The sequence below is a fragment of the Onychomys torridus genome, chromosome 5, assembly GCF_903995425.1.
Source record: "Onychomys torridus chromosome 5, mOncTor1.1, whole genome shotgun sequence".
Taxonomy (NCBI): Eukaryota; Metazoa; Chordata; class Mammalia; order Rodentia; family Cricetidae; genus Onychomys; species Onychomys torridus.
Window position 1 is genome coordinate 90,412,512 of NC_050447.1, and position 269,174 is coordinate 90,681,685.

The 269,174-nt window shown below is 47.3% G+C and overlaps 1 protein-coding gene across 3 annotated transcripts; it reads left to right on the forward strand.

Annotated features, from left to right (window-relative positions):
* The first annotated feature begins 72,134 nt into the window (after nucleotides 1-72,134).
* Sipa1l2 (signal induced proliferation associated 1 like 2) lies at nucleotides 72,135-239,394 on the forward strand. Of its 3 annotated transcripts, XM_036187010.1 has the most exons (23): nucleotides 72,135-72,315; nucleotides 122,195-122,256; nucleotides 153,635-155,372; nucleotides 165,215-165,348; nucleotides 167,044-167,232; nucleotides 172,456-172,630; nucleotides 173,815-173,918; nucleotides 178,881-179,038; nucleotides 181,299-181,875; nucleotides 185,580-185,854; nucleotides 196,179-196,436; nucleotides 198,009-198,092; nucleotides 199,378-199,478; nucleotides 199,911-200,014; nucleotides 202,351-202,736; nucleotides 205,843-206,067; nucleotides 211,104-211,257; nucleotides 215,800-216,019; nucleotides 222,420-222,551; nucleotides 234,194-234,247; nucleotides 234,735-234,858; nucleotides 235,573-235,654; nucleotides 238,173-239,394. In XM_036187010.1, exons 3-23 carry the CDS (start codon nucleotides 153,896-153,898, stop codon nucleotides 238,317-238,319), a joined length of 5,160 nt encoding a protein of 1,719 aa, XP_036042903.1. In that variant the 5' UTR covers nucleotides 72,135-72,315; nucleotides 122,195-122,256; nucleotides 153,635-153,895; the 3' UTR covers nucleotides 238,320-239,394. The 3 variants fall into 3 exon arrangements, with proteins under 3 accessions (XP_036042903.1, XP_036042905.1, XP_036042904.1); XM_036187012.1 differs by lacking the exon at nucleotides 234,194-234,247; XM_036187011.1 differs by lacking the exons at nucleotides 72,135-72,315; nucleotides 122,195-122,256 and adding an exon at nucleotides 141,592-141,626.
* The last annotated feature ends 29,780 nt before the right edge of the window (nucleotides 239,395-269,174 follow it).

A 269,174-nucleotide genomic window follows, 5' to 3' on the forward strand; every position in this document is an offset into this window, starting at 1 on the left:
TTACTTGTTGCTGGGACAAAATGCCCGATAAAAGCTACTTAAGGACAGATGGTTTGCTCTGACTCACAGTTCAAGGGCCCTCCCAGTCCACCATGGTGGGAAGATGTGGTGTCAATGGCTCTAAGGGGGCTGGAGAGATGACTCAGTGGTTCAGAGCCCTGGCTGCTCTTCTAGAGGACCCAGATTCCATTCCCAGCACCCACAGGGTGGCTAACAACTGTAAGTCCCGTTCCAGTTTATCCAGTGCCCTCTTTTGGACTACAAGGGCGCTACATGCACAGGTATACAGACATACACACATAGAAACAAGACAAAGAAACAAAAAACAATGACTCTAACTGTGGTGGTAGCAGCATGACGTGGGTGGTCATGCTGAATCCTTAGTCAGGAAGCAGAGAGAGATGAACACTGGCTCTAAACCCACTTCCTCCCTTTCGTTCAGTCCCAGGAATCCTACCCATGAGATAGTGCTGGCCACATTCAGTATGGATCTTCCAACCTCCATGAAACCCTGTGAAAACGGCCTGACAGACACACTGAGAGGTTTGTCTCCTAATTGACTATAAAGTCAGCAGCACTGACAATGAGGATGAGCCTTCATACCCATGACTGGCCGTCCAGATATAGGCTTCCGGTATATGCTGTTTTCACAGGAAGCAGTGCTTTTCAAGTCTGGGTTCCTCAAAGATGTGGTGTGTATTCTTGCCTTTTCTCTATTTCTGAAGGAAAGCACACACCCACCTGATTGTCACTTGCTAGGCCTAACGCCTGAAGGGCTCACCCAGGCCCCAAATGCAGCACCGGAAATGTCTAACTGATCAGTCAGAGAGCTTGCTGCCTTTAGTTCCTATTGCCTTTAGTAAGGGAAAAGATAGAATCCCCTGGTGAGATGGATTCTGAGTTTCCCATCCTTGGATGTCATGTGGGGTTCAGGGTACAGATGAGGAGGTGACATACAGTTTACAAATATCACCAAAACTGGTGTGGGAAGGTCTCTGACCATCTCCTGGTGCCGAATGTGGAGCCTCTGGGTCATGCCAAACCCCAGAGGGTAAGTGTATCTGAGCTCAGTCTTTCCTCCTGGGGCCAGGAAGTAAGGAAGACAGAGCTTGGAGATCTATTGCAGCTTTGGAGACCAGAAATGGAACAGAGTACAATAAAAAGTGGAGCTTCAGCTGCCCAGAGCAGTGCCTGAGCCTTTGGAACCTTCGGCTTTTACAGAGCCTCCCTCCTTCATGGAAAACTAGATAACCATCTGGCCTCTCTGGCTGGAAGCAGGGCAGGTACTCTAAGAGCCAAGTGGGCTTTGCTCAAAGGAGCCTGGAGCAGGCAGGGGGAAGGAGGGTTTGGCCAGCAGGTGGGCTTGGTCCTCCAGGGTGGTCAGGGAACAACAAGCAAACATAACCCCACAAGTACAGCTTCCCTGGGTGATGTGAGTGGGACAGGCAGGGGACAGTGCTGAGTGTCCCTGTCTCACAATGAGGGAAGGTCTTGCTGTGGTGCTATAGCACTGTGTGCCCACCCACAGCCTGGGTAGCTCCCCACTGGCCACTTAATACCCAATTCCGCACACATCTGGCTTAAGATCAAATAAGCCTTTGGGTGTAAGGGACAAATCTCCAGGTAACCTGCTGTGGTAGTGTGAATGTAATTGGCCCCATAAGATCATAGGGAGTGGCACTATTGGGAGGGGTGGCCTTGTTGGAGTGGGTGTGGCCTTGTTGGAGGAAGTATGTCACTGGAGGGGCGGGATTTGAGGTTTCCTATACTCAAGATATCGGCCAGTGTCTCAGTCAACTTCCTGTTGCCTGGCAAAGGTAGGACTCCCAGCTACCTCTCCAGTTACCAGGTCTGCCTGCACACTGCCATGCCCCTCCTATGATGAAAATGGATGAACCTCTAAAACTGTAAGCAAGCCACCCCAGTTAAATCTTTTTCCTTACAAGAGGTGCTGCGGCCATGGTCTCTTCACAGTGACAGAAACCCTGACTAAGACACTTGCTAACCTGGGACAACACTTCCCCCTGTTAATCTGAGGTGGGGGGACAACTTGGGGTGACACTGAAGAAGCAAATGGGGGAGGTGTGCTGCCTGGGTTTTTGTCAACTGATACAAGCCGGAGGCGTCCAGGAGAGGGAACTTCTATCAGATTGGCCTGCAGACAAGTCTGTGGAATGTTTATTGGATTAACGATCTATTGATGTGGGAGGCCCAGCCTGCTGTGGGAGGTGCCACTCCTGGGCCATATAAGAATGGTTGCAAGCAAGCCAGGGAAAGCAAGCTAGTAAGCAGTGTTCCTGCCCTGAGTTCCTACCCTGACTTCTGCCAATGATGGGCTATGAAGTGTAAGATGAAATAAACTATTCCCCCTGCCCTCTCTCTGTTTGGTTTTTGAGTTTTGGTTTGTGGAGACAGGGTTTCTCTGTGTAACAGCTCTGGTTGTCTTGGGACTTGCTCTGTAGCCCAGGCTGGCCTTGAACTCACAGAGATCTACCAGCCTCTGCCTCCTGAGTGCTGGGATTAAAGCTATGTGCCTCCACCACCCGGCTAAATAAACTCTTCACACACACACACACACACACGCACGCACGCACGCACGCACGCACGCACGCAATGCACGCATGCACTGTGGAACTTGAATTGGGTCAGTCTTTTATCACAGTAACAGAAAACTAACGAAGACAGATTTTTTTTTTTCTCAAAAGTATCCTGAAATAATAAAGCTGTCATGAGCTCTTCCCATGGCTGTGGTAAAGCTCACTGCTACATGCACACATTCAACAGGGAAAAGAAGGAAGGAAGGAAGGAAGGAAGGAAGGAAGGAAGGAAGGAAGGAAGGAAGGAAGGAAGGAAGGAAGGAAGGAAGGAAAAGGAAAAGAAGAAAGGGGGAAGAAGACAGGGCCAGTGGATAAGTGTTCTCAGGCACTCAGTCCTAGTTGAAACCACAGTGACCATGAGATAGAAAGCTGGGAAGATGTCTGACTTGAGATTAAAATTTTAAAGGTTCACATTGTCTTGTATTCAGAGTCAGGGAGTGAGCGTGTCCTTTTAAACTTCTTGTACTGAAGTCCCGTACCCACAAGCTATGGTGCTAAGAGGGCAAGCCTCCAGGTGGGCGGCACATGACAGAAATGACATGGAGTTAGAGGGGGAAGAGCCAACATGTTCGTGTTTTCACAAAATTAGCTCTTAGATTTATTTTTCCCATTTCTCATAATTTCAAAAAGTTATCAGCGACTTCACTATTAAGTTTGCTGTGTGCCTCTTCATGTCTTCTTCCTTTGTTCCTTCCTTCCTTCCTTCCTTCCTTCCTTCCTTCCTTCCTTCCTTCCTTCCTTTTTCTTTTTTAAATGTATGAGTGTATTGCCTGCTTGTATGTCCACACATCATGAGTGTACTGTGACCACAGAAGCCAGAAGAGGGTGCCAGACTCCCTGGAACTGGAGTTACAGAAGTTTGTGAACCACCATGTGGGTGCTGGGAACCGAACCTGGGTCCTCTGCAAGAGTAACAAGTGCTCTTCATGACTTAGCCATCTTCCAGCCCCTCCATGGTTTCCTTTCATTTGCTTTAATGGCTCCTCTCATTTTCTATTCATTATTTTTCAACGTTCTCTTTTAATAAAAAAAAACATTTCAGTTTCTGAGTCTAACTTATGCCATGTTTCAGTTTTATTGCCTTTTTATTCCAATGTCTAAGGGCATGTTTCTTAGTTTTTTTAAGTATCAATTTCACCACTTTTAAAAAAGGAATTCTGAGCCAGGTGGTGGTAACACACGCCTTTAAACCCAGCACTCAGGAGGCAGAGGCAGGCGGATCTCTGTGAGTTTGAGGCCAGCCTGGGCTACCAAGTGAGTTCCAGGAAAGGTGCAAAGCTACACAGAGAAACCCTGTCTCAAAAAAAAAGGAGTTGTGTATTTATTTATGTGTCTGTGTATGCAGCTGAGTGTATAAATGTACACCACATACATGCAGGAGCCCACAGAGGACCAAGATGGTAGTGGATCCCCTGGAACTGTGTTAAAGGTAGCTGTGAGCCACCTGATGTGAGTGGTGGGAGCAGAACCCGGGTCCTCTACAGGAACAGTAAGTGCTCTTAAACTGTGAGCCATCTCTCCAGCACTGTTGATCACTTTTCTCATTTATACTAACTAGATCTACATGGTGAGGGCAGAAGCCCTTCCATCGTCCCACCAACTTGGAAGGTGAGTTTTATTAGCTGTCTGATGGGTTATGAATTCATAGATTGCATTATTGGTTTTAATTTTTGTCTGGTGCTTGCGGCTGACTTTCAGAGGTTTACACTGAAATATATCGTCTTTATATGATCCTTCTATTCCTAATGTGTTTTGCTACATATCTTTAGCTGCTATGTTTTTGTGTGTACAATGTTTATGAGTTTTATGTTTGCCTAGGTTGTCTGAAAGGCTGACCCCAGCCAGGATAACGTTGAATATGGAAGAACTATCTTAGAGAACATTTGTGAACTGGGGATGAGCTGTAGCAGGCTGGAACAGGAGAGGCCAGGGCCTTGGGCTTACAGGTGGAGTGAACAGCTGTGGAGCCTCAGTGAACATTCAGCAGGGCCCCCAGAAGTCCATAGCCGAAGCTGGCTCTTAGAGCATCTCGAGTCTTCCTGAAACAATCTGACTTAGGACCCCAGCACTCTATCCACTGCCAGAGAGCCACCTCCAGGAACCCCAGCCACATCACTGGGATGATGGGAGTCAGATGGAGCAGCTGGTCCTCCTGATCAATTATGACCGCCGAGATTAGTTATCAGGTGGCTGTGATCCCATGACAGTGGCTCTCATGGGCCATCTTCAGACAAGTCCAGGCATGCTCAGGGTGGGATGGCTGTAGACTCACAGGACTCCATCCAAAGGAAACATTCAGGTATTAGTAACTGAGTGTTTCATCGTTTCCCGAGCCTGTTAGCGCATGGCTTCTTCCTTTTTTCCTGACCTGTAGAGCCAGTTTTGAGGTGAACTCCTCCAGTTTCACAGACTTACTTAGTGCCTTTGGTCATGCCTGCAGTACTTTACCAGTGATATCAATGAAGATGGCATAGTACAAAAAGAGAAATAACAAACTCAGAATGTTCGCTGTCTGCATACCAGTTCCACCCTAAAAAGCTCTTTGAAAAGCTTTTAACTACATCCAAAGTAAGGCAGTTTTACATTTGCAAGCCATAGATAGATACATTGCCACTCCCGTGGCCTGGTACCAACTAATGGAGCACAAAAGCCAGGCATGTGTGCTCCAGGCTGGCATTTGTCTCATGGGCATCTGAAGTCTTTGAGCAAGTTCATCCCCTCTCCCTCTCCAAGGCTCTTTGGACGCTCTTCAGGTGCCTCTTCCAACTCTGGCACATGCAGACTCAGTGACCCTGACCTCATTCAGTCCTCTACAACCATGGGAGAAGTTTCCTCTGCAGGGCAGGAGACATAGCTCGGAGGGCAGAGGGCTCATCTAGCATTCTCAAAGCCCTGGGTTCCACCCCCAGTGCTGCATAAACTGGGTGTGGCAGTGAACATGTGTAAATACCAGCACTCAGAAGGTGTCAGAAGCAGCAGAATCATGAAACTGGGGTCATCCTCAGCTACATAGAGTTAGAGGTTAGCCTAGACTACAAGACCCTATCTCAAAATACTAACGGGCAGGGGTGGGGGCAGGGGTGGGGGCAGGGGCAGGGGCGGGGGCAGGGTGGCTGAAGAGGTGGCTCCATAGTTAAGACTGCTACTCTTTCAGAGGAACCAAGCTCTGTTCCCACGCAATGAAGCTCACACCTGCCTGAGACTCCAGCTTCAGGGGATCCAGCACCTTCTTCTGGCCTCCATAGGCAGCTTCCCACAAATATGTATGAATAAGAATAGGACTTTCCTCAGCAGCAGCATTTCCTGGATTTACAGTCTCATTTCTGGTTGGCCTCAGGCTCCCTAGTCTAGTGGACTGATGCCTACAAATGCCTAAAAGGTGTGTAAAGAAGGCTGCTTCCTCCTGGGAGAAGAATGACCGGACCTACCACAGCCTCCCTCTTCCTCATCGTGTGTGTTATTGGTGACTAGGCCCAGAGGTGCTCACTCATTGCTCTTCTGTGTTTCATCCTGGATCCTCCTGTCAAGTGACTCATCTCTTCTGCACGGGTAGTGTTTGCCATTTCCCCTACTTCCAGCTTTACAAGCCATCTCGACAGTTTTCTTTGTACGTTCCCAGGTAGGAGAATTTTCAATACATTCTCAGTGGTGTTTTTCACACACCGTGGGCCTAATGTTTTTAGGATATGTTGGTCATAACACAAACCACTAAGTGGTGTCTTGATTACTTTTCTCATTGTATTAGGTACTGTTCTTTTTGCTGTCCACAAATTACCCAATAAAAGCAATTTAAGGAAGGAAGGGTTTATTTTGGCTCACAGTTGGAGGGTGCAGTCATCATGACTCGGAAGACACAATAGAAAGAACAGAGATGGCTGGTCACATTGCATCCACAGTCAGAAAACTGAGAGAGATGTAGGCTGGTGTCCAGCCCATGGAATGGAGCCACACACATTCAGAGTAGATCATCCCTTCTAGTTAAACCTCTCTTGAAATACCTCTGCAGACAAGGCCAGAGGTGTGTCTCCTGGGTGATTCTAAATCCCACCATGTGACACTCAATATTAACCATCACACAGAGTGGTACACATGGGTCTAAATGAGTGTGTCCTCCACAGATGCCATCTGTAAGCAGCCATGAGACCTAAAACTACTAGGTCGGGGCAGTTTTACCTTGTTTGAATCTGTGAGGTTTATTGGTCAAAAATTTATGCGGAGACATGTCTGTTTTAAGCCACGTGGCTGATGGGATCATGTAGGTGAGACTTCATTTGACTTCCTGGCACTTCTTGGACACAGATATCATCATAAAATGAAAACCATATGACAACTATGACTTTTGATGGCAAGCCAACTCACCCTGAAGGTATCTCTCCCCAGCCTGTTGCCTGCTGGAACCGGATCTCTGGCAGCCTGGGTTTTAAGTTTAGCTAGACACAGATAGTTTGGTTGAAAGACCAACCCTCTCCTGATAGCCTGGCCTTGAGCACACAGTTCCAGCTTCCTTCCTTGGGGGAAGCCCTTACCTCAGTGGAGTGGGTAGCATCTTTCTTGCAGTATCACCTCTCCATTTACTCGAATGCTACAGTCTCATGAGTTGACATGAACTTGGTTCATCCATAGTCTGCCTTTGTTTGGATCTTGTTAGCTACCCCCTTGAATTCTTCATAGGACTTTTCCAGGTTCAAAGTGGTATTTGAATGTTGATTCAGAGAAAAACTTTTTTCTAGTCTAGTCCTCAATTACCCAATCACAGAAGGTCAAGGGCTTGAATAAATCTCAAGCATGGCATCCTATCTTTTGCTGCTGGGGTCATTTGATATTGGTCTGCTGGCCACACCTACCTCACTCCCTCCATTAATCTTGACTTGGGCAGAGGGTCAATGCACCCTTTCCCACAACATGCCCATGGAGATGCTCAGCATCTGTTCCTGCCAGTCCATAAATTGCTGAGACACTAGCTACACGCAGTGCCCCTTCCATAAGGCACTCTGTTAGGAGACAAAGGAATATCAAGAGTTGGCAACTGGGGCAGGGATGGGACCCATAGAGCACCATGGAGCAAATATTAGTGAATTATTTATCTCCTGAAGTGCCAGCATACAGAATGTGTAATGATAACTCAACAGAAAAGGAAAACCCAATTTGAAAATGGCCATGGAAAGTTAACACCTTTTATTGAAAACTTAGTAAACATCAGGCATAACCTGCATGATCAAGTGTAATAGCCTGGGCTGGCTGAGGGCATTTAGATCACAGATTAAAAGAACCAAGAGATTTCCATGATTCAGAGATGTTCATGGTACAAAAGCATGTTTAAAAAGTGGTTATGTCTCCTGGGATTACATTCTGCCTCACAGTGTGGGATAAGTTACTGCAATATGGGCTGCTCTAAAGCAAGCATGGCATCTCCCCTCTGTCTTTATTACTCACAATGCTTCTCTCTTGTTCATCCCCATTTTCTCTTCCGTCATGACACTTACCAGAAGCCAAGCAAATACTGACACCATGATCTTAAACCTTTATAATATTGAGCTATATGCCAGCCTCTGGCATTGTTTATAGCAACAGAAAAGAGGCTAGGATATAATCATAAAACGTTACTGAGAAGGGAACACAAAGGTTGTGAGGGGTGGGGACATCCTGCACAGGTCGGCTTCCCAGAGGAAGTAATAGTCACTTGAAGTCTGAAGGCTGAGAAAACTTTCCCTGTGGAGGAAAGGAACTACATCCTAGGAAGATGAAACAGATCACGAGTGGTGAGTATCAGAAAAAGACAATGTGTTTGAGGAGTTTGAAGGCATCATTTTCAGGAGCTTAGAGAAGGAAAACCTAAAAGCAAATGCGAACCAGGTCACACAGGGATTGAAACACTCAGTAAGTTCACATCTAGCCCAGGGATGTCAGCAAAGAGCATTGTGTGTGTGCCCGCCAGCCAGTACATCCATCCCAGTGGGATCACAAGAGACTCGCCCCAAGGACAGGAAGGAAGAATGGAAGAGGGAGAAGATGAGAGCCACCTTCACATGGGCATCCTGAGGTCTCCAGATGAAGAAGATGTGAGGTGTGCATGAGGTTACGGGACAGTAAAACTCATCTGCTGACACCCCCCACAACAGACCCAGTGGGCAGCCTTTCATTCTGTGCTCTTAACATAGTAAGACAAATAATGGGCAGTGGACATGTGAAGGCAGTCTTTCCCACAAAGGGTGAGATAAAAAATAAATACGTTGGCCTGGGGGAAACAGCTCAGTTGATAAAGTGCTTGCCTTGTAAATATGAGGACCTGAGTTCAATTCCTAGAACCCACTTTAAAAACAAACTGCCAGGCTCTGTGCCCAGGCTTAGGATCCTAATGCTGGGGAGGTGAAGACAGGAGTTCAGCGGCCATCTAGACAAAGATACAGGACAGTGACAGACCCTGTCTCAAACACAAGGTAGGGCCCACAAGATGACTCAGCACATAAAAGTGCCTGCTGCTAAACCTGATGACTTGAATCCAGTGTCCTTTGATTCCAAGGACCCACATGGTGGAAGGAGAGAACCAATTCCCACAAGTTGTCCTGACCTCCACATGAGTGCCATGGTGTGGGTGTGCACCCACAAAAATAAATGAGTAAACAAATAAATACTTTTCAAAAGCAACAAGGTGGATGGTACCTGAAGACTGACAGTCAAGATTGTCTTCTAGTCTCTACACACACATACACACACATGCATGTGTACCCCTGTGCCCATGACAAGCACACTCAATCTAAGTTCAGCATAGCCATTTTTCTTAAGCATAAGTGAGACAGTGATGCTATTAACCACAGAAGCCCTTGCTTCATCCCCAGGGGAAATTCAGAGTGGATTAAAGAAACGATAAGGACAAATCAAACATGTGGGACTAAATAAGAAAAGCAGTGGAGAAGTGTTTGTGTTTTCAAGTCACTTGCTGGGTTTTTCTTTCACAGGAGATCACTCCACAGTATCCAATAAAATCTAGGAATAGAAGTTTGCAGTTAATCTGCACAGGAAACATTCATTTTGTACTAATCAGGGCTATGCCAAAATTGGAGTCATGGCCTGGGTCGGAACCAGTGGGCACTCACTGTATTTGGAGGGTAATGAGTAAAAGCTTGGCCAGCTTCAGTGCGCTCAGCTGTTGACCCTCCCTTACCGAGCTGGGGGTGGGATGACCAACTGGACCATTGCAGCTCCAGAGGCCCAGATGCTGTAAAAGTGAGAGAACAGAATGCTCCCTGGAGAGTTTTCAGTTGTCATCTGGAATAGGGTGTATGGGAACATCATGCCCAGGCTTCCCAACAACCTTCCTCTGTATCTGGGGTGGCTGAGTATATCCTCTTCCCCATTCACCTGCTGCCTGACCAGGAGCCCACCTCCTTCCTGCAGGGCCCAGCTGTTCTGAACAGCAGCTGTGACCATGGGATACACCTGGCTGTCGTGACTCAACAGTCTTCCTGAAGGAAGACTTTAACTCTCTCCCATCCCCCCACAGTGACCTTGCCAGGAAGCAGGAAAATGCAAGAAGACAGTTAACGGAACCCTCAAGGAAAGACCATTGCACAGGTCAGACGCTGACTCACTCTCCTGGGAAAAACCATATTTGGTCCGGGAGTCTCCTGGAATGCCTGCAAAAGTTGAGAAAGCCCCAGAATAACTGCTGTCACAGGAACCAGTTTCCACACAGGCTTCACCTTCCAGACCTGGATGGAATGTTTGCTAAAGTGGGGCGGCATTACTCTCCCACATCTCTTAGGAAGCCATCTCAAATCTTGATCTGTAGGAATCAGAGGCACACAACAGTCAAGCAATGTTCCTGTGGTCACACATACCCGAGAGATAGGATAAGAACTGTGGCACAGGTCAGGCTATCTCTGTCTCAACTTTTCATAAACATTTCCAGAAACTTCCAGCTGTTTTGACTCTATGTTTTCTGAATTTCTTGTGTACCAATGGCCTGTGCCACCAAATTTGTCTTTGAACCCTCCAATCTTCGAAATTAATTTCTATGATAACACTAATTTTGAATGTATGTGGTTCATGCGTGTTTGTACATGTATGTGTAGCTTGAGGAAGCCAATGAAGTAATCGGGTATCTTGCTCTATCATCCTCCGCCTTATTCCTTTGAGATAGTCTGTCACTGAATATAGAGCTAGGCTGGTGGCCATCTTCCTGTCTCCAGTCACTTCCCTCCCCTGCCCCCAAGCCTGCCCTTCCATACACACTATGCTAGGGTTAAGCACCTTTCCCGGTGGCTGATGCCTCCCTGTCCCAGCTTTATACAGGAATGCTGCATCCACACTCAAGCCCTTATGCTTGTGTGGCAAACACTCTTACCAACTGAGCTACCGCTGCAGCCCCAAGATTCATTTTTTTTTAATGCATCGACTATTTCAAAACAATTTTGTTCTGTTTCTCCTGATCATGTGCAGACTGTGAGGAGGCAGTGCTGTAGAATGATCTGTGTGGTCCCACGGGGAAAAGGGAGCATGTTTCTCTTTGAATAGACAAGGCATGAGAGTTCCAGTTGGGCTGGAGCTGGGTGTGTGATGCAGAGACACCACCAGCTTCCTGGGTGCTGGGAGTTCAGGAGCTCCCTGAGGCAGTTCAGTGCATATGGGCATGGCGGTCTCGAGGGAGAGCATGGCGGTCTCGAGGGAGAGCATGGCGGTCTCGAGGGAGAGCATGGCCGAGAAAGTTGATACTTTCAGTCAAACCTAGAACACTTCTCTCCATATGGCCAGGCAGCTATTCCTTTCCGTACCAGTGGGAACTGGTCTCTTTCATGGTTTTTGCAGTAATTCACTTAACAGTGCTGACAGGTCATCCATTCAGTTCACACTCTACTCTTCCCACTTTCATTGAGAGCAGATGTGTGAGGGACTGGGCTCTCCACAGGCTTCCTATTGTTTTTATCCTAAGTTTAGGGTTGTTTTTTTTTTTTTTAATTTTGATTTTATATGTGTGTCTTGCCTGCATGTATGTCTGTGTACCACATGTATGTAGTGACCACAGAAGTCACTAGCATGTTCATTTCCCCACTTCTGTTACATATGTGTGTTTTCTGCAGGCTCACCAGGATCCCATGTGACTTGACATTGGAAAGCCATTACACCTACAGGGGCTCCTGATCCAGTGACAGTCCTCACTATTCTAATGACTGATACCACCACCACCACCACACACACACACACACACACACACACACACACACACACACACACACATGATGTCTCTAGTCATACATATTCTCATGCTCCACACAGAGCATGTGTTCTCTTGGACAGGAGTGAACCTTCCAATCTGAAAAACTGCCTTTCCTGACAGTGACCATGAGCCTCACATCTCTGAGTCTTGATTTTTCCTATCTGTAAAATACATTTCTAGGGCTAGAGATGTGGCTCAGTGGTAGAGTACTTGCCTAGAATGTACAGGCCCTGGCCTCCATGCTCAACAAACAAGCACATGCACACACAGTGGGCAGAAGAGAGCAGGAGCTGGCCACATCTCATTCACAGTCAGGAAGTCGATTGCTGATTGCTGATGCTCAGCGTGTTCCCTTTTTAATCATTCTAAGACTGCAACCCATGGGGCGGTGCCACCCCATTCAGGACAGATCTCCTCTCCTCAGAGGTGTGTCTCCTAGGTGACTCCAAATCGCCTTCAGTTGACAATCAAGATTAGCCATCATAGGGGCTGGAAAGATGGCTCAAGGTTAAGGCTCTTCCAAAGGACCCACAGTATTTTACAGCACCCATGTTGGGTAGCCTGTAACCTCTACCTCCAGGGGGATCTAATGCCTCTGATCTCGGAGAGCATCTTCACTCATGTGCATATATCCATACACAGGAACACACATACACACACCTTTTTAATTTTTAAAAAGGAATAATAATATATTTTCATTCTATATTAATATACACTTATCCTAAAGACCCATCAACCCCTATGGTATATACTATTGGAAGGCCTTCACTTTCACATTTGAAGATGATATACACATGCAATGTGCCCGTATTTCAGTGATGTTTATCTTCCATGGATCCCTGCAACTAAGGCCTGACTTGGGTCTGGTCAGACACTCAGTCAGATTCTGAAGAATCTGGAAGTACCTCTTCTCTCTTATGTTTCCCTTCTACTTGAGTAGCCCCACTGCTGACATTATCTTCTAAGATTATATTCATTTTTAAAAGCTGCCTCAAATCTATTGTAGGTCAAGAATTAAGTATAAAAGTAATAGATAATTAATATAATGAAAATAAGTCGAAAGGTGGCATGCAATATCATCCCTGCCTGTAAGGCATATATCCAAACAGGAGGAGAACTTGTCAGTACTGTTAAAGATAGCTCATAGCCCTGAGGACCTTTTAAAGCTCCAGATGAATGGTGGGGATACTGGGCCCCAGCAGTGGAGGCTGGCACAGCAGTAGATGGGGAGGGCCTGGGAGAGCAGGAAGTACGGGCATGTGCAGGAGGCCTGAAGCCTAAGAACGAGGAGATATCAGACCAGGGAAGGAGACAGAAGATGTTAAAGGCTGACAGGAGGAAAAGGAAACAGCACAAGGCAGACAGGTGACTTCTCAGAAGGGCTAGAATTATGGGAAGGGCTGAGGATTAAAACCTTCCTCACTCTAATGTTTCTAGAATAGGGGGGAATGATGGGGTTGTAGCGAGTGTAGAATTGTGTAGGTTCACAGGGGTCACCCACTAGGTAGTGGTCTACAGTATTAGCCCGTGTAGGGAGAGGAGAGGGGACTCCTGCCTGGAGAGCTAGAGGCATGGCACTATAGCTCAAAGTGCCTCCAATAAGTCTCTGTCATCAGATGGTACCTGTGGAGAGACAGCCAGTTCTACACTCACCCTGGAGGGTGTGTGGCAACTGTCTGACACAGGTAGATGCCCTCAAAGAGGTGACGCAGGAAGCCAGTGCTGGTCCCCGAGTCAGTTTCTGTCACAGACCACTGACTGCCAGCTGGACACTGCTTTGCTTGCACACTCCATTGACTCAGTGCTGTGTGTGCCTCCGACACTGCACAGGGTCAACAGGGTTTGCCGTGCCCCACCCCGCCTCCTACAACCCTCCTGTTCTGGAGGCAGTCCTGGATCCTGGCTTCAGCCCTCTGCCCCCACTGCTTCCATTTCTGTCTCCTGATTTGTGGAATGTGTGGTGATGGTTGGCGGGACTGAAGGGACTGTCTCTAGGGTACCTCTGTATTCAAAGCACTTTACCTGTGGCAGGTAAAGTCCTTGTGATTCATCTGTGGCCAGGTTACACTTGTGTATACTTTGGGGAACTGTTTTGTTTTGTTTAAAGAGGAACACCTCTGTATTGTCACGTGCTCATTGCATAGTGGTCATGACTCCATGCTCTTGGCCACACCCTCCTGACTTTCCACCTCTACTGGAGCTAGCTGTGGACCTGGCCATCAGCCAGCACCCCAGCTCACCCAAGGCTGGCCATTGCCCCTCTCACCAAGAATGTTCTGGGCCTTCAGCCTCACAGAGGCCACAGTACACAAGCAGCAACGTTATCACCCAGGAGAGGTGATACTTTCCAAGCTCACTGGCCAACTTCCAAGTGCAAACATTACAAAGTGAAAGACGAGAAGCCTCTGCCACTCTGCCAAGTCTCTTGATGCCCCCATGAGTCCACGAAGCAGAGAGGGCTCTCTAAACACAGCTGCTTATGCAATGCATTGGATCATGAGCTCCGCAGGGGCCCAAAGAGGCACATTTGCAGAAGGAGATGTCATTTCTTCCTGCAGACCTTGGAGGAGGTGATGCTGAGTCATCTGCTGTGACTCAGCAGCAGCCATGAGCTGGCCCTGGCGTGGACAGAAAAATGAGTTCAGTTGTGCACTCTTTACAGAGAATTTACAAACAAGGGCTGGCAGGCCAACTGACAGATGTGTTACTGAACACCGGAGACCTCCCACCTGATCACAGTTTTGGAGACTTCAATGCAGGAAGAGGAACACTTTCACCCAACAAACCCTTGGACACCACAGCAGGACAGAACAAGACTCCATTAAGGGGAGATGGCTCACTCAGTAAAATGCCAGCAGGCATGAGAACCTGAGTTTGGATCCCCAACGCTGTGTAAAAGGTCAGATACGGTGTTGCTGGGAACCTGTAACCCTGCCACCAGGGAGACAGTAAAAGAGGCTACTTGGGGCTTACTGGCCAGGCAGTCTAGCCCAGTCAGGGTACTCCAGGTTCATTGAGAGGTGCTGCCTCAAAAATCAACAAGCAAACAAACAAACTGGTTGGAGCATGAATGAGGAGACACCTGACATGGATCTCTTGCTTCCACACATGCGTGCACAAGGCCTGCCTCTGACTCTCGAGCCCTGTCATTCTGCTACCACATGAGCACAAGGATGATGATGACGTTATTGGCTCTGATTTCATTTGTCCTGTAAACACTGCACTGTTTCCTATGGCAACGGCTTTAATAGATGGTAACTCTTTGGTTCATCATTCCAGCCCTCAGACGCACATGGGACCTTGTGGCTGAGAATGGAGGGAACACTGTGTGTGTTGGTGGGTGGGTTGGTGGGTGGGTGGGTGGAGAGAGGAGAAGATTAACAGCAAGAAGCCAGACAAGGAAGTCAGAGGAACACCTGGGCTTTCAAAAGTGTGGCATGCTACTCTGAAGTTCCCAGTTCCTTCTCTTTGTGGGGACCACGTTATCCGGAGCCACGAGACCCAGATCAGAGACCATAAAGGGTTTCTGTGATGGCCTCATTATGGACCTGTGTTGGAGGATATTAGTTTAAGGTGTGTTAAGCTGTGGAATATTTGTTTAATGATGCAAAGATGTGTTACATTCTTTTATGTTGCGTTTGTTTAATTCTGTGAAGCTGTGTTACTTTGCCTGTCTAAAACACCTGATTGGTCTAATAAAGAGCTGAATGGCCCATAGCTAGGAAGGAGAGAGGGATAGGTGGGGCTGGCAGGTAGAGAGAGTAAATGGGAAGAGAAATCTAGGGAAGAGAGCAAAGGGGCAGGAGCCAGAAAAGGAGAAGGAGAGCAGGACACCAGGGGCCAGCCACCCGGCCACCCAGCTAGCCACAGCATAAGAAGGAAAGGAAGACACAGGGGGAAGAAAGGTAAAAAGTCCAGAGGCAAAATGTAGTTAAAGAGAAATGGTACAATTTAAATGAGAAAAGCTGGCTAGAACAAGCCAAGCTAAAGCTGGGCATTCATAAGTAAGAATAAGTCTTTATATATTTATTTGGGAGCTGAGTGGCAGGCCCCCAAAGAGAAAAACAAACAAACTACAGACCTGTCTGTTAAACTTTTGGCCAGTCTTGTCCTGACCTTATGGCCCTGATTCCTTCAGGATCAGGCGTTCCTAACTGATCACTAGCTCTCTGAAGTTCTAAACTGACAGGTAACCAGGTCTAAGCCCTGAGCCTGAGTGACAAATTCTTCTGGTGCCTGATTCAGCCTTTCCAATTGAATTGTTCTCCTCAGTACCATTGCCCTGGGCTACTGGCAGTCCTTCCCATGAATGCCAGCATCCTGTCACTCAGCAGTTACACAACTGTAGACAAATAATCCCAGTCACTTGACCCTCTGTTTCCAATAGTGACACAGGGTACCCCTCATGTCCCATCAAGTTCATAGCAGCTCCCCATACAGCAGTCACTCTCTACAGGGGAGTCTGTTCTGGGCATTGCTCTCAAGTGAGGCTTGGAAGTGCCTTGAGAAGCCTCAATGCCCACAGGGAAAGGTACAAGTCACCTAAGGTCAGAAGACACAAAACACAAACAAATGATGTGATCATTTTCCATTGTGATAAATGCTAAGAATGCAGATACATGGAGCAGAATGACCTGATGGTGAACAGGGGGGCGGGCAGGGGAGGGCGGGCAGTGGGTAAAGGGAGCACATGAGCTTTACACAGGGGCCGGGGGACCTGGGGGTCTAAAGAAGGATCCTGTCAGAGAGAAGAAGGCAGACTGTGAAGGTGTGCTGGTACCACCATCCAGGCAAAGGAAGAGCAGGGCCACTGTTGCCAAGTAGGATGAAACTGACTTGTGAACAAGTGTGTGGAGGGCCCAGGAGAGTAGAGGAGGTGGAAACTCAGGGCCCATGGGCAGGGACAGGAATCTTCGTCTGTGTGCAGTGGGGAGCCACACCAGAGCCCTGGTGTGTGTGCGCTGGGAAAAGTCCTATCCATCTGGATTTAAATACCTTACCTGGGTTCCATTACAAAGTCCATCAAATTTATAATAAGCAGCCTCGTGTTTGTGCTTGTACCACGTGGGCAGTCAATAGCACGGGACAAAGGATGAGTGCACAGGTGTGGATTCTTTTCCTCAGTGTCCCTTTCCTGTGGACTCATAGCCACCTACTGCCTGATCCCAGGCAAGCTAAGAGTCCAGCCCTGAGAACTGGAAAGTGCAGGAGGTGTAAAGAAGAAGCAGGTGGAACAGCGGGGACTGAAGATGGCAGGGAGGGAGGAGGTGGGGCAGGGGAGGACCAAGGAAGGGCGGAGGGGAGCAGGGGTGTGTGCTGAAGGAACAATTGGGTGTGAGAGAGAACAAGGCAGCAGGGTAGGGGAAAAGTGGGCACAGGGTGTGAGCTAATGTAGGTGTGAGTTTCCCCACCCTCCCCTGTGGACTCTGGAAACTTCCTAAACTCTCGTTAGCCCCATACCTATGGGATAAGGCTTGGATGAGCAAGCTGAGTGTCACCCTGCCCACTGGCTCTTCAGAACTGAGCATCTTCACACACACACACACACACACACACACACACACACACACACACATGCCCACACTGCCTGGGACTGGCCCTTAGCAGCGATTTCTCTGTAAGCCAATAGGTGTGGAACTGCTGACAGCCCCCTGACAGGCCCATAAAGAGAGGCTTGTGCTAACAGGTAGCATAGCCACAGAGGGCAGGGTTCTTCCTGAAAAGTGTTAAAAAAAAAAAAAAAAGCAACAAAAAGATTGTGTCTTCGTTACTTTTCCTGTTGTGATTAAAGTCCTAAGGACTTTGAAAAAAGGGCTTATTTTCTCTCATAGTTCTGGAGTATAATCCATCATGGTAAGGAAGCTATGGTGACAGAGCCTGAAGGAGTTGGTCATATTATGTCCATTATCAAGAGGCAGAGGGTGGTGCACACTTATGTTTCGCTCCCTTTCTCCTTTCTATACAGCCTGATGTCTCAGCCTAAGGAATGATGCCACCCGCAGTGGGCAGATCTTTCCATCTCAGTTAACAATGCCTACTTTCCTGTCTATAATCTGCAAAGCTCCCAAGCATGCTTCACTTGCTGCCCTCCTGACACATCTGAGGGATTAGCCAGGCCTGTGTTGTCACCTACAATAGTCCTCCAGAGGAGGCAACTTCAATTGCTGATAGTGTGTGGATTCCACTAATTCTGTTGTGTTTTGGACATTTGCTAACAAAATTCATACAGAGTTGGGGAGTATTGCTGGCTAGTTTTATGTCAGCTTGATTTGAGCTAGAATCATTTGGGAAGAGGGAACCTCAGTTGAGCAAACTCTCCATCCAGATTGGCCTGTGGGCAAAGCTGGGGAGCATTGTCTTGATTTGATGATCAATGATAAATGATTGAGGTGGGAGGGTCCAGCTCACTACAGGTGGTGCCATCCCCGGGCTAGTGGTCCTGGATGCTATAAGAAAGCAGGCTGAAGGGAACAAACCAGTAAACAGCATTCCCCCATGGCCTCTGCTTCAGTTCCTGCCTCGAGGTTCTTTCCTTGAGTTCCTGCCCTGACTTCCCTGGACTAGAAGCTTGAAATCAAATAAAGCTTTTCCTCCCTGAGTTGCTTTTGGTTGTGGTGTAGCAGAAGCCCTAAGTAAAACAGGGCTCATTGATAAACTCTGTGAAGAGGGACCTGGGACATCTAAATGTTGACCCACTTCTTCCATGACTCCTGAAAGAGACATACAGGAAAGTAATGGGTGAGAACCTATGATAGGTGCAGGCATAAAATGTCCCTCACAGTCATGCATTTGAATACTTGGTCCCCAGTTAATGGTGCTGCTTGGGAAGGCTGACGAGTCTTTTGGACACAGTCCTAGCTGAGAGGCATGTATGACAGCAAGGAAAGGACTATAGACATGACATGTAGCTGGCACAGGTTCAGGGGTTCATGTCTGAAGTAGCTACTTTCCGATCCACCAAGATGTAACAGGGCAAAATGCAAGACCCCAGCACCCCATAGAAGTCCCAGCAGTCACTCTTCCCCCTTGGTGAAGTTGGGAGTTCAGTAAGGTCTTCCTTCCTGGGCTGAGGGAGATAGCTCACACGGAAAAGTGTTGGCTGGGCCAGTAGGAAGCTGAATTCGATCCTGGGAGCCTGAATAAAAAGATAGCATGGTGGCATGTACTTGTAATCCCAGAATTGGTGAGTCAGAGACAGTGATCCCTGGGGCTTACTGGCCAGCCAGGCCAGCCTAATTGTGATCCCCGGGTCCCAATGACAAACCCTATCTAAAAAAATTAAGGCAGGAGACTCCAGAGAAATGGCATCTAAGGATAACCTCTAGCCTACCTGTGTATACATGTGTACCAGTGTGTGCACGTGTGGGTGCACACACACACACATACACACACACACATACACACACACATACACACACACATACACACACACATACATACACACACATACACACACATACATACATACATACATACATACATACATATATACATACAAACACACACACATACACACACATACATACACACACATACACACACATATACACACACACATACACACATACATATATACACACACATACATACCTACATACATACACACACATACATACACACACACATACACACACATACATACCTACACACATACACACACATACATACACACACACATACACACATATACACACACATACACACACATATATATACACACACATACATACACATACCTACATACACACACACATACACACACACACACACACACACACACACACACACACACACACACACACTTCTTGTTAGGTATTTTATTGCAGCAAGAAAACACAAGAACCAAAGGCTGCTGCTGTCTTCATCCATCTCCATTCAGATACAAAACTGTAGCCAGTCTCTAGGCCTCAGTGCAGCACCTCAGCTCCCTGAAACCAATAAGCCCAGCAATGAACCCCAAGAGAAAAGCCTGCATCCTATGAAGAGGAGAGCCAGAGGCTTCTCTCAAGCCGGAAGCAATGAGCCTGGTGTGGTCAGTGTAACCTTATAAAGCCTGTGCCCTCACCCCCCATCCCTGCTGGTGGCAGATAGACCCCAACAAGTGGTCTAGAAACCAGCTTCTTCTTTTCCATCTTGAACTGATGTATAAGACTCAGCAGCCCAAAGAATGATCTACAGTAGCCATAGTTTCAGTTTTGAAAGAGTGGTCACATTAAGTATATAGCAAGCCAAAGTGAAAAAGCTAAGCGGTATGGGTGGATGTATAGATGGTGGACAGTAAAATAGCATCAAAGTTCCGCTCCCAATTCCTCTCCTCCCATAGTTTATCAGCACTTTCTGACCTGTGTGGATACTGTAGGCAAACTGTCCAGAACATGATGGAATCCACACATGATTAGGAATTGGAGCAGCTTGCTCTGGAGGTGCAGTGTGGGCAGGGTGTTCATTGTAGGTGACAACAGAGGCCTGGCTAACCTCTCAGCCCTGCCAGGAGGGCAGTGAGTGAAGGGTGCTTGGGAGCTTTGCAGATTATACAGATGAAAGCAGGCATCCTTGGCATATTCCAGCAATGACATCTGCCCCTGGCTTATGTCAGGGCCGGTGGAGTGGCTAGGGTGTGTGCCTCTTTGCTTCCCACTCCCACAGCCTCTCCTCCCTCTCAGGTGATTGTCCTTCAGACAAAGGCAGCAGGCATCTCCCTTCCATAAGCCTTCCTGGCTCTTTGAAGATGCTCTTTCTTCTCTTTAGGGAAATAAGTTTCTGGGTCTGAAATGCTTCCAAATTAAAGAAGTGACTTGGAGAAGAACTCCTTTCTCTGTGAGGGACAGAACACAAGGCAGAAGTCAGTGAGTCAGCCATGCTGGCTCCCACCGGGAAGCCCAAAAGAAGTGGGTGGGAAAGAGCTTGACTTCACAGAAGTGATGTACTGAAATGATGTACGAAGTCCAGGAGGCCTGAGCAGCCTGTCTGTAGCTCTCTTCATTTTCTCTCCTCTTCTCATCCCCACTACTATCCAGGGCCCATAGACATCACCAAGATGGCCATGCCCAGTCTCCAGCCACCATAACCTTACTCTCACCACTCCGTCCATGACAGTGGGGACATGAACTCAATCTCCTTCCCTCTGCTCATCTTCAGAATGGTCCCTGTAGATCTCTTAGGCTCTGGCTCCACCCTCTACCGTATAAGGGCTTCCTGTGCACCAAGAAGCCAGTCTGGGGAGCCAACTAGAAGGGTTGTGCCTCTGGGTGGGCTTCCCAGGCACTTGAATGTGGAACCTAGAGTCTCCTGGGCTGTTTCCTGCATAATCTGCTGAGAAGCTTACTCTGAGCAACCAAACCTGAGACTTTCACCCAGTACCGTAGCACCGGACCAAGCTCAAGGCTTAGAAGGGAAATCGGGTTGATGTTTTCATCCCATTTTGCAAAGCAGGACCAAGGTTTCCCCTGTCCTTTAGAAATGAGATAAGAAGTCTAGAATTCAAGAAGATGAGATAAGGAGTTGTGAGTTCAAAGCCAGCCTGCCTGGGCTGTGTGGTAAGGCACTGTCTCTAAAACACCCCCCCCCCACCCACACACACACATACACACACCAAAGACTGGAATTTATAGCAGTTTGCAAGGTAGTTGCCCAGGATCCATCAGAAACTATTTTTATACAGGGCATCTGTGGTATCAGGAACTTCAGGCTTAGGGGAAACTCAGTTCAGACCCATTGTCATCTTGGCTTAGCTGCAAACCTGGTGACAAGTCTACACCATTCATTTGCTCCACCAGAACCTTACCTCTGCCTACCTGTGCAAGCCACCCTGGGAGTAAGACACGGTGTCAAAGGGTTTTCTAGGTCAGGCAGTGGTGGCGGTGGCAGCAGTGTGTGTCTTTAATCCCAGCACTCAGGAGGCAGAGGCAGGCAGATCTCTGTGAGTTCGAGGCCAGCCTGGACTACAGAGTGAGTTCCAGGAAAGGCACAAAGCTACACAGACAAACCCTGTCTCGAAAAAACAAAACAAAACAGTTTTTCTAGCCTGCAAGCTCAGCCTCATGGAGGGTGCAGACGGGGAGAAGGAAGGGAGGTAGGGAACACTGGGAATGGAATAGTGAGAGACAAATTTTGCGCAGTGAACTGAGATGTCAGTGCTGAGTGCTATGTAATTACGCATTATTTGAAATTTAAGGGACTCCACTAAGGGAGTCCATTAGAATGGCCTAGAATTCACTATATTATGGGTATGTCATTGTGTGAATTCTAGCTGTCCATTTTTCAGGGTCTCTGTATATACACTGAGTCATGAAACAATGCTTGTGTGTTCACATTTGTACAAATGCAGAGAACAGAGGACTACCTCTAAAGCTGTTCATATTTCACCTTTTTTTTTTTTTTCAGGCAGATTCTCTCAATGGCCTGAAACTCACTAAGTAAGCTAGTCTGGCTAGCCAGTGAGCCCCAGGAATTCGTCTCCACTTCCCCAGTACGAGGAATCCCTGCTGTATTACCATGCCTGGCTTTTTACACTGGTGTTGGAAATCAAACTTGGGTCTGCATGTGGGCATAGAAAACACTTTGTTCCCTGGATCATATCCCTAACACCTGAAAACAATTTTTTGAAATCCACTTAGGGAAAGTCAGTGTAACCAGCTGGAAGATTGCTCAGTGGTTAAGAGTGTTACTGATCTTGCAAAGGATTCAGGCTTGGCTCTTAGCACCCACATGACAGTTAGTAACTGTTCCAGTTAAATTCAATGGTGGGATCCAGGCACACATACAATGCACATACATACAGAAAAAATGACCGATACACCAAATTTAAAAACAAAATACAAGCCAAGCAGAGGCATGGGATCCAGGCATATACAAAATGCTCATACATACAGAAAAATGACTAATATACAGAATTTAAAAACAAAATACAAGCTGGGCAGCAGTGATGCATGCCTTTATTCCCAGCACTCGGGAGGCTGATCTCTGTGAGTTCAAGGCCAGCCTGGTCTAAGAGCAAGGTCCAGGACAGGCACTAAAACTACAAGGAGAAACCCTGTCTCGAAAAAACAAAAACAAAACCAAAATACAAAGAAAGAAAGGTCAGTGTGAGAGCAGGTTTTGAAGTTTAAAATTGAGACCTGCTTTCCACTATGAATTGTTTTCCCTGATCCTTGCCCAGCCTCATGTTTTCAAGAGGGGTTCTGACTCACAGGCTGGAGACTTGGTTACAGAAACATCTCTCTGTTCTGTTTCCGGGGCTTATATCCTGGCTGTTAAGAGACTGGCATGGCCAGTGCCTCCTACAGCTTTCTTCGTTCCCTCCAACTAAAGACACTGCTGTGATCTCTGCTGATGGAGAAGGCTCTGAGTCCTGAGCCTTCCATTGGCGCCTTGTGGGAAGTGTTTTGCACCAGAGCTTTTTATGGACAGAGAGCACTGTGGCCTCATTTCTACAGCTTGTCCTCGGAGTACCTCTGAGCTCTCCTGATGCAGCAGTCTGCCTTAAGACTGAAAATGTAGCCACAGGCAGACACCAAACACTAATGTGGGCCCCAAAGAACAAAAGACTAGATGTGCTCTTCCAGGGCTTTGGTCTAATTAAGGACACCAAATGTTTACAAATTGCAAACAATAACAAAAACAAACAAAAAAAGAAAACTACTTTGATTCACAGGAATAAAAAAGCAAGCAGGCTTTCAGTGCTCTGGGCCCTTTGCTCCAATGTATTCATACAAGATGTTCAGTGCCGGCTGGAATCTTATTTTTCCCACTTTGTACCCCCAGTGTCCCCCATGGACCAGATACATTGTAAATAGGAGAGACCCAGCCTGGAACAAAAAAAGATTAACAGCTCCTGAGGAACAAAGGACACCAAAGGTTGTCCTTTATCCTTCGTGTGTAAGTGTGTGTGTTCACACACACACACGCACTCATGAACACAAGCATTTGGGTGAATGTTGGGTTTTTAATGTTTGTATGTTCATGTTTTTTGTATGAGTGCTGGGGATTTGAACTCAGATTCTCATGTTTGTAAAGCAAATGCTTTTTCCACTGAGCCTTCTCTTCAGCCCCCACCCCTTATTTTTGGTGACAGGATCTCTCACTGGCCAGAATCTCACCAAGTGGCTAGGCCAGCTGACTGTCAAAACCCAACGATCTACCTGCCTCCACCTCCCCAATGCTAGGATTTTAAACTTCAGCCATCGTGGTTTGCTTTTTATGTGAGTCCTGGGACACAAACACAGGTCTTTGTGCTGTTAAGGCAACACTTTATTGACTGAACTGTCTTCCAGTCCAATAGCTGAACAGTTTGAGAGGTCAGTGGATGCACCAGCTTCTTCCCATGGATAGCCATGGGACTGAAATTATTTTCTGCTATTACCCAACCATCCATAAATCTATTTCACATTTCATGGGAAATAGGACTTGTGAAAACAAGGTCATTGTCGACCGCCTCTTCTCATTCTGCAGGAAGGACCGCTTGAACCTTGTCCAGGGTCCCCAGTGCTAAGCACAGTTCAATTCAGCAACTATTGAGCAGTGCAGTGGTGACTTCCCTCATTTCTATGGTAAAATACCTGACAATGCAACTTAAAAAAGCAAGGGTTTATTGGGGCTCACAGTTTGAGGATCAATCAACTATGGAGATGAAAGCTCGGTGGCAGGAGCATGAGAAGCATGTCCACAGTCAGGAAGCAGAAAGAGATGTGAATACTGATATTTAGCTCACCTTTTATTCAGTCCACCACCCCAGTTCATGAAATAATGCCACACACATTTAGAGGAGGTCCTCTTACCTCAATTAACTTAATCTAGAAAACTTCCTCAAGGACATGTCCAGAGATTTGTTTCCATGGTGATTCTAAGTTCCATCAAATTGATAAGTACAAATTAACAGTGCATATGTGTGCATATATGTTCATAGAGTTGCTATGTAGCAATTTCCTTCCAAACGAAGCGTTAATCCTTGAAGATTTAGGAAACAAGCAACTCACAAGTCTCAGGAAGTCCCTGAAATTTATCAGGGTCACAACCCCCCCCTATCTCCAAGGTTATATAAGCAGTGAGGACTGCTTAGGCAAGAAGACTCTGTGTCTTGTCATTCCGCCTACAGAGTGTGCAGAAAGATCCAGGGTTCTAACTTTTGTGAGTTGTCACCCAGGCTGGCATAGGCTGTGATGATTCAGCTGTGCCTTTGAGTCACCCATGCTCTTGAAAGTAGCTCTTCACTCATAGTCCTGTAATTAACACCAATAGGCTCATAGATTCACCAAGCTGGACTTCTATTGTCAGTCTCCTATTGGTGACATTTGGTGGCACCCTCCAGGAATAATGTCACAAAACTGGATTCACTTTGTTCATCAGCCACGCAGGCATCATTGAAAGAACTTTTCTTGAGGGCTGCTTTTGATCATGGAGGTGAAAAGTGAGAGAGGAGGCACAGGTGATGGGATATAGGAATGACCTTCAGGGAAATATCAAGTCACAAGACAAAGACAGTTATCAGAGAGCATGACAACACAAAGCTCCTGCTGGCTCCCCACTCATCTCCTAAGTAGAGAAGAGCAAATGTCCCCAGTAGCCTTACCATTTCCAGTCCCCACCCCATGTCCATCCCCCGTGTCACTCTCACATCCCCACCCTGTTCCACCCCACCAGCTGTGACTGGAGTGCCAGACTCCCTGCAGCAGCAGCAGCAGCAGCAACAGCACTCTGCCATTTCCTTGACAGCAGAGTTCTATCGGCCCACGTTTCCTTCCCTGCTGCCCAGATGTTCAGACAACACATCGCTCCTTCTTGGTTCTCTTTCTCCACACTGAATTAGGACCGAAGACATGGAATGTAACCAACTTGACACTCTGTCACTTTAGGAGTGCAATCTCATATTTTCTTAGAAACAGTGGTGGAAGAAAACCAAACTACTCAAAAGGGAGCTATTTTCTAGATGATTCTGATTTATCTGGAGCCAGAAAATTGAAGACATCTATAAAAGGCAGATTTTTGTAAGAGCATTTTTTTTTTTTTTAATCATGCCCTTACCTTAAAGCTGGGTTGTGTTTAGAATGTGCAAATTGGAAGCAGATTGAGTATTGGCTGCTGCTTGGGGCGCTGGCTTTTTGAAGTTGTGGAAAAGCTCAGATATGAACCAATCAATCTACCTACACTGAGCAGGCTTATCAGTCCTGAGCTATCTTCTGATAGTGGAACCCTGAACAGGCCCTGCCCAGTGAGCAAAGGAGTGATATTCTCCAAACTCCTCAGAGAGGTTCTTTTTTTTTTTTTTTTTTTTTTTTTACAGACTCTTTTTATTTATGTGTATATGTACATGTGTGGGGTTCCTGCCTTCCACCATCAATTGTCCTTCCTGATCCTTGCCAGAAGAAGGTGTCAGATCTTCCGGTGGTGCTGGGTTTAGAAGTAGTTGTGAGCTGCTTCACATGAGAACCCAACTCAGGTCCTCTGCAAGAGCAGCAAGTGCTCTTATCTGCCGAGTCATCTCTCTAGCCCCTGCCTTTCTCTCCTTCGTTCTCAGCCCCAGTTTACAGATTGGAGCTGCTCACATCAAGAGTAGGCCTTCCTTCATTTAAACCTCACAGATGTGTCCAAGGATGTGCCTCTTAGGTGACTTTGCAATCCAGTCGGATTGACAATGAAGATCATTTCCCTCAGAAAGATCTCTTCTCTCAGACGCACACAGGAAAGAAATACCATTGATATTCTCAACGCTTTTTCAGGATTGACAGTTCAATGTTGGAGTCTCTCCCATGTAGCCTGCCCATCTTACTGAGTTAGGACCCAGAGAGATGGGCTTACCGAGTCCCTTCTTCCCTGTCCCTTTCGGACGTGGGCCAGTCCATGGGTGCCTTGTGGTACTTTGGCATTTTTCACCCTTTTTCAGCAGTTCACCTCTCTTCTGACCTGTGGCCATCTGCCAGCCTCTATTCCTAACTCAGACCGGTGGTGTCCTCTGTTTCACATCCCTTCTATGGCTGAGGCGGAGACTCGTTGCTTTCTCAGCCTGTTGTTTTTCTCTTAATCCTTATTTAAAGAAGAAAAAAGGAAAGGAAAGAAGAACAGCAAAGACTCAGCACATAACCTTTCCCGACCTTCTTTGGCTGTAGCTTTTTCCTCCTCAAATGACTTTGAGAGGGTAGGTCTGTGCACTATGCAGGAAAACTGGACCAACAGACTAGCTGGCCCTGCTGATGGTGGGTCAGCGATTTCCGTTAGGATGAATCTGCCGGCACTGCGTGTGCTCCAACCTCCAACTCCTGAGAGACAAAAAAGTTATCACATTAGCAAAATCGCCACTTAAGGGAGATAACTGAATAACAAAACCTTCACGGAAGAGGTGCAGCACACATATGAAAATGACCCATGTTGATTGGTCCTGTGGATGGGGTAAGGCACAGCCACAGCCGGGCAATGGTGGCACACACCTGTAATCCCAGCACTCGGGGAGGCAGAGGCAGGTGGATCTCTGTGAGTTTGAGGCCAGTCTGGTCTACAGAGCTAGTCCAGGACAGGCTCCAAAGCTACAGAGAAACCCTGTCTCAAAAAACCAAAAAAAAAGAAAAGAAAAGAAAAAAAGACAGCCACTATCAACTGAGCAGCAATTTTTCTCTGCAGAAGAATTCAACCTGCAGAGTCATAGTGAGGAACAGGACTCACTGACGATTATCATCATTTCTTTTACGGTGATTAACAGGCACTTTTGTCAAAGGGAATTACAGACACATAGGCGTGCCTGATGGAAGAGGCCAGGGAAGAGCTCCGTGATCCAAGATGACATTCAGCAAGGTGAAGTGAAGAGGTTCAGGTTCTCAGATCACAACTGCACCTCAGGAAGCAGTGAGCGTATGTGGGCACACTTGCAAACACATGTGTGCCTGTACTTACATGCACCTATGTACACTTGCAGACGCACACATATGCGCTAGAGGGAACCATATGGGCACCCTGGACAGTTTGTCTTCACACCCATTATTAGAAGCTGATGGCTCAGGTTGGATCAGTCAGTAAATGGCTTGCTCTGTATGCACAAGGACCGGATTTCTAGCCCTAGGACCTACTACAATAATCTGAGAGTGGCAGTGCAGACTTGTAATCCCAGAGCTGGGGAGGAAGAGATATGTTGATCCCTGGGGCTTCCTGGTCAGCGAGCCTAGCTGAATTGGCAAGTTTCAGGTCAATGAGAGACTCTCCCCCCCAAAAAAAAATGGACGGTGCCTGAGTAAGGACACCTCATGATGATCTCTGGTCTTCATAGGCATGCATACACCTGTCCCCCACTACACACACACACACACACACACACACACACACACACACACACACACCTCTGATGGCTGGAACCATATAGTCCACAGGGCTCATCTTTCCTCCAGTCTCTAAACTTAAATCCCAGCAAGTAGGCAAGTAGTCTGGCCACTGAGGCCTGAAACCAGACTCCAATCCAAGACAAAAAGGAAAGTTGAGTTGTCTGTGTTCTTCCTTGTAGAGGTAGACTTCTTGAGGCTAGGTAGTCCCCCACAGGGCAGCTGACCTCTGAGGCCTCTATGGACAGTGTGGACAGTGTAGGAGGTACTGATACTTGCTCACATGAGACAGACAGGGTAAGAGGGACCCTTCAGCTCAGTTTGGGCTGAGTAGACCCTGACCAAAACACCCTGGGCTAGCTGTAGCAGAGAACAGTGACTTTTACCCTCCCAGCCACTGAGCTCCAAGCTTAGCTCTGGAAGGAAGGTCTTGAAAGAGAGATGGAAGGGGAAGAGCCTTGACTCAGAGCTGATGTCACTGTGAGAACTGCCTGTGAACCACAGCTTGTCTTTGGTGTCTGTCTGTGTGTGCTCACAGAACCGCGGGAATGGTTTTCCTCGTGGTGCCACAGCAGTCACCCACTAGTCCTTGGAAAGCTCCTTGTGGCTCTGAAAGGAAAGGGGGAAGGCACCTAACCCTTGATTCTCTCTCCACCTGTTCCCACACCCATGTGCTCAAGAAGCTCTACAAAACCCGTTCCCTCAAGGAAAGAAGGGAGGTGGGAGATTTCCAACATCCGAAGACTTTCCTGGGAGGAAACCTTCATACATCTCCCCTGACAACCTCAGCCATTGCTGCATGCCACCCTCCTCAGTGCCATCTTGGCTCTGTTCTGTGTGTTCTAACCTGGGTGTGGCGCATCCTGGCACTGGCCAGAGTGCCTTATCACCTCTTGGTGCAGCTCAGGTGTCCTCATCTGGAGTCAGAGTCTGACTCTACCCAAGGTGGCCATAGGCAGGCGACATTGACATATTTGCAGGTCCAATCTGACAAGGTCAGGCTGAGAAGCTTTATGTGTGAGCTCCCTGAGGTGATTCATGGACAACACATCTGTCTGGAGAGAAAGGAAGGCAGGGCTGTTTGTCCTCAGAGTCTTTCTAAACACTTAGATCAGTTTTCTATTCTTGAGCTCAGAGCTTTCCTATCACCTCACATGCAATGTGCGTTTTTCTTTCCTGCCTCCAGTCACTTCCTTCAGGACTCTGAAGCATGTAGGCTGTCTCTGAGTGCAGCCTGGGTCCCAGTCACATAAGGACCTGTACTGGCCACACGTGTGGAGGTTTCAATGACTTGTGGGCTGAGTGAGCCCCATTCCCCCAACACAGGGTGAAGACAGCTAGCCCAACACCTCTGCCTGTGCTTTCTAGGAAATGTTTTTAAGTAGGGCAGGATTCAAATGGACATCTGGGCAGTTCATCAAGGCCAGACATAAGCAGGACACAGAACATCACTAAGACAGACATAAAAGACAGCGCTGTCAAGTGAAGCTACCATGCAAAGCTTCGTCAGAGCTGGGTTCCATCAAAGCTGGTGACTCACAAGCTAGACAGTTCTTACGGAAACTGATGCTGCCTGAGGAAAGGGACATTCCCAGGATGGCCTTTCCCAGACCTTCTGACCTCTAAGAATGCTGAGAACACAAAGCTAACTCAGTAAGTTAAAGATGGACGCTTTGCTAATCCCAAAAGCAAGGAGAGCACATGCTGTCCTGCTGGAAACAAGTCCTGGATTCCGTCCTCACAGTCAGTCATTCCGTGTGGCTCTTAATTAAGCCTGGCTGAGGAACCAAAAAACATCTGAAATTGTGGCCTACTAGCCCAGAATTGCAATTTTAGCACCCAGAGGCTTCAAAAGGAAGATTTGCTTTGACAATCTGAGGTCAGAGGTCAGCCTGGCTAGAAAGTGAGTACTTGTTCCAAGAAAAATCAGCAAAAAAGGAAGGATGGGTAAAAGAGAGGGAGATACAGAGGAACAGGAAGGTGTGTGTGTGTGTGTGTGTGTGTGTGTGTGTGTGTGTGGTGGGGGGGGGGGGGTCAGGAGACAGCGGGGAAGCCAGAGATGGAGGAAGAGAGAATAAGCTCAGTAGCTAGGTTGTAATTCAGTTGGTAGAGTATTTGCTTAATATGGAGCAAACCTTAGGTTCTTTCCCCACACCCCATAACCAGGCATAGTAGGACATGCCTATATGCCCAGTGCTTGAGAGGTGGAGGCAAGGGTACCAAGATTTCAAGCTCATCCTTAGCTACATAGTGAGGCTAGCCTGGGCTACATGAGGCCTACTCTCAAAGAAAGAAAAGGAGGGAAAGGCGGGAGAGGGAGAATAGAAAGAAAAGACTAGGCAGAGGTAGAGAGGAGGAGGAATGGAAGAGTAGGGAGGAGGAGAAGATGAAGGGGAAGAGGAGAAGAGGAAGAAGAGAAAGAAGGAGGAGGAGACAGAAGAAAAGGAGAGAAAGAAATGCATCTGAGAATAAATGAGCCAGGAAGATGGAGGAGTCTTGCCAGCTGTTTTGAGATTGTTAATTCTGTTCCAGTCAGAAAAGGTATACTTATCAATTACCTAGCACATTTCCACATGAAACGTTTACTAAGGAAAATCGGTTTCTTTCTGCCTCATTATAATGTAAGAGGTATCATTAAGTATGTCAAGCTCCAAAATCACACATGCAGCTGGGAATTCAGCACACTTCACCCACCCATATACAGCCGTGGGCAGGAAGCTCACACATGGGAGCTGGAAACATCTCTTGGATGGGGCCACAGAGCCCAGTTCTGTCCTGCAACTCTGTTCTTCCAGGCTGGCCTTGAACTCACAGAGATCCACCTGCCTTTGCCTCCCAAGTGCTATGATCAGAAATGTGCAACATCACACCCAGCTCTCAACCTTATTTTTTGAAATAGGGTCTCTCACTGAACCTATAGTTGCAGAATTGGCTAGACTATCTGGCCAGTGCACTGCAGGCTCCTCCTGTCTCTGTCTGCATTGGCCTGCCCTTATTTGCTGAGCTAGGTTGTTTCGTTTTGTTTTGTTTTCGGTTTTGAGGGCTTGAACTCAGGTCCTCATGCTCAAGTGGCAAGCACTTTGTCTGCCAGGACATCTCCCCAGCCTCTTAATTTAATTTAATTTAATTTAATTATACTCTGTTAAAAACTCAAGGCCAAAGCCAGAACCATTTCATTACAAAACTGTTGAGGGCATGTGACCGGAACTAAGCAGAGCTGAGCCTCGGCCTGCACTTGCAGGCTTCTCAAACGGCTCCCCTCTCTACCTGGTCTCACCTCTGTTGGAAAGACAGAAGGGATGAAAAGCCAGGAGAACCTTCCAGAGGCTCCTTGTAGGCTTTCTTGGTACACACCACTCTGTCTTCCTCTCCCAGGAGCTGGGATTACATACAGGTCTATGCCATGCTGGGGGTTGAACCCAGGGCTTCTTGCATACCAGGCAGGCCTTCTACTAGTCCAACCACAACCCAGCTCTGATCCTTAACCATTTGAATGATTTTTTTATTATTATTATTGGATAGGATTTACAGAGAAAACAACTTCCTTGAAAATGCATAAACAAGTGTCTGGCAGAGGAGAGCGTACAGGGCCTTGACTGGTTTCCCAGCTCCCTGCAGAGCCCAGCAGTCTCAGGCACATTACCCTCTATTTGGGTGGCACCTTTCTCCATAGGCTCTTCAGAGAGTTCCATAAACAGTAATTAATACAATGTTGGACTGTGCCGTGTACCCCGGCTCTCAACTAATTAGTTAATCACTTAGCTAGGAAGTGAAGGCTTGTATACGGAGTTATCAGGACCCGAGTGAGTGCACACACACACACACACACACACACACACACACACACACACAGAGTGAGTCATTCACAAAGCTGCTCCCCAACAAAACACCAGATACACACATGCTGAGGCAAGACAAACAGGGCGGCTGCAGGAGAAGCCTCCAAGCCCTCAGAGATAGGTGGGGGCTGTTGTTTCAGCCTTCCTACTTCCCAGTGGGAGGGGTGAATCATCAAAGGCCCGACGCTGGTTGTCCAGGGTGTGGCTGCCTTCTCATTGTGCAGATGGATCTGTTTGCCCTGTGCCTCCCAAAGGGCCCAGAGGAAAGGGCTGGTTCCTAGTACAACCTCCATGGTAAAGTGCTCCTGAGGCTTAGGGTTCAGGGAGTGCTGTGGGCTGGAGGACTTTGAGAAACCCCATGTTCCCGGTGAGCAGTAGGTCTGGGTAGGTTCTTCTCTGCCTTTCTTAGAAATCTAATCCTTCAGGAGGCAAATCAAATTGGGTGTATTCATGGAATACCCTGTGATATTCTGATATGTGCATATATTGTGAAATGATTTCTAGAAGCAAACTGACTGAGAAAACCCTCTTCCTACAGGTGCTCCTTGCCTTTGTCTGGGGTGAGAACTCTTACAGTGTACTCTCAACAAATTCCAAGCACTAGGCTCAGGGTGTAGCTTAGCCGCTGGGCGAGCACCCTACCGACTGAGCTACATCCTCAGCTCCAGCTTTATTGTCCTCCATCCCTGGTCAATAGAGACTGGGTTGTTTGCCGCTGTGAGTATCTCGGTGACATGGGCTGATTTCCTTTAGATTTACAACCAGGAGTAGGACCAATTGATTAAATGGTGGGCAAAAGACCTGAATAGACTTATCTCTAAAGAAGACTGACCCTGGCTTTTTAAAAGGATTTATTTTTAATTATGTGTATATGTATATATGTATGTATGTATATGTATATGCATGTGGGTATGTGCAAGTGGCTGCAGGCTTGAGGAAGCCAGAGGCCTGGCTACTCTGAAGCTGGCATTATGGTGACACGGGTGCTGGGGACTGAACTCGGGTCCTCTGTAAGAACAGTAAGTGTTCTCAGTACCATGTTAATATCTTAGTGACACTGAGGTACAGTAGGTATCAGACTCTGACACAGGGGGCTGCCACAATCACTGCTTCATGTCTCCTCTTCATGGTGCCAACTCACCTCCTCTACTGATGCTGAAGATCATCTGGGTTGAGCTGTTCCTAGGCTTGGGTTAAGCATCATCTTCTTCACCAAGGATTCCTTCCAGGTTGACCCTTAAAGGTCCATAAACCTATGCTTTCTAGAAATGACTAACATTGTTCAGCCAACTTTGATTCCCGTTAGGAGAACTCACGTGGGCCATTTATCACTGCTTTATCCCTGGAAACATCAAGAGACTTAAAGTGCCAGGATAGATCCTTAGTAAATCCAAGTTGCCGTCATTAATGAAGACATTATTCTAGCCATCTGCCTAGCAACCCCTACATTACTTTCCAATAGACTTCCACAGCTTGAGGGGAGTTTTATGGAGTTTCGTAGGAGAACCTCAGACCCTGAGTGAATGACACACTGGGGGAGTTAGACCAGGGGACAGCCAAGACAGAGGAGCCTACCCAGTGGGGGCCTGGCCTCTGAAGCAGCAGAGAGCTGGCCCAGTGGCATGCCTGAAGACCTCGGGAACAGGCTGTCCATGCTTTGAACTGGTCAAAGAGACCGCAGTGGTTAATGGGTGGTTCAGAACAATCACAGCTGGAAAAGGATACGTTGTTCCTCTATCCAAGGCAGGCTCTCAGCCTATGACCGTGGAGGGAACTGGAGTTGCCTGAAGAGGAAAGACAGGCAAAAGGCAGGCAGACCATCAAAGCAATCCCATAGGGTAAGTGGGATTCCAACTGTACCAGAAAACTGGAGTGATTCACCTAGAGACCTGGGGCAGAAGGCCAGGAGGCTGGGAAAGAATCACACCTTTGGGTAAGTCACCATATGGCAGCCTGGGAAGAGGTTTCAGTTGATAAAGTGCTTGCAGAATAAGCATGATGAGCTGTGTTCGCATCCCAAGAACCCATGTTCAAAAGCCAGGCATGGGGCTGGGGAGATAGTGCAATGTTGGAGCATGTTTGCAGTGTAGGCATGAGGAACAGAGTTGGGATTCCCAGAATCCACCCAAAACTGGGCATGGTAGCATCCTGTAATCCCATGCTCCTGTGACAAAATGCCGAAGGAGGTGGAAGCAGGAGGATGGCCAAAAGCTTGCAGGCCAGCGAGCCTGGTACAGGTAGCAGTAAATAAGAGACACTCTCTCAAACAAGGTGGAAGGCTAGTACCAACTTTGGAGACTTCCCTATGATCATCACATGTGTACTAGAGCATACACATGCTCTGCTCACACATATGAACACACACACACACACACACACACACACACACACACACACTCAAGTTTTTGTTTTGTTTTTAACGTGGGTATGTCAGTGGAAGTAGGTACCTACAGTCCCAGGGCTGGGGAGCAGAGGAAGAGGACAGGATCCCAGGACTTGGTGATTTCCCAGACTAGCCAATCAGTTAACTCCAGGTTCAATGAGAGACCCTGTCTCAAAACATCAGGTGTAGAGCAGATAGCTGAGGGAGATATCCTACATCACTCTCTGATCGCTGTGTGCACACTCCCATGCAAACAAACACAATATAAAATTTAAAATAAAAATAAATTGCACTATGGGCCAGGTTTCTCTCTGTCCCTTGAATTCTATGTCTGAAGTTCAGGGGCTTAAGTCAGTTGCTTCCAACATCTGAGTTAGATGGGTGAGCAGTGGTTGTTCCAGAGCAGTCAGCTTTGAGACTGAAGTTGCACAGCCTGGGGCAACAGAAACCAGGTTCCATTTCTGTCCAGGTAGCCTTGCCTTGCTCTGTCTACAGCTTGAAAATCAAAACAATACTTAACCTCCTAGGATCTTATCCGAGGCCTTTAAAGGCTGTTAGTTCAACAAGACAGCAATTAGTGCTTGTTTCAAAACTATGCTGTGGCCTTAATGGAGGGTCATTTTCTATAGGGGAAAGTGATGGGAATTGAATTGGAACTTGCTCAGCTCCGTGAACTGTGGCTGGTGGAACTGATAGTCTCATCTGTGTGTCCACAAACAGTCCCCACTGGCTGCTCACCTGAGAGGCTTTAATTATAGGAGAGGCAGCATGGCCACATGATGTTCAGTAACAAAGGCAAACCTATGTAGAGACAGTGTGTCTGCGTGGTCAGCCCACCTTCCTTCCTTTCTCCCTCCCTGCCTTTACAAGTTCCTTTGCCTCTTCAACTCTGTTCCTGTGTTTCCTCCGTTACCCCCTCAGGGACCTGGCTGAAGTACAAGCAAACACCAGGCATTTCCTTCAAGATCTGGGTCAAACCGAAGCAGGCTTCAGGTGCCTTGTAGCCCCTCTCCATAGCCTGATACAGGAAATGAATCGATCTTATCCCATGGCGATGGAGCGGGTGTTGGAGCCTCCCCTACATCTCTCATTTGCAAGGCCCTGTCACCAGTGATAAGTGGGAACACTGAGCGATGATGTCATCTGGATCTTTTTGTGACCTTCCCTCAGCAGCTCGGTATAAGCTGTTGCTAAGGTTCTAAAGCTTTGGTCAAAGTTGTCTTCAGAGACCCTTCTGAAACATCCCTGCTCAGGCCACCAAGTATGTCATCAGAAACCCTGGAGGATCCCTTCATGGTCACCAGATGATACCAGGGAAATTGGAGTCCCCTTTTGGGGTTCTTTAGTGAAGCTGCATGGCTGTCATGACAAAGCCTTGTCAGCTACTGTCCAAACCATTCTTTGTAGCAATTGTGGTTTCAAGAGAGGGTAGCAGGCTCTATGGATTTTAATCAGAGGCTGTGTGGTTAATATTGATTGTCTTAACAGGATTTAGAATCACCATGGAAATAAATCTCTGGGCACATCTGTGAGTGGTTATCTAGATTAGGTTAACTGAGGTGAAATGACCTACCCTAAATGTGGGCAGCATCATTCCATGGGCCAGGGATCCTAAAAGGCAGAACAAGAAAGTGATCTGAGCACCAGCATTCACCTCTCTCTGCTTTTGGACTGTGGATGCAATGTGACCAGGTGCCTCTCTGTTCTGCCCACCTGACTTCCTCACTGTCATGTCAGAGTGTGTCCGTCCTTCCTTACTTTGCATTTGCTGGTGATTTTGTTGCAGCAAAGAGACAGTAACTAATACAGATGGCTTCCTACAGTCATTACATATCTCATGGGGTATTTTACAGCTAACCCATGCTGGGGAGGGGAAAAGAGTGGGGAGGTGGATGACCAGGAAGTGTAATAGAATAGTATTTTCAGGTGTGTTACTTTTGTTTATGTTGCATTTGTTTAACTCTGTGAAGCTGTGTTACTGTGCCTGTCTGAAACACCTAATAAAGAGCTGAACAGCCAATAGTGAGGCAGGAGAAAGGATAGGCGAGGCTGGCAGGTAGAGAGAATAAATAGAAGGAGAAATTCTGGAAGGAGAGAAGAAGTAGCCAGAGAAGGAGGAGGATTCCAGGGGCCAGCTACACAGCAAGCTATGGAGTAAGAGTAAGATTTACAGAAGAAAAAGAATGGGGAAAGCCCAGAAGCAAAACACAGATGGGTTCAGTTAAGGAAAACTGGCAAGAAATAAGCCAAGCTAAGGCCAGGCATTCGTAAGAAATAGTAAGTCGCCATATATTTATTTGGGAGCTGGGTGGTGGGTCCTCGAAACAGCCAAGAGTAATAAAACAACAACGAGGAAGCTGTACCATCTGACAGACATTTCCAAGAGACAAACTGAAGGGTCTCCTGAGCTCCAGTGGGAACAGGTCAGTGAAACCTGTTCTGAATACTTTCCCATCAGGAGTCATGGGAACCTGCTCAGTCCTGTAGCCCCTGGGAAGTGATCAGCTCTGGTCTGAAGTGTCCTGGCCTGCTTCCTGTAGAACACTGTGGCTAAGCCTGCAGGAAGAAAGGGCAGAGGCTTGGGGAACAGAAAACCAGATGCCCAGAGTGGCCGTGTGTGCCAGGTTTGGCAAGGAGTTTGGGGCAGCTAGAATCTTTGGATTCACATTGGAGAGGAAGAGCTAGTGCTGGCCCCACGTCTAGGGAGTTAGTCATTCTTGATCATGGAGGAACTCTTGGTTGTTGGTGAGACTATCTGAGAGAGAATAGGATATATAATTTGCAGGCTCCTGTGAGAAACCAAAAGACATTAGGTCTGAACGTTAGAAGTTTCAAGGTGGTAAGAAAAGAACTTCGATCTTGGGGCAAGCCCTTTGCAGTTGCCCAGACAACTGCACAGGAATCAGACCCTGCCACCTGGGAACAGACAGACTGAGACCAAGCTATGGATTTCTAGAGGAGCCATCCTTTGAAGGAGGGTGAGAGATGAGCCAGGAAAGATGTTGAGAGGCAGGGTCTGTCTTCTCTCAGACACTGAGAGAAGACAAGACTTACAAAGAACCTTGAGTTTAACTTCTCTGCATCCTTGCACTTCTGTGAACCTGTGGAGGGTAGGGGTTGGTTCTATTGCTTCTGAATGTGGCCGTCTGCCTTAGGTTACCAAGGACTGTGTAATGCCAGGACTCAAAAGGTACCCTTGTGTTTCACCACTGACCTGATGGAACAGTCTCCCTAATAAAATGTGAAGCGCTGTATTGAGCTATAAATGGACAACAGAGCGAGGGCGTGATCAAACGAACTTTGGTAAGCTTGAAGACAGGAGGGGGGCAGCAGGTTCCTGGAGGGGGCTGAGGACAGCTGGGGCATGCTGTAGCACTGCTGAAGGTCATGGTACTTTGATGGTTTCTGGGGGGGGGGCGTTATTTGGCATGTGGGAGTGGGGGTTTGAAGCAAGGCCTTACATAGCTCAGGCTGGCCTTGAACACACCATTTAGCTGGGGATAATCTTGAATTCCTTGTTCTCCAATGACCACCTCTCAAATACTGGACTATGGATGTGTGCCATTGGCAGGCTCTCCAGTGTCTTGTTTGTTTGCACTTGTTTGGGGGGGGGTTTGTTTTGTTTTGTTTTGAAAATGGAAGAGATTTAGCATGTGTAGTGATTTGAATAAGAAACCTTCCCCGTAGGCTCACATATTTGAAAACTTGGTCCCAGGTTAGTGGCACTGTTTGGGGAGGTTGTGGAACCTTCAGGAAGTGGAGCCTTGCTGGAGGAAGTCTGTCAAGGGGGCCGGGCTTTGAGAGTTTGTAGCTTCCATCCATCTCCAGTTCACTCTCTCTGCTCTGTGTGTGTGGTTAGTGACTTGATCTCCCAGCTTCCTCATCTGGCTCCCTGCGCTGCATCGTCCCCCCACCCCCAACAGCGTGGGCTCTCCCTCTGCAACCCTAAGTCAACATGAGCTCTTTCTTGCCTTGATCAGAATGTTTTATCACAGCAACAAAAAGTAACTAATACAATGTGTTTACGTTGCATGGGACAGGGGACTAGAAGATTTGGATGAAAAGAATAGAGAAAGAACGAAGAGCAGGTGTGAGTTGAGAGGGAAAGTTCCCTGAGCCCAGCTGGCCTAACAGTTCCTGGCTTGGATGTGTGTTGGTATGCTGGTAATTTTTAAATGGTGCCAGACTTTGTGGAGGTCATTCCATCACTCAGGTGATAGTAATTAAAACAAAACAAAACAAAACAAAACACCAATGATCCCTTGTGATCCCTGGAAGGACAACTCTTTAGAGTATGGTGTTCATGTGCTCCTTGGATGTATCCATGGAGGACCAGTCTTTGACACTCATTTCTGAAATAATGCTACCACAGGGGCCTCACTCACTTAAAAAAGAAGGGGGAACGTGTATATTCAAATGCAGGGAAGAGTGGGTGTGACTGAAGAGGCATCCTTAGGAATGTGTTGACATTTGCAGGGAGAGACTTTAGGACTGGGACTAAAGCATTTTTCCTGTTGGGTTTTCTTTTATTCTCTATGAAGTAGAGGATGAACATGGTGGGAATGTGTGTTGTGTAAGAAAAGACACCTCTGACCCACATAGTCCTTTCCGACCCTTCAGCAGCTCCCCTAGGACACCCCACTCTGGCATTTTGATAGATACTTACATGTGTGATTAACTTCTTTTCCAACTAATTATTTCTTAACTTCAAAGAACAACTCAGAAACTTGAGACTTTTCTACAAAGATTTAAGCAACATAGGGGTGGATTTTTCTTTCTGTGGTGTTTTATCATGCAACTCAGAACATAGTGTCCCAACACATGGCCTGCGGGCCTCCCTGGGAGTGGATCTTGTTTGAACTATGACTCTGGTGGGAACTCTGTGGATTTTTTCCCTCTGTGGTGCACCTGACTGTTGCCTTTCTGGGAAAAAACATCCCATCTGAACTACCCTGCTCAATGTCTATAGTTTATATATTTATTATAGCTTAATTAGCTGCTTTTCTGCATGCTTAGGTTTAACTGTAACTTGACACAATCTGGAACAGAGGTTCTCAACACTTCTGATGCTGTGACCCTTTAATACAGTTTTTCACGTTGTGGTGACCCCAACCATAAAATCATTTTCAATGCTACTTCATAACTGCAATTTTGCTACTGTTATGAATAATAATGTAAATATTTGTGTTTTCCAATGGTCTTGGGCGACCACTGTGAAAGTGATCTCAACCCACAGGTTGAGAACCACAAGTCTATAGTCACCTGGAAAGGAAATTTCAGTGGGGGATGATTTAGATTAGGCATGTCTGGGGGATTGTCCTGATTACATTAACAGAGGTAGGGATACCTACCCATTTCCTAGGCAGGGATCTTGGATTGCACAGGAGTGGGAAAAAGGAGCTGAGCACCAGAATACAAGCATTGAGTCGTTGCCTTAAACTCTTGACTGTGGATGTATTATAACTGACTGCTTCAAGATCTTATCATTTTGACAATGATGGACTATAACCTGGAATTATGAGCCAAATAGACCCTTTCCCCCTCACATTGCTCCATCAGGAAATGAAACTGAGACATCCAGCTGCCAGAATGTAAGCTATAGGAGAACAGGCATGAGGTCCCTGTCCCTAGCACCTAGAACCATGTCTAACCATGTAGAGAACATGGTGGATGTTGGTTCAAAGAATGAAGGAAATTTAATGTTGAATGTTTTCCATTTCAACATGCTAAGGTCTCTCTTAGGCAGCTTTGCTACATAATTTTCCATTCCGATCCTGTTTCTTAATCTTATTTACTTAATTCAGTGACAATCAGAATTTGAAATCAACCTTGTGTAGGACTTGTCTAAAAGGTAGGCACACCCAACTGACTTGCCCCACCTCAATTCACTGATGGTAGATGGGAGAAAATGTGCTTAAACAGAAGTCCTAGGGGGTCCACAAAGTGCCATTTCAGGAGAGTCAACTCAGAGCCATGCTAGGTTTTTCAGGGACCAAGGGCTTATTACAGAAGAGTGCTTTCTGCTGTCATTGTTCTGGCTCTCAAGGATAGAAACTGAAGCTCCAAGGTATTAGAGTGCCCTAAATTAGAAACCTCAGAAGTTAAAAAAAAAATCAGAATTCCAGCAAATGTTTCCAAATCATGGCTCGTCCTCCACTGGCTCATATGTTTTGAATGCTCAGCCCGAAGCTGGTGGTGCTGTTTGGGGAGGTGGTGGGACCTTTGGGAGATGGAACCTCACTGGAGGGAGTGTTGAGGGTTTGGTTCCCTGGCCTGCCTCTACATTGCACAGGCTCTCTGCTGCTGATGGGGGACACAGTGTGACCAGCCACCTCACACTTCTGCTGCTGTGGCTTCTCCACCATAATGAGCTGTAACCACTTGAACTGTGACCCAAAAATCAATGCTTCTTCCCTTAAGCTGCTCTTTGTTAGGCATTTGGTCTTGGCTACAAGAAACGTGACTCATATAAGCAATGGAGGGGATAATGTTGAAAAACAAGACAAGGAACAAAACAAGGTATGTTTCACCTTTATAATGGAAAAAAAATGATGAGAATGCTGTGCCTGCAATTGTCATCAGTAACTCCAGCCTGGGAAACAGATCCAGTCACAGTCTGGCAAGGCTTCTGGCTCACTTAGAGAACTGATGCCTTGGCTGGACTCTTGAGAAATCATATAGATGTAATTCAAAAATTATGAGCAATTGAAAAATAATCTCTAGATACAAAATATAAAAATAGTTTGAGCCAACTTTCATTTCCTCTCTCTCCATTGAAGGTCACTCCTCCTTGCTCAGGGATGAGCTCCAAATTGTATTATCCCTTTAATTCTGTGCTCTCAACAGTGACTCACAGAGAGTCATCTCCCGCTGAGGCTGAGGAGGTGGAGGGCATGAGTGGGCAGCTACTTTATAAATTCTCTTCCTGTTCACTGTCTTACTCTTTCATTCCCCCTCTTCAGCCTTTATTTATAAATTGCCAAAACATCTGGCCAATTTACTTAATATCCAGATGTTTGGGCCTACTTTACATTGCCTCCTTTTTTTTTTTTTTTTTTTTTAGTTTTGTAGGTAAATATAGCCTAAGTGAAAGTGAGTGAAGGTTGCCAGCTGCTGAAAATGGAACTAACTAGCAATCAGCAGCCAACATCTGCTCCTCATTTCTCCATGGCTTCCTGGCTCAATCAAAAAGAATATGTATAATCTTTGAAGAAATTCCTGGAGAAGTTTTAAAAAAAAAATCACTGGAGAATCTTCACCTTATTGGTATCAGAATCAGAAAAAAAAAAAAAAAAACACTTGTGGAAATGGTCGGAGTAGACTCACACATTTACCATGGGAATCAAATTCGGCTGAGAGCCGAGATCCAAAATGGTCAAATCTATTTGTCACACGGTCTCCACCCTTTGTGCTTCCTCTCCGGCTGCACCTCAGCATGCCCCCCTGATAAGCATGGTCAATTACCTTGGTCTAGTGCCATCCTGCAGGATCCATAGACTAATGACTCACAATCCTATTGGGCTGTAAATCAAAGCTCCAGTCCAGCCTTCAGGGCCCCATTACAATGAAGCCCATGCCCCATGGTGATTGGAGTCCTTGACCACACAGCCCTGAGCCAGTCAGGCAGCATGGGAAAGGTCCAAACTACATCACACTTCCTCCTCTTCCTTATGGTTTGGATGTGATAACCAGATTGAAATACGGTTTGCTCAACCGGTCCCTAGTCAAAATGCTCTTCCTGTAGATGCCAGGTTATTTTTGTAATGTCAGTCTTGGTGTTCTTGAGTGACCTATTTATTGGTTGCTCACTCATTCTTTCAGTTACTGATGGGAAGATGACCACACTCTACAGAAACCATCTACTTTGTTAATTTTTGTTTTTTAAACAGGGTCTTATGTAGCCCAGGCTGGCCTCAAACACACTATGTAACTGATGCTAGCTTTGAACTCCAGATCCTCTTGCCTCTACCTCCCAAGTGCTGGATTACAGGTGTGTGCCACAATGCCCACCATAGTATCAGCCTTAGAAACACATTTAATGGTGCAATAACATCAAAAAAGATCACAGAAGTCATAAAGAGAAAACAGAAACACAATTATACCCCTGATTGTTATTAACTTAAAATAGAGAGCTTTGTTTCATCAGCTTAAATGTCACTGCACCATTTCTAAACTGTAAAAAGAACAACCAGAAGTCTGTTAGTTTGGTACCACCATGCAGGCCATTTTACTTTCTGCTTAAGAATTTGGCACACAAGAAAATCATACAAGGAAAGGAATGTCCAAATCATACATCAAGAACCGTGGTTATCATACTCTAACACAGCTAGGTACCTGGCAGAAAGCAGGCCATATCCAGCCTTCGACAGACCTGCACTGCGAAGGACACACCACTCTGTTCTGTCCTTAGTTGATCTCTCTCACTAATGTCTGAAGACATCTCTCTCGAGAGCTGCTTTATGCTTATGTTTGAGATGTTCTAATCTTCTGTATGAGCTGTCAGGGTGTCTCCTGTCTTCTAGATCTGAGTTGCAAGCTCCCTCATGCCCTACAGCTGTCTTCCTACCCATTGAATTAAAAAACATGTTCTAATTTTCAGCATGTTCTTGCCAGTAATCTGTATAGATGTAGATGCTTAATTTTCGAACACACAGAGTCATCCTGGTTTGTCTGATACTTCATGGTGCTCCAAGGGCACAGTCTGTGGCACAGTCTGCTGGAATCTGGACAGTCTGTTGAAATACCCTGTGGCGCAACACAAAGTGAAAGTGAAAGTTAAAAGTGAAATCATATGTAAACAAAGTTAAAAGTAAAGTTAACTTGTTCAATGTGTCATGTAAACTTCCCAGTCTTGGGGACAGTGTTCCATCTTTAAAATATTTTAATTAAATACATTTATATGTGTACATGCATGCATGTCTGTGTGTGTCTTTGTCAGTGTGTATGTGTGTCTGTGTGTGTCTGTGTGTATCTGTGTGAGTGCATGTCTGTGTATATGTCTGAATTTGTGCGTCTCTGTGTATGTGTGTGTGGTGTCTATGTGTGTGTGTGCATGTCTGTGTGTCTGTGTGTGTATGCATGTGGGTACATATGTGGAGGTCAGAGGACAACTTCATCAGGGTAGCCAGGGATGTTTCTTTCTACCGTGTGTTCCAGGAATTGAGCTCAGGTCACCAGGCTTGTCAGCAAGTGCTTTTATTTTCTGGCTCATCTTGCTGGCCTCTCATTACCTCTTAAAAATTGATTAGCAGTACATATTAACTGTACAGAACAATGGTTTTCTTTTGACGTCTTCACCCATACATGTAATGTGTTTTGATCTTTTTTGTTCCTCTTTCTCCCTCTCACACCTCCCACTGGGTTTTTTTTTTCCATATCTACTTCCATATCTTAAAAGTCTCTAGTCTAGATTTCCCATGTCCCTCAGTGTTTCAGTTTTTCTGGATCCTTATGGGTCATTGTGTGTTTCATCAGTTACTGTGTGGGAAGTGTGGAAATATTTTAAAATCACTGTGATGTCATGACTTTCTATTTTTGCTCCATAGTGTTTGCTTTCTGTATTTGGAAGCTCATTATTAGACAGATGACTGTAAAACTTTAAAAACTATTTTATATGTATGAATATTTGCCGACATATATATATATTATATATATATATATATATATTTTATATATATATATATATATATATATATATATATATATATATATATATATATATCTTTGTACCACATGCATGCCTGGTGCCCGTGGAGACCAGAAAATGGTATCAGGTCCCTTGGGACTGGAGTTACAGATTTTTTTGCTGGGAATTGAACCCAGGTCCTCTGGAAAAGCAGCCAATGCTCTTAACCACTGAGCCATCTTTCTACCCAAGTTTAACATGTTTATGTCCCCATTGTGATGAGTAGTATTATCAACTTGACAGATCCTAGAATCACTGGGGAGATGTGCTTTTGAGCATGCCTGTGGAAGATTATTTTGATTGTGTTAATTTAGGTGGGAAGTCTTGCTCCCTGTGGGTGGTGCCATTCCCTGGCTGGAATCCTGAATGATACAGAACAGCAAAAGGAAGCATCAACTGCACTCATTCATTCTTCTCTGCTTCCTGTTTGTGGATGTGATATGACCAGCAGCCAAGTATCTGCTGTCTTGACTTACCTAACATGACAGACCCTGCCTGAGCTGCTTAGTTTTTTTGTTTGTTTGTTTTGGTTTTGTTTTTGTTTTTTTTGTCAACTTGACATAAGCTAGAATCATCTGAGAAGAGGAACCTCAATAGAAAAAAAAAGTGCCTCCTTCAGACTGGCCTGTAAGCAAGTCTGTTGGACATTTTCTTGATTAATGATTGATGTGGCAGACCCAGCCCATTGTAGACAGTGCTACCTCAGGCAGGTGGCCTTGAATTGTATAAGAAAGCAGGATGAGCAAGCCAGGGGGAGGAAACCAGTAAACAGCACTCTGCCATGGTTCAGTTCCTGCTCCAGGATCCTGCCTTGAGTTCCTGCCCCCTCTTCTCCCAGTAATGATGACAGACTGTGACCTGGAAGTGTAAGCCTGTTCCTCCTCTAGTTGCTTTTGGTCAGCATTTGATCCCACGAGCAGAAACTAAACTAGAGCACTACCTTGGAGTTGTGATCCAGAATAGCCCCTTGCTCCATTAAGTTGCTTATGTCAGAGCATATAATCACAGCTATCAGAAATGACCTCCATTTCCTCTTCCTCCTTAGTGGTTCTTCCTGCCTTCAAGTTACGTCCAGTGATAAAACAGTTTCTCTACTTCCTTTTGTTTGAAATCTATGTTGTTTCTCTTTTTCCATCCACTTCCAGCCTCTCAAGTCTTTACGCTTATGATGCATCTCTTGTGAGCCAAATATAATTTATATAGTCTGAGTGTTTTTTAATAGAAATATTTAGTCCATTTGATTTTAATGCTATCACCTTCTGTTTCTGCCTTTCCAGCTTCTTTATCTTATTTTCTGCTTTCTTACCACTTGTTGCTCTGCAGTAGACAAGGGTTTGATTGTTATATGCCTGTCACGTGGATAAATGGAAAGGGTGAAGATGTTTGGTTGTATCAGTAACTATGAGTGACCTCGCCCCCAAAGAGGTCGCCTCCCTCTTCCCTCAAGAAAGAGAGTCTATAACTTTTGTGGATCTATTAAACTAATGGACCACTAGCTTCAACACACAAAACCTAAGAATGGTTATCAGGTGGTGCCTGAAACATACAGCGGACATTTCCTGGCTTGGCTGTAACCCGTCCACCCAAAGTTTCCACCAAGGTATTTGGAAAGTGCCTGGATTCATGATGTTCTTTTGTTGTTACAATAAAAAAACTGATGAAGCCAAGTGTGGTGGTGGATGCCTTTAATCCCAGAGGCATTAAACTTGGGAAGCAGAGACAAGCTGATCTCTTTGAGTTTGAGGCCAGTCTGTTTTACATAGTGAGTTCCAGAACAGCCAAAGCTATGTAGAGAGATGCTGTCTCAAAAAACAAAAGTAAAAATAACAAAACACCCTGACGAGACTGTTGTTACCATGTTAGAATGGAATACCGTGCTGGACATGAGCAAGCTCAGTCTGTGTCCCTGGGCCATTGTCACTCCATATTTGGCTCCAAAATAAACTCCTCCTTCTCCTCTTTGAGGTGAGAGCTGTGTGACTTAAACACACACACACACACACACACACACACACATACACACAGAAACACACCACACAAACATATATTCAATGCATTCATCCAACACTAATTGCTTTGTCAATACTTATTTTAATTAGAATCTTAACATGCTGGATTCTCTAGTATAAAATACATAAACATCTTTAATATCAGGAAACTTCTAACTGAGCCCTAAGAAGTGCTTATCTTTCCTTACTTAAAAGTAATTTTAGGTAGGTGAATCTCTATGAGTTCAAGGACAGCCTGGTCTACAAAGAAAGTCCCAGGACAGCCAAGGCTACAACAGAGAAACCCTGTCTTGAAAAACTGGAAAAAAGGTAAGATTTGTGCTACTTTTGGCTGGTGTGGTAGTACACAATTTTAAACCCAGCACTTGGGAGGAGGAGTCAGGGGGATCTCTGTGAGTTCTGTCTGGTTAGCATGGCCATTTCTAAGCCAGCCAGGACTATACAGTGAGACTCTGTCTCAAACAAAACTAAGAAACAACAAAAAAAGTTATTATTTTATACTACTTTTAGTGTTTATTAAGGGCCTACCACACATTAATAACAGTTGTGTTAGGTTTCAGGCTGTCCATACATCTAGAAATGAACTCAAGCTGGACTACAGGAGGATTTCTGGTGGTTAGCCAGCCTTCCTCAGGAGCTTGTGAAACCGGTTCCCATCTACTCAAAGGAGTCATTTCCCTTGCCTTTGGCAGAAGGGACATATGGCTCTCCATTGACATATACCTGTGGCACCAATCAGCGTACCAAAGCCCATGCTGGCCTCATGGCCTCTCAGTATCACAAGTACCTGTTGTACATTCCAAAGTCCATGCCAGCTCCTAGCTGCCACCCCACCCAGGTACTCATTCCCCTTATATTCCACATGGTTTGTCCACCCCACTCGCTCTATCTCTTGTATCTCCTCTCTCTCTCCCCCTCCCTCTCCCCCTCCCCTCCCTCTCTCCTCCCTCTCCCCCTCCCTCTCCCTCTCTCCCCACCCTTGTGTTCTCACTATGCTCTGTTCTCTATCTCTTGCTAGCTCACTACCTCCACTGTTGTCTCCCACTTCCCTACCCCTGGCCATGTCTGATCTTTCTCCTCTGGACTGTCCTCTGGATACTATCTTTCTCTTATTCACAACAAAAAACCTTCCCCTAATAATGGAGCAATGCTGTTGTCAGTTTCTTTACTATACTGAAGGAAAAGCCACCACAGATACTCATATGGGCCAAACAGAAGATCTATACCCTAAATCAGAAGAGTTGTTTCATTATACAAGGGAGAAAAGTCTTCAGGATGGTGTAATAGAGTTTTGCACTTGGAAACCAACTGATAAACTTCATGGGAGTGAGGGATATAAGATAAGGAAGCGAACACTTCTGAAGCAAGAACAAACCAACAACACACCTCTAGTTTTGTCGGCGCTCTGACTTGGGACAGTAGTTTTTCCAGTTGTTTGTCTTTGGATAAAGATGAGACACCGTGGGGGAGAAAGCTGGGGTGTTTTGATCACAGTCTCTTCAATACAGCACATTCTAATCCACAGTGGCTCAACACACTTCTGAGTTAGTGAAAAATGATCTGTCCATGATGGGCAACCATAAACGATGCTAACTGAACACATTCATGATGGTGACGAAGGATCATCATCATCAGAGAGAAGCTGCAAGCAGAGTGCTTCTAAAAAGGATGAACTGAGGCAAGCTTCTGAGAGAGGCATCCTGGCAGCTCAGAGGGAATGGGTTCCAGGCCAATGCTCCCCTGCCCTGCTGCCCTGTTTCCTGACATGAGGTCACCAAGCATGTAGCTTGATACCATGAGTATTAGCCCACATCCCCAGGTGCTTTGGGCTTATACTTCTCATACATGGGTGGTTTCCATGAGTCTGGGTCCTCTGTGTATCTCTAGCTTCTTGCCCTGAACCCACAGGCTTCCAGGAGAGAGGGGCAAAACACCCCAGATAGCCCAAAACACTCTGGTTTGCATTTGTGTCTCCTCCTCTAGAACTCACTGAGTTGTTTTCCCTCGGGTACCATGATCCCAGCTTGCCTCTGGATCCTTGCCCTGCATTATGTTTGGAGACACACTCAGCTTCCCTGATTACACCAGGTGATGGGTTAGACACACTGACTTTTTTCAAAAGATTTTTCATAATTCTCCAGCTTGGAGATGGAAAGAGGGGATATTTCCTGCTTTTCTGTCCTGCTCTGTGTCTGGAACACTCTTTTCTCAAACCCTAATTCTAAAAAGCATTTTTTTAGTTACTTAGACTATTATGACATAATTATCAGACTGTAAAACATGGACTACAGAAGGCCCATACAGCTCCAGGCATGGAGCTGTGTTTTCTTTGTAAGTAAAACATTCACAAGAGGAAGACAGATGATCTTTCCAACTACTCAAGGTTGTTCTCATCTACCCTGTATTTTGGTTTAGGGAAGGAAGGCCTTTGGATGTGAAGGGTAAAGATCCTTAAATTCCACCTTGTTTTCTTTAATAGCTGGATCCATCTGCTGCTGCTCCCCTGGTTTTATGGCTCTCTCCAGGGCCATAAATGACATGGCAGCAATAGATGCTTCCAGAAGAGAAGAGACAACAAAACAAGATAATTGACATCTCCCCCAGCTCTTGGGCTCAGGTATTCCTGTCTTTAATGGACCTGGCCCCAGATCTCCATGTCCCAACATAAATCAAGGACTGTGTACATTTCCAATGCACCCCTGAGTCTTGGTTAGGAGAGAGTGCTAGCAGAGCCTGCTCCCCCATAAGCTACTCCTAGTGGATCTCCAGTGTTGCCCCAGGGAGCTTGCTCTGTCCTCCAGGCTTGGTGTGTCAGCTGCCTTTTGTTCAGTGTGTTCATGAAGAGCCTGGTCATCTCAGCATACAGCATGGTGCCTTTGATGGAGTCCTTGCTTCCCTTCCCAGGTACTGGTACAATGACCTCCAGACAGACAAAGGACTGTTCATTCAGAGGGACTTTAGCCAGTTGTATTGTGTGAGGTATCTGTGATAACTGTCCTGCACATGGCTTGCTGGGTAACACACATGCTATGTCAAAGCTCTAAGCTCAGGCTTCTCCCTGATGGCCTTGTCCTCAAGCAGGGCTTTCTTTTGTTACTGCTAGGAAGACACAGCTGCTGTGACTGGCCTATGGCTCCTCGGTGATGGTTCAGCTAGTAAAGAGCTCACCAGGCAAATGTGGGGACCCGACTCAGGATCTCTAGAAGCCACAGAAAACAAACACCAGTCCCTGTATGCATGTCTACAGTACAAGTGTTGGTGGGCACGGAAGGCCTCTGGTCATCCAACCTAATTGAATTAGCTTGAGGTTCGGTAAGAGGCTCTGTCTCAAAAATATAAGATGGAGATCAGCTGAGGAAGAAATCAGAAGTTGACCTCTAGCCTGCACACACACACACACACACACACACACACACACACACACACACACACACAAAATAATAATAATAATAATAATAAAAGTGTTTGTTTATGTGGATGTGTAGGATATGTGGAAGTTCAGGCCTCCAACTGCCTCTGTCTCCTGAGGGCTAAGATTAAAGGCCTGACCCACCATGCCTGGCCATCTTTTAAGTTCAGCATCACCTTTAAGAATTAGGTTCCGGGGCTGGAGAGATGGCTCAGAGGTTAAGAGCACTAGCTGTTCTTCCAGAGGTCCTGAGTTCAATTCCCAGCACCCACATGGTGGCTCACAACCATCTATAATGAGATCTGATGCCTTCTTCTGGCCTGTAGACATACATGCAGGCAGATCACTGTATACATAATGAATAAATAAACCTTTAAAAATAATTAGGTTCTGTGACAATCTCTCTCTCTCTCTCTCTCTCTCTCTCTCTCTCTCTCTCTCTCTCTCTCTCGTGTGTGTGTGTGTGTGTGTGTGTGTGTGTGTGTGTGTGTGTATCTGTATGTTCATCTGGGAGTGATGCACATGGAGGCTGGAGGACAACTCCAGATACCAGTCCTCAGACACTTTGATTTTTGAGATTCTCACTGGCCGGGAGCTCACTAAGTAGGCTAGGCTGGCTGACCAGGGAGGCCCAGGATCCTCCTCTCTTCCCCTCCCCAGCGCTGGGATTACAAGCACATGTCACCACACCTAGCCTTTTTCAAATGTGGATTCTAGGGACCAAACTCAGGTCCTCATGCTTGCAAGACCAGCAGTCTACTCAGTGAGCTGTCTCCCTGGCCCATTTCTTGTTACTCGTGAATGCTGCTGTTCTTGCTGCCTTCTGACGTAATTCTCATGATGTTAAATACATATTAGCTATCCACTGTTTATTGAATAGATCAATTTAAGATGAGTTTTCAATGTCTGGGAAAATGTCCAGGTTGGTGAATGTCATGTGTCTTATTGAATGTCTTCGGGACATGGTGAGGGATTGTTTTATAAAGTTGTTTCTCAACTGATGTGCAGTATCTGCTTTATACACAATGTGTTGTAGTGGCACTACAGTCCTGGTCCATTTCCATCACAAGTTCTGCTCTAAGTGCCAGAGAGGGGCCGGTGGTTAGACAGGATCTTAAAGATGGAAAACTATGACTTTCCTATTCATGCTCAGTAAGAATCAATCAGCTGGGAGAAAACAAATTGGAATAGTGTGTGGGGGGTGGGGAGTTGCCTTTCTAGACATGTGATGGTTGTAGTGGAGGTTGCAAAAAATCACTTCTTAAAATATTGTGTATGTGCGCAATCATGTGCGTGTGAATGTGAGTGTGGGTATTTGCATGTCACAATACTTATGTGGAGGTGAGAGGACAAGCTTGGGTGTCACCCTTGCCTTCTACTTTGTTTTGGACAGGGACTCTCCAGTCATGTACTGCTCTGTACTCTGCTGGCCCTTGAGCTTCTGGAGCTTCCCCTACCTCCCGTCTCTCCATAGCAGCGCTAGGATTACAGAGTCGTGCTCTTTGTCCCCAGCTCTGACATGGCTTCTGGGCATGCAAACTCAGGTCAGGCTTGTGGAGCAAGGGCTTCACCCATTGAGTCACCTCTGCAGCTGTGAGGAGCATTTTGGCAGAAATGGCTCAGCAGTCAAGAGCATGCACTGCTCTTGCAGAAGACCTGAGTTTTGTTCCCAGCTCACAACTGCCTGTGACTCCAGTGAGATTGGATGCCTCTTACTTCCAGGGGCATGCACTTACTGCACTCCCATGTACATACCCCCACAAACACTATGTACACAGTATTAAAAAGAAATCTTTAAAAAAGAAAGGATTTTGATGGATAATACCTGAGTGCCAAAGAAAAGCCTTCAGAGTTAGGTGGGGCCGGATTTTTATATGCCTTCCTATCCAAATCCTGGTTCTTTCCAGTCTAGCTTGGATGGTGACCATGAACTGCAGTTTGGAGAATCAATTTGTCCATCTGCATTTCAAAGTGTACTGTCAGGAACTTGGGCCTGAGTGGGGATGCTTTCTCCTTAGTGACGGTACTGCTGCCTTTGCTGTTGTGATGGTCAAGTTGACTGGAGACTTACAGAGGCAACAGCTGGCATTGTGGGCAGACCCACTGCAGCAATTCTTAGGCATTTTCAAGCACACCAAGCTGTCTAGGACTGTAAGAAGATAAGTGTGTCTCATTCTCTTTCCACAAGTTCTTGCAAAGAAGTTGTCCCCACTGACTCCTCCCTCCAGGCTGGGGTCTGTTGTCATGGAGATTTTTCTATTTCTTTCTTCTCACTTCTTTTTCTCCAGGATAGTCTTTTCCTAGGTCAATTGCTCTCTCTCCCCGTGGGGGACATCTGGGAGTAAGAGGCTGCAAAGCTGTCTTCACCTTCTCAGTTGGGAGTCTAAAACAAGTTATATGTGTGTCTCTCTGTGGTATTGTTATGCCTGCATCATGAGCCCCCCACAGAGACCACCAGGGGTCCACATTTATATGCAAAAGCAAAGAGCCTTTATTGCAAGCTCGAGCTTGGGCTCTCTGTCTTTTCTGACACAGCGGTTGGATCAGGGAGAGCCCTGAGCTCAGTTAAGGCAGAGGTTTTTAAGGAGTAAAGGATGGGGTGGGTAGGGAAATTCTGGATTCAGATGGGTGTTGAACTCCTGATTGGGCAGGAGTGGGGCAACAGAAGTCTTGTCAAACAGGGATTAGTACTGGCATTGCTGCAAGGAAATTGGCAACATATATATAAGTGATGTACACTACCCTCAATATTCTAGAGTATCTAATACTTGTATTTTTCTCAATTTGGATTAGTCTCCTGCAGGGTACAGTTTGTGGCTTTTCCTGGTTATTATAATGGTGAGGCCTAGTCCCAGTATTGTTAGTCTGCAGCCTGTCATGGCTGCACTAATGTTAAGTGAGGGCTCTTCAGCACAGAGATGCTTAGTCTGGCCTTGATACCTCCTCCAGCATGTCACATGGATGTGCAACTTAAGTGTCATCTGTGCCATTTACTCACTTAGCAAGTGACTCAAAGTTACTGAATCAAGTTTTTCACAGTTGTCTTCATAACGATTCTATACAGAATCCAGTTTGTCTACCATCTATTTTGAGGAAAATTTGTGTGATGGTTAATATTGATTGCCCTCTTGACAGGATCTAGAATGGCCTAGGAAACAAGCCTCTGGGCCTGCCTGTGAGGGGTTATCTAAATTAACTGAGGAGGGAGGATCCACCTTAAAAGCATGACTGAATGAAAAAGGAGAAAGCCAGCTCAGTATCAGTGCTCATCTCTCTTTTCTTCCCGACTGTGGGTGTCATGTGACCAGCTGCCCCACTCTCCTGCTGCCACGACTTCCCACTCAGGATGGACTGTGTCCTTAAACCATGAGCCAGAAGAAACCCTTCTTCCCAGAGCTGCTTTGGCCAGGCATTTTATCAAAGCAATGAGACAAGTAACTAACAGAGTGAAGTGAAAAAGAAAGCCTTAGTCTTCTGCCAGGAAAGCAGGAGTTAAAATGAATGAGGCCCTCACATTCCTCCATGGATTATTTCCTGGGGAGGCCATCTATGGGGGAATGAAATGTTAGGGGCAGCTTTCCTTCTTAACACCCTCTTCCACACATGCTTCAAATGAACACCAGGCTCTGCTCTGAAGCCACACCTTACATCATTCCCGTAGATGCAGAACCTCCTGAATGTTTCCACTTCTCTGCCTGCCTCCCTGACTGCTGTCCCTGACTGCACTGGGGAAGGAAGCAGCCCTGGGAATGGGAACCTCTCTGGACACAGACTTCTACCTCTCCAAGGATCAACGATCATTCTTTGTCCTGCATTTAGACGTGACCTTTGGTAGGGACACAGCGCTCTAGTATTTAAATTAGAGAGTGATGTATCTGAATATAATGTAGGGCTATTACTGCAGATGGAATTTATTGGGGGGGGGATGATGACTCATTCCTTTCTAGGATTTCTTCCAACTTTGAGAATCTAGGATGGTTTGAGGACCTTATTTTTAGGAACAGAAATTAGAAATGAATTGACTATCCCTCCAAGAAAGAGAGAGAGAATCTTCCTATCTTATCTTTAGATTTTTTGGTCCCATAATATCACAGATATCTCTTTCAAATACCACAGTTCATTCGCTTGGTGGAATCCGGTTCAATAACACCATTATATATTTATGTGGGTTTTGTGAGGAAGCAAAGATCAATAGAGGTATTTCCAGCCATGTGTCTAGAATGATGGCTTTCTTTCCCTGCTCTATTTATTATTTATTAAGCACCTCTTTGTGAACAAATTCTGTCCTAGATCTTCAATGTGATTGAACTGGAGGACCGACAGGGTCAACCCTATGTGGTGATATCATCCTCCAAGTTTGGATTTTATTGAAACATGTTTAAGATTATAGATGGTATGTCCAGGAGAATCATATCAGTTACTGTTATATTTTCAAGATAACACTGAACCACAAACCCAGCACAACACATAGTTCACTATCATTTGACAATATACTGAATATAATAGGAAACATTCACAGTTTTCTGTGGATAATGGGAACAATGCTCAGTCAAAGACATGGCAAAACGGCCAACACTGAGCTGAGGTGTAAGTTGCTTCCTTGAGCCAACCCCTTTATAAACTTCAAAAATTAGATATGACACCTCCCCTGTGGGTGTTTCCCCAAGAAGCAGAAGGGAGTAAACTTCATGTTGCAATGGGAAGGGTATAGCCCTAAGACTCAAGTGTGAAGGCCAGAAAGCCAAGACTCTTATCCCAAAGGTACAAACTAGGCTCTTTTGAAAATCCCTGCTTGAAGTTTCCAGAACTCTGTGTACTGAAAGTCTTAGGGGGTAAAAAAGCCACATTTATGCTAACCATGCCATGAGGCAGATGGACTACTGGAATGTTACAGGTTGGGAGGCAAAGTGTACTAGGGTATCTTCGATCCCCTTGATATCTATTTATTATCTACCTCTGTGTTCAACCTAATATCATTAGGACTATTAGGTACATCTCTTTGGAATGTATAGACAGGCCCCTAGGCTAAGAATGTCATCAGATGGCATCTGAGGCCTGTCACAGAGACTCCCCACTATGTTACAAACCATGGACCTGATGATTCCACTAATGTATTCTAAAAGTGCCTTGATTTATGCCTTTATTTGTCCTATATCTATAAAAATTTCATGAAACTGTTACCACCCTGGACAGTGTTTTTTTGGGAAACTTGAGTCTGTGTTCCCAGGATCATTCATATTTGGCTGTAGAATAAACTGTCTCTTATTCCCTTTGAGATGGGAGTTACATTTTTGCTTTGACAGCTCAGAGAACTTGATGCAGAAGTTTGGGAACCAGTTTACTAAGTTGGCTTAGGGTCCCTGACCACCAATTTGGAAGGCAAGGACCTGGAAAGGAGGCATGGGAGATCAGTCCAAACTCCAGTCTTTGCAGACTCTGAGGGTCTCCTGTAACCAGTGCGGGCTGGCCATGCCCTGTGAGGCAGCATCAGGCCCTCAGCCACCTTTGTACTGGTTCTTTGACAAGAAGGTGGAAACTTTTGCTATTGACCTTGCTGTGATGAGAAGGTCTGATGCATCCCTGTGAAGCCCTTCTCCAAGCCTAATGGTCTTGACATCATGTCTGCTCTTGTGCTAGGTACTCTTGCAGTTATGTGAAGGAATGGAGTCTTAAGTCATGACACATGAGTTGGGGAGATGGCTCTGTTGGTAATGTGCTTGCTGTACAAATCTGAGGACTTGAGTTCAATCCATAGACTCCATGGAAAAAGGCAGAGTACATACTTGTAATCCTAGTGCTGAAAAGGTGGAGCTCTGGGGCTCACAGGCCAGCTAGCATAATGTATTTGGTGAGCTCCATGCTCAATGAGGGATCCTGTCTCAAAAACAAAACAAAACAAAACAACCAAACAAGATAGGTAGCTCCTGAGAAGAAACAATCGAGGTTGACTTCTGGCCTCTGTGCACACACAGAACAGTATAGATATAAACACACACACACACACACACACACACACACACACACACACACCGTGTGAGCAGACCTCAGCATGGAGGCAGCTTGTCTGGCCTCATTCACATATGCACTGATATGAAAAGAGGAGGGAGCTAAAGGAAGGGATGATGAATGTCCATGGATGACCTCACTGGGCGCTTACCCTGCAGTAGGGCAGGCCCTGCTGAGCAGAGTTCATTCCTATCTGGCAATGGTTGTGTCCAGCTTGCCGTTAGCTTCCTGTGTAGACAAGTGCTTGTCCCTCTGTCCTTGCAAGTACTTGCAAGGTGCCTTAGTCGCTATGGCTGCTCTCAAGTGCACGCAGATGCTAAAAATAAATCCCAAGTGCTGCTTTCTAGCTGCCTGGAAACCCACATCTCTGCCTGATGTACTTCCCTCCAACTGGCCTTGGGTTGCTATGCTCTGAGAAACTGGGTCTACACAGACACCATGCCCGGGAAGCAACAGATGTGCTGGAGGTGGAGGGAGAGACTTCACAGGAGAGCTGAAGGCTGACATGCGGTGACCTTGGCCAGCTGTGCCTTTCAGTAAATTGTGTTCACTCCCAGAGTCTGTTTTTTTACCTGGAAAATGCAAAGAACATCAAAGTTCTCTCATCTTAACTGTGTGTGTGTGTGTGTGTGTGTGTGTGTGTGTGTGTGTGTGTGTGTGTGTGTGTTGGGTACAATTCCTATGTCAACTGTGTAAAGCTTTGGAGTCATATGACAAAAATCATATGGAAGCACAGACCTTGAATTTTACATGTTTTTCATTGACTTTTTTTCCACCAACCAGGTATGGCTGCCTTCCTTCTAGGAATGACAACTTCTCCAATGACGACTTCTCCTTCTTCTGCTTCTGCTTCTTCCTCCTCTTCTCCTCGTCTTCCTCCCTATCTCCTTCTTTTACTCTGTCTGATATACCTTTTCATTTCCAGTGTTAGGAGTCTAACCCGGGGTTTAAAAATGCTAGTCAAGCACTCTTCTACTGAACTATAGCTTCAGCCCTTTAAAAGCCTATGGGACAGGATCTAATTTAGTTAGTCAGGCTAGCCTTGAACTCACTCCACAGCCCAGGTAGCCTTTGAACATTTCTTTCCCTTGGCTTAAGCTCTTGAGCACCTGGGATAGAGACCTGCACCACCAGGCCCTGCAGGGACCCTAGACTTTTAACCAGCTGGTTGGGGAGGAGTACCATTAGGGAAGTAAGTCCTGGGAGGACTTTGGCATCAAGTTAGAAGAACATAGATTTAAAATAAACTAATATGAATGAGATAGGCATCCAGGCTGAATATTAATATGTCTATACTTCTGATTATAAACGATGTCTATACTAAGGGGCCAGGGAGATGGCTCAGTCAGTAAAGTGTCTGCCATGTGCGTGAATGAGGACCTGACTATGGATCCCAGCAACCACATTAAAATCAGAGCAAGGTAACATCACATCACATCACATCACCACATCACAGTAGAAGGGACAGACATATCCCTAGAGCTTGCTGGAGTTAGCTGAGTCAATTGCTGAGCTCTGGACCCAATGAGAGACCCTGTCTCAAAAAAGGAGGGTGAAAAGTGATAGAGGAAGATTATTCAGTGTTAACCTCTGGCCTCCACACTCATGTACACACACAATCATATGTTTGTGCCCACATATGCACACACACACACACACACACACACACACACACACACACACACATTTATACTAAATTAACTGCAAACTTTTCTAAAGTTAACATTACTTTATTTTGAAAACAGATTTATTTACTTTTATGTGTATTGGTGTTTGCCTGCATGTATGTCTGTGCACCACACATGTGCAGTGCTGTGGAGGTCAGAGGACAGCATCAGACCTTTTAGAAATGGAGTAACAGATGTTTGTGAGTTACCATGTGGGTGCTGGGGATTGAACCCAGGTACTCTGGGAGAGCAGTCAGTGCTCTTAACCGTTGGGTCATCTCTCTAGTGCCCATATCTTTTGACACAGGGTCTAACTATGTCACCTTGACTGGTCTGGAACTCCCTTTACAGACCTTTATGGTCTTGAACGCACAGAGATCCACTTGCTTCTGCCTCCTGAGTGCTGAGATTAAAGACATGTGCCACCATGCCCAGCCCCATGACTCAATGTTCTACCAATAGAAATGCTGACAATGTATCTGTTAACTTCTGGCTTATGAGATATATGAAGAAAGGTAGGAAAAAACACCCCCCAAAGATAATGAGAAAGACAAATGGAAGTCTCACCATCTTCGTTAATTTTGCATCTTGTGACAAAAATACATGAGAGAACAGCATAGAGCAGGGAGGATTTACTTTGGCTCGTGGCTTCAGAGTGTTTATCCCATGGTTACTTAGTGCTGTGTCCTTGGGCAGAGCATCAAGACAGCAGGAGTGTGTGGCAGACAGGAAGCTGAAGAAGGGTCATACAGGAAGAGACCAGGTCAAACAGAGCCCCAGAGACATGTGCCCAGTGACTTCCTTCCTCCATCTATAGCCTCCTTGTTCCTCCCACCCTCTCCCAGTAGCACCATGATCTTAGACTCCCAGCATTCACCCACTGGTTAGGTCAAAGCCCCCAGGGTCTCTCTGTCTCAGGATTGCCCTCATAGACACACCCAGAGCAATTATGCTTCAGTAACCTAGGTGTTTCCTAATCCATTGAGTTGACAGCCAAGATTAACCATTACAGAGTTTACCATATGCAGCTGGCTGTTGCCAATAACATTCAGCATGTGTACACCACAGGATTCCAAGACCCAGCTGACTCTGGTATAACCACTTGCAGCAGGGGTCTTCAGGCAGCAACTACTGGATCCTCTGGTTCTGGAAAGGACCAGAGGCAGAGCAACAGATTCCCAGCTTCTGTTATAAGTGAATGGTCTTCACACCACTGTTTAGGGTGGGGCCTGGTTTTATATTCTCTTTCCTCACGTGGAAGAAAGATTACCATCATCTTCAGGATGGAACCAGGGAAGTGTTTCATTGTCAATTGTTTGTACAGATGTTGGAATTGATAAGCCTGGAGTCTTTGTGTTCCACAATGTCCTCCTCTGGGCATGGGAGACCTCGCCAAAAGATGAGGGTGCAGGGCAGTCTAGAAGTCTTGCTGGGAGGTAGATCAGGATAGAGGAACAGTACAAAGACTAGATGTGAGGAGGGACAGAGTGGGGAAACTTCATGGACTTGTGAGCATAATTAGAAATAGAGGGTCACCTAGCAACTTTGAAAAGCATACAAAGGAGAACGAGGAGAGAGAGGTGGGCAACTTCTTCCCAGCGCTCACTAGCCATCTACTGTATCTCATGAGCATAAATAGGCCCAAATCTGACTCCCTCCCTAGCTGAAGCAATGGGATGAGGGTGTTGTAAACATCCCCTAGGGATAGATGAACGAATGTCTAATCTCCCCACATAGGACACCAATGATAGAGCTGACGGTTCACCAGAGTCCAACTTGGGGAAGCACACAGCTAATTTGGCTCACTTACAGAGCATGGACGAGGGAACACTGACAGGAATGTGGGTGAGCTCAAAGCAGCTCACCATCTCACCCTGGCATGGAGGGCAGCTTCTCCACAGTTTCCACCTGTGTACCCTCGCCCTTCCCAGTTCCACAAGGCCACGTGGAATTAGAGCAGAATTACATAGAGATAGGAGGGGGTGTAGAAGGGAAGGGCTGAGATCTCAGGTGAGGGTCTGATGAAGCCCCCCTTTCCTTCTAGGAGGGTCACCCAATCCAGGGGAGCCCCGGTACCGTAACATAAGCAAATAAATAATTATTTTGCAACGCTGGAGATTGAAGTTTCTTCCTCACACATGCTAGTCACCCTTTGACTGAGCAATGTCCCCAGCCCACCCCCTTTGTTTTGAATTTTAAACAAGGTCTCACTAAGTTTCCCAGGCTGCCCTTGAACCCATTCTTGTGCTCACACCAGCCTTGCACTTGTCCTGTCCCAGCCTCCTGAGTAGAAAGGATCACAGACTCACATTGCCAGGCCTGGCTGGTAGTTTCGATTTTTTTTTTTTTTTTATGTAAAAAAAGACACGCTATCATAATGTGTTGGCAATGGGTAGAATTTCCTTTCTTCTCCCCTGGAAATCAGGAGGTTATTTCTCTGATAAGATTTAGGCTGCTTTCTGGTCCTGTATCTTTGAGGATGCCAAGTGGAGCCACTGTTGGGCCAAGACCTTTTGTTAAATAAATGACAGGTTTAGTCACAAAAGGGCAGGTGATATTGCTGGAGAAAATGCTCCTGAAACTCTTGGGATCTTCCTAGGAAATTACAAAACTACATCAAACCTTATAAAAGGCATTCCTGGTATCCCAACGGGGAACAGCATGGATTAGAACCTGACAGGGGTGAAAAGGACAGGCAAGGAAGCTCAAGGGGGTGGGAGGGCTGGGGGGGGGGCAAGGCAAACTAGTGCCGGGCAGAGGCAGCAGGGAGAAGTCTAGAGGCTGGATGTCTTGAGGCTGGAGGGAGAGAACTAAGAGCCTATGGAAGTGCTGGGAGGAAGGGAAGAGGTGGATGAGCTTGGGGCTCAGGGCAAGTGTTAGATCATAGATAATCCCCTGTAGAGGGGATCAGCCATGCTTTATATCCCACCTAGTACCTTCCCTGGATGGTTAAGCTCCCAGCACATAGCAGCCCCATGCTAGGGTGGACAATAGGATTAGCTTCGTAAATTATAGGCTTTATACCCCTTCTAGTACCTCACTAATTTGCTAAACCCCTCTTCTCTAGAATCTCTAGGTAAGGGATTTCCTTTGCTCTGCTTCCCTGTGGCAGGTGGCTGACTCACTAAAGGAGAGTTTAGCAGAATCCATCTCAGTGTGTCTATGGCACCGGGAAAGCAGCTTCAATATTTAGCATCAAGCTCTCCTCCAGACGGGGTGAATTGACAGATTGACACTGGAGAACTGGAATTCAAGGAGACAAAACTTTGGAATGAGTCTTTAAATCTGGAGAGTTATAGGAAACGCCCAGGTGAGCTCTATGAGTATGTGGGATTTTTTTGTTGTTGTTTTTTGGTTTTTTTGGTTTTTTTTGTTTTTTTTGTTTTTTTTGAGCTGAGGACCGAACCCAGGGCCTTGTGCTTGCTAGGCAAATGCTCTACCACTGAGCTAAATCCCCAACCCCGAGTATGTAGGTTTTTTAAAAGGTTTTTTTGGAATTACTAATAAATATTAAATATTTTATATTAAATCTATCTCATATCTGTCCTTGCCTGGTAAGGCTGGCTTAGCTTCTAACTGTCACTCATCTTTCTGTGGGTTCACTGCTGCTCCCTTAAGACTGTCTCCTCCCTGTGGGATCCTGGCCCTTGCAAAGTCCTGAGCCAAGACATGTGTGGCTTTCCCAGAGGCCGACCACTCATTCTCCACCCCTCCACCCCCCAGCCCCCTGCTATCTTGTCATGGTTTCTACTCTCTGCTCCTGCTGCTGTGCTAGGAACCTGTGGGCAGAGATGGTAAACACTTGGGAAGAGGCTTTAACTCTTGGCTCCCATCCCCCACCCCCTCCTTTTTTTTTTTTTTTTAATCCTACCTGGAAGAGGGATGTGGTACCTGGAGGCAGCAAGTCATCCAATTCCTCAAAGACACCAGAAGATTCAGGAAGGGCCTAGAGAACTGCAGAACAATGCCCTACAGACAAAAGTCCTTTGTCTCCTCCCATCCAAGCACTAAACCAGGCCTGACCCTGCTTAGCTTCTGAGATCAGGCAAGATTGGGTAGGGCCTGGGTGGAATGGCCTCAGACCACCTTCTGTCTCTTTATATGAGCAAATGAAATATCTGTTAAATCTGCTGTTAGTCGGGCCCAGGGGATAGTTTCTCTGCTCCTGGTGGCAGCAGCTGGAGGGTTTTCACAGAGCCCTGGAACATGCTTTCACAATGTATATTCACATAACTGGACTAGTGTACTTGGCCATGGGCTGGACATCATTCTCTACCTTGCAGGCCTCACCGTGGCTGCTTGGGCATCCTCACAGTGCAGGGTTGGGTTCCAAGAACAAGCAATCAAGACAGCAAGGGCAAGTCCAAGGCACTTTTCCAACAATTCAGCAGCCCCGTTACCAGAGGCCATCAGCAGATCTGTCACAGTGCCCACCCTGGCTCAGGGTGAGTGGACAGTACCACCTCTTCATTGGCTGTCATGAGGTCCTAGAGCATGTGGTATGAAAGACACAGCTGCCACCATCTAACTACTAGACGATCTGAGGGGCTGTGTATCCTAGGCCAATGGTCACTTGCTTCTACTTCTGCACCTCAGAAAAGGTATGCCATCGTTTATCCAACAGTAAAGGCCAAACCAAACATCCAGCTGGGGATGAGCTCAGCTGGTGGCACGCTTCCCTGGGATCCATTCCCAGCACCACATGAGCTGGGTATGGTGACCCAAGATTGTGATCCTAGCAGTCTGGAGATAGAGGCAGGAGGATCAAGAGTCCAAAGTCATCCCAGGCTGCCATGCACGTCAGTTTATGTGATGCTGGGGATGTCACCCCAACAGATTGAGGAATTCAGTATATTCTTTGAGTGCTATATAGCTGGTTGGTGGACCTTGGACCACCTGGGCTTCCAGGCCTTGGTGAAAGGAAAAGGAATCTCTTGGTAACCATAGTCATGCATAAAATTCTCTGAATGAATGGCTTTGTCTTCCTGAGAGACAGATTTAAGTTTCTTCGTAGGAGAGCCTTAGTGGCGGTAGGACCTGCCTTACCTGAATGAGAAGTGTTCTGTCAGGAAGTACAATATGAAGGCAGCGACAGGTCACAGGTGAGTCACTGAGATGCAACCTAGAGGAATAATAGTGTTACATTCTCCATGGAGTCAGCCACCCTCAGACTGAAAGCCAGCCTACAGCCCTTTTGTCCCATTGTCCTTTGTTTTGTTTTTTGAGACAGGGTCTCATCTATCCTAGGATAGTTAGGATAGCCTTGGTGCCATGTAGCTAAGGATGACCTTGAACATTTGACTCTCCCTCTTCCATCTGAGTGCTTGGATTTTAGGCAGTGGGTACCACACAGGCTTGGGGTTGAACCTAAGACTTCCTGTATGCCAGGCAATGACCTACCACCTGATCTAGATGCCTAGACCCTCTCCTTGCCCTTCTCATTCCCCGTGGCTGGTGCCTACCAGCAGAAGGACACCTTTTTTCTCAAAGCGCCTACAGAAGCTGTGCAGCATCTTGTTTTGATGCCTGTGTTTTGTTTCCTTTGGAAAGTGACAAAGAGGCTGACTTGTAGGCTGGGAAGAAGGATTAGAAAAAGTTCTAATCCTTCTAAAGTTCTAATCCTTCTAAAGTTCTGAGAAATAATCAACAGGAAAAGCACACACACACACACACACACACACACAGAGAGAGAGAGAGAGAGAGAGAGAGAGAGAGAGAGAGAGAGAGAGAGAGAGAGAGAGAGAGATCCTCTCAAGTTAAAGTGAAATTTCTGTGCAAAGCACAGTAACTCTCAAGTTAGACCTAATGCTGACTAAAGAGTTTAAGGACAGAGGGTCAGGCTAAGGTCACACACACTCGCAGGTTGAAATCACAGTGAAGTGTATAAGAATTTCAGGAGCACTGTACACTGTGGCTGTGTGGAGAAAATGGGATTAGCTAATGTACTCAGCGACTTTGACCTTTCCTGTCAGTTAACTCAATTCCGTTCTCATGCTTACTTTTGCAGTGTAAATGTAAAAACGGTTTAAATGGTAACAATAAAATCATCTTCACAAAGCAACAATTTCAGTTTTATTATTTCTTTTAAAAGCTTAAAATCTTCAGGAAGTGAATATGTGTTTAAATTTAGGAGATTTTTGCCTTCTGAGAAAAAAGTACTTATTTCTATATCTCAAAACAGGGTGGCAGGCAAATAGCACTCAGCTCCTTAGAGCTTTGTTTTGTTTTAGATCCAGGGGCACATAGCCCAGGCTGGCCTCAAGCTTGCCATGTAATTGAGGATGAACTTGAACTCTGGATCTCCCTGAGCCTACTTCCTGAGTGCTGCTTTGGTCTTGAGCAAGCTTCCTCCAGGGTAGAATGAAGGAGAGTAAGTAGTCCATGGAGGGTGTGGTACCCCAGGGTGGCTCCAGAGTTGGAGTCCCAGGCTGATCTACTGCAACTGTGGGTGTTGCAGAACACCTGGGCTCATGATGCAAGGCTTGAGGGAACACAGGTCACTAGAGAAGAACCTTGGCAATCAGAAAGAGTAACACACTGCAGGACTCCACACTTTATGTCAAGTGCCTTTGGGGAGGGAGGGCCTGGGAGGAAGCTACTGACAACTGGCTCCAGCATGGAGAGAAGAAGGGGTAGTGGACGTAAGAAGCGACCCCGGAACGAACGCCTTGTGCTGTGAGGATGAGGTTGGAGACACATTATAGTAATCTCTTGCCCACATGCACCTCCGAGGATGATCACTCTTAGTAACCCCTTCCTTTCTATTCCCTCTGGGAAATAGCAGGGTTGATGGTAGCAAGGAGGATGAAGAGGAGTAATGAGTGTGTTGGTAGTAAGATCGTCAAGGGCTCTGGGTTCTGGCCCCGGGTACGGTACCAGAGACATATTTACACACACACACACACACACACACACACACACACACACACACACAGTGATGGTGGGGAGGCAGGGGGAGAATGAGAGAGCGAGATAAGAGAAATTGATTTAAAAAATTGCTATTGGTCCCACTGCATTTTAATTGATTATTTATTTACTTCCTCACTTATCTTTGGTGTTTTGAAACAAGGTCTCCCCACATAACCTAAGCTGTTTTCAAACCTGTTTTGTAGCCCCAGTTAGATGCAAATTCAAAGTGATCTTCCTGTCTGTTTCCAGATGCTAGATTCACAGCTGTGAAAACCAGGCCCCGGTTTAAAGTGATGGTTTTTTTTTTTTAAATGGATTAATTTTAATTTTATGTGTATCAGTCTTTTTTCTGCACATCTGCATGGGCACCAAATGATGCCTGGTATCATGTATACCAGATGACCTGGAACTGGAGTTAAAAAATGGTTGTGAGTTACCACATGGGTGCTGGGAATCAAACCCGGGTTCTCTGGAAGAACAGCCAATGCTCTTAACCAGTGAGCCATTTCTCCAGCCTCTAAGTGATCACTTTAAAGGTCTGCACTGTTTCTCCCCATTAACCATGACGCATGCTCCCAGATAAGCATAAGTGACAGACATTGTTGTGTCTTGAGACCACCTCTCCTCTCTAGTTATGTAGTTCTACAGGCCACCCAGTGTGGCCTTTTGTGCCAGGAGCTGCTTCTTTCTTGGTGGCTTATATGGAGGCCTCCTGAGAACAAAGGCATCTTAGTGGACACAACCCCCGGGTCCCCAGAGATAGGTGCAGAGGATTGTGTAGGACTAATGCCAGGGTCTCCTGTGGAATTATTTCATGGGAGAAGTGAGAAACCCCATACTTTCTACCTCTGTTGGGTCATGTTCTGTCAGGAAAGACTTGGTCACATGTAAGAAATCACAGGGGGTTCATGATGGGCCAGGAGAAGACATGGGGTGACCTAGCCTAGTGTGGGGTGTACAAGGCTCTCTGAAGATGCACCATCTGAGAATGGAAGAACAGAGCTGGCGAGTTAGAGATGGAGAGGGAAGGAGATAGTGTGGAGAGAACAGAGGAGCTGCAGCCAAGTGAGTGGTGTCCAGGGGCTGAAAGGTAGTGACTGGCTCTGTGGAGGAAGGAGAAAGGGCAGGAACCATACTGGAGTTTGGGGCACAAGGTGGCTTAGACCAAGAGGTGGGGCTTCTCTTGGGACTGCAGGGAACCTCTGAGGGACCTGAAGCAAGGAAGGAGTGATTGATGCCATACAAGAGCACAGTGGAGCAGGGGGATTGGCAGAGATCCGGACAGGAGACTGACAGACAACTGCTGCTGCTGTCTAGGCCACTTTCGACGGTATGTAGAAAACTGTGAGGGCAGAGTTGGAGCAGAAACACGGATGCGCACATGAGAGCTCAGAAGTCCTAGCTGAGGGCTGGAGGAGAGCAGGAAGGAGGGGAAGGAAAGTGGAGAGGAGAAGCCGTGCAGATGAATGGGCAGGCTGTCACTGAAGCTGCGACTGCGGGAAACAGAGTACAGTGTGGTCTCAAGATAGACTTCTGATACAGTGATTTGAGGCATTCTTGTGGCATCCACAGACAGCCAGTAGCAGATGGTTCCTTCCTGGATCTTGGAGGCCAGAGGAAGAAGGCACTCCAAGAAGAGTCTGGTACCTAGTGCTGAGTAGCGTCACAGCATTGATCCTGATCCTCCAGTTAGCACCGACAGCCGGCCTTGGGGGAAGCTTGATAGACTGGACTTCCCCACTGAGCTGCAGGCAACAATGCTGACTCATTTGAGGGGACGGTGTTGGATACCCATGGTGGCTGCCACAAGTCCTTTGCTTAGTCATTTCTTAGCATTCATTTTTGGGGGTGGGGGGTAATAGGAAGTAAAATTTTGTTATTGTCAGAGCACATTTTTTTTTTCCTAGCTCTCTGATTTTAGTTTCTGGAAACATTGGGGTCAGGAGGACCAAGGTTCTTTGGTTCTGTTTTATGTTTCCTTCTTGTTCTGTGAGTTACTCACGGCAATCTTCTGGTCTCAACCTCTTGAGAGCTGGGATTACAGGCATGAGCCACCATACCCAGCTGCTTCCTCTCTAATTGCTCTTTTGACTTTAAAACATGGACATACTCTCTCAAAAACAAAGAGATTTTCCAATACTTCGTCTTGAGATTCGCAGCTAGAATTCGAACAGCTTGTCCTCACACACTTGGGCTTCTCTTTGGCTACCTTGTGCTCTTTCCACTTTCTATCTCTCCCCACGTTCTTGTCCACCGAGGCCCTTCTGGAATAATGAGTGTGGCTACAGAGCAGACAAGCAGATGTTGGACTCAGGAGCTATCTCGATGTGGAGGCAGGGTGCAGTAACTATCTGGTCTTGAGAGAACACCACACAGTCATCTTAATTTCTCCCTTGCAAATTGTCAGAATTTCCCCTAAACATCTGTTTCCTTGTGTGATTTAAATGTCATACACATCTTACCATTTTCATCGTTTGCTTTTATGAGATAGAGATGGTTGGGGTGTAAATGCCCTCAAAGGCTCCCAGGCTTGGCTCCCAGTTTGGCTGTGTTAAGAGGCGGGGCTTTGTGAAGACTGGATCTCAAGGATTCGGATTCTGACCTCATTGATGGATCTGTCCATTGCTGGTTCACAATTGATGGGCTTTGGGGGAGGGTAATAGGAAATTAGAATGTGGGACCCTTAAAGGAAGGTAGAGGGGTTGGGGATTTAGCTCAGTGGTAGAGCGCTTGCCTAGCAAGCACAAGGTCCTGGGTTCAGTCCTCAGCTCTGGAAAAAAAATAATGAAGACAAGGAAGGTAGGCCTTTCAGACTGTGCACTCCAAATGGGTTTTTCCCCTCCACCACTCCCTTCCTTCTCGCTGAGGTGAGCAGCTCCACTCCACGCCATGCAGCCCACCTTGCTCTTTTGCCTTACCATATGCCAGACACATCAGAGACAAGGGAGAGAGGAACAAATCCCTTGAAACTAGGATAGCAAATAAACCATTCTTCTTTATGTTGACTCCTTCAAGGATGGTATCGCGGACGCTAACAGAGATAACAGGCACTTCCTCCAAAGCACTTATTTACTAGATGCTTAGACTCTGCTTGTGAATGAATGAATGAATGAATGAATGATGGAGACAAGTGTAATAATGCACCTGCCTACCATTTTCCCATTTTGCTTTCAACTTTTCTGAAACCAAGGGGGTAGTTTTTTTGCCACTTGGTATTTCAGAGTGACTCAGGAATTGTCACCAAGTACTGTGAAGTGTCTAATGCCTTGCACGATGAGACTGCTTACATTTGATTTTATTTTTAATTATTTTTTAATTATATTATTAGCAATAGTAGCAGCAATAGTTGTGTGTGTGTGTGTGTGTGTGTGTGTGTGTGTGTGTGCACCTGTGTGTGTGTCTAGGCATTTGTGTAGAGTCTAGACTTCTGAGAAGACAACTGTTCTCTCCTTACACTGTAGGACCCAGGGATCTAACTATGTATGTGTGTGTGTGTGTGTGTGTGTGTGTGTGTGTGTGTGCACCTGTGTGTGTGTCCAGGCATTTGTGTAGTGTCTAGACTTCCGAGAAGACAACTGTTCTCTCCTTACACTGTAGGGCTCAGGGATCTAACTCAGGTCATCAGGCTTGCATGGCACGCTCTTCTACTTGGCCCCAAAGCTGTTTAGTATTTAATTAACAACTTTAAAATGTTACTGAAGACCTTCATGGTTTGCCAAATGACAGGCAGCTGTAGATTCATAGCCAATATTAAAAAGAAATCACACGTACAAAGTGAATCCATATATATATAAGTGGATATAAATGTTTTCTTGTATTGATTTCTCAAGAATTATTACTTGGCAGAATGTGTGGCACTCCTGAACCTCACTATTGATAGATGCCATCTAGTGGTGAGAAGTAGCTGTTGCTCACAGGTAATCCAATTTATATGCGACTTACATTGTTATCGCTTATTTTATAAAAAGTAAAACATACTGGTTAAGGAGTAGTATGTCCCAACGGGGAATAAAATCAGAGGATGAAGAGGGGACCCTGAAATCTGCTGTGGTGTGGAACAGGAAAAGCGGTCCTGTTATTGCATCACATGCTGTCTTACTCAGCCATCAACTTCTTGTCCAGCCCATCCTCGACTCAGGCAGAGGAAATGATGAACATTGGCCCCTGCCATGTTTTCGGCACTCAGAGGTATCACTCACCTTTGTCCTCAGGGGCTCATCATCCACCCTACCTTATGAGATGAGGGAATGGAAGTTTAAGCTGTTACTTATGTATATAGCCGAGTGTCTGAAAGCTAAACCCTCTGCTGTTGAGACTCTGAGGGTTGGGGTGATAGTGAAGACTCTTCTAGGGTGACATGTAGCTTCTGCTCTTCCTTCCTCCTGCCCCGTACAGAGGCAGAGGAGCCCCAAACACCTCTGAGGGCAGTTGGCCCTCTTGCTGGGTTGCAGGCTAGGCCTGAAGACACTGGATTGGCAATTGTAAGGAGCTTGGGCCAAGAGTTTGAATCATCAGAAAAGAAATCATCACCCAACCTGGAAGTCTTGGAAGTCCATGGAGTGGGCACATGGAACATACAGGTCTCCTCATCTGTGAAATATGCAATTAAGATCAGGAAATCTTTGTTTGCTGAAAGATACCCATCAGTCACTGAGGCTTTTGTTGTTACGTTTTTTTAGGAGACAGGATCTCACTCAGTAGCCCAGGCATGCCTGCAACTAACAATGTAGTCCAGGCTGGTCTAGGGTTTGCAGCAGTCTTCCTGCCTGGGTCTCCCAAGTGCAGGATTACATGTCAGCCATTATGCCCAACTTTTTGCATCTTTCTGGGTCCCTGTGGTGATCTATGATACAAGTTAAGTTCAGAGTGACATTTTAACTATCTTTTCACAGCTTAGATATGCATCCTGCAGAAATCCAGCTAGGTTTGCTCTTCCTGCGGGCAGCTGCCTCTGTACTTGAAGGAGATTGTCTTCTGTTGGCCCCAGAGTGGCCCTGGCAGAGCTGAGGCTTTGAGTAGGTGGCATTCTTGGTCTCCTGGGATACATTATGCCATGCAATGGCAATTAGCACATGATCCCCACGATACATTTCTCTCTTGGTTTTCACTTCAAGGGGACATAGGCTTTGTTTTGGTCAGGACTAGTAGTATATCACATGTCCAGGGCAAGAAGCCAATTGTGTGTGTGCATGTGTGTGTTTGTCTGCCTATCTGTCTGAGAGGGTGTGTGCATACCACTGTATACTTGTAGATGCCAGAGGACATCTCTGTGGAGTCAATTCTCTCCTTCCATTTTTACTTGGGTTCTGGGGATCAAACAGGTGCTCAGGCCCATTCCAAGGGCTTTACCTACTGATTCATCTCCCCAGCCACCAAAGCTACTTCTTAAAACCTTATTGCAGCTGAAGAGATGGCTCAGTGATTAAGACCTCTTTCAAAGGTCCTGAGTTCAATTCCCAGCACTCACATGGCCAGTGACAACTGTCTAGAACTGTAGTCCCATACAATGCAAATGCCCTCTTCTGGTGTATAAATGTACAGGCAGGTAAAGCATCCATATACATAAAATACATAAATAGATACATCTTTGCTAGGGTTGGTGATAGAAGCAAATGTTCTGTTGTGAGAGGCTTCTCCTGTGGGAGACAGGGGAAGCGTAGCCACGGACTGGACACATGTGAGGACAACCCTCCACCCCAAGCAAACAGGACCAGCAGATGATGAGTGACATGTATGTGTGCGTTGCATAAGCAGAGACACTGCACCAAGCCAGAGGGCATGGCTGCTTCCCAGGCCGGCCCTGTGCCATCTCTCTGGGTTCCCTAGTCACTGGCGCCATGTCTTCATCTCCTCTTGTTTTCATTTTCTCTTTTTCTGGAGCTGAAGGTGCAGCTCCAAGCTTTACACGTCAGGTAAGCGTACTTCAGCCAAGCTCCACCACCAGTTCTCCTTCCTTCCCCATCTGACAGCTTTGGCACAGCCACTGCCAACTTCCCCAAGGTTGGTCTGCACGTACCAACTCTTCTTGTGGGTGCCAGAGCACCTACCTTCTCTCAAACTGCTCCCTGTCCCAAAGCCTCATATGGTGGCCAACAGTTCCTTGGTTCTAACATCAGACCCTAAACTGTGTATAAAGTCAATGTCTGTTTGTTGCAAATTATGAATATTCACTTAGCATAAAAAGCAAAAGTGCTAACAGGAAGGTTGTAGTAGAAAGGGGAAAGAGGAAATAAAGGTGGGGCTTCACGTCTTCCATACGTTAGCCACTGACTTTTACTACCCTGTATGCGTCCTTGGAGGTTGAATCGTATGGCTTGTTAAGGGAATTAAACTGGCTTTCCTGAGTTAAAAGGTAAGCAGATACAAGCAGCAGGAAGGTTAGCTGGCACGCTCAACTCCTTGGATTGGCTGGCATATCTTTATCCTTTTCATTTTTCTTAGACTGTTTAGGAATTACTTCAGCAGAACTCAGAAGTGTGGGAAAATTGGAGAGTAAAGATCCCTAGAGCCTGTTTCCTTAGACACCCCTGAGCACAGAAGAATTCCCAGGGAGGGAGGCTTAGGGGAGACTGAGTGGGTGATGATGAACCTACTAGGCTTCAGGGGCATAAGTGACTGCATTCATGTATGTGTACTACATGAGTGCAATGCCCAGAGAGGCCAGAAGAGGGCGTCTGATCCTCTGGAATTGGAGTTACAAATGTTTGTAAGTGGCCATTGGAAGCTGAGCACCGAAGCAGTCCTCTGCTGAAGCATTTTAAAGGCTGAGGAATCTGGCTCACACCGGCTTTAGACAAGCTCAACCCCATACTTCGTGGTTGGCATTTTTCTTTGAAACTTCAGCAATCTTCAAACCTTTGCTAGAAAGGGCATTTTATTTTTCTTTCTTATACGATTCCCCGAGCCCACGGCCATGCACTGCCCTCCTCACGGGTGTTGCATCCCACAGTCCCGCCTGGAGTTTAATCTGCACATCCCTGCCCCCCCCCCCCCCCAAAGCAACAGAGCAGAGGCCGGTTTAAAAAAAAAAAAAAAAGCTTCCCAGGAAGCACAGTAGCATAGGTCATTTATCAGGCTCCATGTTTGTTGAATGCGTACACAACCTTGCAAATGCTAAATATGAGACAACCATCGAGAAAGATCTCAAAATCTGGAGATCTCAGGAGTGGTGCCATATACAGGTCGCTGACATGTTTTACCAGGCCAATTCCTACGCGTTACACCTGTACTATAAAATTATATATAAAGGATTGGTGTATGCAGAGAAATACAACGTGGGTGGGAACGCACTGTTTAAACTTTACCAGGGTGTGAGTGCGTAGTAGGAAGCACTGCAACAGGGAAGGAAAAATAACATTATAACATTATCTTTTCCAGGGAGAAGCTCAAAGTCCCAATCAAACCAGATCGAGACTCTGGGGAGACACAAGGTGAAGCCGGCTCGAGAAATCCTACCACCTGCACCTGCTCACTTAGGTCACCTTGCGCCGGTGCAGGTGCATCTCAAAATAGGGCCCAACCCAGGTCTCCTGCAGCCAGCCGTAGGTAGGTGAAGCTTCCTGGGGGAAAGACAAGGCCTGAACACTGAGTGCAGGCGTTTCCGGCAGGCGAGGGTCAACTCCAGCATCGCAGGTACCCCGGCCCGCGCGCAAACTGCCGCTTGGACTTTTGCGTCAAGTGCGTCCCTCGGGCTTTGCTGCACTGTGGCGACCGTCAGGAGGCCAGGCAAGGTGAGAACTTGCGGGGCTGAGAGTCCAAACCCGGAGAGCTCGGGTCACTCCGAGGGTCAGCCTTCCTTCCCCACCCCCCACCCAACCGCAGGCCAAGGCCTCCAGCTCTCCGCCACTAGCCGATTGCTCTCCAAGGACGCTAGCGCGCGCCCGACAGCAAGGGGCGAGTCTGGCCAGGAGGCGCGCCAATGGGCGTGGGCGGAGTGCTCGAGGCGGGGCCTGTCCTGTTGGCCAATGGGCGTGGGCGGAGTTCCAGGGGCGGGGACTCTCCGGACACCGGCCAATGAAAGGGGCTGGAGCGCACGGGGTGGGGCCTGTAGGAGCACTGGCCAATAGGTGGGGGCGGAGCCCGTGGGGGCGGTACCGGGGCGGGCGGCGGCGGCGGGAGCCGGCTGCAGACGGAGCCGGGCGGCCGAGGACGCAGCGCGGCGCCTGGCGACAGCTCGAGCCGCGGGCGCAGCGGCCGCGCGGGGAGCGCGCTCATGGGTAGCGCGGGACGGCGGCGGGCGGCGAGGCCCCGGGCTTCTGCGCGCCGGCCCTGGCGGGGCCCAGAGAACCGCCGCTCCGAGGTGCGTGTCGGGGGGTGCGGGGTGCGTCCGCTGGTGCGGGGCGCGGGGACTGGACCTGCCCGGCTGCGCCCAACTTGCGGGCCGCTCCCCCGGGGCTCCCGCTCCTTTGTACGCGTGGGCTCGCATCTTCGCGGGTGAGGACCGCAGTCGGGGAGCTACCCAGCAGCGCCGGCACATTCATTTCAGCCTGGTCGCAGAACCCAGAGAATCAATTTGGCTCATCCTCCCGAGAGCGAGAACCGAGAACAACTTGGCGTCACCCTTCGGGGAGACGTTTGTCGTCATTGAGCGGGTTCGGGTACATTAATTCAGCCCCGACCAACGCCAGCACGGGTGAACCGACAGCAAGTGCGCCTTTACGAATTGGGGCTCCGCGGTACCTGATTTTGGTCAAAACAGGTCTTAGGCGCTTTAGATTCTGCCTAGAGTTGACTTGGTCTGGACAGGGATGGCTTTAGGAAAGAATAAACAGCGAGAGAATAAGGCAAAACGAAAAACACCCCCAAACCCAAGTCATTCACAGAAAACGGGGCATCTTGGTTATTCTCATTGGTTTTCCCAGTAACTTCAAAATAGTCCCAGAAATGTTCCTTTTGTCTGCGGTTTCACTTCTAAACTTTAACACTAGATGGCTTTCTTATGACAGAAATTTAGTCCACTGCCCGCTTGAGTTTCCTGCGTCTGCAGTCTAGGCTAGGATTTATCTATTTATTTAACGTCTTAAAATTGGAATGAAAGGGAAGAAAGTATCCCAAACTGCTGCTTTGTTTGAAATATACTACTCCCCGTAAGGCTTAAACCAGTTATTTTTGCAAATACGGGAAAGTGGATGTCTACCACCTAAAGGTGAATATGAGCAAGCTGCTCCTTAATGCTACGCTCTGCGTCGTGTTTTGGCTTATTTGGAGAATGTAGAGTCCTAGGGTGGGTTTGGTGATTACACTTGCGTGGATTTATTTATACGTGTGCTGTTTCCCGCCGCCTGTGTTTAGTTTGGAGGAACAGGCGGAATTGGGATCTGTGGTGGGAAAGAATAGCCTATCTTGAGTTTGGGGCTCACGCAGAGCCGTTTATGCCTGAGGGTTGACCAGCAGCATTTGAGGAAGATCTGTAGTCCAGCGCGTCTGCCTGAGTCATACTGAGCATTGTGTCAGGGACGTCTGCATTTCCTTCTCCCGGATGAGATCTGGTTCTTCTTTTCTGAGCACAGCCCTTTAATGACTAGTGCGCTTGCCGCTAGTTAACTCATCCACCAGATTTTTGCATTCTGGCTTAAGTGCTTTTTTTTTTTTTTTTAAATTTATTATTATTTGGGAATTAAACCTACAGGCTTGGGTATGCCAGACAAGCACTCTACCATTGAGCTACATTCCCAGCCCCATTTATTATTGTCTCAAAATAGTCACCCATTTATTTATTATTGTTATTTTGGAAGAGTCTCACTAAGCTGCCTAGGCTGACCTCACACGAGGCTTTGAACTTGCGGCCCTCCTGCCTCATGAGTGGCTTGAATGACAGGTGTGCCCTGCCCCGCCTCACTTCTTGTTCAGTACTTTTACTAGACAAGCAACCTGACAGCTAGCCCCAAGTCTTGCCCAGATAGGCAGGCTTATTAGCTGAAGAAATTTGAATTTGGCTTTATAGTTGTCATTTCTTGTGTGTCTTGCTTGGCTTAGAATATGACATGTTACATTTGTATGTTCTAAATTAGATTGTATTCTTAAATAGTGGGAGGGGGAACTCCCGTCTGAGTAGACATCTGGGAATCGGAGAACAGAATGAAACAGCAACGCCTTTCATCACTACCCACGTGCTACCTATAGATGGGGTGAGGTGAACTTGCATAAGAACCCCGGGAGATGTTTGCTCCAGAGGATGAAGAGAGTAACAGAGGACTGGTTAAGGTGTGGAGGTGGAGCTTCCGCTTGGGAGTCCAGGCCTGGGAATTGCACTGTCTGGCTTGAGTGTGTATTTTTCAGAACATGATTTTGATTTTGATATTGTAAAATGTTAGGCATTCATAAAGAGCTTTTTTTTTCCCCCCTCTGTAACTTTTAGCCTCATGAGTGGGATTATCATCTTGGTCAAAGCTACAGAATATATATTTGGAAGGGGCATCCAGCACCCCCCACCCCCCACCCCCACCCCACTGGTATGATTTTGGAAGCACTCCTTGATACCTTTCTGTAACATGGCGAATCTTCCTCACCCAAGACAAAAGGGACAGACAGTTGATTAGATACTTAAAAAGCTATTTCTGAAACTGAGGAAGCATTAGTACAAATGGCAATGATCTAGTCATTGAAACTGGCTTGAAAATGCTGTGCATGGGCCTCAGCACTAGCCTCGGAATTGTGCTTCCGTTTCCATGGATCTGCCCCTCACCGCTTGCCCAACAGTAGTTGTTAAACCCAGCTTTGGGAAGCCTTGAATTGTCTCTGAACTTCTGATCTCCATGTGGTGGTAGTTTCAGATTACAAGTCTTTACAAAGACGCAGTGAGTTCTAAGAAAGCTTGGACTATGCTTGTTAACTTGAATGAAATAGGAAGTCAAGCCCTGAAGAATACAGAAGAACCATGGTCTAGATTTTCTTCTTGTACCTATGTCGGCCTTTCCTTTTTGGGTGAGTAGGAAGAAGGGTGGGAACCTCGGGGGGTGTTCTCTGTAGTTCATAGGAGAGTTTGGATAAAGTACAGCACAGTTCCTTTTGACTCCAAAACTATAGGTTTCTTTCTCTCCCCGACCCCCTTTTCATTTTTTTACTTTTTAGTGTGTATGTGTATGCACGACATAGTGTTCAGATGGAGGTTAGAGGACAACTTCTAGAAGACTATTTCTCTTCCATCACATGGGTTCCTGGGCTTGAACTCAGGCTTGGCAGCAAGTGCCATCTTGCCAGCCCCTTTTGTTTCTTTATTGTTTAAAATATATGTATTAGAGCAATAAAAATGTCTGTCTGGTCAGGATGGTTTATATTTCCCATGATTATGAGTCTTGCTAGATTCCATGTATTGTAAGTTTGTGTACAGTGAATCTCCTTATATGGATTTATAGTTTCTAGGTTTACCTTTGAAATCAGTGACTCAGAAATTGCTTTTCTCTGCCAATTGCATTTGGCTTTGACCCTTTTTAAGGAGAGGTAACCATGCAATTGGAATTCAAATGCCTCAGAACTTCAAGGATAAATTAGATTGATCGTCTCTGATCCTGACTCATAAACTTTTCCCCAAGAGTAGCCAGTGTTCTAGGGGTTCAGAGCTGATGCTGCAGGGCTTTTCTTCCTGCTAGAGTTCTTCTGTGGTGAACTGCTCCTTGAGACCTATTTCCTGTGTAGCATTATGTAGAAACTGAGTGATAGGAGATAGGCTGTGAGCTGAGTATAACTGTCGTGTCAGCCAGCCTCTGTGCTGGAAAGGACCTAAGGGTTATGCCCCCGTGCTTAGCATTGTTTCCATCCATCCATAAGCTTTAGAAAATAAAGCCAAGCCACACGTGGTACACTCTGATGATCCCAGCACCAGGAGGCAGAGAGGCAGGAAGGTCAGGAGTTCAAAGCCATCCTCAGCTACATAATGAATTCAAGGGCAGCCTGAGCTATATGGGACCCTCTCTCACAAAATAAACACAAAAGGGGCTGGAGAGATGTCTCAGCAGTTAAGACTGGTCTAGAGGACAGAGTTCAATTCCCAGCACTCACATGGCAGCTCACAACTGTAACTCCAAGATCTGATGCCCTCACACAGACATACATGCAGGCAAAACACCAATGCACATAAAGTAAAAATAAATAAATTATTTTTAAAAAGTCAACACAAAAGCACATTTTAAGGATTTTAGCTTTATATGCATTTGACATTGCCACCCTAAGCATATTATTTAAATATGTATAAGTATATTAATTAAATTAAATGTAGCCATTATTAACCATTATCAGTGCATTTAATCAAGGTAACATAGGACTGGGTGTGGTAGCTCTTACCTGTGATCTTAGCACTAGAGAGGCTGAGGCAGGAGGATTGCTGGGAGTTTGGGGGCAGTCTAGACTACAGCGTTGGGACCTTGTCTCAAAACAGCGTAAGAGAAGAAGAAAATAACACCAAAAAAGATGTATATTGGGGCAGGATCCCTCCCGTGTGTGTGTGTGTGTGTGTGTGTGTGTGTGTGTGTGTGTGTGAGAGAGAGAGAGAGAGAGAGAGAGAGAGAGAGACTAAAGAGAACACACACCTCTTCCTTTCTCATAGGATAGCGAGAATGTCACTGTGAGGAGGGCTTAGAGAGCACAGCCCTCTTTACCCGCGTTTCTTTGGTGCTCGGATCCTTCCATATCGTCTCTGACTGCACTGAGAACTGAACCTGGGGCCTTCGCACAAACCAGGCCCATCTCCTACTGAGCTACGTCCCCAGCCAGCCTCCATATGACTTCCAAAGGAGATCTTCCAGAAATCACCCAGCAGACTGTGGAAGGGGGGGGGGGGGGGTAGCCCACTTTTTGATGGGTTCAAATCAAATTAAATTCAATTAAAAACTGGAAAAATTTTTGTTTTTATTTGTAGTGCTTGAGGTTGAACTCTGGTCTTGCACATGCTAGACGTGTGTTCTGCCATTGAGTCACAAACCTGCCCTTTATTTATTTATTTATTTATTTATTTTTTATTTATTTATTTTATTTTATTTTATTTTATTTTATTTTGAGACAGGACTAAGTTGCCCAGGCTGTCCTTGAAATCATTCTGTAGACTAGGTTGGTCTTGTACTAACTTGGGATCCTTCTGGCTCAGCCTTCTGAGTAGCTAGGAAGACAGAACTGCATCACCAGGCCTGACATTAGGAAGTTTCTTGAGCTATAGAATAGCCTTATGCTACATGTTCTTTGGAATTTTACCCTGTCCAGGGCCTTCAGAACAAATCTTTAGAGCAGTGTTCTCAACCTTCCAAAGTCTATGACCCTTTAAAATAGTCCCTCGTGGTGTAGTGACCTCCCAACCACAAAATTATTTTGTTGCCATTTCATAACTGTAATTTTGCTACTGTTATGAATTGTAATGTAAATATGTGATGTGCCACCCCAGGGGTCGAGACCCACAGTTTGAGAACCCCTGCTCTAGAGAGCCGTTTCATCTCTGCTACAAACTTGTCAAAGTGTGGCCCAGTAACCAGAGCTCCTTCTGCCTAATACTGAGCATGCAAAGTAGGACCAGGGCGCTCTGAGGCTGCCTGTCCTGCTTACCTTCTTTGTCTGTGTTCATGGCTGGCCCTGCTACTGTCATGGTAGGTCCTATAGCCCCAGAGCCCTCACACACGTGCTTCTGTTGTTCTGTGACATCCACTGTGCTGTGTTCTACTTCCTTGTAATCAGTTCTTCTCATGGTCCGTTCGGAGTCTGGTTCTGTTAACACCATGGCCATTCCTCTCAAGGAAGTGCTGCCTGGGTCCAGCAGGGTGAAGACACTTGCCACTAAGTCTGAAGCCTGAGTTTGAACCCCTGAGTGGTGGAAGGAGAGAGCCAACTTTTGAAAGTTGTTCTCTTACCTTCCCACATGCAACATAGCATGCACTCTCTCCTCCACTAAATCAACATATTGAGGAAATGCACCATCTGTACCTTAGAACATCCTCCGTACCTCCTGCATTACTGGTGGGATTCTTCAGTTGCCTGGGCATCCAGTGTGTGATCCTTAGCCATAGGGGCTCCCTTTTTGTCTTACAGCCAAGTACTAGTACGGGTGGGAGTGCTTGATTTCTTATAACTGGCTGTGTCTCTCCCGCTTCCCACAGGTTATTGTGAAAGATGGTGCCTAACTTGCTCTGCAGGTTCCGCTGACCAAGTTATTCTAAGTCAGAAGTGAGTCTGTGTTTCAGTGTGCCCCTGGTTAGACCTGCTTTGCATATAGTAGTGATTAGGAAATGTGTGCCTAATAATTGGCTGACTGGCTCTGAGATGTTAGGGGACTCTGTGGCTCTCCCAGGACTCAGAAAGTGCAGGAAAACCACCGAGTAGTGCTGGACATCTCTTTCTCCGTTTTGCGTGGTCTTGTTTCTGTCGCTTTTAGACAGAGAGCTAGAGCCACAGTGTTCTCCTGATGTTTTCGTTATTTAGGGCATGTGTTCTTACACTTACTGTTGCTGTGACAGGAGCAGCCGAGGAAGGGAGGGTTTATTTGGATTCACAGCGAAGGTATAATCCATCTTGGTGGGCAGGCAGGCAGGAGTGCGAGGCCCTGGTCACACTACAGAGAGATAAAGCGGTGATCAGCTCACTTTCTTCTCACTCAGTATGGAACCCCAGCCATGGATGGTGCTGCTCGCATTTGGCGTGAATCTGAAGACCCACTTAGGAGAACCCAAATCTAGACACTCACAGACATGCTCAGAAGCTTGTCTCTCGGGTGACAAGTTTCTAGACCCCATTTACAATCTTGACCATTGCAGCCACATCTCTTCCTTGTGCGGGTTTCCTTCAGCCATAGGGGCATCTTGAGCTCTGTGTACGTGTTTCCCACTTTTCGAGTTTGCCACCTCCTCTGAGGAATGTCCTTTTTTATTTGTGGTGTTCAAGAAATCACAAGTCCAAAGTAGGTAAATTAGTTAGCTTTCTATTGCTAAGTCCAAATACCTGACATAAAGTGGGAGGAATTCATTGTGTTCATGGTTCCAGAGGTGTCAGCTCTCATGGCAGGGAAGGCATGGCCCGGCAGTTCACAGCATGGTGGACAGGAAGCAAAGATCAGAGGAGGACCTAAGGTTGAGCAGATTCTGTCCTATTTTCCTGTCCCATCCCGGCTCTAGCCCATGGGATGTTGACACCCACATCCATGAGAGGTTTTCCTTACCCAGTTAATGCACTGGAAATACCTTCACAGACACACCTAGACGTGTACCTCGTTAGTTAGGTAGCTTCTAAGTGCTCAGGTTGACATTGTGTATTCAGTTGTGGAGACAGGGTCTCCTGGACCAGCCTTGATTTCACGATCTTCCTGCCCCAGTGCTAGGATCGCAGGTATGCACCATCCCAGCCACTACTCTTAAGTTAAAAGAGCTTAGAACCAGTGTTGGACATTGTTACTGTGGAAAGTGAGACCTCTTGGGCATGTAAAACATTATGCACACCCAATGATCTGTTGTGCAGGTTTCCACAGACGTCTGAGTGGTGTGGAGGGCCTGGTGCTCATGTTGTTAGCACAATGCCTGCCTTCTCTGTGCTCTGGGGCGTGTTTTGAATTTGGTTCCTGTGGAACTGTGGGATTCATGTGGTTCCGGAGGAGCTCTGGGCTGTATTCCTCTTTGTGTTGAAATGTCTAATAAGGGATTTTAGGAATTACAGTTCTGGTCATTCATCGGGGGAAACACTACTGTTACAAGTGTTTAATGCCTTAATCCAGTGAACAATGGATGTTTTGTAGGGCAGGCTCTTTCCACTGTACAGTCAGCTCTCTGAATGTCCATGTATGTGCATCCGCATACGTATATACATGTGCCCATGTGTATACATATATGCTGCTGGGCATGGTAGGTCTTGCCTTTAATCCCAGCAAAGAGGGGGGCAGTAGCTGGTGGATTTCTGTGAGTTTCAAGCCAGCCAGGGCTACATAGTAAAATCCTGTCTCAGAAACTAAAATAAAACACATGCATACTTATGTGTATTATGTCTTAGATCTGCATATATACACATGTGCTTTATCATGCTAAGGTATCTTGAACATCATAAAATATAAGCAAAAGTATGAATTTTAAGAAAGATGTTTTTAAAAGTGAGTAGAATTGAAAGTATTTTCTCTCACACCCCAGGGGCTCATTTGCCACCCTTTGAAATGTGTGGCGGACATTTGGAACCGGCTGCTCCCCATCCTCCCTGGTAGAATGCTCTATTGTATGGAAGCAAGTTTCCAAGGATCCAGGGCGAACCCACTTTTGGGGCTCTGTGTTTATTGTATCTGTGTCCTTCCTGGGGGCCTTTCTCCTGTGTCCCTACAACTACTTGTGGGTGACTTGGTTGGGTGAGGTGATGGGGTTACTGGCCTCTTTGAGATGTTCCTGGTTTAGCTTGGTTGTAGAGAAAACACACCATTACAGCCACCTCCTGCATAGAATTGGGAGGGGATATGACTTGTCACCTGCCTATCCTGAAGAGCATGAGAAAGTCAGTATCTACATGCTGAGTATAGCCTCACAGTGGCATTCTGTCTCTGTGCGATGGGATGGGCCTGTGCTTCCCTGTTCTTGTGTGAAATGTCCCCCATAGGCTCATATTTGAATCCTTGGTCCCCAGATGCTTTTGCCGTTCTGGAAAGTTGCAGAACCTTTAGGAAACAAGGCCTGTCGTGGTTTGAATGAAAATGGCCTCCACAGACTCACAGGGAGTGGCGCCGTTTCGGAGGTGTTGGAGGAAGTATGTCACTGGAGATGGGCTTTGAGGTTGCAGATGCTCAGGTCAGGCCCAGTGGCATTCTCTTTTCCTGCTATCTGCCAATCCAGATGTAAAACTTTCTGCTCCTTCTCCAGCACCATGTCTGCATATATACACCACCATGCTTCCTGCCATGATAATGGACTAAACCTCTGAACCTGTAGCCAGCCCTGATTAAATGTGTTCCTTTATAAAAAGTTTCCATGGTTATGGTATTTCTTCACAGCAATAGAAAGCCTAACTAAGACAGGGCCTGGCTGGAAGGAGTGGGTAACTGCGAGCAAGTCTTATGACTTATGAACATGGTAATAAGCTATTCTGGAACCACATGAATCCCACAGTTCCACAGGACCCAAACTCAAAACATGCCCTAGAGCACCGAGAAGGCACAACATGGGCACCAGGCCCTCCACACCTCTCAGAAGTCTGTGGAAACCTGCACAGTAGATCACTGGATAATGCATATGATATAGTAATCATATGCATAGTTATGCATATGATGCCCAAGAGTCCTAATTTTCCATGGCAACAATGTCAGTTCACAGCCATGGTCCCAGCCTGAGTTCTTGTTTCCTGATCCCACAGAGATGTGAGCAAGCTGCTGCGTGCTCTTACTGCCACAATGAACTACATCCTGAAAGTGTGAGCCCGAATAAGCCCCTCCCTCCCTAAGTGGCTTCTTATCCAGTATTTGGCCATAGGAACAAGTACAGGAAGTGGTACACCAGCCCTTAGGCTGCAGGAAGGCTGTGAATACAGAAAGATGGTTTCCAGCTAAGTACTGTGCTCCCACACTGCCCTCCTTAGCAGAGTGCATATCCAACCTGCACCCTGAGCATTATTTTTATACACCTGCATTTTGTCTCTACTCCCTAGAGCATCTCTGTCCTGTGGGCAGGGACCTCCCTGCTGTGTCCCCCTGAGTTTCAGATGTTTTTGCCACACCAATGGCTCCTGGGCATCGTAGTTAAATGACTGCTGTTGTGGGTTTGGAAGTGAAGGAGCTTCCCGAATCTTGATTTTTGTTGAAATATGCTGTGGATTCCACTGTGACTCATCTCAAGTGGCCTTTTGCACTTCCTCCTCCATCTTTCCCAGGTTCATAGGAAGTAGCTGGCACTGAACTCTGGAGATGCTGCCATAGGAGGCAGGAAGGAGTTCCTGCAGAGGGATTAGCAGGGCTCCACGGGTCCAGTGAGGTTACTGACCACTGTGCCCAGAGTACTGAAGTTTTGAGGAGATGGTACACTTCCCATGAGCTGGTGGTCTGCCCTTCCCGGTGTCTATTTGGTCTCCTAGGTGGGCCCAGCCCTGTTGGAGGCCAAGGGGGAAAGCTGAGTTCTCTTGGAAGCCTTGGCTTGGGCTACTTGATAGATTACTGGGGCAGGCGGCAATGAATTCTGAGGTGCTAGCACTTCGTCATCCTCCTTCATCCTGAAAGTTCCTACCAGAAAAGGGGATGTTAGAAAATTTGGTCTGTAGATTATAGGACACACACACCCTTTCTTACTTATGTGTTTTTGATTCACACTAGCAAAGTTCATTTGGAATGTCATTAATGACTTAAATATTGCAGGCACTCTGTAACCACAGTTTTTGCTTTTATTTGAGACAAGGTCACAGATAGCCCAAGCTGGTCTTGAACTCATTTTGCAGCCTTCAACTTCTGATCCTGCCTCCATCTCCTGTATGTTAGGATCACAGACATGCTCCACCACACCTGGTGTATCCAGCGCTGGGGGTGGAATTCAAGGCTTCCTGTGTTTTAGGCAAACACTCCACCACTGAGCTAACTCCCTAGCCTTGCAACTCCAGTTCTGAGCCCAGCTAACAGGAGTCTTAAATTTCAGATCCTAGCAGAGTAGTGGTTGCTGTTGTGCATGGAATCTGAAAATCATAGTCCTATCTCCATGCTGTGAGCATAGCTGGCTGAGGGATCAGCCATCACAAATAAAGAGTAGGGACATCCAATGGTTACCATATTTTGTTTGAGGGACATTCTAAGACATTCTCTAAGAATCATGGGTCTGTTTTCTATTTTAAAAGTTCTGATCGGTAGGAATGAAGGGGGCTGTTGTGCTTGACATATAAAGAGAATGAAGAGCTGGGAGAGACATTTCAGAACCAAGGCAGGTTTCAAACAGTTGTGTGAACTTTTTGTGTCTTTTCTTCCTTGCTCCTATCTTTATGTGGGACCTTTGTACATATATAACTTAAAAAAAAAAAAACCTCTGTATGTGTATGTATACACACATGTGCATCTTTGCATGCATGTGTGTGCACATGCCTTTGGGGGCCAGAGGACAACCTCTAGTAGTGTTCCACAGGCACTATCCTCCTTGAGTTTTTGTGACAGGGTCTCTCATTGACTCGGGACTTGCTGATTCAGCCAGGTTGGCTGTCCAGGGTGCCCCCAGGTCTCATTTATTTCCAGTTGCCCAGCTCTTGGTCATAAGCATACACTACCATGGAAAGCTTATTTTATGTGTGTTCTGGGGTTCCAACACAGGTCCTCATGCTTGTATGGCAAACTCTTCATCAACTGAGCCGTATCTTCCCCTCCTACATGGGAATTTGGTGAGGCCAGTGGGATTTGTTTCCTGTTCCCGACATAGTAGCTTAATGAGAAGTGTGCCTTTTCTGGATCCTATGAGTTTTTAATGTTTCAAACCTGGGTCTCTTGGGTGCTCTGTCCAGCTGTGGTGCTATGTCCTGCCCTCCAGCTGTGGTGCTCTGTCCTGTCCTGGGCACTGTAGCTGCCTTGGGGAAAGCAGATCTCATTACTGCATGGGAAGAGGGGTGAGTGGAAGGGTAGGAGGGAGCAAGGAAGGGGTGAAGAATGGTAGGGACATGGGAGTGTGATGGAGACAGCTAGCTCACTGTCCCAGAGAATGGGGTGCAGAGGGTAGAGGTGCGTTTCTCAGCTGGTGGATGTTGGTATCCCTGTGAGGTAGCAGCCCAACTTGGGAGTTGTTGGTGCTTCAGAGGCCATTTCTTCAGTTCTGAAAATCTCTGCCAAGATTAAAAGAAGTATAAGAGGGAAACAGTTTTTGTTTCTCATTTCTACTTTGCTACATTTGCATAATCTTTGTTGAAGCCAGCTGAATGTGAAGCCCTAAATAAATTCCAGGCATTTAAATATTTAAAAGGATTCATCCACAGTTCTCTACTCACCCAAAGAATAAACGCTTTCAACAAAGAAAATAACACCCTCGCAGATGCAGCCCGGATAGACTGTGTCCACCTTGTCACTGAATTAGAAAACGTTAACAGCAAAGCTTGCCTTTGACGGCTTCTGAAACTGGCCGTGTGCCAAAATATTGTTTCCCTGCTGGAGAAAGCAGTGGGTGTGTTTCAGGCTGGCAGCTGGCCAGCCAGGGGCTCTGACGCAATCACCCAGTCCCCATAACTGCTTTGCAACTAATTTAAGGGCAGTTAAATCTGGGCGATGTCTGGTGGCTGCTGTGTGTCTGGTTCAGTGGCGCTTTCTAAATCCATCCTTTTAGCTTGGCACCAAAGCTTCTGGTTCTTTCTAGAATAAGCCTGGGGCAGAGGGGATGTTGAGTCAGTGAGGGAGGAGTGAGGCTGGCAGGTGGGGAGAGGCTGGGCTCAGGTCTCATCTTGAGCTGTGCTGCGTCATGGAAGCAGAGCTTAGGTCGCTGCACCTGTGACCCCCTGGCTTTGCACTTGCTCGGGCTGAGGGGGGGCGGGGCACGCTGAGGCTCCACCTTCTTGCTGCAGCAGCCCTAGGGCCACTTGTTTTTTTTGCAGTCAGTCTCTGGTCGCTGCCAGCCTTGCCATGCTAAATACTGAACCTGCCTATTCTTTCTCGAAAATGTAAAACTAGAAAAATAACTTTAAAAAATTATAAGGTAGCTGCAGCTATTTAGAGCATCGTAGGGAAGGGAGAACTAGAGTTCCATGCTGTGTGTGTTTGAGTGTGTGCATGTGAAGGCCAGAGGTCAGCATTTGGTGTTTCCCTCAGTCTCTTTACTGTCAGCTCTGCTGGCTGGCCAGAGAGCCTCGGGGTCCTTCTGTGTCCACTTCTCCAGTGCTGGGGTTACCAACATGTGCCGCCATGCCCAGCTGTTTTACCTGGGAGCTGGGGATTGAACTCACGTCTTCATGTTTATACAGTTAGCACTTTCCCAAGTGAGCCATCTCCCCAGCTCTTACAGTCAGTTTCAGTGATGATATAGGCTATAGGTTCTCGTAAAAGTCTGGCTTTTTATTATTGATAGAACAACTGAATGACTGATTGCAAGGTTAGCTGGGAACCTCTAGAGTTCCAGACCTCTGCAGGCAGAGTCCTTGACTCCAGCCTCGTCCTACAACCCTCTATCAGAGTCAGTTCGTATAGTTTTAGATCTCAAACTCATGGATGCTTTTTCAATGGAACTTCCCTATCTGACTAGTTCAGAGTAGAGTGTGATGGTTTGAATCTAAAGATTTAAACTTGGTGGTGCATGTGTTGGAGGCTTGATCCCAGGCGATGGTGTGGGAAGGTGATTGGATCATGAGGACATTAACTTCATCATCATTAATTAGTTATTGCTAAATGAGCTGTTAGGATGTGGGGCCTGGTTGGAAGAAAGTTGATCTTCAGTTCAAGATTATATCTTGTCCCTTACCCTTTCCTGTTACCATGAGGTGAGCACCCCCACCCTCTATCACAAGCTCCCAGTTGCAATGATATTCTGCCTTGGCACAGGCCCAGAGCAATGGAGCCAGCCCAGAGATAGCCCAGAACCCCAAAACCCTGAGCCAAAATAAACACCCCCTTCTTGAAACTGCATTTTCACAGGTTTTTGTCACTGAGAGAATGGTCTCAGCGCTGACTTGTTCTGATGGCATGTGTCAGGGGATTAGGGAGCAGTTCCTGTGTTCTGGGTACTGAGAGAGTGGTGGGAAAATGGTTAGGATTTGAGGCTCCTCCAAGTATGGCGCTCACCATTTAGCTCAGATGGGCCTTGAACTCATGACAGCCTTCTCGGTTCAGCCTTATGAATGGTAGAATTATAGGCATGCACCGCCATGCCAGCTCCAACTCTGTTTTAACTATATTCCAACGCAGGCTGTAAGTGTGGAACCCATGCTGTTCATCACTGAGCACTTCCGCTTGCAGGTGGCACACAGGTTCAGAACTTCCTCGTTATCTGAGGTGAGATTTCTAGAATGGAATGCAGAACTCTTGAGTGTGTTGTTCATCCTGTGAGTTTTGACAGCTGGGTTATCCTTTGTAACCCACACTTCAGTCAGGGTGTGAAGTGTACTGACGACCCAGAAACTTCTCTCCTGCCCCTTCCTGGACAGCTTGCCCACTCCCACCCTGGTTTCTAGTTTTCTGCTGTGAGGCTTTGCGTGTTCGTGAGAAGATATAAATAGCTACTCAGTTACAAGGTTCGCACTCCTCAGCTGTGTGTGGATATATTACTATATTTACTTCAGATCCGCGTTTAAATATATCACCCTCTATACTTACTTTGCTCTCCCTATGGGCTCAGGGATCATCCTCAGTGACCTAAGATTTCAAGAGCAGTTTCCTACCTGGTCTCTTAGTCACATTTCTAGTTCCCCTTCTCTGCCGAGGAGTGACTTCCTGTCCTGTCCAGCCATCTGCCTGCCTGGTGTCTTACCATGGCATGCTCGGAGGCTCAGGTTGTCTGGCTTCTATGTGCTGCCATGTGGGCAGGGCCGGCAGGGGCTCCTGGCACTGGCTGGACTGCTGTGTTTCTGAAGGTGGGTCAGAAGAACTCAGCTGCTCAGCTGTATGTGCTATTTGGAAAACTTTAGGGAAAAGAAGACACGGGTGTGTCCTTGTGAAGCTGAGGACTCATTTTTACTTCAAATACAACAACAGTTGCTCCAACTCCCTGGATTCAGTTTGATGATGTCATCTATGGAGGAAACAAACCACCTAAACCGGGAAGACCAGATTTTCAGATCTGCTGTGCTGAGATGATACTGGCTAATGCAGTAAAATCCCCATGGAATGAAAAGTGACTTTCTAAACCTAATGAGCTGCCCCCTTGTCACGCCCTTAGTTACTGAAACTTTGGGTGACCAATAGAACCAGCTTCTACCTAATGTTTGACACATTTGTTGTCAGTGTGTGTGTGTGATTCTTGCAAAGGGCCAGCTTGGCTATGGTAGGTATTCTCCCTGCTCAAGAAGATACATTTAAGTATAGTTCCTGACAGCCAAGAAGCCTTTCTTGTTATGTGACAGCCTGCATTCTGTGCAGATGACACTCTGGACCCAGGCTCCTGCCATCTTCTTCCTCCATCATAAAAGGCTTTGTCTCCATTTCACCAGGTGATCTGTGGTCCACATTCAGGCTTGCTGAGGAGGAAAGGAGCATGGGTCAGCTAAAGGTCCCTCTCACTTTGCCCTCATTCTCCTGATGACCTTCCCTGACCTCAGGGGAAGCTGGAAACTGTTGTTACTGACATCACTAGCTTATGTCTAGTTCTGCAGAGTTGACACCAGGCTTCATGACATCTTGTCTGATGCTGATACTCATGAGTAAGGCTTCCCTGAAACCTGCCTCCATAGCAGATGACTCCTGAGAAGGTCATATGACGTGGGGAAGACAAAGCAAGTGCAGTTGCTGATCTTGGGCCTCTGGTTGCTCCACTTTCATCCCATACTGTAGAATGTGTGGTGTCCAAGTCAGCTAGCTGCTTTCTCACCAGGGCTTCAGTTTCTGCACCTGTGAATGGGGGAGCTTTTTTTTGTTCGCTGTCAGCATTGCTGAGAGGAGTCTGTCACTCAGACATGCAGGACCATGTTGCCTTTGTCTCCTGTTTGCAGTGGGATCCTCTGGACCAGGCTCAGCTCTGTAGGCTTAGCCCTGGGTGGGAGAAGGCAGATTAGTGTTGCTATTGGGATTCTTTCATTGTGGAAAGAGAAGACTTTCTAATAATATGCTTCCTAGTCAGTTTTCCAAATCTTTGGTATTGAAGAAATTGCTACATTGTACAGTTTAGTTCCATGTGGAGGGAGGGAGGGTAAAACCCATGTGGATGTGAATGAGGGCAGAGTATCTTAGAAAGTGCTATTACTGGGGATGTAGATTAGAGGCTGTAATGAAAGATCTGAGTTCCTGTTTAAAATCCACACTCACAATAGAAGGCTTAAGGGGTACTCCGTGAATGGAACAATAGTGATCGCTTACTCAGGGGCCAGAGGGGCTCTTGGGAACAGGGACCTTTTGAATGACAGTAGGGCTTTGGAGCTTGCATGCCATTCATGGGTGTCCCATGGGCGTTTGGGGTTCTGTTCCACCCATTGGCTGCTAGCCCCTTAAAATACCCTTCCAGGTGCCAGTTCAGACTCATAGTAGTGCTGATCTGATGTGGTGTTATTGTGTTCCCCAATATATTGTGAACACTGATAAACTTATCTAGGGTCAGAGGACAGAACAGCCACTAGATAGACATAGAGGCCAGAAAATGGTGGCACACACACCTTTAATCCTAGCATTCTGAAGGCAGAGATCTGTCTGGATCTCTGAGTTTAAAGCCACACTGGGAACAGCCAGGCAGGGTGATACACGCCTTTAATCCCAGGAAGTGATGGCAGGAAGCATAAAGGTATATAAGGCTGAGGACCAGGAACTAGGCCTGGGTTAAGCTTTTAGGCTTTTTTTTTAGTTTTTAGTTTTTCGAGACAGGGTTTCTCTTTGTACCTTTGCGCCTTTCCTGGAACTCACTTGGTAGCCCAGGCTGGCCTTGAACTCATAGAAATCCCCTGGCTCTGCCTCCTGGGATTAAAGGCATGTGCCACTACTGCCCGGCCTAAAAATGCCATATGGGCCTATGCTTTCCTTCTCTCTTTTTTTTTTTTTTTAAGCTGAGGATCGAACCCAGGGCCTTGTGCTTGCTAGGCAAGCACTCTACACTGAGCTAAATCCCCAACTCGCTTTTAGGCTTTTAGCAGCAGTTCAGCTGAGATTCTTTCAAATGAGGACACAGATCTGAGGCATTGGCAAGTGAGGTGAGGTAGCTGTGGCTGGTTCTGTCTCTCTGATCTTTCAGCATTCACCCCTATACCTGGCCCCAGGTTTGTTTTTATTTAATAAGACCATTTAGAGATTTGTGTTGCACTCTGGGGCTTGTGGGACACAGAATCTGAGGCTGATGGAGGGCTGGGGTCACAGTATACATGGGCTGGTAACAACATGACCAGCATTCCTGGGCCTGGGTTAGTTTTCCTGTGTATCCCAAGGATATGCTGAGCCATCCATGAAGACAATATACTTTTGTTTGTTTGTTTGTTTGTTTAATTTAATGAGATAACCTCATGTGACTCATGAGCTCAGTGTGCCCTGATCTTCACTTCTGATCATTTGCCTCTGTCTCCCTAGTGCTAGGATCATAAGTGTGCACTACCACACCCGGTTTTATGCAGTGCTGGGGATCAGACCCAGGGCCTCGCACATTCCCTGCAAGCCCTGTACAGGCCGAGCTACATCCCCACTCTGGCAGGAGCCTTCCTGTTTCGTCTGTTAAGACTGTATCCAGCCTTGGGCTATAGTTACCCTTCCCTGAAGATAGAGACCCGGTGGGTTGTGCTGGGCAGCTTAGCTGATTAGAAGGGAGCTGAAATGACACTTGAGAACTTTTCATAGGAGAACTTTTTGATGGTCTTGGTAGGTGGGGCATCCTGGCCTTTTGGTCTGCAGGTTGAGTTTATCGTCCAGCCCCCAGCCCCCACACACTCTGGGATAAGCACTGACTGGCAGAGGAGTTTGCTGTGTTGACCACACTTGCCTCCTCAGGGATCACGAGGTGCAGCACCAGGCCCAGCTCTCCCGCTGCCTTTCCTTGCCGCTGTCTGCTCAGATGTGTTACAGCCATTTGCTGCGTTTCCTGCTTTTTTCTAGGAGTTAGGCTGGGAGACTTGGGGACCCTCCCAAGGATGAGAGCAGAGCTGCTCAGGGCTGCCAAGGCAGAGGAAGAGCAGAGAGGTGTCTTGAACCTTCCGTTTGACCTGGGAGAGTAGCTATAGCTAGGCAGCTGCAGATGGCATGTGCTCTGTTCATGCTGTCGTAGTTTGGAAGTTTGTATGTGTGTGTTCGTGTGTGCAGGTTCATGGGCCTTTATACTGTATGTTCCTCTTACTGTCCTGGAGCTCTGAGTAGGCTAGAATGGCTGGCCAGGGGGTCACAGGGATTTGCCTGTCTTTGCCTCCCCAGCTCTCGAACTACAAGCACAAACTACCATGCTGGGCTCTGTAGGTCCTGGGGATCTGAACTCAGGCCTTTGTGTTTGTGAGGCAGACAGTTACTTTACCATCCGAGCTACCTCTCAGCTCCAGTTTGGTGGTCCATCCCTCCCCACAAGTCTTTTTGTTTGTAGAGAACCAAAGAACATCCAGGAACTTAATGGTGGATGTGGAACCCAAGGACACTGTCACTGTCTGAACTGAAATATGCTAGTGTGTAAGCAAGAAAACTGACTGTGGACTCTGGGTGTCTGATAAAACCTCGAAGGGTATGTTTTGACTGTCCACTAGTGGACGGACATCCACACTGGCCAGTCTGCTGATGCTGTTAGGGGAAGCATCCAGCAGCGCCCACTGGGGATTCTGAGGTGACATGGCTTATTGGCCTGTGATATGACTGACCATGAGTTGAAGGGGATTTGGGGGAGCAGAGTGCAGGTTTCTCAGACTTCCTCCTTGTGGAGGAGTAGAGAGGAGGTGCCAGAGAAATTGGAGATCCTGGCAGCCCTTGGAGAAATGGTTTTTCCATAGTACCCTCCTACCGCATGTTCTTTCTGTTATTGTTGGACTCGGAAGAAAGGCCTGCTGGGCCACGCCTCTGCTTCTGTGGACGTTCCTACTTTTCTGTGTTCAGATACTTCTCTGCCTGAGGCTCAGGTGCCGGGCGTGTCCAGCCAATTTAAAAGGGACCTGAAGGAACAAATTGGGACAAACTAATTTGACCAAGTGAAAATACTTTCTGCTAGTTTGTCTGTTTTGTTCTCAAATAGTAACTTATTTTGAGATAGGGTCTCATGTAGCCCAGGCTGATCTCAAACTTTCTATGTTGCTAAGGGATGATGACCTTGGCTCCTGATCCCCTGCCTCTACCTCCCAAGCACCAGCATGTGCCATCTCACACAGTGTTTGCCAAGGTGGGGGGCGGTGGAGCTTTGTGGTTGGTGAAGCCTCTCACTATCGTATGTCAATAGAGGATTGTCCTATGCACCTAGGAGGCAGCTTGGATCTGTGTCTGCATGCGGGATTCCTTCAGAGCTCCTCTGTAAATGCAAGGTGGGGCGGCCGCCCACGGGTGTATTCCCCCGACTCTGCAGCCTGCATTCTGGCCCTGCCCTGGGTTCTCATGAGATGGTCTTACAGAGAGGAGGCAGAGGAAGACAGGGTGTCTCCTCTCTGCTGCAGGGACTGCATGCAGTCACTCCAGGTTGCTGTGGGGCCAGGTGCATGGGGGTGGCTGATGTCTAGGTGGACAGTGTGTACACTTTCCCACTTCTTCTTCAGAAGCCGTGAAAGGATCTGGGGAGCAGACAGGTGCTTCACTGTTTATGAAGCTCTCTGAATTTCTGCTGCACTCTCTTTAAAAACTGAGGAATTCAGTGAGAGGAGTCTCCCTCCTCACAACCTTCATGGAGTCTTTGCTCCCTTGTTAGACGCACCAGATGTGAACGGCCCAGCGCTGGCCCTGCACCTGCCAGGGGTACTGTGACTTCTTCCAGATCAGTCCATCCACATCACACAGCACAGTGTCCACTCCCCACCCCCCAGCACAGAATTGATGTACTTACTCTGTTTTCCTCCAGCCCCTCACAGATCGATGCTCCTGAGAGTAGAATAAATATTGCTTATTAAAAACGCACGGACAGGGCTGGTGAGATGGCCCAGCAGGTAAAGGCTCTTGCTGCACAAACCTGATGGCCTGAGTTCAATCCCTAGAACTCACCTAAAGCGGGAGGAGAGAGCCAGCCCCACAGAGTTGCCCTCTGACCTCCACACATGCGCCATGGCACACATCACATACATGTTAGTAAGTAAAAATTAAAATAACAACAAAACCCCAGAGTGATACAAAATAACTGGCTTTAACAGATGTCATTTCAATTTGTGGAATCACAGTAACCCTAAGGAAAAAAAACATTGACAACTTACATTTTACACAGGATGATTCTTGTAACTTTGCTGCTTTGCGGTTATAACCAAACAAATGAGTGCAGAGATCCCTCCCCCAGTTAAATGCTAATCACACATTTCGAACAAGCACCGTGTCGGCATGTAAAGATCATGCTGTGATAAGACTGCTTTCATCTTCCTCGGTGATTAATTGGGGTTGGATCTGTACACCATTGGCAGGAGATGGTATGGATCTAAACAGTTCTCACAGGCTCCACCCTAAAGGCATGGTATGAAAATGGCCCAAAGATTGATTAATTGGTGTTTTTTGAGACAGGGTCTTACTGTGTAGACCAGGCTGGCCCTGAACTTGTGGTCCTACTGCCTCTGCTTCCTTAGTACAAGTAGCATTCCAAGTAAGCGTTCCACTGGGTTGGGAAGGAGACTTTGAGGCAACTTCAGAAAGTTCAGTGAAGTCATTTTGAACTTTGACCCCCAAAGTAAAACACAGGCTGTTGGATCCCAGGGTTTCTCTTTGACCCCTTCTTGTGTTAAGGTTTTGATTCTGTTCTGCAGGTCCACAGTTAATTTGCCCTTTGAATACCCGTCTCCCAGATTCTTCACGTTTGTATTCGGTTGCCAAGTATAAAATCTCACAGTCACCCTGTCTTTATAATCTTAGTGAACGACTCACCATTCCAGTTCTGCAAGATGGAGTCAGGTCTTGGGTGGTTTGAGGGGAGTGATTATCCCAGATTACTTCTCAGAGGAGCAGTGTAAAAGCGTGGGGTCTTTCCAAGTAGCTAGTGGATTGGGGACCTTTCAAAAGATTTATTTTGGAACTGTGAATTCAGGATGGGGTAATGGGACCTCAGAGTCCCCTGCCCAGGTGAGCCTAGGTTTGTTGGCCATGTGCCTCTGCTGTAGTGGTGACTATTTCCCCGTAGCAGAATGTGTGGAAATGTGAAGAGGAAACCTTTATGAATGCAAGTCACTTGCTAAGGTTAATATGCCACATAACAAGTAGTTTTTAAAGAGAGGATGGCCATACTGGGGAAGAACCTGTACCTAGAGGGCATATTGAAGAGTGCATACACCCATGGGCTCCAGCACATCTGTTTGCATTCTGTCACTTTGGAGTCCTTGCTGTGTTTACATGTCCTCTCTATCATCTCCCTGCGAGACTTACATCCACTGTTGAGACGCTGCTTTTCTATACATTCCAAGCAAGTGGCTAGAGGTGGGGTGAGGGTGTAATAGAAGCTTAGAAACTGCTTTTGCTAAAAGATGGGCCTCCTCACTCAGGCACTGAAGTCACTAAAGGCTGAAAGCTGGGCGCCTCAGCCTTCGTTGTGTCTCCTCTACTTTGGGTCAGTTACTCACTTGACTACGGGTAGGCTGTTGATCATTCAAGTATCTGCCTAAAACTGGTAGCCTGACTTACCTTATTCCCTTGTAAGACTGAGGAACCAAGAACAATGTGTGTTATTGTGTGTCACTGGATAGTCCCCAGGTACTGTCTAAGCCTGAAGTCACCATGGATTCTGGGAACAGTGAAGTCTTAGAACAGATAACTGCACTGTGGAAACTAAGGCTTCATCCCAGTCTCTCATCAAGACCGATGATCATGTGTGGGAACTGGTTGAGAGAGATTTCTCTATCAGTGTTGATATAGGGACCACACAGACCACAGTTCCCCCAAGACTGCTTACTTACACACCTCAGGCTGGGGAGATGGCTTAGTGGGTAAAGACACTCACCACCAAGATTAAGAGACCTGAGTTCAATCCCTGGAATCCACACAGCAGATGGAGAGAACTAACTCCCAAAATGTGTTCTCTGACCTCTGGAGGTCATCAGTAGCACATGCACATGCCTTCACCCCAATCAATAAGTGTAAAAACTACATACGCCTCTCACAGTTGCCCAATTCTTCCTCTATTTAAGCCGTAAACTAAAGTCTACCCCAAAGGTGGGCTGAGACGCTTGTTCTCCCTCTTTTCACCATGTTAATCGTTACCCTTTCCACTGGGGCTGGAGAGAAGGCTCAGTGGTTAAGAGCACTGGCTTCTGGCCAGGCATAGTGGCGAATTTGCCAGCCCTAGGGAAGCAGAGGTACTGAGTTTGAGGCCTAACTGGTCTACATACAGAGTTCCAAGGCAGCCAGGGCTACATAGACCCTGCCTTCAAAAAGCACTTGCTAAGTGCCCTTGCAGAGGACATAATTTCAGTCCCCAGCACCCAAGTTGGGTGGCTCACAATCACCACAGGCCTCATTCCAGGGGATCTGATGGCCTCTGAGGGCACCTGCAGGCAGGTGCACATATCACCCCACAGATACACACACACACACACACACACACACACATTTATGTAATTGTAAATAAAAAGTCTTTTTCACTGCTGCGCTTCCATTTGATTTCTGGGCAAGTGGCTGGACCTGATTTATTGGGAGGCCTCAGATTGGGATGCTGGCCTAGGACTCTAGTTCCGGGTGGCACCTCACCAAGTAGCCCTTATGTGTGCTAAAGACCCTGACTAGGCAGCGCTGCTCCAGCACTGGGCGAAGCATTGATAGAGGAGTAGAGGAGGGACTGTTATACCCCTTCTCCAAACGCCACAAAGCTGGGCTCCACAGTGGCTAGGGTGGGCTCAGCATCTGAGCACTGAACCCAGCTTAGTAATTGTCACAGCTGGTTTCTGTGTAAGAGTACTGAGTAGAAGATTGGTTATAAGGTGAGAAGTGTTGGCAGTCAGACAGTAAATTATGATACTCCAAACCATCAAGTAATTTAAGTCAATTTAATATCTTGTTTCGTAAGGTTATTTATAAGGGAGAAGAATGTCTACAAAGTGTTAATATTAAATGTTCTTGCTGAGCAGCATACATGATCTCAGTTTCCCAGGAAAATGCACATATTAACACAAGACTACTTTAAACATTTACCGTGACTATTAGTTGCAGATATGTATAATCATATTTTTAAAGGAATGTACTAATTTTGTAAGAGAAAAATGCTTTTAGTATATTAGAGTGAATTATATGTGTCTGTTAAAAATGATCAGCCTTTCTAGTTTGGATTGGTTTTCTTTCCCTGTATAATCTTTTGAGTGTATTTAAAATGTTTTAAAGACAGCTAATTAGCAACTTTTACTAGCCACCTACCAGTGTCTAATAAATGTTTTTGGAGTCTATAGAAAGCATTTGTGATCTGATTGTCTAAGTTTAATCTCCTATAGGGAGATTGCCTGTCAGTATTTGTTGATCTTGTTTGTTGGAATTTAGGCATTGAAATTTTTAAAACGTCTGAGTGTCTTCTCTTCTTTAAACTTGTTACTTAGAATTTCATATAGACACATAGTTAGAAGCACCAAAAGTCATCTCTGGCTGTTTAATTTCTTCACTGTTAGTAAGGAGTCATCTGCCTTGCCTCTATGTGCATCCTGTAACCCCACAGATGTCTTCCCTGTGACGTTATCTTCAGGACACCAAAGTGATGAGCACATCTTTCTGAGTTGCTGCTAACCCTAGACTTTTGGCATTGACTTGAAAATAGCCCTGTAGCCCCTCTCTTATCTCTGAGAACGCAGACATCTAGACTCGGAAAATTCCGTGTGTCTTTTTAGCTGTATAATTGCCAGCCCTTTGATACCATGCTCTTTGACATTTACATTAAAAATAAAAATTAGCTAATTTGTAAGTTATAAGGTCTTAAAAAATAGTTCATTCCTCTTTCATGCCTATGAATAGTTCTTTTAAAATTCTGAAATGGCTTATTAAATTAAATGCAGTGTCAAAGGCTAATTGTCTCTCAGTGAATTAGCCTACGTGATGTAGAAAGTCCTGGTTTAAGCACTACCTTTGAGTAGCAGTTCTGAAATCCATTTGTCAAATCTATCCATTCATGGTGTTTGGAGATGAACTATCTGTAGACTGTGAGGTCCCTTCTGTGAGTGTCCTAAAGGAAGCCTCTGCAGTTCAGGCAGAGACTCTAAATTGGTCAAAGCCTGGGAAACAAGTAACTGAGTATTTGGTTCCTAAATAAGATATTATGTATCATTTCCCACATTCCCCTGGGACTCAGAAAACTTTGAAAGAGGGAGCAGAAAGAGGGAGTGCTGTGAAATACTGTCTTCTGGCTGTGACGTGATCCACGGTCGGCCATTGCACTCAGAATACACTGCAGCTGTGGTTACTGCACAAGACCTACCCAAGAATGGGTTTTCATTTTGACGTGCATGGGGGAGGAATTTATGGGGCTCACTGATGGTCTCTGGGCCAAAAAAAACAAAAGACGGCAAAGTAGGAGGAGGGTTGTTGGGGGAAGATGGTTTCAGCAGGAGAGAGAGAGGTGGCAAAGGGAAATGAGAGATGAAAATGCCCAAATTCAGTCTATGTACATGTCTGATGGTAGAGCACTAAAAGTACACGGGATGCCTGGGACATAGTCAGTGTTCTACATGAACTTCCTGGTGTCACGTGTGCTGTTGGAGTGGCAGAGTCTGGCATGGCGTCATCTCAGGTCAGCAGGCAGCAGCTGTCCCTGACTCTGGACACAGGCAGTGAGTGAGTACTCGAGAAGTTTGTAGCCACACACTATCAATGGACAATCACAAATACTGGTTCCCCATCCTGTCATTTTTCTTCTAACTTTAGAAACGTCTCTCACAAGTCAGTGTAACCTCAGTAGGATGAGTGGAGTGTGAGGTTTGATGTCACTATCCCATCATTGTCGGATACTGTGGTGACCTCATATTTGAGTCAGAGCATCCGACTCCCAGGTTCCCACTTACTTGGGGATGGCATGCCTGAGGGGAAAACTTGAGAGTTTCTGGTAAAGTACCCAGCACAGTGCAGGCTCTTGCTCACTCAGGGTAAGTCTCCTGTGCATGAAGGATCATCCACGTGAAAGGCCTGCCCATCCAGGCTGGATGCTGTGCAAAGGAGAATGCTAGGCGTTCATGACAGCTAGGAAGGAGAGCCAAGGGAATGTTTCAAAGTCAGAATACCCATATTGTGTTCAAAGGTGACGATCCCTGTGATTGTTGATAGTCAATGTTAGGACACGGAGTTGGAGAAACTTGTTTGACCCTTGCTGGGAATGATCCTTTTGCTTGGCTACCTGGAAAGCTCCCTTCACCTTTCAGCTGTGAATAGGTAGGCCTGCAGAAGGGCTTTGTTTTTCCTGGAAGCATTTGGTCCCTGCTGTGGCACTGGATGGAATTATATTAAGAGCACCATTCCCTAACTCTAACCCTTAACCCTAACCATATCTGTAACCCCTGACCCTAATGCTAACTATAGCACCTGACCCTAACTAACCCTAACCCTGACATTAACCCCAACCCTAATCCTAACCCATAAAATCTGACCCTAACCACAATCCTAACCCTAACCCAACCATAGCCATAACCCCAGACCCTAATGCTAACGGTAACCCCGTCCCTAATGCTAACCCTAATCCTAATCTTAACTATAGCTCCTAACCCAGAAGTACCCCATTCTCTCAGTGCCCCTTTCTAGGGCTGTGGTCCCCTCTGCTTCAGTCCCCTGCAGTCAGCAGCCCTGCTGGTTCTTCCTGTGGTCCACTTGTCCCCTGCCCCTGTGTCTCTTGTTCTTCCGTGAAGATAGCTTTCTAGACTGGTCATCAGGAGGACAGGTGTTGCAAGTGGCCACTTTCAGTTACTGTGAGGATGATGTTGGTAAGTGCAAACTGCATGAAGAAATGCAGTCTCTCTCTCATCTTGATGGCCACAGCTCACGTGCTCAGTGGTCACGCGCAGCTGGTTGCTGCCACATCAGACAGCATGATGGCATGCTTTCATGACTGCACAAGGCTCCCTTGTTCGATAGTCACAGTCTCCCGGCCTTGGGCTTCTGGATAGATTCCATCCTTTATTCTTCATGGATGGCCCTCTTGTGCTTAGAACCTGAGAGTAAACGTGCACTCACTCCCTGCAGGGCCACTAGGTCCCCAGCACTCCCTACCCTGCACCCCTGCCCCTCTAGTTGAGTTCTCCTCACATGTACCCGTGCTTTGTATCCTCCAAGCCGGCTCACTTCCTCAGCTGGGCCCCCTGTTGGCTTCCTAGGCATCTCTAAGTGTTTCTGTGTCTACATCTTCAGAAATAATTGTCATAAAACTCTAGTACTCCACACGTTTTTGAAGTGACACCCAACACTTTCATCACACATTTAAGCACGTTATTTTTATTCATGGGACATAGAAAAACATCAGAGCTAATATGGGAATAACCTGAGCATTGGCTTAGCTGGGATCTTTCTTCACAGCGTAATTTGGGAGAATCAACTCGAACTGTCTGATTGTGGAGAATATCAATAAATGCCATGAGGCTGTCACCTGTGCCATGTCTATGTGGTTTGAACCCTTTTGGTATTGTGGGGAAAATTCCAGGTGAACTGAAAAGCTCTTTATCATCAGCCGCTTGCCTCCAGCCCCTTTGAGTCTGAGCATCCCCACACGGGCCACATTTACCGGGTATCCATCTGCCCCACACAGGGATGGTGCCTTTGCACTTCAGGCCAGGTTGATTATTAAAGGCTTGTAGTGGCCGAGGTTCTGAAGTTTCTCTATGTCAAGCCCTGGAAGTTTGTAACCATGCTGCAATGCATTGTGGGGAGATTTTGGTGGAAAGAAAAGGATGCTTTCCTGTTCTTCAGAAGTTTTGTGTGGAAGGTGAGGGTCTAGATGCTCATTAATTGTACACTTTGCACATGGCTTGTCAGGGTCCTCGCTTCTTCAGGCTGATGGCTCAGTTGGGAGACCAACCGTCAGGCAGATTTTTTTCTGTCCTTCCTCTCCTTTGGAGGTACCATGGGCCTGCTATAGAAGACTGCTCTCTAACTTAGAATATCATTTCTTATAAAACTATACAAGTAGATAGTCATAGGCAAAAAATATATATATAATTGAAAAAAATAATACAAAATGTCAGTTTCTGGCAGCTTTCTGATTATGTCACCCCAGAATCACAGGCCCTGAATCCCTGTACACTGGAAGTTCTCTCTCCTGGCAGTGTGTGTGTGTGTGTGTGGTGGTGGTGGTGGTAGGGTAGACTACAAGAGACCCTCTCACTGCCCTTGGGAGCTGGAAACAGGCAGAGCGTGTATTGTGGAGTGTTACCCATCCTAACCTTCATACACTGACTGCTTGCATGAGGTCCAGGAGATTGGGCATGTTGCTGTTCCCTCTCGGGGGCGTGGAGAGGGCCCTTGGACCCTCACATAAGACTGCAGCTGCATCTTCTAGTTAGTTGTATGTAATTCCACTCTAGTTCCATGTGCCTCCGGATCTTGGGAGTGCCAGAGTGTGTAGAGTGTGGACATGTAACTGAAGTGGGGGAGGGCAGACTAGGCCGTATCGCTCAGGGAAGTTGTCGTCTTTGCTGGAGTGAGGCTTTTTAGTGGTGTGACTCCTGGAGTCACTCCACTCCCTAAGTGCCGTGAACTCACTAATCCCCTAGAGTGGACCTTGGTGGGATTGTGTTTCCAGTTGACGTTGGAATCCTATAAAAAGGAGTGGATACACTTGTTTTAAAATAAGGCTTGATGCTGGACATGGTGGTGCATGCCTTTAATTCCAAAACTTGGGAGGATGTAGAGGCATGTATATCTCTGTGAGTTTGAGACTAGCCTAGTCTGCATAGCTGGCCAGGGCTACATTTTGAGATCCTGACTCAAAAACAAAGCAAAATAAAACAAAAAAGTCAGGCATGGTAATTTTTACTCTATTAGGAAATTGTTTCCTATAATTGTTTTCAAATTCTGCTTAATATAGCACAAAAATGCCAAAGAAGTGTTTTTTACTCATTACTTTGTGGTAACTGTTAATGTAGTCAATGTGACTATCACTGTAGCTCCTTTCCTTTCCCAGGGCCACTTGAGGAAAGTTAGGTGTCCCTGGCACAGATTTGTACCCAGAGTCCAGCAAAGCACCGCATCTCTGCAAGCAAGATCCAGGGTTATTTTCCTTCTGCTCACCAGAGCATTGGCTGCACAGCTCAGTGTCTGATAAGTCTGAAGCAGACTCCAGGGGAAGTATTTCTTATCTGGCATAGGAGGAGCTCAGGAAGATAAACAGTTGGCCAGTAGCTTGTTGAATGTTCTTGAGCATACAGCAGAGCAGGGCAAGATTACCCAGCAGTGAGCCTCTAGCCTGTGACATGAGACAGAAATCCTGGCGGAGGGAGACCCAGGCCTTGCTGGGAGCTGCTGGCCTAAGTGTACTTGCCACAGCTGTAGCCAGGGCTGTGATGGGACCTGGAGCAAGAATGGTCTCCAGGGTCAGGGAAGCTCTGCCCTGTGTGCTGCCTCTCGATGAAACCAACCAGCTGCTTCCTCTGCTGCCCACATGGGAGTTGTACACCATGGACTGGATTTCCCCAGATCTGGTCACACATGTTGTGGACAGTGTACAGAACATAGTGCAACTTCCTGAATGGGTAAACATGTCCCTGGCCACTGTTCTTACAGACAGAGCTTGTCTGATCAGCTGTCAACACTGCAGCCTCAGGTCCCCTGCCAAGTGGTGTGCTTGATAGGGCATAGGGATGTAGGTGCTGGGAGTACGCTGGTAGATCATGCTCATGGTTAGACTGAGCCACTGACAACACAGGCTGGTGTGGGGTGTTTACAGAATGTGCTGTGTGACCACAGTCATCCTAGTGGAAGAAGCAGCTTGCTAAAGAGCTGTCAGCTGTAGTGTGTGACACCCCCCCCCCAGCCACTGTGCTGTTAATTTGCAGTGTATAATCTGAAACCCCCATTCTGCTGCACCCCAGGAATTAAAGCACCCTTCCTATGTCCTGTTTCAGAGCCCCCCCCCCCCCCCGTCTCTCTCTCTCTTTCTTTTCTTTGCTAAGGGAAGCAATGTGATCAGAGCTAGTGGATTTGGGGGTCATCAAGGAAATTGCTCAATAAGGGAACTACAGAATTAAATTTAAATGGACAGCCTTAAGGTCACAGGGTTTGGAGGACTTCTCTTGGGGTGGCTAGTCTCTAGCTAGGCAATGGGCAGGTTTTGTAGAGGCCTTAAGGGAGTGCTCAACCCAACTCAGGGTCAGACAGACTTGGACTTGTGCTGTCCTGTGGTTCTGTCCTGTGGCTCTGTCGTGGGCTGGCTCAGTCTGATATACTAGTCTCTCCATGCTGTGGACTGAATATACCTTTCTTCTCTTTCACAGGTTAAACTCCTAGCTCCCAAGATGATGATATTAGGAGGTGGCTCCTTAGGGAAAGGGGGGTCAACCAGGGGTGAATCCTCAGGCACAGGATTAGTGTCCTAGGAAGGAGATCTCTCCCATGCATGTGCCTGTCATGACCCCAGCTCCAGGACAGCCAGAAGTAAACATCTGTTTATAGGCACCGACTAGACCATAGTGTTGTTACAGCAACTGGGATAGACTGAGATTGCTTAGCACACTCGTGTGTTTAATATGCAACATGTGTACCTCAGAACACTACAGGTGCCTCCGAGTTGGCTGCAAGCTGTACTTTAAAGGAACAGTGCCACACAAAACAATCTTGGGCTTGTGAGCCAGATGTGGACAGCCTGGGGTCAAGGCCTCACTGGAAGGCACAGAGGTTGGCCACGCTTTCTGAGGTCAAGGCATAGTCCTAGTGCATATGGCGGGCTTAGCTCCACTCCACCTGACTTTGCTCAAGCCTCCACTTTCCCCGCACAACCCACAGTAGCCTTTTTTCTGGACATGAAAAGCATGGCCTGCTTGTTATGACTAGCACATCAAGTCTTGTTGCCTCTTCAGACTGGGCGGGTCTCTAGGTGCCACCACCAAGGCGGTTGGTCCCTGACCTCTGCCTCTCCTACTCTCTCTACCTTACTCCTCTTCTCCTGTGGTCTGTCTCTGGCCCTTGCTCTCCTCCTAGCCCTTCCTGCCCCGTTCCTGCTTGGCCATCTCTGGTTCCCCCTCAAGGGGTTCTAGATATGGCCTTCCTGTATCCACGTCTCTGCATGCACCTGTCATGCCTTGGTGTGGGCACCCATTGAATCAGCCATGCTGGGTTCAGGGAACAAGCTAGTTGTTCTACCTGACATACATCAGGGTTCTGCTTGCCAGCTCAGTTCCTGTGTATCTCATGTGATCAGCACATTGTATGGAATGAATGTGTGGCCATTCTGGAAACAATTCAGTAGCTAGCCAGCTTTTCCATGAGCATATCCTGGTATAAGTTCAGATACAACAGTGTGTGTGTGTGCGCGCTTGTGCATGTGTTGCTGCCACCTCTTATGTGTGTGGGGGATTATTGTTGTCACCTTTTAACTTTAGTTGACTTCATAGGTTTAATATTTATTAGCTTGATGTGTCCATCTGGGGAGTGAAATTGGTAGTTACCATGCACAGCTAACTGTTGGGGTGTCTGGGGTACTTGGTAAGTCTTGGTCTCTTTCCCTGCCCTAGCTTCGACAGGAGCTATAGATAGAGAGGATTGGTAGAGGCCCCACGCTCACTATCTCCCATTGACTGTTGACAGAGGAAGCAGGAGGGCACAGCTGGGCTCTGCTGACAGTTTCAGAATGAGGCTGCGTACCCAGTAGTTCCAGGCATAGGGCTGTGCTGGAGGAGGTGAGTGAGGCCATCTTCTGACTAATAGGACAGTGACAGAACCCATGTTCACCACACGGAGCCCCTCCCAGGTGGGAAGAACACTTCTCACCAATAGCAGTTCTTGGTTGAAACCTCCTCATCTCTAGTGAGCCTCTCAGTATGGCTAATGAACGGCCACTGCTTCAACAAGGGAGCTCAGAGAAGCGCAGCAGGGGTGCCGAACCCACCCTTCCCTCTTAAGAATGTTGGTGCTTTTAGAATGCGTTGTTGACAAGACATGGGTGTCTTGTGACTTCTCCTGGGGAGATATAGAGATGCCTATCTACCCAGATAGGGAAGACAGCCCAAAGAAAAGATTCTGTCCCAAGTTAAGCTTGGGAACTCAGTAGCCACTCAGAGGCAGCCTTGCGCTTAGGCAGCCCCACTCCAGCTGATCGTTTATGGTTTGGTGGTGACGGGAACTGCCTGATGAAGATCTTGTGATCCCCATGATCCTTCCCACTCCCTTCACAAGGGAATGTTAGCTAGCTGGATCTCTTGTGCATCGTCATAGCTATGCTGCTCTAAGATAGCCGTGGCCATGCCCAGCCCAGAAGCAACGTTTCAGCTGCACAAAATGGTTCTGCCCTTGCAATTTTATGTTCTGGAGTGTTTCTAAGAGTCCATTGCATGAATGGATTCTTGAATGAAAGTAGTCCTTCCTTGCATGTGACCCGGGCTGTCCTGCAGTCTTTGAGCTCTGCCTTGGAAGCACTCTCAGCTGACATTAGCCAGCCACGTTCTTTCGAATCCTCTTGCACAGAGGACACGTGTGTGTTGGAAGATCCTTCTAGCTGTAGTCTTGATGTTCCCTGTTGTTTATTGAGGGGAAAGAAGGATTCCAGGGTGGGAACAAGGAGGAGGTCAGAATATACAGTATCCAGGGCCTTCTCAGACCTGCCTCCTCATCCACTGCTGCCTCCCCAGAGTCCTGGTTGACCTTAGGATTGAACTTCTCTGGCTTTCCACTCCTTCCTCTGTGTCCAGCCACCACCAGCCTGTGGCTGACCAGCCTTTCTAGAAGTAGTATTCAGGGTACTCTAGTGAGCGGGAAACGTTAGGGAGCCTCCGAGGAAGCGAGGGGAGTGGGCTCAGGGAACCATAGTCTATTTTATTTTATTATTATTTTATTTTATTTGGTTAACACTTATTTTATGTTGGTTTGGGATATTCTTGTTTTGGAGACAGGGTCTCACTATGTAGCTATCTATGTATGACTGGCCTGGAAATTACAGTGATCCTCCTGCCTCTGCTTCCTGAGTGCTGGGAGTATAGGTGTAGGCAGTTCTGCTGGACTCCACATATGCCAATCTAGTCTCAATGAAAACTAGTTTGTTTGTTTGTTTTTCTTTTGAGATTTTGAGGGTCAAAAGCTCAAGTTCCAAATGTCTGTGAGAGCCCATCCTTCTCCAAGGAGCAGGGCAAGAAGATGGCTGTTGGCCTCACAGACGGATTGCAGGTATTCCTCAGTGGAAGGTTTCCCTGCCAGAAGTCAGGCTCAAGGGCAGCCTGTGTCTGTAGGAACGAGGTGAGCAGAGCTTGAGGAAGGTGACAACTGACGAGTCAGGAGCTGCCTGTCAGCAGAGGCAGTGGGGCACCAAGGGGTGATGGCTTCTGCCCTTCACCTGCCCTTGCTCTCTCTAATGGTAGGGTGACCGAGAGAGGCTAAGTCTTCCAACTTTATCTTCAGATGTAGTCGGAGGCACCGAGCTGAGTTGTTTAATTTTTCAGCCAGTGTGTGAGAGTGAGGCCAGCTCAGGCCCAAGGCTTGGCACTTTCTGTGCTGCACATCAGATAAGATCGGGTTAAGTGTCAGCGTGGAAAGATCTAGTCCCTGAGAAACTGTACTCAGGGGCCTGGCTTGCTACTCACCTAGCAGGGCCCATCATGCAAAGGGAGAGAGGTCTGGGAAGCTGGAAGTGAGATAGGACCTGGAACGTGGAGTGTCCCCACAGGCTCATCTGGGCCCAGCTACTGGTGCCCTTCTAGGTGAGCCCCTTGTATACTTCTGGAATCTTCTCAAGCCAGGCTGCTTGCTCATTAGAATCATCAGGCATTCGAGAAGTTAATCTGTCCGCCACTGCAGTTTGCCTGGTGGATGGATATTGTGGCATCACCATTGTTCTGCCATCTGTGAAGGGTGCCTCCAGGTGTTAGGGGACGCCAGGTCACCTGGGCTTCCAGGAAGCGCATGTGGCCTTAGATGAGGACTCAGGTCACCTCCTGGCTCCCTGTGTTCTGCTCTGCCCTTCTGTCACTGTCTGTCGTACTGACACTCTATATGGTCTCAGGGACTGGGAGTTAAAAACAGTTCCATGATGTTAGATTATTTCAGGAGAGGTTCCGACGAGCTCCAAGATGGCGTGTGTTAAATTTAGGAGTCTGGGCTATTTGGAGCTGGGAAAGCTTTTATGGAAAACCAGTGCTGAGATTTTTTACCCCCTAAAACCTCAAAACAGGGCTGCGTGAGACGTGAGGCAGGATGGAAGAGCCCTGGCTTGGTTCTGACCAGTGCCCTCCAAGGCCTTTCACCCAGCCAGCTTCTTCCCGCAGTTTGCCTCTCCTGCCCTTAGCCCCCTGATCAGATGTTTTGTTCCCACTCAGCCCCGCTCTTCCCCATGCATTGCTGCAGCTGCTCTCCATGCCTTCCCCTTTCCCTCTTGTCCAGAGTCCACTATTCAACTGTTACCAGCTCTGTGCTATCTGTCAGAGTCATCTAAGTAAGTCCATTGGAGTTGGCAGAAGGCAGACATGAGGTCCCAGAAAGGCTGGAGAGGAGCCGTGGAGTACGGGCCTGGCACCGCAGACGGACTCCTGAGCTGAAGAAAAGTGTTTAGTGGGGGGGGGGGGGGGGGACATGCACACAGCAGACACAGAGAAAAAGATCCTCTGCTTTGCAGAGGCCAGGGCTCGGAAAACAAACAAACAAAACAGAAATCAAGGCAGTTGGGAGGGGAAGGGGGCCTCTGAAGAGTTTTCCTCTCCTAATTTAGGGTTGGTCACTTTGAAGAAAGGCAGGATGATTGATTGGTCCACACTGTGGTATAAAATGTCCTGATCCAATATTGAACTTGTTTAGCCAGTCTGTCAGCAGGGGGCCTGCTGGTGGAGACAAAAGCCGACAAGACCTTTGTCTTAAGCTTCCAGACTTTTGTCTCAAGTCAGGAGGGTGACATATAAGCTAGCCATGTTGGAATTTGCCACCTTTATTACCTAGCCGTGGTCCCTCTCCCTGTTTGCCTACCAGGAGTCTGTCTCAGGGCCTGACCCACGTGGGTCACTGGAGGTCCTGTGTCCTGAGAGCCTGGGTTGGGGAAGTTGTTGGCATAGTTTTGTGCTGTGGAGCTGGCCTGTGGACCTGAGCGTGGTGGCTGCTCTCTGTGTATCTGCCTTACACAGGACAGGTACTGCAGTGTATGCTGAAACCCGGGTTTGCCGAAGATCACTCTCTGTGAATCCAGCTTCTTTGACTGGGTCTTCTACACGGGACATCTTCATCTGTCCTGAGCACTGCTGAGGTTGCTGTCTCTTTGCATTTGACAAGTCGTTAGGCAGTGCTTACCACTCTGCTGACTTCGGAGATGCCTAGCAACGTTTTACGGTTTGGACGGTTTCTAATCACTTTAATGAAACCATAATAAATCATTTTATGAAGAGCACCCTGGGGACAGGAACTCTTAAGCTGGGTTTCAGATTCCTCACGCTGTAGAGTTCTGCTTTTTAATGAAACACAGTCTTAGATGCAGTCTGAGCAGGAGCTGCCTAAGGGATGTCCTGCCGGCACCCAGCACCTAGAGGCACCCAGCACCTAGAGCCTTGCTGTAGCTGGCGGTCAGAGCACAGCCTGTTTGTGCTGCCTAGCTATTCCCCAGTCTCAGTCTCAGGCTAGGGCCTCATTTACATTGTGAAGACAGCTCAGGGGAGGTGGGATGTCTGATGCCAGACTGCCAGCTTTCTAACTATCGCGGTGTTTGCCTGAATACTCCCTGCACGGACTTGTTGAGCGGGGCGGGCTGCCGCCCACTTCCTCCGCAGTGAGGTGGGTGTAGCCAGTCCAGGCAACAATCTGCAATTACCTGGGCATGTGTAGTGGGCCAGCCACTGTTAGTACAGGATTTTCCGAGGTTAGAAGCTAAATCCCAAGGAACCGGGTTTCCTCATTCCCACTGGTCCTGACTATTTTGTTTCCATTTTCTCTTTCCATGACAGAAAGACATGTTTGAAAACTTCCCTTCCCTCCCCTCTCCTTTCCTTCCTGATAAACTAAATCTTGAAACACTATGTTTAATTTTATTTTATATTGATTAATCTTTTTAGTTGTCTAAAGTTCTCTAAGGAAAGTTTGGAAGGGCTATGGATTGCCTTTATGAAACAGAATCTCTTTTATTTATTCTTTGACCATTTCATAAATGTAAACAGTGTGTCTTGATCACATCCGTCCTCAGCACCCCTCTCCCACTCCTCAGGCACTCCCAATGTGTTCCCCCATGTCTTTTCCTTTAAATGTTTTAATTCATTAATTTAAAATATATTTTATTTCTAATTAAGTATTTGTGCCTGTGTGTGGGTATGTACACGTGAGTGCAGATACTGCAGAGGCCAGAGAAGTCTGATCCCTGATCCTCCCAGAGCTGTAGTAGATGTCGATGGTTGTGAGCTGTCCAGTGGTGGATACTAGGGACCAAATTTGGTCCTCTGCAAGAGCAGTCCGTGCTCTTAACTGCTGAGGCTGAGGCATCCCTCTCTGCGCTTCCCCACGCCGGTTAACAATAACTACTAAGTTTAATGAGTGCTGCCTGTCGGCATGCTGCCTGGTTCCTTTGACTTGGTCTTGCTAGGTAAGCACAGCCACACTAAGTTCCTGAGTCCAGTGACCGTGCCTTGTCCAGAAGATAGGATTTCACAGGGCTCCTCCCTATCCTCTGGTACCCCATCTTCTGTGATCTTCCTGGTCCTTGGGTGGGATGTATGTTGAGACAGATGTCCTATTCAGGGCTCACTCAACAGGCACTTATTCGCAACACTTTGATCAGTTTGGAGTCTTCGCGTTGAGTGCTGCTTACTCAGAAACATCTCTGGTCAAGGTTGAGGGGACAACTAGTCTATGGAGACAAGCATAAACATTTAGAAGGCAGTCAGACAGTTTGTCATTTGCCAAAGCGACTCTTAACAGGTTCCCCTCTAAGCCCGTGACCAGGTTTACAGTACAAGGCTTCGGTTCCTTCCTGTGGAGCAGGGCTCCAATCCAGTCCGAAAGCACTACTGCGTCACTGTCACACCAGTGGGCACATCTTGCCTGGCAGGTTAGGATTGTAGCATGCAGGGTCCAGTGCAGGGCAAGACCGTGGATGTGTTTTCTCCCCGAGTGGCCTGAGTCGCACTTTCCAGTGAACTGTGAAAGCTAGTGGAGTGGGAGAATCTTTCAGATCAGTTTGAGCTTGAGTTTTCTGTTTTGCAACCGAAGTATGTTGTGTCTTCAGCAATAGGTTTTTCCTGTCTAGTTCTAGTAGGCAACCAAGAACAATAGCAATTGTTTGCATGGTCTTGGGGGCCTTTGGTACTCTGACCAGTGCTTGTAGGGCAATATCCCATACCTGGAACCGAGATTTTCACTGAATAAACTGTGTCTTCTGGGGGGCAGGTAATGTTTTCTTTTTTCTTTTCTTTTAGTTCTAGAGGACTCCCCAGTTAACTCTTTGATTAATAATCAACATTCCTTTTGTGTGTGTGTGCAGTGGATCCCCTTGTGGTGTTTGTGTGAGAGTCCCAGCGGAGGCCAGAGGTCAGTCTTCGGAGGCCTTTATGGCTCTCCAGCTTTTAGCCTTATCTTTTTGAGATAATCTGTCTGGAGCTCGCTCTTTCAGCTAGACTGGTTGGTCAAGGAACATGCAGGAGCTGCCTGTCTCTGCCCTCCATCCCAGGGTGGGCTCACAGACACATGCCACCACGCCTGCCTTTCATATGGCTGTTGGAGATCTAAAATTAGGTCCTTATGGTTGCTCAGTAGGCACTTTACCCACAGAGCTAGCTCCCTGATCCAACATTCCATTGTTGTGGTTGTTGTTTTAATTTTTTGTAAGAGTTTTTCTTACCCTCTGGTGTCTAAATCCTCAGGTTGAATAAAAATATTTTCACATATAAACCAGAACTATTTCTATTTGAAGCCAGCAGACTCAATGTATAATAAAATATATTAAAAAAAAAAAGAGGGGAATGTTTTAGATAAGTCTTCTCCCAAATAAGAACCTTTGAGAAGCCAGCAGCAGGTGGCCCTGCTCCACAACACCAGTTTAAGAATGTTCACCTCTGAAGACATGGCTGCCACTCACTGCTCCAGCAGCGAGCGTAGAACAAACGTGTCTTGGCTGCTCATTCCTCAGTGACTTCTGTCTGCCCAGCTTCCCGTTTTAATTCTGGCAGTAAGTGTCTGTGAATGTCTGCTAAATATTCCCCTTGCTATCAGACAGCCTCCAGTCAGACTGACTGCGTGCGTGCGTGCGTGCGTGCGTGCGAGAACCAATAATTTCATATCCCCTCCCTCCTCCCTGGCAGTTTACTTCAGTAGCCAATTTATGGGAATCATCTTTGGGCAGTGATGGAGAGAGAGGAACCCAGGACACAGTCCCAGGAGCAGCACCTGTGGGAGTGGCCCGCTGTGACTAGTCACAGCGTTTGAGGCTGGGGCTCTTGCCATTCCAACTGTGTTTGCAGTTCTTTGTGTGAGTCTGGACACATTTTATTAAATTAAAAGTGAGAGTGTGAAGGGGCTGGGAAGACAGTTCAACTTGTAAAATGTCTGCTGTGGAAGTATGAGGAGCTGAGTTTGATCATCAGGACCCAGATGAAACATCATCATGGTAGGAGGTGGAGACCAGAAGATTCCTGAGCCTAACCCTGAACTCCAGGTTCAGCAATAGACTGTCTCAAAAAAGCAAGATGAATAGGGAACAAGACCCTAGATTGACCTCTGGTCTTCTTATGTGTGTGCATGCACGCACACACATACACACACACTCAGAACATGAAAAGCATCCTTGTTATTCTTGGCCCAGCAGGTAGGACTGTGGTGTGGTGTGACATCCCCTCACTGGACTTTGGTAGCCCAGGGATCCAGGAGCTTCCTGGCTTTCTTGGGCTTTGTCCTGCTGTGCACCCCCCACCCCCGCTGCCCGCCCTCCAGCCAAGCTTAAAGAAAGCCTTGTCTGTTGGTTGCTGGCCAATGAAAGAGCTCACAGACAAAAGCATCATAGCAGCAACACAGGTTCCCACCAGGTCAGGAGTAGGGGTCAAGCACAGCTTTGCCTACGGAGAACCCCTGAGGACCCAACAACATCCCTAGTCTGGGGGGTCTGTTGGCCCTGGGAATTCTATTGCTTATTGGGCAGACCTTGTCGGAGCTGGCCGCCCCATGTCCACTGTGCAGTTAGTTATAGCAGCTAGCCACTGCAGCTCCCACAGAGGTGGTTTCATCTCCCCGCCCGCCTGTCAAAGTGGAAAACTTCACTCAGCCATTGGACAGCTTCTAAAACCCCTGCTCTGCTGTGCAGATAGCTGGATTATTTTCCAATCTGGTCTGGGAGGTGGGAACTGAAATACTTGAGCTCCAGACCATAGCTAACCTTGCTTCACCAAATCTTCCTATTCGCATGTTCCTGGCTATCCTTCCTGTCTCCCTTCAGGCCAATGTTTATGTCCCACATGAAGGGGGAGGGGGTTCCTTAGTCTGACCTGTTGCCGTAGTCCAGAACCCCCACCACCACCACCACACACACACACTGAGTTACTAGGATTTTCTCTGCCAGACCTTCAGTGGGGTCAAGGTTTATTGCCTTTTGCATGTTGTAAACTGCATGGGAAAAACCTAGGAGCCCAGGTCTTCCTGTCTGCTTGTGGCACCTGGTGGATCTCTGTTCCCTCCTGGTTACTTCTGGTTACCGGTCTGGTGTGTGTTCAGCACACTGGACATAGTGTCTAACTCTGGTCTGCAGGAGCTGCAGCCTCTCATTCATGCTTTCTTGTTTGAAGTGGAGCAGATCTTGGGAGGAAGGTGGGGAGGGACTGTTAGTATGTAGCTGCTTCTACAGGCTGGGCTCTGGCTATGCATAGCCCTAGGCCAAGTTCGGCTTTAGGAGGTGAGACTCTGGAGTTGAGCTCCCATGGCTGTCAAGTCCACTGTCTTCTTTCTGTGCCCTCCTCTTGCAGAAGAGAGTATGAACAAGGCTTTCTTTCCTCCTCTGAGCCTTGCTGGTGTGTTGCTGCACAGCCCTTGTGGGCATTCCTGAGATGGGCATCAGAGGCCGGCCGTGGTGAGACCCTGGGAGCAGGGTGAGAATTGACAAGGAGAGATTTTATTGATAGTCTTGTTACCTGAACCAACTATGGATGGAAGCAGCTTCCAGGAGTAAGGATTGACTGTGGCTCACAGTTTGAGGGCACAGTCCCTCATGGGGAGAAGGCGAGGCAGCTGGAACACAGCTGCTTGCTTATACCTCAGTGGACAGGAAGAGGGCTGAGCTAGAAACCTCAAGGCCCATCTCCTAGGAATCTACTTCCTCCTACTAGGCATCACCTCCTAAAGGTTCCACAAACCCCCTCCCCGCCCCCAACAAAGCCACCAGCTGGCTAGTGTTCAAACTCCCAAGCCTGTGGGAGATATTTCATAGTAGAACCACAACAGGAGGTGAGGTGGCCTGTCCCACTGCATATTCTCAAAGGTGTCCAAGAGTCTTAGTTCCCGGGTGAGGCAGAAGATAAGAGCGTGCGGAGCGGTAGGTGTCTGAATCACATGTGCCCTCATAGGGACTCAGGAGACCTTGTGGTTTAGAAAGCCTTTGCTGGAGGCAGACTGAATGGTCTGTGTGTGGTGTCTGTCCCACAGTAGGACGCACCCTGGGCTGTTCAAGCATTGCTTCAGGAAGTAGAGCCGCCTTTTCTTTGGAGGTGATAATGAGAAATTATTTCCTTTCTCATGCTTGTACTTCATGCATCTCACTTTTATGAACAAGGCGAAGGCACTCATCTATCATCCGTCCCTTGGACTCAGAAGACCTCATTTCTCCTGAGATTCACATAGTAAAGTTGTTGTCAGGATTGAGCAAAGTTCTCCCTGGAAAACAACCAAGCTAGGCACCACGTAGGAAACATGCCTGTGCCCACTCAAGTGTCTGGTGACAACTGAGCTATTTGCCAGTTATGCAGAAGATGTTTTCTAGAACTTGTCTCATTCTTGGGGTTCCAATTATTTTGATCCCTCCTTCCTCTCCCAGACTCCAGCAGTAGAGAAGGGAGACTGGGGAAATCCCCACAAAGAGAAGCCCGAGTGACTCTTGCTATGGTAATTAATTGGCAGAAAAACCAATAATTGAGTGAGAAGTCTCTCAGTCAGTGGTGACAGAAGACAGTGCTGTGAGATGCTTGTGAACTTGGAAGATGGCACTAGAATCAGAGAGCTAATTGGATGAATTTACATACTGCATGCTTCTGTAGTGTCCTGTGCTGCTACTCATTCGGGAAATCTAGAGAAGACTTGCAAAGACCAAGATGTCCAAACCTCTTAACTGTTTGACCCTTGAGAGAAGCCTTAGTGAACATGTATCTGACTTCATGAATTCAAATGGGACCACCTTTTGTATGTCAGTCTGATAATTAGAAAATGTTAGCTCACTTCCTTTCTTCCCAGATCAAATTCTTTCCCATTCATCGGCCCCTTTGTGTTTTCTCATGGGAGCTGCTGTCTTATTGGTGTTTGTCGATACTGACTCTGAGCCAGTTTAATCACAGGGTTTTGTTTGTTTTTTGTTTTTTTCTTACAAATTATTGAGGACCTCAAAGATGTTTTGTTTCTGTGAGTTCTGTCAGTAGTCATCATGTTGGAAATAATAAAGCAAATGACTCCAGAAGTCACTGTTTAGATACAAGGAAAGGCTGAGACTAGCTCAGTGGTAGAGCACTTGCACAAAGTCCGGGGTCCATCCCGAGCACTGCAAATCCCAAGCAAGGCACCATGAGATGTCAGTCCAGCCAGGGTTTCAGAAGGGCTACTTTTTGCATAAAAGCATGGCATTTCCGTCTTCCTTGAAAACAGGCCCTTCATTCCTTTCCTTACACCGTCTCTGCCGTGGCCTCATCAGGTAAATACTCAGGGTAGTTCGCTCTCAAGTGGCAGATGTATCCTGGAAGAAAGAAACTCACTGGGTCCTAGGTCTGTCCCAAGGTGTGGTCCCTTGAATGGCAACAGGATGCTGAAGGAAGACACCTTCCACCAGCAAAGCAGTAGCAGGTGCATGCTGTGGGCCTCAAGGGTTAATTAATTTTACACAATGAATTATTTTTATTTGTCCCTGAAGTATGATATTGAAGGAGATGGCCTATTTAACTTTTTTAAATACTTAAATTTTTTTGAAATTATAATGTAATTATATCGTTATTATTTTTTCCTTCTCCCCTTCAAACCATTCTGCATTCTGCCCCCTTTTGCTCTCTTTCCATTTCATGGCCTCATTCTCTCTGTCTCTGTCTCTGCATTCCTAATTACATAATACAACTTGTTCAGTCCGTACAATGTCACTTGTATGCATGTATTTTCAGAGCTGACCGTTTGGTAGTGGATAACGAGTTGGTGTGCTGATTGCTGTTCTGTGAGGAAGACTGTTTCTCCCACTCTCAGCTTTTCGTAGTTGCCTGCAGTTCTTTGTCTAGGGTTGAGGCCTCGTGAGCTCCCGTTTGGCCACATGAGCATGTCTATTAGTGTCGTCTTTGTCCAGGCCGTGCTGAGGCAGCCATATGGGTGAGACTTCATGGGTATAGCTTCTGCCATTTCTAGGAAACAATCTCACAGTGAACACTCCTCATTCCTGGAGCTCTCAGACTCTTTCTGTCCCCTCTTCTTCAATGACCCCTGACTCTTAAGTGAGAAGTTGTGTTGTAGATGTTAAAACTGTATTTGTATGTGTGTTTGACTGCGTGTGTATATGTATACCACATGTGTGCAGTGCCTGTGGAAGACAGAAGAGGCTGTGAAATCCTCTGGAACTGGAGTTACAGAAGTTATGAGCTGCCATATAGATGCTAGAACCAAGCCTGGGTCTCTGCTAGAGCAGTTAAGAGCTTTCTTAACTACTGAATCATCTCTCCAGCTTATTTATTTATTTAGAGACAGTCATGTTATGTGGCCCAGGTTGGCTTTGAACTCAAGATCTTCTTGCCTCAACCTTTTAAATTTTGAGACTACTGCCTCACCATGCCCAGGTTTTATTTTTGTTTTTACTGCAGTTTGGCAGGGAGATAACCAAGTAGTTTGGTGTTATGACCTTGCCTTGTGTTCCCAGGCCATCATTTAACATGCAGTTGCTTTTATACTCCTGATACAATGGGAAAGTCCTGTCTGGATGTGAAAATTGTTAGACTTTGTATATCCATTAAAGAGCCCCAAGGGCTCCATGTGGTCCATGGTCACATAGTTTGAGAACTGCTATCTTTAGGCACAGAGGAGGGACTAGAAAACATTACTCAGTTGGTAAAATTTGTTTCAAAAGCATGTGGACTTGAGTTTGAACCTCTAGCCTGGTGCAGTGGTACCTGTAATCCTAGCACCCATAGCCAGATTGGTGAGGTCTAGATTCAGTGAGACTTCTCAAAAATAGAGTATACAGTGATAGAGACATCTGATATTGACCTCTGGCCTACACACACACACACACACACACACACACACAGAGTGTGGTAAGTGAAAAGAACAATATTTGGTAAATACTAATTCAGTATCACTGAAATAGACTGGAAATCTGGTGTATCTGTGTAGGCTGAAGTCCTCATGAGACATTTACTCCCCCTACAACAGTGCTGAGATGTGGGGCCTGAAAGATGGGACCTTCAAGGAGTGGTTACTGAGCAGATGCTATCTTCTAGGGACTGAGTGACCTCTCTGTAGCTGTGTGATGCTTTCTACCACATTAAGACAGCATGTAGACCCTCCCCACATGTGGTCACTTGCTCCTGGACTTTGCAGATGCAGATCCATGAACCAAATAAACTTCTGTCTGTTAATGGTGTGGTCTGTGGTATTTTGTTATAACAGTGGGAGCATATGATAGATGTGTGGGCTGCCCACCGTGGACATTTGGGAGAACTACGGAAACATGGTTCTCTAACTAGGGACGCCAACAGCCCCTGAGCCTGGCCTGCTCCATGACTCAGTAAATATCGCTGGAAGTTTGAATAATTTGGAGGAGTTGGATTTATAGATGGAGGGCTTTAAAAAATCCATTTTGTGGTAGAGCATAAAAATGAATCAAGGGTAAAATGTTATTTAATTACAAACAATAGCATTTGGAATTGTGCCTGGCCAGCCCTTCCACCTTCTTGTGTTCCTGAACTCTTTCTCTCTACCCAGTCCTACTTGTCTGTGGCCCCTTAGCCTCCAGTCAGCAACTGTGTAGTGCTCTCCTGAAGTACTAACTGCAGCTTTTATGCAACGCACTAGTTTGAAAAGCTAGCCATAGCGTTCTGGTTGAGGGGTGCCCAGTACAAAGGCGGTCGGACCTGTTGGCGACAGCTGCCCCAACTCTCTCTCCGGTGTTTGTGCATTGTGACCAGGTCTTGGGGCTGTCTGCCTTCTGTGTACACAACAGGAAACTGGTTTTGTGTGGCCTTAATGCTAAGAAGGACTTCTTTCTTGTCAGTGTTTCTTTGGTTCTTCTGCCTTTGACAAGAATCTATCCTGGTGATAGTAAGGTTTAATTTCCTCTTCGGTGAGTCAAAGGCACTACCTTTGTGCTTTGGCTGATTTTATGTCTTGAAGTCACTGGGCTCGCAGGTTCCCTATGAGTTGATATTTACCCCATTGCATTCTTTTCTAAAGGCTGCTGAGTTTGTGTGGCTGCAAGAAGGGCCTTTTCCAGTAGCTCGGAGCATGTAGGCTAGAGGAGCCATGTGGCCTGGTGATGGGGTCCTACAGCCTCCCCCCCCCCCCCCCACTGGAATCTGCACTGGATGGGTCGTGACAGTCTGCAGGTGAGGAAGACTGGAACCTAGTGATGTCATGCTGTCTTTCTAATTGTGTACCTGGGGCACACACGGAAGGACCCTGGTTCCTAGTGAGAGGATATGGGCATGGATTGGAAGCTGAATCCCCTAGCTAGACACTGCCCTGAGCAACAGCTGGGCTCTGGGAGGCAGTGTGCCTCACTTTCTCCTTTCGTGTGGAATCTTTCTGGGCTGGCTGGTGAAGCCACACTGAGTCATCCTTAGCTTCTTTTGGTGTTGGCCTCGTGTTTTGAAATATTCCGACTCTGTTGCCCTACCTGGTTGGCTATGCATAGTAATTATTTTTGCAGATTAGAGGCACCACCTTTTCCAGTCTTTCTCATCACATGGTTTCCTACTTCAAGCTGTGAGAGATTTAATTCAGTTCTGTAGGCGTTTATGGGGTGTTTGCAAGTCGGTAGCTGCATTATTACAAACCTGCCTCCTTGTTTTCCATGTTGCCTGGAGCCCTTTGATTTGCATGCTCCCTGCCAGAGCTGGAGCCTGCTCCTCCTCAGCTCTCCCTTGGTGGGTTGTTAAGACTGAGAGCCTGGTCATGGAGATGAGTGGTCCAGGGTTGCCTCTCTTCCTTCTTTGTTCTTGTGCTTTCTTGCAGTGCTCTATTCTGCTGTCTGGTATGTACACGGAACTTCGTCTGGCAATCTGTTGGCTCCTGTTGTGGTGTGAGAAGTCAGGGGAGTGGGAGGAGAGTGGGTACGAGAGGAGAGAATGACTCTTTCCGTTGCCTCCACCAAAGCAATAGAGCATACTCAACTGACTGTTGATGGAATTATGTGGAGAAATATGAATGAAGGTCACATATTCCTAAATACAGGGAGTTACCAAAGTGGGTAGTAAAAGAGATTCTCTTGCATCACATCTGCAAAGGTTTCTCAGAATTTTTTCTCTCATATCAGATAGTTGGTTGCAGAAGTTTGCTGTTGATGTCAAGTGATGGCCTATGCCCTGGGTGTACACATAACAGCTAAGGTCTGAGCTAAATGAACTTAGGAAGAAACCTGTTCTGTTGAGGAAATATTCAATATCCATTAGCCAGAATCTTCCCTCCCCCAACATGAAAAAACAGGTCCATAATTTTCCATGGATACATTCCTTCATTCTCTTACAGAAGTGATTTAGCCTGTGGGAGATATATCTACATGAGCTTATTTTCTCTTTCTTACCTTTCTTTTGTTCACAGAGCTCATGGCAGATTCTCATTTGTGTTTTGGATGAATAGTAAGTCAAGCATGTATCAAGAAATCCATGTGGCAGTGAGCTCTGCCCCTTGGGTGTATAGAAATAGAAACAGCACGATTGGGGAAATTATCAGCTGGTGCTGTGTGCCTGCTATGGACACCTACAGGCATTTGTTTGCGTCTGTCTTTTCTTAGTTTATTATGGTTGCTCTTAATCTGCATCCTTAAAATAGAGAATATACTTGGATTTCACAAATATGGTTCATTCTCTTCATTTTCCGTTGACTTAATGAGCACCACTGCAGGTTTACACTATAGGGCGCCCAGGCTGAACATGTTCAAGGCATTGTTCAGTTGGAACTCTGATCAGCTTCTACACAGAGCACACACAGCACAGCAAGGCTCTCACTGCTACACTTGACCATGGGTGGTCCAGGGTTGGATCAGAGCTCAGCTCTTAAGATAATGAATATAAATGGTATCTTCTTGGTTCTAATGTTTTGCTTGTCTATAAGCAGGTGCTAAGGCAGCCTAGCAAATGGCTGTGGAAAACCTGGATCAGCTGTGCATGCCAGGTCAGGGGCCTTTGTTGTGCCTGGGTGGGGATGCCTGTGTGGTGCACCATACTTCCTAACATAGAACATCCTGTGAGTGAGCCTGCATTCCATTATGAAAACGGTACCTGTCTGAAGTGTTTGGCAAGTCAGGTGGAAGAGAGGATGCTTCCTCAGATGCCAAGATGACTTCTCCTTACTCCACCCTGTGCCAAAGCAAGTGTGAAGAGCCACTGTCTGGGCATGAGAACCAGCGTGGCAGAATAGGGAGCTGGGTGAACAGAGGGTAGGAAGGCTGCCAAGGGATGAGCTGGCTGCCTTGCCTACAAATTTGGCTTTTGCTGTCATTATGGGATAGAGCGTTTTAGCTTTAGAATCTATTGGTTCTGAGATTTTCCTTATTCATTCTGTCTATGGTAAATGCTGAAAGAGGCAGAGAATTTCCTGTACTGCTATCTACGGTAGTGATAGTAATTTATTATTAACTCCCAAAATTCACAAAGAAGAATTAAGATAATACATTTAGGGGGAGAGGTTAAAAATGAATTCATTGCAGTGGCAGCAGCAGCCAGTGTTTTTAAGTGCTTATGTTTATTCTTTTTACCAACTCTTTGTTGATTGCCTGTTATATTTAAGACTCCTGCCTATCATGAACTCCCAGGTGAATGTAACAATCATACAATAAGTCACACAAGAGACTGAAAATGCAATGCCCTTGGGGTACAATGGGGAATAAAGGTACCTGGAAGCTCTTTAACTGTATTCTCTCCTGGAGATGTCAGAGAAGTGGATAGTGAAGACCTTTGGAGCTCTATAGAACTGAGAGGGCCCTGTGAGGCGAGGTGATCTGAGGCTGAGATCAGTGTCTTGTGAGGTGAGGTGCTATAGGGCTGAAAGGATGCTTGATTTGAGGCATGAGAGGTGATCCAAACTCTAGATGTTTCCTTACTAGCCCAGCAACGATGAGATGAGAGTGGCAGGTCTGACTGAGAGTTAGTAGGGTGAATACCTTCCTAACAGTCTTAGTTGGGGAAGGGATGCGGCCTCTCCGGTGTCCCCTGCTCTACAAAGCCTTTCCCTTTCCTTGCGTCTTCTTCCAAGTCAAATATGGCCTCCTCCTTTCCAGTGAGGAGTATCTTCCGGTGCCATCTGAGGACACTTGGATCCATTCTGTGGGAAGCCTGGCTCCCTGTACTAGGCAGTGACGTTCTGGTGCCAAGAATTGCATCTTGGTGTGGAGAGCATGTAGGTCTGTATGTGGGTGCTAGATGTGCTACATGAGTATTTGTTGACTATTAAAGAGCTTCAAAGGGTCTCTGTGTCCAGTGTCTCTTCCTTTCCTGAGTAACTTGAAAAGAACCAGAGTAATCATGTCCTTAAGCCACCCAAGCTGCAGTGCTGTTCACATTGAGAATTCCACAGGACCTTGACCTGCCTCAGTGCACAAACAGATGCGTGTGTGTGTGTGCGTGTGTGTGTGTGTGTGTGTGTGTGTGTGTGTGTGTGTGTGTGTGTACGCACGTGCTAGCCTGGGTGAGTGGTCAGCATGTTGAACACATACCATCATCCAGAGCATTAGTGTCCAAAGGTCATTGCCAGGAAGGGTAATGTCCATGTATTAAAGTACCCTGTGATCCATAGTGTGACCTGCACCTAGCACTGACTGTTCATGTTCTCAGCTTGTCTTCTGAGGTGTGAACTGGGCTTTGGGGGCTCGTGGGGACTGGGCTGATATCCACCTGTGCTGGGCAAGCTGAGCTAGGCCCAAATGCTGGTATCTGCTGCTGCTTGTTCATGTCATCATATCTCAGATTGGTGAAGGTATAAGGTGGCCATGCCCAGTTGCATAGGGTGCTGAGGGGAGAGAGATGACCCCTGCATGGTTTGGCATGCCTGGTTTTGCCTATAGTGACAAGGAATTTTCAGTACTTTGTTCTGAGAGAGAGTGTGTGTATTCTTATGTGCGGGTGTATGGGAGTATGGGTTAACCTTAGGTGTCTTTCCTTAAATACCATTCATCATGTTTTACGAAACAAGGTCTCTTCACTGGCCTGGGGTTCAACAATTCAGACAGGAGCACACCACTATAGCTGACTTCCTTTCATGGGTTCTGGGGACTGAACTCAGACCCTCATGCTTGTACAGCTAGCACTTTGCCAGCTGAGCCATCCCCCAGCCTCAAGAATTTTACTGATACAAAAACAAAACACAAACACAAGCTGGGTGGTGGTGGTACACACCCTTAATCCCAGCACTCTGGAGGCAGAGGCAAGTGGACTTCGAGGCCAGCCTGGTCTACAGAGTGAGTTCTAGGACAGCCAGGGCTACACAGTGAAACCATGTCTCGAAAAAACAAAACAAAACACAGCCTTTCTTGGGTGCTGGCTTTCCCTGAAAGGCAAGGTTGTCTTCCTTCCAGTTGGAGAAAGCTAGATGTAATAATTGTGGGTCAATGCTAGATGCACTTTCTCAGAACCTCACTTCATCAGGAAACCTGCTGGGAGGAACAAGGTATGGGAGAGGGGCACGTCTGCATGGTTGGTTTCTGTGCAGAACATCTTGTGATGTGTCTCAGCACAGATGGAGGAATGCAGACCTTCCTGCCCCTCTCTATTGTGTCTCATGGCAGTTGCTGGAGAAGACTGTTTTGCTGAAAACCCAGTTTTACCCTCTCACCCCGCCCCCACTTCACTCTGAGCCCTTGCCTCATAAGCCACCTGTGAAGGAGGAAGTGTAGCCAGGCTCCAGAGCCCCCATTGCTACTTGGAGAATCTGTGGCTTCCTTTCCTGCCCATAAACAAAAGCAGCCAGCTGAAAGAGTGGGGCATTGCTTATCATGGGATGTTTGCTGCGTCAGAGGAAGGAACGGAGCTTTTCCAGAACACTCACTGTGTAGGGCATCTCACTATAAACTACAGAAAATGAATTAACACAGGGTTGAAGGCATGAAACGGACTAGAAGTGATAGAACTTCGTAAACTTAACTCCGTGTGTTCTGTCGGGGTTTCGTGGTATGAGTACATGAGGGCATTTGAGAACGGAAGCCTCCTTAAGGGAAAATTGCAATCTTGATCCTGAGAAATACCGATGTTTCAGAGGTGCCTCTCTTTTAAATTCTGGAAGATCCTATTGTGTTCGGGAGCGACGCTTGTCATTTACAGTGTGGTAATGACTACCACACCGGTCTCCCTGGTGACTGCTCAGTGTGTGGAATGTAGGTAGCATCCCCCTTGCACACCCTCTGTGGTGGAGACCATCACAAACACCGTGTCCTGTCACAGTAGCTAGAAGCTAGGTGGTCGGTGGGTACTTACCCAGTGGCTGCTGTGATATGAGCCAGTGAACACTTGATATTACCTAATTATTTACTGTTAGGACATCTTTGATAAATATTTTGGCTTTGGGGGCATTTATATTGTGGTATAATCAGTTTGGCATTATCAAGTAAATTCACATTTATGCAGCCATGGTGTCTGTCTGTCTGTCAGTCTGTGGTTTTCTGTAAGACTAGAATTCCGAACCTGGTAAGGCAGCTTCCTCATCTCTCCTTCCTCAACCCGTTCTGCTTCTGCTTTGAGCCTATACTACTCCAGGAACCCCCACTTAGGAGAAATTGTCACAGCCCTTGTCCCTTTGTGACCCACGTATCTTGCTTAGCAGCCCTCAAGATTCATCCATAATGTAGTAGATGTCAGAATTTCCTTCCTCCTTAAGGCTGAATAAAATTCCGTTGTATGAATGGGCCACATTTTGTTTATTCATTCATCATTGGACACTTGGGGTGGTTCTACTGTCCGCCTGTTGGAAAGTTGACTTATAACCAATGGTTCTCAACTTCTGGGCCGTGACCCCTTTAGGGTCAAGCAACCCTTTTACTAGGTCACCTAAGACCACCAGAAAACACAGATGTTTATATTACAATTTACAACAGTAGCAAAAATTACACTTATGAAGTAGCAAAGAAAATAATTTTATGGCTTGGGGTCACCATACGTGAGGAATGATATTAAAGGGTTTCAGCATTAGGAAGACTGAGGACCTCTTCTCTAGAGCCTGCTTTCAGTTCTTTGGGGTGCAAATCCTGGATCCCATGGCAAGGCTGAGGAACTCACTGACTATGCCTCCCATTCTGAACCTCACAGCAATGTGTAACCAGTTCCAGAGAACCTGACACCCTCTTCTGGCCTCCAGGGTCACTGTATGCTTGTGGTACATGTACATTTGGCAACACATTCATACACATGTAAATAAATCCTTAAAAGTCTGTCTTTCTTCCTTCCTTCCTTCCTTCCTTCCTTCCTTCCTTCCTTCCTTCCTTCCTTCCTTCCTTCCTTCCTTTCTCTCTCTCTCTCTCTCTCTCTCTCTCTCTCTCTCTCTCTCTCTCTCTCTCTTTTGAGACAGGGTTTCTCTGTGTAGCTTTGTGCCTGTCCTGGAACTCACTCTGTAGCCCAAGCTGGCCTCCAACTCACAGAGATCCGCCTGGCTCTGCCTCCCTCCCGAGTACTGGGATTAAAGGCGTACGCCACCACCACCCGGCAAAAGTACTTCTTGAATGACAGTACACAATAGGGGCGTATGTAAAGAACTGGCAATAAACCCTTTGCCTTCTGTTATAAACAGTATTTTCAAAAATAACTTCTCCAAGGCAAGAGTAGCAGTGTGCAGAGTGACTGTCCGGGTTCCCAGCAGCCAGCTGGGTTCTTTCACCTGTTGCTTTGGTCAACCTTGGACATTTTCACGTGTCGTTCAACCTCAGCAAGCTCCATTACATGCTGAGAGAGGAGGAGGGGAAGGAAAAAGATAAGAAAATGCTTTGGTGTCCTTGATGAACCTGGATCTGCCTTCCTGGGGGGGGGGGGGGGCAGGAGCTTGGGTTACCCAGGGGTTCTGACTACACTGAAAGCCGCTGTTGAAATTTCCCTCAGGAATCTAATCAGATCTCTTTCTTCTCCTGCAGGTTCTTGCTGCAGGCTGTGTGAGCTCCAGGCTCTGTCTGCACCAGAGCTACAGTGTTTTTAGGTAAGCTGCTGCAGGCTGTCATGCAGACTCAGTTACCTTCCACAGCTATTTGATGTTTTAATTGGACTCCTGTGTCCCAATAATGGTTCATTGGAAAGACTGTGTTCTTTCTGGGTGTATTGAATGTTGTGATTTTTTTTTTTTTTTTTTTTTTTTTTTTACTCCCAGCAGATGTGAACAGGGCTGGCAGGGCTTACATAGGCTCCTTTGAACTTTGGAGTTGCCTAAATAGGGGCATGGGGAGGGCTGCTTCAAACCAAGTCACTGATGGGTTTCTGTGTGTGTCCCAGCGGTATGTTTACAAGAGTATGCATTTTCTAGTCAGCTGTGCATCTCTGCATACAGAGTGCTCCATAAGTAACAGGGACTCAGGTGAGCGTATTGAAGGCAAAGGGCTGCCTGAAGTCCACTGTCCTGGAGGATACAGGATGTGGTGGGGCATGCTGGGATGAGCTGTTCAGAGTTAGGTGGATGAGGCAGATGGGACTGATTGTGGGCTAACCCAGTCAGCCTTGACTCAAGACTGTGCTGCCCTCTTCCTTAGGTGAATATATAGAAACAGCAGGAAATGAGATAGATCTGAAAAGGGGCCTGTTAGGGGTGACCATCTGGTATACTAGGCCTCTAGCCTGTGACAAAACCAGTTCTTACTCTGTCCTGCCTTGTAAGACTGCTCATACATATGTGTATAGCTATACCTCACATGTATGATTATCTACCCTTTGCCCTAAGAACATCAGTGTATATTTTCTAGGAATAAAAAAATGTGTGCATTTGGGTCACAGTGAATTATTATTTAATACTGACTCATTTATGCCCCATCTGTTACCAACATCCCAATTCGTTCATCTTTTGACCCAGAGTGCCCTTCATGGCATCATTCACCTCCATACAGTATGCAGTCCAGGGCTGGGTACTGCCTAGAACTGCCATGTCTCTTGTTCATCCTGGTACCTGCAGTCTTTGGCTTCCGTGTGTGTGTGTGTGTGTGTGTGTGTGTGTGTGTGTGTGTGTGTACAAGGGTAGGGTATCACCATAGGAGATGCCGGCTTCACCCCATACTTTCTCACTGCACAGGTCAGTGCATGAGGCTCATGTATGTGGGGAGACGATGGGAGTCTCTGTGCAGGGAGGAGTGAATGCTGAGGATTGGAGGTAGAGGGCCAGGATGGGTTGTGTGACACCGCTATGTTCCCTCCTGATGCGATCCTGAAGACTCAGTCCATTTCCTGTGTAAATTCTGATGTGGGGACAGAACTGCAGGAAGGTGAGGAGCATCCCAGCACAGGAAATAAGCAGGCCTGCCTGCCTGGATTTCGCTTTGTGGAAAGAACCTTGCCTTCCTGTGCCGTGGGCTCCTCTCCTGCTGGGTGACAAGTCAGTGCTGTCGAAGCCAGGTGGTGGCCTGGGGGCCTCCTGGGAACCACCTGGACACAGTTGAGGACCCTCTGGCATTTCCTCACCTGGGAGAGCTGTGGGAAGCAGCTGTGGTTGTCTTTCTCCAGCCTGTGAGGTCTATTTCCAGAGCAAGGCTTAGTGGTTAAGCATGGGGAGTAAGGTCCTGGGCAGGTCCTAGAATGTGCTCAGGCTGAGCAGTTCTGATGCCTGATAGATTTTAGGCATCTGTGGTTTTGTCAGAAATCCTAGTTTATACTATTATACACAAAGATGGTATTACTTCATACAACTCAGAAACATGAAATAGAGAAAGTGTCCCTGTGTAGAGTACTCTCCGAAGGTGATCGTTGCCTACAGACTTCCCGTAAATCTAGTCACATTTACAATCAGGCACATTTAAAAAGTGGAATTACCTGGGTGTGGTTCTGCAGACCTTTGATCCCAGAACTCAGAGGCAGAGGCAGGTGGTTATCTGAGTTCAAGGCCAGGCTGATCTACATGGAGTTCCAGGCCACTCAGTGCTGTTGCACAGGAATTAATGTCTCAGTAGGTGAAGGTGCTTGCCTGGCTGCCTGAATCCAGTTCCCAGAAGCCACCTGGAAGAAGGAGAAAACTGACTCCCACAGAATTTTCCTCTGATGTCCACGTGCATCCAGTGGCACACATGTGCCCCTCTCTGGCCTCTACATGCGTATCTATGTATATACACATGTGCTCCTGCAAATACGTGGACTATGCTGCGTTGCTGTGTACCCGCTGGCAGTGTGCTTCACTTTGGAAGGTGTCTACAGTCCTGCATTATAAAGACGCACTTCCATGTGTCCCCGCAGTGTGAAGGCGCTGAGTTGGCTCCTAGTTTATGAATCCGAAGGCTGGGCTCTGTCACAGAACACATTGTAATTTCATAAGCTGTTTCCTTTCTCTGGTTTGTTTGTTTATATGGAGCGTTTGTTTGGTGGCAATGGCAGTGGAAGGTTTCCTGAAGGAGGCATTCACTGAGGAACAATGGGGAGCGTTCAGACTTTGATTCCTTAGTGAAATAACTGTTTTTGTTCTGTGGAGGCTTGTCTCTGTTAATTAACCATGTGTCTGAGAGCAGTTGGGAGAATCCACACAGCTTGAGTCATTCCAACCCAGGCGTTCCTGCCTTTGCCTTTCTGTAGGCCAGGTTCTTGGAGATCCTGGGTCATTTGGTTCCCTACACACCTGCCCAGCCAACCCCCGCTGTGCAGGGCTGTTTAAAGAGATGTGAACAGAGAGACTAAGCTTGTGCTACAGCGTGGGAACTGTAGAACGGAATCTGCTGATGAAATTCCTTGTTTATATTAAACGCCGTAGGGCTAGCAGCCATCATCGTTGCCCCAAGTCTCGTTCTATGTACTCCACTGCGTCCTCCTGCTAGGGAGGGTGCAAAGCCCCAGAATGAGGGAAGGGACTAGGGTCTGGTGCTAGGCTGTCGACCTTGAGCCGTGCTGGCTCTGGATATATGTAAACAAAATGATAGTACATGGACTTTGAGTGGTGGTGGCACATACCTGTAACCCTAGCATTCAAGAGGCTTTGGCAGGAGGGTTGTGGGTTGTGAATTCAGGACCAGGCTGGACTACATATGGAGACATTGTTGAGAGAGAGAGAGAGAGAATCCCGATACACACATACAGACACACACACACACACACACACACACACACACACACACACACACACACACACACACACACACCAAAACTGAGCTTGGTGGAACCTGATTTAATGAAAGGAACCATAATGTTAGAGTTGAATAGCAGCCTGCACTTTGCTACCAGATTGTCAGTGTTCATTTCTTTAACCTTGGGCAGTTTGCCTAAACTGTTTGTTTGGTGATGGAGATTGAGCCCAGGGCCTTGCCTTGAGCATGTTAAACTGAGACCATATAAGCAAAAGGCACTGAAGAGTCACACCCGGTCAATAGCCTCTGGGAGGGGGTGGGTCCTGGCGAAGGCTCTGGAGCCTCCCTGTCCTGCCAGGAAGCAGTGTTTATAGGTGGGCTGTGGGAGCATCTCCTGTGGGTGATCTCAGCTGCTGGGCTTCAAGACTGGGTGGTCATGTCCAGCTTGGAGAAATAACTATACAACAATCAGTCTCAAGCTTTCTGTCAAATTTTATTAATGAGACACTCGCTGCACCAATATTTAACTAAAAAATTTTTTTTCTGAAAAAAAAACTAGCTCAGTTGTTGATAACATCCTTATCATGATCTGTTATGTCCATGTAACATAATTACTCTGTTTAGAAGGGACTGACCATAGGCAGGCGACACAAGTGACCCTGAATGACATCTTCCACCCTGGAAGAGATGACTTGCTGTTTATGGCCTCCTTTTGTTCTGTGCTGTAAATCAGTGCATTTTCCGTTCTGCTGGTGGGAGCATCAGGTGGGTGGATACAGCTGGTTACAGCCGAATGGTCTCTAGGTTTCCTGTGTTATCTCAGCAGCAATTTTAGCTCAGGGTTTAGTAGCTGGAAGCCTGCTAAACTTCAAGGTGCAGCACCAGAAGCTGAGTCTGGCACAGAAGTGACCAAAGATAATCTGAGCTCCTGACCGCAGCATTCCACATTGGGGGGGGGGGGTGGGGGTGGGGGCCGAGGGTCAGCGCCTGAGCCCTTGCAGCCCTAATAGCCTGCTTGGAGGCCCTCCTCAGTAGACCACTTAGAGGGTCAAGTGACAGTGAAAAGCCAAGAAAGGAGATTGATTCAGTGTGGCCACGCTGAGGAGAGGAACCTAGATGGTCAGTGGCCCTCCCCCAACTTCCATTCTTCAGAGTCCTGACAGAAGGTTTAGGTTGAATAGAGGGCAAGAGGTGTGCATAGCTAAGCAGTCCTGGTCAAGGTGTGGGCCTGCCCATCACTAATGCATTCTTGTTTCAGCTCCAGTCTGTCCTGCATGGTGGTCTGACAGGTTGTCAGAACTGTGTAACATCTTTTCCGGGGAGACAAGCTCTTCCTCTGGCTGGCACCAGGCGTCAGCCTTTTCCTTCATGAGCAGGAGATTATTTGGAAATTCCAATTTCTCAGGGTCCACTCTCTCAGTAGCCTGATAGCTGGAGCGTGGGAGATGGACACAGATGTCTGTAGAATAGCCTTATTCTGTCCAGGACAGTCACAGGATCAGGATGTCTCCTGGACATGGGCTGAGCTATCTGCAGTTTCTGTACTGTAGACACGTCCATTTCAGCACACAGTTACTTCCCCATCTTGGGCTTGCCCTGTATCCACAATAAAACTTCAAGGCAAAGATGTTAACAGTGTATTGAAATAAGAAATGTGAGCGCTAAGTTAGAATCAGGGTTGTAGGAGTGTTGAAATGTAGCTTTTAAATTTTCAGAATGGTATGTGCCTCTTGTTTCTGATGCCCACCTCTCACAGTGCTGTCTCTGTTCTGTCCAGCTGTGCACTCCACAGGGGCTCTGTCCAGCTGTGCACTCCACAGGGGCTCTGTCCTGCTGTGCACTCCACAGGGGCTCTTGGTGTTAGTTATTTATCGGAGCTCTTACCCTGCAAGGAACACGTCCCGAACACGACAAATCCACAGAAGAGCTGTTTATTAATATAAGATAGAAGAGACGTGACAGGCCTGTGTGAAGCACACATGTGAGTGAGGAGAGGAGAGGAGAGGAGAGAGAGAAGAGAGACCCGTGCAACATGGCGCCGGCTTTTTAAAGAGTGAGCCGCGCATGCGTACAGGACTGCATGTGGCTACTCCATGCATGCGCGTAGATTACATGGCCGCGCGCTTTACGCAACCATGTAAAGCCACGGAGCCCTAGTCACACAAGATGTTCTGACCTGGATATGGCTATTTTGAACCGGAAATAACTAGGTGGTCTGCTGGGCAAGCCCAACCGTGTGGACATGTTGTGATTTCCTATCACTTGGTCCCTTGGTTGTATAGACTGTGCAGGCTTCAACCTTCACAATGGTTCACTCTAGACTGGTGTGTGCATGTGTGTGTGTGTGTACATGTCTATATGCAGGTACACATGTGTATATGTCCACATGGAGGATAGAGCCGCCCTCAAATGTTATTCCTGAGGTGCCATCTACCTTGGTTTGGTTTGGTTTGGTTTGGTTTTAGATGGAGTCTCTCACTAGCTTGTCGATAAACTCACTTAGCAAATAAACTAGTTGACCGATGAACCCCAGAGACCTGCCTGTCACTGCCTCCCCAGCACTAGGTTTGTGAGTGTGTACATCTGTGCTGGGCTTTTTTTTTTTTTTTTTTTTTTACATGCATTCTTGAGATCAGACTTGGGTAGGTCCTCCTGCTGCTTGCAGAAAGCACTTTACCCACTGAGCCCCAGATTCAAAAGCCCTGTTTTTGTTGCCTACTTTGCTGACTAGGGCAGTGGACCTGGCTTGGTCAGGACCCTTATGTTACCGTAAGCTCTTAACTGCCCATTCAAGAAACTTTTTAAAAGAATGAATCTATTGGATGTAATCAATCTAATAATGTAATATTTGTATTGGAAAAGGGAACCTTCTGCCGTAGTGCATGTGTGGAGGTCAGAGGACAACTTGGACTGTCAAGTCTCTCCTTCCACCTTTACATGGGTTCTGGGAATCCAGCTATGGTCACGAGGCCTGCAAGTACCTTTACCTGCTGAGCCATCTTGCAGCGAGGAAACTTGAAAATCCTGGTGTTTTATAGTTAAGAGCCAAATCAACAGTGAGTTACCACCATCTGTGTTTTCTAAGCTTCCCTGAGTGATTCCTACTGTAGGCAGTGGAAGTGGAGAAGCTGCTTCAGCACAAGGGAAAACTAGCAAGAACAATAGTAATTGTCCTCATGTAGGCATGGCCTTCAAGGCCACTTTGAGGGACAAGAAAGTTCTCTTGTGGCCGTGAACAAGGGGTGCTGTGGGGCCTGGCTCGACTTCTCTGCCATTACTTGCCGGCCCTCTCATCTTCATGGGAAGGGTATAAGGGCTGGTGTGGGTCACCCTGTGGTCCAAGGACACAAAGTCTAGGGGAGTGTCCAGGGAGGAAGGCAACAGCTACAAAAGCCTGGTGCAAGGAGATCCATCCTGCCCTCCTTTCCCCATCCTTTGTCTATTGTGTGAAGCTTAGCACGCAGGCATTACTCCTGTGATCTGCTTGCCTGGGAACCACACTATTTTTAGGCACTACTCCACACAATAGGTTTATAAAAAGGCTACTGAACCTTTTGAGGCTGCTGTGTTCTATCTGACAAGGCTGAGTTACAAGCAGACTTTCCCGCCTCACTGTTCAGGCGGGTAGGATTTTCTTCATCTTTTTCTTTTTCTTCCTTGGAAAGCAGCAAGTATCTCGGAGATCCAGAGGTTTGACAGTCTTGACAGGCTGTGCCTTGTGTCTGTGGAGCACTCCCATGCCCTTTCTCCAGCTCCATTTCATAGGCGTTGGTTCAGTTGCAATTTTTTTTTTTCTCCTTTTCCTTTTAAAACGTGCTAAAATATGCATAGTCAGTGGTGCTGCTAGAAGTGAACAAGGAAGGTGCTTTCTCTTTCTGAGTCTCTTGTGTCTTGAGTTGTTTTCTCCAAGGAAAGGATCTCCTTGTCTCGGCCTATACCCAATCAGGAAAGCAAGCACTGTTTTTTTACTTCACATTTGTTTTTAGAAGACCACTTGGGCTAGGATGTAGCATGCTTGCCTAGCATGAATAAGGCCCTGGCTTCTATCCTCAGTGCCACATAAACCAGGGTGGTGACCCAGGCCTGTAATCCCAACTCGTGGGATGTAGAGGCAGGAAGATGACAGGTTCACAGTCACCCTTGGCTGCATAGTGTGTTCAAAGTCAGCCTGGTTTTTATGAGACCCTGTCAAAACAGAATCCAAAAGAAGATGAGAAAAAAGCAATTGGAGCTTGTTCATTTTTTGGTTTTTCGAGGCAGGATTTCCCTGTAGCTTTGGAGCCTGTTTTGGACTAGCTCTGTAGACCAGGCTGGCCTCAAACTCACAGAGAGCCACCTGCCTTTGCCTCCCGAGTGCTGGGATTACAGGCGTGCGCCACCACCACCACCCAGCCACTTGTTAGTTTCTTATTTTAGGCTCTGAATTTGTTTATCTGGGTGGAAGGACTGACTTGCCATCTTGAAATGGAAAGACAAAACAACACACACACACACACACACACACACACACACACACACACACACTCATTCACTCACTCACTCACTTGGTGTTCTCATATGCCCACAGGATACATTGGTCACTTCTTTCCCTTGGTATCTCTCAATTAAGATGCTACACCAAGCAGTTTGCTAGACTTAGGCTGTGCAGCTGACGTTTTCAAATGTACAACTTCATGGAGACCATTCTCAAACTAGTTTTCTTCTAGGGAACTAGTCAAGTGAGGATTTTCTTAGCATTCCTTGTAGGGGTTGGTAGACTCGAAGTTGTCTGTGATGACCTTGCGATGCTTGTAGAGGGAGGTTAACACCTCCTCTGGCTGGCCTTACATATTGTTATTCCTCTGGCACTGGGATCTGCTCCCAGGACGTCAGCCACCATAAGGACAGGTGTGTGCAGCTTTGCTGAGGGCACCACTTAGGGTCACCTGGCTGCTAAGCCATTCTGCCATTAGTCTTCCCAGCATCTCTCATTCTCCTGGGGCTTGTCAGTGGCCTGGCTGGCAGCCAGGTGGTATTGATGCTTCTCTCAGGGTTCCTCAGGTGCTTGGCTCTTTGGACACCTGCTCGCTTCAGCTGTGGGAGCTGTTTAGTGATATTAAACAGCATCTCTGCTCATAGATCCATTATCAAGGTCACTGCACACAGCATCCTGTGTCCCCTTCCCTGGTAGCGCTGGTGTTGATTCAGCAGGCCTAGGGTGGGGCCCAGAAGATGAAATTTCCACCAAGCCTTCCTGAGGGAGTTGTCCATGTGGACCATCAGTGGTTGACCATAAAAGCCTGGATGATGAATAGCTTACCCAAGGTAAGAAGGGTTAAACCCATTTCTTCCTCTTTGTTCTGCACCTGTGCGTTAGTGCAGAGTGCCCCACAGGCTTCTTAGGCTGCCTACCCAGATGCAGGAGTTGACTTTGCTTGTCTATGGTTTCAGTTGCTAGAGGGACCAGGTGACAAAGGATGATTGTTTGGATTGCGTGTTCATCCAGCCCCAGACCACAGGCTTACTGGAGTCTCATTGAGTATGTTTGTATGTTGAGTTACTGGTAATTATCTTATTTTTGGCCACCATCTTGGTCTGTTTATGTCTTGTGGTTTGTGCTTACCTTTGCACTGGTGGATCCTGTGAACATGTTTTATTAGAAAACACAGTTCTCTTCAGGGGTGATTCAGAGCCTGGTAGGGACATAGCTAAACTATAGCTGAACTCACATTTCATGGTGACAGGTGCCTCTTTGTAAAACCAGAAACTTAAAACATTTTTGTTGTTGTTGTTGTTGTTGTTGTTTTTATTTGCTGAGAAAGAATCTTGGTTTGTATCCCAAGATAACCCCAAATACAGTTGTCCTTCTGCCTCAGCCTCCTGGGTACTGGTGTTCTAGATGCAATGAAAGTAATTTTATGATTGGGGGTCTCCACAACACGAGGAACTGTATTAAAAAGTCATGGCATTAGGAAGGTTAAGAACCACTGGTCTAGAAGATTCATTAATGAATGATGGGGTACAAGTCCAATGGTGGAGAAACTTTTAAAGGGTCTTACTTGGCTTTAATACCCAGGTTACCAGTTTCTGCCTGTCTTTCTGGTGTCACGCTTGTAGCTGGTGCATTCTGGTGAAGGGGCTATGGTACAAGTTGGAAGATGGCATTGTGGCCATAATGCTGTCACCGGTGTCAGAACAGAGACCTTGAGATTGTGTGTGTGTGTGTGTGTGTGTGTGTGTGTGTGTGTGTGTGAGAGAGAGAGAGAGAGAGAGAGAGAGAGAGAGAGAGAGAGAGAGCTGCATGTATATATTTATGTGAGTATATGCATGTGTGCATGCATGCACATTTGGAGGTAAGAGCCTATGCCATGCATCTTCCATGATAATGCTCCAGCTTATATTTTGAGAGACAGTCTCTCACTGGGTCTAGAGCCTGTTGTTTGGACTAGGGTAGCTGGCCCTAAGCTCCAGGGATTGGTCTATCTCTGTCTCCCCATTGCTGAGATTACAGATGTGGGTGCTATGGATATAAACTCAGATCTGCATTTTATATACCAGACAGATTACCCACTGAGCCATCTAGCAAACCTTTGGTTTTGTTTTTTAAATGCAAACTGGATTTCTTTGCTGAAAGCCCGAGTTTATTCAATGGGATGCTGGTACCTGGTGGTTGAGCTCTGCAGAGGGGAAAATACTGATTCAGCCCAGTGGATTTCTGGTGTCATCTTCATACTCCCAGCGGCTGGCAGCAGGCAAGTTGGGCTTTGGCTTCGTGCTGGGCTGGGAAGACTACTCTCTGGGGTCCCCTGGGTAAGTTCAGACACTCTGCTACTTTATATAATTGCAGTCCCCCACCCACCCACCCATGGGATGAAGACCCTGGAGTGTGAAATTAACACATCAAGTGAATTTGATATTGCAGTAGCCTTGGGCTGGTTTTCGCAAATTAAATTTTGCAGAAATTAGCATGAGCCTTGCAAAGGCACATTAATTTAATGCCATTGACACTGAGCTACTTCCTTGCACTTCTACCCTGAGACAGAGAGGATGGTTTCATGCTAGGATAATGAAGGACCCTGGCTGTGTACATTTTCTGTTTGGTGAAAAATGCCATTGGCTGAAAAGGATTGCCCAAGTAAAATTCTACCCCATACTGCACACATTTAAAGATAACATGAATATAAAGGCTGAGGAGGCACAGCAACCAGTAGAAATGAATTTTCCAGAGACTTTAATACAAAGTGACCCTTCAGGAAAAAAAAAAAAAAAAAGTTGATTTTTCTTCCTGAGATGGATCTTCGTCTCAGACCTGCCATGATAACCAAGCCCACCATCCTGAGTATCAGTGCCTGCATAGGAATTCACAATATAGAAAGGGTCACTTGGGCACCTGGAGGCCAAAACAGGAGTCAGCTGTGCCATGGCTTTAGGACTGGACTGCCTATCCAGTAGTTCAGGGTCCCTTTCTGTCTGGATGCCAAAACTTGCTCTTTGACCATGTCCTCAGTGTATGTGGCAAGTCCCTGTCTTGTCTTTTCTCTTGTGTTTGTATATGTATGCATGTGTGAGTGTATGTGTAGAGGCCTGAGATCAACTTTGAGTTTCTCACTGTCCAACATTTAAAAAAAATATTTATGTGTTTGTGTATATGCTTGCTTATATAATGTAGCAGGTGCTTGCAGAGATCAGGGGAGGGTGTTGGATTCCCTGAAACTCGAATTATAGGCAGGTGTGAGCTGCATGTTATGGGTGTGGAAATTGAACCTGGATCCCCTGGAAGAGTGCTCTTAACTGCTCATCCATCTCTCCTGCCCATCTCTTTATTTTCTGAGACAAGGTCTCTCTGACCTGGAGCTTACCAATTCAGTTAGGCTAGCTGGCCAGTGGGCCCCAAGGATCCAACTGCCTCTGCCTCCTCAGGAGATGACAGGTGAGCCACACAGGTGTGGTGGCACCTGGACTTTTATTGGGGTGCTGAGAATCAAGTCTCCGTGCTTCAGGGGCATGCACTCTGCCGACTGAGCCTCTCCCCAGCCTCAACCCTTGTTGGCATTGCGTCTTTTTGTTAGTTAGGCTATACTCTTAATTTCCAGGGTGGAGGCTTTTGCTGTTTTCTGTTTGAATCCCAGTGACTAATCCCTCCTTCCAGGTCCCATAGAGGGAAGGAGCACATAGGAGCTGAAACCAAGTAGCACTGGCTTTCCAGGCATGGTTCTGTTTGCCCAGGGTGGCCGTGGCATGTCCGTTCCCAGGGCAGCAGCTGCTACTTTGTTTGGGCTTACTCTCCATGCCAGCTCTGCTCTGTTGATGTGGAATAGTGATTGACATAGAAAGCCTGCATCGGGATATTTGAATCTGTGCTTTTATCTGTGGGTCGGAGATGTAACTGTGGCCAGGCAGGTACCAGGTGACTATTGTCCCTCTTGAGCAGTTCCTGGCAATCATTTATCTAGGTGGCCTTTTTTTTTGTTAGGTGGGTAAGAAAATACAATCAGGAATAGAGTTCTCAGATTTCTTAATCCCTGCTTCAGTGAGGCAGACAAGGGTGTCAGTTGCTAATGGTAGCACTGGGTTGCTCCCTTGAGCACTGAAGAGGAGAGAGCTGGGGCTTTCTGAGACTGTGTGATGTACCAAAGACAGCAGCTGAGAGGCAGCATTCATGGAGAACAGGAAAGTTTGCAGGCTACATGTGATGAAGGAGGGTGGAGAGGGAACGAGCCCCATGGTGGAGAATGAAATGTAGGGCCTACACTGTAGTGGGTTTAGGGCAGTGAGGGTCACTTCTGTGACACTGTGACCTGAAATGCCTGACACAAGCCACTTACAGAAAAAGTATTTTTCTTGGCTTGTGGGTTCAGAGGATTCAGCCTGTGGTTCCTTGGCCTCATGTACCTGGGTAAAATATCCTGGTGGCCAAAATGTGTAGAGGAAAAGATTCTCACCTGGTGGTGGTAGACAGGAAATAGCAAGGAACCAAGTCTAACCTTCAGAGACACACCCTCAGTTACCTATGTCCTCCATTTATGCTTCACCTCCTGAAGTTTCCAGAATCTTCCAGGTGTTTAAATATGGACCTGAGAGCATTTCAAACTATAGCAAACCCTGACTTCAGCAGCAATTCAGAGCTGGCCCACAGAGAGGAAATGTAGACATCATAGAATATGGGGACTCCCTGCTGCCACTGGGGATTTTAGATGGCCCAAGGTCTGTCTCCATTCCGTTTCTGCATGAGTTTTAAGACAGGCCACAGTGAGTTCTGATAACTGTCCTCTGTAGCGTTTCTTCTCAGGACCCCATGCCTCCCGTGAGCATTTGCTGTAGCTCTTTAGGCTGCACGTTTGTCTTTGTTAGGGGTTTTTGCTGCTGTGAAAAACACTATGACCAAAGCAAGTTGTGGAGGAGTTTGTTTTTATTTGGCTTCTATATCCTGAATCATAGTCCATTTGCTGGAAGCCAAGACAGGAACTCAAACAGGGTGGGAACCTAGAGACAGGAGCTGATGCAGAGGCCATGAAGGGGTGCTGCTTACTGGCTTGCTCACCATGACTTGCTCAGCCTGCTTTCTTATAGAACTCAAGACTCCAGGGATGACACTTCCCCCAGCTAGCTAAGTAAGCCCTCCTACATCACTAATTAAGAAAATACCCTACAGGGTTGACCACAGCCTGATTTTATGGAGGCAGTTCCTCGATTGAGGCTCCTTCCCCTGAGATGACTCTAGTATGTTATCAGGTTGATGTCAAACTAGCCAGCCCAGCATTCATGCTGCCTTGACCATCCTAAAACAGCGTTCGCTCTTAGATGAGCTCGTGTGCTGCTGCATCCATAGCCTTCCAATGCCAGGCCAGTTGTTACTTCAGGTGCTGTTGGAGGACCTCGTGCTTGCTTCCAGGCGTCTGGGTGTCAGCTCACTGGCTCATGCCTTATGATGGGCAGATCTTTCTTCCTTTACTCCTGAGATGGAGGTGGTTTAGTTAGGAAGTGATGTGTGTTCTAGAACTCTTGATAGGAGGGAGTTTTCCATGTCCAAGGGACCTTTCCCTGAGATTTCTGAAGGCAGACAGACTTTCAGGCCACTGTTTCTCTCTCTCTCTCTCTCTCTCTCTCTCTCTCTCTCTCTCTCTCTCTCTCTCTGTGTGTGTGTGTGTGTGTGAGAGAGAGAGAGAGAGAGAGAGAGAGAGAGAGAGAGAGAGAGAGAATGAATAATTTGGATTAGTTTGGAACTCACTATGTAGCCATGTTGGCCTTGAACTTGTGGTGAATCTCCTGCTTTAGCCTTAGCCTCCTGAATGCTGGGATTACAGATGTGCACCATCATGCTTGGTCTGGGATGGACTATATTTTGGCTGTCTCCTTTTTATAGGTCTGGATAATACCTGGTGAGAGCCTGCACACAGCAGGACAGTTTGGGACTCTATTCTGATCAGCTAGAGTCTATCATCTGTACTTGACACTTCTGGGATAACTCAGGCAGCAGGTGAGAGCTGGGCTCACCTGCTTCAGACACAGTGCAGTGTTGAAGGAACCTGAGACAGGTTTCTGTTGGCCTTTACATATGGGATTAATGCAGATAAGCAAACAAATGGCCATGCTGCCCCTTACCCTGTGCCTTTGAAGTATCACTGTCTTCTCTGCCCAGGGAAGAGCAGCTACATGGCATGAGCCCACATGTTCTTTGGATGTTGGGGTTGTAACTGATTTCAAAGTAAAGGCTTCCCCAAAAACTGAATTATACTGACATTTGTAAGCAGCTTCCCATTTGGGCACAGCTTTTATTTTCTGAGTATTTCTAAAGGAGAAGGATAGAATAATAGAGAAGGCAGCCTGATTTTTTTTTTTTTTTTTTTTTTTACAGGCACAAGGTGGTGTATACTCTAGTTTTTCCTTTGTTGCTGTGCTAAAACATTCTGACCAGATGCAATTTACAGTGTACAGGTCACATCCATATTTGAAAGAAGTCAGGGCAGAAACTCAAAGCAGGAACATGGAGGCAGGCCTGCCTGCTACTCAATGCAGTATTACCTCTATCCAGGGAACTCTGTAGCCAAGAAGTCTAGCAGAAACCATGGAAGAATGCTGCCTGCTGGCTTACTTTCTTATCCAGCACAGGACTTACAGGGGAAGGCTACTGCGTCCAGTGAGTGGGCTGGGCCCTCCTACAGCAACTAAAGTCAAGACAGACATGGCCATAGTCCAACCTGGTCTAGGCAGTTCCTCTCAGATAACTCTAAGCTTTGTCAAGGACAATATGCCGACTCTTCCCCTTAAAGATTTGTCACTGGAAATTACTCCCTTAGAAGTAATTGACCCTTTTTGAGCCTGTTTGATAAAGTTAAAACATCAAACTCTGTGGAATGCCTAAGTCAACAGATCCTGCAGCTTCAAGGCCAGGATGCTCAAGAAACAGGGCTGCTGCAGACAGACCCGTGTTTCTGGAAGGAATACATCCTTGGGTGTGTGACAGGACCATCTATGTGTGTTACAGAAATAGCATATTCTCACGAAAATAGTAAGTGCCTCATTCTTCTTGGGTATAGCCCCATTGCAGAAACAGACTGGAGGGAAACCTGAGTGCCTCCCTGAGCAAGAATAAAAACATCACTATTTTTAGGGCGCATGGTAAAAAGGCTTTTGGTGTTGGAGAGGCTAGAAAAGCAAGCTTGTTAAAAATAGGACCTCATGCATAAACATTTTGTTTCTTGGTCCCTTCTTTCAGCACGGCCACAGAATGGATCATCCTTGAGTGAGCATGCTCCCGGACGTGGTGGGCATCTTTGTGCAGTTGGTGCTTCCAAGGGTCTGGTCGCTGGCAAGCTCTGACTGATGCTCAGCTTCCCATCCCTTTGTCTTGTTCCCTCCCATGACTGCATTCAGATGGGTCTGTGGTTACCAATACTCACCAGAGGGATAGACAGTGTTAGGATAGAAAGTTAACCCAAAATATATTCATTTCAGTCCCTAATTCTGGGGGAGAAGGTTAGATCTATGATGGAAGCCAGCATTGAGGAAGGATTTGGGTGCTGCTCTTGCCCTGGGTAGAGGGTTCTAAGTTGGCTGAAGCCAGGGCTCATACTCTGTGCAGCTTTCTCCACCTACCTCAGGGCTCTGCCAATTGGCTAACTGTTTATCAAAACTCGAGTGAGAAGATGTTTATGAGGGAGAGAGAGACTGAGTGTGTGTACATTCGTACAGATGTTGGGGTGTCTACACCTGGACTAAAGGAAGATGTCAGCTGTCCTGTCATTCTCTGCCTTATTCCTTTGAGACAGGGTCTCTCGCTGAACTTAGAACTAGGCTAGTGAGCAGTGAACCCTAGCAATCTTCCTGTCTCTCTGACCTCACAGCAGCACCAGGTTACAGGCATGCACTTGACCATGCCCACCATGTGAGTGCTAGGCCCTGATGCTGGGGCAGCGAGTGCTGGTATTGGAGCACTTGTGTTAGTGCTTCTGACCTAGGCCACACAGTGACTGTGTTTTCATGTGGTCCGTCACCCTCCCTGTTAGAGGCCAGGCTGGCCCGGGTCTGCTGTCTGCACTAGGTAATGTTGGATGAGTGGATGGAGATGCTGGGGATGCCTGTGAGAGCCACAGGCTGCTTCTGTCGGCATTGACTGTGACAACGGCTCAGAAGGGCAGAATCAGCTGTTTTCCAAACGCTTCTCTGAGATGTTTTGGCTGACGATACCACTGCTGTCAAGGTTATTTTTTGTGCAAATGAAGGTGGCTATGAGGCTCCTGAGGCTGGCAGTCCTGTTTGCCTAAGCTAAGCTACCCTGGCATTGAAATTTCTCTATTGGTTTGGAAAATACAGAAGGAAAAGAAACCCTCCAAACCCAAAGCACTGTGATAAAGTCTGGCTCACCGGTGACTGAATAAGAATGTTCACATTTAGAACCCTGAGAACAGTAAATATTTGACTCCCTGTAGCGCAGCCTTCCTCCCATGCTGTATCTCGGTTATTTAGCCGTCTGCCAGGCTTCCAGAGAGCTGTTCCTGGGAGTAGTGAGCGCTCTCTTGTGAATGCAGCAAGGTGCCATTTGGTGAACTGATGGGCATATTAATAAGTATTTACGCAACAGCAACAAAAACATGGACAGTAGTGGTGTAAATCTGCAGTGTGAGAGCTTTCTGAGTCTCAGTAACCCAACGTGACCCTTTTCAAGGATTCACACAACTGGTCTCCATGCCTACTTCTGAGCCATGAAGAAATTCTCATTTAGTTTACGCCATCAAACTCTGTTCTGTCAGGACCCTCTGTCTCTCTGCAGCTGGCTTCAGAATGATCCAGAATGCCTTCTTTCTTGCTTGTTATCTATGATAGCCAGGGTATGGGGAGTTAGAGACAGATTCAAGGTATAGACAGTGGGTAACTGCCCAAGCCTAAGGACCTGAGTTCAGATCCCTAGTGTTCGTGTAAAAACCTGGACATGGCCATGAGTCATGACCAGTGCCCCAGAGCTGTGGAGGGTGAAGAACAGGAGGGTCGCTGGGGTTTGCTGAATACTGCCAGACTAGTTCCCAGTTTAGTGAGAGGCCTTTGTTTCAGGGGATTAAGATGGAGAATGACAGACAGATGGGGACACCTGACATCCTCCTGGTCTCGTGCACAAGGGTGCCTGCACCCTCCCACATGTGCACACACCACACACATAAAACACACACAATCAAGGTTAACATGATGAAGAAGCAGAGTAAAACTGATCATGTTTTTGCATGTTCAAACTCCAAGTTCAATTTGGACCAGCAGGGTGTTGGTTCCTCTTATCTGTTCCCTAATGATGCCGACAGTGACCTCACCTATTCCAGAAAGCAGCATCCTTTCTAAATAAGCTTTCCATAGATAGGATACTGCACTTAGCACGGATACTTCTAAGCAGTTTGTGAGACCTCAGCAGCCTGCTCCCTTCTATAGTAGACAGTCATCCCCTAGCTACTTCGGATGCCTTTAAGTGGGCAGCTTTCATTCAGGAAATGAGTAACAGCCCAAAGGAGGTGGCTTCCAGGGAATAATTAGAGAATCTCACCAGGAGAGCAAGCAGGTGGACCAGGATATGAAGAATCAGGAGGTGAGCTTCAACAAAAATAGTGCTGGAGCCAGCCAAGGGTATGTGTGGTACTGGGTGGGCCGGAAGCCAAAGTGCCGGCAGTGGCCAGAGCCTTTGAGATTGCTTCTCCACCTCTGCCGGCACAGTGCACACCCAGCATACAGGGCCAGGTCCTGTGCCCTGTGTAGTGACTGCAAGTGTCTCTGTTCTTTGTCAGTTTTCTCCATGCCCCTGGTTCCCCAAGGCCCCTTGGTCTCGGTGCACCCCTCTGCTACCTTTTACCTACCTCCACCTTCTCCCCAGTCCCACACTAACCCTGCTTGCATTTCCTCTCTGGGTGGATGCCACCCCTGTATGATGTGCCCCCTCCTTACAGTTTGTCTGGACCCTCTCTGCACAGGCACTTGTGTTCCACTTGGAATGTGGTCTTCACAAGGTGACCCGCTGTCTCTCTCCTGGGACACTACTGCAGTGCTGGGCTTGCTACCTGCCCAGGCAGGGCTCAGGTCATGTCTATTGCGAGAGTAAAGGCATGGAGGGTGTTTATTGTACTTATTCTTGCTGTGTCTTCTGTGAGTCCTCACACTGTGGGAAGCCACCTGCCGCACAGTGGCGCCATTTGGGTTCCAAGTTTGCTGTGGATTGAGCAAAGCTTCCAGGAGACAGGAAGAATGTGGGGAGCATGTTGTATGCAGTCTGTGCTGGTCCCCAGGGTGGCAAAGGGGGCCCCTCTGTGCTTGCTCATCCGTCGAGCCTAGCACAGCTCCAGAACAGTTCTGTCTGTGCCTCCCAGAAGTCATTAGAGCTGGGGAGGCTCTGCCGGCAGCGTCTCCATGATGACTGCTCTAATATTCATTGGAGTATTTATTTTCCTTTTGCTCAAGTAATTACGCTGTAGCAAAGCCTGACTGTAAAAAGTGGATTATGTAATTACCTCTCTAGAAAATTGGCTTTCCACTTGCACTTGGGATTAGTGTCTGAACAGACGAGATTCCGCTGTGGGACGCTTGCAGGTCTCTCCTGGCCTGTTGTGTTGTGAGGAGCCCACCTCTGCTCAGCACAGGTGTTCAGTGGGCGCCCTGGTATCATGAACTTGAGAGTTATCATGCGTACCCCAAGTCAGATCCAGCCAATTAGAATAGTCAAATCAAACGTGAAAAACAGAAAAGTGAGACATATTTTATGTGGCCACATTAGAAAGAGGGACAGAGAGATCCAGCAAATGGATTCCTGTGGGTTCCTAAATAAGAACATCTTTACATAGAACATATCTTGAAAACTAGGGGTCTTCAGCCTGGTGAGTAGAAGACAACCCGAGAGTGGCGGCTTAGTCCTCGTTCTCCAGGTTAGATTGGGCCCAGGAGAGGGTACTGGATGCTCCTTCAGAGGGGATTAAGGTCTTTCCTCTAGGACCTTGAACTAGCTCTTTTAAGAGCAAACTGTTAAAAGAGGGAACCCAACCCTGAATTCCTGGCTTCCTCTTCATACTGACCCATGCTCAGAAATTTCCAGAACTTGAACTAAACTGTCCCTCATTAAGTGCCTGGCCAGCTGCAGGAACCTTCTTTTAGTAACAGAAAGCAGATTAATCCATGGACTCCCTGAGACATGACCTGGGGAAGCCAGCCCCTTGCCTCCTGGGGCCTTCTGTAGATGCTGGCTTCCCCCTGCTGTTTCTGTTCATCTGTGTGTTCCACATCTGAAGTCCTGGCTTCTGTATGTGTGTTCCTGTGTTGTGCTGGGCATCCCATGTGAACATGTGTGGAGTAAGGCAGACAGCACCCTGCTTCATGTTATTTCTCAGGCAGTGTCCCACTGGGTATTGGAGACAAGGTCTGTCCATCAGCCTGAAGCTCACAGATGAGGTTTGGGGCATGGGGGGGGGGGGGAGGAGTTGCCTAGCAAGCCCCTGGGATCCACCTCCCTGATGCTGGGTTACAAGGACATCCAAACATGTCCAGTTCTTCATATGAGCTTCTAGGGATCTGAACTCAGACCCTCACAGGGACTCCAGCATGTCTGTGAGACTGGGAGGAACCAGCGGACAAAAACTCTGATTGGTGCATGATTTCCACTCTGGAATGTCAACTCTGGCTCTAGTTCCTAAATGAGGCTATAACTTATGACTTGTTTAAAGGAGTGAGACAGACAGTTGCTAGGAGGTCAGCCTGTCCAACCGAATCAGCAAGTTCCAGATTCAACCAAAGGCCCTGTGCTGGAATGTGAGAAGCAGCTCCTGCAGCCTGCCTTCTGACATGTCTTCATATGGGTACCATGGCACTCCTGTACACATACAAGGTAAATAAGCAAATAAATGTAGTAAGTTTTTGGTTTTTCAAGACAAGGTTTCTCTGTGTAACAGCCCTAGATGTCCTGGAACTAGCTCTGTAGACCAGGCTGGACTCAAACTCACAGAGATCCACCTGCTTCTGCCTCCCAAGTGCTGGGATTAAAAGCGAGTGAGCGCCACCACTACCCAGCTTGCAATAAACATTTTAAATGGAGAGTGGTTTGCACAACACTTAATGTGGATATCTGGCCTCTGGACACATGTGTCCTGGCACACACAAATCATAAAATAAAATACAAGAATCTTTGTTGGGTGATGCCTGAGCTTCTCACATGCTGTGATTGCAGGTGTGAACCACCACACCCTGTTTCTGTTTGGATTTTTTCTTTAGACAGTTGTGTTTTATCAGAGTGAAAAGCCACCTGTTGCAGTTGTTTAGCAAGGGACACAGTTCAGGACGAAGGCCAGGAGGAATGGCCCCACCTCGGCTTCTGTGGCGGTTACCCTGTGTAGTTACAGGCTCTCCTGTCGCTCTCGGGATTTAGAAGGCAAGTTGATCGCGGTTCTACGAACAAAGCCAAGCACTTTGGAACACCTGGGCACACCCACATGGTGCCCCAGCCCATTCCAGTCAAGTGCTTCTATCCAAAAGTCAGATGTCAGTGCCACGTGATAGCACATCCTCTGAAACGCCAGCGCTGGGGAGGCCACAGCAGGAGGATTGCCATGAATTTGAGGCCAGCTTGGGCTACATAGTGAGTGTCAGGCCAGCCAGAACTGTATAGCAAGACTTTGTCTCAAAAAGAACTAAAAAATACAAAAACAAACAAGAATGTTACGAGCAGGTGTGAAATGTGAGTGGTAAGAAGTGGCAGGTCCAGTAGCCGTTACAGAAGGCCCATCTGATGTTGGAGCCTTTTTGGTGAGGATAGGAACTGATGAGGTCAGTTTTAGACATTCTAGGCCTTTGTTTTTCATTTTATGTGTCAAGACTTAGCTCTCGTGGGCCTTGGGAACTTGTAATTCCAGGTGAGCTGGTGGGTCAGTGGGTGGGTAGGGGCTAATTTTTCCATTTGGTCCTAGAATTCTACCCAGTGGTTTGTTTATTTTGAATAAGCCGATGCCAAGCGTGTCTGGGATCACACTCTTGGAAAGAAGATCATGCATGGTTGTCATCCAACTCTCTTGACATTAGAAAGTCCTTGTAACCACCCCTGTATTCCACAATGTCCCACAGTATGGAAGTAATTCAGTTAGTTTTCTGTGTAGGAGAGGACAAAAATTTGGAGCTTAGGAGATGGTTCAGGTAGTGAAGTGCTTGCTGTGAAGGTATGGAGACCTGAGTTCGATTCCCAGCAGTCACATAAAAAGGCCAGGTATGGTGAAACACGTGTAATCCCAGCCTTGGAAGATGGGCTTGCTGGCCAGCCTAGGCTTATCAGTGATCTCCAGGACAAGTGAAGGATTTTGACTCAAAAAACCAAGTTGGATAGCACCTGAAGAATGACACCTGAGTTTGACCTCTGACCTCTACAAATGCACCCCCTACACACACACACACACACACGGAAAAAACTTAATTTTTATGTTAAAAAAGACAGGTTCTGTTGGAAGTTACACTGATGTGTGTTTGCATATAGCTGTACTTAGATTAGATGTGTGTGCCTGTGTTTAAGGCTCTTGGTATGATTATAGTAATTTAAAATTTCATTATTTTGAATATTGATGCTGCTTTTTCCTGACAGAAAATCTTTCACCAGGTCACCCAGACTGCATTGTGTACCATGCAGTGGGGCCCATCTGGATGGAGGCATGGGAGAGTATTGGTTTCCGTGGGTCTTCTCAGTTCATGGTACTGTGTGGCTACAGAATGTCCTTTGGGCATTTGGGACCTTGGAGCTAGACAGAGGCACCTTGCAATGCAGCCTCTTCCAGTACAGCCTGAGCGCGCAAGTAAAGCTTCCCTAAAATAGCGTCTCGCTGATTCTTGGACAGCTTGGCTGTTTCTCTGTGTCTGGGGAAAACAGTAGGTGGAGAAGCCTGGTTTTTGTCATGTGCGGCTTCCAATGTATACAAACAAGGTGTTTCACTCACTGCCATACAGGGAGGAGGAGATCTGCAGGTTTCTTACATTTTTTTTCTTCCTTTTTTTTTTTTTCTCTTTGATGCGTGAATAGGGGGGGGGGGTGGGTGCAGGGTCTCATGTATCTCAGGCTAAGCTGCCTCAAACCCACTTTGTATTCAGGGAGGATTAGACATTCAAAGTCCTTGTAAGTGAAGGCACACATTCTTAAGTACAGCATAGATATTTCTCTGCCCGCGTGAGCCTCTGTGTGCTGGCCAGCTTCTGTTTCTATAGCATCTATCTGAGACAGTCATCTTATAAAGATGTTCATTTTGGAGGTTCCTATCCATGTTTTCTGAGTCTGAGGGGGTCACAAATGACACAACTTGTGTTTGTCTTGTGTGCAGACAAGCCTGGTCCATGGTGGTACCCAGTAGTACAATGTAATGGTCTCAGATCAAATCGCGTTCCATGAGTGAAAGCATTTTGAAACATGAAGGTGCTCAGCTATTTGGCCACAAGAGGAGATGGGGTTTGGACACTTACTTTCTGTCAGCTTTCTCCTGTCACTTGTTGTCAATCCCTTCAACAGAAAGGTTGGCTATTCATTACTTTTAAAGTGACATGATTATAGTTCACACATAAAAGTGAACACATAGCCGGGGACTTTGGCATTGATTCTTGAAAACTACACTTTATAGTGGTGGTGTGGGCTATTTCTTAGATCTGCTAAAAGCCTATTGTTTATTTTTATGCATATGAATGTTTACTAAATTGTGTTTATGTGTACCACATGTGTATGTTGTCTGTTGAGGCCAGAAGAGGGTGTTGGATCTCCTGGAACTGGAGTTACAAACAGTTGTTAGCCGAAGTGGGAGCTGGGAATCATGCAGCCCTCTCTCTAAGAGAAGCCTGTGCTCTTAACCACAGAGCTACCCCTAGCCCACAAGTTTTAATATTATAGCTTGTTTTCTCTTATCTTGAGAGCTTTGGTTAATGATAGGTGCCATGTGAAGCTGGTGAGGGGATGTTGTCCCTCAGTCCAGTGACCAGAGGGGTCAGTAGAGCTGTGATTTCATCCTCAAAGCCACACTAGTCTTAAGTGTCTGCAAACTTCTGGGTCTCAGTCCAATTTCCTCTGGTTCTCTGTACAGCTATTCCATATGTGTGCAGCATTATATGCCTAAAACATTGGGGGAATTTTTGTGTCGTAGCTACCAGTACAGAGCTGTGTGGGCATCAGAGACTTGTTTGGGACACAGAGGTGGGACATTTCACTGGCTATCCTGAGAGTGACTTGTCTGGGTAGTGATGAGTGGTCTCTTTCTCCCTCCCCTTGGGCTCCCCGGGGCACTGAGGCTCATCTGGTTATCTGACCTAGAAGCCAGAACCCCCTTACCCACACCCACCCAGAGCTGGGGCCCCATCTCCAGCTGCAGAGCATGTCCTCCTCCTCAGGGGAGAACCATGCAGCCTCAGCATTCATAACTCTGATAGAAGGTCACGTTTTTCTTATGTGGCATGTCTGTGGATGTTTAGCATTAATAAAAAAACCTGTAGAAATGTTTTAGAACCTGAGATAGGAAATCTAACACAAAAGGATTTCCTAGGGTGTTTCTTTTTATCTTTTAGACATGTTTCCAGGTATTTGACTTGTGGAAAACTGTGATTCTGGTTTTGTAGAGGGGCAAAAAAAAAACCCCACATTTTGCCAGTGAAGAGCATTAAAATTCAGGCTTCTGCCTGTGTCAGATTTCATACAAAAGACATTTTACAGTCAAACCTGGGAAACGTGGAAATAGAGATTTATAATGGAAATGCTGATTCAATTTGAGCCAAAGCCAGACATTTCATGAGGGAAAATTAGATTAAACAGTAGATGCTTAGAGAGACTTAAGATTGTGACAGCCTAAAAAAAAATATGCTATGCATGCTTCCCAGGCATTTGGGTGCTTTTTGTGGCGAGTGGGAGTCAGCTCCTTGATGTTAGAGGCCTTTATTAAATGCCCTTTTATCTATCTTTGGATCACTGGACCCGAGAACGTATGGTTTGGAGCCTGGTGATTCTTGCACATTACCACAGGATCAAAACCTGATGTTGTGGGGGGAAGTAATTCCGGCCTGTCACGGCGTGTTGCCTTTGTGAGTTTAAAAGGCCATTTTAGATGGTGAGTATGGGGTTCCTGGTTACTGCTAGCCATTTAGATGTGAGGGCAGGGAGCTCCAAGAGGAGAGTTAGCAAGGAACATTGTCAAGGGGGAGGGGCTTCCTGCTGTGGTTAACCTAGCCACATTGGGGCTCTGCCCTGACCTGAGTGAGGTCAAGGCTGTTCCCAGATGTGCCCTCCCATTCCAGGGCTGCCTGCCTACTTCACTCCGCCTGTAGTCTCCTAGATACACAAACATTTCTGATTTTGACCAAATCTAATTATCAATCATTTTCTTTGGTTGACAGTGCTGTTGGTATCTATCCATGTCTTGTCCAGGAAGCCACTAGCAAATCTGTGGTCATACTTATAGCTTCTATGAGCAATATTTCTTGTGTGTGTTGGGTATGCAGGTTAGGGTTAGTGTTCAAGGATGCGTGTGTGTGTGTGTGTGTGTGTGTGTGTGTGTGTGTGCAGATGCACATGTGTAGAGGCCAGAGAGCAACATCACACATCTTTCTCAATCACTCTCCACCATAATGTTTAAGACAGGGTTTCTTACTAACCTGGAGTGTTTCCATTCACCTTCAATGGCTGGCCTCCTGTCTCCACCCCCCCCCCCCCCCCCCCCCCCCCCACACACCCCTGTCACAACAGGTTTACAGGCATATGCCACCAAGCATGGCTTTGTGTGAGTGCTGGAGAGCCAAGCTCAGAGCCTCAGACTTGCATGGCAAACGCTTTACCACCCGTCTCCCCAGACTCTCCTTGTTGCTCTTCTTGTGAGTTTTATAGATTTTTGTACTTTTATGTTTAATCTCTTTTGAGTGATTGTTATATATGGAGTTAGGTAGGGTCAGTTTCACTCTTTACATGTGCACATCTGGTTTCCTTTGTTGGAAATGTTCCTCCCACTGAATTCTTAGCACCGTGTTGAAGAAGACTTGACAATGCACCTGAAAACATGCTCCAGTACAAGGATGTCTTACCCTGAGCCAGCAGTGAATGGATTCATTGTGTGTTTGCTACTCAGATGGCTTTAAAAAATGAAGCACTTCAGTTGTGTGCAGAATTGGGCAGGGTCAGCTAGCCTTCTCTCAACCTCTGTGCTGAGTGGGGAAACAGCTGCTTTGGATTGGATGGTTTCCTGGCTCACCAAGGACGCTGAACCAGCTGCTTAGTACCCTAGGTTCAGTTTGAATCTTGGATTGATTGTGGTTCTGAGGGAAGGGTGTGAGTCTTCCCGCAGCTCCTAAGGCTCAGTGCATGGAGTTTTGTGGGAAATGTTTCTATGTTCCCCTCTTTTCCATGGGCCCAGGTTAAGATCATGTGGAACCAATCTTAAGATTTAAAGCAACTTCTGAAAGATTTGCCATCAGGTTTCAATAAAGTCAAATACGTTGGGCAAGCTGGGGAAGAAGGCCTTCCTGAGTCTTTGGGCAGGGAACATTGAAAATACCCTGGATAAAAACGTGTTAGCATGTGTGAACATAGTCAGGAGGCCCAGGTCAGGCGCTGGCAGACTAGGATAGGTACAGTGCCTGTGCTGACTTAATCAAGCAGACTTTGTTCTGAGGGAATGTGACAATGGTCCAGCTAGGTTGGTGGCAGCTGAAGCAGAGGGGGAAGGGTGTCTTAGAGAAGCACTGGATGGTGAATTGGCAGGCTGTGGGTTGGATGTGGACTTTAAGAAGAGCTGGACGAGAACTGATATGTGGCAGTGCTGGGTAGAGGCTGAAAGGTGGGAGCAGGAGCAGGAGCAATCACGGTGCATTTGGAAGCACTGAATGATGCAGCTTTGAGTTGTGGATAAAGACTGAGTCATCAGTAGAGAGAGGGTGTGTAGAACCCCCAGGATGTGTTCAGAATTTAGAGAAGGCAGCCTGGGATAGCCACAACACCAGCATCTGCAGGAAACCCCCGGAGGAGGAACCAGTAGGAGATCGAAAGAAGCAAACAGGGAGTCGGTGTCTGACCCCATGCGTTGTGACCCCATGTGCTGTGACCCCATGCGCTGTAACGGTGTCCCTGCTCCATCCTGGCTTCTGGGTCTGCAGCCATGTGGATTGGATAACAGACAAAAGCTGATCATGAGCACCAGCCCAGGGCCATGCACAATAGTGAGGATGGGAAAGCCAATTGTGTACTCGGCTGGGGCCCTGTGCACATGGAACTAGCTGACGTTTCACCTGACACACCTGTGGCTCAGCTCCCTTGTTTTCCTTTGTCCTCGAAGCCTGTACATCATGGGGCTAATCAGAAGGGGTTATCTGGGGGCTAAATCTTCTAGGGTTTGTCATGAAGTCCTTCTGTACTCTGATGGAAAACACCTTAACTGTACCTTGGGGATCTACTTTCCTGAAGAGCACACTGGAAAAATTCCCCCAGGTAGCACATGAATTGCCTAAGGAACTGTGGAGCTAACACCAGTGTGAGCTTTCTACAAAGGTAGATGCCATGAGTGGCTTACCCCTGAATCATAAATTCCAGAGTACAGACTCCTGCTTTCTGCATTCTCATGGCTGTAAGTGTCAGCTTAACTTTGGTAGAGCTCAGTGGGTTTTGTTGTTGTTGTTTTTTGTTTTCCAAAAAGAATGCCTGAGTGAAACACTAAGTTTCCTGCCCAGATTTAACAAAAAAGCAGTCATGCTATGATTGAATTTGCCTATCAATAGATAATGGTTGCTACTTAGTAATAGCTATATTGGCTACTTTTCTCATTTCTTGGACGAAATACCTGACAAAATCAGTTTAAGGAATTGTTTTAACTCAGTTTGAAGGTACAATCCATCATGGTGGGGAAGGCAGGTAGGCACTGGAGTGTGAGGTGGCTGGTCACATTGTGTCATTAGTCAGGAAGCGGAGAGAAATTAATACTAGTGCTTAGCTCTTCAGTCTGGGATCCAGCTCATGGGTGCTGCTGCCCACATTCAGGGTGGATCTTTCCTCCTCAGCTAACCCTCTCCAGAAATTCCCTCACAGACAAACTCAGAGGTGCATCTCCTAGGTGATTCCAAATCCAGTCGGGTTGACAGAGAAGATGAACCAGTATAACAGCCCATTTCTCAGGTCAGTGCACCTCTGTATGTGCATTAAAGGGCTGTTTGATAGCCATCTGGTTGTGGCTTCCTGTGATACCAGACTGAACATACTTAGTGGTTCGAGTGATGGACCTTCAGGGAAGGCCTCAGCCCAGCTCTTGTGCTCTTGGCCACAGGGAAAGTCAAAGTGGGGATAACTCTTTCTCTGTGCTTTCCCAGATATGTTCTGGTTGGACTCTGCTGTGGAGAATAAGCATTTTCCCCACAGTTATGCTTGTATTATCAATGCACTGTATAATTTTAACCACTTTTTTTCTGTGAATGGGACTCATAATTTGTGTATTTTTGTGGGTTTCAACCATTTGCTACAGCTGCAGTCCTGATAAGAGGCTCAATTATAAGCACAATATTAGTCTTTAAGACTCACTGATGTCTCATGGGAAACTTGGAAAGGCATCTTATTTACAGACAATTGTGCTTAAGCAGTGGGGTTCTGTGGTTCTGTCTTGTCCTTTTCTGTTGAATATCCTGGGCACTAGCTTGAGTGGCGATCCTGCTCTCAGGTTCCCAGTCTTGAGTTTGCCCTTTGGCCATCTCCCATTGCCTTCCCTAGTTCCTCACTGTGCGGGTCTCCTGTTCGTGCCCTGGGAGGCCACACAGCTTCTTTGATTCCTTTTTCCTAATTCCCATAGAGGACTGGTAACAAATTGTTTATTTTTGATAGGCAGCAAAAGCCACAGAACTTGGCACAGTGCAAGAGCAGTTGTAGGTGGAAGTGTAGCTGATTGGTAGGTCAAATGTGCACCGAACATGCACAAAGCCCTGGATTCAATCTCCAGAATAAACTGCATGTATGGAACAAGCCTGTACTTCCAGCATGGAAAGGGAGAGGCAGGAGAATCAGGAGTTCAGTCATCTACCCGAAACCAAAAAACAAAGGAATGAACAAACAAACACACAGAGAGAGTAATTGCAAAGGATTGGAGGTAGTGATATTAAAAATAAACTTGAGAAGGAAAACTAATAATCTGGGGAGTCCTGTGCTTTCTTCCTTCAGCTGGTCAGTCTCTGGGCTTGGGAACTTTGCAAGCATGAGTGTATGTGGCTGTTTACACAGGGAAACAGCAGTGGTCCTTGTGCTCCTCTTAGCAGAATGGAGCAGGGTAGCAGATCAGTGCCACATTTAGTGAAGGTGCACATTCGGTGCTGGGTATGTCAAGTTTATGTTTCATGAGGAAGGAAATGTGCTGTGCACTCATCAACTGAGACCTCTGCATTTGCCAGCCTATACTGTCAAAGCAAGTATTTGTTTGTGACAACGCAAGAGGAGCTAGCACGTGGCAGATGGTTAAGAAGAAGGATGTAGAAGCCAGTGCCACAGGGCTTATGCTACTAGCTCTGTCATGAAGCCTGAGTGCCCAGAATATTCCATTTTCCATGACATCTTCAGTGGCAGTGGCACTGTTCACAGCATGCTTCAGGAGTTTCTCCCAGGGAGCCACCTAACAGAAGAGGGCTCTGTACAGCCCAAGGGCTCAGAGACCCATGGCAGATGGGCTGTGGGGACTGTTGATTGCTTGCTTCTGCGGGACTCTGCCTTGCCAGGGGGCGTTGCTGGGATGTGGAGAGGATGAAGGGTGGCAGCCTTTTGCCATCTAGCCGGTTGAGGCATCTGCAGCTCATTTGGCTGCTACTTCAGTGAGATGGAATGCCCTCTTCACAGAATAGAGTAGCCGTTGGCTGTTAAGTTCATAATCATTGTAAAGGGTTTGAGGAAAAGCCTTTTGGCATGTGCTATCCTGCCCTCGGTTCCCAGGTGTTTACACTTTGCATGGGAACATATATGTGAAAAGTTCTAGTGAACTCTTTTTCTTTTTAAAAAACAAAGTCTCATGTAGTCCAGACTGATCTCAAACTTACTATGTAGCTGAAGGTGACCTTATTTAATAGGTATATGGACATACCACTTGAGTCTTATATTAAAGTGGCTGCCTAATGCATTCCTTTAGTTATTGATTTATTTAGTAGTGGTTTTGTTTTGTGTTTTTACATTTACCACATACTAGAAACTGTACTGATCTCTACGAAAGAAATGGTGAGTAAAATTATGTAGCCTTGGGCCCACAGGGCTGCTTCGAGGGAAGATTCACACAGACTGGGAAAGCTTCTGTAAAGTACAGAAGAGGGAGAATGTAGAGGACACTATGGGAACATGGTGCAGGGATGCATGACCTGAGAGGAAAGCAGCCTGGCAGTGTGGTCACCTCTGCCCAGCAGCAGGTACTCCAATGAGAGGGAGCAGCTTGAACAACAGCCTAAAGTGTGGGGGTGCTAAAGACTGGAAAGGTACTTGGTATGATGTGGTGGAGACACAGGCATAGAAAATGGGGCTGAACAGAAGACAGAGGTGGAAGAGAGAGCCACACAGGGAAAGACCCCAGAGAGAGAGAGAGAGAGAGAGAGAGAGAGCGCTCAAACAGTACGTGGGTCTCACTACTCATTCAGGGCTCTACCACTCAGCTACTTGCCGAGCCAAGAAGATTTTTAAATAGAATCAGAGCCTCTAATTCCTGTAGCTTCTTGTCTTTCTGGCACATGTCTTGTTCTCACAGGTCTCTTGGAGATAGCCGAGCCTCTGCACGCCCCATGCATCTCATAAGCCATGGTGGGTGGGGCCCTTTGTGGTCAGACTGTTGGCTGTGCATGGGGTCTTAGCAATTTTCCCACTTTGTGTCCATGTGTTAGGTACACACTGGTCCTTCAGTGTGTGCCAGGACATGAAGAAGGAAGGAAGATGGGAAAGTCATACCATAACTTTGGATAGCATTAGTCATGTAAATAGGAAGATGAGAGTTTCAGAGAAGTTGTTAGGGTGGCCTTGGCATTTCATTTATAACGTTTTTGTTAGGAATAAGTGTTTCTGTTCTTTTCAATGGCAGTGAATCTATTCAGATTTTCCATTCCTGGGTCAAGTTTGGAGAATTTGTGTTTTACTAGGACATTATTAGTTTCCTATGGGTTTTCAATTTTTTTGTAATGTCATTTCAGGTATTCTTTTATGTTTATAGTAACATAGTAATGCTTTGAATATTTATCCTTTGTGTTTTCCTTCTCATTTTAAAAACCTGTGTGGTGTTCTCTCTTCTGTTCTGTGTGGGCTTGAGAAGAAGCATGCTTGTGTTTTTAAGTAGCTTTGACTTGCTTATCCTGTCCACTTGTATTCCATCAATGCTGGGCTTTCTGGTACATTTTATTGTTTTTGAAAATGGCCAGAATAATGAGCGTTCAGTTCTTGTTTATGACTCCAGAAGTTCGTTCAGTGATTTGGAACTGGGTACCAGGGTGGGAGTCTCTACACCGATCTATAAATTAATACTAGGAACCTAAAGACGAGTTTCCTGGTATTACTGGTTGGGGATTCATATTCGTGTAGCTCTATACCAAACTTTAAAGGGGGGGGGGACACAGGGGGAATATACGTGCATATGTATGTGCCTGTGTGCCCCAGGAGTGTTCTTGGGGAGGCTAGAGAAGTATAACAGCTTATTTCCTCTAATGCCCCCCCACCTTATTTTTTGAGACCTCTCACTGAGCTTGCCATTTGGGCTGTGGACCAGTAAGCCCCTGGGATCCCCGTTTCCATCTGAAAATGCTGGCACTGCAGACCCTTACAGCCATGCCTGCTTTTAACATGGGTTCTCAGAATATCACCCTGGGTCCTCATGCTTCCACAGAAAGCACTTACCCACTGAGGCATCTCCCTGGCCCCCGACCATTATACTTCCTAAGTTCGCGTTCATCTGAAGAACGGATGAGTTCTGCAAAAGCCAGGCCGCTGAAGCGAATGCAAATCAGCAGAAGAGGGGAGAGACTGTTGGCATTTTTACCTCTGTTGTCGCTCTCTTGGTTTTCAGGGACTGGTTTCATAAAAGTCTAAATTGTATAGGAAATAACAGCAGTCTACAATCCTTTTAACAGTAGTGATTCTAGGTAGATTGAGAAGAGGCAGTCATTCCTCTGTCCTTCTGAGAACACAGGTCAGGACGTCTGCTTTATTTTCTCCCCTCTTTGTCATATCCTAATGTCCCTGTTCCCTCAGTTACAAAATGACTCTGGGGGAAATAACCATACCCAGACTGATAGCGTTTTTAGTATTAGGGACAAAGCAAAGCAGCTGCTACCCTAGCCAAATATCTGCACTTTTCAAGGATGCCCATCTATTCATCTTGGCCATCAGGAGCTTTCCAGAAAGTTCTCACACTATTTAGCTAATTGGGATTTTAATCTTGTCCAACTGAACTGTAGTTAGATATTATGCTTATGGGAAGGACAAGAGCTGTTTCTTTCTGGGGTCCATGAATAAGTCCCCAGCCTGTCCTGGGCTGGGAAAGTATGCAGTGCTAGCAATATTTTTGTATGGTTAAAGATGAAATAAAGGAGAAAGACAGAAAAGAGTAGATCCAACCACATTTCAGCCCTGCATGTTTCTGTCTGTTACAGTGTTTGGCGTCTGGTACCTAAAGTAAATCTTGTATCCTGGGAGAGTTTCTTAAAGAGTGATGGTCTTGGTTTTCTGTGAGAATTCCAGTTGGCCTTGCACAACAGGACAGACAGGCACACCTAAGCCAGGTGAACAATGCAGCATGCACTCAGGAGTGTGAGAATGTTGATATAAGCAGAGGCAGGAGTGAGAGACAAGCCTGTAGACCTGAATTGGCCTCAACTGTGTCCGTCACAATTGACCGTTTTCTGTCTTTTAATCAGGTGAAGGGAAGGCTTATGGACAGAAGTCTTCAAGATTGCTGCTGATAATCAGAACAGAAGTGGAACAGTGTCATTACACCTAACAGAAAGCACATTCACCATGGCTTTGGAGAAACTGTGCTTTGAGGATGTTGTTTGCTTTTGGTGAAAAAGGAACTCTGGGCAACCAACCTTTCTGTCTGTCTGTGATAGTTTTGTGTGATGACCACAGAGGTGGGGTCACACCATTGTTGCTGATGACTGCTTCTTGCCTCTGTGGACATGAGTGACCCAAGGCCATCACAGGTAGAAAAGCACAAGCTCGGCAGAGCTGCCTCCAAATTCAAGGACCCTTCCAGAACCATGCAGTCCGATGATTATTTTGCTCGGAAATTTAAAGCCATCAATGGCAGCATGGGACCCGCTCCTTTGAACACCTCCAGTCCAAGTGAGGGCAGTGGTGGTGGGCCAGCCAACGGTACCCCGGCAGTGCCCAAGATGGGAGTGAGGGCCAGAGTGTCTGAGTGGCCTCCGAAAAAGGACTGCTCCAAAGACCTGGCCTGCAAGACACTGTGGGAGAGCCGTTCTCAGTCCAGCTATGAGAGTGTCACCTCCATCATCCAGAATGGCCAAAATGACCAGGGTGACAGGCAGCAAGAAGAGCAGCTGGACCTGGACTTTGTGGAGGCAAAGTACACCATTGGAGACATCTTCGTCCATTCTCCCCAGAGAGGACTCCACCCCATACGACAAAGGAGCAACAGCGACGTTACCATTAGTGACATCGATACCGAGGATGTCCTGGACCAGCATGCAGTCAACCCCAACACCGGAGCTGCCCTGCACAGGGAATATGGGAGCACTTCATCCATTGACAGGCAGGGTCTGTCTGGAGAGAATGTTTTTGCCATGCTCCGAGGGTACCGAGTGGAGAATTACGATCCTAAGGTGACCAGCTCCTTTGAGTTTCCGGATTTCTTCCCCTGTAACACTGCCATCTCTCCCAGCCTCCATGCTGCAGCCCAGATTTCTAGAGGAGAGTTTGTCCGCATCTCGGGATTGGACTACATGGATGGCGGGCTCTTAATGGGGAGGGACAGAGACAAGCCCTTCAAGCGCAGGTTAAAATCAGAGTCAGTGGAAACATCACTCTTCCGAAAACTTCGGACAGTAAAGAGTGAGCATGAGACCTTCAAGTTCACTTCTGACCTAGAAGAGGGCCGCCTGGACCGGGGCATCCGCCCCTGGAGTTGCCAGAGGTGTTTTGCCCATTATGATGTGCAGAGTATCCTCTTCAACATCAATGAAGCCATGGCCACGAGGGCCAGCGTGGGTAAGAGAAAAAATATCACCACAGGGGCCTCAGCTGCATCACAGACGCCAGTTCCCGTAGGCCCAGCTGGAGGCTGCGAGTCCCCACTGGGCAGCAAGGAAGACCTCAACTCCAAAGAGAACCCGGATGCTGATGAGGGTGACGGGAAGAGCAATGACTTGGTCCTCAGCTGCCCTTACTTCCGAAACGAGACTGGTGGGGAAGGCGACCGGCGCATCGCGCTGTCTCGGGCCAGCTCGGCCTCTTTCTCTGGGGAGGGCCGTTCCTTTGAGTCATCCCTCAGCTCACACTGCACCAATGCGGGCGTCTCTGTCTTGGAGGTGCCTCGAGAGAACCAGCCCATCCACAGGGAGAAGGTCAAACGCTACATCATAGAACACGTTGACCTGGGGGCCTACTACTACCGCAAGTTCTTCTATGGCAAAGGTAGGCACCTGGCTACCTTCAAGGACCCTGAGGCTCTTACTTCACATTGCTGTGTTACTTAAATTCCTTCCTGGGGTGGGGGGACATAAACAACAAAACAACATTCACTCGCAACCCTGCTCCCCATGTCCCAAGGACAAACCAAGGTTCAAAGGTACAGTTCTACCAGTGTTTACTCTCGAGTCTATTAGGCTTACTGACAGGGTATAGGTGAGGGATTGTGAGCAGGTGTATGGGTGGCCTTACAGCAGCCATGTGGAAATGTCTGATCGAGCGTGGATGACTCCCCGATGGCTACATAGATGGGACCCCTCTTCCTTAGTTCTTATGCTGCCCATGTGCTCTAGCCCTTCTCTGAAACCACGTGTAGTCATGACAGAATTAACATGCAACTGATTGGGAGGAATGCCTGGGTATTCGGGTGAGGGTCCCATCACCCTCCCTGCTATTCTTTTTACAAGACATCAGCAGTGATGATCTTTTGCAAGCAGGCACCACTGATCTGATGAAGATGGCAGCAGTTTGGCTCAGAGGATGGTCCTGTAAAACACACTATGACCAAACTACCCAACACCCGAGGGGATAGCGTAACAGGAGGAAGGATTTCTTTTGACAGAATTTCAGGGAGTCCAGTCCATAGTCAAGTGTCCTTGTGTTCTCAGGGTGGACATGGGAGTACGTTGTGCAGAGAATTTCTTAATTGCACAGTGGATAGGGAGGGAGGGAGAAAGAGACTGGGGATCAGGTATCACTTTCAATGACATAACCCCAATGACCTGCTTTTCCAGGTAAGTTTAACCTCCTAAAGTTTCTAGGCCCCTCCAAAGTAGCACCACCAGCTACAGACGCTTTGCTTAACACATAATCTTATGGGAGACATATTGAAATCATACCAGGACTATGTCTTCAGGGCCTGCCATGAGCTTTGCTACACAAGAGCAACTTCCTAAGGGTTCCAGGGCCATGGCCCACTAGACTTGGGTTGTCCTTGGTCAGAAATTGTCCACCACAGCCTGTTAGGAGCCCCAACATCTGGCTGTGCTGATTCATAATCCTCACCAAGAGCATGCTTCCTCCTCCTCTGACATCAGGCTTCTTTTAGATTTTACCCATCTTACTAAACATCCTGTGATTATATCCGCCCTGCGTTGTTGTTCCTCTACATAGCTCCTAACACTGTGTAGACTGGGTAATTCTGAGAGGTTTTCCCGCCATCCTTTGCTCTTACCTGTTGATTCATAGATTGGATATATCAAAGCCTTTTGACAGAATTTATGGATTAACCAGATGTGCATGGTCCTGAAAATGGGATTGCATTGGCCGAGATAAAACATTCCTTCTGGTGTTATCGCAAAAGTCTTCAACATAATATAAAATAAATTATTTTCATTTCCGTTTGTTGAACTGTCTTCACCACAGGTTTTAGTTAGCAGTGCTCTCCTTTCCCCCATTCTCCTCTCTTCCTGCTTGTCACAGTGAAGCCCAGGAACTTCTGGGTTATGTTCCAGTCTGACTTAACTGCCGTCCTCACCGCTGTGCCCGCCTCTGGGGTACCAGTCATTAGATATGTGGAGGACTGGTCTCAAGGAAGAAGTCACTGGCTTTTGGCTTTCAAAAAGGGACCAGAGAGGAGCAGCCTTCCAAGACTATTGTCACAGCTGAAAGCAGGCACATGAAGTAAATCTAGATTTGTCACATCTCAAGTTCATAAGCAGCTCAGCATCTGGACAGCTGAGTGCTGGAGAGTTTAGGGCATCAGGCAGGATTCTATGGTCCTGTTGTGCAAATGCTTACAGCTTCCCACTCAAACTGTGTCTCACATCCAGAGTATGTGTGAAAGGAGCCACATTTGCTGCCCAGACCATTGCCACCACTGGACTTATTAGGGTCTGTCCCAGGAGGTGGTTTCCAGTCTGGTCTGTGCTCATCTGCCACTTGTTTTGAAGACCTCTCTGCAGTGACTTATTTCCTCTGCCCTTTCTGGTTGCTGATGAAGGCACTGGAGATCGTTGGAAGCGACACTGTCAGACTATTTAGGTCAGTACACAAAATAAGTTAATAAGCTCCCAGAAATAACTTGTGTGTACACACCCTGGAGTGAACGGTGAGGGGATACAGCTGTGCTGGTTGGCAGTGCCAGGGTTTTTGATTCATCCCTGATTAGGGCTTAGCCGAGGACCTAGGAAGTAAGTGGAAAGCAGAGTTCTAGACTGTTCTGTAAAGCCAGCAGAATGAGGGAATGTGCTACAGGCCCTGAGGTCCCCTGCTTCCATGGCTGTCCTCTGGGAAGAAGCCTAATAAGCTCCAGGCTGAGGGGGAAGTGACCTCAAGGGAAAGATTTAGGGCTTCAGTGCAAAGGGGGACTCCTGCTTCCTCAGGGCTTAGCTCTTTGCCTGTGATCCAGTGTGACTTGAGTTAAAATTGGCAGCAGAGATGTCTTCATGGAGTCATTAGTGACCAGACTTGGGTGGCCAAAGTCTGAGGTTCAGTTGTACAGACTAGCCTAAGCCCTTAGCCTTAGTCCCTGGACAAGGCAGAGCAGGGTGCTCCTACAAGCTCGTCAGCAAGTGGAAGTTTCTGGTTAAAAGCAGACCCACCGGGACAGGCTCTAAAGCTGGGCTCTGCAAATAGTGCCTGCCTTTGCCCTTCCTCCCTTTCAGAGCTCTTCTCTACAGTTCTCAGGGGACCTGCTGATAACCTCTAAAGCACCTTTTATTTTCTTCTCTGTTCCTTGTGAAACCCCTGGTACTGTGGGTTGTCTGATGTTTGTGTAGGCTTTGTAAGTACTGGGCCATGGATGTGCAGAGGTGGCTCTTGATGCCAGGATGTGTCCCATGACAGTCACTAAAGGATGTTTCAATGACTTTGTGAACCCATCAACCAGGGGGTGGCTGGCCACCATAAGCAGAGCTGGCAGCATGACCTGTCCCCACAAGTCCTTCTGCATCCTCCTGAGAGTTTGAAAGGAAATGGCCATGACAGTAAGCGTGGCCAGCAGCAATAACACCCCTCACTCTCTGGTGATGACCAGGAGGAAGAGAGAGGGTCTTTGCTCTGCATTGCACCTGCCCCTCTCTGGGGCTTCTCCTTGGTAGCACAGGCCACTCGGAAGAGTCCTGCAAACATCCCAGATACAGCTCTTGACTCTTTGGGGACTCCTGTGCAGCAGCAGCTTGAGGGTGTGTTTCGGATGGGGTGCAGCTGCCAGCCATGAGTTCATGCTCTCCCTCTGTCTCCCTTAGCCTCTTCTCCTGTTGCCATGGTGAAATACTCTGACAGTGCAACTTAAGGTAGAAAGGGGTCGAGTTTAGCTCACGGTCCGGGTAGAATCTATCCATCATGGACGGGAAATCCAGGCAGCAGGAGCTTGAAGCAGCTGGCCACATCACATCCACAGTCAGGAAACAGAGGGATGAATGCAAGCCGTTATCCAGCTTGACTTCTCCATTTTATCCGGTCTAGGATTCCCTGTCTGGGGAGTGATCCCACTCACAGTTAAGATGGATCTTCCTATATCAGTTAATACAGTGAAGATGGTCCCCACAAGCATGCCCAAAGGCCCGTCTTCCAGGTGACTAGATTTTGTGAAGCTAACAGCACTAACCTTGGCTCTCTCCTTACCTTGATCTCTTCTTTCCTGCCTCACTTTTTCCTTCTGTCCTTTCAGTCTCCCATTGTCTCCCTCCTTTCCTCCTTCCCTCCCTCCCTCCTTTGTAAAATGCCCCCCAACAGGACACATTTGATCTCTCTTGTCATATCAGTTGTCAGGTGGAGGCGACTTAGAAGGAGCAGGACAGAAGGGTTGGTGGCAGCAGCACTTCCCAGGTGGAGCTGCGCCAAGGGCATCCTCACATCCTTCCGGTTTGCCTCTTCATGACTTCCACCTGCTGCTCCACCCAGCTCTTTGTAGAGGCTCCCTTTCCCCAGTGCCAGCCTTCCTCTGCAGCACTCAGAGTGGAGGATGCTGTGCCCAAGTGCTGGAGCGGGGCTGTTTGTACCAACCACACTTGCCTACCTACCATGCACAGGACCCTACGTTCACTAGGCAGTACTGACCACAGCAAAAACAGAAACCCAAACCCTCTACGAGCCCTCTCTGTCCCAGTGCCATTTTACTATTCTGTGGATGGGGGACTCGGGAACTGCCCCTCTGCCATAAGGCTAAAGTGCCTACCATTGTCTATGGCTGGGGGGTCCTTGCTTGATAACCAAGAACTACGGATGGGCCAGCGGGCAACATTCATGGGTTCATACCCCACCTAGCTCTGTCTTTAAATGAGCCGATGATTCAGGGCTGAGAGCAGTGCCTGTCACACAGCATGGTCCCTCTTGCTTTTCTTACACAAGTGTGTGAGAACTTTCTCTCTTGAAAGAGGCCATTGTCCCCGCTGTAGGCAGGCCCAGCATTGAAGGGCAGTGCTTTGTTCTGATGGTTAAGAGATGGTTAAGGAGAGAAGCAGAAGGGCTGGGTTGGGGCAAGGAGTGTCTGTGAAGCCTGCCACCTGGTTCCAGACACACTCCAGTGTCACTGATGCAGGGGCATGGGTTGGGGGAGGGGTGTGTCTTATGAATCCCTCGAACTCACTCCTGAGTAATTCATGACTCTGTTTCCTTTGAATTTCATGCCCCCTGCCTTTTCTTCCCATTTTATACAGTCAGTAACTAAAATAATGGGGAGTTGGACACTTAGATTCGCGTGGGTGAACAGAGTGACACCTAGCAACAGTACTTTCTAAGACACATGTCCCTCCCTGAGAGGGCACCATTGATGGACTCTGCATAGCCTCTCTCCCTGGCCCTCATCACCGCCACACACAGAGGTCCTATTGAGTCCAGGAGCTCCTAGCAGGAGGAACTACCCAGTTATACTTGGGACTCTGGTACCAAGGAACATTACTACACACTTGCTCTCCTGCTGTGGGCAGTGAGGATGCAGGAAGTCAGTCTAAGAACTTGCAAAGGCCTCCTGTTCACACTGGACCTCAGCAGGTCTTGGGTCAGCTGTGGAGAAACAGGAAGGATGCTGCTGTTGTTCTGTGAGGCTTGCTTGATGGCCAAAGTGGAGAGCTCGGGGACACTAATAAAGCCTCCTTTGGCTTTCAGTCCAAACTTAAAGCCCCCTCCCATCTGAATGCACAGAAGCTAGACAGCTGTGCCTTACCGGTAGCCTGTTACTTATACTCAGAGATGTCTTCCTCTTCTTAAGAACATGTTGCTAAAAGCTGCAGTGAGCCAAGGCAGCCTGGGATAGCTCCCTCAGTTACTAGTCTTTCAGGTTGTGCTATGATTTCTTTGGAACTGTACCTTAGGACATACTGTTGTATGTCATCTGTTGGTGGAACTATTGTCTGTCTCTATGCTATGCTGGCTCCCCCATGTCACCGGTTTGTTTTTTAGCACATGTATGTATGTATATGTGTGTTTGCATGTACATGGTTGTACATCTGTGTTTGTGCACATGCATTTGGAGGCCTGAGATTGACATCAGGAGTTCTTCTGAACTCTTCATCCGTCTATTAGAGACAGTGTCTCCCAGATGAAACCAGCACTTATGGTCCTTTGGTCTGGCTAGCCAGCTTGCTGTAGAGACATACTCCCCCACCCCCATCTCTGCCTCTTCCCTTCCTACCTATCAGGAATTACATGACATTTTAGTGGGGTTTATGAATCCAGTCTTTGTGCAGTTTGTAAATGATAAGCATTTTATCCACTGAGCCATCTCCTCAGCTCATGGCTTAGTTTTTACCTCTTAGGTAAAGTCATCCCCTGAAGCTGTTCATGGGAGTGCTGCTGTTGCTGTCTGTTTCCGTTCTAACATATGCAGAAGATCATTTCCTACAGCCCATCACCTAGCCCCTCCTCTTCGACTCCATCTGAAACGTGGGCCTCATGGGTTTTGTTTGAAGTCAAGTGTAGTATTTGGGACATTTCACTATTTCCAGTGCTACAGGTTTTCCAAGCTCAGTAAAGTTTTGGTTAAGTTTGAGTCAGACTCGTGTGTGTGGCAGCACCAATACCTCAGTTTTCCTGCACGGAAACAGGTTCACAGTGCAGGAAGAAAGAGTGTAGGTTTCTCAAGGCTGGGTGTGACTTCACGGTGATCTGCTGAGGCAGGACCTTCACTCACCCGCTTGCCCCACATTTATTCTGGTTTGTCCATAGCTCCTAGAGCACAGTGATAGACTGATTTGAAATGCAGGCACATGGTTTCGAAGAGGGGAAGGGGATGTACAATCCGTGTTAGGAGAGTCACTCCAGTGAGTAGTATACAAAAACCAAGTGACCAGCTAGTTGTTGTAAGGCAGAGAACCAGTAAGCTCCGTTATAGGAGACAGTGATCACAGTCCTCTCCTCTGCACGGGACTGAGGCAGAGGCCTTGGGGAACATGGGTTCTGAGCCTGTGGCGTCTGTGACCTTGCAGTGTGCTTCACCTGGGCACCACAACCTGGCAGAGCTGCTCTCATCTATCTCTTCATCCTGGGCCTGAGCATGCAGAGTACCTGTCCTTCCCTGCTCCTCAACTATTTGGTGATTTACCAATTCATCTCCTTTCCAGGATACTGCAGAGTCTAGAAACAGCCTTGAGCTGGGGTCCCAGGACATTCCAGTCCTTTTTTCTTCATAGAAGTTGGGAATTTTCCCCCTTCTTGATGGAATTTCCAGGATACACCAAGATGATGTGATTCTCATTTCTCACATTGCAATCTTATTAACCAATTTTTTTATCATGTTCTGTTATATTGGAATGATCTGTGGATTTTCATTCATCTTATCAACAGCCTCCTCACAGCATCCATCCTGCAGGGAAGATTTCATTTGATTCACTCTTGAAACAATTTTATGGAAATCATCAGCTCATTGGTTTGGAGATAAGGCCAGGCCGTGGTGGGGGAAGGGTCTGAATGCACGCAGCTAAGGAAGGGCTTGTTCACAAGCTTCTGTCCAGAGTGGCAGGCGTCTTTCCTGAAAGGGATGCAGGATGTCCTTTGAAAGCCTTGTCTTTGTTTCCTCTGGGGAAGTGGGGGAGGGGCATAGGCTCTGTTCACATCTTCATGGTCTGTGGGCATACTCTATGTAAGCGCTGGACAGCATGTTCTCAAATCCAGGGGAAAATGTTAATTTCTTTAGAAACACATGCAGGCATCCTGCAGACTTCTTGTTGAAACTAAAGGCACTGTGAGGTTCCTAGACTGGTAGGGCATACCCCTGTGCGGTCTGCAGGCACAGGCATGGTGCCTGTGGACCATGGGAACCTCACCTCTGCATGTGCATGCAGAAATGTGAGTGAGCCAGAGCTAGAGCCACAAATGGAAGCAAGATGTGGCTGCAACATAGGCCAGAAAGAGCTGCAAGGAGGGACATCCTTCCTTTATTCTCTTGCTCTCTCTTGCTCCTTGTCATCTTTAGTGAAAAAGCCAATAGTTCTTCAGCTTTTCAAAATATGGCTTCTGTTTCAGTGGAGTGTTATATGCCATTGTCCTCTTAAAAAGACTGTGGGCACAACCGATCTTCCCGGGCAGTCACTTGGAAATATACCAATGGAAAACTCAGATCTAAAATCTTCAGCAGTCAGTTAGAAAATAGGCCAGGTGATGGTGGCACATGACTTTAATCCCAGCACATGGGAGGAAGAAGCAGGTGGATCTCTGTGAGTTCAAGGCCAGCCTGGTCTCCAAAGCAAGTTCCAGGAAAGGCGCAAAGCTACACAGAGAAACCCTGTCTTGAAAAACAAAAACAAAAACAAAAAAAAGAGAGAGAGAGAAAGAAAGGAAGGAAGAAAGAGAAAAGAAGACAGAAATTTGAGATTTTGAAATATGTATATTTGAAATATATATGGCATATATATGTCTATATACATATCTATACACACATATATATATATGCACATACATGTCGGGGGGGGGGGGCATGTATTCTAAAACACCTTGATCTTGAATTTGATGTCAAATCTGAAGAAAGACCTGTGACCACCACAGAGAGCTACAGAGTGTTGCCAAGAATAATAAAGCCTCAAATAGGTGATGGTAGTTAGCTGCAGCTTGGAAAGTTTGGTACTGATGCAGTGTCTGCTCTAAAGACAGGTTGGTGCAGTGCCTTGGGCCCCTTTTCACTAATGCATTGTCAAGAACAACAGGATACACTGATTTAAACAGTTAACTTCCTATTATTGCTTTTAAACTACTGATTCAAGTCACAAAAGCTGCTCACCTTCTTCAAACCTGACATGTGTTGGCAACACTGGAGTTAGGTCTGTGACCATTATCTTGGCTGGTGTCAGCACATACTGTTCCCACCGTACAGGCTTTCTCCATTCTGAAACTGACTCACCTTCAGCCCCAAAAGTAGCCTCCTTGCTGCTTCTGGCTCTGCCTGGTTCCAGAAGAGCAAAAATGCCAATATTACACTAGTCTGGTTCCCCAATCAGTATAAAATGAATGGTTTCTATTTCAGAACCATTTTGAGCAGTGTTGATTGGAGTGGAGCAGACAGTTGCCCCTTTGGCGACATCAGATCTCTCCAGAAGTTCTCAGAGCATAAAACCGTGGCTTACAGAGCCTTTCAGAGTCTGCAGGATTCCCCAACTCAAAATCTGAGAGTTGGGTAAGATTAGCTGAAACCTAGAAGGTGGCATTCACAGGGGATAAATGTGGTGTTTTGTATAAGGGTGAAAGAAAGTCAGTGTTTAAGGATACAACCCTTGGAGAACTGACCAGGCTGTGGTTCATAAAGAAATGAATGAACAGTTCCTGAAGGTTCACATCTACTACCTGCTCTGCACAAATACTGTTGATATAGCTGTTAGCAATAGACATGCTCTTAACCTGCATTAATGGGCATGTGGGCAATTGTTCTGCACAGCCCAACTGCCTCTTCTGTGCTGCGTGCAGTAAGATAGGCTGTTTCTGAAGATACATGAGTCAGTGTAGAAACTGCAATGGGGTATGGTGACCCCTCGTTGTTCTGTGGTCCAGATTGAGTTGTCCACAGAGCAAGGAGTGTCCCATCACTGGAAGGGTTCTAACTAGGCGATTCACATTGTAAGTGGGGACTGCTTCCTTGAATGTTCCCCTGTGTCCCCACTGCTAAATATCGCCTGGCCTGTGGCTGTTAATGCAGATGAGTGAAGGCTGGTGACTGTCCATTAGAAAGTGTGCCCTGTGGTACCCTGTGCCTGGTAGATGAGATACCCCATTGTCCATTCCTGCTATGGTGTTGTGTGACCTGGGGCTCTTTCAAGGACCAGGGATTTATGGGAAAGAAAAGGTGAACTGACAGCTTGGTGGAGGGAGTTACTGGATTTGTAGGACCAGTGACCTTCACAGCCCAGTAATCATCATGAGTTTCCTGTCACTAAATTTCTGCTTAGACACTAGAGACAGTTTAATGACAGGGTGACCTTTGGCACTCCACTGATGGCTAAGATTACTCTGACCAGTCAGAGTGGCTCATTGGGTAACCTCAGGAGTCTCATTCAGTCGGAGAAGGTCGCCTTCCATATGGAAGGGAGCAGCACAGCCTTCAGTGATGACTCTTGAGGAATCATACCCCTCCACAGTGCTGAGGATGGTCACCCATCCTGCTGATGGTGCTGTCTACAGGATGGCAGCTTTGGGGTAGAGACCCTCATGACCCTGACAGTGAAAAGCAGAATTAGAAAGCAGAGAGGCAGCAAGAGAGGTGAAGCAAGATAGGACAGCATAGCTATTTAAGAAACCAGAGATTTTACCTGTGCACAGGGATCATGGAGTAGCCTTGTGGCACTTCCCTGGGGACTTGTGACATGAACCAATGCTGCTGCATCACTTGCTCTCTTCCCTGACTCTGCTCTTTTGAATCCCAGAGCACCAGAACTACTTTGGAATAGATGAAAACCTTGGCCCTGTAGCAGTCAGCATCCGGAGGGAGAAGGTGGAAGATCCCAAGGAGAAAGAAGGGTCCCAGTTCAACTACAGGGTGGCCTTCAGGACGAGTGAGGTAAGAGGCTGCCATGAGAAGTCTATCCTCATTGCCCCTTTAGTTAAGTTTTAGAAAACCTAATCATCATGCCAGTTGTCTAATGCTTGAGGTCTGTGAAAGGCTGTTATGTGATTTTTATCCTAAGTGAATACTTGGGAGCCTCTCCTGGATCTTAGGTGGCTATAGTCTTACCACCATGGGAACTGAGTGTGGTCACAGGGACAGACACCTAGCATGTACAGTGTGCACTCATAAAGCCCGTGACCTGCACTAGCCATTTTACCACAAACCTCAGGGAAGGTGTGACAGACATCACAACAGCTGGCTTCATCAATTATTTACACTTAATTACTATCTTAACTTTAGTCTGCACAGGTCTATCTTCAAAGCTGTCACTCAATGAAAGGGCTTAGCTTGTGTGAACATAGTCAGCATTGAGCCCAGGTCACCAGGACACCTGCATATACCAATTGAGACATACAGGGTTGACATGCTTACAGAAGCAAAGGAAACCAGAGAAGCCTCTTCTTTCTGTCTGACCTAAAGTGGTCAGCCAGCGGAATGGGCCCCAATCTGATTATGTGGGCCTAAGGACCCAGACCTGCAGTGCAGGGCAATTTGATTCCTCAGGATGGTTGATGTGCTGCTTATCTGCACAATGTGTGCAATGATCTCAATATTTACTCAATATGAGGCCAGACAAGCACAACAAGATGCTCTGCCATGGTGTGGGCTGGATGGACATGTGGCCATATTGGTTTTGCATGCCTGTCAGATGCCAGCCCCACTGTATAGTAAAGATGGAAGGTTCTGGGGTTGAGACATGAGAACAGATGTGAGCTACACAGTCTGCATTGGAATTTGGAAATGAGTTTAAAACCAAATGCAGAAGATGAGGCCACAGTGCAGTGGCTTTTCCCCATCATGGCAGCTTGGAATGGTGACCCAGGTGTCTTACTCTTCTGTTGTTGTGAAGACACCATGACCCAGGCAACCTAAAGGAAAACATTTATTGGGGCTCATGGTTACTAGGGGTTAGAATCCCTAGAATCATGGTTCCTAGGGACCGTGGCAGCAAACAAGCAGGCCTGGCATTGTAACAGTGGCTAAGAACTCACATACTTGATCCACAAGCAGGAGGCAGAGAGCTAACAGAATGGCATGGACTTTTGAAACCTCAAAGCCTGCCCCCAGTGATGCACCTGTTCCAACACAGTCACACCTCCTAATCCTTCCCAAACGGTTCCCCCGGCCAGGGACCAAGTATTCAAATAGATGTGTCCATGGGGACCATCCTCATTGAGAACACCACACTAGACTTCCAGAGTAGAGAGCAAAACATGAAACTAGTCCAGCAATCCCATCTTAGCCACCCACATGCAGCCCCAGGAGTAGAAGGGTACGGAGAGAGAAATGCAGAGGCAGGAGGAGGAGGAAGTGCTGTGGACATGTCCTGTGGTCCCTCCTCAGGAGCCTGGCTTTGGGGTTTCAGAGCTTTGGGGTTCATTGCTTGTTGTTTCCCTCATTCTTTGGTTCTCATCTGTTTGTCTCGTCTTTTTTCCCCTCCTGGTGTCTCCCCATCCCTATGTAAAGTTGTTGATAGAGGAATGTTGATTTTATGTCTCAGATGCAGACATTTGCTTCCATTTGCTAAACTGTTAGATCCCCTGTGAATAAACAGCAGCAGGTACTAACTGGAGTCTCTTGCCCCAGCTCACAACTCTGAGGGGAGCGATCCTAGAAGATGCTGTTCCCTCCACAGCCCGCCATGGCACCGCCCGGGGCCTGCCCCTCAAGGAAGTCCTGGAGTTTGTTATCCCGGAGCTGAGCATCCAGTGCCTGCGGCAGGCAGCCAACTCCCCCAAGGTCCCGGAGCAGCTGCTCAAGCTGGATGAACAAGGGGTGCGTAGAGTGTGTGGCCAGAAAGCTCATGCAAACCTGGGATGTACACTTGAAAATGGGACACACACACACACACTCTGCACACTCGCCTCTCTCTCAAGATAAGGTCTTATTGTGGTCCTGAACTCAATCCTCCTGCCTTACTCTCCCAGGTAGCCAGAAGTATAGACAGGAGCTCCTATTCCAGGTACTCATGTTCTGTCTTTTAAGACCAGCTATTGTAAATGTCTCCAAGTAAAGTGTATGGCCTCTAAGACCGCTCTAGAAAATTCCATAAAGGGTCCATTTTTCCCAACCCATGTGGTTCTGCTTTGTGGGGGCAGAGTGGTGAGACCACATGACAACTGTGGCCTGCTGTGTCCTTACAGAGTGAGGCAGGTGATTTGTGAGTCGTAAGGCAGACGGGTCCAGAAGCTATGCCGGGCTTTTTCAGACTTTGGGTGAACACTGTCTTAGAACTAACTGAACATCAGTGAACCGACAGTGGAGGCAGAAAGAACTCAGGTTGTCTCGCTTGCTCTATCTTCTGGCTTTGTGATGTTGACGTGGCTGTCTTTGTGATGATGTTTGGAGCTGAGTGCCAGCTGGCCTTTCAGCTCTGACAACTCCTCCTGTGTTCTGGATATCGAGGACTGTTGAGAGAAGAGGCAACTTATTTTACCCCTGAAAGAGATGCAGCTTGCCATCCCCCTGCAGTGCTGCCCTCTACTCCAGCCCCCGTTGTTCTGTTGATTTTCCTGAAAGCACATCTGCCAGGGAGGGCACCAACACACAAAAGGAGCTCGATATTTAAATAGTAATTAACCTTGCTGTGGCTCCTCTTTCTTGGATTCTGTAGCCCTTCTGTTCCCTGTGATTGGCTCCTGGCCATCTCACTTCCCTTCAGGATATAGTCAGGTGAGGAGAGTCCATCTTGTTCATTTTTTTTGTTGGAATTTGGTAAGATGTTTCAAGCAAGGAGACAGAACACTGTGATAATCTGAAAAGAAGTCATGATGCGGGGCCTCAGGGGTTCTGACACATTGTCTGTATAAATTCACCTCCCAACTTCTAGAATGCCATTTTTTAGAAGTGTGTGTGTGTGTGTGTGTGTGTGTGTGTGTGTGTGTGTGTGCGCGCGCGCGCGCGCACCTGAGTGTGTATGCCAGTACCTGTGAAAGCCAGAGAAGTGTATCCATATATCCTGGAGCTGAAATTATAAGCAGTTGTGAGCCACCTCACAGGGATGCTGAGAGTTCAGATTCTCTGGAAGAACAGCAGGTGCTCATAACCAACAAGCCATCTTTCCAGCCCCCTTTTCCTTTTTGTTTTTTAAAAATTTATTTATTTTTATGTGTGACTATTTCCCTGTGTGGATATATGCACACCAGAAGAGGGTATCAGATTCCCTAAAACTAGAGTTAGAGGTGATTCTGAACCATCATGTGGGTACTGGGAATTGAAGTTGGATCCTCTGTAAGAATAGCAAGTGCACTTAACTACTGAGCTATCTCTGCTACATACATTGTCTTTTTTCCTTCTTAAAGTGACCTTCTGGTTTATACATTAGGGAATTCATAGGTTGACCTTTAACAAGAGTTACCTAGCTGGGTGATAGCTCCCAGGGACACAACACATTATAGTATATTTGACAAAGTCTGTTCTAAAGGCCAGCTGCCCCTCCCCTATGGACCACATGCCCAGACACACCAGGTGGACATCAAATTTGCTCCACATAGGCATCAAATCTGAACCACCAACTGAGCTGTGTGATGGGACCTGAGAGCTGAGTTGCTGCACACGCAGCATGATCGTCAAGGAAATCCATAGGCTTTCTTTTTTGCTACCATCATTTGTGTTTAAAACTTCTTGTTGATAGTGACGAAGTGTCTTAGTCACTGTTCTATTGCTATGAAGAGACACCATAACCAAGGTAACTTGTATAAAAGAAAGCATTTAATTGTGGGCTTGCTTACAGTTATTCCGTTATCATCATGGCGGGAAGCATGGCAGCATGCCGGTAGACATGGTGCTGGAGAAGGAGCTGAGAGTCCTACATCCTGATCCATGAGCAGAGAAAGAGAGACGCTGGCCTAGTGTGGGCTTTTGAAACCTCAAAGCCCACCCCCAGTGACACACTTCCTCCAACAAGGCCACACCTCCTGATCTTTCTAGTCCTTCTCAAGTAGTGTCACTCCCTGATCACTAAGCATTCAAATATATTACCTTATGGGGCCATTCTTATTCAAACCACCACCTAAAGCTCCTGGTGTTGGGAACAGAGTGGCCAGTCTTGACCCTGCCCCAGTAGGAAGAGATGTGTTGGAGTCCCCTGCTTTTTTTGTGTATATCCTGCTCACAGCCCTGAGCCACAGGAGACTTTGACAAGTGTCCCAGCACTGGCATTGGACTGCAGCCTGCCTACCTTTTATCTCGGATCACTTGGGTTGGGTTGGAGCAGTGGGGAAGTGCTGAGATCAGGCTGAGGTCAACGGTTGAGGGGTGGAAGAGTGGTCTGGGAGATGAGAGCTCTGTACAAAGGAGTCAGAATGTTTACTTGCATGAGGCAGTGAGCAGCAGAGCCTGCTACTGGCTTCCGGTGGGCCAGGAAGAGGAAAAGGGAAGTGCCATTTGCCCATTTTTTTAGTTTTCTAAAAGAGGCCAGGTGATAATAGGTCACTTCCTGAATACATTAAATTGTGGCCAACATGTAATAAATGGTTCTGGGTCCCTGGAAGCGTTTCTCTCTCACTGGAGAACAGATGAGGGAGGTATGGTGGTGACAGCCCATGAGTGCAGCCCTGTTCCTGGCCGTGTTGTGTGTGTCCCCGTATCTACAGGATCTAGACTCTGATTCTGCCATTACATTTCCCAAAGGTCTTGGTGTAAGAATGATATGCAGTGCTGGTTACCACACGGACAGGTCACAGCCATGACTACACAGTATCAGTATCAGAGCTTTATTAGGAGGAAGAGGGTAGGGGTGGGGGACAAGAGAACCAGGCCTGGGGAAAGAGCAAGTGTGGACAGAGGAAGATGGTGGGGAGAAGAGAGAACAGAACAGAGAAAGAGGGTGAGTCACGGCTCTTTAAGGTGCAGGTGGGCTTACAGAGCTATGACGCATGCGTGTGCAGATTGCGTGACCACGCCACGCATACATAATCACCAGCGTACACTGAGGACATAAGATGCAAGACCCCTTGTCAAGCTCCTGAACTGCACATGTACAGTCATGCAGCTGAGGCAGAATCCCAACACTCGGTACCTGTGATGCAGGTCTAGTGGTCGGAAACACCATTTCCATTCAGTTTGGATCTAGACACAATTTGGGTTTTTTGGAGGCGTGGAAGACAGTGAAAGCCATAGCATAGTACTAAGCAGGTAGTCTCCCAGGATTTCAATCCCCAGTTATCCACCCTTTGCTTGAATAAAGTCACAAGGAATACCAGAAGTCCACCAGATGTGTAGAGACAGAGAATGCATGCAAGCCATGGAGGACTCTGCTCAGCCAGCTTGAAGCCAAAATACCTTGGAGGACACAGACATGGCAGGTGATGGCCCTGCTGTTCTGTAGTTTAATGGTGGACATTGCAGCTGTGATTCTCTGGTAATGGAGGGAGAAGGACAGAGGACATGTTTGGAGCTTCCTGATGTTAATCTGGACTCACTGAAGCCAACACCTCTGTCCCTAAAGCTCTGAAGATCCTAAACCATCTCCCAAGAAACTCAGGGCCAACAACAAAGCATTTTTTAATTGTATTTGGTGATTTTTCTTTTATTTTGGGGGAAGTTTTCCTTTTTGACCCCAGTAAAGTATAAGCCCTTAACACCGGGTGCTCGGTGGTTGCTGCATAACCTTAGGACGCCCACAGTCAAGGCCAAAGCCATTGCCATCTTTGTGATGAGGAGCTTGTAGTCCCACATTCTCCACCTATCCTGGCACCTGTCAGCAGAGAAAGCTGATTCTGTCATGCTGTGGGCACCCATCAAAGAGACAGGGAAACTTCTGCTGCCTGCTGAGGTCACCCAGGAAGCACCAGCTCTCTCACCATGGATAATGAGGTGGCTGAGACTGTTAGTCTGTGTTCTTGCTTCAAGAGCTGCCTATCATTCTGCCTTGCTTTGCCACTGGAGTCAGCAGTGGGGTTCTGTTAGAGGCTGAGTTTCCCATCTCAGTACTGAAGGCTGTGGGGTTCTGTTGGAGGCTGAGTTTCCCATCTCGGTACTGAAGGCTGTGGGGTTCTGTTGGAGGCTGAGTTCCCCATCTCGGTACTGAAGGCTGTGGGGTTCTGTTGGAGGCTGAGTTTCCCATCTCGGTACTGAAGGCTGTGGGGTTCTGTTAGAGGCCGAGTTTCCCATCTCAGTATCTGCATCTGTAGGGAGTTGGTGACATCTGAAGTTGGTCAGTCTCAGGCTCAGCTGCTGCTAGGTGGATCAAGGCCTCTGCTAGCAGGACTGAGAAGCAGATCTTTTGGGGAGGGAGCAGTTGCTGAAGCTGGATCTAGTTTCTTTGTGATTCTGGAGGAAATCTGCGGCTTCCACTTTGACACGGGATTGACTGTGAGGTAGGATTGCGGTAGGAACTGTTCCGTTGCTGCTACGGCTCTTTCTGGAGTAGCATGTCTATAGCCAATGTTTTCTTTTCAAAACAGTCAGAAATGTGAGAAATGACCATAATTGTACAACCAAACTTACTTTGGTAGAAACAAAACATTTTCTGTGCGTGCACACGAATTGCAGTTCTCACTGGAATCCCTCTCTTACCAGACCTTAATTTGATGTGATCCCCCTTCAGCCAACATTTCCCGTGAATGTTCAAATAAATCACAGAAGAAAAAGACCAAAGAGCTGGAGAGAGAAAAATTTTCAAAGTCCGTGGCCTTTCCCTCTTCCGAGCTTGGAAGATAATCCTAATTGTGCTACGAAGTATGTTAGATGAGGGAGGCATTTGCACAGTTGCATTTTTAGCTTCGTGTCTGAACAGGGCTGCCCACTCTTTCTCAAATCCCACCTGGCTCTGGCCAGAGGCACTATTTCTTAGGACCTTTCACTCTTCTCTAGCTGTATCCTGGGGTTTCTGGACTTGGTTCCTATTTGTAACATCTTGCACAATGAGAGTTGCTTTTGGGACTTCTTCCAGCATGCTTTCCTGGGAACCAGATCCCAGGCTTCCGCAGCTTTAACTTGGCTAAAAGCGAGCAGGTCTGGAGTCTGCCAAGTTCATCATGTTTCCTCTCATTTCAGCTGAGCTTTCAGCACAAAATTGGGATCCTGTACTGCAAAGCTGGGCAGAGCACGGAAGAGGAAATGTATAACAACGAGACAGCAGGGCCAGCCTTCGAGGAGTTCCTGGACCTCCTTGGCCAGAGAGTACGGCTGAAAGGCTTCAGCAAGTATCGCGCACAGCTGGACAATAAGAGTAAGCATGTGTACAAGTGCCTGGGTATGCAAGTGCACATGCAAATAACCTGTGTAGCTTGTGTTTGTATCTGTGTGAGTTCCTGTGTTTTTGTGAGTGTGTTTATGTGCATGTGTATGTGAGTAGCCTGTGTATTTATATGCATGTTTATGTGTGTTTATATACATTTAAAAACAACAGGTGACTATCTACAATCAACAGTTCAGACACCACCATCTATTTCTTATCTATAATATGTGTGTATATATGTATGGTGTATGTGTGTGTACATGTTTGAGTACATTGTGCCAGGTGCATGCAGGTTCATGTGGAGACCAGAGGTCAATGTCAGTATCCTCCTATAGTATTTTCTACCTTATGCCCTTTAATTTTTATTTCTCATGTGTGACCCTGAATATACAATACCACAATGGGCATGTGGAGGTAGATCATAGAACACCTTGGAGCCGTCGGTTTCCTCTTCTCATGTTGTTAAGGCAGGTGTCTTGTTTCTGGTGCTACATGAAGTATACCAGGCTATCTGAGCCCTGTGAGTCGGGGCAATTCTGTTTCCACCTCCTATCTTGCCGTAGAAAGGCTGGTATTATGGGTGTATCAGCCCCATGTCCTTCTGGTTTGTGTGGGTTCCAGGAATCAGTCTTGGATCTTCTAGCTTATGTGGCAGTAGCTATCACCTGCTGAGCTAGCCCACTGGTCCATCCATTTGACTCCTCCTTAGACAGGGATTTTCACTGAACCTGGATTTCCCTGAACCAACTGCAGACATGCACTCCTCACCTAGACTTTCACATGGGAGGGAGCAGCAGATCCTCGCTCAGTTCCCCACACTCACTTGGCAAGCATCCTACCAGGACTGAACTGATTCCCCAGCCTCACTTTACCATTTCTTCACCTGTGTGTTTGTGCAGGAAGGAGTTATAGAAAGAGACCATAATCTCCCCTCCTGGGTCCCTAAGTCGATGAGAGCATGCTCAGTAGAAAGTTGACAGGAAAGCAGAGGCCTGGGGGGCCAGCTCCAGGTGAGAGCTGCTAACAGCTGAGCCGAGTGCCAGAGAGGCTGCACCCAGGTTTACACACAGTGTGGCTTGTGCTTTTCAGCCCAAATACCTTTTGCAGAAATCCCCGTGCAAGTAGTAGAGCCCTGATTCTGTACTTGCTAACTAGCTTTATAATTACTTTTTCAGCGGATTCCACAGGGACTCACTCCCTCTATACCACATACAAAGACTTTGAACTCATGTTCCACGTGTCGACATTGCTTCCATATATGCCAAACAACAGGCAGCAGGTAAGGCCTCCTGTGTGCATCATGTATGTCCCCATTCCCATGTCCACCAGCACCTCCATCCAGCCTCCCATACCCACCGTGCAGCTGGGAAAGAGTGAGGCTGAAATTTTACATTCAAGCCGTAGGTTGCTCCTGTTAAGCTGACACTCTCTGACTGTTACTACAGCATATCTGAGCCTTTATGGGAATATTATTGTATTTTTTATTGATCATGAAACTGAGAAGCTGACTATGTCTACCATGTTAATTATGAGAACAACTGTGTTGACCAGACAGGTTTCTACATGTGGGTAAATAACTTATTTGTAGAAAATATTAACTGCAGTGGGAGCTAAACCTGTTCTTGGCTGCTGCTCCTCATTGGGGTTTTATTTCATTATTTAATGACACACTGTATTGACCCTTTGTAAAATGGGGAAAGGATTCTTCTACACTGACAGTCACGCCCGCAGACTTAAGAAGTGTTGAAAGCTTAACGATGCCTAAAACACCGCAAAGTAATTAACAGGATGTTTTGTAGAGCTATAAAATGGGGGGGGGGGGTGTTTTGTTCTGTTTTTTTAACGAAATTACTAGAATTGATAGCAAATACTGGCAGTACTGTGGCTGCTCTGTGAACTTTGGAGTTTGGGGCACGTAAGGTGGTCCTATGGAGTAGCAGCCTCACCCCCAGCCCCTCTAAAGGAAGGAGGCTGCCGGAGGGTCTGGGGATGGCTCCTAGAGAAAGCTGCTAAGATGTGATTTGTGGCATTTGTATTGGAGTTAAGACAGGACTGAGATAGAGTCATTTCTGAGCATTTACATTCTGAACACAACACCTGCCTTCCTGTGCACAAAGACCACAGGGTGGCCCTCGTGGGACTATCTGAAGAATGAAACGTAATTAATTAATGACAGAGAATTACTTCACTTCCTTTTTAGTTTATTTTATTTATTTATTTTATGTGTATGAGTGTTTGCTGGGAACTGGTGTTGCAGATGGTTGTGAGCCACCAAACGGGTACTGAGAACCAAACCTGGATCACCGGAAGAGCAGCCCGTGCTCTTAATTGCTGAGCCCTCTCTGCACCCCTGGATTTTCTCATTCCTTAAACATTTGTGAAATCCATGAATTGAATCAAAACTTATATATGTTTTTCCCCAAAGAAGAAACCAGCTACCTCTTCTCCCTCCCACTAGTTTTAAGCCCCAACGGTCCTTTACCCCTGAGGAACAGTGCTTCAAACTTCGCCCCTCCTTCTCGGTACTTCCCAGCTGAACGGTTTCCTTAGACTCTTAGCTCGGTCCTTGACCTTCCTGAATGACCCGCAGCATTTTCTAGTATTTACTGTTCTTCCCCCTTCATCTTTGGAAGATCTATCCCTAGATTCCTGGGATTGCCAGTCCTGGCTCTCAGCTCCTGAACAGCATCATGTGCAGTATGCCCAAATTTTATTGTTACTGTTTTATAATCCCATAGGTGTGGCTCATGGGTATTTTAGGTGACTAAATTAGCATGTTGGCTTTGCCCCCATTCCTAAAGATCTGGTTGCCTCAATAGTTTTGGCGACTTTCTTCACCCAGGCATTTGGTAGACTACGCTGATTGCAAGCTGCTGGCGGGATGTTCTGGTTTTAGCTAAACAGTGGCACTCTCTGATGGGCATGGGTATTAAAATTTTGCCACAGGTTCTCTTGATTCTTCCCATTTCTCTCACCCCAAACATAATGCCCACAAACTTAATACCAAAAGCAGAAAAGTCTGAAGGGCCAGCCTCATGGTAACTGCCATCAGACTCAGCCCAGCTGGAACCCCAACTTTGCCTGTACCCTTGGTCTTATTAGCACCAGAGTGTTTGTAACTTGCTAACTGGTCCAGGTTTGTCCTCAGAGAATCTGATTTTGTGTGTTTGTTCCTGTAATAAATCAACCTGGGAGCTACTTGTTGAGGTAGTAAAGTCCCGGGAACATTCAGCAGGCCTGAGCCCTTCCCACAGGAGAAGCTTTACTGGCCCATAGACCACAGATACCCTGGACCCCAAATCTCCACACAGAATAAGCTCACACTGGTCTCTCCTAAGGCTGTGTTTCCTGTGCACCCCTTCTCTGAACAAACCATAGCTCAGCCAGCATGTGATGTCATCACCAAGAACTTCACAAGGCAACTTCAAACCTCTCCTTGGCAGAGACACCCTTTCCTCAGGGTAGCCTCATAAAAGAGGAGACAGCACGGTGCCTGGCACACTGTGAGCTTTGCTTTCTTAGTGTGTGTGTGAAGTTCAAGTGGCCCTGACTGGAAGGGGCATCAAACCCTGTGAATTACCTCGGGAGTGACCAGGCCCTTGGGGTTTTGTATTATGTTCATAGTGGACTTACAGGCTGCAGTGCTTGGGTTGGGTTGGGCTGTGTTAGTCCAGCTACAGGCCCTGCCATGAAGGGTTTTGCACCTTCTGGGTCCTGGTTGCTATAGCTGATGAGCACCTGGATGGATCCTAGAGCAGCCCGGCTTGTTGAGTGCTATCTGAGCAGATCGCGATGATGCCGGTGTTCCTCCCTGACTGACACTGTGTGCCAGCATAAAGCACAGAGGTGGCTCTGTGCTTTGCCTCTTCCCCACCCCTGCATAGGAATGACACCAGCTTGAGGATTGCTGTGGAAGCTGAGGGCTGGGAGAGCCCTGTTTCCATCTTGGCCTTGTCAGGAAGGCACTGAAAATCCATGCTCTGCTCTGTATCTTCATCTTTATCTGTACAGTGTCATTGCTTGGCTGGTTTGTACATTCCCTCTTGCTGTCAGTACAGAATGGTCATATGAGATGGTAAATCAGTGATGATTGTTTGCGGAGGTGGACTTGCTGATGGGAACCAAGAGCTACCAGCTAGCTTTAGTGCTTCTGTGAGGAACAAGAAAGGCTGTCTTTGAGAAGACAGGCCTTGTTTTACTGTAGTTTTTCTTTTTTTAGCATGAATTTGAAATGGTACATTTTACTTAGAGGTATATCAAAGTCTGTTCAAATTGTGGATTTGAACAGGGAGGCTCAGTAGACCCGGTACTGTGTTGTGTATTAATACATGTTTCAAGACTTCTCTGGCAGTACAGTGATTTCCCTGTACTGAGAATACAGTATATACAGGGTATAAGTGGGACTCTTCCTGGCTGTGACCAGGGGGTCTCGCTGGTCCCTGGAGGACTCTGAGGAGAAGCCTTGCATCTTCACCTCCTGGGCTCTTTGTGAGTCAAAGTAAAAGCCAGGGAGCTCACTGTGGCTCCTTTTTATTTCTGAGTTTGAAAGGTTCTAAAAGCTGAACTTGATGTCCTGGACTGTGAAACATGTTTTGTAGGTGCCAAATAAATTCAAGGGCAAGGCCGTGGTCTTTGTTGTTGCCAGTAAGGGAGATTTACTGCTGGAGATGGTCACAGTCCTGCAGTGACGGCACCAGCTCCTTGGGGAGTGACTGGCTGCACTGCATCTGAAGTATTGGGGGGGGGGGGGCTCACTTCCATGCTGCTTGCCTGTACTGGGGGGGGGGGGGCTCCTGTGTGGGAGTCTTGGCATATAGTCACTGGAAGGTGAGCATGGTTTGAATGCACAGTGTAAGGGTTGTATGCCTCATTTATTCCTTTAGCAAATGTGCATTGGGTACCTACTTGGTGCTGGGCATGCCTTTGGAAGGCAGGAAGGCAGTCAGGTTACCTCCTGTCCTTGGGAATACCACAACCTATATAGGAACATAAACCAGCCAGTGGAAGAGAGTGGCACCTGGGTGACCCAAGTATGAGGGTGGAGTGGAGATACAGCCTTGACAGACTTCTCAAAACGTCTGAGAAAGTCAGTGTGGACAAGGAAAATGTGTATCACAACACACAGCTTCCAACGCTTCAAGCCATTGTCACTTGCCTCTGTTTCTGGACTCTGTAGTGAGGTAGGAGGGCATGTCAGGGGAAAGCTATGTACCTCATGGCACCTGGGAGACCGGAGGCAGGATACAAGATACAGCCCTGCAGAGCCCTCCCACAGTGTCCTGCTTCCTCCAGCCAGGCCCCGCATCCTCATTCACACCCCTTCCCAGTAGTACTTTCCATTATGAGTCCTTCCATAGATTTATCTGCTGGAGGTCAGAGTCCTGGGGACTCACTCACTTTGCCAGAGTACTCCTGTGAGCTCTGCTGAATGGGGACAAAGCTTTCCTGCTTGAGGTCTGAGGAGACATTTCAGATCCAAGCCTCAAGAGCAGAGAGGATTGTCCAGATGAGGTGTGCCAAGACCTCATTGCACATCGACACAGGAACTGTCCAGGAAGAGCTTGGAATAAAGAACATTCTTGGCATAAGTGATGTCAGAAGCAACTCTGGCCTCCTCCTCTCCCCTGGACTTTCAGTTTTATAAGATTATAAAAGATGGAGTCTTCTAGCTGCTAGTGTAGTGGAATTCTGGATTCATTAATTAATATGGATCGTATCAAAAAGCCTTGTTTCAGTTAATTAGTTTGAAGACCTATGCTACCCATGGAGGCATCCTCCTGGTTTTCTTGCAGAAATACAAGCCAGCATGGGAGCCAGGATGTGTGTACAGTAGATCACACCTCCCTGAACCCCGTCTCCTCCTCTAAGCTGAAGTGCTTAAACTATAACGTGTCTTACAAGTATAGTATGCTCTTTTATAATGAAAGATATAACTGGATAAGATAAAAAAAGAAAGAAAATAGAAGTAGATTTCTTAGTAAAATGGATAGCTGGAGTTGTAGCCGAGGATAGCTCACTTCCCTCCCAGGGGCCCCATGTCATGCTCTCTCTGATGACCTTGGGTGTTTAGATTTCTGTTCCTGAGGGTCTTCTGCTTGTGACACCTAGCTATCAAGATGCTCAAGGCCATTGGAACCCAAGAAGGGCTCCACTTCTCCCTGTTCCTTCCTCAGCTGAGATTGAGCAGGTTGTCTATATCAATGTATTTTGTGACCCTTTGGGTGTTTCCTTCCCTGCACAGCTTCTGAGGAAGAGGCACATTGGGAACGACATCGTCACCATCGTCTTCCAGGAGCCTGGTGCCCTCCCGTTCACCCCCAAGAACATCCGCTCGCACTTCCAGCATGTCTTTGTCATAGTGAAGGTGCACAACCCCTGCACAGAAAACGTGTGCTACAGGTGAGCCTGTGGCCCTGCCTCCCATCTGGCTTTCAGTTCTTCTCCTGCAACCATAACTACCGAATTTCCCTCCCTCCATTAGTCCCTCCTCCCTCCTCTTCCACTATGTAGCCTAGGCTGGCCAGGAACTCAACCTCCCAAGTGCTGGGATTGTAACCTGCCTGCTAATCATTTTTAGCTATTTTCGGTAGTGCCAGGAATTGAAGCCAAGGCTTTTTGTATGCTAGGCATGTACTCTCCCACAGAGCTGCATTCCCTAGCCTTCCTCATTCTGATTATATTTTTGTGAGCAGTAGTTGCCTCTCTCCCTTGAAGAAGGAAGTACCTGGCTACTCAGAGTAGCGGGGTTCCATTTTCTGCTTTCCTGAGAGACTGCACCAGGACCCATGCTGGCACCAGCCTCTCAGCTAGGTGGGATAGCCTGTTAGGGAAGTGAGTGGCAGGTAAAATCCTAGAGACACCCAGGCAGAGCCACCAAGACCCAGTACCCATTTGCCTTGTGACTTTAAGGCCCCAAGACCATCTTCACTAGGCCTGCTTTGAGTCCTGGCTCCTAGCTGGGGTGCTGTCTTAGGCGGTGTCTAGGATAAATGACTGCTCTGTGTGGTGATGGGAGTGCCCCTGCCTTACTGCTTGTGTTGGGGTATGGGGTTTCTTTATTTTCCTTTTTCCTTAACTTTTCCACTTTCATTGTGTGTGTGCGTGTGTGTGCCTGTTCTGCCTGTATGGGCACACTTCTGGGAGTGTCCACATGTATGTGTGTATGCATGCATTTGGGGACCAGGAGTCTTCCTTGGTGGCTCCTCTCCCTTGTTTACCAAGGCAGGGTCTCTCAGTTAAGTCCAGAGCTCACTGATACAGTTTCTGGGGATCTGAACTCTGGTCCTCAGGTTTGTGCAGCAAGTGCTCTAACCACTGAGTTTCTCTGCTTTTCTTATCCTTCAATTCCCTGTCTTAAAGTTGAGGACTCCCACACCCACTGAGGAAAATGAGTATGCTGCATGAATAACTTAAATTGAGCAAACAGTGCCACTGGTCCTGGTGGACAGGAAAGCCCTGGGAAGCTAGAGGCCCCGCCCCACAGGCAGGACACCAGTCTGAGCATTCTGGCCCTGCCTCATGTGCAGCCCGTTTGAAAACACTCTGGAAACCTCTTGTTCCTAGCTTACCTCCTCCTCAACTTGCAAAGCATGAGGAAATCTCTGGCCCACTGTGAAGGATCTCCTTAATGAGACCTGGAGTCAATATAAGGTCAAGCTTCCCTCACATGACTGTTGATGCACTTCTGGCCTAGGCCACTGGCCTACCTTAAGAAAGGGATAGTTGAGAGAATATGTAATGTGTGTTCTACACAAACAACTGCTTAAATTGAGTGGTATCGGTGCAAACATGGTAAGTCTCATCTTCAGGAGTTTCTGGAGCCTTCTTCAGCAATAGGCCAGGTCTACAGCTTTATTGTTTTGGTACTGTTTTATTGGATGCTATTTTTAGTAAAAGCAAGCGTTTTGGTTACTTTTCTTGTTGTTATGACAACATGGCTGATACTCTAAGGGTTAAGGGCTTGTTTTGGCTCACAGTTTCCACCTGTCCTAGTCAGGAGGTATGGCAGGGACTCCTCACATGCAGAGTGCTCTGGCTGAAGGCAAAGATGGCACCTTTAAGGCCTGCCCCTGGTGGTGGGCATCTACCCGCTACGCTCCATGTCCACAAGGTCCCACTAGCTGGGGACCGAGTATTTAAACACATGAGCCTGTGAGGACACTTCCCACTCAGACCACAGCAGGTATTTGAAAGTACTTCCTGCCTTTATACTTGCATCATGTCCTGTCTTCTGTTCTAACTGTGAGATGATTTGTTAGCACAAATACTTTGAAGGCAGGTATAACTTTCTTTTTGGTGCTAGTTAAATTACTATGGGCAGACTATTTTCTAGACCAGCTTACATCTTTTATAGAGCATAGCACTCTCATTGTTCTTCTGTGTAGATAATGGAATATTTGGGTTCTTCTGAGAGTCACTGGCTTTTAAGAAATCAGAATGTAGCCACTAATTTAATATTTACTGATTTGGTTCCAATGAAAGCCAGTAGAGTGTCTCAAGTATTTGGTGGTGCCCCATCAGGTTCACTGATCCTCTTAAAATTAGAATAATAAGAGTCTGCAAAATAGATGGGCTAACCAGCACATGGGGGGACCTGTCACCCTAAAGAAGGAAAGAGAGAGCCATGGCTCCGCTTATTTCATTTTTCTTTCTTCCTCAGCGTTGGCGTTTCCAGGTCAAAGGATGTCCCTCCCTTCGGTCCCCCAATCCCCAAAGGTGTAACTTTTCCAAAGTCAGCCGTGTTCCGGGACTTCCTTTTAGCCAAAGTAATCAATGCAGAAAACGCAGCCCATAAGTCAGAAAAATTCCGGGCCATGGCTACTCGAACAAGGCAAGAATACTTGAAGGACTTGGCTGAGAACTTTGTCACGACCGCCACAGTGGACACTTCTGCGAAATTCAGCTTCATCACCCTGGGCGCAAAGAAGAAGGAACGCGTCAAACCAAGGAAGGATGCACACCTGTTCAGCATCGGAGCCATCATGTGGCATGTGGTGGCCCGGGACTTCGGCCAGTCGGCAGACATTGAGTGTCTGCTTGGGATCTCTAATGAGTTCATCATGTTGATAGAGAAGGACTCCAAGAATGTTGTATTTAACTGTTCCTGCAGGGATGTGATTGGCTGGACCTCTGGGTTAGTGAGCATCAAAGTCTTCTATGAAAGGGGAGAGTGTATCCTGCTATCCTCAGTGGACAACTGTTCCGAAGACATCCGAGAGATAGTGCAGCGGCTGTTAGTAAGTATGGCTTGTGTCCTCCACTGCCTGTACTTCATAGTCCCAGCAAGCTGTACGGGGAACTCCACCCAAGATTTCAGCGCTTGGACAGGCAGATGCTGTTCCAGTGAGGGCTGTGTTCTTTTGTTTGTTTGCTTGTTTGTTTGTTTTGTTTTTCTTTTGAGATAAGATCTCACAGATTCAGGCCAGTTTTGAACTCACCATGTAGCTGAGGGTACCCTTGGACTTCTAATCCACCCGTCTCTTTCACTTTATGAGTGCCGTGATCTACCATATCCGGTTTTATATGGTGCTGGAGCTCACACCCAGGGGCTCATGCATGGTAGTTGAGCACTCCACCAAATGAGCCACATCCCCAGCCCTACTGGTTGTTTTTTTAATGAGAGTCATTAACCACCATGGTGAAGAAGCCACCCACAACCACATGATGAGAAAAGCTGAGCCAACTTCAAAAGAACCATTTCTGTAATAGTTGAAGAAAAACCAGGAGAATTTTTTGTACGTTTGTGTGATGAACACAACACACTTTAAAAAACACAGAATTGCTATCTGCTAGCGACTGGGTCCTCTCCCCTGCCCCTTTTGTGCATGTTTGTATAACAGTGTTTTGATTTAAATATGTTAATCTCTCATTTCACAAATGTGGGCATTAAATTAGAAAAACCTTAAAAAAAAAAAAAAAAAAAGAAAAAGAAAAAGTCATCCATCTCCAAAGAGATTTCTAAAAGAGATAGGATTCTTTGTAAGGTCCTGGGGCTGGGTGGGGCTGGGTGGGGCAGAAGAGTCAGCTGGTAAAGAGCTCCCCGCACAAGATGAGGACCCATATTACATCCTGAGCACACGTGGAAATAGGCATGGTGCCCTAGGGCACCTGTAATCCCAATACTGAGGAGTCAGAGATAGGGGAATCCCTGGGGCCTGCTGACCAGCCAGCCTCACCTAATCTCAGGTTATAATAATATAATAAAGAGACCTCATCTCAAAAATCAAGGTAGACATCTCCTGAGGACTGACACCCAAGATTGACCTCTAGCCTCCATACACATATACATGTACCCACATGCACACACACACACACACACACACACACACACACACACACTAGGATGAAAGATGGGATCTATTCAGGTGATGATGGCGCATGCCTTTAATCCGAAGGCAGATCTCTGTGAGTTTGAGGCCAGCCTGGTTTACAAAGCAAGTTCCAGAGCAGCCAGAGTTGTTACTCAAAGAAACCCTGTCTCAAAAAAAAAAAAAAAAAAAAAAAAGATGGGGTCTTGCCATGTAACTCAGACTGTCTGGAGCTTTCAGTATATCCCAGGCCAGATTCAAACTTGAGATCCTCTTGCCTTAGCATCCCAAGTGCTGGGATTACATGTGTGTGCCACCATGGCCTAATGTGATTTTTAACCCCCAAACACCTACATTGTGCCAAAGATGTGAAACAGTCACATTTTTGTTCCCAACTTTAACAAAGCAAATTCAGATTCTCTGTGGGTGTGTACAGTAGAGCAATAGCAATAAATTTGCTGTTTGGATTTTTTGGTGTAATATAAGAACAAAGCATGTTTTGGCCATAAAACATCTCATTATTAACTCCTTTCCCAAGGAGGATGTATCACTTAGTCAACTGAGGCTCATTAAACAAGGATGTGGATAGCACTTCCTGTCCTTTCTTCCCACAGAGGGTGGGTCTCTCTTTCATTATTAGAAGGCCAGTGTGAGAAAGAATAAAATCAGCTAGCATTGGTCAGTGTTGGAGTGCATTGCAGACAATGTCTACAGGGGACCGTCATCTCAGAGCTGGTAAGGACACTGCTTTTGTACATGATGCACTTAGTGTCTGTTGCCTTTGGTACAGAGTACAGCCAGAAGTGTACATTGTACATACAGGAGGGGAGAAGAGCTCACTCCCAGAGGGACCTTGGGTATGCCACCTGAGTCCTAGAAAGGCATCCTGAGAAGGGCCATTCTTGGATAGAGGTCCCCTGTCACACGTTCAGCTCCTAATAAATTTTGAGTAAGGACCCTACATTTGTGTTGCCCAGTGGGCCCCACAAATTATGTAGCTGTTCCCAGGTACGTGGATGGGAGACTGCTCTTTTCCCCGGGTTACTGAGTCTGCGTAAGTATGTGGGGCACTTGAGAAACAAGGAGACCTTGGTCTGACTTCAGGAATGTCTGAAAGCCAGAGACATTAATAATATGATAATGAAGGGGAGGGAGTCAGAAACAAAGCCTGGCCGATGCTCTTCCGGATAGTACCTCCTAGTGAATTTCAGGTAGCAGTTGCGTTCATATTTGCCAGCACACAGGCGAGTTAGATGCCGCCTGTGTTAGGGCTGCTTAGAACCAAGTTGAAAAGGAGGTGAAGAAAATGTCTATCGAGGTTGGACACCACGGAATTGCTGTTAGCAGTTTGAAATTAGTTCAGATCATTGAAAACGTGAACCTTTTGGAACTTCACTCCTCACTGACACGAGTGTCCCCTTTCTGCTGAGTCCCCAGCATCATGCTGGTCCGGGAGAAGCCAACTGGCAGTGTGTGCACTTTTGTAACCATGGAAACCTAGGCCAGATGCTGATGCAGGGAGCAAGCCACAGCTCCCCAGCTGTACTCACAGCCACAGGGCTCGTTAATAGGAATGCATGTGTTGAGAGCCAGGTTCCTGGAAACGGAGTTTACTGAACTGAAACTCCATATACTGCCTCCAGGGCTTTGGAGATGGGGGGATGATACCTCCCAACTTGAAATTTCACACACACACACACACAAATGATGTCATCATCTTCAAATGATGTTTAATGAACCATCTTTTCCTTTCATGGCATTGCAAGCCACATTCCATCAGTGCCTCAGAGGGTTACCGTGACTAATTACCTCACTTGCAGCACCAAGCCTCTGAACTGGCCCTCTCATGTTCTTCTTGGGGTGCTATGCAGACTCTTAGTCTTCCAGAGGAGTTTCACTGGAACTGCCTGGGGTAACCTCCGGGGCATAGGTGAGAGAGGAAAGGTGGCTGCAGGAACAGAGGGTCCCTCTGCCACCTACAAGCCCCATGTTGATCAAAAGGGCCCTTGGTACCAGATGGACATGGGTGGTCACTCCCAGGAGGCCTGGCAGGACAGACTAGGCCAGTGAGTGAAGGACAGCTAAGGGTTTTCTCACAGTCCAGTCTCCCCTGGGCTCTTCCTGAACACGGGGCTGGGTAGTCACTGAGTGTGAGATCAGAAGTACTTCGGGCCATGTTTTGTTGTTTTCTTTTGAGTTACGTCCAAGTATCCAGTAGGCCTTCGAGTTTGATGGTTGAGACAGAAAGAACAGGTCGTCTCATTCTGTCTCTTGCTACAATCTACCTAGAAGAGTAGAATTCAGTGCTCCCGAGTCCTGTTAGCTGTCAGGGAGTGGAGGAGTGGTGTACACATGCAAAGCTCACAGACTGCTGAGGTCACGGCTTCTCAAGAGCCAGGCTGCCTGCTGTGCTCTCCCTGGTCTAAAGACTGAAACTGGGCCTTTGCCTGTTGCTCTTTGTCAAGGGCAACCATAGTGAACTCTGGATTCAGGTGTCTTCTCACATCACTTAGAGGGATAGAGCCGGGGGAGAGGGGGCACTCACTTAGATACTGTGTGTGGGTCCCCAGTAGGGTCCCGTGTAGCCGGGGAGAAAGACCAAACCTGTGTCTAATAGCTTCCTTCCCCCTTAGATAGTGACAAGAGGCTGCGAAACTGTAGAAATGACCCTGAGGAGAAACGGACTGGGCCAGCTCGGCTTCCATGTGAACTTTGAAGGAATCGTTGCCGATGTAGAACCTTTTGGCTTTGCCTGGAAAGCAGGCCTTCGCCAAGGGAGCCGTCTCGTGGAGATCTGCAAGGTGGCTGTGGCCACCCTGACGCATGAGCAGATGATTGACCTGCTGCGGACGTCCGTGACTGTGAAGGTGGTCATCATCCACCCCCATGAGGATGGCTCTCCCCGCAGGTAAGACCAGACACATTCCTCCCTGCCTGCAGGATCCTCAGAGAGCCCGTCAGATGTTTCTGTGAGTGCAGTGGTTAAAGAACTTTAGATGGGCAGGTGATGTGCAGTCACTGACAGGTTATGACTCTAAAGAGTGTCACAGTGTATTGACTCTGTGAAACTGAGTCACCACAGACCAGGGCAGTGGTCCATTTGACTCACCTGGCCTATGGAGACTTGAGTGTGCACAGCACAGCCTTCACACGCAACCTGCACACCTCAAATTAATCAACAAGATAGATACAACAGGGCTACCCGTCTGAAGGAATGTGGGACAGCAGGTAGATTCTGGAGGTCATGCTGTCCTCAAGCTGAAGCAGAGGTGTCAAGTGGGTCCAGGGTATCCTTGTAACCCGTCCTGAAAAACAGGAAGTGAGGTAACTACACTTGAAGGCCAGAGGTGTACAGGTGGTGAGAAGGGACAGGATAGGGAGTGGGAAGTGGCCTGTCTGCTACTGACAGATAGTCGTGGTACTTAGCCTCAAGGAAACACCACCAAGTGTGTCTAACCTGTGGCCTGGGAACCACATGCACCTCCAGCAAAGACTGCTGCGAATTGTAAATATATGGGGGGGGGGGGGGGGTTTCTTTTAGTGTACATGTGTGGATGGCAAGGTCATGTTTCAGTGTCAGAAGTTTGACTGCCAATTACTGTGCTCCCTGCAGACCATAGCCCATGTTGGTGTGGTGGGTCTCTGGTGGCCATATCTCCCACGCAGCTTGTGTCTCCATTCAGGTAGTCATGAGGCAGATTCTGAAGCTTACCTCTTGGGAGGATGGAGGAGCCAAAGTCTATGGCTTCTGCTGCATGCTCATGGGGGACACAGACATTCTAAAGTTCTTTCCATATCTGAAACATAGGGACCCTGCGGCACCTAGCTTGGATGGCTTTTTATAAAGCTTGAATAATAAGACCTCTTAAAGCATTCAGAACTTTGTAGCATAGTTAGTGTTGGGGTTGGGGAGACAGCTTTAAATCCACTCAGGTTTCCGTCGTCTTCACAAAGGGACTCTCTCGCAGACAGTAGGTTGGCCGTTGGTACCTTCTGACTCATGACACAGGGTATCCTTTCTCCCTCCTCCCAGGGGCACATGTCTGTTGCATCTGTGCCATGCCTGGGCCACATGCAGCTGTCACACACTTGAAATGTGGCTGAGTTTTTCACTTTAATTAATTCAGTTTAATTAACCACAGGTGGCTCTAATGGCCCCTCTTTTGGGGAGCTTGGCCCTAAGTGGCGGTCTTTTAGAAAATAGACGGCTCGTGTGTCATCTTGGTCTCTGCAGTTAACATGCCAAAGTTTGTAAAGTCCGTTGGATTAGGTTTAGCATTTGTTCCCAACCTGATGTGTTTGTTTTTGTGATGCTGGGTTGGAACCAGGGGCATGTGCACACTAGGCATGGACTCCACCCCTGAGCTGCAGCCCTAGCCTTTCAATGGCCATGTTCCCTATATTTGCCCAATATGTTTATAAGATAAAGGCTTAAAGAGCTGAAATCCCCCTTAATGTTAAAGGCCTAACCCTGCAAAGCCCCCCAAGAGGTTTCTCATAGCCTCACCTTGCCCAATGTTGACCATTAGACCCATCTGTGTGTCTGTCTGTCTGTCCATCCATCAGTCGCCTCCACCCCACCAAGGGACCCCAGGAACTGTACTTAAGTGTATATATAAAGAAAAATAAAGAGCTATTTTATAAGAACAAGACCCAGGTGGACTAGGAGCACATCTTCCAGCCTTCCTAGAAGGCTCATGTATCCTGTAAGTGAACATCTTTCACAGTAACTTTTAGCCCATCTGTGGTGGGAATACATATGTGTGACTCCTGGTAAGGAGGGTCAGGTCTTCAGTCTCTCTCCAGACCTACTACTGCAGAACTGAGTAAAAAGGTTTCCAGGCCTTATCTAGGTTTGCTCTGCTGTTGCTCTGCAAGAAACTCTCGAAGCTTTCAAGAATGTTAGATAATAAAAATAGTAACATTTTCATGGTATTTCAGTCATACAGTTTCAAAGAATAGAATTTCCTAAGGAATATTGAATTGTTTTTCAGCCAAAACAAATAAACAGAACTATGGTGTAAATGTTTTGCTGCTGTCTTTTCCTCAAGAGTATGTTTTTCCTCTAAAGAGACTTTCTTATCTGCCTGGATCTGCCTATAATTAATTCTTTGTTTTAAATGCAATAGAAAATAGCCAGGATATTTATTCAGAGCCTTTGCCTTTGTTAATGCCCTTCCCCAAGCACATGGTCCCTTTCTTCTCTATAGTGCACAGTCGCCTTCTTCTGTTTTCATCTTTGGGAGAAGGTTCTGGAGTTTTAAGCCCAGCACACATCAAACAGGATTCTCCGTTGTTTGCTCGTTTTTTGTGAATCGGAATTGGAGCCTTTTTAAAGTTAGTATTTTCGTTTCTTCCTGATTCATTTTCTCTTCTGCTATCTATAGGCCATGATAACAGTATTGGCTGTATTCAGATATCTACTGTGACCTGCAGTCCCCTGTCACACTAGCTCTTAGCTGTGGTGTGTGCAAGAAGTGCTGTTCTTTCTGTCACGGGGATGTTCCAGCACAGTCGGGCCCTGGACTGTTGGCACTATTGGAAAGAGAGCACATGTGTTGCACACGTATACCTGTGTGCATGTGCTGCTGGAGATCAATTCCGGGTCTCAAGAATGGCAGACAAGTGTCCAGCCACATTCCCACCCCAGAGTTCTGAGACCAGCTGGCCTTGAACCAGCAGCAATCCTGCCTCTCCATCCCACAGGCTTTGTCACTCCTAGCCTGCACTGGTAGACATTTTAAGACGCCATAGAAGGGATGCTAAAAGGAGAATAGGAAGCCCTTGACTCGTTCTCATTGTTGTATTGAGTTGAATTTGGCTTTCTTGGGGTTGGGGCAGAGTCCCCCACTACATAGTAGGCCAGGCTGGCCTTAAACTCTCCTTCTTCTCACCTTATCCTCTTCAGTGCTGAAATCATAGCCATGCTTTGACAAACTGAAAAACCTGGGCGAAGAGATGAGCACCTGCTTTCCCTCAAAAGACTTGAGTTTAGTTTCCAGCACCCATATTTGGCTACTTACAACCATACTGCCTCTAAATCCTGAGGATCCAGTGCCCTCCTCTGGCTCCCCCTGGTGTCTGAATGTACGCGTGTACTTACACATGCCTTTACATGCACATCAACAAATAATAAGTCTTGTAAATAAAACTGAAAACTCTTGTTAAAGGCAGCTTGCTTTGGTTCCACAGCCTGTAGTTAAGTACACAAGGACTTGCCAGAGGCTCTGACAGCACATTTGATTTGTGGGTTAGACAATTACTTCCATCTTCTTTCAGAAATTGGCTCTTAGAGTCTGTTGGGGAGAAAAGAAACAATTTAAATGAACAGTTATGTGCATGCACACACATCTGTGTGGTGTGTCCCCCGCCTCCCCGAGAAGTTGTCCTCAGTGCAAGTTCCAGGAGGATGACAATAAATGGTCAAACTAATGAATCATAAGGAGTTTTAGCCCTCATCGGCACTGTGAAAATGCTTCCATTCCTTTTGGAAGCTCAGCTGGATAATAGTCTTACAGGGTATCAGTGACAAAATCATTTGACCCAGAGCCGCCCGCAGCCTGAGAGGCCTATATGTTAATGGGCACTTCTGGTTATCCTTGGGTCAGAAGGTGCCTGGTTATGGCTCTTCACTGCTGAGTTAACTGAAGCCTTCTGTAGGAAGGTATTTGTGTTGCATCAAAAGCATGAGTGTTCTGAAGTCCTTTTCTGACCCAGCCTTAAGGACAGTCCAGCTGTCCCAGCTCCCAGTTGAAAGGAAAGCACAGCCACTTTTTGATTTCTTGATGGGGTGGGGGTGGGGCTTGTTAAAGAATCTCCTGCTGGGGCTGGGGCCCTTGAGTAAATTCATGCACATTGGGAATGAGTGGCCTGGGGCAACATGGGAATAATGCTCTTCAAATGGAAATGAGCAAGGACTAGGCTGGACTACCAGGCAAGATCTGCCCTTGCCCTAGGTGCCTAATTAAGGTCCTTCTGACTGGAGGAGTAGCCTGTTGTATGCCTCATTGAGCAAAAGACCCAGTCTCAGGTGAAGGTGAGAACAGACACCCAAGGATGTCCTGTGACCTCTGTATGGGCGCTGTGACACACCTGCACCCACATTTACACACACAAAGGTTTTTTGTTTTTTTTTTTAAGATTTTTTTTTCTATTTTCTGGTGGGGGGGGGGCTAATTCTCAAAGGTGACATTCTGTCAATGACATTTTAGGGAAAAGGCATCCTTCTTCCAAGGCTGCTATCTAAGGGAAGTAATGACTCACCAGAATCATGCATGACTTGCCACACATTGCTAGTGAATTTAGTAAATATGTCCAATAAAAATGGAAATGACCCTCCAAACCGTGCATCTGGCTCCTGTGATTCTTTGTGTTTTGTTGACACAGGTCCACATTTCCATGAGATATAGGACAGCAGAGATTGCCATAGGTGCTCTCCAGTCAATATGATTGCTCCCACAGTGTTCTGTACAATTAAAGCTTCCTGCGTCCTGCTTTGGTCTCCACTCTGAAGCACAGGAAGAAGGGAAGAGAGGAAATGAGGAACAGGAAGAAAATTCCATTTTAATGGCCTGGTGTTCTGTCTACACATGTGTGTACGACAGTTGAATCTGGGCTCAAGTAAGGTTTTAGATTACAGTTCTAATTTATACAGATAATACAAATAGGTATTGTGTTTACTCTTGTCTTACCAACCCTCTAATGAATTTTGATATGAAATGTAGAAACAGTTCAGGACTTGAGGTTGTAGTGGCCTCCTGGCCACCTGGCACATGTGTCCTGCCAGTATAATGATTACACCCTTTCCCTAAAGTAAGAGCATGGAATTTAGGACCTTTGATGAATTACATATTTCATTTATTCACTCATTCATTTGTTCAGTTGTTCATTCATGCAGTTATTTGTTTGTTGGTTCATTCATTCATAACTCTCAACAAATTTGTGCCGAAAGTTGCTAATCACTTGCATTGTTAACAGGACAGCCTCTTCTTCACCCTGGTGGGCCCTCGTCTGTCCTGCATTCTTAATGCAGTTCTTTTTGTGCCCATTTTGGCTATTTAAAACAGTGCTAACCAGAGCAACAACTTTTTACTTGATAACAAAAATTGTGCAGTAGTGTGTAAGACACCATCACCAACCTCACTTTACATTTCACATGTAACACTGTTACTAGGAATGCAGAGGATGACGCTGGCCATCACCTGCTGGCCAGGTTACCCAGGGCCTAGATGGCCGACAGCTCTGGGAGCTCCCTCTTAGACAACCCTTCGTCCAGAATGAGCTCCCAGGAATCTTCTCCATGTAACTCAGAAGTGTTACTGTGCAGTAAACATTTTTTCTGCTCTCGAGTTTTCTAAGAAAAGGGAAGTAGCCAGTTTCAGTGAGGATTTCTGAGCCTTTCCAGTTCTGTGCCAGGTCCTGGGGATTCAGAGTCTTCCCACTGATGAAGAAATGGAGGCAGTTGAGTAGTTAGTTGCTCAGGGCCAGAAGGCCTCTCGTCTGTGTGGCACACACCTGTTCTATGTGATGCCACCCATTCAATGCCAGACATCATCTCCCTAGAGTGTCCCATCAGTCAAGTGGGCTTTGGTCTAGATTGCAATCTCCCCCCCCCCCAAACGTGTGTGTGTGTGTGTGTGTGTGTATGTGTATGTGTGTGTGTGTGTGTGTGTCTTTCTGTGTCTTGAAAGGACAATTGCTGGTTCCTAAGCTCTTTTGCCTGGGTCTGCCCCTGCCCTAGCCTCTGCAGCTTCTGCAACCTGTGGTTGTCTCCTGGCAGGAAATTTTATGCCTTGTGAGCCAGAAAGACTTCACAACTCAAGAGAGGAAGGAACATTAGCTAGCCTTGCCCCCTTGTTGTGAGACTTGGAATGGTTCTTTTAGCTATTAGACACTTCTTAGCATAACAGACATTAAAATGATTAACGTATCAGCGACTACCTTAATCCCCAGGGCTCTGAAAGGTTCTTGTACAAAATGAATAATATAAAAGAAGCAGGTAATTTATTTAAAGGGTCTGCTTCGCTTCCAGAGAGTCTCTTAGTAGCTCCTGGAAAAAGACACACTCGGACCTGCAGCCATGGTGTACATTGGCAGTCAGTGTGGGTATCTATTACCTGTGAGCAGTAGACATCGCCTCTGCTAGATATGGTCCAAAGCCAGGAAGTGGGGCCACTGTAGACCCAAGCCATCTTCTCTAGGGTAGTGTTAAGATTGTCAGCTCAACAGAATGTGGAGTTGCCTGGGAGACACACCTTCCTGAAGTTGCTTTGTTTAGGTATTTTGTCCCAGCAGTGAGAAAAGCAAATGACAGAGATGGCGCCCAGTGTTAGAGAGCAGGGGCATCTCTGAGGTGGTTAAGTCGGTAAGTCAGTCAGCAGGCACCCCTTGTGCAGGGTGAAACTATCCCAGAAGTCTGCTGTGGTGAGTTCAGAGATCGGTATTGTCTGTCAGAATACAGCAGAAAAATTTAAGATTCTCTGAGGTTCCAGTCCAGGAAACTGTGTGTCCCCTGCAGACCTGTAGCACCACACTCTGTCCGGCACGTCATCAGTTACCGTGGCCTATAATTGTATGTGCCTTCAGGGTATATAGTGAAGAGTCAGAAAAGTTATTGGAGAGAGGGGAAATGTTAAAATCATCTTATTTTTAACCTAGAAGCTGGGTTTCTGTTGATCTTACCTAGCCTGGTAATTAGATCCTGAAGTTGATGATGTCTGCTGTTGCACCCAACAGCACAGAGAAAATCAGTATGTTGATACGCTAGTGATCGCACCCACAGCCTTGGCCAACATAGTTTCGTGTCTCTTGTTGGCAAGAAAGATTGCAGTGTGCCTGATGCTGGCAGTGTGCGCCTCTCCGTTGACTGGGTTCTATGTGTGGAAAAGAAGCTGTGCACCGGTGTCTGAACATGCCAGGAATCAGAAGAGTACAGGATCTGCTTGAAAGGTGTTTCACAAGCCAGGCAGTGGTGGCGCACGCCTTTAATCCTAGCACTCTGGAGGCAGAGCCAGGCGGATCTCTGTGAGTTCGAGGCCAGCCTGGTCTACAGAGTGAGTTCCAGGAAAGGCTCAAAGCTACACAGAGAAACCCTGTCTCAAAGAAAAAAAAGAAAGAAAGAAAGGTGTTTTTCACTTACACTCAAGAGTAGTAGAGCTTTTGTTTTTCTCCCTTAAGAAATGTCACTTTGTGTTAGGTCTTTTTGCTATATTTGGGTCTCATCTGGCTTTCGCTCCTGGTAAAATATATTTGTGGGATGCCATCTCCAGTAGTCTAAGAGAGGTTATCCAGAGGACCCAGGATGTCTGTGGAGTCCATTACTTATCCGTTACTTTCTTGTCACTGACAGAATACCTGATCAGTGCATCCTAAGGGGGGAAGGGGTCATCTTGGCTCACCTGAGGTGCTATGGCAGCACACTCCAGGACTCCTCGCATCCAGAGTAGGTTGCCTGGGCTGTCTGTCAACCTCCAGGCCTCTGTGCCAGAGATCCATGTCCTCCTATTAGGCCCCTCCTCCCCGAACAGCGCCACCACCTGGAGAATCAAGCATTCAAACACATGAACCTGTGGGGACATTTCACATCCAGGCCAACCAGGGGTGGTGAATTCAAGGCTCAGGCAGATCCACCTCTTCAGCAAGCAAGGGAAGGGGATCTGAGGGCTAAACGTGCAATTCTTCTATGTGCATTCCGTGAGGATTTTCCTCAGACCTGTGGAGCAGAGCTAAGGTTGACTGGTAACTTCCATTACAGTCTGTGATCTTTGACATATTAGCTACAGGAGTCAAGCACATCTTTAGATCTTTGTTCTTTAGAGTTAGCGCTCTCAAAGTTTCACTTTATAGCATTACATGTGTGCACATGTATACATTTATGTGTGCAGGTATACATGTATATGTGGATGCACATGTGTGTGGAAACCAGAGATCCATGTCAAGTCTCAGTTGCTCCTCACCATTTTTTTTTCTTGAGACAGAGTCTCTCAGTGAACCTGCAATAACTTGGCTAGACTAGCTGGCCAGTGAGCCCTAGGGGTCTGCCTGTCTCTGCCTCCCTAGCATGGAGATTACAGGCGCATGCCCCCTCCAGGACTGTGTGTAGGTTTAAAGGATTGAATTTGGCTCCTGATGCTTGCACAATGAGCACCTCACCAACTGAGCTTCCTCTCCAGCCTGAGAAAAGAAGGAACTTCTCTTGTGGGGGGAAAAAAACTGCAGATTTTTGGCATTTAAAAAAAAAAAAAAAAAAAAAAAACCTTTTACATACGGCTTTCTTTGAGTTGTTTCGAGAAACATAATTGTGCTCTTTTTCTCATTCTATCTCATGCACGACACTCCTCTCAAATTCTAGGTGTGAGTATGCATTTATGTAAGTTTTTTCTCCCAGGATTCCAGTCAAATTATAGTGTGCTGTTGACAGCTGGAGTCCGCAGGCCTGAATTAAGTAGACCACCCTATTCTCCTCCACCTGCCTTGTCTTTCCCTCTCCTCTTCTAACTGAAGAACAGATGTGCAGGCACAGCCACAGAGACACACACCCTGTGGTCCCCTGCACACTGGGTGACTCCTCACAGCGAGTGAGAGTAAACACACCTGTGGGCCTTCTGAGTGCTCCTGGGTCTTCCTACTGTAATGTCCCATTTGGTGATTTCCAGTGGGGTCGTTGACCATGTGGAAGAATCAGCAGTCCTGGGGGTGGCGGGGAGGGGGCGGGGAGGGGTGTTGAATCTAGATACATAGCAAAGCACTCATAAACTAAAGTCCTTTGGTAAAAATTGTAATGTTTCCTCAGATTTCACTCAGAATAAAACAATTCAATCCAGTATAAATCTGAACTTAAATATTTGACTGTCAAATTCAGAAAATCCAGAGGACATATAGACTAGGTTAAGAAGCAAACTGCTTTGGGGAAAGGAGATGGAATCAGAAGGGGAGGAATGAGGTGAGTGTCCTGGTGCTCAGAGCCTCTCCTGCTGAAGACAACATAGTAACTAGGTCTTAAAGTTAAAAAAAAAAAAAATCCTAGTTATCATGTTTGTCAGAATCAGAGGCTCTTACTTGTTCTCTGAGCCTTGGCTGGTCAGGGAGCCTCTCCATAGGGCTGGGGTCTGGCATCTGTTGTCTTTCTGGTGAAAGTGGTCCTCACTCTGCCTTGGGGAGCAGCTGGATTTGGTAAGAGGTGGTAAGGCTGAGTCTCCTTTGCTCATTTCCCACCCATTTTCCCAGTGCCACCGCCCAAGTCCCTTATTTCTGCAGAACACTGAAGAGCCCTGTGCTTATTCTCCAGGTCCCTCTGGTTGCCCCCTGCTTCTTGGACCTCAGGGCCTAAGCTTGAACTTTTCACAGGCCCTTCTTTCTAAGCAGCCCTGTGTCTTAACCCTCCACATTCACTCTGTCAGTTGGCCATACTGGCATCTCTTGGCTGAGCCTCTGGGCTGTGCAGGGCATGGTGGTTCTCCTTCTGCATGTCCTGGGTATGGTGGTTCTCCCTCTGCATGTCCTGGGTGGTGCTAAGCTCCTGCTCTTCCTCAGCAATGCTTTTGAAAGGAACCAGCATGCTTTACTCCAGCATCAGCTGGTGGACGTGAGTTCCTGGAGCAGCTCTTCCAAAGGCTGCATAGGAATTTTATGCTGACTATCTAGAGAGGGGCAGTACCTCCAGACACTGACTGCTAGACTAGCATGGCCAATTGGGCGATTCACCCTGATGCCTGGGTCCTGGTACACAGTGTCTTGTGTCTGTGTCTGGCTCTGTGGACATTTGTAGCACCTGGGTCTGGCCATGACCCTGCTGTGTGATCCTGAGCAGGTGTACAGCATCTCTGGGCTTTGATGTCCAGTGACAGTAGGCAGCACTTGGAGGAGTACAGAAGGTCTTTGAAAACACCTAGCAACTAGCAATAACCCAGAGCATCCAAAGGGCTCCAGTCCTTCCCACTGTGCAGCACTCCCACCCCAGCCAGCCTGTAGGATGCTGGCAGAGAGAAGAAAGCCACATCGGGCCTTTTAGAGCCTCCATCTGTGACTGTCAGCCAATCAGCAGCTGAACAGCTTGGAGCATCTAGGGAAAGTCGCCATGGGTAGGGATGCTTCTTGGGGTAGATGTTAGGTGGCATCCAGTTAAGCCCCAGCAAGCACAGGTATGCTTGCAGGGAGTACCTGCTCAGCCGTGAGCAGGCCTTGCCTGGGGTCCTACAAGAAGCTACCTTTACCACCTCTTCTTGACTCAACAGGGGTTGTTCAGAGCTCTGCCGGATCCCCATGGTGGAGTACAAGCTGGACAGTGAGGGCACACCCTGCGAGTACAAGACACCCTTCAGGAGGAATACCACATGGCACCGTGTACCCACCCCTGCCCTACAGCCAGTTTCCAGAGCCTCACCTGTGCCAGGCACACCTGACCGTCTACAGTGCCAGCCATTGCTCCAACAGGCCCAGGCCGCCATCCCCCGGAGTACATCCTTTGATAGGAAGCTGCCTGATGGCACCAGGTAATACCCACAGCCTTCCTTAGGCACTAACTCAGGCCAGAGATGAAAAGTGCAGCCTGACCGATTCTCTGATGGCTTGTTGTGAGCTTTGGGCCATCTTCGGGCACAGTGGTACTCAGAGTCAGCCTTTTCCTGATATAATATCAGACGCCCTCTGCCCCCCTGGGCCACTGACTGCCATCTTCTCCAGGTCTTTGCCCTCCAAACACCCCAGAGCTATTATCAGTGGACTTCTAGGAACACTTGAGCATGAATAAAGCAAACATAGACACGAACAGGGACTTCTCCACTGCAGGGATGTAAGCCACCTCTCTCTCACCTCGAGCAAAGTGAGCTGAATCCAAATGAATCTAATGATAAGGTCTCACTGAGTTCCTAGACTAGCTCTAACTCACCCTGTAGCCTACTCTGGCCCTAAATTTGCCATCGTAGAGCAGCTGAAGTTATAAGCCTGCTATCAGGCCTGGCTCAATAATACCTTTTTCAATGGAAGAATCTACCTTTCAAAGTTAAATCTAAAACATGAGAAGATGATGAGAGTTCAGGGCACCTAACTTGCATAGATTGTATTTGAGAGCAAAGCAGTGAATTCCGTTTGTAATGCCTATCTGGAAACTTCCATGTGACATAGAGATGTCTGTCTTTTACTTTGGACAGCTGCTCCCTGCCAGGCTCTGGTCTGGTAGACCTGTCAGCACACACTGGGAGTTAGGGTCTTCCCTAACTGATACATTGTCCCCTGGGCCTCTCCAATCTACTTCCCTTGTCTAGAAGATAATGAGAAGGATGCAGATACTGGCCAGCCCTTCTAAGGATTGACCATATCAGCATCAGTGAGAGGCTTAGAACCAGGCACGGCACACTGTAAACTTAGACATATTTACCAGAATTATCAAAATGTGTAACCTTCTCTAATTCTCCCAGAAAGTGTAGGAGTCTTTTAACTTAACGTTAATTAACTCATCTGGGCTGCAAGCCTCGTTACTTGAAGATCATGGGGCTTGTAACCCACCATCCATGCTCTAAGGGTGCCCAGGCTGCAGGGCAAGGCCCACAGCCAACAACACCTGAGCGGGAGTCAGCAGACCCTCCCTTAATTAAACCGAGTTTCAAGAATTACAGAGGAAACCAGAGTGACCCAGTTCCAGAGGGAATCCTGGCTAGCATTATCCCTATCAAGTGAGTTTTCACAAATATTTGGGGAAAGATCTGTGGAATTACATGCGGTAGCTGTGTGAAAGTCAGTGGTTTGCTGAATTCCAGCTTTGTTCTCTGCTGATCCAGACGTGGCTGGCATTAAGCTCCTTGTAACAGCTGTGAGTGCTGCTCTGCTGTATGCTCCAGCTGTGTCCTGCTTCTGTCCTCTGGAGCTGTCATTGTGCCTTCATCTTCAGACAGCAGATGCCCACCTAACCTCATCTCCTTCCTGTGATGGGTTGCTGGTTCCTAGATGTAATTGGCTCTTTGTCACAGACCAAGTGAATTTGTTTGTAACCAGCTCAAGTCAGACAGGTGGGCTGGCCTGGCGATGTCTGATGTGCACAACATGCTGCTGTTCTTCCTCCCTTGCAGAAGTTCTCCCAGCAACCAGTCATCATCCAGCGACCCAGGACCAGGTGGGAGTGGACCCTGGAGACCACAAGTGGGCTATGATGGGTATGACTCCTTCCTGCTTTTCTGTCCCCCAGGGGAGCCTGAACCTATGCCTGGGATTCCTTCAAAAGCATTCCCTGTGTGGGGGTTGCATGGAAGACCACCTGAGGAATGTAAAGTAAGAAGCACTTGCAGTAAGTGCTGGGCCCGGGCTAGGAAGCACCGTTTCTTTTGCTTGAATCAGTCTTGTGTTATAGCCCAAGCTGGTTTCCAGTGTGTGACAATCCACCTCTGTCAGCCTCTCACAGTCATATCCTAGCTGTGCTTTGTGGTGACCCCAGTCCATCTGTGGTGGTCAGCATCTGGGCCTGTTTGTGAACAGAACAGCCAGCCCCCCATCCATGGAGACCTCAAACTGGAGTGGACAGAAAATGCCTGTCCATGGAAGACCCTGACTGCAGACAGTCATGGTACTGTCATAGGTGCAGAGAAGAACCTGAGTCCAGGCATTCTGCTGTTCAGTTTGGGCTTAGACGTGGACACTTGTTTCCCAGGTGACATGCTCATCGCCTTGATGGTAGACAAAGCTCTCCACAGCTGAATGTCAGATGCCTTTTCTAAATGAAGCTGCACAAGGAGAGCATTTTGGTTTGTTTTCGTATAAATGGAAGCCTTGTGTAGTTTAAGATCCACAGCATGGATTCTATACGTACGAATCAGGTTGTAATACATTTTCTTCAATGCCTTTTTTTCTAAGATTCATCTTCCTTTTGTGGGTTTCTGTAAGGCAAAGGCCATCTGGGTGGAATCTAGATTTTTTTTTTCTTTAAAAGTATTTTTTTCGCCAGGCAGCAGTGGTACATGCCTTTAATCCCAACACTTAGGAGGCAGAACCAGGTAGATCTCCGTGAGTTCAAGGCCAGCCTGGTCCACAGAGGCCAGGACAGGCACCAAAACTACACAGAGAAACCCTGTCTCAAAAAAACAAAAAAAACCAACAACAAAACGCACTTTTTTTCAGATCTATCAGTACCATGTGCGTTAGTCAAAGGAAAGACAGATCACTGTGCTTCACGTAGCTGAACAGCCTGAGGCCTCTTGCAGCTGACAGTATCTTTAGATGTTAAAGCCTGTCTGGCAGGCACTGTGTCAACTCCGAGTGAAACAGCATCTTCTCTGGAGAGATCAGCCAGGATGCTGCAGGTCCACTGGCTAGGGAACTGAGGAGGGCTTCAGGCCTAGAGCGCCAATAGGTAGCCATGACCTCTAGAGGAACCGACAGCTCTTTCGTCCCGTTCTCCGCTGGCTGGTGGTGTCCTTTAAGAGCAGCTGGACTCTTTCTTTGCAGGTGCCCGTCCCCTCTCCTACTCGAACACCAGGGCCCTGGCCCTGGGGAGTGTGATGGAGCCAGGGAGCATGAGGACATCATAGAAGGAGGCAGGCTTCCAGGTAACAGAACCTCTGGGGAACCGACCTCCAAGGCTCCCCTTGACTCTTGACTTGCACTTCTTCCCACTGTACCCACAATTCACTTGTCAGCCATATTCAATAAGCTCTTCTATGAGCTAGGCCAGAGGGCTTGGCTGGTTCTCCATGCACAGGAGGCATTGCCTGTGGGTGGCCGGTTGATTCTGGGGTGACTGAGTGGTTCTGGGGAACCTGTGGTTGGAGTGTGGCTTCAGATGACTGTGGTCATAATGCCTGTAGAAATAGATCCCTCTGTGGTGGTGGGGGTTTTGCTGGCTCATATATATCCATTGGTAACCTGGGAAGTTGAACCTCATTATCCTGCTTGATTGTTCCAAACTGTCTGTTAGAGTCCTGTTTTTCCTCCTCTTGCAAACATTGGAAATTGGGGGTTCAACTCTCTTTATGCCACAGAAACCAAATGGCATGGCCCCCCTTCCAAAGTCCTGAGTGCCTATAAGGAAAGAGCCCTGCAGAAGGACGGAAGCTGTAAGGACTCCCCCAATAAGCTGTCTCATGTAAGTCGTTTGCGTGTGGCCAATCACTCTCTAGCCAGGACTGATGTATGTCAGCACAGAGTGGGTGGGAAAACATACTTGTCCACAGTGCTCAAGAACATCGGGTGCAGCTCAGTACACAGTAGGACTGCATGTAGTGGTTCCGTGCTTGAAAGTGTGAGGTGCAGCTCAGCACACAGTAAGGCACTGTGTGTGTGTGTGTGTGTGTGTGTGTGTGTGTGTGTGTGTGTGTGTGTTACTCAAGAACATAGGTTACATACCTCACACAGTAGAGTGACATGCTTGCCAGCAGCATATGGGAGCATGGGACATGCCCCAGCGCACAGTTGGCCAGCATGTGCCAGCATGTGCCCACATGTGATGCTCAGTACAGTGGGGTGTGTCCCAGTACACAGTAGGGCAGTGATTGCAAACATGAACACCTTCAGCACACAGTAGGTGGCAGACCTGTGGCAGTGATCAAGCGTGTGTTGTTCACCACACAGGACACTTCATAGAAGAGGGAAAAAGTGAAAGGAAATGAGAATGTTGTATTTGTATTCCCCCAGTTTGTGAAGGACCTCACTCACGGAAAGGCTGTACAGCAGATTACTGGCAGAGCCAACATGTGCATCAACCCTCTGAGTCTCAGTGTCCGGGGGATAGTGTTGAATCCTGCCCCCAGGTTTAATTAGTTCGTCATTAGCCACTTAATGGGATGGTGCAGTAGTGGAAACGGAGACAGGTATATGGCCAGAGGAACTGCAGTGAGGTCCGTCCGCTGGTGTCACTGAGATGTCCAGTAACCATAGCTGCCTGCTGACAGTGAGTGCATGGTGCTAGGAGTCCACTGACAGCACATTCCTTGCTGTCCCACACACTGACCTATGTAGCCTCTACAAGGCGAGTTCCGGAGGAGACTGACTTGAGAAACAGCTTTCAGTGAGACCCAGTACAAAGGAGCTGCCTGTGTACATTTTGAAAATGTGCAGGTGAAAGGAACCTACAGACTTGTGGGTAATGTTCCTCCCTCTCCTTGGCATGTCAGCAGCGAGCTTTACAGTTCCCTTAACTGCATGCAGCACTTCTTCTACAGCCACAGCTCCGACCTGGCACTGAGTCACTTCCCAGGTCCACTCACGTCCACCTCTACAGCTCTTGCAGTAGCTCTGTCGGAAGGAGACAGTGTGGAAGGACCGGGGTCAAACCTAAGGGCCAAGGTTTGCATAAGGGTCCAGTAGGATGGGAGGAAAAGAGAGATGGCCACACCCCTTGGAAATGCCTGGGTAGGGTGCATTGTCCTGGCTCCAGAGCCCTGGTCCTGTTGGTTCTCGGGCTGTGCCAAGAGCTGAGTCAGTCTGAGCACAGTGGACAGAAGGAAATCTCTCTCCTGTTGTGTTTGCCATTGGTCTTCCAGGGACGCAAAGCACTGTGCTTTCAACCAGGTGTGTTCTGGAATCTCCTCTCTAGGGACATCATTTGGCTTAGGCCTCCTAAGAGCCTACATGCTTGTTTGCAGGGCACGTCATAGCTTCAGAGCGCTTCTCTGCACAGGAACCATATGGCACCATAAGCTCAGAAACATCCAGGATCTAACCAGATGTTTTACCATTATGAACTCAAACCTGGGTCTCCTTCCCCAAACTTGAGCTGGCAATGGAACTTTTAAGAGAAATGCTGTATTGGCTATAAATGGCTATAAACTGGCTGTAAATGTGAATGCCTGATCTCCTCTACCTAATTTTTACATCCTTCACCGTCTATATAATACTTCTCAGTGATGTGTGACCCTTCTTTTGTGTGTTACACACCTGTGATTGACCAAAGAGAGCATGCTGAGCTCATGACGGTGATGGGAGGAGGCAGGACCTCTGCATGAGGCCAGGCTGGTGGACTATAGAGATGGCTTAGTGGGTACAGTACTGCTGTGTGAACATGAGAGGCTGAATTCAGTCCCTAGTACCCATTTAAAACCAGGTGTGGTGATGTACACTGGTAATTCCAGCTCTGGGGAGGCAGAAACAGGCGGGTCCCTGGGGCTTCCCAGCCAGCCAGCTAGATCGACAAGCTCCAAGTGAAAGTCAGAGACGCTGTCTCTAAAAGAAAATAGACTGGCATCCTGAGAAACAAAAGGAAGGCTGACCACTATTACACACACACACACACACACACACACACACACACACACACACACACACACACGAGACTAGGCTACTGTGGAAAAAAAGCCGTGTTTCTGTTGACAGCACCAGGAGCACACACAATTCAACCCAGGCCCTGGCTGTAGCTGAGTGTTTGGGGAGGGCAGTGCATAGGGTTTTGCCCAAAGGCCGTTGTCTGTCTGTCCTCTTCTCCAGATCGGGGATAAGAGCTGCTCCAGTCACTCCAGCAGCAACACTCTCTCCAGTAACACATCCAGCAACAGTGATGACAAGCATTTTGGGTCAGGGGACCTGATGGACCCTGAGCTGCTGGGATTGACCTACATCAAAGGCGCCTCCACTGACAGTGGCATCGACACCACGCCGTGCATGCCAGCCACCATCCTTGGCCCCGTGCATCTGACGGGCAGCAGGTCCCTTATCCACAGCCGAGCCGAACAGTGGGCCGACGCTGCTGATGTCTCCGGAGCCGATGATGAACCTGCCAAGATGTATACCCTGCATGGCTATGCCTCTGCCATCTCCACCAGTGCTGCAGAGGGCAGCATGGGTGACCTCAGTGAGATCTCCTCTCACTCCAGGTGAGCCAACATGGGCCATGCTACACCTGCTCCTGCCTGGAGCAGGAAGGATAGGGCCTGAAGCTGGCTTCTGCTGACTACCCTACTCGCTGACCTCCCAGGGAGCTTTTGCCTCCAAAACTCTGTTATGGAGGCATATATGTTTAGTCATGTCCTAATGATCTTTAAATTTGAGGGTCATGTCACTTCTCTCTCCCAGCTCAGCCTGTGACCCTGATATCTTCTGATAAGAGCTGCAAGCTGGATGATCTTCAGTGTTTATCAGCCATGTCCACTCTGCAGGCCACCTGTATCTCAGGTTAACTGTGAACACAGCACAACTCATTTATAGATACAACATCATCTCACCTGTCTGTCAGAAAACAGTTGGGGACCCTGTAAGAGGGAAGGCAGAGCAGTAGGCTCCTCATCCGGGACCCACTCCACCCCCTTGTGAACACCATCAAGCCATCCCTGCCCCTGAAGCCTGATGACAGGCCAGACTTGAAGTTTCTTGTGTGACTATTAATATACAGCTGAAATTTTGGTTTGGGGTCTATGTATGAGTATGTGCACATAGTGTAGTGCCCTCAGAGGCCAGAAAAGGGAGTTGGATCCTCTTGAGCTGGAGTTATAGGCACTTATAAGCCATCTGGTGTGGGTGCTGGGAACCAAATTCAGATCTTCTGGAAGAGCAGTAAACATGCTTAAATGCTGAGCCGTCTTTCCAGCCCCCAGTTGGGATTTTTAAATGAAGAGTTAGCTGACTGGGCTTGATGGTACAGGCCTATAATACTCAGGCTAATCAAAGCTAACCTGGGACATATAGTCAGTTAAAGGTCAGCTTGGACATGTTAGTGAGATTCTGTCTGAAAATTAATTGATTTGTTTGTGAAATAGTTCGAGGCTCTGGTGAATTCAACCCCTCAGCCCTGGGGGTGAGAGGGAGCTAAATATAAGGGGATTGTATTCTAACTATAGATGGATAATACATGCCTTGTGCAGTTTTGTATTCCTGCTTGACAGACATCTATGTATTGGTTTAAAAGCTGATAATTTTAAATTTCTGCATTCTCTTCAAAGACTCAGAGAAGAAGCATGTGTGTCCTTGTGTCTGTGGGTGGGGTTTAATCAGGCAGTGTGACTTCCACTGACATTAGCACTGGGCTCTGGGTCACCCCCGGCTTCTCAGAGCTTCCAGCCACAGAGCAGGACTGGACAGACCATAATGGGACAGTCTTAGGACTAGAGCAGATAGGCATGTCCAGGAGCTGGTGCCCGCAAGCTCTCAACAGGCCTGTGCTCCTGAGCAGTGCTCACAGTCTTCCCTAGAACTCCCCCACCCTCCCTTGGACATTACTAAAGGACAGTGGCTTCCATGAGTGCTGTGTGTAGTGGGGTAAAATACACCCTCATCAGTTCATTTAACCGGGGCGGGGGGGGGGGGGATTTTTCTGTGTCACTTTGCCTCATGTAACCCAAACATCTTGAACTGTTGAGGCTCTTCTTGGCCAAGTGACATTGCCCGACACTGGATCCCCTGTTGTTAGCCTCCATGTGACAGCCTTTCAGAGTGTGAGCATTTTCCTCGTGGCTAAAACTGATTGCCACCTCCAGGCCCTGGTCATTGTTGTTCCCGGATGAGAGAGGGGCTTTTTCTGGTGTATTCAGAAGGCACAAGTCTCCCTGAGAAGTCCCTGTACCAGCTAGTTTCTTTTCTCCTTGCTGTGATAAAGTCCGTAACAGAGGCCACTAAAGGAGAGGGTTGATTTTGTCTCGTGGTTTGAGGGGTATGGTCCATCATGGGGTGGGGATGGTGACATAAGAACAAAGCCTCTGTCACAGTGCCTCTGCAGTCCGGAAGCAGACAAACGCTGCTGCTCAGCTCACTCTCTCCTTTTTAATCAGTCCAGGACCCAGTCTGTGGGATGGTACTGGCCACATTGAGGGTGGGTCTTCAACAACCCTCAGGCACACCTATCACCCCAGAGAGTCCAGGTCTAGTCAAGTTAACAAGTTAAAATCACATCGCCCCACCCACATCTTCTCACCTGTCCTTAGCTTTGCAGTACCATGGCTGAGGGTGGCACTGCTGGGGACAGCCGGAGCCTCTGCTGGGGGTGGACTGCTAAGCAGTGGTGACAGTCACCACGACAAGAGACAGGAGTGGAGCCCAGAACTGGCTCCTGGTTTCCAGGACCAAGAGAACAGAGGGTGTGGGCGTTGTGTGCCAAGTAGACATTCTGACTGCTTTTTACCGGTTCTGTTTAAGAAAGTAAGTTCAGTGCTAGATGACATTATGTTCAGGGATCACGTGAATTCTACTCTGTAGATGATTCCCACCCTCTTCTCAGGATCCAATAAAAGTTGGCCATTCTATAGAAGCTACCTTGGGGTCTTGCAGCCCTGTAGCATCTTTTCAAAGTTCGGGACACTTATAAGAAACTGGGTGTCAGGAGTCAGGAGACCCTCGGGGACTCTGTGGCAGCGAATTCTGTGTTCCTGCTAAGTGAGACACTTTCTTTGGACATTGCCTTCAGTGCACATGCCTTTCATAGGTAGAGGAAGAGGTGGTTGAAGGGATTTTCTCAAATACCTCATCTATTAATTTGTTAGGTTAGGAGATGAGAAAGTCCATGAGGAGCTGGTTGGAGCTCCTCACTGGCCTTGGGTTTTCTACCTAGGATGAGACTGAAGGCATGGACAGCTGAGGTGGAGTTTTAGGCCCTGAGTAGCCCTGCTACCCGCCTGCCTTTCGCTGTAGTATTTCCCTCCAGTTGTATTTCTTTTGTTGTTGTTTTGGTTTTGAGGTTTTTTTCAAGACAGGGTTTCTCTGTGTAGTTTTGGAGCCTGTCCTTGAACTCACAGAGATCTGCCTACCTCTGCCTCCTGAGTGCTGGGATTAAAGGCGTGCGCCGCCGTCACCACCACCCCACACAGTTGTATTTCTCATGTTGTTCCTGCCAGAAGAGAGCCCACATGTGAAGGTGGGGAGCCTCTGTACGGGGCTTCGCACCCAGCAAAATGTGCGGTAGGGAGGTCGCCCTGCCTTCACAGCCCAGGGCCAGCTCTGACCACAAGTCACTGCTGTATCTGACAGTGTTACCACCTTTGTCTCTTTCCGTAGCGGCTCTCACCATTCAGGAAGCCCCTCTGCTCACTGCTCCAAAGGCACTGGGTCTCTGGACAGCTCCAAAGTCTACATCGTTTCTCACAATAGCGGTCAGCAGGTACCCGGGGCTGTGGCAAAGCCTTACCACAGACAAGGGGGAGCAAACAAGTATGTCATTGGCTGGAAAAAGTCAGAAGGCAGCCCACCACCTGAGGAAGCTGAAGTCACTGAATGCCCTAGGTAAGTGGCTTCCTGTTATATTGACAATTGCATTCACTTACTCCCTTCCTACTATAGGAAGCACAGTTTCTAGAAAAGGGCAGCCAAGAAATGAGGTTACTGTTGCTGACCAACCACCATGACCAAAGAAAGTTGGGGAGGAGAGGGTTTATTTGGCTTATAGGAAGTCAGGACAGGAACTCAAATAGGGCAGGCACCTGGAGGCAGGAGCTGATACAGAGGCGTGGAGGGGTGCTGCTTACTGGCTTGCTCCTCATGACTTACTCAGCCTGCTTTCTCTTAGAACCCAGGATCGTCAGCCCAGGGTTGACCCCAACCACAATGGGGCTACCCTCCCCATCAATCACTAATTAAAAAAATGTCTACAGACTTGCCTATATCCTGATCTTAAGGAGGCATTTTCTCCGTCGAGGTTTCCTCCTCTCAGAAGACTCTAGCTTGTGTCAAGTTGACATAAAACTAGCCAGCACAGTGTGTGCGCGCGCGTGTGCACATTTGTACACAGTCATGTGGAATCCAGAGGATGATTTGTGGTGATGTTCTTCAGGCACCATCTACCGTCTTTGAGACAGGGCCTCTCATTGACCTGGAACTCACCAAGTAGGTGAGGCTGGCCAGCCCTCGAGCTCCAGCGATCCTCCTGCCTCCACTTCCCCAGCGCTGGGATTATAAGTGCAGATGACCTTGTTCAGTTTTTACCTGGGTGCTGGGGGTAGAGTTCAAGTTCTTGCGCTTGCAAGGCAAACATTTTACCCACTGAACCATCTCCATTTCCCAGCCTGTTTCTAAACTCTTTAAATGTCGGCATCTGTGCTTCTCTCTAAAGTCTTCATTTGGTGATGGTGATGGTGATGGTGGTGATGGTGATGGTAATGGTAATGATGGTGGTGATGGTGGTGATGGTGGTGATGGTGATGATGGTGATGATGGTGATGGTGATGATGGTGATGGTAATGATGGTGATGGCGATGGTGACGATGATATGGAGAGGGGTGCCATGGCGTGTGACTAGAAGTCAGAGAACAGCTCTGTGGAGTTGGTTCTCTCCATCCACCGTAAGGGTTCCTGGGATTGACTCAGACTGTCCAGCTTGCACTTTGAGATGGCAAGCCCTTTGCCTGATGAGCCATCTCTCAGTCTCTTGACTTTTATATGTTTTTAAAAAAAAAAAATGTAAACTCTGCTGTCTTTGATTCTATATCCAAAAAGCTGTCTGCAGTGGAGTCATGGTAACAGCTGGCCATGGTGCGGGCATAGACTCTGTGGTATCTCAAGGCCAAGGGCAGCATGAATTCCACAGTTAGAAAACATAAAAGCAAAAATACTTTACCTGATTGTTTGGTAGGACTCTTGAGCTTTGATGGGCAGGTGGGGGGAGAATACTTTGTGTGTTTAAAAGGAGGAAAAACTGAAGGTTTGACATCATCCAAGAAGCCTAAGAAACTGTGTGTCATAAGGTCTGAATCATGTGCTCTGCTATGTGAGCTTGCCATGGTGTAGGCATGGGCTGGGTGTGCCTGTGAATGCACAGCTTATGGGAGGGTGCAGAGACTCTTAAAGGAGACACTTCAGAGTCAAGGTTTGGTTTGTGAACTAGCACTGACATTTGATAAAATGGTTCCATATTAAACCAACTACCATGTTTGTAGTTTCTAAGTTGACCCTTGTGTTAGTGCTTACCCTGGAATCCTGGAATATAGAGAATTCTGTCAATTTGTTGCAAAATGTTTGAAAAGGGCATTTCTTTTTTTTTTTTTTAATTTATTTATTATATATACAGTGTTCTGCCTGCATGTGTCCCTGCAGGCCAGAAGAGAGCACCAGATCTCATTACAGATGGTTGTAAGCCACCATGTGGTTGCTGGGAATTGAACTCAGGACCTCTGGAAGAGCAGTTAGTGCTCTTAACCTCTGAGCCATCTCTCCAGCCCGAGAAAGGCATTTCTACTGTACCTTTCACATAACTGCTAATGTTAGGAAAATGTATGGGTATTCTGTCATTCATGGGTGTTCTGTCCTCCATCTTCTGGGTACTTCATAAAATTCATCCCAAGCCTTTTATAAATTCCAGAAGCATTGTTGGAACCCTGGTGGGTGTGGCACAGGCTCTGTGTGTGTTTATGAGTAGGCCCATACTGACTTCAAGGGAAAGGGGCAATACAGGAGTGTTGAGGGTAGAAGGGTTGGCATCCCTAGGGAACAACTCCACAAATACTAGATGGAGCCCAGCGTGTCCCTGCTGCAGCCCCTCACTTAAGAAATCTTCCTGGCCCAATGGTATGGGGCAAGTGGCATTCTCCCATGTGTGTGCTCAGGCATGTGTTACAGGAAGGGCCTGTGGAGGCCGTTCATCCTGCCCCCACTTCCTAGGATTTGAACCCAGAGTGGATATGTCAGGTCATTGTGTGAGTGTAGGACTCCAGCCCAGCGTGTGTGTTCATGTGTCGGGAATAATCGTTGAAGGCACATCCCCCAGGTTCTAAGGAAAGACGTCCATGCAGGACTGCAAGGCTGGATTTTGAGTCTCGTCAGAGCACCATCTACCAGGTCTCTGTAAGAGCCATTCGGGAAGTACCCCCATTGTGCATAACATCAGTCCTCAGTTTGCATTCTTTGGGAGAAGTTCATAGCTCCGAAATTACCAGTAGGCCTGGGAGATGGCTCAGCGAATGAAGTTCTTGCTGGACTCCCACACCTGTAAGAGGTAGGAGTGGTGGCATTCACCTGTAACCCCAGCTCTGACAGGTGAAGACAGGTATTCCCAGGGATCCCCGGGCAAAACAGTGAGCTTCAGGTTCAGCAAGAGACCCTGTTTCAAGAACTAAGATGGGGAGCTACAGAAAAAGACATCTCAATATCAGCGTCTGACCTAAACCTTCACATACACAAATGCATAGACATGCATACACCACCCGAAAGCAAGGGAGGAAGCAAGGGAGATCACTAGTTACTTTAAAATTGTGTTATAGAGCCTTCTGTGATGGCTTTCGCCCAAAGCATCCTGCTTTTTAAAATAATAAAAGCAGAGGAGCAATTGTGCCTGGTACCTGAGTATGTCCCTGCTTCCTGCCAAACAGCCTTCTGAGCACCTACCCGGCCAGCTCCACCCAGGTGGGCTCCTCTTTGCACCTTCTGTATACTTCCTACATGCATATATGTCTACACATTCGGACTAGGGGTCTTCTAGGGTCCCTGTGTAGTCACAGTGACCAACACAGAATAAACCTTTGGAGCATATTTATAGCACATTATTGAACACATTTTTCCAGAATTAGTTTAGCAGAGAATGCTGGTGATTCTTATCCCAGGGAAGCTAGAAACACTCTCTGAGCTGTATGATCACGGTTTTGTTTTGTTTTGTTTCTCCACACTGCAGCTGGGGGTTTTTCTGTGTCTCCCTCAAATCAAATAGGGCCTGATGATCTTGAGCACATCCCAGCCCAAGTCCCAGTATTGGGACCCAGAGTCAAGTACTTCTTAGACATGCCATTCCTAAAAGCCATGTGTGGCTCTCTCCCTAGAAGGCTCATCTGCAAAAGTCCCGAAGGTTTTGGGGTTCTGGTGGCCCTTGTCATGCCCTGTCATCACGCAGGCCTGTCCCCTCTCCAGTCACGTCTGAAAGGTCTGGAGAGCTCCTGTCCTAGCCCCTCTGTTCACATTGTCAGCACATCATCTGAACTTCAAGGTGGGGAAGGACAAGCAGAAAGCCACAGTTTCCCACGAGGCCTAGTCACTATGAACAGGCCCTGGTATGTATCTTACTCACTCCCCCGAGAGCCGTCTCACTGTGATGAGGTAGCGTTTCATCGAAAACAGGCATATCAGTGCTACACGGACCTGAGGGTCACCCTCTGTCGTTCCCTGCTGTGGGTGGCCAGTTCCTGAGCCTTGTGTTTACAGTTGTGTAGCACAGATCATCCAGCCTGATTATCCTGAGTCCCTGAGAGCGTCTGGCTGCTCAGATCATGTTTTGACCACAGACCTTTCCAAAGTAACTCCCCTGTCTCTCATGGAAAGGACCTGATCACAGTAATTCAACATGGCAGGCTTTTGTAGCTTGTACATACATCTTCATATCCTTGTAATTAAGGAAGACAGTGGCTTTATTTATCCAAACAGCTTTGTTAAGTCACCAATAATAAAACCTGCTTAGCTCATGCCTCAGCCATTTTCTCTTAAACCCAGGCCACCTGGGGCAGCCTTCTCTCTGGCAGCCTTGGGGTCCTGCTGTCCGGCCTCAGGGAGGGTGCGTGTTGCTACAGTTCCTAACGGTGTCTCATGATTATGGAAGCTACTTTCTGACACAGTTTAGGAGTGAAGTGTGCTTTGTTTTAAAGTTGGTAGTGTTTTCATCTTGGGCTTAGTAGATCTGAGTTGTCTCTGAATTATTCAGAAATCTAACTATATTTAAGCTCATTTCAAATGCGAGATGATGTGGGGATGACAGTGAATTGCCAGAGCTGAGAACCACCCTGTTTTCGTGTGTGTGTGTGTGTGTGTGTGTGTGTGTGTGTGTGTGTGTGCACGCGCGCGCGCACCAGAGAATAACCTTGGCCAATATGCCTCAGGCTCTACCCACCACTGTGATTGTTGGTTTGTTTGTCTGTCCAGATGATTTCTCTGTGTAACAGCTCCTGCTGTCCTAGAACTGTAGACCAGGCTGGCCTCAGATTCACAGAAAGCTGCCTGACTTTGCCTCCAGAGTGCTGGGATTAAAGGCGTGTGCCATCACTACCCAGCCCCACTGTGGTTTTTGAGACAGTATCTGTCACTGGCCTGGAGCTTGATGATTGATTAGTCTAGACTGGCTGACCAGTAAGCCCCTAACGGATCTACTTGCTCTGCCTTCCCAGTGCCAAGCATACCACCATACCTGACTTTTTTTTATCTGGGTTCTGGGAGACTGAACTCAGATCCTCATACTGGACTGTCTCCTCCTCAGCCTTCAAACATTTCCTGGACCTTCATCTGACCACCAAGGGTCTTCTAGGTAGGCTGCAGCTCCTCTGAACTTATGTTCTGGTTTATTCCATCAGGATATATGGCGAGATGGACATCATGTCCACAGCCACTCAGCATCCAGCAGTGGTGGGAGACTCTGTTTCGGAAACTCAGCACGTCTTATCCAAAGATGACTTTCTGAAGTTGATGCTTCCTGACAGCCCCTTAGTGGAGGAGGGAAGACGGAAGGTAAGTGACTGTGGGGGCTTTGGAGTCACCAGGAACACTTACAGTCAGTGTGAAGCAACTAGGGTGCTCGTGGTACCTTCCTCCACAAGCTTTTCTGTGGTCCCAGCAACAGTCCTGAACAGAATGGCCCTTGCCACCGCCACAGTTGTCAGGTTTGGGTTTGGGATTTTTTTTTTTTTTTTTTTTACAAGACAAGTTTTTCTCTGTGTAGCTGTGGCTGCCCTGGAACTCGCTGTATAGACTAGGCTGGCCTGCCTCTGCCTCCTGAGTGCTGGGATTAAGGGTGTGTGCTGCCACCACCACCCAGGCTTGTTTTTGTTTTGCTTTTTGCTTTGTTTTCATTTTAGTACTGAGGATGGAACTCCAAGGCCTTGCACACTCTAGGCATACTCTAGAGCTGCAGCCCAGCTCTGTAATTCCTTCAGAGGGCAAGAAAGCCTGAGGAGGCTAGGGTGGGGAGCATGGTATTCTTGAAGGTGCTCTGAAAGCCAGGCAGGCTCCCCTAAGGTCTTAGGTCCAGCTATGACCTGCTACATGAACATATGCAAGTGGCCTTTGTATGCTGACGTTAAAAAAAGTGAGAGCTCAACAATTCACACTCTTGCAGTCCCTCCTCTTTCTCAACAATTCACACTCTTGCAGTCCCTCCTCTTTCTCAACAATTCACACTCTTGCAGTCCCTCCTCTTTCTCAACAATTCACACTCTTGCAGTCCCTCCTCTTTCTCAACAATTCACGCTCTTGCAGTCCCTCCTCTTTCTCAACAATTCACACTCTTGCAGTCCCTCCTCTTTCTCAACAATTCACACTCTTGCAGTCCCTCCTCTTTCTCAACAATTGGACTCCTGGAGCTCCACCTGGGGCCTGGCCTTGGATCTCTGCATCCGCTTCCATCCGCTTCTCATTGGATGAGAGTTCCAGCACAACAGTTAGGGTGTTAGGCCATCTGATCACCAGACTAGGTCAGATCAGGCTTTTTCTCGACCATTGCCAGTAGTCTACAGTGGATGTGTATCATTGTGGATTTCTGGGGACCTCTCTAGCCCTTTGCTTCTTCCTGTTCTCAAGTGGTCTTCATTTATCATGGTCTATTATTCCTTGTTCCCCCTTTCTGTTCTTGATCCAGCTGTAATCTCCTGCTCCCCTAAGCTCTCTTTCCCTCGAACCTTGCCCTTCATTACTCCCACTGTCATCCAGGTTGTTCATATAGATCCCATCCATTTCTCTGTCATTGGGTGATCCCTGTGTCTTTCCTAGGGTCCCATTTTCTAGGTAGCCTCCCTGGAGTTGTGTAGCAGTCTAGTCATCTTTGTTTTACATCTAGTATCCTACTATGAGTGAGTACATACCATGTTTGTCTTTCTGAGTCTGGGTTACCTCACTCAGGATGATTTTTTCTAGATCCATCCATTTGCCTGCAAACCTCATGATGTCATTGTTTCTCTCTGCTGAGTGGTACTCCATTGTGAGCACAGGGACAAATAGCCAAACTAATGGAAACACATGAATTATGAACCAAAAGCTGTAGAGCCCCCAACTGTATCAGGCCCTCTGGATAAGTGAGACAATTGAATAGCTTGAACTGTTTGGGAGGCCCCCAGGCAGTGGGACCCGGACCTGTCCTTAGTGCATGAGCTGGCTGTTTGGAACCTTGGGCTTACACAGGGACACTTTGCTCAGCCTGGAAGGAGGAGACTGGACCTGCCTGGACTGAATCTATCAGGTTGAGCTGAATCCCCTGAAGGAAATGGGAATGGAGGGGAGGGGTTAGGGGGAAGGTGGGGGTGGGGGTGGGAGGGGGGAGGACAGGGGAACCTATGGCTGATATGTAAAATTAAAACACAAATATTATAATAATAATAATAATAATAATAATAATAATAATAATAAAAGATGCTGTAAGCCAAAAAAAAAAAAAGTGAGGGCAATAACTATGCTACGAAATGATGCATAGGAGCCTAACACAGTGTCTAGACAGCTGGAAGTCAAACCTCAGCCACACTGCTTAACTCACCCAGGACCTCTAGTCTGTACTCTGTCCAGGTCTTCCTGGGAGGCTGTCTGTTCCTGCAGTGGATGGGGTTAAATTGCAACCCCATCTACCACCAAACCCTGTTTTCTGCCAGAGTTGCAAAGCTCAGAAAGACAGTACTTTCTCATCCTCATGATCAGCAGCGCATTCTTAAAAAAAGAATGCACTGGTGTTTGATTTGCTCTCCCCAAGTTCATTCTCATTCTCTCTCTCTCTCTCTCTCTCTCTCTCTCTCTCTCTCTCTCTCTCTCTCTCTCTCTCACACACAGACACAGATAAAAGATAAACCACTTTTTAAAAGAATGCAAACTAGGAACTACCAAGATGGCTTAGCAATTAAAGGCACTTGCTGCCGAGCCTGATGACCTCAGTTCTGTCCCTAGGACCCACATGGTGGAAGGAGAAGACAGACGCCCCCAAGTTGTCCTCTGACCTCCACCTGTGTACCATGGCAGATATGAGCCCTACACACAATAAATCAGTGAATGCAACAAAATAGTTTTTAAAATAATTCAAAGTATTAAAAGAGCCTAAGTTTCTCCAGTCACTCCTTTTTGCAATAACTGAGGTTCAGCTGGTAGAATATGAGGCAAACACTTGTTTTTGGAACTAGAAGAGAACCCCTCTCTCACTTGTAATCCAAGCTTCTTTGGGTTAAGTGGGAAAGTGAGCCATTTCCTGGGATGGCAGTGAGCAGGCAGCTGTGTGCTGCCTTCCCATTGTGAACAGCACACAGTTAGCTGTCTTGTGTTCCCAGAACAGCACCATCAGGCACTACCCTCCCCCTCCCCCTCCCCGTTCCCATCTACTTTCATCTTAGCGCCTGCACTCAGCCGTACAGAACTTGCTGGGGGTATGAAAAGGGAATCCCACCAGAGTACCTCACAATGAGCCTTGTTCGTAAAGCTTGTGTCAGATCCCAGTTAGGAAACTGTATGTGCTTGGGTTCAAGGGCAGATGACTCCACAGCATGCAGCGTCTCAGAATGGGTGAACTTGGGCCTGATGTGTGTGTTTTCTTCAAAGATAATCACTTCCTTTCCCCAGTACAAGTGAGAGTTACAGTTCACACATACCAGCTGCATTCTTCACTAAAAAGGCCAGACAGAGTGAATAGAACATGGACAATAGAGAGATTTCTAGCCTCCTTGCCACATCCAGAAATGTTAATGTCCACTTCTTTCTGTATTAGAAATGAGTGTTCTAGAAATGGTATTTACATGAGAGGAAAGTGGTTCAGTATGCCAAGGAAGCCATGGAGATTGAAATCGGGCCTGACTTTTTGTGAGTCCTTGCTTTAGTTGGGATTTGTTTTATTGGGTCTGAGAGCTAACACACAGTGACGTTAGTGGTTTCCTTAGAGTTGGTTGTCCTACTTTCATTTCTCTTGCGGGTTTTGTTTTTGTTTTTGTTTTTGTTTTTTATGTTTTTGTTTTTTTAAAGAAAGCAACTGAGAAGAGATTTCTCTTTATTTCATCTTGCAATTTCAGATTACAGCCCATAAATGTGTAGAAGTCAAGGCAGGAACTTCAGACAGCTAGCTGGTCACTTCACATCCACAGACAAGAACAAATAGAAGTGGGTGCATGTGTGCTTGCTTGTGCACAGCTCAGTGTCTCCACTCTATTGCATACAGTTCAGGAGTCCGTACCTAGGGAATGGTTCCACCGACAGTGAGCTGGGTCATCCCTTACCACTTAGTTTAAGACAACCTCCCACAGACATTCCCACAGACTCACCCAGGGAAGACATTTGAGACACTCTTCCCAGTGATTCTAGACAATGTCAGTTGACAAAACTGACCCTGGCAGTACTTTTGTCCCATGGATTGTAATTCAGTTTCCAACAATTATAATGACTTTTGCGAGTGGTAATGTTTACATGGACAGTAGAATTTACTGGTTTTAAACTACTTTTCCTGAGCCCATTCATGTGGCTCAGCAAATGTCAGAGTTCAGAATTAGTTGAGTTAGACTCAGTTGAACCTCCCTACTGTCAATTGCCTAATATTAAAATGTAGTCATTTCCAATTACCATCAAGCCACAGTGTGTGCTTTTGTGAATACCAGTTGTCTGAAATGGTGACCTTGTTTATTACCAAGAGCACTTGCCTCTCTATGGTTCCATTTAACATTTCAGAATTAATAAACCTGTACATGTCTAATTTGTACTAGTGCTTCACAGAATGTCAGAGGAGGGAACTCTAAGCACGATACAAGAGCCTCCCTGCATGTGGCTTTCCTGGACTAATAGAAGACTGATCGCACCGTCAGACAACTCTAACTACGTATTTATTTTGGGTGTTTTATTAGGTTTTGAGATGGTCTTGGTATGGTAACCTAGACTTGCTTGTAACTTGCTATGTTACCCAGGTTGGCCTTGAACTCAGTCCCCCCACCACCGCCCCCACCACCACCACCTCAGCTTCCCATGCACTGGGGATTCTATGTGTGCACCACTACTCCTGACACCTTCAGATGGTTAATGTCCTTTGCTTTGCTCAACCCCTAGTTTTCGTTCTATGGGAACCTGTCTCCGAGGAGGTCATTGTACCGAACCCTGTCCGATGAGAGTGTCTGCAGCAACCGCAGGGGCTCTTCCTTTGCCAGTTCTCGAAGCTCCATCCTGGACCAGGCCCTGCCTAATGACATTCTGTTCAGCACCACTCCACCCTACCACAGCACGCTGCCTCCGAGGACCCACCCAGCTCCCAGCATGGGGAGCCTACGGAGTAAGTGGAGGCCGGGCCACCCTGGCTGTCTGGGTGGGCACATGGGACACCTGTGGGTTCACGTGCTCTTCAAGTTGAATATCCCCAGTGCACATGTGGAATTAGGTGTCAATTATTTGGCACTGTTTTCGCTGTCTTTTAACTCATTTTCAAACAGCAAAACTGCAAGGTGGTTTACATTAGATATTATTATCAAATACTGTTTTCACTTTCTCTCTGAAGGAAGCCATGTGTAAAGCCTAACTTTTGCAAAAAGCACAGTGGCATGGAGTGAGTTTTCGGTTGTCAAACCTCCCAGCCCTCCCTTTTCATGGTCCCAGTAACAACAGGTGGTAGCAGGGGATACTGGGAGACCCAGCTTGGCTTTAAGACCCTCTACATGTCATCTCTATTTCCTTGTGCCCCAGCTTGCACCCTGGTCACCAGTCAAGCTGATGATTGCCAGCTCAAATTGTAAAACTCTAATTGTGTGTGTGTGTGTGTGTGTGTGTTGTATGTATATGTGGGGTAGGGGGTGGGACAGGGTATCTTACTGAACCCAGGGTTTGCCGTTTCAGCTGTCCTAGCTGGCCAGCGTGTCCCTGGGATTGCACTATGGTTACAAGCGTACATCAGCATGTTTGTCCTTTACATGGGTACTAGGGTCCCAACTCAAGCCCTCACGTTTGCACGGTGAGCATCTTACCCACGGAGCCAGCTCCCTGGTCTCAGTGTGTTAGGTTTTGATACTTTTTAAATGTTAATTTCTGCGCCCTTGCCCCCATTCCTATTTTACAGAAAAGATAACAGTTTTACCATAAATTTATATTCAGGTTGTTTTTTTAAATTTCAGCATAAAAAGAACCATCTTTTGAGCTAATTCAACTTCTGCAGTGTATATAAACATCCCAAGTTATCTGACATAAGGCTTCTAATAATGTTTAACAAGCTTGGAGAGAACCTAATCTAGTGCAGTGCGTAATGTATTTCTTCAGGAGCATGGTACCCTGCCTGTTATAAAATCTCTGACTTTCTCAATGGCAGGACAAAAGTTCAGACAAACACATTTATTATGTTCCTTTAAATGGCATAACCACGCATCCTCTTTTGAGACAGGGCCTTGTGTAGCTCAGGTTGGCCCATTAAGTGTTTCTTAAAAGCTTTTTTGAAGCTACTGAAATTCTGTTTTGTGCCCTTATTTTTTTCTATTTCCCATAGTACAAGTGGTCTGTGTTGCTAGGTTTTCTATTCAGCCCTTCTTTTTGTTTGCCTTTGAAAAATGCATAGCTTTTTAGCTTCAATTTCTTAAAATAAATAGTAATAATTATAATAATAATCAACTTCATTTCTTAAACAGGTTTTAGGTTTCATAGGATGAACAGAACATACTGTAGTTCCACACACTCGCTGCTCCTGGAAGACTCTTCCCATATCAGTGCGAGGCTGCCCTCCCCCCACCCCACCAGAGGCAGCGTGGCACTTTGGTTACATCCGAGCCCACAGATGCATCGTAGTCAGCCGGCTGTAGCTCATGCTTTAGGTTCCACTCTGCACATGCTCTGTACAGATGGCCAGTAGCATGTGTCTGCCTCAGCAGCATCATACAGCTCAGCTTCATGGCCTTGAATTTCCCTCCTGCCCTCTCACCTATAGCAAACCTGATGTCCTGTAATGTCCTGTAGCTGGAATATGTAGCCGTTCGTGCTGGCCTCTTTCTTAGCATCAGCAGTTAAAGTTCCTCGGCCTTTTCTCGTCTCTGAATGACAGATAGTCCATGCTCTCTTTGGATTCTTCCATATATGTCCACAGTATCAAGGCATACTGAGGAAAGAAGCAAGATGTTTGTACCATGTTCTTGTCTCTTCTTTACATGCCCTTGCTATTAAGTGCAATATCGTAAAACACTCGTATTTGGTAATGTGTCTCCTCCAGCCTTAAACTGCTCAGAACTCTGCAGTAGTAGTAGAAATACTAACTGTAATGTGTAACTGGATGTAAATAAGAAGCCTTGAAATAACGTGTAGTGATTTATCTTCTCAAAAAAACCTCTGATTCCCTTCTGGCCGCCCATGAATCTTAAGCATCCAGGATCCAGTTGGAAGATGCTAGTTCCTGGTCCATGACCACCTCTGATACCTGTGTGACAGTTTCCATCTGTCTCCTCAGAATCCATTCAACCAGTGCACAGACCCCGACCCCCCAAAGGGACACAGCCCTCTGAGACTTGGCAGCACTCTGAATTGCTGCAGTGTGAACTCTGACCCCAGAAGCAGTCTTTCAGTGTTGAACACAGAAGAGCATGTGCCCGGGAGCACCTCTTAGATTCTCAAGAGACAAACATTGTGTCACATGAAGGCGTGGAGTGTCCATGTGATGTCTTCTAGCTTGGGTAGCTCTTTGTGTCAGATGGAGCCAACCTTTTGACACTAGGATGCACTATTGTCATCTATAAAGTTCACATTCAAGACCCATTTAGTTGATGCTGTCAGGGTGGCCCCTTAGCATGTGTTATAACACCAATAAAGTCAGGCATAGTCAGCATGGTGGAGGGAGAGTAGGAATCTACAAGATTGGTGTCCAGGGCTAAAGAACATGTTGGATGGGCAACAGGGCCTAGACACTAGCCACCCCTAAAATTTAGGTCCTCATGCAGCATGGGCAGAGATAATCAAGCAGAGAAATTGCATGTTTCTGTCCAGGTGAAGCTGATAATTGTCCACTTGTACCCAGAAATGCATTCAGGCCAACCAGGCCCCCTTCTGTTCTTCACCTCCTCGGGGACCCCAGGAAGTACCCCTATTCTAATTTCATATTTCTCTCTTCTCTAAGTGTATCATCTTATCTGACCTGACTGTTACATAGCACAGGCCTCCCTGGCTCTGTGAGGAGCCAGATGCTGTTCTGGGAGTCAGTCACATGCTGTAGGCTCTGCGACTTTGCCCAGGGAGCTGGTGGCCAGGGAACTAGTCAGTGCAGTCACCTAGCTGATCACTTTTTTTCTGAATCTCCTGAGGCACCCCAAGGCTTTGAAGAGTTGGATTTGAAAGGATAGCTTTGGGTAGCTATGGCAAGGGAGTCTTTTCTAGAAGCCATCCGTCTGTCACTGGAGAACAGAATACATATTGAGTGTAGTATCACAGGCATAGTGGTGACTCCTCCTTCCCACCATATGCAATCCCACCAGACCATGGACAGTGTTTATCTACCATCCCTGGCTCCTCATGGGTCCTCACTGGTTCCACTGTCCTCTGAAATGGTGACTGTTCCTGCTGGCTTCCCAGTGTCGCATCCAGTAACACAGGCAGAGGGGTGTGTCAGTTAAAGACCTAACAGATTGCTGCTGGTTTGAGTCTTTGGACAAAAAGAATTTTAAAAGGCTGATCTTGTTCTTAAATACTTCATTTCTACTCAATGGAAGAAAAATAATGTTAAGTGTGCCAGATTCTGATTATTGGAAAAGGCACATGTAGCTCCTGGGTTGTCTGTAAGACAGCCACAGCCTAAGGCTGCTCAGGTCAAGTCAGGCTAAGGTTCAGATCTCCCCACACTCATCCCAAGCTTTTATGCCAGTAGCGTGTCAGCTGTCTGCCAGCTCCCCCTTGTCACACGGACCTCAAGCAAGTGTCACCTCCTTAGACAGGACTCCATCTCACAGCACATCACCTAGCCTGTCTTTTTCAAAAGGTTCAGGAAGCCCAGTGTGTGCCTGTCTCCTAGTGACAGAGCCCAAGGGCGGAGCCCCAGCTGTGTCTCGGCTGTCCCACTCCTAATGATGTGATGGAGCAGTCACTCTAAAGACAGCACTGGAGCCCAGCCAGGGGGACTTCTCACACATTCTCCGCCTGTTCCCCAGTATTGATCTGCCAAAGCTCCCTTCACCCTGAGCAGCTTTGCATGCTGTGCTCACCCTTGGCTCCCTGCATGGCTGAGAGCTGCGGGAGATGAGGGTTATGCAGGGCACTTCCTGAGACCCCTGTGCCGCATAGCAGTGACTGCCCTTGGGTTCCCCTGTGAGCAGACTGACTCTGGGGCTGACTGAGTTGCACCTATCTGCACACTCAGTCACTCCCATCTGCCCCTCAGCCCCAGGATTCTTAATCTGTGCCTTGCCTCAGAAACAGCTTGAAATTTTAGCCCAAGACTGCCAAGTGGTTGTTTCATTGAGTAATTGGGGGAGTGACCTTCCCACAGGAGGGTGTTCATTCTCACCCCACCTTCTGAGTTAGAACCAGCCACTGTCCCTTTCATTCTGCTAACAACACCAGCCACTGTCTTCTTCCCAGCACTGGCCAGTGGCCCCTCCAGTGCACCCCAGAGAAGGCCTCGGAGGAGACACCCAAACATCTCTCTCTCTCCCAGCTCCTACTCCAGCCTTTGCTGCTGGCTTACCACCTGACAATGGCAGAGGGCAAGCAGGAACTGCTGTTACTGTAAAGATGTCCAGGGAGAGGCTGCCATAGTGCTTCCTCAGTGGAGACTGGGAACGCATTGGCAGCCATCACTACTCCTCAGCATGGTCTCCTGGAAACAGCGCCGGCTGATTGGTGTCACTGTCACTGGGAGCAGGCTGCATTTGTAGAGTGGGAGCAGGCTGTGGGTGTCCTTCAAGGCCACATGTGCAGAATGATGTCTGTCCCATTCCAGATGCCAGCACCTCACAGCTTCCCAGAAGGATGGAGGTGTAGAAATCACAGGTGCATTTGCTTAATTACGCCCCTGAACTTAATTGCAGGTTCAGCCAGCCAGGTGGTCATTACTTTGATTGGTCTCATTAGTCAGATGCAGCCACAAGCAGCTGCATGCAATGCTCTGGGCAGGTTCAGAAAAGGCACTTTGAAATCGTCCGGTCAGGCCCTTTCAGAATTTCTTCTCTGATGCATAGCGAGTTCTTAACAATGAGTGTTATTAATGTCCTGAGCACTTAAGGAGCTGCTGTGAGAGCTTCGGGAGCAAAGGAATGGTAGGGAAACACACATGCTCTGCTGACGGAGAACTGTCAGGCATTCCAGGAAGCGAGGGAGGGCTGGGAGGCTTCTGGTGCAGCAGCAGGACTGTCCTGTCAAGTCAGAAGAGTGGGCGGGCAGCCACATCTGCACATAGGTCGTGAAGAGACATCCTTTCTTTTTCTCATCTGTTCACTGAGGTAGCCTCACTACCTCTGGGTCTGTAATGTCTACCGTTCAGCTTTGCTGACCTTGCTCCTCACACTTTGGAAATCATCAGAAAAGAGATTGCTACCAGGCAGTCTCAAGGCAGTGTGAAGGTTGAGGCATTTTTTTAAAGGGGGGCAGCTACCCTGAGGAAACAAGACCTTATCCCAGGCCTCAGAAAGCTTCTGCAAGAGTGTGAAGTGAGGATGCTCCTCTGCAAGGCTCCATGCTGACCACCCCTGCTTGCTCTCCACCGTCCAGCTGGTCTCGTGTGGGCTGGTGGCTATGACAAACCTCCACCTCTTTGGGGTGGGTTAATATTTCCTATTTTAACAGGGCATGTTTTATACAGTTTCCCAGGCCCCTTTGTGAGAGATGATGGCAGTACCTGTGCCATAACCAACTCAGTGGCGACCATGACATTCACGCCATGACTGAGTAGGGACATGCTCTCTGTGCTATGACTAACAGACCTGCTTACTGACTCTCTGACCCTGGAAGGATCAGCAGTGCTGTTGCTGTGACTAACTGGCTCTGTGGGAACAATGGTACCTATGCAGGGACTGATGGACTAGCAGATCAACAGACTAACAGACTCTAGGTAGGGACTAATAGTACTCATACTGTGAGTAGCTGATTCTGAGGATGGTAATACCCATGCTCTGGCTGGCTGGCTGACTCTCTGACACTGTGTGGGCAGCAGTGCCCATTCTCTGGCTGACTAACTGTCTGTGAGGACAGTGACTAATGGAATGATAGGTTGACTGACTCCAGACAAGGAGTGTGGTGCTTATACTGTGACAGACTGGGAACAGCGATAACCATGCTGTGACCTAACTGACTGGCTCTGTGTGGGGAGCACTATTCATGCTGTGACTGACCATGTAGACAGTAACTAATGGATTGACAGACTGACTGTATTGGAGACTGTGGTGCTCATATTGATGTACTCTATGGGATCTATGGTACCCATGCCATGACGAACCAACTGACTGATGCCCAATGAGGGTGATGGTGCACATGCTCTGACCGACTGGCTGGCTGGCTGATTCCCTGTCTGGATGGTAGTCCCCATGCTGTGACTGACTGACTAATTCCCTGTGAGGGTACCCATGCTGTGACTGTCCGGCCTTCTGACTGACTCTCTTTGAGGGCAATGGTACCTATGTTCTGACTGACTGACTAATGGATTGCCAGACTCTGGGGACAATGCTGTGATTCTGGGTGGAGACAGACTGACTGACTTACACTCTGATTTTGTTTCTACTCAGATGAGTTCTGGTTTTCCGACGGGTCCTTATCGGATAAATCCAAGTGTGCAGATCCCGGCCTGATGCCACTACCAGACACAGCCACAGGGTTAGATTGGTCCCATCTTGTGGATGCTGCACGAGCGTTTGAAGGTAAAGATTCACCCATACCCTGGGCCCCTCTGTGTGCCCAGGGAGCATGCTCCTGCAGGGCCTATACTGCAGCTTAGGAACACATGTCTATGTATTGGATCATCTGGCAAATGTTGAATGCTCTGCCCGTCTTTGAAGATGAAATAGGGGCAGACTTGGTTCTAAGGAAGCATCTAGATATGGTCAAGTCACTTGGTGAAATCAGTGCTAGGCAAGGGACTTCAAACCCTAAATTCTGCTCCAGATACCAACTGCCACCTGATCAGACAAGCCCCTTTTCCTCTTTGGCTCCATTTCCCTGTGTGAAAAGCATGCATGATTGCCTAGCTCCCATGGTCTCTGCCCTTGAAGCACACTAAAGTGACATGGGAGAGAACTCTCGAGAGGCCAAAGCTGCCAAGTTTGGTAGGACAAGCAGGTGCTGACTTAGTGCCAGTACAGAAGACTGGCAGGATTGTGTGCTCTGGCAAGTCCTTCTAGCTGTGTGGGCCTCAGCTTCTTCTAACCCTGTGGATCAGCAGGTCAGTAAACTGCAGTGGGTCAGTTAAGCCTGTGGGTCAGTAGGTTAGTTAAACTTATGGATTGGCAGGCTGCAGAGGGTCAGTTAAGGCTGTAGGTTGATGGGTCAGTTAAGCCTGTGAGTCAATGGGCTGCAGAGGGCCACTTAAGCCTGTGGGTCAGTGGGTTAGTTAAACCTGTAGATTGGTGGGCTGGAGAGGTCAGTAAAGCCTGTGAATCCGTGGGCTACAGAGAGTCAGTTAAGCCTGTGGGTCAGTGGGCTGCAATGGGTCTTTTTAAGCCTCTTGGTCGGAGGGCTGAGGTGGGTCAGTTGAGCTCTGAGAGCCCTTCTGGCTGCCATACTGCTTTTGGTCACCACTGATGCTGTGACTGGGGAGCAGCACTCTTCTCCAGGTCATGGGGAACTGTCCACAAAGGCCATGAAGAAGCTGCTTCCCATTGTTTGGGTCTTGTGTGATCCGGGGCCACAACTCTTAGAGCTTCTGCCATTGACTACTTGTGTTCTTTTTCTCGTTGTTGTGACCAAATTACCGCCAAGCAATGGCCTGTGGGGGGACAAACCTGATTTAGCTCATGGTTTGAGAGGTACCACTGAAGGCGCACTGGTGGGCAAGCCGTGGCCGTGGCCGTGGCCGTGGGTACTCATTCACATCACAGCCGACCGGGAAGTGGGGCTGGCTACAGACTTCATCCAGCATGACCCCACCTCTTCAGTTTCCACAACTTCCCCAGGCATCATCCCAGCTGGGGAGCAAGCTCTCAACACACTGGCCCATGAGAAGACTCTACATACAGACTCGACACTGCGACATTCTTTCTGATCCTGCCTTTCCCAGTGGATGAATTGAAGTGGGGTCGTTTGATGTGGCTTCCTTGCCTTCTGCCCACGGCAAGGCTGTCAGGGCCTTCCAGCCTTAACAGAATGTGCTATCCCCAGGGCTCAGAGCCTCCACTTGCCCCTGACACCTTATGGCTCCACCTTATTACCTGTGACATCTGGCTACAGAAGACCAAGGTCTGCTGCTCTAACCCTTCCTCTCCTCTTGTGACTGGCATACTAGAGAGACCTCCTTTGTGCCCAGGCCCCTGGGGTGCTATCCGCCAGTGGGGGAGTTTACTTTTGAGAGAGGACAGCTGACAGGGGACACTCGCACACAGTGAACATGCCCTCACGACTCCCCCACAAGTGCATCATCCTTCTGGAAACAGTCTGGGTAGTAGTGTCCTAGTATCCATGTCCTCGTTTGTTTCACTGTTAGAAGCTGCTAACTGTGTAGTGGTAAAGTGTCCTACTGGATTCAGACTTCAGCCAGCACCCATACTGACATGCTGGACAGTCGACACATCTGAAAACAGGGTTTTAAAAATAGAATTTATCATCCTGTTGGAGTGAAACATCAGTGTAACTGTTTCCTCCGAGCTGTTGGTCTTAAATCGGCCTCACCAGATTGAACCCAACAGCATTTCCTCATAGAAGAAGGTACTCAGGGGACCCTGATCTAAGATTTCCATCCCCACGCCCTCTTACCCAGCTGCATGTGGCCTTTTGGGTAGAGCATAGAAGGTGGAAGGATGCGCGTAGGGCTTCTCAGTGATGCAGCGGCCTCCGGGGTGCTCACACTCCTCGAAGTAACCCCCATAAACTCACTGGCTCACCAGGCTGCCTTGAATGGACTCTTTTCTTTGGTTGTGGGTGCTGTCTGCATCTGGGATGAATAGATGTTTCTTTCCATCTCCTCAGAAAACTCACACGACAAGTCTTACTATAAAATCAAAACAAGAAGGCCATGTTCATCTTCATTGAGCTGAAGCTTAAGGGCTTAGATTTTGTTGTGCTATTCAAGAGTAGAGCTGAGACACCAAATTCATCACCCCCCCCCATTACAGCTGTCTGGATATGTTTAAATATGATTAGTATAAAGAATGAGGGGGTGTTACTGTGACCACAGATGTGTCACCAGGAAGCTTGCCAGTGAGCGTGCCCTCCAGAGAGAAACCTTCCCAGACCTTGCTGACCACAGGCAGTGAACCAATTCATCAAGAAAACTAGAGGTGAAACTCAAGGTCTGCGCTTTGGAGATGTGTGGAACGTTACTCTAGTAACTGCCTAAGAAGAACTAAGTAGTATAATAGTTCTCTTTTTATTAGTGAATAGTGATGGAAAGAGTGCTACATGCTAAGTATTTGACCTATGGCCATAAAGAGTAGTTCTTAGAGAAATACACAATGTTTTAGAAACATTTTAGTGGGAAAATTGTTTGTGGCTCCACCTTACTACTGTGACATCAGCTAGAAAATTAACTTAAACTGTACTTCAGCAGATTCCAAAAAGCTGAACAGAGGAGCTAGGGAGACTGATCAGTGAGTAAGAGCACTTTCTGTATAATTAGAAGGACCTGAGTTCAAATCCCCAGCAGCTACATCAAAAACTAGACATGGTGCATGCCTGTCATCCAGCCTTGTGGGGTGGGGCAGAGATGAGCATGTCCAGGGGCTTGCTAGCCAGCCAGTCTAGCCAAAATGACAAGTTTCCAGTCCAGTGAGACTCTCTCTTGAGCCAGTAATGTGGAAGAGTGTGAGAGAGGAAAACACCTGATGTCCTCCTTTGACCTCTGTGAGCATGGGTGTGCACACTCATGTGCATGCAGCACACACATAGACAAATAAAAGAGATGAAATCCATTTTAAAATTCAACAGCAGATAAAATAGTGCATTGTATAAATCGATCAGTAATCAGTTTTTCTTTGAATATTGATTAACATTTAGCAGACATGACCCCAAACCATAAAAGCGAATGAGTAAGATGGAATTAATGTTACGAGAGCTGCAGCAGACCGTTGTCCCCTAGAGAAGACACAGGCTCTGTAGGACCTCCCTCCCTCTGGCATGTGTCATGAGACCTTGTGGTGGAGCTTTGGAGTCTTGCTGTCCCCTGCAGAATGGGGACCTGGCCAGCCCAAGCCACCAACCTAATGAGCTGGTTTCCAAGACAGACCTTGGCCAGACCTGTCATCCCAGCTACTTAAAAGACTGATCAGGAAGAGAATAAGTTCAGTACCTGCCTGGGCAGCAGAACGAGATCCTGTCTCAGAAAGTGCAGGGCCCGGGATTCGACATGCAGTGTAGACAAAAAACGGAGCTTGGTTGCCAAGGTGCTCAGTACACAGTTCCCCAGTGTCAAGAATTAGCTGAGAGGCTAAAGGGAACCTGTCACCAGACAACCTAGAGATGGCAGCTCACTGACAGTACCTTAGCTGACTCCTGGTGGGGCTCTTACTCAACACAGTACTCTCTGCGCCTTCATCTTAATGGTGGGAAACTGTGCATCTGGCTGTTCTGTGGCTTCTGCGGGGCTGGTTCCATTTGTACTGAATACTGGGCACCACCTCTCCCCACCCCACCCTTCATTCCTCCACATTTTATCATTATATATTCTCTGGGTGGCGTTAAAGAGACATTAAAGGAGGTCATTGAGGAATGTCAACTACATAGGAATAAACTTCATGGTGACATAATTGAGCATTTATTGCAAGAAGAAAATGGTGGATGAGGAAAAAAGCCCAGGGCTGGAGAGATGGCTCAGCTGTTAAAGGCTAGGCTCACAACCAAAAATATAAGAGGAACAAAAGCCCAGAGTGCAAAGGTCACTGAAAAGCCATTCGAGAATATTCCAAAATACCCAGCATCACTCAAAACTACTGAGTGTACAGTGAATTGTTTTCAGTTACAACGAATAATGGTGCCCTTGTGCGAAGCTTGCCTGAAATCTAGAGGCAGCCTTCTTATGTAATAGAATTCTTTCCTTTTTACATCTCTGAAAAAGAGAGCCCCATTGAGACAGCCTTGGTCTGTAGGATTACAGTAAGAAAACTTACAGGAAATTCTGTAGTAGACTGAGATTATTCATTGTTACAGGCAAGAGTTTAACTGGTTTAATAAAAGAAAAGCTTTAATTATGTTAAGTTAGTAGGTAAAGTAATTAAGAGTGATTATTCTAATTTCCTGAAAATATATCTAGTAGAATTGGGACCTATTTCTAATAAAAGATAAGATTTGAGAGATCCTTCCAAAGTCTCATGAAGGATATATCCTTATTCCCGGATAGTCTACATTATGCAGTTGGGAATGTGTTGATGAGCAGGGCTTTCAAGTTCAGAAATTAAACAAGGGAACTGCCTTAGTTACTGTCTCATTGCTGTAGTAAAATGCCCTGGCAGAGCACCTTAAGGGAGAAAGCATTTATTCCAGTTCACAGTTCCAGAGAGACACAGTCCACTGTGGCAGAGAAGGCATGTCACAGCCACCTACAGCAATACAGCATTGGAAGCTGGCTGATTCCATTGTCTCCACACTCAGGAAACAAGGGAAGGAACTGGAAGTGGGGCCAGGCTCTAGAGCCCCAGGGCCCTCAGAGACCCCCTTCTTCAGCAAGGCTCCACCTCCTAAGGGCTCTACAACCTTCCCAAGCAGTGCCACCAGCTGGGAACCAGGTGAGCCTGTAGGGAACACACATGCAGACCACAATAGGAACCCATTGGAACCATATCCTTTCATTTTTGTATTGGAATCCTTGACATATACAGTTCAGTATGGGAGGGAGAAAAAAGAGTGAATATCAGTAGTTTAAAATTGTAGCCATGTTTATATATCTAGAAGGTAGGATCAAATGGAAATTATTAAAGATTCTAAAATTGCTGAGCAGTGGTGGCACACATCTTTAATCTTAGCACTCGGGAGATAGAGGCAGATGGATCTCTGTGAGTTCAAGCCCAGCCTGGTCTACAGAGCAAGTTCCAGGACAGTCAGGGCTACATAGAGAAACTGTGTCTTGGGGAAAAAAATTTCTAAAATTAACAAAACAGTTTTTTAAAGTATTCCTGATTTTTCTAGCTACTATTTCTACATAATAAGCTGTCCTAAAATGTATAGCTATCACCATCAGTGGTCTGTTCTTACTGTGCCGTGAGTTGGCTAAGGCTCAGCTGGGTGCTTCTTCTGCTCCACAGGCAACCAGAACGCATGCTCGGAGCTTGGCTGTGTCAGGCTCCTCTGGAGGACCCCACTCTGTCTGCAGTAGCCGTATCTTGACTGAACTCTGCACCCACTGGGGTCACTGCACATTTTCATGCATGATGGAATCCCTAGTGGAATAAAAGCAGTTCACTTTCTTAAAAAGCAGTTCTGTGATTGGTTCATGTCTGATCTGAGAAGTCCCAGGCTATGATACCTGCCATCATCTGTGACAGAGCAAGGACAGTCAGACACTAGGGTGGGCTCTGGTCAACACCTTAGGACAGGCTGGTGTGTTCGCATGGCAGAGGGAGGTATGGTTGGCTTGGGTTCTACATGCGGTCAGTGATAACAGCCTTGAAGGACACTTTAAGCAAACCAGTGAGCTCCAGCTATGTGTTCTTTGGAAATTAAGCCATCGTTAGAATTACAATGAGAGAACAGAGACACTCTTAAGTAACTGTAGAGTCTTTATATAGACAAGGACAGGAATGGATAGAATCCTCGGTGGTAAAAATGACAGTCCTTTTTGAATTAATTTGAGATAAGTGCAGTTTCAACTCAGCTATCTAAAGATATGCTAAGAACTTAATTGCACCCATTTAGAAAAATGATGAACAGTATTCAACAAAAAACCTATTATAAATCAATAATAATTAAATAGCATAATAATGATTCAAAAATAGAATAAGTCCTTTTGAAAAAGTAAAGAACATGGGCATCAGAATGTATTTAACACCTAAATGAGAAAGCAATTTATATACTAGAAAAGTCAACTTTATAAAAAGTGAAAAATCATTCAGTATTACCATTTGGAAGATTTAATTATGCAGTAATGAGAGAACATGTGAAATACAATATGGATAGATATACATACATGTATTTATGTATGACCCTTTACGAGACTGAAAGAGGGATGTGGTAAACTGTAGAGAAAGGTTTATGATGAATGTGGTAGATAAAGCCAAGATGTATACAGTGCGTAAATGACCAGCGGAAGACGCTGCTGCCTCCGTGGCAAACAAATGAGGTGTGTGGCTGCACCCCACTGAAGAAGACACAGTAACTATGTGCAAACAATGTTCATGTGAATGTCAATGATGATGAGCTATGGGCACTTACCTACTCTGTGGGAAAAACAATTCTGCTGCTCCAGGAAGCCACAAAGAACACTCAAAGCCAGTGTCGTTCTGCAGATCATAAAGCAATCCATCTTCTCATTCAAGTACAGTGACAGTTCATAGCCAGGCCAGATAAATGTACCACATCCCCTCCCCACATCTGAAATCTCATTCCTAAGAACTAGCTGATAGCAAATTATTCAGTATATAAAATAATATAGCATAATTAAGATCAGTTAGAAGTAGATAGATAACCAGAGTGTAACTCAAAAAGCACACATCAAGAGTGGAGAAGTCTCCTTGGTCTAGGATTGAAAGGTGATCTAGGTGCTAATGGCGGCAGCCCAGGGCCGACAACTCCCCTGTGCTGACAGTCACATTTAAGATATGGCTGGGTCACATGCCAAGCTTTATTTTAATATGTCCGGTTCTGTTTGGTGTGGGATGTGATAATGCCCTTCGCCTGTCAGAGTTCCTGAACAGAATTGCAGATTTGCCTAATACAGCAAAATCCTTTAGCCGTCTACCATGCAGTGCTCAGCTTATCTTTTGTTTCTTGAAATACTGTTTTCTAGACTGTCCCTGACTCATTTTCTCAATGATTTTTTCCACTTTGCAGTAGTTCAAGAGCAATGTACCTTCCATAGAAACTGCATTTGGAATCTGCAGTGCATTGTGACCCTCTCCCAAGGTGCTGCTTGTGGTTCCTTCATCCCCATAAGCACAATGGGGAACTGTAGCACTTTTAAGTGTACTGTGCAGCCGGGCTGTGATGTCCTATAGGCGGTGTGTGACATGCATTTCTGATAATGTGTTATTAGTGTGTTCACTTCAATCCAGGCTTAACAGGATGTGACCTTGTGAACGGGATCAGAGCTAAGTAAAAAATCTGGCTGTGGGTCAGACTGAGTCTGGGAAGGGAAGTGGAGTCTCTTTCAAAAGTTCTCCCGTTAAAGGGCTGGGAGACAGCTCAGTCAGCACACTGCTAGCCATGCAGCTGAGGACTTGAGTTTGACCTGCAGAACTTAGTGGAAAGCCAGGCATGGCCACTCACACTTACAATCTCAGTGCTGGGAAACCAGAGGCTCTCAGATCCCTGGGACTCACTAGCCAGCCAGCTTCCTCAAATCAGTGAGTGTTCAAAGCCAGTGAGAGGCCATGTTTCAAGAAACAAGGTTGACAGCATCCTGAGGAATAATAGCCAGAGTTAACCTCTGGCCTACACACACACACATGCGCATGCACATACACACAGGTCCTGGAGTTAGCTGCTCTCATTCATCACCCAGCTAGCCAGTGTGGTTCTGACAGTTTCCTGCTTACATGCTGAAGTGGAGAACAAGTGTGCTTGTCTCCAGCCTGAGGAGGCCTGTCCTCTAAGTGCCCAGTATTTGCCGTGGGTGATGACTGTCACCATGTCTCCAGGACTGAGTGTGGGACATGTATGTTCACATGCATTTAATGTCAATGCTGGGCTGCTATGGGAATTAGATGACCAAATGGACATATTCAGTGTATTAAGTCTGTGCCTTTAATATATGCTCCATGTGTCTTTGGTTTCTTAAAAGACTTAATCATAAACTTTGAGGATGAGAAGTTTTTGGTTTTAAATATTCAGCACTAAGTTGATAAAAGTCTTAAAGTCACTGATGTCTGACACCTGTGTACGAGCACAAACAGAACTCGGCATGCTGGATGCCTCCTGATGATCGTGTAATGGTGGGGAAAATAGAGAACACTGGCCACTCTGGAGATGGAAACTGTACAGTAAATCTACTTAAATCCCCTAAGCAGCAGACAGAAAGTGTTGCAGGCCAAGGCAGAGCTGTGTCTTGAGCAGAGGCTAATTCCAGGGCTCTTTCCTTCTCGTCACTCAGACCAGCTCTGCAGCACTGTGTCTTTGTGTTCCTCGGAGACTGATAAAGGCCCGACCAGGGTGTTTCGGTGGGAAGTGCAGTGTGTTCTGTTTCTTCCTGTCAGCTGAGTCGCTTTCCTGCAGCCCAGGAAGCACAGGTGTCCAGTGGGAGCCCCTGCTTCCTTCTTCCCAGCTGCAGAGCCCCTGCAAGTCTCTTTCCCCTGTGGTTTTGACGCGCAGATCAGAGCCACCTTCTCTGTGGAAGAGCATAGTTTACCCAGCCACTTGCCATCCACAGTCTCTGGTACATTTACTAGGTCTGCTCATCCCTGTAGCCATTGCTCACACCACTGCCAGTCCTGCAGGTGTGGCTTGAAGTCTCGGGGTGATTTACCTTCACCATTTTGCTGTTTGAGCCCTAAAACTACCATTGAGTGGGCATATATTCTTCCCCTTGTATAATGCTATGTGCGTTCAGATCTTCAAAAAGGACGTTGGGTGCTGGGGAGACAGCTCAGTCATTAGATGCTGGCCTTGCAAGTGTGAAGACCTGAGTGAAAAGGCTGGGCACACCATGCACACTTACAATCTCAACACTGAGGAAGTGAAGCCATGAGGACCCCTGGGGTTTTGCTGACCAGTCAACTTAGTAGAATCTGCAAGTTCCAGACCAAGCGAGAGAACTTGTCTCTAAAAATAAAAAGGAAGGTAGACACACCTGTGAAACAATACCCTAGGTTGACCTCTGACCTCGACATTTGAACACACATGCACGTTGCCCCCCACCCCACATGAACAGCTGCAATGAAGTTGAAATAGGTATAAACGTACCTAAAGTGGTGAATTGTCTGTCCATCAAGCATGTCTGATGTCGCCATCAGCCAAACCTGCTTAGCCTTTGGGAACAGGAAGGGCAAAGCAAATAGGCTGCCCCATAGGGTTCAGCTGCCGGGCCTGAGCTGGGCCTGCATACAACATCCACTCTCCCAAGTTTGCCTTTTCTGTGCTTTTATTTGTACCATGTGGTTCCAGGTCAGGTCACATGATGGCAAAACATTTGTCATCCTAGAAGTAAGCTGCAGAGGCAAAGAGCTTCCCTGGAAAGTGTCAGGAAGATGAGCCTTATTAGAAAGTCACCAGCATCTGCTCAGAAGAGTAGCATCTGCATGCCCAGAGTCCCCAGCCTGCTCTTCTGGCACACACTCCCCAGGTGGCAAGGTCCGCACTGGCTTCTGCCCCATGGCCAGAGGACCATGTGACTCCCTGAGGCTGCCGGGAACATGTCCTGTTCTGACTCATGTGGAGATTTATAAAGAAGGCAGAAATAGCTGAAGCAGGCTACAGTATTTCTACCTAGGTATGAGACCTGACCCTCAGAGCCAAATACACTTGGCTGGGTTGTCACCAGGCTCCACACAGTAAAATGAGTCCATGGAATTCTTCACAAAGTTTAAAAAAAAAAAAAAAACCTTGATGTTGGAGTGCAGACATGCATGTGCAGGTATGTTTGCCTGTGTGGACACCTGTGGAGGCCAGAGGTTGACATCAGGATTTCTTTAATAGTACACACACACACACACACACACACACACACACACACACTTTAAGACAGGCTCTCTCTCTGAACCTTGAACCTGAAACTCACTGTTCAGCTAGACTTGCTGGCCAGTGAGCCTCCAGGACCTGCCTGCCTCTACCCTACAACACTGGGGTTACAGACACACGCTCGCCACGCTCAGCTTTTACATGGGTGCTAGGGGTCCAAACTCAGTTCCTCACCCTTGGGCAACAAGCTTTTTCTACCCAGCTTACGTTTTTCTAGTTTTTGGTTGCTGTTGTTTTTAAATAATACAGTGTCTTATTTGGGGCCCTCACAGAAGAAGGCTGTGTAGAATTTTACACATGATCTTTGCCAAAAGGCCAGGAATTGGTGTGTGCAGAATTCTGTAGCCACCCAGTCCTCCTCAGTTCCCCTTAATCCATCCTCCCCACCTCTATGCAGGAGACCCTATGTGGATGTGGGTAGTGGCCAAGCCGCATTATTCATTAGGCTCCAGGTTATTTCATCAAGTGCCAACAGCCAAGTATCAAGCACTAAATGGGTAGCACAGCTTCCTGTTAGGGCCGAGTAGTTGCAAGATCTTTGTCATGCTGTGGGTTAGAGTCGGGCTCTACAGAAAAGGCAATTAAAGGACCTGTATGCCTATGGCAGGTATTAGGCAGGGGCTCTGCAGTTCGAGAACTCTGATGTCCTGGGTCACTAGGTGGGCTCAGCAGGACTTCTGAGAGGGCCTAGGGCACTGTGAGTAGGTAGGCTGTGCCTTCCGCACTGTATGGCTGCAGTGACTTTCCATCATATGCCCCTGGTAGCCTCAGCATCGCTATCCTTTTTAATTAACTGGTAGTGTGTGACCCTACATCAGCCAAACAGGCAGGTCACCTCATTAGGAGGCCTGTGCAGTAGTAGCCAGCGGGAGACAGAGCTCCTCCCCATTAATCAATCCCTGGGAGAAGAGCCTCCTTGGTACTCACTGGCGAACTCCACCCCTCCAGTTCCAGCTGCGCATGCAGGTTCACTCCGAGTCCAGGGGAAAGCCAGCTTCCCAAATCTGTCCCCATGCTCTGTCAAGACAGAACGCTGCCTCCCTACCTGCAGCACTGGCTTGAGTTCTGGGTCAGCCCGAGAGGCTGGGCTGCTTCTGCTTTCCTCTCTTTCCTGCCCAGCTCTCAGGAAACATTGAACGCCAAGTTCATGATGCCTGGTTTCTAGTGAGAGGACCTGGCCGGTTGCTCTCACCACCACTGTTCTTAAATTTGCATTCAGGACAATCTGAAATGATGGCAACTATGATTGAATATGGATATGTCAGACACTTCCACCCTACTTCTAACTAGAACGCTTATAACATGAAACATGTTATCTCGCCATCTTGTGTGACACCATATAACACTAGCGCCGAGCCTTCTCCTAGTTGCTGTCTTCTTACACATACACAAATAGGTGTGCATAGACCCCTCACGCACAAATGCTAGCACACCATGCATGCTGTACTCACACAACATCGTAAGGGTCCTGGAGATTCTCCAGGTCAGAGAGATCTTCCTGTTCATGGGAGAATTCTAAATCTTATTTCAGGTCTTGACTCAGATGAAGAACTCGGGCTTCTCTGTCACCACGCCTCCTACCTAGGTGATTGACACAGGCTCTTGCTATTTTGTAGCCTGTTCTGTTTATTTCTATTTCATGTGTCTGCACGCCTGCATGGTGGTCCACATACTGAGTGGGGATGGGGGATGCACCAGGGACATGTGCCCTGGCTGTTCTTTCTCAGGAATGTTCTCGAGTTCACGGGAGAAGGGTCCATCTCCATGGTTCTGTCCATCCATCTTGCTAATCCATGCACAGCCAGTAGCTTAGATTCCTTGGGGTGTGGAAAGAAGAAAGTATACCTGTCTCTGTGGCTGTGATATATGTATTATACAGCCCATGGAGGATAGTCAGTCTCATGCTTTCTCATTGCCAACAGCTTGCCTGAGCTTCTGTTTCTCTGTTTTGTTTTGAACAGGGCATTGTGGTAAGGAGGGCCAGCAGATTCCATTCAATAAATTGGTCTGTCCAAAGACATGTTGCCTGATGGTTCTCACCAAACTGCTTTCTGTGTGTTCCTCATCTCCAGACCAGAGGGTGGCATCTTTCTGTACCCTGACTGACCTCCAGCATGGACAAGACCTGGAAGGGGCCCCAGAGCTGTCCCTGTGTGTGGATCCCACCAGCGGCAAGGAGTTCATGGATACACCTGGGTATGTGGACGCTCCCTCCCACTGTCCCAGAACTCGGGTATCCCAGGCCAGGCCAGAGAGAGTCTTACAGTGGGACTGACTTGGATTCCTGCCATGCTAGAAATGATACCACTAGATTGTGTAACCATTGCACTGCATAGACAGGTCCTGCCTGATGTCTGGCCTGTGCCCAGAGTAGCCAGTCTCGCTGGCAGAGAGAACCAAGTGGAACCTATGGTCAGCTACCCAGTCACTACAAAAGCACCAGGCAGTGACCCCCTTGTGAATCACTCATGCTGTGGGACCTGCCTAGGGCACAGTTCACCCCAGACCCTGGTCCTTGATCCAGCCATCCACCTGCTGTTGACATACATGAGGAATGCACCCACTCTTCATGATGATGAACCCAGTTCTGGCTTCCCTGTGAACTGAGTCACTGCTAACTTGCTACTGAACCTGGTCCTGTTTTCATGACAAAAGCAAGGGGAAGCAGGTCTACATTTGGCTCCTAGGACTTAGCTCTGGCCTCCCTCTTCTCTATTGAAATAATCCTGGCCTTTGTTTTCTTATCAGCCTTTGGGTCTTAGGGATTGGATTCTGAGTCCATAGCGGGAGCTATGGGGACATTGTCCCAAATCGTCAACTTACACAGAATGTTTTTAGTGAAAAGTTTACTAACACAAGCAGTACCCTAGCCCTGGGTCTCTAAGTCCTCTTACTTGTACCGTTTACCAGGGAGCGCTCACCCTCCACACTGACTGGGAAAGTCAACCAGCTAGAGTTGATTCTCCGACAGCTGCAGACCGACCTTCGCAAGGTATGACTGCTGGAGTCCACCCCCAGAGGGCTTTGCCCACGTGCAGCCCCTTTGACTCTTGCAAAGAAGCTGGGAAGACCCAAGGATAGAAAGACCCTAAACGGACCTGCACACAGGAGGAGATGATTCCCTAGGTCTACCCTCTCCTTCTCACATGCAGCTGGTGTGGTTTTTTCCCCCTGAGGGAGCAGGGAGCCCTGGGGACATGCCTGACGGTGACTGGGCCTTCTGTATGGTGAGGTCTCCATATGAAGTAAGATGCAGCAAGCTGGCATCTTTGATCCTGTGAGTTGTTGATTGCAACAGATACATGTGAGCTAGTCCAAAGGGGAGTCACTTGCTCCCCAAAAATGAGCTCTCCAAGAGCTCACTCAGCTCTCCCACCTCCAACCACTGCCATGCACCTGCACCTGTGCCAGTTTCTCCTCAGAGGAACGAGGTTCTTCTTGCAGGAATTCCTGCTGGTGCCCACCACAGTGCCCTCACTGTACTAGGTGTCTTTGCTGCCCAGAGAGGCAGAGTGGTGTGTGTGTGTGTGTGTGTGTGTCACAGAGTGTCCCAGGAGGCTCCTGAGGTGGAGGCTTGGTTTGGCTTTGGGAGCAGAGGGCTATAGCTGGTGTAGATGTTTGTTGATGGGATTGGGCCAAGCGGGGAGGAAGTAGTGAAGAGAACAAATTACAAAGAAGTCAAGTTCTGCTCTAGTGTGTGGGGAGGGAGTTGGCCTAGGGTGGGCACTGGCACAGCTTTTGCAGTGTGTTAAACACATGTGTGTCTGTATGTACATGCACACCCACATGTTGACACACTTTCTTCTGATGGTCCCTGTCTTCTATTACCAGCTAAGAGGCTAAGGTCAAGTGCAGAGGGAAACTTCTAGGGTATATTCAGCAGAGCTGCCACATAAGGCTTCGCTTTTCCAACTGTGGGTGTGTTATGGTGATTCTGGTTCCAGAGATGTGTGTGTGTGTGTGTGTGTGTGTGTGTGTTTGCCAGCTCCAGGGACCTCCTACCCCATTCTGCCTGGGCTAGAGAAGTTTCCCAGACCCTAGGACTTCATTCTAACACCCAGAGTCCCAGGCAAGTAGAGACAGCTCACTGTTTTATCTCCTCTGCTGGTATGGTCACCAAGGCAGTTGAGTTTAACTAACTTGGTTTAGACAGGAAATCAAGAGAGAAATAAACAGGGATACAAGGACCCCTGTGTATGTAGGATGTGAGTAGATCAGGGGACCCAGAGTATAAGCTGCCTGGGGAGGTGTACAGCAACTTGCCAGAGGAACAGGATCCTTCCTGGCAGGACTGCTCCCGATCCGGCAATGTGGGGCAGGAGTGGCTGATGATGGGAAGTGGTCATTGGGAGAGACAGGATTAGAAGACATTGAGGAGTGGGTCCCGGGAAGTTTCCTTTGAAAAACAGGAGATGGCATTGGGAAAGAGTGTTAAAAACTTGAAACTGCTCTAGAAGGGGCTGTGGCATCAGTGATGATGTGGGCAGAAGAGAGATCTGGGCTCTAGAGTTGTTTGTTGGAGTTGGGAAGGTCTTGGAGACAGGACGCATGGACAGGCCTGGGGTGGGGGTCTCATCCCTAACGTCAGGCTGTTAGAGTGGGCGGAGTTCCAAAGGGAGCAGCAGCTAGGAGAAGGATTGGCTGATATTGTCCCCGGTTCAAGAGCAAGAAGAGGAAAGGGGACCAGAAGTGTGGAAACACAGGTCTAATTACATGCTGAGGGGTCTTGGGGAGACACAGCTGAGTGGCAGCAGGGTGGTCTGAGCCAAGGCAGAAAAGGATGGAGGAAGGAGGATTTCAGGGCTGGGCTGGCCTTAGGACAAGGCTAGTCCTGGGGCTTTATGGGGCAGGGTGGTGGGTTTGGGGCAAGCCCAGAAGAGGTAGGGAACCAGGAGGCCATTGAGGGGTGAAAGAAGACACCCTGAGGAGATGAAGAGCTCCCAGTGGTTCAGCCCCTCTCACCCACTGTGTGGGCCACTAGAAACAGCAGCTGCTGTGACGGTAGTGCCTCTCAGCACTAGAGATCTGAAGCTGGCCGTGTGTTTCCCGTGGCTGTGTGTTAGAAGCACCAAGTACAGCTACTTTGAAAATCCTAATATTCTGTACTTTTGAGTGGCAAGCTCTGAAGGTCAGCGTGGAAATATGGCAGCTCCAGAAGGCTAAGGATGGAATGAGAGGCCTAAGTACTCTTCTAGACTTAGCATCCATAGCTGCCACCCTGGCGCCAGTTTTTGGTAGAGGGGAAGGCAGTTGGAGAAGCCCTGCAGATCAGGAGGGGTTCACTCCAACCTAGCTTCAACCTGTCTCTTCCAGGAGGGTAAGGGGTCGCATAACTTGTAACTGGCTGCCTTCCTGCATCTTCAGTCCTCCTTGACAACATCCGGAGGGAGCCAGGAGGCTAGGGTGGCTCGGGCAGGCGAGTCCCTGGGGTTAAGTCAGAGTGAGGGCCTCATGTCATCAATGGGAGCAGCAGACCACTGGCTTTATAACATGATCTCCGGTCCCCGCAGGAGAAGCAGGACAAGGCAGTGCTGCAGGCTGAGGTCCAGCACCTGAGACAAGACAACATGCGGCTGCAGGAGGAGTCGCAGACTGCCACAGCCCAGCTGCGCAAGTTCACTGAGTGGTTCTTCAGCACCATCGACAAGAAGGCCTGACCGGCCAGCTGCTCGTCACCCAGGGACCATGGGCTGGCCTGCCTGCCTGCCTGCCTGCCTACCTGCCTGCGGTCCCTTCCAAGTTGACAATGCAGTTTTATATGCGCTTTCCACCACCTGTAGGTAGATGTCTCACTGTTCGTCCTGTGTCTCGCTACTCACCCTAGCAGGACAGGTCAGGGCACCTGGACTCCTCCTGGGTAACTGCAGCAGAAGATGAATGTAACTCCTGTCGACGCAGAAGTAGCCTGCAGCTGAAAGGCTCCCCTGATAACGCTCTGGCCTCAGCTTCCCTGGGGGAGAGAACTGGGTGTCACTAACTGAAGTAGGTGACCTACAGAGATGCTAAGCCAGGCTGCAGGATTGTACAAATAAATACGGAGGCAGATAATCAGACATGTACTTTAATGTTAAAGGTGCTCTATTTTTTTGGATGTACAGTAGTTTTATTTCCACAGCCACATTATCATAGCAATAAGGAGGGCGCAGTAAGTAGTCAGCAGAGCCCTGTCAGAGAGAAGCTCTGGCCTTTAACACCAGCTCAAACGCTGTTACCGTAGAGATGTATTTATTTGCAGGAACAAACGGTGCCTGAATATTAACAGTGTTCTGATTTTTTTTAAAGAGATACTTATGCCTTGTAAATGGCTGGACCTGTTGGTAGTCACTCACTGCATAGTTTGCTTTCCTGTAGTTTCTCTGCTGCAGACAAAGTCACTCTACCTTCCCCACGCGAGTCCCCGATGCTGAGTGCCCGCGGGATCCTGTGTACAACACCAGATTTGTTTATCTTTGTACAGAAACTCGGATAAAGTGTCTTGTATTTAACACTCCTATTTAAGCTTATTTAACCCCAACTTGTTAATTTTATATGATTTGGTTTCACCTGCACTGTAAGGAGGGAGGCAGGCAGTGACTGAGCTCACCCGGAACAGACTGGAGCAGGTGGGCGAGCGGAGGACTGGATGCTGCTGGCTAACACGTTGTTTGTATTGCTTTTCCATTTTTAACTGTTCTATTTGAGATGAACATACATTTTGCTTTTTTAATAAATGTTCAAAAGAAGTCAACAGAAGAAGCAGTGTTATCTAGTGTGTGTAGACTGACACATCAGTCGTCTCTGTGAGTTTATTTCAGGTCATTTAGGGTCCTAGTCTATATTCAGAACTGTTTAGCTGCCTCTTAGCCTCTCACTGGTGAAGAGTTCGTTACTACACTACACATATACTAGTCTCTAAGCTTCTAGTCTTCTTGATTCTAAGAGTATCCTTGGGAAGGTCTGGGGGTTCCCATTTTATAACCACATATAAACTGACTTGGGATGAGTAACTTCCTCAAGCTTCTTTTATGGGTGCAAAGCCGTTTAGTTGGCTGTTTTTATAAAAGCCAGGACTCCATATATAGCCCAAGTTCACATAACCTCATCCTCCTGCCTCAGCATCCTGAGACCTGGATTTACAGATATGTGCCACCACATCTGACTCATTTTGTGAATTGGTGTTTTGTTCAAGGAATTGAGTTGTTTGTTATGCAACATGTCTGGCCAGGGCCTGGAGCGTGGTTCTTCCGAGTCTTGACCTTGAGTAGCTGTGATCTGTAGTGTGCAGCTAAGCAGGTTGAGTGAGCCTGCCTTAGAGAAAAGAAAGGAATCCACCCAAAAGCAGCCAAGTGGAGAGCCATCTCACCTTTAGGCATTACCATGGCCCAATCCAGCAGATGTTCAGTCCTCTTGTCTCTAGGACCAAAGTAGAGTCATCTCTTAAGTCCATCTCTATGGGGCCATGCCTAACCCAGGGACAAGGAGATTCGGTCTATCACTGTTCAAAAGTGATGTTTCTACTTAGCCAGACTAACTGGACATGGCTTCCTGCCTCCATGGTGCATGTAGTTCTGAGCATCTTTGCACTGCGCTAAACATGCTTGATTAACTGGCACCTCTTAACTAAGCATGTTAACTTGCTATGAGAACACACTGGTACAAACTAATATTGGAGTCAAGCCTCTAAAAGTAATTGCTTTTATTTTAGAATAATTAAGCAGGTGTTTTTTTTCTCACCTTGTGGGGTGAACTGTTGTGTGTCAAAGCCTTCCCAGTATGTGGCAGTTGAAAGTAATTAGCATATTGGAGGGTTTTGGTTTTTTTTTCCTTTATATACTAGGGAGAGGACTTATTAAAAATACAAGTTGCCGCCAAAGGGCAACAATAGAAGCCTCCCTTGCTCAGCTGCTCAGTTATCAATGAGACAGAAGAAGCCCATGGTCCCACTAGTCAATCAAAATGCAGTCTGATTAGATGTCACTCACCAGGGATGACACCAGACTTAGGAAGCCACGGCTTCTTACCTCCAAAGTCGAAGGCCCGAGAGATGGCCACTCAGAAGAATGGGGACATACATGTTGGCAGGGGAGATGGTTCAGCCAGTGAAAGTACTCACCATAGAAGCCTGGCAACCTGAGTTCTGTCTGTGGAACCCACACAGAAAGCTGGATGCATGGCATGCTTCTATAACCCCCAGAACTCCTGTGGGGAGGCAGTAGGAGACGGGAGACTGGAGAATCACCTGGTAGCAGCAGAGTGTTTGGATAAGTCGCATGCCCTTGTGACATGCCAGCCTGAGAACCCTGAAGCTGACTCAGAGCTGACGCTCAGACTGAGGCCCAGGGATTCTCTGGTTTGGAACCTCTGTGGAGACTTCTTGTGGAGCTGACTGTGTGCTTCCAGCCGAATGGAGGATTTCATATCCTTAGAGACAAACCATCTGGCCGAGCCTTCGTGTCCATCCTTACCACGGCGACAGTTGTGCCATCTCACCATGAATAGATTTGTGAGAGACTTTGTAAAGGCCTGCCCCCACCAGCTCCTGCCTCGGGAGGCCATTAAGTAGCCCCAGATCCTTGGAAACCAAGCCAGCATGTGCTCCTCAGCATCCCCAGATGGAGATGAGGGCAGGCAGAGGCAGTGGAGACTGAACCGAGCCGCTGTGCCTGTAGGTTACACATTAGAACTAATCTAGGTCATTTCTTTTGAATGTGTATGAATTTTACTGGAAACTTAAAACCAGTACCTCATTCTAGGGGTGCTTAAAAGCACACTGCTTTTAAGGAAGGAAAGAAAGCAGGAAATAACTGCTTATTTATTGTGACCCGCAGGAGGAAAAACAGTAAGAGATGTACCCAAACCAGAGAAATGCATCTGCTTTCTCACCTGCAGCCTCCAAATTAATCCAAATGCTGAGCTTCCTGATTGTCCACCATAGACACTGGACAGGAAGCACAGAAAGCTTCAATAGGCATCACCTCAAATGTCACATTTGGGAGGGGGGTGTAACATGGAAATGTGTGTGCATGGGAGGCCAGAAGACAGCCTCATCTGTTCTACTTCAAATGCCATCCGCCTTGTGTTTTTTTGAGGCAGGGCCTCTCACTGGTCTAGAACTGGCCAATTCAGCTAGGCTGACCACCACACCCCAAGGCTCCAACTCTCTCCAGGCCTGGGTTTATAAGTGCATATCATCCCCCCTGACCTATTTTATTGCAGGTTCTGGGGTTGAAGTAAGAGCCTCATACCTACATGGTAGGCATTTTACTGACTGAGCTCTCTCCCCCCAGCCCCAGACATCACATACTTGCACATGTGAACATGTGAGCCCCTCCCCCACCTAGTTCATCCTAACACACCCTGTGTCCTGGCCTCTGAAATTGTCCAAGTCTTGTTCACCTGGAGCAGAGCCGCCTTGTGGCAGAAGAGACAATGAGAAACAGTGAGCCCTCCCCACCAAAGACATGCAAATGTCCTTTGGATCCCTGAATTGTCCTCGAGTTACCTGAGACCAAAATTAAAAGTCAAGACTTCAGAGGCCCTGGCCAGCATGCTCATGCATCAGCCTGGAGGGACTGGTGTGGGAAACCCTCCTGGAGCTTGGAAGCCATGAAGAGGGCTGTGGTGAGTCAGAGGGAAGCACTTCAGCAAATACCCTGAAGTAAGTCTGGCCAAAACACATCTGTAGAAGGAGACCTCACACTCCAACAGCATCTCCTCAAAAACTAAGATTCATGAAGGTAGTTGTGCTGTGTGAATACACTCACTGGACAAGAACATCAAATCCGTGTCTTTATACACACATTGTATGTGTACAAGTGTGGCCATTTTCAGTGGTTTTTAGTTTTGTTTTTAAAGTTTACATCTTTGGGAGTTTAGCCTACATGAATGTCTGTGTACTGTGTGGGTGCCTGGTGTCCTCAGAAGCCAGAAAAGAGTGTTGGATCCCTGGGGTTTGAGTTACAGACAATTGTGAGCTGCCATGTAGGTGCTTGGAATCAAACTTAACCACTAAGTCATCTCTCTAACCCTTTGCTTTGGTTTATTTTTATTGTATTAGTATTGAGTGTGTGTGTGTGTGTGTGTGTGTGTGTGTGTGTGTGTGTGTGTGTGTGTACATGTCACAGCATGTATGTGGGGATCAGAGAACAATTTTTCAGGAATCTACTCTCCTTCCACCATGTGGGTCCTGACATTTTTAGTTTTTGTGCTTGAAAATTTTACCCACCATGCCCTGCTGTTATAATCCTTGATTCATATAGACACCTCTAGTCTTTGGTCTTCTCTGAGACCCCATTACAGATGGCTTTGCTCCCTCCTGAGTCATGGCTCAGGTTAATTGTACTTAGATGAGAGAGCCGGAAAGGGAACAGTGTTTGAGGAGCTTGTGACTACAACCCCACATCTGTATGTAAACCAAAAGGGCTGAAGAGAAGCTCAGAGCTATTTCTCCATACTTATGCAGCAGTGTTCACAACAGCTGGAAGATGGAGACACCTCAGATGTCAATCGTGGATGATGGAAAAACAAAATGCACACATGCATTTATGATGGCTAGTACTGTCAACTTGACAGAATCTAGAGTCACCTAGAAAACAAATGTCTGGGCATGTCGATGAGGGATTTTCTAGATGGGGTTAATTGAGGTTAACCTGAGGTCACCACCCTAAATGTGGGTGACAGCGTGGTGAGCAGGAGCATCATCTCTATGCTTCCTGGCTGCCAATGCAATGTGACCAGCCACCTCCTGCTCCTTCCTGACTGCCAATGCAATGTGACCAGGCACTTGTCACTGTGCCTCTCACCATGAAGGACGGTAGCCCCTGAGTGAAAACACCCCTTCCTTCCTTCCTTCCTTCCTCCCTCCCTCCCTTCCTTCCTTCCTTCCTTCCTTCCTCCCTCCCTTCCTTCCTTCCTTCCTCCCTCCCTCCTTCCCTCCCTCCCTCCCTCCCTTCCTTCCTTCCTTAAATTGTATTTCTCAGGTGTTTTGTCACAGCCATGAGGGAAGAGAGACAGCAGTCATAAGATTATTGTTCAGTCTTAAAAGGTAAAAGGTGTTGACATGCTACACAAGGAATGAGAACACCATGCAAAGTGAGATGAGCCAGTCGCCCCAGACCAGTAATCGTGGGACCCCACTTGGATGCGGTGTGGGTGGTCAGACTCACACAGAAAACAGGATGCAGAGCTTAGGGAAGGGAAGGAGTTAGTGCTTGCAGGAGACCAGACACCATTGAAGAGCCCCTGGGTGCTCAGCTTTGATCCGCTGCCATCCATTCAGAGAAGCCTGGGCCCACGGGAAGAGCAAGAGGGAAGAGACGCTCTCTCTGAAGAGTGATTAATTTGGTAATTAATGCAGGGAAGAGGAAGAATGATTCTGAAATGTTTGCTCCGGGCCCTAAATTTTAACGGTTAACTCTGCGATCGCAGTGTCTGGTAGGATGAGGAGCTATGGAATGAGATCAGACATGGAAGCAGCAGGGAGGAGATTAAAAATGCAGGGTTTCGGGGAGCTGAAAGGAGGGAGGCAACACTTCAAATGAGGAGGAGACACGGGCAATTGGGAGGAGGCTCTGTACTCACTGGGAAGAACTGTGAGCAGGAAGGCCAAGTCACTCACTACTGTGACAACCAAACTTAGGATGGAGAGAGGAGGCATTTGGAGGACCAGGTTCACAGCACGGCCTCTGGAGAGGTGGGGCTGGTGAACTGATGGATTGCATTCTGAGTAAAATACCTGTGCTTAGAATTTGATTAACTTGTATAAGATAGGACAAGTGAGACCCTGTAAGTCAGTGGTTCTCAACCTTCCTAATGCTGCAACACTTTAATACAATTCCCCGTACTGTGGTGGCCCCACCCACCCATAAAATTATTTTCGCTGCTACTTCAAAACTGTAATTTTGCTACTTTTATGGATCATAATGTAAATATCTGTGTTTTGATGGTCTTAGGTGCCCCCTGTGAAAGGGTGGTCCAACCCCAAAAGGGGTCATGACCCACATATTGAGAACCAGTGCTATAAGTCAAAATTCAATGAAGTGTATGTTCATCCATTTATTACAGACATTGTATGTGAACTGTAAGTGATTGTATGTGGATGTGTGTGTGTGTGTGTGTGTGTGTGTGTGTGTGTGTATGCACACATTGATACTAGAAGTCTGTGGTGGCTGCCTTCCCCACTTGTTCTCCACATCATCCTTATTATTTTGAGATAGAATCTCACTGAATCTAGAGCTCACCAGTTTTGCTAGACCAGCTAGACCAGCTACCAGTAACTCCAGGAATTCTCTTGTCTCTGCCTCCCCAATGCTGGGATTACAGATGGATGCCACTGTTGTGGGGTATCCACCAGAGAAGACTGCTGGGACGTGGGTTTAAGCCAATAGAAAGTCTCAGCCAACTGGACATTCAGGATCCCAGTGTAGCACTGAGCCTTTCTCGGGGTGAGCTTTTAAGCACACAAACCATGTTCTGGGTTGCCATACTTCAGTTAACAAGAACAGTTGCCCAGAAGCAGAACTACAGAAGTCAAAAGGCAAGGTTAGTACATTTAGAGACTTCCCCAGCACATTTATGGAACAGGTCTTTGTATTCATTTTGGCTAGTGGTGCTGTCTACGTGCTGAGTATAACAGCCTGAATAGTACTTGCATCATGGAGTCAGTTGTGCTGAGGTCTGGGGGCCTACTAAGGTCTGGGGCTGGCTGTTACAGCCACCATGTCTGACTGTTTTATTTATGTTTTTAATGTGGGTGCTGGGAATGAAATTCAGGCCCCATGTTTATGGAACCTGCCTGTAGCCTTAATCCTGGGGTGATTCCCACCCCCATGCCATCAATGGATTGCTGAGGAATCACAGCACAGGTGAAGGACAAGGGAGTCAAGACCCCCCCATGGCTGTATCACCATTTCAGAGGTTTTGGGGCCATCACCCCCTGTCTGACCCTGAGAGGGGAGAAGCATGGCTCAGCCCTGAACACAGCTGACAGCCAACAAGGAGACAGGTAGGATTTGTGCTGTCAGGGACATTGGGTCAAGGCCAGCATACCTTGAGTCTATTGGGATTTCCCAAATAATTGCACATGAAGCTATACAGGTCCAAGTAGCCAGTGGCTCATGCAGAGTCAGAGGACATCGAGTCGTCTTTGTGTGTCCTTACAGAGTCCTGGACTCCTGTGAGTCCATGCTTGCCTATGAGGAAATGTCCACAGAAGCCTTGGGTTTGGTACCCAGCATGGGAGGATCAAAGGTGTTCTTCATTTAGGTGGTCTGCCTTGGCCAGAAGGTCACATAGACTGCTCCTGTGTCCCTGGCTGCTCATTCATTGTTGACCTTTGAGCCTGAGCACTCAGGTGGCTTCCCTTGGCTGGCCTTTGCCTGCTTGAGATGTGGGGTAGAGCCTCCACAGAGGAAGAAGACTGAGAGAGATCATGTGATCATCACCCCTTTGCCAGGTGGGAGGCCTCTGTGAGGGGCAGTGTGGCCACAGCTGGGTGGCCAGGTGTGCAGCTTCTAATTCAAGGTCAACCCAAGGAGAAAGCCCGAGTTTGTCTTCTCAGCAGATCTGGGTAAAGCTCTGCTGTGTGGACTCTTTCTCTGTCTTGTAGAGATAAATCCCTTGGAAGAGTGTCTTCTCAATCATGACTGTAACATTCAGAAAGTTGAGTTCCATATCCCTGATCTCTCTGAAATGGGCCCAGAACCTCACATCCTAATTTCCACTTCCCCTCTCCCTCAGCCCACCTCTGACTCCATTTCACCCAGGGATGAATCCTTCCTATGATGTAGACACTATGCCAGGAGCTGGGGACACCATGCAATGGGTCTCTCAGGAGATAGTGGCATAGGAGAGACACCTTAGCAGTGGAGGAACCAGGCTATGCATGCCAGGGAGCATACAGGGTCAGGAGGAAAGCCGTGCAGAACTGGCTGCAGTCTGTCACACCTCTGGTCTCCCTGGCTCCTGCTTCCCACCCCATGGCTGAGGAGCAGAAGAGCCAGAACCCCTGCCAGGAAGAAGAGCCGCCTGAGAGCCAGGGTTCACAGGAACAGAACTCAGTTTTAACTGTGTAAACACGCTTGGATTTTGCTCCTTAGAACACAGGAACTGTGAATGGATGTTTCCCCTATGAACCCAGCAAGGCCTGTGTTTGCACAGTGCTGCTCAGGCATATGGCAGGGCAGATGGCCATGCATCATTTCGCTGAGGTGTGGTGAGCGGCCTCAGCAGAAACCAGCACCCTTGGGATCAGATGGGGCACTTAAGCTGGCATATTAGTTACTTCCTTGTCACTATGTCCAAATTCTTTACAGGAAGCAACATCAGGGAAGAAAGGCTTATTTTCAGATCAGGAAGGATGCACTCCGTCACGGAGGGGATGGCAGTGCAGAAGGAGGAGGCAGTTGGTCACATTGTGTCTGGGGTCACAAAACATAGTGGACAGGAAGTAAAGCTGGACCATCAAACCCCAAGGCTTCACTTCCCCAAAAGTTCTGCAATCTTCCAAAACAAGAATACCGTCTGGAGACCAAGTATTCAAACACATGAGTGTAGACAGAAGTTTCTGTCCAGCCAGGTCCCGCAACCAGTCCCAAATAAACACACAGAGACATATATTAATAACAAACTGGCCTGCTGCTCAGGCTTATTACTAACTAGCTCTTACACTTAAATTAGCCCATAATTCTTGCCTACGTTTAGCCACGTGGCTTGGTACCTTTTCTAAGTCCAACATTCTCATCTTACTTCCTCTGTGTCTGGCTGGCGATTCTCTCTGCCTTTCTTCTTCCCAGCCTCTCCTAGTCTGGTCACCCCACCTATACTTCCTGCCTGGCCACTGGCCCATCAGCGTTTTATTAAACCAGCAGGAGTGACAAATCTTTACAAGTGTACAAGAGCATTATCCACAGCACATGAGCCTGGGGCACATTTCATAAACCAAACAGAGTACATGGGCCAGCACTCCTGGCCTGGTTGGACCTACAGCTTCTGCCCTGACTTGAACATAGTATCAGGTGGCAGGGTGGCAAGCTAAGTAGCTCCTTCTCCCTCTGCTCTTAGAAAGCCAGGGCTGGATGGGGACCCAGCTGGCCTCCTGGCTCACCTGGACAGAGCAATGGTCACTTCACCTCTAGCCTGCTCCCATGGTTAGAGGCACTTACTCAACCCCAGACTGCGACAGGATCTGCTACGGCTGGTCCTCTGTGAGGTGCCCTCTGTAACAGGTGCTGGCAATCATCTATGGGGTTGCTGAGTTAGTTCCTTAGTACAGACAAGCCCCAGAGAAAGAGAAAGTAACAGCTTTATCCCTTTGTGATAGGAGGAAGCCTAAGGCTAAATGAAACACTGGCTTGGGTGTTTTATAGGACCCCTGGGCCCTCCCTTTCCCCATTAGTCATCTTTAGATACCTGCGTCTGCACCTTGCTACCTTTTCTCCTCAGTGTCTTCTGGGACCAAGAAGCTACCATAGAAAGCCACTCTGTCTCCTTGTCTACCTGTGCCCCTCCCCTAACTCTCCTTCACCTTGATGGCCCCCTGTGTAGGTCAGCATCCCACTTCAGGGATGGAAATTCTCTTCTGGGTCATTGCATCTGCTCTCAGTCATAGTGAGTAGATGCCATGTTTAAACAGATGAGACCCAGGGGCGTTGCTGCCCACAGGACGGGTCAGCAGGGCTCAGAACTGGCTTCCTCTGGGAAGTCAGTCAGATTCCCAGACCCTGACTCCTTCCTGTGACCTGCTCTATCTTTGAGAGAAGAACTCCCTACCTGCTTCAAGATGGCTCACAAACTCCCCAGGGTGGCCTAGCTTCTTCCTCATCTCCAGGAAGAGAACAGAAGGAGGGAGAGAGAGGGGGGAAGGAAGGGGAAGGAAGGAGGGAGGGAGAAGGAGAGAGTGAGGGAGAAGGAGGGAGGGAGGGAGAAGGAGAGAGTGAGGGAGAAGGAGGGAGGGAGGGAGAAGGAGAGAGGGAGGGAGGGAGGGAGGGAGGGAGGGAGGGAGGGAGGGGCCAGAACAAGAGACAGACTCATGACCAATGTGCTGGTACCCCTATTTCAACAGCAAGGCCAGAAGGACACTGGGCCTCTAGGAAGTGGTCCAACTCCTTGTAAGGATTATGTCCTTAATTATGTCACTAGCCTGCAATGGCGTCCCAGCCTAAAAAGTGGGTGTGCTCTCTCTGTGCCCTCTTCTTTCCATATCATCTCCTTCCATATTCACCCCCACAACCCCCCCCCCGTGGTCTCTCTCTCTCTCTCTCTCTCTCTCTCTCTCTCTCTCTCTCTCTCTCTCTCTCAATAAAGCTCTAGAAAGGTAACCATGGCTCGTGACTCTTTCATCACCAATATATCCAGCACTCACAACCAAGTCATGGTCAGGATAGCTCCTAAGCCAAAAATCAGCTTATAGCCTCAGATAAGTCTTCCAAAAGGACTGGTTTACAGTCTGCCTACTGGCAGATCTTCCAAAAGCTGTCCTTAAGCCATCAATCATCAGGGAAAGAAAATGCAGGACACAGAGTAAAACTGTCTCTTGTTCCCCACACCTCCCCAACTAAAACTTAAGCATCTGGAGAGCAAGGCTCCTGACCCCACAGGCAAAAAAGTCATCTGTGGCATTTAAGGTGTGCCAGGGAAGAGATAAAAGCCCGAAAACAAAATTGCCAAATGCTGGCACTCGCTGACTCCCAAAAGCTGTTGGGTCCTTGTTTTAAATGAGAAAAAGGCCACAGGCTAGCAAATGCCCTGCCCATCAACAGCCTTGTTAAAAGTGCCGCCTAGAAAGACAACCAGTCAGCTGACTGCCCCCAGGTGCCAAGACGCATGGGTACATCAAGCTAAGACCTCCAGCAGACCTAGGCTTGGCTACAGACATGACAGGGAACCCAGAGCACAGCAAGGAAGTGATCTGTTTCTTTGCTTCTGGACACCAGAGCCACTGACTTGGTCCTAGGAGTTTTGGGATGTCACCTCTCCTTTCTCTATTGTCGGGTACAGAGGACAGCCTTACCCACCTTACCAGATTTAATTGCATTTTCAGAGTTACTTAATGGAAAAAGATTTCCAGCTAAGATAAGAGTTCATTGTCTCACTCCAGACCTACTGCCTGTGTTTCTCACATGCACACAGAGAGGGCCCTAAACTTTGCCTTGTCCCTAATTCAAAAAATAAATAAATTCTCATACACCACAAGCTTTTCTCTTCCCAGTTCCCTGTTCTAACTCACTGTTCAGCTAATGGTACAGGACCCAAAAGTGTCTGGGTGCTACAAAAAAGACTTTAATATAAACATCTTTTACTGTGAGATGCTTTTAACAATTGATCACCTGTCTCCTGGATGCCGAACTAGTAAAGAAAACAGGTGCCTTAAAATAAGCTGTCTCTGATAAAGCTTAATATGTTTCAAAATCCATCTGGACAGGCTGGATCTACCAACATATAATAACAATGATTCTTTTCTCTCTAAGCTTTTTTCTATGCCACCAGCATCTTGTCAGACAGAAGTTTCCCAGCCACAGCCAAGAGGGATACATGTCTCCAGAGCAAACAGATGGCAAACAGTATCCCACAATGCCTGTCTACCTCTGAAGACTCCCTTTCCCCATTCCCCCAAGAGCCAACCGATGTCCAATAGTCAGCTGGAAAGCAGCTTTTGAGAGAAACGATGCCCCTATTCCCATCTACCTGCTATTTTTTTTTTGTAATAAGCGAAAGTCTGGGATGTAAGGATTATGTCCTTAATTATGCCACTAGCCTGCGATGTGGTCCCAGCCTAAAAAGCGGGCGTGCTCTCTCTGTGCTCTCCTATTTCCTTATCGCCACAACATCTCCTTCCATATTCTCCCCTCTCTGCGTGGTCTTTCTTTCCCCCCCACCTCACCCTCTGACTCTCTCTTTCTCTCCCAATAAAGTTCTAGAAAGGTAACCATGGCTCATGACTCTTCCATCACTGATATATCCAGCACTCACATCTGTTGGCATGGCCGCCACGGGAGGCAGCCAACCACGAGGGCTGCCACTGAACCAACACCCTTCCCAGCATCACACCCACAGTGTGCACAGGGTTTCTTTTGATGAGACCCCTTGTTAGGCTCTGTGCTAGAGGCCACATCAGGATGCCCATCTTCAAGGGTTGTGTGATACTGAGCAAGATGCTTAGCCTTCCAGTGCCTCCGTTCCCCTGTGTATAAGGAAGGCTGATAATGGTAACTACTGTTGGGTGTGGCTGTGAGAACTGAGGGTGCACTTAGAGCGCATGCAGAAAAGCACCTTCCAGATGCTAGGATCACCAGACTCTCTTACAGAGCAGGCATTCCCGTGCTTACTGTTGTTCTGCAGTGTCCTACTCGGTAGAGATACCAAGCACTCGCTAGTAGTTCAGCAAACGTACACAGTACTCAGAGACCTGGTGTGACATGTGAATACGCAGGAGGGGCCACCAAAGAACCACTTGTGAAAGGGTTGCGCCCCACCCCGTGTGATGCTGCTCAGATGGTGTGGATGGAGCTCTTGGGAGGGAGCTGTGGGGGATGTCTGTAGGTTATTGGGGGTGTGGCCTTGAAAGGGCCGATAGGAACCCAGTCCCTTCCTTTTTCTTTGGCTTCTTCGATGATAAGCATCTGTGCTGGGCCGTGCTGGGCCGTAGGCTCCTGCTTTGATGTGCTGCTGTTATGCCCACATCACAGGGAACCCCCAAAAGACCACCACAAAGATGGAACCTCGTATGTAAAAGGAAAGAACCTTTATTTTCAAGCTCTGAGCTTGGCCCCTCTGTCCGACACAGAGGTGAGAGAGAGAGAGCCCTGAGCCCAGGTGGGGTAGAGTTTTTATCATAGCAGAGGCTGGAGTGAGGGGCTTTCCAGGGTTCAGGACCCTGATTGGCTGACAGTTGTCTAGGGGTATCTGTAAAACAAAAATAGGTGTGTGCTAGACTCTGGGACATCTGGCCACCTTATCTAACGGTCGGAATGTTTGGGATGTCAGGTACTTCTCCTTAGATGTAGGCCCTCCCTGGGTGGGGTAAGGCTTTTCCTGGGTCTGGGTGTTGCCTGCCAGTAAACCTGTCACAGAAGCTGTGTCTGGGCCTTTAAACTTGTCATGGCAGCTGTGTGGACAAGCTGTTTTGGGGCCCCTCCACACTGTCTCCTCAGAGGCGACTGTTAGTTATTTAGGCAGCACTCTTACCCTGTGAGGAACACGTCCCGAACATGATAAATCCACAGAAGAGCTGTTTATTAATATAGGATAGGAAGAGACATGACAGGCCTGTGTGAAGCACACACGTGAGTGAGGAGAGGAGAGAAGAGGAGAGAGAGACCTGTGCAAAATGGCGCTGGCTTTTTAAAGAGTGAGCTGCGCATGCGTACAGGACCGCATGTGGCTACTCCACGTATGTGCGTAGATTACATGGCCGCGCGCTTTACACAACCATGTAAAGCCATGGAGTCCTAGCCACACAAGATGTTCTGACCTGGAAATGGCTATTTTGAACCGGAAATAATTAGGCGGTCCGCCAGGCAAGCCCAACTGTGTGGACATGTTGTAATTTTCTATCAGCGAGGACACTGGGTCTCCCAACCTTAGATTGGAACCATCCGAATGGAGACAAAGCAAACCATGTCTCTGTAAGTTAATTATCTCAGGTTGTTAGAGCAGCAGGAAGCTGCCCGACACCCATGGCCTTCTCACCTAGCTGGTCCTATTTTCCTATAACAGTCCCTCCAGCAGGCTGTAGGTTTCTTCCCATGACCTAGTCAATTTTTGCCATTTCTTTAGGACACCACCAGGCAGCAGACAATTGCCAGGTCCTAGTGTTTGAGGAATAAAGAAGCCAGATGGCCAGCATCCCACCCAGGCCCAGGGATATGCATCCTAGCCAGGCCACCCGAGGCCACATTAGCTCAGCAATCTTTGCTTAAAGCCTTTCCTCTGCCCACTCAAGGTGACAGATTTCACAGCTGGAGGAGAGCTGAGTTGTCAGTATTGCCATCAATAATGCAACAGCATCTTGCTCTTCATTGGGCCTCTTATCTCCATGGCACTAGGCAAACATGTGGCCCAGTAGCTGATGCTCCGGCTGAGTCTTAAGCCTTGTCCTCAGAGTCAGAAGGATGGGGAGTGGAGAGTGGCCTCCAGCTGAGCACAGTAGATCAGTCCTTGAGATCACAACTGCTGTGGACATCACTCTGTATAAATAAAACACTGATTGATCAGTAGCCAGGCAGGAAGTATAGGCGGGACAAGAGAGAGGAGAATGGGGAGAAAGGCAGGGGGAGACATTGCAGAGGTTGCCATGACAAGGGAGATGTAAGGTACCGGTAAGTCATGAGCCATGTGGCAAAGTATAGATTAATAGAAATGGGCTGAATATAAGAGTAAGAGCTAGACAATGGCAGGCCTGAGCTAATGGCCAAGCAATTTAAATAATATAAACGTCTGTGTTTATTTTATAAGTGGGTTGTCAAACTAACAAACAGGGCTTGATGGGGGCTGGAGAGAAGGTCTCCAGCTACAACAACCAATGTATGCATGCCTGAGTGTGTGCCTGTTGTGTACACATGTTTGTACCTGTGTGCACATGTGTGTCTTTGCATGTGTCCCTGTATGTGGGCCTCTGTGTGGTCATGTGTGTGCATGTGTATATAAATGTGTGTGCATGTCTATGTGCCTATGTAGGCATGATTGTGTATGTATGTGTACATGTGTATGTGTGTCTCTGTATGTCTATGCATATGCATGCACATATGTGTCTGTGTGTGCATGAAAATGCATATGCATGCAAATGCATGTGTGTCCATTTGTGTACACATATATGTGTGATATGTATGGTGTTTACCCTGTGTGTACACTTGTATGCCTATGTGTGTATTGAAAATATTTTATACATTTAAAGTTTCTCAAGCAGGGCATGGTGATCATCTGTAATCCCAGAACGCAGAAGGTTGAGGCAGAGGATTGCTGCAAGTTGGAGACCTGATTTGACTTCATAGTTAATTCTAAGTCAACCTGATCCACAGAGTGAGATCTTGTGTCAACTCTTCCCCTGTCCTTACTTTTTAAAATCCCAAGTGACTCTCCCCTCTGCAGCAGACCCTCTTCAGGGTCTTGCTCATCTTCCTGGAGGCAAGAGCACCTGCTGGTCCCTGAACAATATAAGCAGGGTCAAATCCAAGAAGAGGAACAAGCTCTCAAAGGCTGGGCTGCCATAGCAACCAACCAAAGCTTCCTGCTCCCAGTCCAACCCAGGGGCAACTCTGTTCCAGGAGTACCCTGTTCCCAGGGCCCTCCCACATACACAGTCAGCCTGGGATTCGGAGCCAATGGCTGAAGAGAGAACTTATTGGAACAGCTGTCCCCTGTTCAGGCGGCCAATCTGCCCCCACACTTCCATGCATTGCATTCACTGTCTGCCCCCAGCCCCACCTCTTGCCACATTCCCAGGGCTGGTGGGCTGACCTGCTAGTTGTCAAGGTCACAGAGTCCTGGTGGGTCATGAGAATGATCTTAGAAAGGGGAAGAGGTTGCAGAGGACTGGGCAAAGTCCCCTGTGACCAGCAGCTTAGCAACTGGAGTCTCCAGTTCTCTGAAGAGCTTTGACAGCAGGCTGGGGGCTTCTTCCCATTCATTCTGTGAGCTGAGATCCTGACTCCTGCTTCCGAATCAGCTGCTGCCCATAGAGGCCAACAGGACCAGTTGCTGTTTGTGCTGGACACTGACTCCTGGGTAAGGTTGTGAGTCCTGGGAAATGCCTGAGAGAATGGTAATGGAGAAATGCTGTCACTCTCCCTGCCAGGCCCTGGCTGGGTGTACGTAACTGGTGTTTTGATAAGCCCATAGGGAATGGCACTGTTAGGAGGTGTGGCCTTGTTGGAGGAAGTATGTCACTGGAGGGTGGGCTTTGAGGTTTCAGAAACTCTGAAACTGTAAGCCATCCTCAATTCAATGCTTTCCTTTATAAGCATTGCATGGTCATAGTGTCTCTTCACAGCAAAAGGAACCCTAAGACAATGTTGCTATGGGCAGTGCCCAGGTTTGCTATCTTCTGGGGAACAGAGGAACCAGAGAGTACCTGAAAGGGCTAGGCCTTATCCTTGTGACCCAGAGCCCAGCAGAGAAGCCAGAGGCAGCCAGCGGTCTTCTGAACAGCAAGTCAGACATTGCAGCCTGAGTCTCCAAGGTCAGGTAGGTCAAGTGCATGTGAGCCAGGTTAACACGCAACAGACCCTGGTGAAGCCTTGGCTCCCTGGTGTGGTCCCCTCCTCCCTGAAGACTAGCTGTGTGCTTGATGGGACAGCAGGATGGGACGAAAAAGCTGTCCTGGTGTCTTTTCTGTGGCTGTGATAAAATATCCTGGTCAAAAGCAGCTTAAGGAAGAAAGGGGTTTGTGGGCTCACAATTTCAGGTGATTGTCCATCATCAACGACAGAAGCTTCAAGTGGCTACTGACATCGCATCCGCAGCCAAGAGCAGAGAGATTAGTGCAGGCATGATCCCTCGTTTGCCGGTTTACTCATGCTCAGCCTGTCTTCTCCACTCTGACACAGTTCAGGGCCTCTTGCTTAGGAATGGTGCTGCCCATAGTGGTCTGGGTCCTCCCACATCAACTAATAATCAAGACAGTTCTCCACAGCCGTGTCCACAGGCCGACCTGGTCTACACAGCTCCTTGATTAAGGCTCTCTTGCCAGTGATTGCCGAGTGTGTCAACTTGGCAACTGAAGCTAACCAGCACAGAGGGCTAAGCTGGCAGGTGTCTTCCTTCCACTGTCAGGCCCAGCCAGAGGCAGCACAGATTCCCCCACCTCACCCCGGGCTCACTGGCCAGCTGACTTAGCCTGCTTGGCAAACTCCAAGCCAATGAAACATCCTGTCTCTCCCCATCAAAGAAAAGCAAACAAAGCCTGAGGACATCCAAAAGTTGTCCTTTGGATTCCTATTCACGCACATACATGTACACATATATGAACATGAACATGCCCCCCTCCATCTTTTTGAGATAGGGTTTTACAGTTCTGGCTGTCCTGGAACTCACTATGTAGACCACGCTAGTCTCGAACTCATAGATCCACTGACCTCTGCCTCCCAAGTGCTGGGATTAAAGGCGTGCTCCATCATACCCAGCCCAGTATATATTATTTTAACAACTGTGAATGCTTCCATGGTGAGAACAAACCACAGTTCATTTGACTCCCCCAGCCACAGGCCCTTTGGGAACCTCTAGCTTTTCATGGTTATAAACAGTGATGTACCTGTGCTTTTGAGTCCTTTGCGCAGATGTGATGTAAGGCTGATTTTTTTTTATTTTTTTATTTTTTGGTTTTTCGAGACAGGGTTTCTCTGTGTAGTTTTGCGCCTTTCCTGGAACTCACTTTGTAGACCAGGCTGGCCTCAAACTCACAGAGATCCGCCTGCCTCTGCCTCCCAAGTGCTGGGATTAAAGACGTGCACCATCACTGCCCGGCGTAAGGCTGATTTTTAATTTGGAGCTGCAAAGGTAATACAAATATCAAATTGTATAGACACCACCAAATTTTGCTGATGGGAGGGTATACCAATAGATTTCTGGGAGTCGGCCCAGGCCCCCATATTGGTACAGCGAGCACTCGGCTGACTGAACCATCTCCCCGTTCCCAGTATTTTTCTACTTCAGAACTCAGAATTTCTGTATTCTGTCCACTAGATGTTTTCTATAGCAATATCTTCATCTTTGCCATCTTGCTTCTTTTTAGATTTTATAATGTCCTTGTGGTAAATTGTTTTGATTCTAAGAGAAAAAGAATCACCTGCTGTCTCCTTTAGAACATTTAGGTCTTTTTTGTTTTGCCCATTTACATGTAGGTCCATCCATCAGGAATAGTTTCTGTCTCCTGAAAGCACAGTATCTGACTATAGTCTTTCCTAGAGAGATCGTCAAGATGTCCATTACTAAATTACCAGAGTGATTCCATCTCTTCTCTGCTGACTTGGAATTCAAATTCCATCACACATTCAGTCAACGACATGTTCCTTGCCTATCTTGACACAGAGTCACTGCTCAGTTTGTCTACTGTGGGTTATGAGTCTATGTTCTTCCAAGTTATTTCTCTTTCTTGTGTACTAATTTTATTGAGAAATAATCCACACACTGTACTATTCACTAATCCAGTATGTACAACTCAATGGGTTTAGAGAATCCACAGACCCATACAACAACCAGCGCAGTCTTGGAATATTTTCACACCCTACAAAGAACCCATGTGCCTATAGCTAGCCTTCCCTGCTTCCTCCCAAGCTCCCCAGTCCTGGGCAGTCACTCTTTTCCTTTGTGTCTGTGGGATCTCTGTTCTAGACCTTCTATGTCAATGGCATCCTAGAGAACGCGATGTTTTAACCTGGTACCTTGCACTTTGGTCCCCCGTGCCTTAGCATCAATTAGTTTGTTTACTTTGTTTACTATATTTCTTCTCATTTTCAAATAGCATTCCACGTATAGATAGAGATCATTCTGTTCACCCATTCAGTTGACAGACCTTTGGTTGCTTCCGGTGTCGGGATGTTAGATGTGTATCTATGTGACAAGATAACTCCTTATTATCTTCAGAGGACCTGCCAAACTACCTCTCTGTTTTGCACCCCTCCCAGTACTGCATGAAGGTTCCCACTCCACACCCTCACCAGCATTTGATACTTTTTTTTAAATCCATAGCCATCCTCATGGAGGTAAGGCTTGGAGCTGAGAATGTTAATGATGTCAAGCATCTTTTCACATGCTGCATGAGTCGATGAGGAGAGTTCACCGGTAAATGCATCATGGCCCATGGTGGGACAGGCTTGAAGTAGAAATAAGCTTTCCCTAGGGGCTCTCCTATCTGCTTCATTGTGACAGCTTTGATGTGTCATCGAAACTTATTTAGTAGCAGGATTAGTTTTGTCTTTACTCTGGAGAACACTTCAGAATCTAACTGTAATCATTGCTGCAAACCAGTCCATTCTTTTCTATTTCCCATTGATCCCCTTTCCCCATACTGATAGGAACAAGACCCAAGGGACTGGGCAGGTGGCTCAGTCAGTAAAGTGCTTACTGTGCCAGCATGGGGACCTGAGATGGCTTCCCCAGAGCCCACCTGAAAGCCAGGTGTGGTGACACATGGCTGTAAGTGCTGGGAGGTGGAGACAGGTGGACACAGAAGAAGATAAAGAACCACCAGAAATGCATGCACAGCTCTTAGCACAGAGAACTTACTTTTAGAGACTAGCACCTTCTTTGTATGTCTAGTGTGTGTCTAAAGTTTCCCTACGAACCACCTTAAATGACTCACCTGAGTTCACTTGGCTGAACAAAGTTAATGATCTTATGAAAGAATACCAGACATTAAAATGTAAATGCAGAGAACAATTTTAATTTGATGGTGATTCATTCCCGAGAACCCAGTATCTTGGGCAAGTCACTGCATCTAAATTAGGATCTTGGGGGGTGGGGTGGGGGTGGTCAGAGGTCAATGCCAGGTATCTTTGTCAATCACGCTCTACCTTATTTTTTAAAGATTTATTTTATGTGTGTGTATGTGTGTGTGTGTGCCATGTGTGTGTGTGTGTGTTTATATGCTACATATGTGCAAATACTCTCAGAGGCCAGAAAAGGGCATTGGATGCCTGATGCTGCAGTTACAGCATGAATGTTGGGAAACTGAATTCAGGTCGTCTGGAAGAGCAGCCGGTGCTCTTTACCAAGGAGCCATCTAGGAGCCATCTCTTTAACCCTCACCTTATTTTTTGAGACAGAGTATCTAACTGACTAGAACTTACTGATTTGGCTAGGCAGGCTGGCCAGTGAATCCCAAGGATCTGCCTGCCTCTGCCCATCTGATGCTGGGATTACAAGTGTACATCCCACTCAGGTTTTTATTATTCAGGTTCCCATGCTTATGCAGCAGGTACTTTATGGGCTGAGCCAACACACACACACACACACACACACACACACACACACACACACACACACACACACACACATCTGTGCCCTGGACAAGGAGCTTGCCCTGAGTTCTGAGAGTACCCAGCGTGGAGGACTTGGCAAACTCTCGGGCGATGTCTTCCCAGAACTTTAATGAAGGTTGTTTCTCTACTGGTAGAAGGAGATTCTCCAGGCTAGTTGGTACCCAGGCACCTTGTGAACATGATGGATTTCTACTGCCTCCGATTGCTGAGTTTGGCAATCTCTTCATCGCAGAAAAAGTTGCTAAGCATCTCACCCAGCTGTGACTTTTTTTTTCCTGAAGCAATATGCTGGGACATTACTCATCTTTTAGAAAGGGGCTATTAAAGCATCCCACAAGATGGTAAATTACATGAAGCAGGTGTCCACAAGAGAGAACTAAACATTCCATGGCCAAATATGATGATCTGGTACCAACCCGGCCTCTGGAAAGCCTAATTTAGTTCTTGTTTCTCAATTAAAATGGGCTCGAGGCAAATGTTATTGTAGGGCCTGGCCTAATGAGCCAATGCAGGATCTTAGGTGAACTTGATCTGCCGTGCTTGCCTCCAGCGGGAGCAACTAAGTATTGGGTTCTTCATACAGCCTTAACTATGGCCAGTGTTTCCTTACTATATTTTAAGGTGTAGGAACACAGAGACTAAGAGAAGCTGGGAAGAATCCCAACGTCACATGGTAGAATGGTTTTGCTGAACAGAATAAACCATAGTGAAGGGCTGGCAAGATGGCTCAGTCAGTTAAATGCTTGCTATGGTTGTTTCTGAGCTCCATACACAGCAGCCAGATAAAAAGACAGGTGTGGTGGTGCATGTCTGTAATTCAAGCATGCAGAGGGGAAGACAGGAGGATCCCTGCACCCCAAGGGCACATGCCCTACCACAACAGAGGGAGGTAAAAAAATATCCCTCATGTCACCGGACCAAAGGAGCCCTGTCTGGCTTTGAACACTAGCCTGAATTACTCCAGCATTTGTGTGTTTGTGAACTTAAGGGGTGTACAGGTGTATTTAGAGGAAAAATAACCTCCCGAAATTGTTGACTATATACCCACACATCCTGCCTTCTGGGCAGCCCAGTTTGAGCAGTTTCATGTTGGAAATGAAGATATGCCCCTTGGGAGAACAGAATCAAAGCAGTTAAGAGCCCCTAAATCTTGGATGTTGGAGCCATGGCTCAGCAGTTAAAAGCACTTATTGTTCTTGCAGAGAGACCCAGGTTCAGTTCCCAGCACACACATAGAGGACAACCCACTGTAACTCAAGTTCCAGAGTATATGATACCCTGTTCTGGCCTCTGTGGGCACTGCATGCATGTGGTGTATAGACATACATGCAGGCAAAGCATTCACACATATAAAATAAAAATAAAGCCTTTTTAAAAAAATGGATGCTCATGCCTTAAGACCCTAGAAAAGGGGCTGAAATGTTGCTTGCTGTCAAGCCTGATGACTTGAGTTCCAGCTGGGACCCACATGGTGGAAAAGAGAGAACTGACTTCCACATATTGTCCACTGACTTCTACACACATACTGTAGTGTATATCCATGTACATTTGTGTGCGCATGTGTGTGCACACACAAATTAACTAGTTAATGTAATAAACAGTTTAAAGACCCCTGAGAATGCATCATCCCAGACCAATTTTAAGAAATGACATGCTTAACTCTTTCCTGTAGAGAACTGTGTCTGTTAAAATACTGAGTGAACCATGACTTTTACATAGTGAGGCCTGCACACTCTGCACCATCTTGTTATGGCTGTGAACTAATTCTAAAGAGTCTTAGGTTACCTGAGGAAGTGAGCCTAGCATGCAACAGCCAGATGTGTGTAATGCTAATCAGCAAATTGATTATGAGTTGCTGCTATCTGCAGATGTAAGCTTGGGCTCAGCTTTGACATAAATCCATAGGGTGCAGGTAACAGTGTGGATGCCCAGCGGCACCCTAGCCTTGAAATTAAAGGCTGTGTCCAAGTTCCTTGCGACTTTCAAGGCCATAGTCTTGGAGATGCAGAGTGGTGTGCGTGTGTTGCGTAGATATGTGTAGGTGCTCATGCATTGTGTGCACATACATGGAGAAGCGAGAGGACATCAATCCTTGTTTATATTTATTTTGCTTTTTTGCTCTTTTAAGACAGCTAGTCTCAGAGATCCATGTATCTTCACCTCCCCAGAGCTAACACTATAAGTGTGCAGTACCACACCCAACTTTTATGCAGGTTCTGATGGAATCCAGGTGGGGGAGGAGCGGAGCACTTACTGTCTGAGCCATCTTCCAGGCCTGAGGGACAGGACCCTTTAAGTTATTCCAGCTGTGAGGTTCAGATCAGCAGCAGAAAGCATTCCATCTTCCCTTGGAACAAGTGATGCTCACAGATCAAAGGACAAGATGGAAAAGCCTTTTTTAAAGTCAGCTTTAACTATCAACTTGACTTAGCTTAGAGCCACCTGTGAAGGGGAATCTCCAAAGCAGGCTCAACTCAGGTTGCCATGCAGACATGCCTGTTAGAAGGTTTTCTCGATGGTTAATTGATGTAGGTGAGTCCAGCCCACTGCAGGCAGCACCATTCCCTAGAGAGATGGTCCAGGCCTGCATTGAGAAAACAGGAGCTTCTGAGTAAACCAGCTATGCGGTGTTCTTCCACGGCTTCTGCTCCAAGTTCCTGCTGAATTCCTACTCTGACTTCCATCATTGATGGACTGGGACCTGGAAATAGAATGGCAGATAAATCCTTCCCTTCCTAAGCTGCTTTGACCCATGGCGTTTGTCACAGCACCCGAAGGGAAATTAGAACAAGCTACAGCGCAGGCGCTCCATTTACCAGCGAGCAGCAGGCTTTGCCGCCTCCCTGCAATCAGGTGTCTGGTTCGGACTTCCGGTTTCAAAGCACTCTTGCATCTGGGAGGCAACCGGAAATGGGAGATTTTTTTTTTTTTTTAGGAACAGTGGCTTGTTGACAGTAGAAGGTCAAGTTTGTGGCGCGCGCGCGCGCGCGCGGGGGGGGGGGGGTGGGGGGGGGTGGCAATGCTAGAAACACAGTAGAGGGCCAAAATCAGTGGGTGGGATGGAAAAATTCCCACCCTTTCCTTCAGGTCAACACGGAAGTCACAAGGTAGAAAGTTCCTCCGGAAACCGGCAGCACAATCACCACATAGTAAGATGTCACCCAGAAAGCTCAAAGTTTCCCTGAGGCGGACCCGGGAGGACTCTTTGAAACATCCAGGAAGGAAGGCTGTAGTTTTCTTAAAGTCTGTCTTCACCCACCTCCTCTCCCTGCCCTGTGAGGGCTCTGGTTAAAAATTCCGGAAGGGTGCCAGCTCCCAAGGTGGATGGATCTGGAGAATAGGACAAATAATAACGCCTGCTATTATTAACCACAGGCGTGTTCCTCCTGGGCGGGTTTTTGGTTGTTTTTTTTTGTTTTTTTTTTTTTCCTGGCTCATTTTTGATATATCATCCTGATCTAAATCAGGAAAATGTATTCTTACGTCTGGAGCAGCCCCCGCAGTCTGCACTGAATGGGGCTCCCACCTCTGACAAAGCAATCGGCTTCTTCACGGTTGGCAGGTGAGTAAATTGGCTTTTACTAGGTGCCATTAAATATGGTTTGGGGCTGATTTACTACCTGCTGGCTTTGCATGGAAGTGGAGTACATAATACCCTAAGCTGACAGCATATTCATCTTTTGTTTATAATTCATTGCAGTTCGTTGGGCAGACAAGCGGCAGTGCCGGTGAGACCTGAGCAGCGTGGAGAGCAGCATCTGTGGGTGTCAGGCGGGGCACCCCAGTTCCTGGACCTGTAGCAGCATGTCTTGCCTCTTTCCTTTTGAGGTACATGGTGACTGAAGTACCCCTAGCAGGAACCCTGGAGCCTTCTGGCTGCTCTCAGACCTAGCCAAGCATGGCCCCCTTGGCCTTTGCCTTCCTGTCTGTTCAGCCTGGAGAACTGGAGGCATTCTGGTCGTCCCTGAACCGAGGTTTACATGGCTTCTTGCACTCTAGAAAAGCCACTCTCCTCCCTGCCCATGCTGCCTCTTCCACTCACAAGTGTCTTGTCACCACATCTGAAAAGGGAGCAGAATCTAGAGGGTGGGTAGAATTAGCCCTTCCTGGAAACGCCCTCACAGGCCTGCCCAGGGGAGCACCTCTTAGTTGATTCTGGAGCCGACCAAGCTGATAGTCAAGACTAAACATCACAGCCTTCATCTTCACACTCTCCTCTCTCTGGCTTACAGCCCATCACTTTGACCATGCCTGCCCCTCACAACCAGCCCAGGCCCTCAGTCATCCTGTCTTCCTGATGCAGAATCCCTGTGAAAACCAGCTGAAGCCAGATACAGCCTGTGTATACCTGAGCAACTGGATGAATGAACATCTAGTTAAGTTTATGACCCAGCCCACAACTAGGTCCCTCTGGGTCCTGATGTTGTCCCAACCACTTGCTATCTTGGCCTTTGAGGTCTTTGCTTCATCCTGGACCTCTAACCTCCTTTCCTCACCTTTACCCTCAATCAGTGTACTGTTCTTTCACATTCGGTGATCATGCAGAAGCCACAGGAAGTGCTCACTTGGACTGGAGTGGGCTTTCCCGTGATGTAGCTCCTGTAAGTGGCCCCAGTAAAGCCCCCGGTTCACTAAGTTGGCCTTCAGTAGAAACCTTACTTTGTCAGGTGCCTATCCAGTGTGGGTTGGAGTTTTCATGCATGCTCCCTCCTCTCACCTGTCCTTGGCTTAACCGACCAACTCAGATCACCCTTGCATGCACACGAGCCTGCATGGCACACTCGGATGCTCCTCCATCGCATCACATCTCAGGGCTGTGCCTCTGCCCATAATGAGGCCCTTTCCTCTGCTCTCAACCTGTGGACACATTTCATTCAGATGTCTGCAGAAGCAGCCGCTGGTCTACTCCATCATCTTGTCTGCCTTTCCTCCCCACGGAGAACACACCCACCTCTTGCCACTGCACTCCCCATGTTTCTTCCCTGAGCTAGCGAGCCGTGTTTTTTTTTTTTTTTTTTTTTCTCTCGTGTCTACCACCAGGTTATCAGACCCTCCAGACAGTGAATACCTGAGTGGGTCTGCAGGGAGAAGTAATTTCCAGCAAACATTTCTTTAAGAACAATGAGTGATTGAAAATCTCCCCTGTTCAATTAGTTTTGGAAATAAGAACAAGAATTAGTGCAGTAGCAAGAATGGTACAGAAATTTGATCGTACAGGTCATTGTGGGCTTGCCGAGCACATACCGTGAGGCTGCGGGAGATGTCTCAGTGAGTAAGGCATGAGGACCTGAGTGTGGATCCCCAGCACCCACATAAAAATCTGGGCATGGTGGCAGCTGCCTGCCTGTAACTCTGCGCTGGGAGAAGGGTGGAGACAGGAAGACCCTAGGGGCTTGTTGTCCAGGGAGAATAGCCAATCGGTGAGCTGCAAACTCAGTGAGAGACCTTGCTTCAAAATATGATGGAGAGCAACAGAAGAAGCCATCCTGATGTCAGCCTCTGGCCTGCACACATGTATGCACAGGCACACATATGAGTGTGGGGGGGGGGGGGGGGGGGCTGCCTATGCCGTGGTGGGAAAAGATAGTTATTCTGAAACAAAGTTTGGAAAGTAAAGAGAGCGGAGTGGAAGGGGTGTTTGGGGAGAGCATAAAGGTTGGAAGAGCGTGGGAAGGAGACCGGGCGCTAAGTTGGACCATAAATCACAGCGTGGCTATTTTCACCTCCATTGTCCTTCTTTATTTTGTGTTCCTGGCACCAGACAATTCATCATTCCTGTTTCGTGTTACTGGCAGCAAAAAATAACACTTGGCTCAACGTTTGGATGGGAGAGAGAAGCTTCGAAATCATAGAAAACTGTGGGAGCAGCTGGAGCCCTGTACATTCCGGGCGTCCTCACTGTCAGCTGCAGGTGTCTGTGCTGCCGTGATGCAGAGAGCCAGGGTGAGGAGTCTGAAGGCAAGGAAGCGTTTCTAGATATTCTGTAGTAAGGTAGCTCAGATTCTTCTTTGTTCCGGTCTCTTGCCTCAGTGCATACAGTGTGGCCTTGGAGAATGCCTACCCTCTCTGTGTGTAACACCTCTTTCATTGGAAACTCTTAAGGTACTTGTTTACTTTGTGGAGTGTGTCTGTGTGTCTGTGTATCTCTGTGTGTCTGTTTGTATGTGTGTGTGTATCTGTGCTTGTGTGTATGTATCCGTGAGTGTACCTGTATGTGTGTCTGTGTGTGTGCACACAGGCACATGTGCGGTTCCATCATCCTTTTTTCTTTGCTATGTTATAAGCAAATGATCTCAGGCCACAGGCCCTTCGCCAGTAGAGCATTCTACTGGAGAACTGATGTCTGGACCCCAGGACCATGCCCATTACCACCAGCCCACCACCAGGACGCTGGCAGTCCCTGCAGAGATAACCTTGGGTCTTTATTTAGGGCAGTGGTTCTCAGCCTTCCCAATACTTCAACCCTTTAATACATGTGGTAGTGACCCCCCCAACCATAAAATTATCTTCATTGTTACTTCATAACTGTAATTTTGCTACTGTTGTGAATCATAATATAAATATCTGAGTTTTCTGATAGTCTTAGGCAACCCCTGTGAAAGGGTTGTTTGACCTCCAAAGGGGTCATGACCCCAGGTTGAGAACTGCTGATTTGGGGCCTATTTAGACCCAATGCCTAGAAATGTCACCCTCAGCAGGCTCTTGCCTGTATGCTCACCTCCGGGTCTGGGAGTCTGGCCACGTGAGCCAAGTGTTTACACAGCATACAGGAGGATGCTCGCGGTGCAGAAAGGACGAGTGAGCAAGGGAAGTGGAGCTGGCAAGTGTGGATACGGATTCTAAACGTGAACCCAAGCTTTCAGAACATTTGTAGTTGAGTCTGAATTCAGTGGCACAAAATTCACCCTGTAGAAGCTGGAGAGATGTTTCAATTGATAATGTGTATTTAGAGTTTTCCTAACTGGCCCACAGTCAGGACAAATCTCTTTCACCCGCCAGGCCCATAAACTCTCAGAACCAACCAAGTAAACACACAGAAACTTACATTGTTTAGAAACTGTATGGCCGTGGCAGGCTTCTTGTTATCTACTTCTATCTTAAATTAACCCATTTCTATTAATCTATACTTTGCCATGTGGCTCATGGTTTACCATTACCTTATATCCTCCTTGTCATGGTGGCGGCTAGCAGTATCTCTCCGCCCCAGCCTTCCACCTCCCAGAATTCTCTTCTTTCTTGCCCCTCCTATACTTCCAGCTTGGCCACTGGCCAAACAGTATTTTATTTATACAGATCGATATACACAGCAATAATGTGTTTCTTTAGTAAGCGTGAGGACCTTAGCTCCAATCACTGGCACCCATGTTAAATATATATGCATATAAATACATGCATACATACATGCATGTACTTATATGTATGTATGTATGCATGATGTGGTAGCACACACTTCCACACTTGCAATCCCAGCCCTGCAGAGACAGAGACAAGAGGGCTCCTGAGGCCTGATGTGCAGCCAACACAAGTGCTTTCTTTTAACTCCAGATCACTTTTGATTTTTGTGAGACTGGGTCTTACCATGTATCTCAGGTTGGCCTGGAATTCTAGGTCTTGGGGTTATATCCATGTCCCCAGGTCATTTTGAAAGAATGATTACCAGATGTGTTGTGAGTCTGTTGGCTTTGTTTAAATTGGGGCTTTTTTTCAGGGCAGCACTTGAGCCCCTGTGGTTCCAGGCCCCACAGCGGATCTTGGAGTCCTCGGCAGACTGGACCTCTTCATTCGGAAGCAATGTTTGCATAGTTGTGCTTCCTGCCTGTCCAGTTCTCTCTATGCCTGTGTTCTCTATGAAATTCTTCACCTTGTGTGGCTGAACTCGGAAGTGCTGTTATTCAGTGTTGTTCCTTCCACATTCCTTGATACCCATTGAATCTTGAAGACAAAACATGCTTAAATCTCACTTTACCATTTGTGTTTTGATGTATTCAGCCCTGCTACTGTGATGTACTCAGATTTTGTCTTTGCCTCACGCTTGCATGCATGCATGAGTGTGTGTGTGTGTGTGTGTGTGTGTGTGTGTGTGTGTGCGCGCGCGCGCGCGCGCGCGCGCGCGCGTTCCATGTTCCATCTTCACATGTGTATGGGATACTATGGTGGTGTGTTTGTATGCATGTGGTAGCCAGAGGACAACCTGGGGTGTCCTCTTCAGTATAGTGTCCACTTCTTTTGAAAACAGAGTCTCTCATTAACTCAAAGTTCATTGGTTAGGCTAGGCTGGCCGACCACTGAGCTCCAGGAATCTACCCTTTTCTGCCTCCCCAGTGCTGGGATTACAAGCACACGCTGCTGCCATGCCAAGCACTTCCATGGCTCTTGGGATCAAACATGGTCTTCATGCTTATGGAGTAAGCACTTTACAAACTGGGTATTTTCTTAGTCCTCAGAGATTCTTTTTTATGTCACCTTTTATATTCCTTTGGGTGTCTACTATAAGGAAATATAGAAAAGTCACAATTACCAGGCTATCTGAGTTCCAGAATCTTGGACAGTTCGGGAGCCTCAGCTCAAGGTCCAGAGCAGTCATGAAATCTAGCACTCTGGGTTAGAGTGTACAAAAGTGACTATTGGGGAGAGAGGTCAACAGGCACAGGGTTGGACCTGACAGTATCAGAGACACCAGCCATTCTACAGACCCTGAGGTGTTACAGAGCCATCCTGTATCAGCAGCCTGGTATGGTGGTCATTCCACATTCTCAGAGAATGCCCTCTCTGTGGCCCCACTGTCCCTTACGTTAGCTGAGTCCGACTGCCACCTTCTCCAAGGTTTCTTTCTCTCACATGTCCATTCCTCTCCTGTGTCAGTGGTCACATAAATTCACAGTGTCCAGATGGTCTTCAGTGGACAGCTTTTGGTCCAGGTGGGGAGGTGGGATGAGGACAGGTGCCCAAAATTATCAGTTCCTACTTCAGGCCATGTTTTGTTGGACATGTATCAAAGACAGCACCTCACCCCTTCTGGGCACCAGGCCCATTTCCTGTTGTCTATCCAGGCTAAAGGGAAGGATTTCAGTGGGCATACTGGGGAGCTGGGCACCGTGAGTGGTGGTGCTACCATGCCCTTCCAAAGGCCTCTGCAGGGTGGATATTAAGAATTAGGGTATTGTCTACAGGACAAGATTCTTCTTTTGCCCATGTTCTTGGGGGAAATGTCTGATTGGCTCATTCTTGATCAGGTCACCAGCCCTCACCCAAAGACATTCCATGCAAGAAGTACCTGTCAGAAGTGAGACGTGATGTCCCAGAAGCTGGGCGATGGTTGCAAAGGCTGTTCTGTTCAGGGCTTTGTCACTGACAGAGGTAACATCGGACATGAAGCCTGGGTGATGATTAGACCAGCCCCTTTGGCATGGTCCTGAGAGAGATGTCTGGTCCCTTGTGCTTTTGGACTTGGTGCCTTTGAGAACTGCCACCCTTTTGAGCTGCACTCTGGCCTTAGTTTAATGGACCAACCCCCACGAAAGAACCAGGAACAAATCTCTACTCGGAAGGTCAATTAGAATTCAAGCAGAGACACTCCTCTGAAAAACAATTAGAGAATAGAGGTTTGTGCTCCAGTGGGAAGACATTTGGCTTCTTGATAGATGAGACCACAGAGATCCTGAAAGGGAGGAGAGGAGATAGAGCTGAAGCAGCTTGGACCAGGAACTCCATGGCCATTGTCCCCCCCCCCCCCCCACGGCATTAGAGTGAGTGGAGAGTTGGGGCTGGCCTTCTACTTGAGTGTTGAGAGCTGACCAGTGGAGGAAGTTCGTCTCCAGAGAAAGAGAGGGTTGAGAGGGAGGCAAGTGATGGGGGGTAGGGGTTGTCGGGGGACAGGGTTGACAACGACGCAAGCTGCATCCAGGAGCCTATGTTCAGGGGCCCTGGAACAAGCCTACTACATTTCTTACTCCCAGGGACACGGTCCTCCTCCTCCAACTAAGTAAAACACCACTCCTCTATTTTGCTGGAGAGTGCAAACAAAAGGGAAGGATGATTTCACACATATCATCTTATGTTAATACAAAATTTTGATGGACAGATATCACTGCCTTCATTTTGTAAACAATTAAAAATAAAAATAAAGAAAAACAAACAACCCCTCCTACACCCCCAAGAAGGCAAGCACTGGATGGATGATGCATCAGCTGGAGCCCGTACCCCAGTGAGGATGCTGATGCTAGTTAATAACTAGCAGGATCCCAGAGGATGACACCATCTGCAGCTGAGCTAACGAACTAAAGCAGTAGTGGCAGGGGCTGGAGAGAACATTCTGGAAACAGGGCTGAAGGGGATGCAAACATAAAGAGAATAGGCCTTCCGTTTTTGTTGTTTAACTACCCTGCTCTCCAAGGCATTCTGTTCCAGCCAGCGCTGCATGGCTGTGGCAGGTTATGCTTCGAGGACACAGCAGGACAGACTGCTGCCGACGAGTCTGGGATTGTAGAATTTCATTTCCACGTCAGCCTGAAATGGCAAAGCTGTGTCAGTTTGGAAGAGGCTTCATAAAATTTCTGGACT

Coding starts and splice junctions, on each gene's coding strand:
- Sipa1l2 (XM_036187010.1), top strand. CDS start 153,896: ATGAGTGACCCAAGGCCATCACAGGTAGAAAAGCACAAGCTCGGCAGA. Junction 198,093..199,377: donor CCACAAGTGGGCTATGATGG/GTATGACTCCTT, acceptor CTTTCTTTGCAG/GTGCCCGTCCCCTCTCCTAC. Junction 234,248..234,734: donor TCACCACGCCTCCTACCTAG/GTGATTGACACA, acceptor CCTCATCTCCAG/ACCAGAGGGTGGCATCTTTC.